General features: G+C 45.0%; 3 protein-coding genes across 14 annotated transcripts; all 3 read right to left on the bottom strand.

Moving 5' to 3' along the window:
- Positions 1 to 116,446: 116,446 nt before the first annotated feature.
- On the bottom strand, positions 116,447 to 203,059 carry CEP135 (centrosomal protein 135). 3 transcript variants are annotated; one of them, XM_044299420.1, is made up of 27 exons: positions 202,847 to 203,059; positions 192,326 to 192,478; positions 189,001 to 189,191; positions 187,159 to 187,326; positions 180,955 to 181,096; positions 180,725 to 180,809; positions 180,406 to 180,534; positions 178,855 to 179,070; positions 178,269 to 178,334; positions 175,860 to 176,010; positions 174,348 to 174,571; positions 173,860 to 174,015; positions 171,281 to 171,442; positions 156,709 to 156,786; positions 153,224 to 153,375; positions 134,173 to 134,288; positions 132,494 to 132,648; positions 132,357 to 132,412; positions 130,291 to 130,459; positions 129,401 to 129,511; positions 128,902 to 129,087; positions 127,573 to 127,782; positions 123,881 to 124,083; positions 122,107 to 122,211; positions 120,434 to 120,589; positions 117,605 to 117,673; positions 116,447 to 116,705 (listed from the first exon to the last, which is right to left on the bottom strand). In XM_044299420.1, the coding sequence occupies exons 2-26, from the start codon at positions 192,436 to 192,438 to the stop codon at positions 117,652 to 117,654; spliced, it is 3,522 nt and encodes a 1,173-aa protein (XP_044155355.1). In that variant the 5' UTR covers positions 192,439 to 192,478; positions 202,847 to 203,059; the 3' UTR covers positions 116,447 to 116,705; positions 117,605 to 117,651. The 3 variants fall into 3 exon arrangements, with proteins under 3 accessions (XP_044155355.1, XP_044155348.1, XP_044155360.1); XM_044299413.1 differs by having other exon boundaries at positions 116,447 to 117,673; XM_044299425.1 differs by lacking the exon at positions 178,269 to 178,334 and having other exon boundaries at positions 116,447 to 117,673.
- LOC122941935 lies at positions 137,951 to 141,918 on the bottom strand. The gene is made up of 2 exons (XM_044299435.1): positions 141,349 to 141,918; positions 137,951 to 141,269 (listed from the first exon to the last, which is right to left on the bottom strand). Exon 2 carries the CDS (start codon positions 140,183 to 140,185, stop codon positions 138,092 to 138,094), a length of 2,094 nt encoding a protein of 697 aa, XP_044155370.1. The 5' UTR covers positions 140,186 to 141,269; positions 141,349 to 141,918; the 3' UTR covers positions 137,951 to 138,091.
- Positions 203,060 to 208,880: 5,821 nt separating the features above from the next.
- On the bottom strand, positions 208,881 to 272,817 carry EXOC1 (exocyst complex component 1). 10 transcript variants are annotated; one of them, XM_044299342.1, is made up of 22 exons: positions 272,710 to 272,817; positions 269,542 to 269,699; positions 265,599 to 265,729; positions 264,548 to 264,707; positions 263,804 to 263,824; positions 262,146 to 262,330; positions 261,635 to 261,862; positions 260,581 to 260,713; positions 260,388 to 260,497; positions 256,266 to 256,319; positions 247,170 to 247,310; positions 246,164 to 246,269; positions 245,128 to 245,163; positions 244,480 to 244,524; positions 242,392 to 242,555; positions 234,442 to 234,552; positions 229,643 to 229,713; positions 226,794 to 227,022; positions 225,608 to 225,791; positions 213,350 to 213,549; positions 212,606 to 212,800; positions 208,881 to 211,397 (listed from the first exon to the last, which is right to left on the bottom strand). In XM_044299342.1, the coding sequence occupies exons 2-22, from the start codon at positions 269,663 to 269,665 to the stop codon at positions 211,245 to 211,247; spliced, it is 2,781 nt and encodes a 926-aa protein (XP_044155277.1). In that variant the 5' UTR covers positions 269,666 to 269,699; positions 272,710 to 272,817; the 3' UTR covers positions 208,881 to 211,244. The 10 variants fall into 10 exon arrangements, with proteins under 10 accessions (XP_044155277.1, XP_044155304.1, XP_044155296.1 ...); XM_044299369.1 differs by lacking the exon at positions 244,480 to 244,524; XM_044299361.1 differs by lacking the exon at positions 245,128 to 245,163.
- Positions 272,818 to 288,358: the final 15,541 nt, after the last annotated feature.

The following is a 288,358-nucleotide window of genomic DNA, read 5'->3' as shown; positions in this document are numbered from 1 at the left end:
GCTTTCCCTAGGCCATGTGACATCACGTTCATTGGTCACATGGCATAGGCGCATCTCAGCCCCATTGAATGAATGGGCTGAGATGTCATAACTAGCCCAGCCGCTGTACAATATCCACTGCTGTGCTTGGTGAAGGCAGTGGTGCTACTGGGAGCGTCGGTGCCTTTTCAAACAGCTGATAGGCGGGGTACTGGATGTCAGATCCCCACTGTTCAGATACTGAGGACCTATCCTCTTTTAACTCCTAATGTCTGTGTTTTTATGGTGGCCATTTAAGGGACTTCTGCTTTGCCAAAAAACATGGTGCTGCAGACTAGTATCCGTGCAAATCGTGCAGATACCGGATGGGTGCTCCGTTGACAGACACAGCGGGGCACCTAGAGGAGAAGAAAGAAACTTATTTTACGGTTTCAACCTCCTATATATAACCAGTGTTCAATGAGCACTGTGTATACAAGTGAAGAAGCAGTAGGGGCTGCTATCAAATGCCAAGGCCGCTGGGACCCTGCAAAGCCCTGTGACAACTGAGCGACATCAGGGCTATTTCCTCTGCCACTGGGACTGCCATGAAAGCAGTAAAAAAAAAAACAAATAAATAAATCATGTCCCCTAATGGTCTATTCAATAATTAATTATATTAAAATATTAATAAACTCCACCCCAATTATGCTGCACCAACGCCTCTATAGCCTTAGACCACTAAGTCAAGTTTCATATCAAAATAAACATTATTCTAAGGTTCTTCACTTTAAAAATAAACTTCAAAAATTCATTTGTTAAGACTAGCGTTTTCTAGCGGGAACATTTATTAAGACTGTCAGATGTGCCACAATTAATCATTTTGGCACATCTCGGTTTGTCCATGTGCCAGAACTGAAATCTATGCCGGCTAGATTTCCAACCCTGCCCCGCTCACTCACTGCCACCCCCTCTTTTTAGACGCAGCCATCTAAACACACTGGGAAGACAGGGAGGGGATCAGGGCTGCAGCGCTAAGCACTGGGAGCAAGTCAGATGTCAGGCAGGGATCAGTAGGGCACATGTAAGGAGGAAGGGGCTGGGGTAGTTAGAAAAGAGACAGGGCGGAGAAGCCTTCCTCTGTATGCTCCGTGGCTGTCTTCAGTACTCAGCAGAACGCTGAAGACGGCTTTGCTTAGCTATGCTCAGTTAGAGTGTTGCTAAAAAGAAGAGTCTTTTTCTAGTGCAAAAAATAAATAAATAAAAAATTCCCAGAGGTCTCATGCACACACCCGTAGCTGTTTTTGCGGCCCTCAAATTGCGGATCCACAAAACACGGATACTGGCTGTGTGGAACGGAACATCTGGCCCATAATATAACTGTCCTATCCTTGTCTGTAATACAGAAAAGAATAGGACATGTTCTATATTTTTGCAGGGCCACGGAATGGACACACGGATGTCCACATCTTTTGTGCCCCCAATGAAGTGAATGAAGTGAATGTGTTCGCATCCAACCTGCAAACAATGTGGATCGGATGCAGACAAAATACATGGCCGTGTGCATAAGCCCTGATAATTAGAGTTGAGCGAACACCTGGATGTTCGGGTTCGAGAAGTTCGGCCGAACATCCCGGAAATGTTCGGGTTCGGGATCCGAACCCGATCCGAACTTCGTCCCGAACCCGAACCCCATTGAAGTCAATGGGGACCCGAACTTTTCGGCACTAAAAAGGCTGTAAAACAGCCCAGGAAAGAGCTAGAGGGCTGCAAAAGGCAGCAACATGTAGGTAAATCCCCTGCAAACAAATGTGGATAGGGAAATGAATTCAAATAAAAATTAAATAAATAAAAATTAACCAAAATCAATTGGAGAGAGGTTCCATAGCAGAGAATCTGGCTTCCCGTCACCCACCACTGGAACAGTCCATTCTCAGATATTTAGGCCCCGGCACCCAGGCAGAGGAGAGAGGTCCCGTAACAGAGAATCTGTCTTCATGTCAGCAGAGAATTAGTCTGCATGTCATAGCAGAGAATGAGGCTTCACGTCAGCCACCACTGCAACAGTCCATTGGCATATATTTAGGCCCAGCACACACACAGGCAGAGGAGAGAGGTCCCGTAACAGAGAATCTGGCTTCATGTCAGCAGAGAATCAGTCTGCATGTCATAGCAGAGAATCAGGCTTCACGTCAGCCACCACTGCAACAGTCCATTGTCATAAATTTAGGCCCAGCACCCAGGCAGAGGAGAGAGGTCCCGTAACAGAGAATCTGGCTTCATGTCAGCAGAGAATCAGTCTTCATATCATAGCAGAGAATCAGGCTTCACGTCACCCACCACTGTAAGAGTCAATTTTCATAAATTTAGGCCCAGAACCCAGGCAGAGGAGAAAGGTCCCGTAACAGACAATCTGGCTTCATGTCAGCAGAGAATCAGTCTTCATATCATAGCAGAGAATCAGGCTTCACGTCACCCACCACTGTAAGAGTCAATTTTCATAAATTTAGGCCCAGAACCCAGGCAGAGGAGAAAGGTCCCGTAACAGACAATCTGGCTTCATGTCAGCAGAGAATCAGTCTTCATATCATAGCAGAGAATCAGGCTTCACGTCACCCACCACTGTAAGAGTCAATTTTCATAAATTTAGGCCCAGAACCCAGGCAGAGGAGAAAGGTCCCGTAACAGACAATCTGGCTTCATGTCAGCAGAGAATCAGTCTTCATATCATAGCAGAGAATCAGGCTTCACGTCACCCACCACTGTAAGAGTCAATTTTCATAAATTTAGGCCCAGAACCCAGGCAGAGGAGAAAGGTCCCGTAACAGACAATCTGGCTTCATGTCAGCAGAGAATCAGTCTTCATATCATAGCAGAGAATCAGGCTTCACGTCACCCACCACTGTAAGAGTCAATTTTCATAAATTTAGGCCCAGAACCCAGGTAGAGGAGAAAGGTCCCGTAACAGACAATCTGGCTTCATGACAGCAGAGAATCAGTCTGCATGTCATAGCAGAGAATCAGGCTTCACGTCAGCCACCACTGCAACAGTCCATTGTCATAAATTTAGGCCCAGCACCCAGGCAGAGGAGAGAGGTCCCGTAACAGAGGATCTGGCTTCATGTCAGCAGAGAATCAGTCTGCATGTCATAGCAGAGAATGAGGCTTCACGTCAGCCACCACTGCAACAGTCCATTGGCATATATTTAGGCCCAGCACACACACAGGCAGAGGAGAGAGGTCCCGTAACAGACAATCTGGCTTCATGTCAGCAGAGAATTAGTCTGCATGTCATAGCAGAGAATCAGGCTTCACGTCACCCACCACTGCAACAGTCCATTGGCATATATTCAGGCCCAGCACCCAGGCAGAGGAGAGAGGTCCCGTAACAGAGGATCTGGCTTCATGTCAGCAGAGAATCAGTCTGCATGTCATAGCAGAGAATCAGGCTTCACGTCAGCCACCACTGCAACAGTCCATTGTCATAAATTTAGGCCCAGCACCCAGGCAGAGGAGAGAGGTCCCGTAACAGAGGATCTGGCTTCATGTCAGCAGAGAATCAGTCTGCATGTCATAGCAGAGAATCAGGCTTCACGTCAGCCACCACTGCAACAGTCCATTGTCATAAATTTAGGCCCAGCACCCAGGCAGAGGAGAGAGGTCCCGTAACAGACAATCTGGCTTCATGTCAGCAGAGAATTAGTCTGCATGTCATAGCAGAGAATCAGGCTTCATGTCAGCCACCACTGCAACAGTCCATTGGCATATATTTAGGCCTAGCACACAGGCAGAGGAGAGGTTCATTCAACTTTGGGTAGCATCGCAATATAATGGTAAAATGAAAATAAAAATAGGATTGAATGAGGAAGTGCCCTGGAGTCCAATAATATATGGTTATGGGGAGGTAGTTAATGTCTAATCTGGACAAGGGACGGACAGGTCCTGTGGGATCCATGCCTGGTTCATTTTTATGAACGTCAGCTTGTCCACATTGGCTGTAGACAGGCGGCTGCGTTTGTCTGTAATGACGCCCCCTGCCGTGCTGAATACACGTTCAGACAAAACGCTGGCTGCCGGGCAGGCCAGCACCTCCAAGGCATAAAAGGCTAGCTCTGGCCACGTGGACAATTTAGAGACCCAGAAGTTGAATGGGGCCGAACCATCAGTCAGTACGTGGAGGGGTGTGCACACGTACTGTTCCACCATGTTAGTGAAATGTTGCCTCCTGCTAACACGTTGCGTATCAGGTGGTGGTGCAGTTAGCTGTGGCGTGTTGACAAAAGTTTTCCACATCTCTGCCATGCTAACCCTGCCCTCAGAGGAGCTGGCCGTGACACAGCTGCCTTGGCGACCTCTTGCTCCTCCTCTGCCTTGGCCTTGGGCTTCCACTTGTTCCCCTGTGACATTTGGGAATGCTCTCAGTAGCGCGTCTACCAACGTGCGCTTGTACTCGCGCATCTTCCTATCACGCTCCAGTGCAGGAAGTAAGGTGGGCACATTGTCTTTGTAGCGTGGATCCAGCAGGGTGGCAACCCAGTAGTCCGCACAGGTTAAAATGTGGGCAACTCTGCTGTCGTTGCGCAGGCACTGCAGCATGTAGTCGCTCATGTGTGCCAGGCTGCCCAGGGGTAAGGACAAGCTGTCCTCTGTGGGAGGCGTATCGTCATCGTCCTGCCTTTCCCCCCAGCCACGCACCAGTGATGGACCCGAGCTGCGTTGGGTGCCACCCCGCTGTGACCATGCTTCATCCTCATCCTCCTCCACCTCCTCCTCATCCTCGTCCTCCTCGTCCTCCAGTAGTGGGCCCTGGCTGGCCACATTTGTACCTGGCCTCTGCTGTTGCAAAAAACCTCCCTCTGAGTCACTTCGAAGAGACTGGCCTGAAAGTGCTAAAAATGACCCCTCTTCCTCATCCTCCTCCTCCTCCTCCTGGGCCACCTCCTGTTCCATCATCGCCCTAAGTGTTTTCTCAAGGAGACATAGAAGTGGTATTGTAACGCTGATAACGGTGTCATCGCCACTGGCCATGTTGGTGGAGTACTCGAAACAGCGCAACAGGGCACACAGGTCTCGCATGGAGGCCCAGTCATTGGTGGTGAAGTGGTGCTGTTCTGTAGTGCGACTGACCCGTGCGTGCTGCAGCTGAAACTCCACTATGGCCTGCTGCTGCTCGCACAGTCTGTCCAGCATGTGCAAGGTGGAGTTCCACCTGGTGGGCACGTCGCATATGAGGCGGTGAGCGGGAAGGCCGAAGTTACGCTGTAGCGCAGACAGGCGAGCAGCGGCAGGATGTGAACGCCGGAAGCGCGAACAGACGGCCCGCACTTTATGCAGCAGCTCTGACATGTCGGGGTAGTTGTGAATGAACTTCTGCACCACCAAATTCAGCACATGCGCCAAGCAAGGGATGTGCGTCAAATTGGCTAGTCCCAGAGCTGCAACGAGATTTCGCCCATTATCACACACCACCAGGCCGGGCTTGAGGCTCACCGGCAGCAACCACTCGTCGGTCTGTTGTTCAATACCCCGCCACAACTCCTGTGCGGTGTGGGGCCTGTCCCCCAAACATATGAGTTTCAGAATGGCCTGCTGACGTTTACCCCGGGCTGTGCTGAAGTTGGTGGTGAAGGTGTGTGGCTGACTGGATGAGCAGGTGGAAGAAGAGGAGGAGGAAGCCGAGAAGGAGGAGGTGGCAACAGGAGGCAAAGAATGTTGCCCTGCGATCCTTGGCGGCGGCAGGACGTGCGCCAAACAGCTCTCCGCCTGGGGCCCAGCTGCCACTACATTTACCCAGTGTGCAGTTAGGGAGATATAGCGTCCCTGGCCGTGCTTACTGGTCCACGTATCTGTGGTTAGGTGGACCTTGCTACAGATGGCGTTGCGCAGTGCACACTTGATTTTATCGGATACTTGGTTGTGCAGGGAAGGCACGGCTCTCTTGGAGAAGTAGTGCCGGCTGGGAACAACATACTGTGGGACAGCAAGCGACATGAGCTGTTTGAAGCTGTCTGTGTCCACCAGCCTAAATGACAGCATTTCATAGGCCAGTAGTTTAGAAATGCTGGCATTCAGGGCCAGGGATCGAGGGTGGCTAGGTGGGAATTTACGCTTTCTATCAAATGTTTGTGAGATGGAGAGCTGAACGCTGGCGTGTGACATGGTTGAGACGCTTGGTGACGGAGGTGGTGGTGGTGGTGTTGGTGGTACATCCCCTGTTTGCTGGGCGGCAGGTGCCAACGTTCCTCCAGAGGCGGAGGAAGAGGCCGAGGCGGCAGCAGCAGAATAGGCCGAGGCGGCAGCAGCAGAAGAGGTAGCAGGGGGAGCCTGAGTGACTTCCTTGGTTTTAAGGTGTTTACTCCACTGCAGTTCATGCTTTGCATGCAGGTGCCTGGTCATGCAGGTTGTGCTCAGGTTCAGAACGTTAATGCCTCGCTTCAGGCTCTGATGGCACAGCGTGCAAACCACTCGGGTCTTGTCGTCAGCACATTGTTTGAAGAAGTGCCATGCCAGGGAACTCCTTGAAGCTGCCTTTGGGGTGCTCGGTCCCAGATGGCGGCGGTCAGTAGCAGGCGGAGTCTCTTGGCGGCGGGTGTTCTGCTTTTGCCCACTGCTCCCTCTTTTGCTACGCTGTTGGCTCGGTCTCACCACTACCTCTTCCTCCGAACTGTGAAAGTCAGTGGCACGACCTTCATTCCATGTGGGGTCTAGGACCTCATCGTCCCCTGCATCGTCTTCCACCCAGTCTTGATCCCTGACCTCCTGTTCAGTCTGCACACTGCAGAAAGACGCAGCAGTTGGCACCTGTGTTTCGTCATCATCAGAGACATGCTGAGGTGGTATTCCCATGTCCTCATCATCAGGAAACATAAGTGGTTGTGTGTCAGTGCATTCTATGTCTTTCACCGCTGGGGAAGGGCTAGGTGGATGCCCTTGGGAAACCCTGCCAGCGGAGTCTTCAAACAGCATAAGAGACTGCTGCATAACTTGAGGCTGAGACAGTTTCCCTGGTATGCATGGGGGTGATGTGACAGACTGATGGGGTTGGTTTTCAGGCGCCATCTGTGCGCTTTCTGCAGAAGACTGGGTGGGAGATAATGTGAACGTGCTGGATCCACTGTCGGCCACCCAATTGACTAATGCCTGTACCTGCTCAGGCCTTACCATCCTTAGAACGGCATTGGGCCCCACCATATATCGCTGTAAATTCTGGCGGCTACTGGGACCTGAGGTAGTTGGTACACTAGGACGTGTGGATGTGGCAGAACGGCCACGTCCTCTCCCAGCACCAGAGGGTCCACTAACACCACCACGACCATGTCCACGTCCGCGTCCCTTACTAGATGTTTTTCTCATTGTTATGGTTCACCACAACAACAAATATATTATTTGGCCCAATGTATTGTATTCAAATTCAGCGGGATATAAATTTGAGGCCTAGTATTTAGGCGCTGGGTGACCGGTATGGATTTAGTGACAGAATTAGACTTGGAAATGCACAGAAGCGTGTGTGTGAAGTTATTCTGAATGACCCAATGTGCACCTTGAATATTATATACCCTTTTTGGGATAGATTTCAAATAGCTCTGATATAGCAGGAACCACTAAATTATGAAATTGCTAAATTGGGAATTGTACTTCAACCCAGAACAAAAAATGTGCTTTGACGGGCACTAAATAACTTTCCCAGCTACAACAGGACAGCGGTAACGAGAGATTTAGAGGGATTTAAATTTGAGGCCTAGTATTTAGGCGCTGGGTGACAGGTATGGGTTTAGTGACAGAATTAGACTTGGAAATACACAGTAGCGGGTGTGTGTGAAGTTATTCTGAATGACCCAATGTGCACCTTCAATATTATATACCCTTTTTGGGATAGATTTCAAATAGCTCTGATATAGCAGGAACCACTAAATTATGAAATTGCTAAATTGGGAATTGTACTTCAACCCAGAACAAAAAATGTGCTTTGACGGACACTAAATAACTTTCCCAGCTACAACAGGACAGCGGTAACGAGAGATTTAGAGGGATTTAAATTTGAGGCCTAGTATTTAGGCGCTGGGTGACAGGTATGGGTTTAGTGACAGAATTAGACTTGGAAATGCACAGAAGCGTGTGTGTGAAGTTATTCTGAATGACCCTATGTGCACCTTCAATATTATATACCCTTTTAGGGATAGATTTCAAATAGCTCTGATATAGCAGAAACCACTAAATTATGAAATTGCTAAATTGGGAATTGTACTTCAACCCAGAACAAAAAATGTGCTTTGACGGACACTAAATATCTTGCCCAGCAACAACAGTACAGCGGTGGGTAACGAGAGATTTAGAGGGATTTAAATTTGAGGCCTAGTATTTAGGCGCTGGGTCACCGGTATGGATTTAGTGACAGAATTAGACTTGGAAATGCACAGAAGCGTGTGTGTGAAGTTATTCTGAATGACCCTATGTGCACCTTCAATATTATATACCCTTTTAGGGATAGATTTCAAATAGCTCTGATATAGCAGAAACCACTAAATTATGAAATTGCTAAATTGGGAATTGTACTTCAACCCAGAACAAAAAATGTGCTTTGACGGACACTAAATATCTTGCCCAGCAACAACAGTACAGCGGTGGGTAACGAGAGATTTAGAGGGATTTAAATTTGAGGCCTAGTATTTAGGCGCTGGGTCACCGGTATGGATTTAGTGACAGAATTAGACTTGGAAATGCACAGAAGCGTGTGTGTGAAGTTATTCTGAATGACCCTATGTGCACCTTCAATATTATATACCCTTTTAGGGATAGATTTCAAATAGCTCTGATATAGCAGAAACCACTAAATTATGAAATTGCTAAATTGGGAATTGTACTTCAACCCAGAACAAAAAATGTGCTTTGACGGACACTAAATATCTTGCCCAGCAACAACAGTACAGCGGTAACGAGAGATTTAGAGGGATTTAAATTTGAGGCCTAGTATTTAGGCGCTGGGTGACAGGTATGGGTTTAGTGACAGAATTAGACTTGGAAATACACAGTAGCGGGTGTGTGTGAAGTTATTCTGAATGACCCAATGTGCACCTTCAATATTATATACCCTTTTAGGGATAGATTCCAAATAGCTCTGATATAGCAGGAACCACTAAATTATGAAATTGCTAAATTGGGAATTGTACTTCAACCCAGAACAAAAAATGTGCTTTGACGGACACTAAATATCTTGCCCAGCAACAACAGTACAGCGGTAACGAGAGATTTAGAGGGATTTAAATTTGAGGCCTAGTATTTAGGCGCTGGGTGACAGGTATGGGTTTAGTGACAGAATTAGACTTGGAAATACACAGTAGCGGGTGTGTGTGAAGTTATTCTGAATGACCCAATGTGCACCTTCAATATTATATACCCTTTTAGGGATAGATTCCAAATAGCTCTGATATAGCAGGAACCACTAAATTATGAAATTGCTAAATTGGGAATTGTACTTCAACCCAGAACAAAAAATGTGCTTTGACGGACACTAAATATCTTGCCCAGCAACAACAGTACAGCGGTAACGAGAGATTTAGAGGGATTTAAATTTGAGGCCTAGTATTTAGGCGCTGGGTGACAGGTATGGGTTTAGTGACAGAATTAGACTTGGAAATACACAGTAGCGGGTGTGTGTGAAGTTATTCTGAATGACCCAATGTGCACCTTCAATATTATATACCCTTTTTGGGATAGATTTCAAATAGCTCTGATATAGCAGGAACCACTAAATTATGAAATTGCTAAATTGGGAATTGTATTTCAACCCAGAACAAGAAATGTGCTTGAACGGACACTAAATAACTCGCCCAGCTACAGCACTAGGGACAGATTTAGCTGGATATAAATTTGAGGCCTAGTATTTAGGCGCTGGGTGACCGGTATGGATTTAGTGACAGAATTAGACTGGGATATGGCCAAAAAATAAACAGACTATTGCTGGTTAAATGCACTTGGTGTGACAGCTTCACCCTGATGTAGGCTTTAGCCAAAAAACAACCACACCATTGAGGGTTAAATGCACTTGGTGACAGGCGCAGCTTGCCCCTGATTTTGTATATGGCCAAAAAATGAACAGACTATTGCTGGTTAAATGCACTTGGTGTGACAGCTTCACCCTGATGTAGGCTTTAGCCAAAAAACAACCACACCATTGAGGGTTAAATGCACTTGGTGACAGGCGCAGCTTGCCCCTGATTTTGTATATGGCCAAAAAATGAACAGACTATTGCTGGTTAAATGCACTTGGTGTGACAGCTTCACCCTGATGTAGGCTTTAGCCAAAAAACAACCACACCATTGAGGGTTAAATGCACTTGGTGACAGGCGCAGCTTGCCCCTGATTTTGTATATGGCCAAAAAATGAACAGACTATTGCTGGTTAAATGCACTTGGTGTGACAGCTTCACCCTGATGTAGGCTTTAGCCAAAAAACAACCACACCATTGAGGGTTAAATGCACTTGGTCGCAGCTTGTGCTGGCGCACCACAAGACACAAAATGGCCGCCGATCACCCCAGAAAAATGAGACTGACAAACGGTCTGTGCAGCCTAAAAACAGTGAGCAATTGAGGATCAGCAGCTCAATGATCCACAGCTGCAGATCGATCAGTTAATCAAGTCCTTTGGAGGAGTTAATCTGCCTAATCTCGCCCTACTGTCGCAGCCGCAACCTCTCCCTACGCTAATCAGAGCAGAGTGACGGGCGGCGCTATGTGACTCCAGCTTAAATAGAGGCTGGGTCACATGGTGCTCTGGCCAATCACAGCCATGCCAATAGTAGGCATGGCTGTGATGGCCTCTTGGGGCAAGTAGTATGACGCTTGTTGATTGGCTGCTTTGCAGCCTTTCAAAAAGCGCCAAGAAAGCGTCACAAAAGCGCCAAGAAAGCGACGAACACCGAACCCGAACCCGGACTTTTACGAAAATGTCCGGGTTCGGGTCCGTGTCACGGACACCCCAAAATTCGGTACGAACCCGAACTATACAGTTCGAGTTCGCTCATCCCTACTGATAATGTATATTACAAAAATGCTTAACATCCCTCTCTCTCCAGTATATAAAAAATAAAGTGAAACGACTGTTACACTTTAAAGGAATTGTCCCATCTCATACATTGGAGACATATTGCTAGGATATGCCCCCAATGTCTGATAGGTGTGGATTCCTCCTCTGAGACTCACGCCTATCTTTAGAACGGAGGGTGCACAGCGCATTCGTGGACGCCCTCTATTCATTCCTATGGGAGTGCCGAAAATAGCCAAGCACTGGCTCAGCTATTTGCATCAGCCCCTTAGAAGTGAATGGAGCAGTCGCCATGCTTGCACCTCTCACACATTGGGGGCATATCTTAGTGATATGCCCCCAATGTATAAGATGGGACAACCCCTTTAATGTTTTGAACACAGTGGAAAGCTAATAGACTTGTATATGTATAATGTATGTATGAGTACCTGATGATATCACTGGTTATATATTCTTGGTTTAGGAGCGAGGACACTCCTGGAAGTGAAACACCCTACAGACTTGGACGCAAAAAGTTGTTAGACCTGTCTGTGAATATAAAAAGAATAAAAATCTATGGCATCTTCTGCTTTGTCTGTACTTTCTACAATTAATAATCCATATACATGATAAATGTTTCAGACTGCAATAGCTAGGACTAGACGTTTTAGGCAGTAAGCTGCAGTGTGTATATAGACAAATGATAAAATATACATGAGACCTGTTATTAATGTACTGTATATGTCTCGGACATTGTTGTGGAGCATCTATAAGTCTTTAAAGTCAGATCTAGTTATAAAAGAAGAATCATATGCTGCAGCAGTTATTATAGGCTTTAAAGGGGTTATCCCACACAATTATTATTATGCAATGAATAGGGCTTTCCAAATGAAGTATTATCGCCAAATTGTTAGTATTTTTATGTAGTATTAGGCCGTGGCGTACATAGAGACGTAAGGGCCCCATAGCAAGGATCAAACCAGGCAGGACAGAAGGGTTTCCGCCTAAACCCCTTTCGATGACCCTCGGGACACTTTTCCACTGCCTCATTTGCTAAAAGTTGTTCCTTTAGAGGGTAGAGTCCTGAACAAGTTTTCAGCCCCAGTAGAAGAGGAGAGAATCCCAACTAAGACTTGGCCCCCTCTTTCCCTGGGCCCCATAGCAATCGCATGGTCTGCCGCTATGGTAGTTACGCCCCTGGTATTAGGGCATATTCACGTGTGCATTAGAGGCTCTGTCCAGGGCTTCCATTGCAGATTCCGCGGGGAAAAAAAAAGCAGACAAAAAAGTCCTTCATACAGGACTTTTCTTACCACTAAAAAAGCAGAAACCCGAACAGATACTGAATGGAGCCCACAATAGTTAATTGGGTCCGTTCAGCTCCTTTGGTTATGTGCAAAATGAACAGCTCCAGCAGCACAGACTCCCATGCTGCACACACATCTGCTACAGACTGAACAGCTCCAGCAGCACAGACTCCCATGCTGCACACATCTGCTACAGACTTAACAGCTCCAGCAGCACAGGCTCCTATGCTGCACACATCTGCTACAGACTGAACAGCTCCAGCAGCACAGGCTCCTATGCTGCACACATCTGCTACAGACTGAACAGCTCCAGCAGCACAGACTCCCATGCTGCACACATCTGCTGCAGACTGAACAGCTCCAGCAGCACAGACTCCCATACTGCACACATCTGCTACAGACTAAACAGCTCCAGCAGCACAGGTTCCCATGCTGCACATACATGTACAGACTGAACAACTCCAGCAGCACAGACCCCATTCTGTACACACATCTACAGACTAAACAGCTCCAGCAGCACAGACTCCCATGCTGCACACATCTGCTACAGACTGAACAGCTCCAGCAGAACAGACTCCCATGCTGCACACACATCTGCTACAGACTGAACAGCTCCAGCAGCACAGACTCCCATGCTGCACACACATGTACAGACTGAACAGCTCCAGCAGCACAGACTCCCATTCTGCACACACATCTGCTACAGACTGAACAGCTCCAGCAGCACAGACTCCCATGCTGCACACATCTGTTACAGACTGAACAGGTCCAGCAGCACAGACTCCCATGCTGCACACACATCTGCTACAGACTGAACAGCTCCAGCAGCACAGACTCCCATGCTGCACATATCTACTACAGACTAAACAGCTCCAGCAGCACAGACTCCCATGCTGTACACACATCTGCTACAGACTGAACAGCTCCAGCAGCACAGACTCCCATGCTGCACACACATCTGCTACAGACTGAACAGCTCCAGCAGCACAGACTCCCATGCAGCACACACATCTGCTACAGACTGAACAGCTCCAGCAGCACAGATGCCCATGCTGCAAACATCTGCTACAGACTGAACAGCTCCAGCAGCACAGACTCCCATGCTGCACATATCTACTACAGACTGAACAGCTCCAGCAGCACAGACTCCCATGCTGCACACATCTGCTACAGACTGAACAGCTCCATCAGTACAGACTCCCATGCTGCACACATCTACTACAGACTGAACAGCTCCAGCAGCACAGACTCCCATGCTGCACACACATCTGCTACAGACTGAACAGCTCCAGCAGCACAGACTCCCATGCTGCACACACATCTGCTACAGACTGAACAGCTCCAGCAGCACAGACTCCCATGCTGCACACATCAACTACAGACTGAACAGCTCCAGCAGCACAGACTCCCATGCTGCACACATCTGCTACAGACTGAACAGCTCCATCAGTACAGACTCCCATGCTGCACACATCTACTACAGACTGAACAGCTCCAGCAGCACAGACTCCCATGCTGCACACATCTGCTACAGACTGAACAGCTCCAGCAGCACAGACTCCCATGCTGAACACACATCTGCTACAGACTGAACAGCTCCAGCAGCACAGACTCCCATGCTGCACACACATCTGCTACATACTGAACAGCTCCAGCAGCACAGGCTCCCATGCTTCACACATCATGTACAGACTGAACAGCTCCAGCACCACAGACTCCCATGCTGCACACACATCTGCTACAGACTGAACAGCTCCAGCAGCACAGACTCCCATGCTGCACACACATCTGCTACATACTGAACAGCTCCAGCAGCACAGGCTCCCATGCTTCACACATCATCTACAGACTGAACAGCTCCAGCAGCACAGACTCCCATGCTGCACACACATCTGCTACAGACTGAACAGCTCCAGCAGCACAGACTCCCATGCTGCACACATCAACTACAGACTGAACAGCTCCAGCAGCACAGACTCCCATGCTGCACACACATCTGCTACAGACTGAACAGCTCCATCAGTACAGACTCCCATGCTGCACACATCTACTACAGACTGAACAGCTCCAGCAGCACAGACTCCCATGCTGCACACATCTGCTACAGACTGAACAGCTCCAGCAGCACAGACTCCCATGCTGAACACACATCTGCTACAGACTGAACAGCTCCAGCAGCACAGACTCCCATGCTGCACACACATCTGCTACATACTGAACAGCTCCAGCAGCACAGGCTCCCATGCTTCACACATCATGTACAGACTGAACAGCTCCAGCACCACAGACTCCCATGCTGCACACACATCTGCTACATACTGAACAGCTCCAGCAGCACAGGCTCCCATGCTGCACACATCATCTACAGACTGAACAGCTCCAGCAGCACAGACTCCCATGCTGCACACACATCTGCTACAGACTGAACAGCTCCAGCAGCACAGACTCCCATGCTGCACACATCTACTACAGACTGAACAGCTCCAGCAGCACAGACTCCCATGCTGCACACATCTGCTACAGACTGAACAGCTCCAGCAGCACAGACTCCCATGCTGCACATATCTACTACAGACTAAACAGCTCCAGCAGCACAGGCTCCCATGCTGCACATATCTACTACAGACTAAACAGCTCCAGCAGCACAGACTCCCATGCTGCACACATCTGCTACAGACTGAACAGCTCCAGCAGCACAGACTCCCATGCTGCACACATCTGCTACAGACTGAACAGCTCCAGCAGCACAGACTCCCATGCTGCACATATCTACTACAGACTAAACAGCTCCAGCAGCACAGGCTCCCATGCTGCACATATCTACTACAGACTAAACAGCTCCAGCAGCACAGACTCCCATGCTGCACATATCTGCTACAGACTGAACAGCTCCAGCAGCACAGACTCCCATGCTGCACACATCTGCTACAGACTGAACAGCTCCAGCACCACAGACTCCCATGCTGCACACACATCTGCTACAGACTGAACAGCTCCAGCAGCACAGACTCCCATGCTGCACACACATCTGCTACATACTGAACAGCTCCAGCAGCACAGACTCCCATGCTGCACATATCTACTACAGACTAAACAGCTCCAGCAGCACAGACTCCCATGCTGCACACATCTACTACAGAGTAAACAGCTCCAGCAGCACAGACTCCCATGCTGCACACATCTGCTACAGACTGAACAGCTCCAGCAGCACAGACTCCCATGCTGCACACACTGTAATTTAGATTAAAGTTCGAGCAACAGAGACCTGTGCATTATCTTCTAGACATCCATAGCCAGCAGGAAGTCTCTGGCATAAAGGTCCTGTTGATCACAGTAAAAGCAGCCACTGAGGCTTGCTGGTGGCTATAGACGCCTCAGAGAACGCACAGGAATTTTGCTAGAGCTGTTCAGTCAGTACTAATGGCTCTGGTAATGGACTGCGTGGCATAAAAAGTACTGCAGCATATAATTCTTCATAACTGGAGGTACACTTCATGAGCACCATACCATTGCTGGTCATTTCAGATCTTGTGGTGATCCAATGGTGTACGCTGTAAAACCGGTGCATGGACTGGTGATCCACTGTAGTAATACACATCACCCGCAAGCTAGAGAAGAAGTTGGCTACCAGTCTCCAGATCTGGAGTGTGCCCTGCTAAATACGGGTTGTCTTTTTTAATTCAGCGGATGTGACAGAGGACTGCCGGGGCTATCAGCAGGGGCATTAGGTTTTTTACCAAACGTTTATACTTTAGATCAATACATTTCAGTCTCTGTATGGAGAAAGCTTCCCGCATGACCTTCACCAAAGGTACAAATCGTTCACAATAAAATGCACATGGGCTGATTAGCATGGATTCTGTCTTTGCAATCTAAAGGCCCTGGGGAGTTTTTACCTGAAATCTTATCACTCAGCAATGCCTCCTGAATCTCTTGTACTGCTTCTCGTTCATCTGCCATGTTTTTCCTAAGGATTACTGAAATAAAAATGTAAAATTGCATATACATATATTGTGTGAAATACAAGATTAAAACTGACTAAAACACAAAACATTGTACAGACACAGTTAAAGTGGTATTCTGGTTTCACAATATTGATGATGTCAGATCATGGTGGTCTGACTCCCGGCACCCTCACCGACCACCTGTCGTACGAGCGCCGCATCCTCTTCAATGTTATCTGCACTTTGTTTAGATCGCAGTGATGGTGCAGGGCAATACCAGCTTCTTCTCACATTCAAGTGAATGGGACAAACAGCTGTAATGATCCTTCACCTCCTCTATAATGTAGAAGGTGGGCAGGAAGACACTGAAGAGGGTGCAGCTCTTGCACAGCTGATTTCCCACCGGTTTGATAATAATGACATATCCTGAGTCTCATCTCTCCATAGCCTCAGCAGCGATGTGACCATTTACAATGACCATCATTGTGGCCCTTTGACATATGGGCCATGGCAGCCCCTCTCCTCCCTTAGTAGTTCAGTCTCTTGGCCTTGTTTCCACTTATGCATGAAAACATAGGAACTGGGGTGGAGAAAAATGGCAGCAGATGCTGACTGAAATATTTGACTGTAACAGAAGCATTTTGTTCGCCGGGGACTTGAGAGCAGTACAATAATGAGTGTCTGCAGGTAAAAATGCAGCATGGTGGGGGTTCCATGCAAATCTGGAGCTGCATTTCAGCAAATGGAGTTGGGAATTTCATCCTCATTGCTGAGAAATACAGGCAGATACTTATCCATTATATAATACCATCAGGGAGGCGAATACCAAATGTATTCTGCAGCAGGACAACAACCCCAAACATACAGCCAATGTCATTGAGAACCATCTTTACTGTAAAGAAGAACAAAGGCCATGGTTTATCAAGGCCATCATGTGCTAGACTGACCTTGATAAGGCCCCCGTTGACAGAGGAAGCAGGTAATTTCTGATGATGCGCAGGACTAATAAATCATAAATTACATGCACTGGAATAAAATCTATGGCAGCTAGAGTTTAGTCACTATTGAAGCCAGTTTCTGAAGTAAACAATGATAAAGTAACTGGGGCCAATGTCCTTGCCCTCTCAAAGCTCTCACTCCAACTAAAAAAGCCGCACAAAGTCATAAATACAGCGGATTAGTGACTTTTTTTACACCAAAAACATATGAACATAATGAATTCCCCCCAAAGGGTCCCTTAAGTGATGATACCGCCCCCACAGAGCCTTGATCTAATTATTAAGTCTGTCTGGGATTATATGAAGAGACAGAGGGATTTAAGCAAGTCTACATCCACAGAAGATCTCTGGTTAGTTCTCCAAGATGTTTGGAACAACCTCCCTGCCGAATTCCTTCAAAAACTGTCTGGAAGTGTACCTAGAAGAACTGATGCTGATTTGAAGGCAAAGGGTGGCCACACCAAATATTGATTTAACCACCTCCGGACCGCCTAACGCAGATGTGCGGTCCGGAGGTGGCAGCCCTGCGCTCAACGACGCATATACGCGTCATCTCGCGAGGGCCGGGATTTCCTGTGAACGCGCGCACACAGGCGCGCGCGCTCACAGGAACGGAAGGTAAGCGAGTGGATCTCCAGCCTGCCAGCGGCGATCGCTCGCTGGCAGGCTGGAGATCCGAATTTTTTAACCCCTAACAGGTATATTAGACGCTGTTTTCATAACAGCGTCTAATATACCTCCTACCTGGTCCTCTGGTGGTCCCTTTTGTTAGGATCGACCACCAGAGGACTCAGGTAGGTCAGTACAGTCGCACCAAACACCACACTACACTACACCCCCCCGTCACTTATTAACCCCTTATAAACCCCTGATCACCCATGATCACCCCCCTGTCATTGATCACCGCCCTGTCATTGATCACCCCCCTGTCAGGCTCCGTTCAGACGTCCGTATGATTTTTACGGATCCACGGATACATGGATCGGATCCGCAAAAAGCATACGGACGTCTGAATGGAGCCTTACAGGGGGGTGATCAATGACAGGCGGGTGATCACCCATATACACTCCCTGATCACCCCCTGTCATTGATCACCCCCCGTCATTGATCACCCCCCTGTAAGGCTCCATTCAGACGTCCGCATGATTTTTACGGATCCATGGATACATGGATCGGATCCGCAAAACACATGCGGACGTCTGAATGGAGCCTTACAGGGGGTGATCAATGACAGGCGGGTGATCACCCATATACACTCCCTGATCACCCCCCTGTCATTGATAACCCCCCTGTAAGGCTCCATTCAGACGTCCGCATGTGTTTTGTGGATCCGATCCATGGATCCGTAAAAATCATGCGGACGTCTGAATGGAGCCTTACAGGGGGGTGATCAATGACAGGCGGGTGATCACCCATATACACTCCCTGATCACCCCCTGTCATTGATCACCCCCCTGTAAGGCTCCATTCAGACGTCCGCATGATTTTTACGGATCCATGGATACATGGATCGGATTCGCAAAACACATGTGGACGTCTGAATGGAGCCTTACAGGGGGTGATCAATGACAGGCGGGTGATCACCCATATACACTCCCTGATCACCCCCTGTCATTGATCACCCCCCTGTCATTGATCACCCCCCCTGTAAGGCTCCATTCAGACGTCCGCATGATTTTTACGGATCCATGGATACATGGATCGGATCCGCAAAACACATGCGGATGTCTGAATGGAGCCTTACAGGGGGGGTGATCATTGACAGGGGGGTGATCACCCTGATCACCCCCTGTCATTGATAACCCCCCTGTAAGGCTCCATTCAGACGTCCGCATGTGTTTTGTGGATCCGATCCATGTATCCATGGATCCGTAAAAAATCATGCGGATGTCTGAATGGAGCCTTACAGGGGGGGTGATCAGTGACAGGGGGGTGATCACCCTGATCACCCCCTGTCATTGATAACCCCCCTGTAAGGCTCCATTCAGACGTCCGCATGTGTTTTGTGGATCCGATCCATGGATCCGTAAAAAATCATGCGGATGTCTGAATGGAGCCTTACAGGGGGGGTGATCAGTGACAGGGGGGTGATCACCCTGATCACCCTGATCACCCCCTGTCATTGATAACCCCCCTGTAAGGCTCCATTCAGACGTCCGCATGTGTTTTGTGGATCCGATCCATGGATCCGTAAAAAATCATGCGGATGTCTGAATGGAGCCTTACAGGGGGGGTGATCATTGACAGGGGGGTGATCACCCTGATCACCCTGATCACCCCCTGTCATTGATAACCCCCCTGTAAGGCTCCATTCAGACGTCCGCATGTGTTTTGTGGATCCGATCCATGTATCCATGTATCCGTAAAAAATCATGCGGATGTCTGAATGGAGCCTTACAGGGGGGGTGATCATTGACAGGGGGGTGATCACCCTGATCACCCTGATCACCCCCTGTCATTGATAACCCCCCCTGTAAGGCTCCATTCAGACGTCCGCATGTGTTTTGTGGATCCGATCCATGTATCCATGGATCCGTAAAAAATCATGCGGATGTCTGAATGGAGCCTTACAGGGGGGGTGATCAGTGACAGGGGGGTGATCACCCTGATCACCCTGATCACCCCCTGTCATTGATAACCCCCCTGTAAGGCTCCATTCAGACGTCCGCATGTGTTTTGCGGATCCGATCCATGGATCCGTAAAAATTATACGGACGTCTGAATGGAGCCTTACAGGGGGGTGATCAATGACAGGGGGGTGATCAGGGAGTCTATATGGGTGATCACCCCCCTGTCATTGATCACCCCCCTGTCATTGATCACCCCCCCCCCCTGGTAAGGCTCCATTCAGACATTTTATTTGGCACAAGTTAGCGGAAATTTTTTGTTTGTTTTTGTTTTTTCTTGCAAAGTCTCATATTCTACTAACTTGTGTCAAAAAATAAAATCTCACATGAACTCACCATACCCCTCACGGAATCCAAATGCGTAAACATTTTTAGACATTTATATTCCAGACTTCTTCTCACGCTTTAGGGCCCCTAAAAAGCCAGGGCAGTATAAATACCCCACATGTGACCCCATTTCGGAAATAAGACACCCCAAGGTATTCCGTGAGGGGCATATTGAGTCCATGAAAGATTGAAATTTTTGTCCTAAGTTAGCGGAAAGTGAGACTTTGTGAGAAAAAAACAAAAAAAAATCAATATCCGCTAACTTATGCAAAAAAAATAAAAATTCTAGGAACTCGCCATGCCCCTCATTGAATACCTTGGGGTGTCTTCTTTCCAAAGTGGGGTCACATGTGGGGTATTTATACTGCCCTGGCTTTTTAGGGGCCCGAAAGTGTGAGAAGAAGTCTGGGATCCAAATGTCTAAAAATGCCCTCCTAAAATGAATTTGGGCCCCTTTGCGCATCTAGGCTGCAAAAAAGTGTCACACATGTGGTATCGCCGTACTCAGGAGAAGTTGGGGAATGTGTTTTGGGGTGTCATTTTACATATACCCATGCTGGGTGAGAAAAATATCTTGGTCAAATGCCAACTTTGTATAAAAAAAATGGGAAAAGTTGTCTTTTGCCAAGATATTTCTCTCACCCAGCATGGGTATATGTAAAATGACCCCCCAAAACACATTGCCCAACTTCTCCTGAGTACGGCGATACCACATGTGTGACACTTTTTTGCAGCCAAGGTGGGCAAAGGGGCACATATTCCAAAGTGCACCTTTCGGATTTCGCAGGCCATTTTTTACACATTTTGATTGCAAGGTACTTCTTACACATTTGGGCCCCTAAATTGCCAGGGCAGTATAACTACGCCACAAGTGACCCCATTTTGGAAAGAAGACACCCCAAGGTATTCCGTGAGGGGCACGGCGAGTTCCTAGAATTTTTTATTTTTTGTCACAAGTTAGCGGAAAATGATGATTTTTCTTTTTTTTTCTTTTTTCCTTACAAAGTCTCATATTCCACTAACTTGCGACAAAAAATAAAAAATTCTAGGAACTCGCCATGCCCCTCACGGAATACCTTGGGGTGTCTTCTTTCCAAAATGGGGTCACTTGTGGCGTAGTTATACTGCCCTGGCAATTTAGGGGCCCAAATGTGTGAGAAGAACTTTGCAATCAAAATGTGTAAAAAATGCCCTGCAAAATCCGAAAGGTGCACTTTGGAATATGTGCCCCTTTGCCCACCTTGGCAGCAAAAAAGTGTGACACATCTGGTATCGCCGTACTCAGGAGAAGTTGGGCAATGTGTTTTGGGGTGTCATTTTACATATACCCATGCTGGGTGAGAAAAATATCTTGGTCAAATGCCAACTTTGTATAAAAAAATGGGAAAAGTTGTCTTTTGCCAAGATATTTCTCTCACCCAGCATGGGTATATGTAAAATGACACCCCAAAACACATTCCCCAACTTCTCCTGAGTACGGCGATACCAGATGTGTGACACTTTTTTTATGCCAAGGTGGGCAAAGGGGCACATATTCCAAAGTGCACCTTTCGGATTTCACCGGTCATTTTTTACAGATTTTGATTGCAAAGTACTTCTCACACATTTGGGCCCCTAAATTGCCAGGGCAGTATAACTACGCCACAAGTGACCCCATTTTGGAAAGAAGACACCCCAAGGTATTCCGTGAGGGGCACGGCGAGTTCCTAGAATTTTTTTTTTTTTGTCACAAGTTAGCGGAAAATTATGATTTTTCTTTTTTTTTCTTTTTTCCTTACAAAGTCTCATATTCCACTAACTTGCGACAAAAAATAAAAAATTCTAGGAACTCGCCATGCCCCTCACGGAATACCTTGGGGTGTCTTCTTTCCAAAATGGGGTCACTTGTGGCGTAGTTATACTGCCCTGGCAATTTAGGGGCCCAAATGTGTGAGAAGTACCTTGCAATCAAAATGTGTAAAAAATGGCCTGCAAAATCTGAAAGGTGCACTTTGGAATATGTGCCCCTTTGCCCACCTTGGCATCAAAAAAGTGTCACACATCTGGTATCGCCGTACTCAGGAGAAGTTGGGGAATGTGTTTTGGGGTGTCATTTTACATATACCCATGCTGGGTGAGAGAAATATCTTGGCAAAAGACAACTTTTCCCATTTTTTTATACAAAGTTGGCATTTGACCAAGATATTTTTCTCACCCAGCATGGGTATATGTAAAATGACACCCCAAAACACATTCCCCAACTTCTCCTGAGTACGGCGATACCAGATGTGTCACACTTTTTTGCTGCCAAGGTGGGCAAAGGGGCACATATTCCAAAGTGCACCTTTTGGATTTCACCCGTCATTTTTTACACATTTTGATTGCAAAGTTCTTCTCACACATTTGGGCCCCTAAATTGCCAGGGCAGTATAACTACCCCACAAGTGACCCCATTTTGGAAAGAAGACACCCCAAGGTATTCCGTGAGGGGCATGGCAAGTTCCTAGAATTTTTTATTTTTTGTCGCAAGTTAGTGGAATATGAGACTTTGTAAGAAAAAATAAAAAAAATAAAATCATCATCATTTTCCGCTAACTTGTGACAAAAAATAAAAAGTTCTATGAACTCACTATGCCCATCAGCGAATACCTTAGGGTGTCTACTTTCCGAAATGGGGTCATTTGTGGGGGTTTTCTACTGTCTGGGCATTGTAGAACCTCAGGAATCATGACAGGTGCTCAGAAAGTCAGAGCTGCTTCAAAAAGCGGAAATTCACATAGTTTGTAAATGCTATAACTTTTACCCAAACCATTTTTTTTTTTTGCCCAAACATTTTTTTTTTAATCAAAGACATGTAGAACAATAAATTTGGCGAAAAATTTATATATGGATGTCGTTTTTTTTGCAAAATTTTACAGCTGAAAGTAAAAAAAATCGTTACATTTTGATTAATAACAAAAAAAGTAAAAATGCCAGCAGCAATGAAATACCACCAAATGAAAGCTCTATTAGTGAGAAGAAAAGGAGGTAAAATTCATTTGGGTGGTAAGTTGCATGACCGAGCGATAAACGGTGAAAGGAGTGTAGTGCCGAAGTGTAAAAAGTGCTCTGGTCATGAAGGGGGTTTCACCTAGCGGGGCTGAAGTGGTTAAACAGGTTATTCCATGAATAATGTAAAAAATAAAAATAAGACATGACAGTACCTTTCTAACAAAGCCCTGTACTGCACATAGGGCCAGAGATCTCTCCATTTATTGCTCTGCTAGATTTATATTAAGCTGGCAGCTCAAGGGGAGTGTCTGTTCTGCTGCAGCTCAGGAGGCGTGTCTCAGCTCTTCCTATCACAGCTCAGGGGGCGTGTCTCAGCTCTTCCTATCACAGCTCAGGAGGCAGTTGAAGGATGAAACTAAGCATGTGCAGCCATTTCAGTGAGCAGGTCAAAGAAATAAGAACAAAACAAACAGCAGGTGGCACTATAAAATATGAAAATAAAGAAAAGGCTTTGAATGAGAAGGTGTGTCCAAACTTTTGGTCTGTACTGTATATGATATTATCATATATTCTGCCAAAACCACCTTTAAACCCTTGACGTTCATCCCAGTAGTTCTAGGTAATTCATTCTGGTAATTACTCTGGTAATGATATTTTATCATTTACTATACTAGAGATTATGCAACGTGTATCAGTAACTTGAAGGTTTAGTAGTTTGTTTCAAAGTTTGTTTTTCCGAGTGATTTGCATGAATGAGACTGTAATTTATATTGGGAACAATGATGCAAAATATATGATGAGAACATATTAGTCCAGGGTCATTTTAACACTTTGTAGTGCGTGGACAAGTATTTTTCAGGGGTTGTGATGTTAATATGAATATAGGATCAGTGGCATACATAGAAGAGGGGAGCTCCATGTCAAAAATCAAACTAGGTTTTTGTGCTGGACTTTGCTATTCTCGTGTTTCTTTCACCCTTCATTCCCAATTGTGCAAGTTTGCTAAAAATGCAGTTTGTCTGGATAGTGTAGTCCTGCACAGTATCTCAGGGGCATGTGACCATAACGCTCATATATAGTTGCAAGAAAAAGTATGTGAACCCTTTGGAATGGTATGGATTTCTGCACAAATTGGTCATAAAATGTAATCTGATCTTCATCTAAGTCACAACAATAGACAATCACAGTCTGCTTAAACTAATAACACACAAATAATTAAATGTTATCATGTTTTTATTGAACACACCATGTAAACATTCACAGTGCAGGTGGAAAAAGTATGTGAACCCCTAGACTAATGACATCTCCAAGAGCTAATTGGAGTGAGGTGTCAGCCAACTGGAATCCAATCAATGAGATGAGATTGGAGGTGTTGGTTACAGCTGCCCTGCCCTATAAAAAACACACACCAGTTCTGGGTTTGCTTTTCACAAGAAGCATTGCCTGATGTGAATGATGCCTCACACAAAAGAGCTCTCAGAAGACCTACGATTAAGAATTGTTGACTTGCATAAAGCTGGAAAGGGTTATAAAAGTATCTCCAAAAGCCTTGCTGTTTATCAGTCCACGGTAAGACAAATTGTCTATAAATGGAGAAAGTTCAGCACTGCTGCTACTCTCCCTAGGAGTGGCCATCCTGTAAAGATGACTGCAAGAGCACAGTGCAGACTGCTCAATGAGGTGAAGAAGAATCCTAGAGTGTCAGCTGAAGACTTACAAAAGTCTCTGGCATATGCTAACATCCCTGTTAGCGAATCTACGATACGTAAAACACTAAACAAGAATGGATTTCATGGGAGGATACCACAGAGGAAGCCAATGCTGTCCAAAAAAACCATTGCTGCACGTTTACAGTTTGCACAAGAGCACCTGGATGTACCACAGCAGTACTGGCAAAATATTCTGTGGACAGATGAAACCAAAGTTGAGTTGTTTGGAAGAAACACACAACACTATGTGTGAAGAAAGAGGCACAGCACACCAACATCAAAACCTCATCCCAACTGTGAAGTATGGTGGTGGGGGAATCAAGGTTTGGGGCTGCTTTGCTGCGTCAGGGCCTGGACGGATTGCTATCATCGAAGGAAAAATGAATTCCCAAGTTTATCGAGACATTTTTCAGGAGAACTTAAGACCATCTGTCCACCAGCTGAATCTCAACAGAAGATGGGTGTTGCAATAGGACAACGACCCAAAGCATAGAAGTAAATCAACAACAGAATGGCTTAAACAGAAGAAAATACGCCTTCTGGAGTGGCCCAGTCAGAGTCCTGACCTCAACCCGATTGGGATGCTGTGGCATGACTTCAAGAAAGCGATTCACACCAGACATCCCAAGAATATTGCTGAACTGAAACAGTTCTGTAAAGAGGAATGGTCAAGAATTACTCCTGACCGTTGTGCACATCTGATCTGCAACTACAGGAAATGTTTGGTTGAAGTTATTGCTGCCAAAGGAGGTTCAACCAGTTATTAAATCCAAGGGTTCACATACTTTTTCCACCTGCACTGTGAATGTTTACATGGTGTGTTCAATAAAAATATGGTAACATTTAATTCTTTGTGTGTTATTAGTTTAAGCAGACTGCGATTGTCTATTATTGTGACTTAGATGAAGATCAGATCACATTTTATGACCAATTTGTGCATAAATCCATATCATTCCAAAGGGTTCACATACTTTTTCTTGCAACTGTATACTTCTGACAGGTTAGGATTCCATAGGCGGAAAAAGGTTTCCCAGGAGCAAAATACTGATGACCTATCCTCAGGATAGGGCATTAATATACGATCAGTAGGGGTTCAACTCCCGGTAGACCTGCCAGCTGTTTGAAGAGGAGGACCATGGCCACTTCCTAGGCCAGAGACATCACATCCATAGGTCTGCAATACCAAGTACAGCCACTATACCCTGACGGCACTGTACTTGACATGCTGTGATCTTCAAACAGCTGATCTGTAGGGGTGCACCAATCAGATATTAACGACCTATCCTGAGGATAGGCTATCAGTATGGTACTCCTGGAAAACCCCTTATTTGCTTTGGCTACCTAAAGCTTTCATATTAGACTAGTTTCACACTAGTGCTTACATCAATCGGCAGGCTGTTCCAGCAGAGGAATGGTCTGCCAAAAATCATTGCATCTGGCATAGCCATAGACTATAATGGAACCCGCTGCACACAGCGTTTTTGTCAGGCCAAATCCTGGCACTAATGCCGGAAACAGGCCAGATCCCCGCCAGGTCCCATTATAGTTAATGGGCTCCGGCAGGGAAAGGTGGTATTTGGCTATGCTGTATATGATGAACTCTGGCAGATTGTTCCTCTGCAGGAACAGTCCACCAGATGATGTAAGCACTAGTGTGAAACTAGCCTTAAACATAAAAAGCATGAGAGTCTGCATCAAATTCTTATGCAATTTTAAAACTACTTTTTAATAGTTTTTTAACCCCTTAAACATCTGACTATAACAACATTTATTTCCATACTTTTTTTTTTTCAAAATCCTGCTGAAATCCTGTTCATACATACATCTATATTGACTACTGACAATTTTTGGGGGATATTTACTTGTGCAGCAAAACATCCTGCTTGCTCCTCGATCCAGACTACCACGGCACAGCAGAAGAACACTAAATCCTTCCAAGAGCTTAATACTTAGATTACACCTATTCAGCAGAAGCTTTTAAGGTATCTCACTGGACCAGCAAATGGAAAGTCAACAACAAAGGTCTTCTAAGGATAAGGTTTTCCAATTATACAACTTTGTTATTATATTCAGAAGCATGCTGTTCTCGTGTTACTGGGATCATCTACTTTCCTTACCAGATACTGGGAGAAAGATGATTCCACTAAATTCATATCTCTAATTTAAGTGTATAAGTCACCTGAACAGGCAACTCCTTGGTAAAATACTACTTCATTATGTATAATTAAAAAAAAGTTCCCCCGAGAAATGGACCAGTATGCCATTACCTGAGGACTTGTCACACAGTTTCCTACAGTCTTAAAGAGGACCTTTCACTGGTTCTGAGATTACAGTATTAATACCTGGCACTATAGGACATGTTTAGAAGATGTGATATCGCTATTTCTTCAGATATGCTGCTCCATTGCGCCACTGTGCGCCCTGTCATCGTTTACCGCCTATATGCTAATCAATAACATAGGTACAGGGAGGAGGAGACGACCGGACGTCTCCTTCTCCCTGGCTGTGAGCTGTCCAATCATAGCGGACCTTAAGAAAGAAACGTGTCCGTCTCCTCCTCCCCCCTGTGCCAATGCTATTGATAAGCATATAGGGCGGCAAAAAAGAACAGGGGGCACAGTGGCACAATGGAGCTGTATCACGTCTTCTAAACATGCCCTACAGTGCCAGGTATTAATAATGTAATGGGATGTTCTGCCGACAATAATGGAGCGATGTGTGCCTGAGTAGTCACAACAGCAATCCCTTAGGCACATACAGTGTCCATGGTTGCCCCATCTAAATAGAGCTAAACAAGCACCGATCGACTTGCTCTATCTTTTGATCAGTGCTTGCGTTGGTTAAGAGAACCCTGAATGGCAAATCTTCATAGTTAGGCAGTAACCCATCTTCTGCTTCTATATCATAGTGCATAATGGGCCGATTAGGCTGCTTAGGAGTCTGGGAAAACAGAGTCCTGGAAATGAACATGACTAAAAGTGGGATAATTTCTCAACAACTTGACAAAAGGGACAGCTCGGAGAGTTATATTTATTGGTGAGTTTTATTTTACGGGTGGGGGCGTGCTCTTGGCTACTAGCAGCAATAAAATATTTTTCCGGACACATAGTTATGAGTCTGGTGTTTTCATGAGAAGAGTGCTTCCCCTTTCAGTGGTGATTGACAGCTGGACACTGTGTTTCTGCATATACAGCAGCCGGTCAGTCACTGTGAGGAGGGTTAACAGGACATGGATGGGGGAGTGTGGTGGAGTGCACCCCTCATGAATACACCGGACTCATAACTATGTACTTTTTGATCAGCCAAACAGTCTTTTTGGCTAATAGGAGAACAGAGCAGTCCCCATACTATACCGTTCTTGGAGCCCTCACTCTCTGGAACGTACTACCTGGATCAATCAGGCAGATCATTAGATTTTTTTTTTAAATAGACCGAAACCGCATCTGTTCAGTTTTGTATCTGAGGACAAAAAATGCATTTGCTCTCTTCACAGGACATTATACCAAACCGATTATTTGCTCCTAGACTAGGCTTTGAGTCCCTTGAGAGAAAAGCTCATTACATATAGTTGTTATTGTTGTAGCATAGTCTGAAGATGAAATATGCTTTAATAATAAACCCAAAGAAGGGATAAAGAAGAGTGAAAAATTAGAAAAAAAAGAGTGTAACCCAACGGATGTGGAACCACATAATGCTAGCGAAGAGTAGCGAAGGCTACACCTAACAGTATTATCTAAGTGGTCCTCCTGCTTTTCACCCTTTCACCCCTCGGAACCTCTAAAGGGATATGGACTTTGCTGCGGCGGAGCCACCAGGTGGCAGTAGTTTCTGTTCGATGACAGCTGACTCAGGTGGGTCAAAGGACAATGGTGTGTGGCACCAAAGGCACAGATAAGAGTGTGGTCAGTGGAAAAATTGAGGTCAGGGCAGGCAAAGATTGTTGAATTTGGTAAACAGGCAATAGGTCTGGGCAGTTTGAACATGGTTAGTACAAAAAACAGGCAGAAATCAGGGTGGGTGGAACAAGATCAATGAAGTGAATAGGAAGAGGTCATGCAGAGGAGTTCAGAAGACACCTTCCCATAAATTAGGCTTAGGCACCTTCCCATAAATGCCACACACCACCAGTTGTGGCCATGAGTGCTCTCTTACAATATCACACATGGGTGTTACTCCACTTTTAAGAAGTTATTTCTAAATAAAGTTTATTATTTTGTTTATAGTGTCTCCTCAGGCAGTGATATATTATTCATAGGAAAGCACACCCACTTATCTGATTTTCTGTGAAAGCTATATCTTTATATAAACCTTAATTATCAGCAGTTGGTAATGCCACATTTATAGTTGCAATATACAGAACCATGAAGAATACGCACAATGGACAGGAGAATACACGTTCCACATAGTGTATGAACCTCAGCCTCATGGGTAATAGCAGGAAGTGAGCAAACTAAAGATATATTGCATCACCTTTAGGACTAGGGCCCAAATGGGCTTACAAGGGCTAATGCACACAAACATATTATGTCTTTGTGCTGAATCTGTATTTTTTTCTTTGCTATAAATACCGATCCTGCAGAAAACCATATACAGTGGGATGCGAAAGTTTGGGCAACCTTGTTAATCGTCATGATTTTGATTTATAAATTGTTGGTTGTTACGATAAAAAATGTCAGTTAAATATATCATATCGGAGACACACACAGTGATATTTGAGAAGTGAAATGAAGTTTATTGGAATTACAGAAAGTGTGCTATAATTGTTTAAACAAAATTAGGCAGGTGCATAAATTTGGGCACCACAAAAAAGAAATGAAATCAATATTTAGTAGATCCTCCTTTTGCAGAAATTACAGCCTCTAAACGCTTCCTGTAGGTTCCAATGAGAGTCTAGATTCTGGTTGAAGGTTTTTGGACCATTCCTCTTTACAAAACATCTTTAGTTCATTCAGGTTTGATGGCTTCTGAGCATGGACAGCTCTCTTTAAGTCACACCACAGATTTTCAATTATATTCAGGTCTGGAGACTGAGATGGCCATTCCAGAACGTTGTACTTGTTCCTCTGCATAAATGCCTTAGTGGATTTTGAGCAGTGTTTAGGGTCGTTGTCTTGTTGAAAGATCCAGCCCCGGGACAGCTTCAGCTTTGTCACTGATTCCTGGACATTGGTCTCCAGAATCTGCTGATACTGAGTGGAATCCATGCGTCTCTCAACTTTGACAAGATTCCCAGTCCCTGCACTGGCCACACAGCCCCACAGCATGATGGAACCACCACCATATTTTACTGTAGGTAGCAGGTGTTTTTCTTGGAATGCTGTGTTCTTTTTCCTCCATGCATAACGCCCCTTGTTATGGCCAAATAACTCAATTTTAGTTTCATCAGTCCACAGCACCTTATTCCAAAATGGAGCTCGCTTCTCCAAATGTGCTTTAGCCCACCTCAAGCGGGGGTGGGCGGAGAAAAGGCTTCCTCTGCATCACTCTCGCATACAGCATCTCCTTGTGTAAAGTGCGCCGAATGGTTGAACGATGCACAGTGACTCCATCTGCAGCAAGATGATGTTGTAGGTCTTTGGTGCTGGTCTGTGGGTTGACTCTGACTTTTCTCACCATTCGTCACTTCTGTCTATCCGAGATTTTTCTTGGTCTGCCACTTTGAGCCTTAACTTGAACTGAGCCTGTGGTCTTCCATTTCCTCAATATGTTCCTAACTGTGGAAACAGACAGCTGACATCTCTGAGACAGCTTTCTGTATCCTTCCCCTAAACCATGATGGTGAACAATCTTTGTCTTCAGGTCATTTCAGAGTTGTTTTGAGACCCCCATGTTGCTACTCTTCAGAGAAAATTAAAAGAGGAGGGAAACTTACAGCTGACCCCCTTAAATAATCTTTCTCATAATTGGATTCACCTGTGTATGTAGGCCAGGGGTCACTGAGCTTACCAAGCCAATTTGAGTTCCAATAATTAGTTTTAAAGGTTTTGGAATCAATAAAATGACAACAGTGCCCAAATGTATGCACCTGCCTAATTTTGTTTAAACAATTATAGCACACTTTCTGCAAATCCAATAAACTTAATTTCACTTCTCAAATATCACTGTGTGTGTCTCCTATATGATATATTTAACTGACATTTTTTATCGTAACAAACCAACGATTTATGCAGGAAAATCATGACGATTAACAAGGTTGCCCAAACTTTCGCATCCCACTGTATGTGCCGTAACCTTATTTTTATATAGCTATAATGCAACTAGTCATCAATGCTAAAACACTGTCAAAGTATGAACCATCAACAGCTCAGCCACAGCACCAGCACTGTGTTCTGATGTTCTGCCATCTTGTAATCTTATAATTATTTACTTACCGCAGGCTTGATAACCTGTCTGCAGCCACGTAACGCAGTACCACTGGCCGGAGAACGTTATACGGCAGGACTCATATCCTCTGATAGTTCCATGGACCAATCCACATCACATCCTTTTTTAAAGGATCTAGACAAATATACAAGGAATTAGTTAGCAGTCTCCCAGCCGTACGATTCTCACACTACAGAAAAGTATACAGCTGAGACGCATTAGTCATTTCTTATATTATGTAACTAGACTTCCATCACAAAATATAATTATGATTCCTGAAAAGACAATTTATCACATCCTGGAATTGATTTTAGATTATTTTCAAAAAATGCTCTCATTTGCTACCAATATCAGACTTGTAAATGAGATAACGTCCCCAGTGCACGTTATATGGATGATGAAGTTAAAGGGCTTGTATGAGATTAGAAAAATATGCCCTCCTTTCAGAAACAGTGCCACTCTTGTCTATGGGCTGTGTCAGCCACTGCGGCCCAGCATCTCACATTGAAAGAACATAAAACCTAGAAATGAATGATGAAATGAAACAGCTGATAATCTTGATCTCAGTGATTGTCAGTCCGCAGGATTTTCTACATGACTTTGAAACAGTCGGGTAAAAAAGAGAACATAAGGGTTTATTTCCTGCTGATCTGTTCCATTTTTTTGTCTGAAGGACGGCAGAAGGGGTAGGATTTAGCCAAGAGTGGATTTTAACAATCTATGTGTTCTACTTCAGGCAGGGCAGATGTGGACCCCCAGTGATCAGAATCTTTCTAAACCCCTTCCTGACATCTTCCATACATGTCTTTAAACTGTAACTATGCTTTTAGATAACTTTTCAGAATAAGCTGCCATCTATGCATACATGAGTGATATCACTACATCTGACTATGATATGACTTGTATCTGTCATTTTTTTTTTGCAGTTTTCTTTTTTGCTAGCAGCATCTCTAATTCTCAGTTGTCTCTGAGCTGGTGGGTGTAGATTAGCTACCTATCGTGTCTGCCCACAGAATGCACATGGGACAGAGACTATGCTCCGTAATTCACTCAGAATCAGTCAGCCAGTCACCGCCTAGATGCACCATACAATACAGTGCTGAGCAGTATAGATGTGAATAAAGCACTTAGGGTGAGATATAACACTATAGGCTGCTGAATTATTTCTGTCTCTCTTCTTGTCTGTTTCTCTTTGATCTTCCTATCTCCTCCCCTCCCCCACAGTTTTTTTTATTTATTATGTTATCTTATCCTTCGTGAGCAGGCATCCCATCTTGGTCTCACAAGGCAAATTTCTCATAAATTTCAGAAAGTTAGTTTAGAAAAGGGGGAGAGATAAAACAGACGATAACTGTAAAACAATGCATTTTTCTCTGATACAATATATTAGAAAGATTCTTATATTTTCTTGTACTATTGATTTATGCAAAGTTATCTTAAAGTACAATGACCATTTAAAGATGGCTCCCCACCCAGGAACTGAGACGGTGTCATAGCCAGCATGCACCCGTTACCAGTGTCCATGATCAGAGACAATTTCAATCAAAGAGTTTTAACAAATACGATCCTGTGGTCAATTGCCACTACAACACTTGAAGGGTCATTTACTAGAGCCGGCTGTTTCCATTGACCAAATGGACCCTCCTGCAATGAGAAAAAAATAGCATATTGGTCGCTGTGGCAGACAAGAGCCTTGGGAAGGCTCCCAGGCCTGCCATAATAAAGTTCCTATTGAGCTCTGTATCAGGAAGGGCTAAAAAGGAACACTGCAATTTTATAAATTATTATTTTAAAGGATAATGATGCAGACAGAAATAACATAGTCTAAGCACTCCAGGTTTTCCATAAGGATGTCTGCTTAATTGGATATACAGTATGTCATTTTAATTAGAACTATGCAGAGAGAATTTTACATGAACTTTGTATTAACTATAAATTGGACAAATGACTGAGGAATTCCCTTAGTTTCTTTAAATGTTCATTTTTTATTTAAAACTCTGGTTTCAATAATTAAAGAACATTGGTTAGCAGGATTGATTCTATTAAAGGGCATCTGTCAGCAGATTTGTACCTATGACACTGGCTGACCTGTCACATGTGCACTTGGCAGCTGAAGACATCCGTGTTGGTCCCATGTTCATATGTGCCCGCATTGCTGAGAAAAATGAAGTTTTAATATATGCCAATGAGCTTGTAGGAGCAATGGGGGCGTTACCAATACACCTAGAGCCTCTGCTCTCTCTGCAACTGCTGCGCCCTCTCCACTTTGATTAACGGGGCCAGGTGTGATGAAGTTTTCACTGCCTCGCCCTGTCAAAGTGGAGAGGGCGCGGCAGTTGCAGAGAGAGCTGAGCCTTTAGGTGTAATGACAACACCCCTGTTGCTCCTAGAGGCTCATTTGCATATATTAAAACATAATTTTTATCAGCAATGCGGACACCTTGAAAGATTATCAACATTAGGGTTATTCACTTTAGAAGAAAGACGACTGAGGGGAGATCTAATTACTATGTATAAATATATCAGGGGTCAGTACAGAGATCTCTCCCATCATCTATTTATCCCCAGGACGGTGACTGTGACGAGGGGACATCCTCTGCGTCTGGAGGAAAGAAGGTTTGTACACAAACATAGAAGAGGATTCTTTACGGTAAGAGCAGTGAGACTATGGACCTCTCTGCCTGAGGAGGTGGTGATGGTGAGTACAATAAAGGAATTCAAGAGGAGCCTGGATGTATTTCTGGAGCGTAATAATATTACAGGCTATAGCTACTAGAGAGTGGTCGTTGGTCCAGGGAGTTATTCTGATTGCCTGATTGGAGTCGGGAAGGAATTTTTTATTCCCCTTAAGTGGGGAAAATTGGCTTCTACCTCACAGTTTTCTTTTGCCTTCCTCTGGATCAACTTGCAGGATTACAGGCCGAACTGGATGGACAAATGTCTTTTTTCGACCATATATACCAGTGGTCAGCAACCTGCGGCTCTAGAGCCACATGCGGCTCTTTAGCCCCCTGATATTGGCTCTTCCAGGTGCGGGCTCACATGTACAGTGCGATAGCATTTTCGTTGCCCGTAGCAAAAATAGGTAGGAGGGTGAAGACCAGGAAGCGGTGAAGGCTCTGTACTCACCGCTTCCTGGTCCTCGGTTGTAGGCTGTGCAGGGCTGCGCACAGTGTGAGGCGCTCTGTGACATCACTCTGTGCGCGCCAGTTCACAGCACAGCCGACAGCAGGAGGAACACAGAGCGCGGGTGGTGAGGAGCAGCGGCATCCAGGAGCCGGAGAGGTAAGTGCTTTTTTATTTTATGAAACTTGGGGCTGATCTGAGGCAATGAGGTGATGAGAATCATAATGGGGGATATGAGAGGCATCATGGATGATAATGGTGATGATGAGAGGCATCATGGTTGATAATGGGGATGATGAGAGGCATGGGGCTCTTATCTGAGGTCTGATTGAGGGGGTCATTTACTTTGGGGTCTGAGCTGACATCTGATCTCAGGGAGGTCTTATTAACATTGAGGTTCTGCTTAAGTGCTTGAGGCATAAGGTCACTGACTTTTTGAATGTTCGTATTGCGCTTCAAACAATACCTTCATGGGAATAGGGGTTCTAAGTTAGTCTCCAACCTTATTAAGAACCAAAGAAATAAATCCTTTATTCAAGCCATTAAAACAGCCTCAGGCCCCCGACCTATTAATACTCCAGCGATAGCTCAGGAGTTTTGCTCCTTTTATTCAAATCTGTATAACCTCCCAATACCCCTCACCAGCCAGCAAATCGAGACACGCACGTCGGAGTTCCTTAGCTCTATTAACATCCCAAGAATTTCTGAGGTCGATATACATCAGCTGCTTCAACCGTTTACAACGGAAGAGGTAGAAAAGGTTCTAATGTCTATCCCTTCAGGCAGGAGTCCCGTACCTGACGGTTTTCCAAGCTCATATTACAAAAAGTATAAAGATATTTTAGTCCCACATTTTGTCACGGCATGCAATCTCCTCCTTACAGGTGGCTCTCTGACCCCACAAGCCTAGGAAGCGCACATAACGATTATCCATAAAGAAGGGAAGGATAAGGAAGCATGTGGAAGTTACAGGCCGATTTCACTGCTGAACACCGATTTGAAGTGGTGGGCTAAACTGCTTAACAGCAGGATGTCAGGGTTGCTCCCTGGGCTTGTGGGTGAAGAACAGGTAGGTTTCGTTGCAGGTAGAGAGGGTAGGCATAATATCAGTAGAGTCATACATGCGATCACCCACGCCATCAAATCTAAGTCCCCTCTTGTACTCCTGGGCACAGATGCGGAGAAGGCGTTCGATAGGGTTAGCTGGGCCTATATGGAGAAAGTACTACAAGCCTTTGGCTTCCCTGAAGGCCTCATCAGAGCTATCTATACTCTATACTCTGCACCATCTGCGAGAGTACTAGTCAATGGCACCCTATCGAACGCCTTCCAAATTAGAAACGGTACTCGTCAAGGATGCCCATTATCCCCCACCTTGTTTGTACTCACCCTAGAGACGCTTCTTCTTAAGTTCCGCCAATCCCCCACGATCAAAGGAGTGAAACTAGGCAGATTTACTGCTCCTGATGATTTACTGCTCCTGTTGTCAAATCCTGAAGAGGCTTTGCTGGAGGTTATGCAGATTTTCGAAACTTTTGGGGTTATCTCAAATTTTAAGATAAATTTCGATAAGTCGGAGGCCCTTGGCGTTTCCCTCCCAGCTGTCCTGCGTACTAAGGTCAAAGCCCTCACACCATTCAAGTGGCCTACACAAGCAATAAAATATTTGGGGGTGACGATCCCGATGGACCCCAAGTTGTTGTTTCCCCCCGCTACTCTCCAAAGTCACCTCTATTCTCTCTAAGAGCAGCTCTCCTTTCCTAACCTGGCTAGGCAGGAAAAATGTCCTCACCACTTACATCCTGCCGCTGATAATGTACACCTTGAGAGCCCTACCCATATCGGTACCTGTTAGTTTCATTAATAAACTACAATCCATCATGAGCAGTTATTTGTGGGATAAGAAGCACACTAGAATGTCCTTTCGCCTTCTTTCCCGAAGAAAGAAACATGGGGGTATCTCCCTCCCTGACCTATCAACCTATATACAGGCTATTAGTTTGGAAAGGTGGCTTAAACTGGCCAGACAAGAGACATTCTGTATGCATGTAGATTTAGAATTGGTCCTGTTGGGTAAGGAATTGTTCCATAGGTTATGGACACCTGAGAGGACAGGAGAAGGGACCAAAGTAGATAGCGTACTCACCAGAGGAATGCTGCATATTTGCCATAAGTCTTTGGTCTTAACATCTGCTCAGGGCAAGATTTCTCCCTTAGCTCCTATCTCAGTTATCCCCACACTACTGTTCCCACAAATTAAATCTCCATCAGACATTTGGCTATCAATGTCACATCACAGATTAGAAGATTTGAAAGGGTTACAGATCACTTCCGACTTCTATACTGCCCTCTCGGGTGTACCTGCCCTTGGTAAAGATTTCATTCAAAGAAATTACTTTGAGAATGCTTGTAGGCAGTTTATGATTTCCAAATTATTATTTTTTGTAAATTCTTTATTTAAGACTTTTTTCAATTTTTAACAACCCATAGCATGATGGGCACTAGGATTGATAATGAGTACAACATACTAATAAAGCATGAATACAAGAAATGACAAATATGATTTCCAAATTTACCCCTCTCCCTGATCCATCATGGTTGGAGAATTATGTTCTGCTGCCAAATTTACCTCATAAATGCACTACCCTCATTTATAGGCAGATTCTAAGTGAGAGCTATTCTAGCGTACCGCCCTGGCTTGCTGAGTGGGGAAAAGAACTCCACGTTGAATTTAGTGAAACTGACAGTAAATGGATTCAGAAATCTTCGCACGGCTTTTCCACGTGCATAAAAATTCAAGAAAACTCTGTTAAGACAGCGTTGCGTTGGTACAGAACCCCCGAGTTCCTTTTTAAAATCCGGTTGCGCTCTACGGATCTTTGTTGGAGGTGTGCTGCTGCCATCTGATCCTTATCCCACATCTGGTGGTTATGTCCTGCCATCAGATCCTTCTGGACAGATGTAGAAAGTGCCATTAACAGGATCTGTGCAATGACCCTGAAACTTTCAGCCCAGCTAGTACTACTCTGGATCCCTACCCCAGATTTTCGCCCCGGAAAAAAATAACTTGGCCACGCATCTGCTTATGGCCGCAAAGCTCTTAATCCCAGTAAAATGGAGATCAGTTGACCCACCAACACTGAAGATGTGGCGGAGTAGGGTCCAACAGGTATGCCAGATGGAGGAACTGATAGGCTGGACATACCATAGCAGAAATAGATTTTTACAGATCTGGCAACCGTGGTTAGATTATAGGACAAACCTTCTCAACGCTCAACAGTGGGACTCTGATTAAGGATATGGGAAGACGGTCACTTCTTTCAATCAATATGCAGAAGCCCCCTTTTTTTTTAAATTTTTTTTTTATTTCTTTTATTTCTTTTTATTTCATTACATTCCTTCTTTTCGGCACGCCTCCTATCCTCCCCTGTAGTTGTCTCCATTGATATAGTCAAAACTTGTTTGTGCCAGGTTATAGATAAATATACATAACCTTAGATAAATATAACTAGTCTTAGTTATATAGACGTTCCTGAGCGGGACCCTAACTGCACCTTGGGTTGACACACTGTTAGGGCTGTTATCCCCATCCCACCTCCCCTCCCCTTACTGTTATGTATCTAATGTTACCCGCATTTGTTTTGTAAGATCAATCACTTTAAGGATCCCTTGCCCTAGCTGAGTGGTTGTCACATCCTAACCTGTATTGTTAGGCTATGCCTTCGATGATCTATGACTAGATTTGATTGTGATGTGTCACCCGCTGTACTGCGCTACATGCGATTTGGTGATATTTCTTTGTTTGTCTAATAAAAAGAGATTTCAAACATTGAGGTTCTGATTAGTGGTCTGACCTGAGGTGTAATGAAAAATATTTTTTTCCATATTGTCCTCCTCTAAAACCTATGTGCGTCTTATAGGGTAAAACGTTGTAGAGTGAAAGAAGATGTAGTGTCGAGGATTGAGAAAGGTATGTTCAGATGGTTAGGAATACCCTTCCTATATATTTGAAGTTTAAAAAATTTGGCTCTCAAAAAAATAAAAATCGCTGTTTTGTCGATATTTGGCTCATTTTACTAATAAGGTTGCCCACCACTGATATATACTATGTTACTATATGAACATGGGTTTCAGTGCACTGAGAGGCATGACCAGCATTGGAAAGCTGAGTATCTGAAGCCCTCATTTCATAAAGAATAAAACTTTCTTTTCTTGCAAATGCGGCAACAGGTTTTCACAAGACAGGTATCAATTTGAGCAGCAGGATAAGCCCTACCAGGCAGTATGCCTCATTTACTGATCCTCCCGACAGGTGCTCTTTAGCAGTAGAATGTCACATAGAATGTGCGGATTCACTAGACGTCAAAGCATCAGGTGTGAGAGCATTATTAGAGACTTGGCATGGTCATTTCTAATATACCACGACTAATACCCCTTATTATACAGAAATTAACCATAAGAGATAAGCTGATATTTACAAATTCTCATTTTATGAATTGTATATGAAGAAATTTATCCTGAATTATGGCAAACCTTGAGCCCAGCAAATGACTCTTACCTGCCAACTATTTAAAAGATTGGCAAAATATTATTATGGTATTTTCACATGTATTATTTTTTGTGGTAATCTATTAAAATGCACATTTTCAAATTGTAGCAAAAGGGAAAGATCCTTGAACCACCATCATGTCCTAATTATAGTCTTCTGCCCATCTCAGAAGCCCAATTTTATGTGGGGCAGAAGGAACAACAATCACCTTTCTTATTTTAGATCTCATTCCTTAAAGGGTTTTCCGAAATTTTAATACTCAGTATATGATCGTGGGGGTCCGCCTATCAGCTGTTTGAGTAAGTACTGGTGCTCCTGTGAATGCCGTGGCCTTCTCGTAGCTTACCAAGCACAGCGCCGTACATTGTATAGCTGCTCCTAGGCCACGTTACTCATGAACATGTCATTATTGCCCTAGAAAAAGGTTGTCTTCTCAAACATCTGATCGGCGGGGATCCCAGGTTTCAGACCCCCACTGATGGGATACTGATGACCTATGAAGAGGACAGGTCATCATTATAAAAATCTCATAAAACCCATTTAACTGTATATTTCATAGAGGCTTAAAGGACCTGCTGGTAATGAGCTGATCGTTGCAGGACTGGCAGATGAAATCTGCAGCAATCAGCTATTATAGCCAGGAGAAGGTACCGGGTACTGCACATTAGCAGCCACTGCAGGAGAAATGAACTATTACATGTGTCAATTCAAAATAATGGGCACCTACTTAAAGGGGTTGTCCCATAAAAAATATTCTACAGTTTTCAAACCAGCACATGTATCTGAATACTTTTGTAACTGGAAGTTTACTATAGACGCTGAGTTATTCAATAAAATGTATCTGTACAGCGCCACCTGCTGTTTGTTTTTTTTCCTGCTCACTGAGATGGCCGCACATGCTCAGTTTCATCCTTCAACTGCCTCCTGAGCTGTGCTAGGGAGAGCATGGACACGCCCCCTGAGCTGTGATAGGGAGAGCATGGACACACCTCCTGAGCTGTGATAGGGAGAGCATGGACACGCCCCCTGAGCTGTCAGCTTGATATAAATCTAGCAGAGCAATGAATGTGGAGATTTCTGGATCCATCTGAGGCCCAGGGCTGGTTCTAACTTTGTTAGAAAAAGGATCTCATGTGCTACATGATGTCAGATTTTATTTTATTTTTTACATTAGTCATGGGATATCCCCTTTAAAACAAGGTCACAATAAGTCCTCAAGGATGGAAGTAAAATATATATATTTGTACCGTATTAGCCAGTAAATATAAGATGAAAAAAAGATTGAGATTTCTCAGTGGGTCCCCCCCCCCCACTCCCCTATTTATAAAGTAAAATTCAAAGAGTATTCGATCTGAAAGCTCTTAATTGTTGATGCACAGTGCGACACTCCAGCATCTATGGAAGTTAAAAGGAAATTTCAAAAGACATCCAGTTATTGTTGGTTTTGCAATAAGCAAACACAAAAGTATTAATTGTGGAGATGCTGGCTCAGAGTTGTTTGCTGGTGGTTGGTTAAAAGCAGAAACGATGACATGTTCTTATTATTGCTAGGATTATTGATTTCTACATCCTGAAGTAGTTGTGTCATTTAATACCTGAGAGCAAACTATGTATTGGGTTAATTCACTGCCGGCCTATGACTAGATTTGTCGTAAAAGAGAAATAATTGACTGGTGGCCACATGCTGCGTATTCAGAGCAATGTTCAATGTGCAATCTTTGAGCATGCTTGCACCCAGCTGCTCTGGATTGTAACATAAGGTGTTACCAGCACTGCTTTGTAAATGATGCAGTTACTTAAATTATAGTGATCTTCAAATAATCACCTTTATGAAGATCAATATAGATGCGATAGCCAACAAGTCCGCAACCTTCTTAATAGTTGGGGTCTTGGGGACGAGCAACGCAGTACCCACCTAACTTTTTGAAACTTTCAATGTGTTTTTGACAATTGATCCAAGACTTAAGAAAATCACTACAATTTTTAGTTATTTTATTCATTTATATAGCATTTACACATTCTGCAGCGCTGTACAGAGATTGTCTTCACTCACTCTGGTACCGATCCCCATGGGGTTAAGAATCTAAATTCCAGGTTAACCTATATGTATGTTTTTGGAGTGTGGGAGGAAACTAGAGTACCTGAAGGAATCTGATACAAACATGGAAAAACAACGCAGATGTTTCCTTTGGTCACATTCAATCCCAGGACCCCAGTTACGTAGGGCAGTAGTGATACCCACTGAGCCAATGTGCTGCTCATTTGATGTGGGAATATATTTTGGTGAATTTCCTAAAGGTCTTACTGTCTGTGGGGTCAGAGAATGAGGATATGTAGGGCTATGTTTAATATCCTTGTAGATATGATCAGAGAACCACAATAATGGAGCATAGCCACAACACCTGGATAAGTCATATCTGCCCTACCCTTAAATGGGTTGTTCAAGAGTGTGTGTGTGGGGGGGGGGGGCGTTTAGCAAACTTGACAGGACCTGTAAAGGGAAGCTAACTTATCTGCTTCCCTGCACTGGCTTCCTGCTCCTTCTCCTCCTGGCCTGCGATGCTCTGTTGGGCTCTCTCGCTATCAACATACTGATATTACCTCAGTCAATCACTGCCCATGGCAGAGACCAGATCCACTTGTGGCATGTGACCTTTTGTCATGATGTACGGGGAGCTGGTCTCTTCCGTGGCAATCTCAAACTGGATTTTTACAGCGAGTTTGCCCAGCGGAACATTGCAGGCCAGGCGGAGGATTGGGGAGCTGGTGCTGGGAAACAGGTACAGTGTCTTGAAAAAGTATTCATACTCCTTGAACTTTTCTAAATTGTTTCGCTTTACACCCACAAACTTAAAAGTATTTTACTGGGTTTTTATAGATAGACCAACACAAAGTGGCAAGTATGTGTGAAGTAAAAAGAGAATGAGACATGGTTTTCAAAATTTTTAATAAAAATCTGGAAAGTGTGGCATGCATTTGTATTCAGCCCCGAGTCAATACTTTGTAGGACCACCTTTCCCTGTAATTACAGCTGTAAGTCTTTTGGGGTATGTCTCTACCAGCTTTGCACATTTAGAGGATAAGATTTTTGCTCAATTCTTCTTTGCAAAATAGCTCAAGCTCAGACAGATTGAAAAAAGAGTCTTCGTGAACAGCACTTTTCAAGTCTCGCCACAGATTCTCAGTGGGATTTAGGTCTGGACTTTGTCTGGGCCAATCTAACACATGAATATGCTTTGATCTAAACCATTCCATTGTAGGATTGACCTGTATTGAGCTCCATACATCTTGCCATCAACTCTGACCAGCTTCCCTGTCCTTGCTGAAGAAAAGCATCCCCACAGCATCATGCCGCAACCACGTTTTGCACTTAGGCCAAAAAGTTCAACTTTGATCTCCTCTGACCAGAGCACCTTCTTCCACATGTTTGCTGTGTCCCCTACATGACTTGTTGAAAACAGCAAACATGGCTTTTCATGGCTGTCTTTCAAAAATGGCTTTCTTCTTGCTACTCTTCCATAAAGTCACAAAAACATTGCACCAAACGGATATATCCGTTTGGTGCAATGTTTTTGTGATATATGATTGTATTTTCATCCGCACAATGCCTTGTTGTGTATGGGATGCTTTAGTGGTGCATGTGGACCGCGCCGACATCCTCCATTGTATGCATTTTTTGCTGGGGATAGTCGTCTGCTGCGGTCCACATGCGGTGGGACTGCTCCCCCAATGTAAAACACGCTACAGTGTTTGGGGTTTGAACAGTTCCTCCATATTTGCCACGATATTTTTGTGTTTTTGTTTGATATGCAGTGTATGTGCCTTTACCTGGCATTTAAACATTCTTTTGCACCTGGTAGCCTCCATCACATGGTCTGATATGGGTGTGGCTTACAGTTTTGCTTTATTCACATTGCATTAGTTGTCCTGCTATGCGGTTGTGTGGAAGCTTGGCTGTGAGCTGGATTACATCACCTTCAGACCTTGTTCACACCATAGGTAGCGTAGTGGTAGGACCCCTTGCCATGCTGAGGACCGTGACGTGGTGCATGATGGGCTCCGATATCTTCCTGACAGGAATATATTGGCAAAAGTCTCAGCTTTTAATATCTACTTGTACAACTAGCCAGTATAGTCAGTGGTATATCCGTTTGGTGCAATGTTTTTGTGATATATGATTGTATTTTCATCCGCACAATGCCTTGTTGTGTATGGGATGCTTTAGTGGTGCATGTGGACCGCGCCGACATCCTCCATTGTATGCATTTTTTGCTGGGGATAGTCGTCTGCTGCGGTCCACATGCGGTGGGACTGCTCCCCCAATGTAAAGCACGCTACAGTGTTTGGGATTTGAACAGTTCCTCCATATTTGCCACAATATTTTTGTGTTTTTACTCTTCCATAAAGGCCAGATTTGTGGAGTACACGACTAATAGTTGTCCTGTGGCAGATCCTCCAGAGGGAAGATAGGATCTTGGCTGCTTCTCTAATTAGTGCTCTCCTTGCCTGGGCTGTCAGTTTAGGTGGATGGCCCTGTCTCTGTAGGTTTGCAGTTGTGCCTTACTCCTTCCATTTTCAGATGATGGATTGAACAGTGTTCATGAGATGTTGAGAGCTTGGGATATCACATAAAATTCCAATAAAATACATTTAAGGTTGTAGGTGTAGCATGAAAAAATGTGGACAAGTTCAAGGGGTATGAATACTTTTTCAATGCACTGTAAATTAACTTCCCTTTACAGGACCAGTCAAGTGGGGAGGTTTTCTTTATGATCCACACCTGATTTGGGCTTCAAAAACTGCATAAAAAAGCTTAAACTTATGGCGCACATTTATGTGGAAGGGATTTTGGAGGAGATCTGTTGCCGATATGTGTGTTATTAAGGAACATTCAGGTAGTCAATATAGATACAGTTACATCACCCTGAAATTTCTTGGGTGGACACAGGCTACCCCAATCCAATCTAATTCTAATTCTATTGGACTCTAGCTACAATTCTTTTTCCTGCAGTCTAGTCATGGACACCTTCTTTAAGTTTAGGTTTCCGTGTTCAGGTTTTTTATGTAGTTTTTGGAACCCAAGTATGGGTTGGATTCAAAAAGAGTAAAATATGCATTTTTTTTTTAATATATGTCCTCCATTTATAATTCACTCTTGGCTTTGGTTCCAAAAACTGCATCAAAGAACCTGAACTGCATCAAAAACCTGGAACCCTAACCCCAGAATTGTCCCTTTGTGGCAATTCAAAGTTTGATTCTATTATCATTCAGTGTTGATACAGTGCTATCAGTGAACTGTGAAAACCCATGATAATTTCAAAATTAAATTTCAGCCTCTGTACACATTATAAAGGAGGGTTGCCAGCTATAAATACTTTTTAGTAGTTGCACATGAATAAGAAATTTGCAACCAGATCCCTTGCTTTGTTAAGTGCCCTCTAAAGAAATCTGTTTCTAATTGTGGATGCTGAGGAATGGCATTGTCCAAAAGGTAACGTGATCACCTGCAAACAACCAAACATGGATACCAAAAACAGCAAGACATCAATAAGCTACACTCTAAAAGACACATAACAATGATGTACATCCAGGGCACAGGCAATACAGAAATTACAGCACCATGTGCCAACATAAAGCTGTTTGCTCAATACATTCATTTCTAAGGGTACTGCCTAATAGTATCTAATACTGCATGATAGGACAAAAATTGTGGGCAGGTAGCCTTCACATGCAGTATTTCCAGTTAAGAATAGGAAAAAATAAACTGAATATTCCTCTTATCAACTGACTGCTTCATCTCTGACCAAAGAGATAGCAACGCTCTAGATAGCAACGCTATAGACAGCATCAAAGAGAGGAATATTATCCCTGCGGGATATGATACAGTGGTCCGAGACAAGAGGAGCGGGTCATTTGTTTACCACCATTATAGCACTAGACCCAGCATAGAAGAGCACATATACAATATTGGTCTTCTTCATACAATGGGATTTATTCATGCCACCATACTCGTCAGGCAGTATGGAAGCCTTTATCTCAGTTCAGTAATGTGCCATATTCATCAGTAGGATGCATGACCTGTTGATTAATATGGAACAGGGTCTGCATTTGTTTTGCTACTTTTCTAATAAAAAAAGAGGCAGAAAAAAAATCATAAATGAGCAGCAAGCAGTGCAAATCTAAATTTAATTTAAATATGGCATAAATACATGGATAGATCTGTCCTAATACTGCTCAGTATAGCTTAGAAGAAAGACGAGACAGAGGGGATATGATAGAAACTTTTAAATACATAAAGGGAATCAACAAGGTAAAAGAGGAGAGAATATTTAAAAGAAGAAAAACTGCTACAAGAGGACATAGTTTTAAATTAGAGGGGCAAAGGTTTAAAAGTAATATCAGGAAGTATTACTTTACTGAGAGAGTAGTGGATGCATGGAATAGCCTTCCTGCAGAAGTGGTAGCTGCAAATACAGTGAAGGCGTTTAAGCATGCATGGGATAGGCATAAGGCCATCCTTCATATAAGATAGGGCCAGGGGCTATCCATAGTACTTAGTATATTGGGCAGACTAGATGGGCCAAATGCTTCTTATCTGCCGACACATTCTATGTTTCTAACTGGATATCCTTATTGTTCAAGGGGAAAGATAAAAAGTATGTAGGAACATTAAACAGGTTTTCTAGTCCAGAAAAATACACACAATGGGTCAGATTTACTAAGCCTGTAGATGGCAAAGGCTTAAACAGGAATTGTAGACCTGCACCTGACAACTATACCAACTACTGGTTGGCTTACGTTCAGACAGATTTTTTAAAGCAGAACTGCGCCAAACTTTTTAAGCAAAATGGTGCATCTTAGACCTGTTCCTTTCCAAGGAAGCTTCACTCACTTTCTACTAAGGCCCACCCCTTTTTCAGCATGTCGGGGGAAAAGTGTAGAAACTGTAGATGCGCCAGTTTACTCCCCTTTTTTTAGACAGTCTTTTGGCATAGATACATTATTAAATCTGGGCCATTGACAACAAACTAATGCACCAAGTAGGAGCTGAATAAAACTTTATATGAATGGAATGATGATATATGAAAGTGATAACAATATTAGTGCAAAAGGATACATTTATTGGGGAAAACTGTACGTTGGACATGGAAGCATACAGGTTCTGTCTGGTATCCTATGGCAAATTTGACCATAGATGCTACAGCTGGGCCTGTAACTCCTGCACACTTGTAGGTTGCCGAAGCTGACACCCCAGCTGGTTCCATTGATTGACTGGCGATAAACACCAGCTTCCGGCAGCGTTTCTGAGGAATCTTAGCCCATTCCTCATAGGCAATGGCATCTGGTTCACTGATATTTGTTATGGCAGTGGGTGTGGAACCACTGCGCCAACCAACAGACTTGATTTGGTCTATACCTAAGGGCATTATCCTGGCAATCCCCTGGTATCCACTCTTTAACCCCTATACAGGGATCTAGAGTTTTCTGCAGGGGAGCCACCATGCCAGTACCTCCTGGAGTAGTTTCTGTGTGGTTGGCAACTGACCCGCAGGGGTCTGAGCACCAAGGGATCAGGTTAAATATTAGTCAGAGATAGGCTGAGGTCAGGGCAAGAAGTGTACAGGCAATTTGAAGAACAGTTCTAGGTTAGGGCAGTCAGCCAAGGGTCAAAACGGTAATCAGGCACAAAGAATCAGAGTCAGGAATAGCACACCTTTGCAGGAACTAGGAAGCTAGAATAACCTCTTGATCAGGCATCTCCCCACAGGGAAAGGTGCCTTAAATAGCCAGAGGTGCCAGCATAAGGCTGGGGAAGAATTAGGATGCACATGCTGGCCCTTTAAGAGCCAGAGCATGTGTCCATGTGCCCCTTATAGAAAGGAAGAAAAGGCTTTTGTCGTCAAGAAGCAGGCCGAAGCCTGCCAGAGAGAGACACATGAGACCCTGGAGGCTAGGGCTGCTGCTAAATGGCAGAGGAAGGCCAGTGGGTCCAGACTACTGGAACAGAAGCAGCAGGTTAAGTGGAGTGCTCCCACCCAGGGGAGCAGAATGGCAGGGGGCACGGACTGGCGACATAACAATATTCTTGGATTTGTGTGATGCAATCACCTTCTACAAATCCCAACAAAGAGTTTTTAGGAGGTTCAAGTCAGGTGTCCATAACAGCCACAGCAGAATCTTCCAGGACTTCTTGTGAACCAAGCCCTTTTGGTCTATGAGGTATGCTTTGGATCATTGTCCTATTGGAAGGTCCAATGACGGCCACACTTCAGTTGCCTCACAGAAGTCATGCTGTTTTCTCCTAGGATTGATGACACTTGATTGAATCCACCATGCTTTCTCACATGCTGCAGGTTTGCAGTTCCAAAGGAAACTTTAGAGCATCACCACGCCACCACCATGATTTACTGTAGGCAGGGTCTTCTTTGTAGCACATGCTTTTTATTTTCTCGCCCGACATATCACAGATCCATAGGGACAAAAAGCCCCAGTTTTGTTTCATTCCTCCACAGAACAGAATCCCAAAGCTTCTGTGGCTTATTTATATGGTTTTGAGCATATTGGAGTTAATTTTTCTTCTGCTTTTGTGTCAGTAGTGGTGTACATCTCAGGCACAGAAACCTTCAGCATTTAGCATACATCTTACTGTGCAAACTGAAACCTCATTGCTTGCTGCCACCAAATCTTGCTGCAGGTCTTTTGCAGTCAATCAAGGATTTTTGACCACCTGCCTATTCGGGAATCTGGTGGTATCCGGGTCAGAGAGTCCTCTTTCTTCCATGTAGTGTAGTCAATGTTCCTTTAACTTTGAACTATTGAACTATGCTTCCAACTGTCTTGTTTGTGCAAGGCAATGATCCAATAACTTTTTGGACCATTCACACGTAACAGTCAACAAACGCCTAGCCAGTCCAGGTACTTGATGTGTTTTATCTCAAGCACACCAAATGCAACTAATGAAGCTCTTGATGTGCTTGAGCCAACACTTGATTTGCAAACGTTTACTCTTATAAAGGATTCTACTCAGAGGGTTGAATAATTCTGAGACTGCAGTCAATAAAAATGGCATATTGTGTTGAGAAACCACTTGAACCTCCTCATAAATTAGTCGCATCCTTCGGCAGCACAGGAGATTCAAAGACCGGTGATAAGTCACCCCCCGATGTCTGCACTATTGCTTAGGTAATTCAACCGTTTATAGTCCAAAATTGAGATGACAGATTCCTTTTAAAAGAATGGGAGCAGCACTGCAGCTACATAATGGATGGTGCTATGTACTGTAGCTCTGGCACCAGAGCTATGGCAGAACAACTGATAGTTGGGTGGTGCCAGAAGTTGGACATCCACTGAGCTGATATTGATGGCCATCAATATAAAAGTATTAGAAATCCATTTAAATGGTTAAAACATTCTCGAATGATGGGGGCTGGTAAAGCGTTAATAAAGGTCTTCCTTTACTACAGCAGATCTGTAGAAGCTAAGTGAAATTAATGTGTCTAGATATTGATTCATCCTTGCAGAATAAAATTGTTGATCCTCCAAAGCATGAATCTGTTTACACAGGCAGATACTGCAGCATTGCTGAGCAGCCCTTTTAGGTAAGTAGATGTGAACATGCCACTTATGGTTTCAGCTCAATTTCTCATAAAAGCTGCAAAGTCAAAGTGCTGGGCTCTGTGTATGTCAGCTCAGCACATCTTCTATTGACCTCAGTAGATTTAAAGATACTGCATGCTGTAAAAAGATGGAACTGTTAATGCCTCTCTTTATTCTATGTCTGTGGTATATGTAAAATTACATTTGTGGTCGTGGCAACCAGGGGAGCGTCCCTGCCCTGCCTAACTACACTATTCCCTAAGCGGTTAGAGTTGTGCCGCAACCGCGCCTGTAGTGGGGACGCCTGAAAGAGGGCATCCCTTCTGAGAGTAGTAAACAGTAAGGGTGGGTGGGTGGGGAACGCTAAACGACGTACAAGGTGGGAGGGGCGATAGCCGTTGAAGTAGGCAGCCCAGCCCCTCCCACAAATCCAGGCCAATGAATCGGCCTTACACTTGTGGTCGTGGCAACCAGGGGAGCGTCCCTGCCCTGCCTAACTACCCTATTCCCTAAGCGGTTAGAGTTGTGCCGCAACCGCGCCATAGTGGGGACGCCTGAAAGAGGGCAAAAGACACACTGGTTAGCAGGAATAATTTATTACAACATAACTCACAAAACCAAACTTTGGAAAGCCATAGACATCTTAGTTTTGGGATGAGGTACATAACGGCTAAAACACGCGGAGCGCCAACGCCCTAACTTCTGGATGACATGCGCTGGCACCTGATTCTTAGAGGCCGCGGACGCGGCACCTATGCGAAATGAGTGTCCTGAGATCGCAGCTGGATCACCGCCCAAACCGGCCACTAAGGAGCGGACATGGGACACGAACTGATGAGTAGTGAGTGGCATCACTCCGAATGGCAGTAAAGGACTATCCGGCCCGTGCCCAGTTAACGCTGACTGCAACTGACGGAATACTGCAACGGGGCACCACTGATGAGTCGTGGGGAAAAAGGACACCGGAACTGGGGGACCCGTCTGCGAGGTTTTGGACGTCCTGAGTAGTAGCACGTAACCCTCGGTGCACTGAACCAACTGGCTGACCGTGAGAAACCTGCCACTACCAGGAGAACAAGTGAACTCCCCAGGTCTTAAGAAGCCATAGAAGGCTAAATAAATGGTGGATTTAAGCACCAGGCTAGGCAAGGCCCCAAAAGGGCTCCTATCCAGGACGTCGGACAAGTTGCGGAAAAGGGGCCTGGTGACAGCTTGTCTGCGCACTTGGCCTCCAGATCCACATCTGCCCAGACCCCTCAATGCAGCTTTGACGGCATGTATGGAAAAAACCGATGCCCGTTTGGGATGACTGACCGAAAGGAAATGCTGCACCCCCGACAAGTATGTCTTCACTGTGTTATGGGATAGCCTAAGCTCTGCGTGGCAGTGGCCAATGAAAGCAAGGATATACTCCACGAAACTGGACTCCCCCTGAGGACACTCCTGCTGAAACCTACAAAATACCCTCCACCCGGTGTTATACGCCCTGGTCGTGTTTTGTGAAAGGGACTTGGCTATTAAGGCGTGGGCCGTCTCTAGGTGTCTGGTCACATTAGTATTAATGACTCGTGGGGAGGGACGGTAGCGCCCACGACATCTGCCTCTGGCATGACCTGCAAGAAAAGGGAGAAATTAGCCCTAGATAAGGCGTCAGCAGCCATGTTTTGTGAGCCTGGTACATGCGTGCTACAGACACGGAAATGATAATGAAGGGAGAGTTGAACTAAACGTCTCAAGAGACACATGACATGCAAGGATTTAGACAACCCACTATTCAAAACGTCAACCACCGCAGCGTTATCAGTAATAAACAAGACAGAGCGATTTACCCAGTTACTGCCCCACACATGGGCGGCTACCACGATGGGGTACAGTTCGAACAGTGCTGAGGAATGTAGGAAACCTGGGATCTGTCTCACCTCAGCCGGCCATTCGTCTGCGACCCAGTGGGTGCCAAAAATAGCAGCAAACCCTGAGCTAGCAGCCGCATCAGAAAACACTACCGGGGATTGGCTGGACAACTCAGGGATAAACAAAGACACCCCATTCCACTGGCAAAGAAAGTGGTCCCACATGTGAAGGTCTGCCAAGGCCTGACTGTCCAGACGCACTGGGCTGTCTTATTCCGGGGCCGTGGCAAGAAGCACCAGCAACCGGGAGATGAATGACCTGCCCTGCGGGATGATGCGCATGGCGAAATTCAACATGCCCAGTAGCGACTGTAAGTCCGCCTTGGTGACCACCGTTGTGACAGAAAACCTGTGGATGACTTCCCTAATCCTAACTAACTTGTCTGACGGCAACCTGGCTAACATGTCCTGCGAGTCAAGCTCAATGCCCAGGAAGGTGATGACTGTGGACGGGCCTTCGACTTTCTTGGGGGAGACTGGTACACCTAGCTGGAAGAAACACCTCAGTAACTTCCCCAAGCCTAGGGGAGCTGCCCCTGGCCTCTCAATCAGCAGGAAGTCATCTAGATAATGGATGACAAACTCGCAGCGGACTTTTTGTTCTAAAATCCAAAGAAGGGCCTGAGCCAGCTGATCAAAGAGCCAGGGGCTGCTCTTAGAACTGAAGGTAAGCTTGGTGGAGAAATAATATTGGTCCTTCCACTTAATGCCGTGCCACTGGCGTCCGAAATATCAGCCTTGGACAACATCGCTCCGGGCCCTAACTGTAAAATAATGGCGATGGCCTGATCGATGGAAGAATACCTCATGCCCACTTCCTCAGAAGGGATAAGGGAGTTAAGACTAGGGACATGGGAACCATGTGGGGCTGACAGGTCGATGATGAGTCTCTCCTTCTTACTAAATTTGCCCGTGACCACCCCCACAGGACTAACTCTCCACCGCTTAAAGGGGGGCACCTCGAAAGGACCGATCAAGAAACCCTTACCCAACTCGGACTCTATTAGTTTGTCAGCAGACTCGGGGTTCCTGTCGGCAGACTGGAGATTCTTGCACTCATACGTGTATTCGGGTGTCGTGATCAACCCCGTATGAAAGCCCTTGCAGAATCCAGCAACTAGAAACTGTACGAACCCTGGATTATGGTGTCCCTGCAAAAACTTTAGTAAACAATCGGTATTGATCACACTCATGTAGGCTTTAACTGATTTTAATGAGCATGCAGCTCTGGGGTGGGCCCTAAAGCAATTGGTACAGATATGTAGCAGACGGCATTGACCAAAATTACAAGACCCGAAATTAAAATTATTACAAATCTGGGACCTACCCAACTGCACGATGGGCCGGCCTAACTTGTCGACCGAGCTGGGAGGTCTGAACACATCGAGTGGCCCAGCCGACGAGCCAGAAGGGAATGACTGAGCACTGATGGCTGATTTGTGGCACCACTCGGTAGAGTAGAAGATGGACTGACAGGCCGAACAGGAGGGAGCTTTAAGACCTGCAAAATGCCGGCAAAATAATTCAGTATCCAAGTTGGACCAATCTGTAACATAACCAAACTGAGTAAAAGCCGCAGCTGCCTTGGCCGAGAAAGAACAATGGTAATCATAAAACGAAACCCCTCCGTACTTGTGACCCAACTCCGTCACACGAAAAAGGTACAGATCAAGTTCCTCCCTCCTATCCGGCCTAGCAGAACATATAACATCTCTGAAAAGGCTAAATGCCATGACAAATTCGGGAATGGTTAATTTGCGGTTAAGCCTGTGGTCGCGGCCTCTCAGTACCACCGAGACTTCCCCGAAAGCTATAACCTTATTATCGGACAAATCCCTGGAAGCTATCAGTAAAGATGCAAGGTTAACATCCCTACCCTCTAGGATGTCTTTCCTGACGTTGGTCGGGACAAAATGAGAGGGAGCCACATTGGGAACAGCCAGGGTAGTACGGGTTTCCCCTAGAGCAGAGGTAGTGGCTACCGGAACCTCAGGGGGGGGAGCAGGAACGACCGAGTCGCGAGACTCAACTGACTCCAACCTCGCTTGTAAGGAAGTTACAGCTGCCGTAAGGCCGTTCAGCATGACATGTAGCCGCGCGAGCGATGTTTGCACCGTGGACATGGGGAGTACATCTTGACTGGACGCCACAGAGTCTTTCCACAATCGATATAATTCCGCCTTCCTGGCGGCAGCCGGGAAGGGGATACCCTTCTTTGTCAGTTCCGACATGAGCCTAGGGATAGTCCAAGCTCTCAGAGACGGTAAACTGCCCCCTTCAGACACTCCTGCCACATTCTCATCCACAGACGCCTCGACAATGTCCGATGCGTGCGACATCACAGCTGTGGAAACAGTAACGTAAATGACCAGCTGCGCTGGACGACCGCCAGCACCAGTGACCTGCCCAGCCGTGTATAGAAAGGTGACCCGCCCCCGTGTGGCTCCACACATTAACACCAGAAGGATCGTGAGGAAGTGGACCGTAACCGACACCCAGAAGTACCATGCAGAGAGAACATGATATACTTACCGGCTTGGAAAACTACAGAAAGACCACCGCGGGGAGTTAGTAAACAATGCAACCTGAACGTGAGACAGTGCATGAGACACGACCCTGCTAGTACGGCCTCTTCACCCCCTACCCCCGCATGTACCCCTACTACCTTGCCGACAGGCCACAACCTCAGGATGTAAGTAAGACAGACTAGGACCTAGAAGCAAAACAATAAGCATCAACTCTGGATGTGCACGCGTAGCAAATAACCAAGCGAAAAAGTAAGACATGAAGACGTGTTAGTGAACCTAGAGAGCAGCCGGTAGGAGGAGGCCAGCCGACGGCTAACACCCGTTCCCCCTGACCGACCTTAGTGTAATCACGGATCCCTGCCTATCTATGCGGCACGGCGGCCCGTGCCAGACTTTAATGCAGGTGAGGGGCGGGGCCACCGCGCCGCCCACGCCCCCCAACGATAACCACGTGGGGAGCGCGAAACTCCCTGGCATCGTGGGACGGCGCGGGGGGATTCTCTCTGCTCGGTGGCCCCCGCCCCACACGAACACCATTCGTGAGCCACGTGGGGAGCACGCGCGACTCCCTGATAGAGCGCCCGGTGCGGGGGAGCCCTTCGACGTCCATGGGCCGACCCACCTGCCGGCCGGGCGCTTCTATCACGTGGGGAGCAGCGCAGCTCCCTGGCATGAACCGGTAAGGGGGGGAGCCCAGACTAACGTGGGCCTTGCCACCACCGGTCGGTGAAATGTTGCCACGTGGGGGGCCGCACCATTCCCTGGCAGAGCGCCCAGTGCGGGGGAGCCCCCCATAGCCTGAGGGGCTGACCCTCCGCCGGCTGGGCACTCCACCACGTGGGGACACGGCGCAACCCCCTGACATAGAGCCGGGCAGGGGGAGGCTCTAAACATCAAAGCCCCGCCCTCCGCCGGAAAATAAGCGTGCCACGAGGGGGGCAGCACTGCTCCCAGGCAGAGCGCCCAGAGTGGGGGACCCCCATTGCCTAAGGGGCTGACCCTCCGCCGGCTGGGCGCTCCACCACGTGGGGACCCAGCGCAACCCCCTGACACATAGCCAGGCAGGGGGAGGCCCGAAACATCCTGGCTCCGCCCCCCGCCGGACAAACGAGCATGCCACGTGGGAGGCCGCCCTGCTCCCAAGCAGAGTGCGGGGGAGCCCCCCTTCGCCTAAGGGGCTGGCCCGCCGCCGGCTGTGCGCTCCGCCGCGTGGGGAGTCAGCGCGGCCTCCTGACACATTACCGGAGCGGAGAGCTCCCCGGCGTGCACCGCCCCCGGCTGCAAGCGGTCTCACCGTCACTCCGAGGGGGGGAGGAGAAGAGTTCCCCTCCGGTCACAAGACTGACCGGAGCACGGGGTCCCCACTCACCAAGGGGCCGACCGTGCTGACCGGACCCGAATGCTCCTTACCCTCGCCTGCAGGATCGATACCAGGTACGTGCTCTATCAGGAACGCTGAACGACGTACAAGGTGGGAGGGGCGCTAGCCGTTGAAGTAGGCAGCCCAGCCCCTCCCACAAATCCAGGCCAATGAATCGGCCTTACACTTGCACATGGAAATAAAAACTTCTTTTAAGGCCAGTTTCACATGGGCGTTTACTTGGTCCGGCAGTCTGTTGGATCATAGTGTACACACGTGTGCTGCCAGAAGTCCGCCCGGTCCCATTCACTATAATGAGGAGCGCAGTAGATCCGGCCTCAGCGAGGCAAATATGCCGATAAGCGGCTGGACAAATACAATACAAAGTAGCCTAAATTGGGTCTCCTGATTATAAGCTGATGACACAGTCACAATAAGCTGGAACCAATAGGGGAATCGTGGCAGAAAGTGTTCACGTCCTTTGCAGTACTGCTACAGGAAAAATAAGGTATTACACAGTTCTCCTGGACACCAACCATCCATCCATTTAAAAGGTTTTTTTCCAGCATAGGAGAGTTGGCAGAGAAGACTATCTCTTTAATACATTGATGTAACAGGTCCTCAGGACTAAGAGACGCCTATTGTAGATGCACTCCAATCCTGTTAATAGATAGGGGATTCTGGACAATAGACCACTCTTTATAGATACTATACCTTAAAGTGGTTTTCCCATAATCCTCACTCCATCAACTATACACAGGGTAGTGTCTACTCCCAGGAAATCGGGCCACTGGGACCCCTAACGATCCCAAATATTCCCTATGTGAATGGAGCAGTGGACATTCATAGTCATTACTACTCAATTCAAAATCGACAGAACTGAAGAGAAAGCTGAGCACTGTACTTGGCTATCTCCATCCGTTCCTTAGTGATTGAATTAAGGGGTAGTGCACATGCTTGAACACCCCTTTATTAAAATGGAGACCAAGGGACTGGTGTGATTGTGATCATTGAGGTTCCCAGTGGTTGGACTTTCAGCAATCAGACACGTAACATGTGGCAGGTGAAAAGTGTTGATTAGGGTTTCCACCTTTACAACTATACTCACTTTTTCCAGAGCCCTTTCAGGACATGGTTATGTAATGGGAGCAGGCCTTTTTTGATGCCCCTATTACCCTGATTGAACGTTCTTACTGGCAGGACAATTCTAACCAACTATTTCTAATTAACAGAACCAGTACTGGTCATAGACGTACAATCATTCGACCAGTAATCAGTTCCAATTCTCAATTTTCTCGATTATTACAACAAAGGCATCTGTTCGGCTACATCTCCAGGACACATAAAAAAAAAATCTTTCAGATAGATCATTGTATGCCCCTGTTCCTGATGGCAACACTCTAGCAAGTTACATCAACTAAAATCTTTGGCCTTTGACCAAGTTACGTATTAACTATTTTTATGGATTTCTTTCTGGAATACATTATACACAATGCAGTCGATCAATCATTTGTGGAATCAGTTGTATGAACGATTCCACCAGCCTAATGTGGATGATCAGGGAATCAGTTTAAAAAAAAAAACCTTTTTGCCATTCAGACCGGTCTCCATGAACATCCAAATTCAGCCTATGATGCCTTATCGGCAATCTTGATACCAAGGCCGAAATCTTCCAGCCTGTCATGTCAAATGTTTCTGCAGACAGAAGTCTGTAGTTAGCCACCTCTAATAACTGTTTGCACTAAGGGGCACATTTATTAACACCGGCGTTTTAGACGCCAGTCTTAATAAAGCCCTAACCCGGCGGTGGTTCCACCGAAGTTATGAAGAAGCACAGCTTGGGGTGTGACAGAATCTGCACCAGATATACGTCACAAAAGTGGCGTATATCTGGTCATAAATTTTCAAATGATGGTGGGCTAAAATTGACCATTTTGTCTGAATTTGTATCTCATGTGTATGGGCAACTTTAAACATTATTTGAGGAGCTCAAACCCTTAATCAGGTCATGCAAAATGACACTAGGCTTGGATGGGCCCTCAGTGAGGCCCTCAGCCCTTTTTGAGGTGATGTTTTAAAGGTGTGTTACAGTGGGTTCCAGCCATGTTTGGGGAGAGGCGAGAATGTAACTCATAGTTAAGCGTGATCATAAAGAAAGAACAAAACATTATTAAATATAATTACATATAAAAAGTCAGTGTTCCTTACTAGTCATCAGTTCTTATGACACAACCAGTGTATGGTAAAGGAAATAGCAGCCACAAAGTGAATTACATTCACATTATATTTAACTGCTGTCATATTTCTTAGGAACTGAGGCAAAAGTAGACAGTACATAGATATTAGATAACATTATTGTCAAGGCAGAGCAGAAGGCCTTACATACAGATAGTGTTACTATACTGTCTCCTAATAGGCACATCTATTCCAAAAATCACCGATAGGAAATGAGCAGTAATAGGCCTTGTTTACATCTGTGTTGGAGCAGCTGTTGCAGATTTGACAGGAAGAGAGGACATCTCAGTTATAAAGTAAGATTTAATCCATGACACAGCCCCATTATATGTCAACGGGTTCTGTCATGTGTGTTGTGGTTGTCCCCGTTAGAAATGGGAACCACCGCACAGATATGATCAGCGTCTGATAGATATGAATCTGTCAACAGTTTTGTAACGGGGATGCAAGGTGGCTCAGTGGTCGGCACTGAACTTCTGGGTTTGAATCCAACCAGAAGCATGGGGAGCATGAGGATTGTATGTTCTCCCTTGTGTCATGGTCTTACCTTCTTGCTGTTCTCCTTCGTTTGACATGTGCTGGCGGCCATCTTGGTTTCTGGGTTTCTTGTAGCCTCCCACCCTGCGGCTTCTCCTTCCCACTGGGAGGAGCTGGATGCCTAGCTCATATATATAGGAGGTCTGTGGCTTCAGTTCCTTGCTTGGTCCTCCTGTGTTCACATGCTTCTAAGACTGCTGCTGCTTCTGGTTCCTGATCCTGGCTTCGTCTGACTACCCTGCTGGTTCCTGATCCAGGCTTCATCTGACTACCCTGCTGGTTCCCGATCCAGGCTTCGTCTGACTACCCTTCTGGTTCCTGACCTCTGGCTTCGCAAGACCCTGCTTTGGTTTAGCCATCAGTTTGGACTTTTGCCTTACAGCTTGATTTTCAATAAAGCCTTCTTATTTCCACTTATCTCTTGTTGTACGTCTGGTTCATGGTTCCATGACATTAGGACCAAGCCATGAATTCTGACGGTACAGGGCCATCCTCGCTACCTACGCTGGTTGCCAGACTTGATCAGCAGGATCACCTGTTGGGTCGGTTCACTGTGGCGTTGCAAACCCTGCTTGAACGCACGGCTCATTTAGCTTCCGTTGCCGATGGGTCGGTTGTCGCTCCTGGGCCCGCTCCTACTGCCGCTCCGGTTGTTGCGCCAGAGTCTACCCCGACACCTGTTGCTGCGCCTGCGGTGTTTCGGGGTATGACCGGTTCTGCCCCCCTTCCACAGCGCTTTGGGGGAGAGCCAACTCAGTGCCGAGGTTTCCTTAACCAGGTGGGCATTTATTTCGAGTTGCTGCCACATGCCTTTCCTACTGAGAGATCAAAGGTGGGCTTCTTGATCTCGCTGCTCTCGGACAAGGCCTTGGCCTGGGCCAGCCCTTTATGGGAGAACAACAATCCGGTGGTTGCCGAGTTTTCCGGTTTTGTTGCTTCTCTTCGGGAAGGTATTCGATGTGCCGGCTCGTGCTGCCTCTGCTGCGAAGCTCCTTATGTCCATCAGACAGGGTTCACGATCCGTAGCTGAATACGCCATTGAGTTTCGTACCCTGGCAGCAGAGGTGGGCTGGAATAATGAGGCTCTGGTCGCTGCTTTCTCTCATGGTCTCTCGGATGCCTTGAAGGATGAGGTTGCAGCTAAGGACCTACCAGTGGAGCTCGAGTCTCTTATTTCTTTCCTGATTTTGATTGACACCAGACTCAGGGAGAGACCTTCCTTTAAGGAGAGCCTGCGGAGGTCTTCTAACAGATTGGCGCCTACGTTTGCTGTCCCACCCGTGCCTCCCTCTCCTCCCACGCCTCCTGGGGATGACTTGTCTGGGGGTGAACCCATGCAGCTGGGGTTTGCTCGCCTGTCCGAGGGGGAGAGGGTACTCCGGAGACGCGAGGGCCGATGCATGTACTGTGGTCTCGGTGGGCATTTTCGGTTGGCATGCCCGAACCGTCCGGGAAACGCTCGCACCTGAGATCCTGTCGGGGGCAGATCTTGGGTGGAGTCTCCTCGTCCCCGGTTTCCCGTGTTGACAAACCACTGATTACTGTTGTCCTCTCCTGGGTCGGGGGCTCGGTGACGACCCAGGCGTTGGTGGACTCTGGTGCTGGTGGTTTGTTCATTGATAGTGTGTTCGCTGCCGCCAATTCCATTCCTCTGCAGCCTCGAGGTTCCCCACTGGCTCTTGAGGCGATAGACGGCAGACCCCTTCTGCCGCCACACGTGACTCAGGAGACCCTTCCAGTGGGGATGGCCATTGGTGCCGTTCACAGAGAGTCGGTCTGTCTCCAGGTTATTTCGTCTCCACACTACTCGGTGGTCTTGGGGTACCCCTGGCTCCAGAAGCATAATCCGACTTTCGATTGGAGATCGGCCGAGATCCTCTCGTGGTCACCGCAGTGTGGGGCTAGTTGCATCCATGGGCCTGTCAAGTTGCTGTGTACTTCCTCGGACTCTCTGTTGCCTCCTGAATACGAGGAGTACCGGGATGTATTCGATAATGTGCGTGCGGTTGCCCTACCTCCGCACCGCCCATACGATTGTGCCATAGAGTTACAACCTGGTGCCGTTCCTCCTCGTGGCAAAGTCTATCCACTGTCGGTAGCGGAGAATGAGGCCATGGAGGAGTACGTCAGGGAGGCGCTTTCACGCGGACACATTCGCAAATCCTCGTCCCCGGCAGGGGCTGGATTTTTCTTTGTGAAAAAGAAGGCCGGTGAGTTGAGGCCTTGCATCGATTACAGGGGTCTCAATCGCATCACGATCAAGAACGCTTACCCGATACCCTTGATTTCCGAACTGTTCGATCGCCTCAAAGGGGCCACGGTCTTTACCAAACTCGACCTGAGGGCGGCATATAACCTGGTAAGGATCAAGGCGGGCGATGAGTGGAAGACCGTGTTTAACACCAGGACCGGTCATTATGAATCCTTGGTTATGCCCTTTGGGTTGTGCAATGCGCCCGCAGTCTTCCAGGAATTCATCAACGATGTTTTCCGTGACCTGTTGCAGCAGTGTGTGGTGGTCTATTTGGATGACATCTTGGTATATTCTGAATCCATGGAGGCCCACATTCTGGATGTCAGACGAGTGTTGCAACGGTTACGAGAGAACAAGCTGTTCGGTAAGCTTGAGAAGTGCGAATTTCACCGATCCCAGGTAACCTTCTTAGGTTACATCATTTCCGCTGAGGGGTTCTCCATGGATCCTGAGAAGGTTTCGGCTGTCTTACAGTGGCCCCAGCCCAGTGGTCTTCGTGCCCTGCAGCGCTTTTTGGGCTTCGCCAATTATTATCGGAAGTTCATCAGGGACTTTTCCATGCTAGCCAAGCCTCTCACGGATCTGACCAGGAAGGGCAGTAATCCCCAGGTCTGGCCGCTCGAGGCCATCCGAGCTTTTGAGGCTCTAAAGTCCGCCTTTGTGTCGGCTCCGATTCTGTCCCATCCCAACCCTGGGTTGCCTTTTGTCCTCGAAGTGGACGCGTCTGAGACGGGAGTAGGCGCCCTTCTGTCTCAGCGTAGAACACCAGAGGGTCCTCTGCTTCCTTGTGGGTTTTACTCCCGGAAACTGTCTTCCGCGGAGTGCAACTATCAGATTGGTGACAGGGAGTTATTGGCCATCGTACAGGCCCTTACAGAATGGAGGCACTTGCTCGAGGGCTCGGTGGTTCCGGTTCTCATCCTGACGGACCACAAGAATCTGACCTACCTCTCTGAGGCCAAGAGATTGACACCACGTCAGGCCAGATGGGCTCTGTTCTTGTCACGTTTTAATTACGTGGTCTCCTACCTACCCGGTTCCAAGAACATCAGAGCGGATGCCTTATCACGGCAGTACTCCGAGCTGTCCGGGGAGGAGTCGATTCCGACTTCGGTCATACCTCCGAATCAGATCCTGGCCGCCATTCGCACCAGCCTGACCTCTCCCCTGGGTGAGCAGATTTTGGCGGCTCAATCTGGTGCTCCCTCTGGGAGACCCAACGGCAGATGTTTTGTGCCTGAGGAGTTGCGCACTCGGTTGTTGCGAACCTACCATAACTCCAAGGCCGCGGGGCATCCTGGAAAGAATCAGCTGTCCTGGGCTGTTTCACGTCTGTTCTGGTGGCCTTCTCTACGTTCCGACATCGCCGCATATGTAGCGGCATGCTCCGTTTGTGCCCAGAGTAAGTCCCCTCGGCACCTTCCGTTGGGCCTTTTGCAACCCATAGCCACCGGGGAGCGTCCATGGTCACACCTGGGGATGGATTTCATTGTGGACCTCCCTGCATCCCGAGGCCATACGGTCATTCTCATGATTGTGGATCGGTTTTCCAAAATGTGCCACTGTGTTCCTCTCAAGAAGTTACCCTCTGCACAAGAGTTGGCCACGATTTTTGCCAGGGAGGTCTTCCGGTTGCACGGTTTGCCCAAGGAGATTGTGTCGGATCGGGGGAGTCAGTTTGTGTCCAGGTTCTGGCGCGCCTTTTGCTCCCAGTTGGGGATTCATCTCTCTTTCTCCTCGGCCTACCACCCTCAGTCCAATGGGGCCGCAGAACGATCCAATCAGGCCTTGGAGCAATTCCTTCGTTGCTATGTCTCCGATCACCAAGACAATTGGGTTGACCTCCTGCCTTGGGCTGAGTTTGCCAGGAACACGGCGGTGAACTCTTCCTCTGGGACGTCTCCCTTCATGGCCAATTATGGGTTCCAACCTGCCGTGTTACCGGAGGTATTCTCTCCCCAGGATATTCCGGCTGTGGAGGATCACCTTTCCGTCCTACGTGCTTCTTGGGTACAGATCCAGAGGTCCCTTGAGGTCTCTGCGCAGCGCCAGAGACTCCAGGCTGATCGCAGACGAGCGCCCGCTCCTTCCTACCAGGTCGGAGACCGCGTATGGTTGTCCACCCGCAACCTCAACCTTCGAGTGCCCACTCTCAAGCTGGCGCCTCGCTTTGTTGGTCCCTTCCGAGTGCTTCGCAGGGTAAACCCGGTAGCCTATGCCCTTGCGCTTCCTCCTGGCATGCGGATCTCCAACGTGTTTCATGTCTCCCTGTTGAAGCCACTGGTGTGTAATCGTTTCACTTCCTCGGTTCCTCGGCCTCGTCCGGTCCAAGTGGGCAATCGTGAGGAGTATGAGGTGAGCAATATCCTGGACTCACGCCTGGTCCGCGGTCGGGTGCAGTTTTTGGTTAATTGGCGTGGTTATGGTCCAGAGGAGCGTTCCTGGGTTCCCTCCGCAGATGTCCATGCTCCTGCCTTGCTCCGAGCCTTCCACGCACACTTCCCTCAGAAACCGTTCTTTACTCCGCGGAGGAGGGGCCCTTGAGGGGGAGGTACTGTCATGGTCTTACCTTCTTGCTGTTCTCCTTCGTTTGACATGTGCTGGCGGCCATCTTGGTTTCTGGGTTTCTTGTAGCCTCCCACCCTGCGGCTTCTCCTTCCCACTGGGAGGAGCTGGATGCCTAGCTCATATATATAGGAGGTCTGTGGCTTCAGTTCCTTGCTTGGTCCTCCTGTGTTCACATGCTTCTAAGACTGCTGCTGCTTCTGGTTCCTGATCCTGGCTTCGTCTGACTACCCTGCTGGTTCCTGATCCAGGCTTCATCTGACTACCCTGCTGGTTCCCGATCCAGGCTTCGTCTGACTACCCTTCTGGTTCCTGACCTCTGGCTTCGCAAGACCCTGCTTCGGTTTAGCCATCCGTTTGGACTTTTGCCTTACAGCTTGATTTTCAATAAAGCCTTCTTATTTCCACTTATCTCTTGTTGTACGTCTGGTTCATGGTTCCATGACACCTTGTCCACATTACGTCTATGTATTATGACTCCCTCCCACACTCCATGATATTTTATATGTGCATAAAACAAATATAGTTTATTATTGACATAAAAGATTTGGATTAGCGCAGTCAATAATCTAAAGCCTATAAACAAGTCTTTCCCAATAAATGTAACACCATAATAACACTAATAAAATGTCTGGTACAAAGACCATGGAGAGATTCCAGATGGTGCTTCAAGTTAATTGGAATCTAACATTATTACTAGAAAAGAAAGGACAAGGCCGTTAATACAACAACTACCAAGGGAGCTGGTTCTCTAAACTCAATGACATGTTAGTGAGAATTTAATAAACTGTAATATGTAGAGTACATGTATATGAGGCATTTTACATTTCTATTGTAATGTTATTGTGAACACTGGAAAAACCTCTACACTTTGTCAATCATGAAAAATTAAACCAGGCACTTAAAGGGGTTATGTGACTATTTGTTACTGATAGGATAGGTCAGCATCTGACTGCTGGGGGTAGGACTGATGGGGCTGGTGCTGAGCTATGCCTAGGCCACATAACGATGGTCACGACGTCACTGGCCTAGGGTAAGCAGCGAGAAGGCGGTGGCACTCACAGGAGCACTGCAGCCTTCTCAAGCAGCTGATCACTGGGGTGGGAGTGGGGTTCCTGTGTAAGAAGGCCCGTAGCTCCTATGAGCAGCGTGGCCTTCTCGCTGCTTACCCTAGAATAGGTCAGAGGATATCCAGAGTATAGGTAATCAGTTACAAATAGTAGCCCCTTTAACTTTAAGAGGTAAAATGGAAAGTATTGGGCAGTAGAGACAAGTTATATTTAACAACTCTACCAACTTTCTAGGCCTTATCAATGTGGGGTCTTTGAGTTCATTTGAAAATTGTGAGACATTAAGCCCCTACTCTTCTCTGCCAAGTAGTAAGTAAAATATTGCTAGTGCAGCGTATGTTTTTAATACAATATTACACTATCGGAGGCTTTATGTCTTTCTCTGAATGAGGCGGTGTGTTTAAGGATTGTGACTGACTGTGGAGAAGGGAGATCAGCTTGCTGTTTCAGGTGTTACAACCCCTACTGATGATATGAGCAGAGGAAACGGACCTGCTCTCTTGTTGATCCAGCAACGCTTCTATATGGGACTTAAGATGAGGAAATCTCTATTGTTTATTTAGATATACTGTATTGTGTGTTAATAACATTGGAATGGTTTTATTTGTCCAAGGCATTCTGAGAATGTTTTCTAATTGCACATTTTACTTTATGTTAGAGGTAAATTTGAGCCATTATGTTTTATCTTTAATTTAAAAAAATTCTAAAAATGTATTTTTTTCGAAATTTTTATTTCTCTGCTTTGAAGACAAATAGTGATACTTCATGTAGACAAATAGTGATACTTCATCAGTTGTCAGTTAATATTCATCATATTTGTTTCAATACAGGACCGCTCTGCTCTTAATTCTCCGGTGGTATCCCGCTTTACTTGAAACCCCAATCCTCACATAGGTAATAGTACAGCTCCGTAACCCAAAGGATTTCTTGGTTCCAAGTCACTTTCTGTGAAAGCAAAATTAGCGCAAAATAGTAAAGGACCACAAACCCAAAATATCTGAAAAGGATTTATTATACTCACAAACGTAGCAAATAAATGCGCATATCACAAAACCATATCAGTCCTCCTCAGTTCACCCTTCCTAGGTTTCAAGTAAAGCGGGATACCACCGGAGCAGCGTGGTCCTGTATTGAAACAAATTGACTGATTGTGTGAACGGAACCCACTTCACTTTGGGACTTGCAGCGCCATTGATAGGCAACGTATCAGAGAACTTTTATTTTATTTTAATATTTATCATATGTTTACTTTATACTGGCATCATTTTGTTAATGTTATTTTATGTTTTAGGATGTTAGAAGGCTTAGAATTTTAGAAGCAATTTTGTAAATTTAGAAAATTTGAAAAACCAACTTTTTTAAGATTACGAAATGACTTTGAGAAAAAAACATAAATGGCCCAATTTTAGAAACTACACCCTCAAATTATTCAAAACTGATTTTATAAACTTTGTTAACCCTTTAGGTGTTCCACAAAAATTAAAGGAAAATGGATGTGAACATTTAAAATTTCCCTTTTTGTTTTGCAGATTTTCCATTTAAGCCCATTTATTCCTGTAACACAGCAAGGGCTAACAGTAAAACAAATATCAATATTTATTGATTCTACAGTTTACAGAAACATACTATATGTGCTTGTAAACTGCTGTATGGGCACACCGCAGGGCTCAGAAGGGAAGGAGGGCCGGGCTGGTCCTTATAGGGCATTGTGGCTGGCAGGCTGCAAGGCCTGTGATAGCCCCTGGGCTACCTTAGCAGCCATGGGCACCCTGCAATCGCATGGCGGAGAACCCCTGGGAATCAGAAAGGCTCCCGTCCTCTGTAAACCTCATAGATGTGGCAGTCAGCATTGACCGCGGAATCTGAAAGGTTAATCCACCAGCATCTGAGTTTTACTGAACCATCGTGGTTACAGCAGTAGCTGTAGTCGCCTGATCAGTACGCCTTACATGTATGCTGCTGGTCGCTAAATTACTGCAGCATCGGCACTGGTCGTCTGAGGGTTAGCCATATTTCTGTAGCCCACATTATTTCGGCTATTTAAAGGAAACCTGTCATTATATGCAAAATGTGCAAACTGCAGGCAGCATGTTATGGCAGGAGGAGCTGAGCAGATTGCTATATAGTTTTGTGTGAAATGATTCAGTAAAACCTGTATCTTATACATATAAATCTGAGCTAAGGCGGTGCCAGACAATGGATTTGGTGAACTCCGGCAGGCTGTTACTTTTCCAGAAAAGCCTGCCGGATTTCAAAACGCTACTGTGAACGTAACTTAAGATCATTAAAAAAATTGCATTAAACCTTTCATGCCCTCTGTGTATGGATTGCAGTCACTTCTGAGCCCACGCAATATACTTTCCTGCAACATGTGATGTGAAGTGGTCAAGGTGTCCGGTCTTGTGTCTGAATTTATTTAGGGGTGCTGGACATCCCTGTGTGACTGCTCTGTTCCATACTTTTTTTTTTTTTTTTTTTATCAGACGGTGCCGAAAATGTATCTTTTCTTTATTTTTCCTGGAATATTAGAGTCTTGTTTAAACCACACATTCATATTCAGATAAGGCCAGTATAGTGGTACCTGATACATGTGCTTGTCTATTGATCATAGGTCGTTTTTTTCATTCTCTCTATTGGACGGATACTTTTCGCCATAAATAATATACATTATAAAAACCTCTGTAATTCTGCAGTGTTGTGTAAAAAGGTGAGCTTTTACCTCCATGATTACAGACGTAAATCACCTACTTGCTACTCACGTTCGTAGCAAAGCGCCCTCATAAAAACCATAAAACAGGGTTTACATCGTTAAACCAATTTTCGAGCTATCATGGCAATTGTATGCACTTAAGATCAGCTAATGATTTCCCATATCTGTCAGACGGCATCAGGGTGAGCTGCAAGATGTGCTCACAACCCCAGTGATATTCTGCGTTGTCAGGGCAATTATCAGTTTCTGCGTCTTCACTACCTCAAAGGGCGCGTGAACGAAAAACTGAATGACCTTTGTGCACCTGACATAGGTACATTGTCCTCTGACATTACGGCTGTCATTACATCAATCATATGTCAGCTCACACAATAAACAGGCAATTTACACGTCTCGTTGTTAGAACAGATTGGCGATAAGCTGATGGACTGTGAAGATGTAGTAAAATCGATACATACTGTATACACTATGATGCCCGGAGGCAAACAGCCCGTATGTCATGGTTTAATGGTCATGTTGAATTTTATGTATAAATTCAAGTAATATACAGAATGATGGCGCTGCATACTTCTTCCTAGTACAGCAAAATCGTATGATCCGAGCTGCTCCCTTGATGATCAGTAGTGATCGCTTGCATGGCTACAGGCAACTGAAACTTCAATGGCTGCATTGCCAAGTAGTGAAAAACTGACGACACGCCAGTTCATTCCAATTAGGGATCATGATCGTATCCGTTTTGTGGTCCCCAAATTACAGATCCGCAAAACATGCGTGCCTCCATTTCAATGTCCTATCCTCGTTTCCAAAAAGTAAATGTTCTGACACACTGTGTGCTGTCTCCTTCTTTTGCGGCCCCATTGAATTTAATGGGTCCGCATCCGATCCACAAAAAATAAGTATCGGATCTGGATCAAAGACACAGTCATGTGCATGAGGCCTTATAACTTTCTGTGGTCCTCACCAGTTTTGATCTATCTGCTTCAAACAGATATTTTGACTATAGGGGGCAGAGGCAGTGGTCAAACATGGCCTTGGTGCCTGAGGTGACTCAAGGGTCTCCTGCCACATAGAAAGGCACCAGTGTTAGATATGGCACATGTTACTGTTACTAATTTTGCATTGACTACCAGGAGTTATGTCTGTGGTCATAACGTTTTCTATTTTTACTCCAACATGGAGCTTTGTTTTTTGCAGCTACTCTGTTACGGTGTCATTTTGTTGTCCACATATGCTATCACTCTATTTTTATAAATGTATAATAAGTGGAAAATTGAGAAGAAAATGATTTGCATAACAATTATATTTTAAGAGGTTAGCAATAATCTCAAAGGGGTTTTGTAGTTTGCATCAAGATCCTTTGAAATAATCATTTCTGAAGGTAGTTGTAATTCTGTAATGTATTTATTTTACCTTTATTGCTCCTATCTCCCGTTCTGGGCTGTGGTCACATGACCGTGTCCATGCAGCTCTTTCTCATTTCCTGTGATGTTATGTCCATACAGGGGCAGTGATAAGGGAGTGTCTATGTAACCGGCTGGTGGGAGGAGCTATAAACTAGCTGGGTGTTGTTAGGGGCAGTGATAGGGAAGTGTCTATGTAACTAGCTGGGGGAGGAGCTATAAACTAGCTGGGTGTTGTTAGAGGCAGTGATAGGGCAGTGTCTATGTAACTAGCTGGGGGAGGAGCTATAAACTAGCTGGGTGTTGTTAGGGGCAGTGATAGGGGAGTGTCTATGTAACTAGCTGGTGGGAGGAGCTATAAACTAGCTGGGGGTTGTTAGGGGCAGTGATAGGGGAGTGTCTATGTAACTAGCTGGTGGGAGGAGCTATAAACTAGCTGGGTGTTGTTAGAGGCAGTGATAGGGGAGTGTCTATGTAACTAGCTGGTGGGAGGAGCTATAAACTAGCTGGGTGTTGTTAGAGGCAGTGATAGGGCAGTGTCTATGTAACTAGCTGGGGGAGGAGCTATAAACTAGCTGGGTGTTGTTAGGGGCAGTGATAGGGGAGTGTCTATGTAACTAGCTGGTGGGAGGAGCTATAAACTAGCTGGGGGTTGTTAGGGGCAGTGTCTATGTAAGTAGCTGGTGGGAGAAGCTATAAACTAGCTGGGTGTTGTTAGAGGCAGTGATAGGGCAGTGTCTATGTAACTAGCTGGTAGGAGGAGCTATAAACTAGCTGGGGGTTGTTAGAAGCAGTGATAGGGGAGTGTCTATGTAACCGGCTGGTGGGAGGAGCTATAAACTAGCTTGGTGCTGTTAGGGGCAGTGATATGGGAGTGTCTATGTAACTAGCTGGTGGGAGGGGTTATAAATTAGCTGGACTTTGTTAGGGGCTTTGCTGGAGCTGTGGTAGAGAAAGGAGAAGTGCATCATTGGTGCTGGAAAACCTATTTAAAGGCATGAACACATTGAATTACTCACACATAATAGTATGGTCAGAGATTGCATCACAGGGGATCCTTATGATTCTTACAAAGAGGGACCTCAAGGTCAGCATTGACTGAGGCATAGGAGCGGCTGTACAGTGGAGATCTGTAGTTTCTCTGATATTTGCCATGAGAGTATGGGCAGCACGGTGGCTCAGTGGTTAGCACTGGGGTCCTAGGTTCGAATCCAACCAAGGACAACATCTGCGTGGAGTTTGTATGTTCTTCCCGTATTTGCGTGGGTTTCCTCCGGGTTCTCCGGTTTACTCCTACACTCCAAAGACAAACTGATAGGGAACTTAGATTGTGAGCCCTATTGGGGACAGTGTGATGATAATGCCTGTAAAGAGCTGCAGAATATAGCAGTCCTATATAAGTGTGTAAAATAAAATAATTGAGTGGCAGTACAGTAGTAAAAGTACAGCACTGTACTGTGGGAATCATTCATCAATACTTAAATTTTTATGCCAGCCTTGATATCACCCTGTGCCTCTGAAGTATACCTTAATTTATCATTTGTCATAAATCAGGGGGGTTGCTAATCCTCGGAGTGCTTTTTTTTTTTTTTCAGACCCTCAAGTGTGGGTGGACACATGGTAGTGCGCATACTTACTTGATCCTCACTACAGGGTTCTGTCTCTATTGCTTGCCCTTGGGTGCCGCAGGTCCCAGGCCTCACTGGGTATTGAGACCACCGCAATTAATGATTGACCACAGTGGTGACATGTCACTTGACCCAGTGACATGACACATGGGTGATGCGTCACCGCTGCGGCCAGTCATTAGCTGTGGTTGTCATGTGACCCGTGTTAAACAGAAAGTCGATGCGGGGAGACCCAGGGCCTGTGGTACCTGAGGGGAAGCAATGGTGCTGGGAACAAGTGGCAGCATGCTCACCACCACTGATCTGGCTACATTGAAGGGGGTCTGAAAAAAAAGCATTCCAAGGGTGAACAACTCCTTTAAGTGCATCGTCTGTCAATCCATGAGTTTAGAATTAAATCTATGTCAGCTCGAAGTTATGTCATTTCAGCTATTGGAGAAATGGACAATGTATTTAATTTGCTTTTGTCTGTTTGGGATAGTAATTTAGTTAGAATCATCTCATTTAACCATCTGCAATTTAAAATCTTGAGCACCTTTACCATTACTGGAAATTACACAGTTCCAATCCCGCATTACATGACTTCCTACTAGTGAACATTTGCCTATAAAAAGCTCAATTCTTCTCTCTCCCTTCCACATCTATATGTAGAATTCCAGCTTCCGTCATGGCACCAGTTCAAGCTAGATTTAGCAAAGCATTAGAGAATTCTTATGGGGATTGTATAGTGTCCTTTTTTTAAATCAGTTTAAGGGCTCCTGCACACGGCCGTAAGTGCATTAAAGGTGCAAACCCATTCATTTCTATGGAGCCATTGAAAATGCGGCTAGTGCACGGTTTGCCATCCGCGTCTGTGATCCGTGGTTCCAGTCCGTCCCAAAAATATAACCAAGTCAATGGGACCGCTAAAAAACACAGAGGCACACAAGATTGTCATCCGCGTATCCGTGTCCGTTTTTTTCCTATCATTTGCATGGCAAATCTAGACTTTTTTTTTGCCTTCCTTTATGTCTAGTGTTCTTCCCAAAATAAAGGAAGACACACGGAAACAAAAATGGAAACGGATCACGGAACCCCATTTTGCGGAACGGAACACAACAACGGTCGTGTGCATGAGGCCTTAAAGAAATTATCCCGTGTATTCCGTTTGTTAGAAGTTATCCTCTATCCACAGGATAGGGGATAGCTATCAGATCAGTAGTGGTCCCACCGCTAGCACACCCAATGATCATGAGAACGAGGACTCTGTACCCCCTGCAGCCCCTCTGAAACGGACGGAGCGGCCGGTCAGGCATGTGTACGCCGCTTCTTTAATTTCTATGGGAATTCTAGAGATAGGTGAGCGCTGTACTCGGCTGTCTCTGGAATTCCCATAGAAATGAATGGAGAGGTCACACGCATGTGTGACTGACCACTCAGTTTATTTCAGGGGTGCTGTAAGCAGTTACGGGGCCCCCATTCTCATGATCAGAGGAGAAACAAGTGGTAGAACCCCTACCGATCTGATAGTTATCATGTGGATAGGGGATAACTTCTAACAACTTCTAACTATATCAATGCAAAAATGTTGCTCCCCAGTGTAATTTTAGCGTAACTTACTCTTCTGCAGCTCTAGTCTTTTCACTTTCTGTGGACAGGCAGCAGCTCATCCCATGTGAACATCAAGTACCTATACAGTCGAGTCACATTATTATGACCACCAGCTAATATCCAGAGTAACGGACATGTGCACCATGGACAGCAGCTAGATGGGCTGGGAGTGACTCAGTGAGGTCCTGGTAGGTTGTCACAGGTATCTGGTATCCCAGAGCTGCTAGAGAAGGAGGATCCATAGAGAGAACACAATGATAGAGGTGATCCTGCAGATGCTCAATTGGGTTTAAGTCTAGGGAATCAGGGGCCTATGGTGTACTTGGAAGTCTTGGTCATGATCTTCCAACCAATGTCAGACATTTCCAGCCGTGTTATATGTCGCGCTGTCTTGCAGGAAGACCCCAGAAAATACAATCAGCCTGTATGAGTGTACCTGATTTGCAAGGATGGAGTCATACCCAAACTGGTAGAGAGTGCTTTCCATGTGGATGAGTGGACCTAGAGAATGACACAAAAACATTCCCCAGACCATAAGGCTGCCACCACCAGCTTGTGTTCTTCCAGCAAAGAATGCAGGGGGTTTGTTCTCTGATGTTTCTAATCTGATATGCCAATGTCCATCCATTTGGTGAAGCAGAAAACGTGACTCATCGGAGAAGGCAACATTTTGCCAATCAGCGGAGGTCCAACTTCATTAGCATAGGTGCTGTGACCATCTGTCTACTTCGGAGCCCATACACAGGGTTCGCTGACACTGTAGTGTGTCAGTCCGCCCTTGGGTATTTTCATAGCATATGTTTACCTATCAATGGTATCTGGTGCTCCACTGTTTCCACGTAGCTTATTAGCAATGGTGCCATTTGTCCACTCACTATACACTTTCACCACAGCAGCACAGGAACAGTTCACAAACTGAGTTCTAGTCTGGAGTCAAAAGTGAAAATTGAGAGTTGGAAAGGGATGAAAATCACCCTGACTCCTTACAGATTAACAGACAAGGCATTATGAGAATATCAACAGCCAAAGGCACACCTCTCCAAAGGTACCAGAACTGCTCCAAAGTCCAGCTATCAGACTGAAGCCTGAGTTTAGCACAGCAGAGAGATAAAGCAGAATATTCAAGTCTGCCTGCCAGTTTATCCTAAAACCTGCTGGGACCATGAAAAAGACTGAATACTGTCTTGATGCAAGTTTATTCAAGTAAAGCTGTTGTATCTTCACCAAAACTGGACTCAACTTATTATCCACCATTGCTCTCCCCTTTATTGCTTCAGAGCCCAGCCCTGGGGAGCAATGGTATCCAGGTAGGAGCACCATGACACACACAGAGACTATTAAGGCCAAGCCACACTATTCGGTATTCCTAAAAACCTGGGACACGAAGTCACGGATGTACCAAGACATACAGACGTCCCCGCGACAGTGAGTGGCAGGAGATCTTTGAGACTGCCAACACGTGGTTTGGTTTGAGATGTTTACCTTGTGGATCAATAGGCATCTGGGTTGTTTCTGGTACTGGCCACACCCTTAACCTCCAGGTGTTGCTGTTGTAGTCATTTAACTTTCCCTATTTATAGTTGTCTTTCCCACAATGCTGTGCGATTTATAGCTTCAGTTGGACCTGTGGATAGCTGGTGTTTGGATCTCGGCTGAGTTCCTGGTACTGCCATCGCTTCTTGAAAGCTAAGTGTTACCTTTCCCTTTGTATTTTGTTTTTTCTGTGTGTTGCATTTTGTTGTTGTTGTATTAGGCCTTAGGGAGACTCCTGTTCATCCTTCCTGTCATGAGTGCCAGGGTCCGTTAGGATTAGATAGGACTTTCGGTATTCCTGTGTATGAACTCACCTACCTCTGGGGTGTCATGGAACCATGAACCAGACGCACAACAAGAGATAAGTGGAAATAAGAAGGTTTTATTGAAAATCAAGCTGTAAGGCAAAAGTCCAAACGGATGGCTAAACCGAAGCAGGGTCTTGCGAAGCCAGAGGTCAGGAACCAGAAGGGTAGTCAGACGAAGCCTGGATCAGGAACCAGCAGGGTAGTCAGACGAAGCCTGGATCAGGAACCAGCAGGGTAGTCAGACGAAGCCAGGATCAGGAACCAGAAGCAGCAGCAGTCTTAGAAGCATGTGAACACAGGAGGACCAAGCAAGGAACTGAAGCCACAGACCTCCTATATATATGAGCTAGGCATCCAGCTCCTCCCAGTGGGAAGGAGAAGCCGCAGGGTGGGAGGCTACAAGAAACCCAGAAACCAAGATGGCCGCCAGCACATGTCAAACGAAGGAGAACAGCAAGAAGGTAAGACCATGACAGTACCTCCCCCTCAAGGGCCCCTCCTCCGCGGAGTAAAGAACGGTTTCTGAGGGAAGCGTGCGTGGAAGGCTCGGAGCAAGGCAGGAGCATGGACATCTGCGGAGGGAACCCAGGAACGCTCCTCTGGACCATAACCACGCCAATGGACCAAAAACTGCACCCGACCGCGGACCAGGCGTGAGTCCAGGATATTGCTCACCTCATACTCCTCACGATTGCCCACTTGGACCGGACGAGGCCGAGGAACCGAGGAAGTGAAACGATTACACACCAGTGGCTTCAACAGGGAGACATGAAACACGTTGGAGATCCGCATGCCAGGAGGAAGCGCAAGGGCATAGGCTACCGGGTTTACCCTGCGAAGCACTCGGAAGGGACCAACAAAGCGAGGCGCCAGCTTGGGAGTGGGCACTCGAAGGTTGAGGTTGCGGGTGGACAACCATACGCGGTCTCCGACCTGGTAGGAAGGAGCGGGCGCTCGTCTGCGATCAGCCTGGAGTCTCTGGCGCTGCACAGAGACCTCAAGGGCCCTCTGGATCTGTACCCAAGAAGCACGTAGGACGGAAAGGTGATCCTCCACAGCCGGAATATCCTGGGGAGAGAATACCTCCGGTAACACGGCAGGTTGGAACCCATAATTGGCCATGAAGGGAGACGTCCCAGAGGAAGAGTTCACCGCCGTGTTCCTGGCAAACTCAGCCCAAGGCAGGAGGTCAACCCAATTGTCTTGGTGATCGGAGACATAGCAACGAAGAAATTGCTCCAAGGCCTGATTGGATCGTTCTGCGGCCCCATTGGACTGAGGGTGGTAGGCCGAGGAGAAAGAGAGATGAATCCCCAACTGGGAGCAAAAGGCGCGCCAGAACCTGGACACAAACTGACTCCCCCGATCCGACACAATCTCCTTGGGCAAACCGTGCAACCGGAAGACCTCCCTGGCAAAAATCGTGGCCAAGTCTTGTGCAGAGGGTAACTTCTTGAGAGGAACACAGTGGCACATTTTGGAAAACCGATCCACAATCATGAGAATGACCGTATGGCCTCGGGATACAGGGAGGTCCACAATGAAATCCATCCCCAGGTGTGACCATGGACGCTCCCCGGTGGCTATGGGTTGCAAAAGGCCCAACGGAAGGTGCCGAGGGGACTTACTCTGGGCACAAACGGAGCATGCCGCTACATATGCGGCGATGTCGGAACGTAGAGAAGGCCACCAGAACAGACGTGAAACAGCCCAGGACAGCTGATTCTTTCCAGGATGCCCCGCGGCCTTGGAGTTATGGTAGGTTCGCAACAACCGAGTGTGCAACTCCTCAGGCACAAAACATCTGCCGTTGGGTCTCCCAGAGGGAGCACCAGATTGAGCCGCCAAAATCTGCTCACCCAGGGGAGAGGTCAGGCTGGTGCGAATGGCGGCCAGGATCTGATTCGGAGGTATGACCGAAGTCGGAATCGACTCCTCCCCGGACAGCTCGGAGTACTGCCGTGATAAGGCATCCGCTCTGATGTTCTTGGAACCGGGTAGGTAGGAGACCACGTAATTAAAACGTGACAAGAACAGAGCCCATCTGGCCTGACGTGGTGTCAATCTCTTGGCCTCAGAGAGGTAGGTCAGATTCTTGTGGTCCGTCAGGATGAGAACCGGAACCACCGAGCCCTCGAGCAAGTGCCTCCATTCTTTAAGGGCCTGCACAATGGCCAATAACTCCCTGTCACCAATCTGATAGTTGCACTCCGCGGAAGACAGTTTCCGGGAGTAAAACCCACAAGGAAGCAGAGGACCCTCTGGTGTTCTACGCTGAGACAGAAGGGCGCCTACTCCCGTCTCAGATGCGTCCACCCCGAGGACAAAAGGCAACCCAGGGTTGGGATGCGACAGAATCGGAGCCGACACAAAGGCGGACTTTAGAGCCTCAAAAGCTCGGATGGCCTCGAGCGGCCAGACCTGGGGATTACTGCCCTTCCTGGTCAGATCCGTGAGAGGCTTGGCTAGCATGGAAAAGTCCCTGATGAACTTCCGATAATAATTGGCGAAGCCCAAAAAGCGCTGCAGGGCACGAAGACCACTGGGCTGGGGCCACTGTAAGACAGCCGAAACCTTCTCAGGATCCATGGAGAACCCCTCAGCGGAAATGATGTAACCTAAGAAGGTTACCTGGGATCGGTGAAGTTCGCATTTCTCAAGCTTACCGAACAGCTTGTTCTCTCGTAACCGTTGCAACACTCGTCTGACATCCAGAATGTGGGCCTCCATGGATTCAGAATATACCAAGATGTCATCCAAATAGACCACCACACACTGCTGCAACAGGTCACGGAAAACTTCGTTGATGAATTCCTGGAAGACTGCGGGCGCATTGCACAACCCAAAGGGCATAACCAAGGATTCATAATGACCGGTCCTGGTGTTAAATGCGGTCTTCCACTCATCGCCCGCCTTGATCCTTACCAGGTTATATGCCGCCCTCAGGTCGAGTTTGGTAAAGACCGTGGCCCCTTTGAGGCGATCGAACAGCTCGGAAATCAAGGGTATTGGGTAAGCGTTCTTGATCGTGATGCGATTGAGACCCCTGTAATCGATGCAAGGCCTCAACTCACCGCCCTTCTTTTTCACAAAGAAAAATCCAGCCCCTGCCGGGGACGAGGATTTGCGAATGTGTCCGCGTGAAAGCGCCTCCCTCACGTACTCCTCCATGGCCTCATTCTCCGCTACTGACAGTGGATAGACTTTGCCACGAGGAGGAACGGCACCAGATTGTAACTCTATGGCACAATCGTATGGGCGGTGCGGAGGTAGGGCAACCGCACGCACCTTATCGAATACATCCCGGTACTCCTCGTATTCAGGAGGCAACAGAGAGTCCGAGGAAGTACACAACAACTTGACAGGCCCATGGATGCAACTAGCCCCACACTGCGGTGACCACGAGAGGATCTCGGCCGATCTCCAATCGAAAGTCGGATTATGCTTCTGGAGCCAGGGGTACCCCAAGACCACCGAGTAGTGTGGAGACTAAATAACCTGGAGACAGACCGACTCTCTGTGAACGGCACCAATGGCCATCCCCACTGGAAGGGTCTCCTGAGTCACGTGTGGCGGCAGAAGGGGTCTGCCGTCTATCGCCTCAAGAGCCAGTGGGGAACCTCGAGGCTGCAGAGGAATGGAATTGGCGGCAGCGAACACACTATCAATGAACAAACCACCAGCACCAGAGTCCACCAACGCCTGGGTCGTCACCGAGCCCCCGACCCAGGAGAGGACAACAGTAATCAGTGGTTTGTCAACACGGGAAACCGGGGACGAGGAGACTCCACCCAAGATCTGCCCCCGACAGGATCTCAGGTGCGAGCGTTTCCCGGACGGTTCGGGCATGCCAACCGAAAATGCCCACCGAGACCACAGTACATGCATCGGCCCTCGCGTCTCCAGAGTACCCTCTCCCCCTCGGACAGGCGAGCAAACCCCAGCTGCATGGGTTCACCCCCAGACAAGTCATCCCCAGGAGGCGTGGGAGGAGAGGGAGGCACGGGTGGGACAGCAAACGTAGGCACCAATCTGTTAGAAGACCTCCGCAGGCTCTCCTTAAAGGAAGGTCTCTCCCTGAGTCTGGTGTCAATCAAAATCAGGAAAGAAATAAGAGACTCGAGCTCCACTGGTAGGTCCTTAGCTGCAACCTCATCCTTCAAGGCATCCGAGAGACCATGAGAGAAAGCAGCGACCAGAGCCTCATTATTCCAGCCCACCTCTGCTGCCAGGGTACGAAACTCAATGGCGTATTCAGCTACGGATCGTGAACCCTGTCTGATGGACATAAGGAGCTTCGCAGCAGAGGCAGCACGAGCCGGCACATCGAATACCTTCCGAAGAGAAGCAACAAAACCGGAAAACTCGGCAACCACTGGATTGTTGTTCTCCCATAAAGGGCTGGCCCAGGCCAAGGCCTTGTCCGAGAGCAGCGAGATCAAGAAGCCCACCTTTGATCTCTCAGTAGGAAAGGCATGTGGCAGCAACTCGAAATAAATGGCCACCTGGTTAAGGAAACCTCGGCACTGAGTTGGCTCTCCCCCAAAGCGCTGTGGAAGGGGGGCAGAACCGGTCATACCCCGAAACACTGCAGGCGCAGCAACAGGTGTCGGGGTAGACTCTGGCGCAACAACCGGAGCGGCAGTAGGAGCGGGCCCAGGAGCGACAACCGACCCATCGGCAACGGAAGCTAAATGAGCCGTGCGTTCAAGCAGGGTTTGCAACGCCACAGCGAACCGACCCAACAGGTGATCCTGCTGATCAAGTCTGGCAACCAGCGTAGGTAGCGAGGATGGCCCTGTACCGTCAGAATTCATGGCTTGGTCCTAATGTCATGGAACCATGAACCAGACGCACAACAAGAGATAAGTGGAAATAAGAAGGTTTTATTGAAAATCAAGCTGTAAGGCAAAAGTCCAAACGGATGGCTAAACCGAAGCAGGGTCTTGCGAAGCCAGAGGTCAGGAACCAGAAGGGTAGTCAGACGAAGCCTGGATCAGGAACCAGCAGGGTAGTCAGACGAAGCCTGGATCAGGAACCAGCAGGGTAGTCAGACGAAGCCAGGATCAGGAACCAGAAGCAGCAGCAGTCTTAGAAGCATGTGAACACAGGAGGACCAAGCAAGGAACTGAAGCCACAGACCTCCTATATATATGAGCTAGGCATCCAGCTCCTCCCAGTGGGAAGGAGAAGCCGCAGGGTGGGAGGCTACAAGAAACCCAGAAACCAAGATGGCCGCCAGCACATGTCAAACGAAGGAGAACAGCAAGAAGGTAAGACCATGACATGGGGTTTGTTCATACTGGTAGTCAGTCAGGGCTTTGATTAGGGTTTTCACTAGGAGGTGTCCATCTTCCTTCCCTAGTTTTAGGCCTTATTTGCTTTTCCCTTTCCCTACTATGTTCAGTGTGTAGGTTTCCTCCCACACTAGAGCGTGACACACGGAGGAGCACGTTGCACATCATCAGCTGAACAGGTGCTCATTGTGCATGCACAGAAATTGTGGCGCATGACGCTTGCATTCTACTACATGGCCAAGCAGGAGGATGCTGATGCCTGGCCCTGTCAGTCAAGAGGAAGGGTTGTGGAAAATGGTGGAGCTAAGCGGAATCCAGGGGCTCAGGTCCACTGTTCCATGCACTGAAGCCCAAATTTACATATAGAAGAAAACTCTGCTTTCCCAAGATCAATGACATTTTCACCATCCAGGTATTATTTTAGTCAGTAGGATCAACCTTTTAATAGTGTTGATTCTGCTGATAGGTCCTCTTTAAAGATGTTTTCTCATCAGACACAACCTTTTCAGGTAGAAATTGTTGGGACATAGCTGTTTTTGCCAGGGAGGGCCATGACTAGCCAGACATTTCCAGAACTTCCCTAGCCACTGCAGGAGAAATGTAATATTACATGGCAACCAGACAGACCACCCTCTTGCCATATTACCTACCAGGGCAGATACACAGAGTTTGGTGTTAGGAAGCAACCACTTTTAAGTATTTTTACATAACCATTTTCAGAATTGTCTGAAAACGTTACCTACAACTTTTGTTTGGAGAAGTCAGAAGATCATATAGGCATAATCCACAAAATAATTATACAAACCCTGAAAAGCAAGAAATTGTGTGTGACCGGGGGTTATAAGTCACTGCATAGATTGTATGTGAATTGTGCTCTCTTCCTGTCTGACATCAAGCTGCCTCTCCTCTGGTCAAAGTCTCCACAGTACTGTAGAACTACATGACGTGCGGACATTCTGAGGTTATTCTGTGAATTGCTCCTGTATTGCACCTCTGTGTGATCTAAATACCTAGTGATACTATATATCTATTGCAATTTAAGAAGCCACACTTTGGATATATTTATATGGAAGCTTATTTTTCACGGGGTAACTAGGGAAGTAAGTAGTAGCAGAGAGATTTGCTGAACATCGTAAAGCCAAGCCAAGAACAATTTTATTGAAACTTAAAATTTTTTTCTTTTTCTTTAATTTACCGCATATTTGTTGAGGAAGATTTCAAATATTGATGGTGGCTACATATAAATTAGATAATTTAGGGCTAGGTAAGGTGAAAGGGACACTACCATCAAATTGTTTTACTCACATATTAAAAGCCTTTGTGAATATTACAAAAAAAATGAGTGGAGAGTTTTCTGGATATAATCTTTTGAAGTCACTCCATATATTCTACATCATGCCCTGGCTCTTTACTTCCGCCTTTGCTTGGACATTTAGCTCTCTCAATCAGACCATCACTGTGACCAGAGAGAGCCCCCCTTTAGTAACTCAATTAGAGCATCACATTTTACACCGATAAGTGCTCTTCTCTGGGCAGCTTTATCTAAACCTATCAAGAGAACAATAAATCTATTATACTGGTATCCAAATTCTACTAAGGCTAGATCCGGCAGGGTTCAGCAAAAACACTTCCGGTACTGTTAATACAACCATCTGCATCCGTTATGAACAGATCCGGTTGTATTAGCTTTAAAATAGCCAAGACGGATCCGTCATGAACTCTATTGAAAGTCAATGGGGGACGGATCCGTTTTCTATTGTGTCAGATAAAAAGGATCTGTCCCCATTGACTTGCATAGTGGGTCATGACGGATCTGTCTTGCTCCGCATCCCAGAACGGGAAGCAAACCGCAGCATGCTGCGGTTTGCTCTCCGGTATGAGAATGGAACAGAATGCATTGTGGAGCAATCTGTTCTGTTCAGTTACTATGACGGATCTCAATACCGGAAAATATTAACGCTAGTGTGAAAGTAGCCTAATCTGTTATTATCCTAGCAGATAACATCTTTCCTTCACAGCTGCAGTAAACCATAGAAGAGCTTTATCTGTCTGTGCTGACTGCTACAGAAAGAAAACATTTTGTATTTTACTTTCAATAAAAAATAAAAACAGCCAATACTGAAAAATACGGTAGTTTTCCATGAATATTGAGTTTAAAAAACCACCCCTTTCTGATGGAAGTGTTCCTTCCTGTAGATTCTTTAATATGCATACCAACATATTAGAAAGCATGCAATATGGTTACAGTAATTCACATTCACTCATGTCTCTCCGGCCCATACAAGCATAGCGCCTCCTGGGGGTGGTAGTGATCATGATACCTTTAAGATGCTGGCAGTTTGTTGTTAGGTTAGGGCTGCTGGTTCATTGGTTGACAGCACCCACATTTCGATTACATTGATTAGATATATGGGCACTGATATAGCGGTTCACTCTGACGTTCGTGTACCATGGATGTCACCTTCTAAAACAACATGACCCTGCATTACCATCAGGGGTTGAGAATCTCTGTGCTAGAACATTGAACTTCCCAAGTCTTTAAATATGTTTATAGCTAATCAGTAAAACAGACAAAAAGGGTTAAAAAGTTCCGCAAAGACTGGCAGATGGTGTTATTTTACGGAGAAAACCCATTGACAAGTGAAGCTCCAATTTCCTTCTTACAGGACACTGCACATACAGTATCATTGCACCAAACATGAAATATGAGCACCACAAAGTATACATTGATATAAAGTAATTTTTTTGTACGTTTTGACCCAAATCCATGTCTCGTTTCTGGCTTTAAATCCTACAAATTCATAATTTTTGGCTACAGAATATGAAGAAAATCTATACCAAACATTCTGTAAGGGGCACTGGAAGAGACATTGTCACAATTAAAGGGAGTCTGTCACCTAAACTAAACTGTTCCTGGTGTGACACACACGGTATCCCAAATTTACCTTAATGTCTGTTGATATTCTGACCTCTGAAAAATGTGGGGTGTTCCACATTGCTAACGGTGCCCAGGCAATTGCAACTGAATCGAGCCCTGCTCATCCCCTTGGTGCCTTAAAGGGAACCTGTCACCTGGAATTTGGCAATAGAGCTGAGGACATGGGCTGCTAGATCGCCGCTAGCACTTCCTCAATATCCAGTCCCCATAGCTCTCTGTGTTTTTATTGTGTCCAAAAAAGTCACAAAGCTAGAGCGCTGTAATCTCGCAATGCGCGAGCTAGTGCATGCGCAGTTCGTTCCCTGAGGCTGATGCCAGCAGAGGGAAGGAACACTATGCCGACACTGTGCATGCGCTAGCTCGCGCATTGCGAGATTACAGAGCTCTAGCTTTGTGACGGGGAGCAAGGAGGAGATTCTGAGGATGCGGGGCGGTGCTTGGCTCCTTCACACTGGACTCATCTCAGGGTAATTTGCATATGTATCAAATCGTTTTTTGGACACAATAAAAGCACTCAGAGCTATGGGGACTGGGTATTGCGGATGTGCTAGCGGCCATCTAGCAGCTCATGTCCTCAGCTCTATTGCCAAATTCCAAGTGACAGGTTTCCTATAACTCAACCTTCTTCTGGTCCTGACGTCATTGAGCCACTGGTTGAAATTTTGCTCCGGCACACAGCTCGACTCTATTTGCACCTGTACACTCAGTGCCCTTCTGTGGGAAGCAGCATGAGGTTAACTGCATTGACTGCACAAAATTTCAACTAGTGCCTTGATGTACCGCGCCAGGGAATTAATAGTGCTTTCAAATAAAAAATGATAAAACTACATGTTTGAGGTTTAAAATACCTTTTAAGAGAATATACTCCTTTTAAAGGGACTGTCCTGGACTAGAAACAATACCACGTCTGTTGGGTTGTCTCTGGTTTTGTGGTTTAGCTCCATTCACTTAAATTGGGATGAACTGCAACACCAGACACCTGTTTTTGGATTATCAGCAGACCCTTTTTTCTATTCCTGGACAGTCCTTTTAAATCTTTTGCATTGAGGCACCATTTGCATGAACTGTCCCTGAGAACTGATTATTTAGCATCTAGAATTTCATCAGTAGGATTACCTTATGAATTTGATGTAACGTTAAATAAAAGACATGAAGCTTCTACATCTTTAGCCATTCTGGTTTGCTTCAGTGTTAATCATAGTTATTGTGCATGACCCAGTTTTGACTCAGCTATAACATACGGATGGGTAGTCTGGCTTTCTACGTAAAGCCAAATTCATAGTTCTATTAACATATTCTCCTAGAAACAGCTGCCACAAACTGCATAAGATATCACGACAACGGTTAAATTAATAATACCTTCTAATTTAAAGGCGATCTACATGTGGAAGGGGACTCTTTGATGTAGCACATAAAAATTCCGAAAAACATTTTTTCAATATCTTACATCGGTGTTTGGATAAAATCTTTTAAGGCCCAAAGTCTGAAATTAGATTCTGTTGACGATATTTCCTTTTCCGTGCCGTGTTGTCTTGATGGCCACCTGGAGCCAATTCATCAAATACATCATTGTCCTCATATATAGGCACATAAAATAATGCTGTATTTTGCAGTTTGGATCCACGTACGTAGGGTCTCCATCACAACACAAATCAGAAACGGATATTGCATCATAAAATTCTCTCAGGAAAGAACCATTAGCTTTGGGCCAGTAACTTCCAGGGATCAGATCTTGGCACAGAAATAAGGCTAATTTCGCACCAGCTTTTCTATTTTCCGGTATTGAGATCCGTCATAGAGTCTTAATTCTGAAAAAAAAAACGCTTCAGTTTTGTCCCCATTCATTGTCAATGGGGATAAAATAGAACTGAACAGAACGCTCCATGATGCATTCCGTTCCATTCTCATACCGGAGAGCAAACCACAGCAAACTGCGGTCTCCTTTCCATCCTGGGATGTGGAGCAATTCGGATCAGTCATGACACACAATGCAAGTCAATGGGGACGGATCTGTTTAACTCTGACACAATTGAAAACTGATCCATCCCCCATTGACTTTCAATGGAGTTCATGGCGGATCCGTCTTGTATGTTAAAGATAATACAAACTGATCCGTTCAAAACAGATGCAGATGGTTGTATGATCAGTAACGTAACATCCATCCATGATGGATCCAGCAAAAATGCTGGTGTGAAAGTAGCCTTAGATATTGAAAATGTAGTCCTTGCTTTCCTTTTTATCCTGGTAGGTCTCCTATAAGACAAGATGCTGCAGAATATCTCTGACTTTGGTCTTTATTGCTGTGGATTTTCACCTTATACGATGACAGAGTGAAATTCATGGCGCTCATTTTCCTGCACATCCTATTTCCTCTACATGTGGATGGGATTTGAAAACCCTGTTCACATTTATCATACTGTAAACTGCTGCAGATGTGCAGAGCGGAGTTCACACCACAAATCCACAGCAATTTAGCACTTTTGGACATTTACCTTAGATTGTGGTTGAATGTTCATGAAGCTGGACTCCCCCTCCAAACACGTGTATGGTGGGCTTGTTTAATGGGGAGAGGGGAATAAGCCAGAGACCTCGGATGATTATTTCTCTTAAAGGAGTTATCAAACGAGTACATGGGTGGAGGAACAGTTAGCTGGGAAGAACTTTTATACGACCACTCTTTCTTAAAGGGCAAACGCTTATTTATTGGCTAATCGCATCTTTCATGTGGCACCTTAAATCATTGTTCGTGGGCAGCACTTCACTCTGTCTAAACAGGGATGTGTTGCTGGCAGACACTTATTCCGTATGGGGATGAATAAGTGCAGCAGCGATCATTCATCCCCATACAGAGGGGATGATTCTGCATGTACATGCAATTGAATGAGCCTGCAATGATCTTATTAGCCTGTGTAAAGGGCCCTAATATAGAGAATTTTTTGTTTAGTAATAGCATCCTGGACTTAGATAAAGCAGAAGGTTCCTTGCCTGATATGTACACATTAAAACATAAGGGAAAAAAGCACTTGACAGTAATCACTAGATAATTATAAGGTTCGCATTAGGGCAGCAAAAGTCTTGTATGTGAGAAGCAGCAGAAAAGTACCTCAAGGGAGCTTTCATCAGCTACATCGATGACACTTGTATCGCAGGGGACCATAAAAGTATAAAACAAGCCTCATAAACAAATTAAATTATGTTTAGAGTCAAGGAAGGTCCGTGACCTATGTGATGCTGAGAGTCTATCTTACTTGTAGGCCACTACATTGCTAGGATGCTCCATCCATGTCTGATATGTGTGGGTACAAATGCTTCGTCCCCCACATTCACAAGAATAGAAGAGACACAAGGTCCCCTTGATTTTTATCAGACACAATACCCAAATTAACAAATTTTCCATTTTGACCTGGAAGGGAGACAACATGTAACATGTCAAAAACAACGTAACATTTGAAGATTGTGGAGATAAATGCTGCCAGGCTTACTTTTGCATTTTATGGTTTTGTGTGATTTGTGCAGTTCTACGTAAATAGCAGCTAAACTCATACTAGAAGAGGACCTTGCAGGACATTTGTCATGAGACTATGATGTCTAAGGTCCTCTTATAGTTGCACCACAGAGGAGTACAGTTGTTAAAATAACTGTGGTCGAAGCCTGTGTAAGAGAGGTGGCTAAGAACCATAGGGGGCATGGAGACTAATCTGTGTAAGAGAGGTGGCTAAGAACCATAGGGGGCATGGAGACTAATCTGTGTAAGAGAGGTGGCTAAGAACCATAGGGGGCATGGAGACTAATCTGTGTAAAAGAGGTGGCTAAGAACCATAGGGGGCATGGAGACTAATCTGTGTAAGAGAGGTGGCTAAGAACCATAGGGGGCATGGAGACTAATCTGTGTAAGAGAGGTGGCTAAGAACCATAGGGGGCATGGAGACTAATCTGTGTAAGAGAGGTGGGTGGCATTGGGAGCAGATAATAAGAGGGGCAGGGGGAGAGTCTATAGACTATGTGAAGCAAATCTTTGTGAGAGAGGAGGCTATGGGGAGCAGTCCATAAGAGTGGGGGCATAGGGTCAGACTGTGAAAGAAGAGGACCATGGGAAGAAATCTGTTGTGAGAGAGATATGTGTGAGGGGTGTGGGGAGCAGTCTATGTGAGAAGTCAGATATGAAGAGCAGTCTGTGTGAGAAAGAGGAACATAGGTAGTAGACTGTGCGAGAAAGAGAATGCGTAATGGGGAACAGTCTATGATGTTCGTGATTTAGGGGTTGCACTGAAGGCACACCTGGAGCTGTGGGATACTTGAAAGCAGTAGGTGTATCTAGCACCTGTGTGGGAGGTGTGTGAATGGTAAATAACAAGGTCTGGGTCTGAATTTGGCAGGACACTCTTTAAGTGCTAAGAAGTCGTCATGGTGATCAGGTCCAAATGGAGAAAAAAAGGAAATAAAACTTTTACAGTCAGCAGACATCACCTGTGAGTCACTGGATTTATACAGGATCACACGTCTGTTATAGTAGATCTGTGTATTACCCATGAGATAACAATTCTGGAGCATCTACTTTTTGCTGTGAGAGTCTTCAGTTTTTCCTCCTCTAAATGTATGTATAAGGATTGACCTACAATTTTTCACAATGCAACTACTTAATTTTAACCATGTAGCCACAATTGCAGGCTGACCTGAAAACTGGGCGTTATCATTTACCTTTGTCAACAAGATGTGTCGCTACACGCTCCGAAATTGTCAGCAGTGATTGGCCACTGCTACAGCATAGGGACAAAAACTTGTGATACGGGGCATGGAAACAGAAAGTTGCCAATTTCTATACTTTTCAAGGAGGGTTAACAGAAGAACAGCACAAAGAAGAGTTCTAAGATAAAATGCTGCAGAATTCATTCACAGAAAATAGGAGTATTTAGTCAAATAGACATGTCAGGAGAACTGACAGATCTAATAGTTATGTAGTAATAAGTGCTGTATTCTCTTGTGTAGTTTGCAGTGTGATGATACTCTAATGGCCTGGTATCTGACCACTGTATGGTGTAATTATTGGTTCTTGTATAGTGGTAGCAAACACTTATCCCTTACTGAAAAATGTGAGTATACTTCTGGGTATTTCTATTCACATTTTTTCTTTCTTGAAGTTCACATATTTAAAGTGGTTGTCCACCCTTGGAGCCATCAACCCTTTGTGTCCTTCCCTGCTCCTCTGAAAGTAAAAACGTCACTCACCTATCCTGGGTCCCGACGCTGCTCCATTCCTGGCAGCTTGCGGCTGGGTCCCGTGACCTCATGGACAAATCACAGCCCTTGACTGTCACAGCGGTTTGAACCTTACACCAATGCTTTATTTTTTGAAAAGTTTTAGAACAAGGATCAGCATCCTCCAGCACTTCAGCTGCTGTGAAACTACAACTCCCAGCATGCACACTTAGTCTGTTGTTCTTGTAACTTTAATAGAAGTGAAAGGAATTGTAGTTTCAGAACAGCTGGAGTGCTGGAGATTGTGGATCCCTGTATTAGAATATAAGAAAAAACAAAAATACGGTCAGCATACACATACGCACATCCGTTCCGCAGCCCCAGAAAAAAGATAGAACATGTCCTATTCTTGTCAGATTTGCAGACAAGAAGAGATATTGTTACATTTTGCGGACTGCATAGTACATAAGGTTGTGTGAATGCATCCTAATCGTACTAACCCGCAGAATGAAGTCAACATGTCATTTTTACCGGATAGTGAAAATGGCAGAATTGCATTCGTTTTCCAATTCCCCGTTTCGAATTTTTGTCTTCCCACTATGTAGTATGCAATAGTAAGTGGTGACATTAGAAAATACAACTTGTCCCACAAAGTACAAACCCTGATATGGCTGTCGAAAATAATAACAGTTTAGTGCTGAGAAATCAGGTATTAGACTCACCAGTAATCCAGATTCCTGGAAGTCTCAATGACAGAATGTGTGAGACTGTCTTCCCCTGATAGGACAGGAAAAAACGGAGTTTTAAAAACCCACCCCTTCTATCCATTTCCAGTATATTTTTAATGGAACCACCAAAGGCAGAAGAAATAGAGAAACGAGTGGGAACAAAAAAAAAATATGCTGAAAATCCCTGTCTTGTCATGGAGACTTCCAGGAAAGCCGATAGAGTCCAATATCTGATTTAGTTTACAAAAAAAAAAGGGGGGGGGGGGACCTAACCTGGGTAAAGGTATTTGTATACACATATATATTAATGCCAAGAATGCCCTAGATCTGTCTTGACCCAGGTATAGTGTGTATTAAAACTTCACTTTTAATTCTCCTATTCACCACAACTATATCTGCAGAGCTTGAACATAGGGGGGCAATGTGTGGATACACTAATGTAAGCAAACTACCTGTAGCTTCCTGCAAAAACTGATTAAATGGAATAGGTGACGGTGTTCCTACACACAAACGTTCACAGCACAGCACACTTGTCTGACACTACTTTAGTAGCTGTCAAGACGCATTCACACACTGCACACACGCTGCTATACGCTCCACCTAGCTCAAAAAACCTTCCTGAATTGAATGAAATGTCCTACACAAGGACTTCTAAGCTAATAAGCAACACTGGAGTGGACAACAATTGTTTAAAGCAATCAACTGCCCCCCAACATGTTTCACCAGATCACTTGCTTCTTCAGGGTTTTTGCCCAAACCCCTGAAGAAGCCAGTGATCTGGTGCTTACATTAGTGTATCCACACATTGCCCCCCTATGTTCAAGCTCTGCATATATAGTTGTGGTGAATAGGAGATAGTGCACATCCCCCATCACCCTGGCAGCAATTAAGTCGTCAACTCTTTGCTTCCACCCCAAAGTGTTTTGTTTGTTATGGCTCACAGACGTTTTATCATTATATCGAATTAAAAGTGAAGTTTTAGTACACACTTTATACCTGGGTCAAGATAGCATCTAGGCCATTCTGATATACCCAGTCAACTCCATGGGACAATAGAGAGAGGACCTTGCATGCAAGGATCTTCATTCACAAAGATGTCAAATTTGTAATGTTTGGTAAAAGTATGTATTCTTTTCCATGTTGCAGCTCTGCTAACTTGTTATATTGAGACAGAAGATCTTTCAGTTCAAGAAGCTGATACTGCTTTAGTAGAGTGGGCTTTAAATAAAGGAAGGAACATCTTGCCTTTAGCCTCCGATATAGCTAAATGGATCCATCTGAAAAGAGATTTTAGTCTGTTCACCAGTCTTTATTTGAACTGTAGAACTGCTTGTCTAACATCAAGGTTATAAAAAGTAGATTCCTGCGTATTTGCAGGATTAGTACAAAAAAATGGAATCACAATATCTTGAGATCTATGAAAAGAGGTGGCCATCTTAGGAAGAAAGCTTGGGTCTTATTTAAACATTAGCTTCTTATCAGAAATTCTGAAAAATGGTTCATGAGTTGAGAGGGCCTGCAATTCGCTACCTCTTCTGGCTGACAAGATTGCTACCAAGAAAACTGTCTTAAAGTTAAGCCATTTAATAGAGATAGGGTCTAAAGCACTTAGTGCAGAAACCTGTACTCTTAGAGTACTGGGAGAGAGCCCTAAATCTAAACCATACTGAAAGAAGTTTAGTATAAGGGGAATATCTGGAGAAAGTTCACTAAATTTATCCCCAAACCAAGAATCAAACTTCTTCCATACTTTAAAGGGAACCTGTCATCAACTTTATGCTAACCTCACAGAGGTTAAATTAGTGAAAGAAACACTGATTTCAGCAGTGTATCACTTATGTGTTAAAGGTAAGTGGTTGCTGAGACCCAGCATCACATTCATCACAGCCTGGGCCTGGAAAAAGTCATGGATGCCACAGAAGAGACATGGCTATTCATGAGTGACTGCTCTACCCATTATCTGATGATTTTTGTCAGTCCTCTCCTGGGGAGAAAACTAAAGAGAACATTGTAAATCATCAGCAGGTGGTGGACAGAACAGGAGATCTTGAATAACCATGACTCCTCGGAGGCTGCCATGACTCTTTTCCAGTATCGGTCTGCGATAATTATATCGTCAGTTCTCAGCAACTACTTATTTATAGCTCATGAATGACCTTTGAAATCAGTATGTCTGTCACTACTTTGTGCTGCCCTCAGTGAGGACATCATGAGGTTGATGTCAGGTTTCTTTTAGGCTGGGTTCACGCCTGAGCGTTTTACAGCGCGTTCCTACGCGCTGTAAAACGCTCAACAAGGAGAAACCAATGATTCCCTATGGGAATGGTTCACACCTGGGCGTTTTACAGCGCGTACGATCGCGCTGTAAAACGCCCGACGCTCAAAAAAGTACATGAGCGACTTTGGGGCGTTTTGACGCGCGTTTGTGGCCATAGGACACTGCAGTCAATCACACATACTATTACAAAAAACGCGCATAAAAATGCGCGACAAAAACGCGCGTTTGCGCAATGCTCAGGTGTGAACCCAGCCTTAAGGTAAATGTAGGTTGTGTGAGACTACCTACTGCACAACCTTTTCTGATAGCTGTCTCTTTAATAGGAGAATTTTCTCAGAATCCAGACTGATAACTTCATTTGTATGTTTGTGCGATTGACCAAACCCTGTAGAATAGTTATGGAATTTGAGATAGAAGAACTAGATCTTCCCAACTGACGACTTTCAGTAGGCCGAACCAGCTTCTGGGCCTGCATTGGACAATCAGGATTAGCATGCATTTTTCCCTTGAAAATTTATTAAAGGGGTTCTCCGGGAATTAAGAGAATGAAAATACTTAAATATTACTTCATTATAAATATATTGCCAAATACCTTTCATTAGTTATACCGGCTCGTTTTGTCCGGGTCGCAATCATTAGGAAAAACAAAACGGCTGCCATCCTACTAGTTCACACAAAACCTGTGCTAATTACACAGGAGGACAAGTTAAAGAGCTGCGCCATCTTCCTCTCTTAGGCTACTTTCACACTCGCGTTTTGGCTTTCCGTTTGTGAGATCCGGTCAGGGCTCTTACAAGAGGTCCAAAACTGATCAGTTTTGCCCTAATGCATTCTGAATGGAAAAGGGTCTGCTCGGAAAGCATCAGTTTGTCTCCGATCAGTCTCCATTCCACATCCGAGTGACGAAACTGAGACAAACGGTCTAGCACACAATGTAAGTCAATGGGGACGGATTTCTCTGACACAATAGAAGATGGATTAGGAATGGAGTTCATGAGGAGACATGAAGTACAGGGAGGAGGTGAGGTTGTGGCTGATGAGCAGCAGAACTTGTATGCAGTCAGCTGAAGGTCTTATCAGCTGTATTCAGGATCATAATCCCTGACAAGCAGAGTGGAGGCTGAGGTAGCTCTTTACCTAAGTGTTGTGAAATAACTTGTCCTCCTGTGTGATTAGGGCAGGTTTTGGGTGTGCTAATAGGACTATGGCCATTTTATTTCTCCTAATGATGGCTTCCTAGACAAAAATGAACCATTATACCTAAAGAAATATATTTGGGAATATATTTATAATAAAGTAATATTTAATTATTTTCATTTTCTTAATTCCCAGAGAATCCCTTTAAGAACCCTGGAATATAGGGGGTATTGGTGGAAAATCATAGGCCAGGCTATATGTCCAATCCTGACTTAAAACCATCCACCATAGAAGAATATCCAAAAAGTTGCATTTCCAGCTCACCTTTATCAGATCTGCCCCGCGTGCTCGGAATCCACAAGCAAGTCCTTGACTGTTTACTTATTCACCACAGTAGAATGATCTCAGTGACTGAGAGAAAAGAATTAGTTTATCTTGTGATTTACCCTGATGCAAAAAAATCTTTTTATTTTGTACCTCATTTCTTTTTCATGCACACGAACGAATTTTGTTTCCGTGTCCTTTCCATCTTTTTTGCGGATAGAATGCGGACCCATTAATTTCAATGGGTCTGCAGAAAATGCAGACAGCACACTGTGTCTGCATCAGTGTGTCCGTTCCATAGAACCGCAAAAAAAACAAAAAATAGAACATGTCCTATTCTTGTCCATTTTGCGGACAAGGATAGGCATTGTTACAATAGATCTGCCCAAAAAAATGGATGGCATATGGATGTCATCCGTTTTTTTCGGATCTGCAATTTGCGGACCGCAAAACACATACGGTCGTGTGCATGTAGCCTAAGAAAGACCTATGGGCAAATAGACCATTAGTCTGTGACAGTTCAGAGAGTCTGCCTTTGCATTCAGCATGTATAAAAGTGACTGCCCTGCTATTGTCTGAGTGGACCAGGGAATGTCAGGTTTTGGAGTACATCTCTGTAGTTTTTAGCTCTTTCCAGATTGCAAACAGTAATTTGATGATTGGCTCCTGATATCCTGGGGCCACTTCATCTGAAATGACACTGGGTCTGCATGAGTCTCTGGCATCTGTTGTGATGGAGTAAATCTGGTCTTGACTCCAGTGAACTCCTTTCTCAAAATTTTCTCTTGACAGCTACCAATTCAAGGATTTCTTTACCTCCAAGGTTTGGAATATTCTTTTCTCCAGTGTTGTAGGGTTTTTTGTCCCATCTGGACAGTCTTCAGGAAACCATGTATCCACAAGTCCTAAAACTCATGGTTGTACCCTGGGTTACATCAAGGTTTCCCTCCAAACACAGAATAGAATTATGGATAAGCCCTAAGACCAGCCCTCACCCCTCCTGACCATACAAAGCACCACACTGTATTTAACACCATTTCAGATAACAATCAATAAGTCCTATGGGTTGCAGTAGACTGATCTGGGTCACCAAAGCATAGAGATGTACATGTGACATTACATAAGCTGGTACTTTATGTGCTGAAATGTCACACGGCTTTTATCAAGTGATCAGGTGCTGGCCAGTAAGTATTGATCATATACGGATGGAAAGGTTATACCCAGTTACAGTCAGCAGGACTTCGCTTAACACCACAGTGTATATGCAGAATTCGGAAATACTATAGGGAACATTTTAACCCGCTGTGGGTCAGTTTGGTTTATCAGGTGCACTGTATGCCTAGTGCAATACTTCCAAAAGAGAATACGGAGCTACATGGAGGCCCTATCCTACAGCCCACTGAATGCCTACATGTCAGGAACGCCTTGTGCCACCATACAGAGTCAGTGGCATGGCTGAAGATCATGAGCGCTTAGCTTAGAGTGAAGACATTTATACTGTAAGTGTAAATACTTTAATGATTAGTAATGTAACAAAATTATAATCCCATTATATATAAGGTTTCAATTAGTAGTAAAGCAATAATAACCGTACGGCTAAGAATTCATATTTTAGTCTGCCTTGAAACAGCAAAAGACAAAATACAGACAGCCATAGGGGCAGTCTAAAATAATTTCCAAAATGACAGCCTTTGTCAGTGCCCATTGGCAGTGTCTGGTGCCTATTTGGGGTTCAGCTGAGAAATTTTGTTCTCTACAGTCCTGTCAGTTTATTACTAGAGTTTCCGTGTTTGTAAAGGGATAATGCTGATTATTATTTATTACAGAATTTCTAGATGTGCTGTTTTCACTGGCACCTATTATACTCAGATGAGTTGACTAACTGGACATGGTACATGCTTTATGAGAAAATCATATACAGCAAGGGCAGATGCACTTAGGTTATTAGCAAAATGCGAAAGGACGGCTCTGGATTCGTATAAAGATCCTCTAAAACTTCTCCTAAAACGACTAAGGACGTAGTTCCGAAACGCATCAACTGAACCTGTGTACTGGTAGATATGTCTGCTGTTATTATTACTTACAAATAAAGGAGAAGTTTTAGAGGATCTTTATACGAATCCAGAGCCGTCCTTTTGCATTTTGCTAATTGCAGCGGGGTCACACCCCTAGGCTCTTGGAACTGGGTTTACATGTATCGACCAAAGAGGTGAGCTGGAACAAGTTTGTGTGCTTACTGGCACTTAGGTTATGTTCGCATTTGCAGCAGAGCTTCTGTTAAGGGCAGATTCTAGTAAGAATACAAGATAAAATACAGCAGTACACTGAACTATTGTCTGGAAGAACAGCCAACCCCATTATAGTCAAAAAGGGGCACCATCAGTGTCAGTCATATGATGGACCCGCTGCGCCTGTTTTTTTGTTTTTGCTTCTCTTTTTTTTAGACTGGAGCAAAAAAAAATTAAACTATGCTGCAGATCTGAAGCTAGACATATTGGGGGAGATTTATCATCTCCCCTTGCGCCAGAAAAGTTTTAAAGGGGTTCTATCATCAGCTTCTAATCGGCGGGGGTCCGACACCCGGGAACCCCGCCGATCAGCTGTTTGAGAAGGCAGCAACGTGGGCTTCTCACTGTTTACCGCTGGCCCAGTGCCGTCACGACTAGTATCAACTGGCCTGGCCGGGGCTAAGCTCCATTCAAGTGACCTCTATTATGGTGATACAGAAGGCCACACAGAAAAATGCAGCCCACAATAAGGTATGCAATACAGTACTCTACTGCGCATATCATGGGACAAAGTACACAACGTTGCGTGGAGAGCCCCTAATTGAAGATAATTATGGTACTGTTCAAGATAAAATTATTAGCGGGCGTGGTATGTAGTCTATAGTACCGGAAAGAAACGTAAGAATTTCGCACTATAAAATTATGTATGGCTTATGCAACAAGCATATACATTATCCACCTCCTCACATATCCAGTTACCATCAAGGAGTCCCATAGAGTGCACAGGAGTAGGGGGAGAAGAATACTTCTACAGCAGCCAGGCTGGCGGTTATGAGGACCGATAACTTCGTGATTCTGCAGCCTGCAAACGACAGAGATGCAAAGTGGTATCTCCCAAGGAAAGAGGAACACCTCAATAGTGCCACCTTGTGGAAGTGGCTCTCTATGAGTCAAAATCCAACTTTTTAAAAAGCCTTGGGATATGACAAGGGAAAATAGCCAAGCCAAATATCCATCTGTAGACCCTCATCAGTATGGAGTAGGAACATGGCTGGTTGAGTGCAATGCCTTGGGCGCAGCTTACGCAGGGCACTCATAGAGGGCACTTTTACAAGGTGGCGTAAACAAAATGGTTCTCTTTCCTTGGGAGATACCTCACTACATTGTTTTCCCAATGAGTCTTAATACCATGGAGCATGCTGCGGTATTTTCTCAGTCCAAAATTACGGAACACTTGCCGGAATGCCGGATCCGCCATTATTTTCCATTGAAATGCATTAATGCAACAGCCCCAAGTGTTCCAGAAAAACGGATCCGGTTTTGCGGTCGGCGCATGCTCAGACTTTTAAAATGTGAAAAAGATAAATACCGGATCCATTTTTCCAGATGACAACCGTAGAGACGGATCCGGTATTGCAATGCATTTGTGAGATGGATCCGGATCAGTCTACAAATGGTAACCGTTTGCATACAGATTGCTTGATCCGGCAGCCAGTTCTGCCGGAATCCAACAACGCAAGTGTGAAAGTACCCTAAGGAAAGCCAGTACTCTCCCTAAGAGACAGAGAGAGATAGACCTGACCTGGGACTGACTGTTGATCTAAATACTCTCTTCTCCGTTAACAGCTTTTGGTACTTAACTGGTCTGCCTGTGTTGAATTCTCTAGTAGTACCAGGCAAATATGTGATGGATCACTAGTGACAACAAGTAAGCCTGGCAGGGACATAACTATAGAGAGTACACAGAGATAGCAGTCACACACAGCCTCGTGGTGGATGTGGTGGCCTTGATCCACTGATCATATACTGATACTGATCCAAAGGATAGGTCATTGGTATGTAAATCTCAGAAACCCTTTTAATTACAGATCAGCACAATGACATCTAATGCTTTGAAATAAAAAAAAAGATTATATTCGCATCTCTTTCTCCCCCTTAATTTTCAGCACCGTTGGTCCATTCGCCGTAGCGTGGACGTGGCGGTATAGGGAACATGACTTTTGCAGCCACTTTCCTTAGTAGGTCTCATTCTGTATACCAGTGAGAACAGCGACTGGCTGCAGTGGTCACATGCTGCATCACCACTGCAGCATTGTATAGAAACAGTGGAAGGAGGAACAGAGCTGCTGAAAAGAGGTAAGTGTATATATTATTTTTTTTTATTTTAAATGCATGGGCCAAATGTTTTTTTTTTTTTTACGCACTTATATAGCGCTGTCATATTCCGCAGCGCTTTACAGATATTACCATTACGCTGTCCCCAATGGAGCTCACAATCTAAATTCCCTATCAGTATGTCTTTGGAGTGTGGGAGTAAACAGGGAGAACATACAAACTCCATTTGTCCTTGTTCGGGTTCAAACCTAGGACCCCAGCGCTGCTAACCACTGAGCCACCTGCTGCCCGTACTTAGTCAACCCCTTTAACTGCTTAATATCTCATGCAGCCAACCTGCTTCGTCCTGATGAGGGGCAAGACCCCTGAAAGGGTGCTGTCCAAAGAAAATCTTACTTATTAAATAACACTATCTGCAAAACACACATCACCGATGATGCCATCCATGGATTTGTATAATGTAGCAGTTGAATCGCAAAAAAGCCAGCAAAACAAGCTACACATAGCATACACAGCGAGCCCCATTTATCCCGATTTATGGGGAACACACAGATCAGGCGGACAAGTTAATGAATTGAAAATTAGCAGAGGAATATTTAGTAGCCGCCTTGCAGCCATAAACAGCACTTACCCTTTCCATCTGCCCTTCCCCCGTCAGCACTGCCATTCGCAGATCAGTTTCCCAACCATTATTGAGGAGGCATTAAATTTTCACAAAGCAAGGAGGCCGATACCAGGTTTCCTTTAACTCTTTCTATGCACTTCTATATTACTCATCTTCAAAATACAAGACAGCTCAGGTGGGAACCCTATATCGCGTTTCCTTTTCTAGGATGCAGGCCTATTTTACCAGAAATGGACTTTAAACTATGTAAGCATCCTGTTCTGTAATAGATGTATTTAATACATAGGTTCGAATACCTCTGGCGCTCCAATTTCCTAAAATGTGGTCTTCAGCATTGTGCTATAGGAGGGGCATTGGTTGTTTACCAGCAGCTAGTCCCTGGATACTTGTCTATGGTGAAATAGGATATGTCGATTGAGAGCTATAGAGAAGCTTTAGGGCTCATGCACGCGGCCGTCGCTCGGCCATTCCGCGCATTGGGGACCGCAATTTGCAGTCTCCAATGCATGGGCACTATCTGTGTGGCTGCCGCAGACGGATCCAGACCCATTCAACTTGAATGGGTCTGTGATTCGTCCGTACCGCAAAAAATATAGAACATGTTCTATTTTTTTGCAGAGTGGAGGCACGGAACCCCACGGAAGCACTATGGAGTGCTTCCATGGGGTTTCTCTGCGCATCCGTTATGTGATGCAAAAAAGGCTGGGGCCTGTATATTGCGGCCCACATACCGGGCCGGGCCGACACATGTGCATGAGCCCTTACAAACATGTTACCAACCCCTCCTTTCCCCCCACATCTCAATTATTTTACTCACTTATATGGCGCTGACATATCCCTAGGGGAGCTCACAATCTAAATTCCCTATCAAAATGTCTTTTGGAATATGGGAGGAAAGCAGAGTAACCCAGAGGAAACCTCATGCAAACCGGCCTCCTGCACATGACCCTGTCAGTTTTGTCACGTGACTATCTGCAAATCACGGATCCACAAAATACAGATGCGGTCCGTGTCCATCCCACACTTTTCACAGGCCCCATTGTAGAAATGCCCATTCTGGTCTGAATAACAGACAAAAGTAGGATATGTTCTACTTGTGTCATGGCCGCATGAATGTGGAAAGCACGTGGATGGCATGGTCCGTATTTGATCCCCAAAAAATTGCGGATCGAATGTGGACTGAAAATCCGGTTGTGTGCATGAGGCCACATGGAGAGAACAGACAAACTCCATGCAGGTGTTCTCCTTGGTCGCATTCAGACCTAGAACCCCAGCACTGCAAGGCACCAGTGCTAACCACTGAGCCACCGTGCTGCCCCTTTGGTTGGGGTACCCAAGATCAAGACTCGGGAAGCAAAACATAGTAGTATGCTTTAGGCCTCTTGCACACGAACGTGTGTTGCGGACCGCAATACATGGGTGCCGTTCCGTGGGCATTCTGTATCGCGGATGCGGACCCATTCAATTGAATGGGTCCACAAATCCGGAGATGCAATGATGTGGAACGGAAGCACGGAACCCCATGGAAGCACTACGGAGTGCTTCCGTGGGGTTTCGCCCCGTAATTCCTTTCCGGAAAAAGATAGAACATGTCCTATCTTTTTGCGGAACGGCCGGATCGCGGACCCATTAAAGTGAACGGGTCGCAATCCGGTGCCCCGCGGACAGTGGGCGCACACGTTTGTGTGTAAGAGGCCTAACACTGGAAAGTTTGTAGACCTCTGGTGCTCCTTCCATGTACCTTCATTTCATCAGAGTGGAGTACTACAACATTTATAACCATATGCAGATGAAGACTACCTAGATATTATGTTGCCCATGGATTATGGCCCTTGTCCCCTTTGCAAAACAGCAGTCATAAGGAGGATACCCTGTGTGATGGAATTCATCTTCATTTCTAGTATCAATGACCCTTGACATCTGACCACCAGGTACTAGAACTTACTTCTACTGGCAGAGGCACAGCTAACATAAGTGCGGGATCCCTGACACCACAGGCTCCACGGGCCCCTGATGCACTCCACTGACTATAACAGGGTCTGTCAAGTTTACGTCATGGCGTCCATACATTGTTGACAGAATCGGCAACAAAGGCTCCTAATGGAACCAACAACCCGGAGATGAACACAACAAATAGACAATGGAAACACATATAAAAGAAAAGGCCACATTTACAGCCAAAGTCTAACAAATTTGAGATTTTTCAGATTCAGGTATGGAAATACCCAACCAAGTAGAAATAATCAGAAATGGCTGCTGCAACCGGTAAAAGGTACATTTAGAGGACAAGTGCTGTAGAAAAGGTTTCCCAGGTCCGCGGACAAAGGCATAAGGATCCGGTGTAGACGCTGGGAGAATACAGTAGATGCAGCTTGTGGATAATAGAACCGGCGACGAACAACAATGCCACAGACACAATGGAGCACTTCCAAGGTTAGACTACTATTATGTAGAAGGGATTCCTGGAGCTCGCTGCTGTCATCTGCCCCGGGAAATGACTTCCAGAGACACCATCACAGCTGGGGGTACTACAATGCACACCCCAGGGAAGGCGGGCCCTAGCCATGAATACACTGAAAAAGAATCCTTCACTCTTGTATGTTAGCCTTTAACCCATTCAGTCCCAGGCTGGGGATTAACCCTCAGGACAATGAACATGCTGTGTCCATAGTTCTGTCTAGAGCACAATGCAAACGATTGACTATTGATGGGGAAGCAATGTATCAATGACTGCTAAATGAATTGCTTAATGCCTACCAGACTACAGCAGAGCATCCCTCATACAGAGCCATGGGCAGACGATGCATTTCTCTGCATTCTGGGCTATAGAGATCTCCCCGTCAGAAGACAGCATGCCTACCTTCCAGAGAGGTGTCCCCACAGCAGCCGCCTGTCTGTAGTCTCAGCCTGTGTATGTCAGGCTGCCTCCATGGCTGCTCTCCTCACAGCTGATGCTTGCTGCCACACCATGGCAATGTAAGAAGAGCAGTCACATGCTGCTAGCACAGCTCCAGCCGGCACACACAGCCAGCCTACCCAGGGGATAGCTCAGGGCACTTACCTCAGTGTTCTCCTGGGGATGAGTGAGGTAATGTGTGCAGCCCTCCGCTCATACATAGAAGTCACAATATTCATGTGCCTGTCATCTAGGACAAAGGGCGGGAATCCAGACAAGTGGTCTACAGCTATATGATGAAAGGGGGCTGGTATGTAGTCTATATAGCACCACAATGTGCTACAAAACAGTGGTGAGACCATATAAATAAAGTAATAACACACTACCAATAATAACAGTATACAGCATTAGAGCAAGCCCTGTCCTTATCTAGACATGGATAAAACAGGAAGACCATGTAGCGCTATAACATTGTAAGGCTGTATTCACATCTGTGCTAGTGATTCACATGGTTCTGGTCCGTCATAGGAATAGAACAAGGTAAAAAAAAAAGTGTTGGAGCTGGCATATCATGGACACCAACAGCGCCCAACAGTTCTCATGGCCATGGACTTTATTGGATAAAATAGTGCAGCGTCCTGATTTATTCTGTCTGCAACTTCGGACCAGTTCTACGATAGCGGCTCCGACACAGGTGGGAACATAGCCTTATATAGTCTGTTTAGAAAACGGTTCAAAGATAGACCAAAAGTAGGAGCGAGTAAGAAAGAGAACCAAAAGTCACAACCCTTGACCCGATACATTAATATTGTGGAGGCCTTATTCCAGTTTTTAGATATTGATGACTTATCCTCAGGATAGGTGACTAGTAACAGATTGGTGGGGGTTCAACACCCCAAACCCCCACAATCAGCAGTCGCCATCACCGGAAACTAAACGGTAGACGGAGATGGAAGCAGAAGGCTCCATACATTCTTTTTTTTATAAAGTGTACATGAACATTATAAGTTGATGTGGATGTATGAAAGGTGGGAAAGATACTATGCTCTTTGTGCTACCCTCACAGGTACATTTTTACACTGATCTTTGCTGTCTTTTTCTCTAGCAACCTATTCCCATGTTTGGCTCCAGCCACTCTAGACATTATCCAGGCAATCACCAGACTAGCTTTGGCCACTGTAGACCAGGGGCCAGGTATGACCCTCGACCCAAACAGCAGTTGTGGAACTTACCGGGAGGTCTATAGGTGAATTGTGGCATTAGGATAGTGTTTGTTGCTGGGTTTTGCAGGAATGAGATCATTTTAACAGTTTATCAAGTATGACTTCTCTATTAGGTGTGTGGTCACATAGTGTGGTTTTGCTTCCCTAGAAAATACATCCATCCATTAATATGTTAAAACAGATTTTTATAAGGCAGCTATAAGAGGTCATTAGCAATGCATTTGTTGGAACCGTTTTAGCAAGATACATTATTTCATGGACAGTAACTAGATAAACCACTGTGTGCATCAATAAAAACTAAAAAATTATCATCATCAGTTAATGAGCATTGTTAAAGAAGATTTTCACCGGAACGTCGAGTGGGCAGTAAAATAGTAGAACCAAAAGTTACAGCAGCAATTTTGTTTGTATTAGATCGGGTAGGTTCACAAAGAGTACTTAAAGGCCACTGGCATATGCGGCAAAATTAGTAAGAGGCACATCCTCTTTGCAAGTTTATAAGAAATGTATGAGTTTCAACACATCTTTACATGCACACCCCCCTCCCCCCACAAAACTATGTGTGAAGGAAGACTTACAGAGAGATATTGTTGGTTTTCGGTTTCAGTGAGACAGCCATATTTGCAAAGAAGACAACAGGAAGTGCAGCCATATTGGTTGCTACCTGTGAATTCTCACAATTGACAATCAACTTTATTGGCATGTTCAATCAATTCAATCGTTTATTACAAAGAAGCTTAGGTTACATTCACATTTATATTTAGGCTTTCCATTAGGGGTTTCATTACCTTTGATGGCAAGAATATTGCAGCACAGCACACATCAGCAAAACAGAGGAAACCTCAGAGGAACACCGTGTACCTTCTAATACTGCAAAGGAGTCTATTGGGCAGCATTTTGATCTTAGGTACGGAAGCCATGGTGCCAGTGTGAAGAGAGATTAAAGAGGTTCTACAAGATGAGGATGCCATGGTTAAGGGGCTAGATAGGGTTCAAAAGCCGTTCCTGCACAGCTCAGCATTGAGTCCACTAATTGGTTGGCAGCAGCATGTAGACAACACGTCACACTTCCAGACCAGCAGAGACAAGAAAGGAGCTCAGTCTGAACCCCAACAGCATTTTTTTTTCACTTCTGTCCCCTGCCCTGTTATCTGACATGGGTTCTCAGTCTTGGAGAACCCCTAGAACCTATCACCACAAACTACAGTACAATCTGCAGGCAGCATGTTATAGAGCAGGAGAAGCTGAGTAGATTGATAGATAGTTTTTTGGGATAAATGATTTAGTAAATCTTTTAATTGAAACATTTAAGTTTCTGCTTTTCTGATCTCAGCTGTAAGGTCCAGTCAGACATCTGTATGAATGGTCCGGATCTGTTCCGCAATTATGCGGAACGAGTGCGGACCCATTCATTTTCAATGGGGCCGGAGAAGATGCGGACAGCACACAGTGTGCTGTCTGCATCTGCATTTCCAGTCCGGGGCTCCGCCCAAAAAATAGAGCATGTCCTATTCTTGCCTGCAGCTGCGGACAATAGGAATCCTCTATATAGTGCCGGCGATGTGCGGTGTGAGTGTTTTGCGGTCCACAATTTGCAGACCACAAAACACTACGGACGTCTGAATGGACCCTTACACAGGGAGGTGTTATCGGTGATTTATAGGATTCTCTGTGTGTGTATACAGAGAGAGCCGTCAGTCACTGATATCTGTACATGGGGGAGATGTTATCAGTGATTCATAGCATTCTCTGTGTAAGTGTGTATACATACAGTACCCCCAAAAAGTTAGGGATATTCGGCTTTCAGGTGAAATTTATGGAAAACGTAAAAAATTTACGCTATAGTGATATTATATCATGAAATTAGGACATTTAAGTAGAAGCAGCAACGGTAATTTCCTAATCTTGAACAGTTTATTAAAACTACAGTGGTGGGTATAACCCCAGAAAAATGTCAATGTCTCAATAACTTATCATGTGGTCTTAAGCATCAATTACAGCTTGACAACGACGTCTCATGCTGTTCACAAGTCAACTTATTGTCTGCTCAGGCATGGCATCCCACTATTCTTGAAGGGCGGCCCTCAGGTCTTTGAGGTTCTGGAGTTATGAGCCTCTACACGGCGACTCAGCTGATCCCATAGGTTTTCAATTGGATTTAGGTCTGGAAAAAGTGCAGACCACTCCATTTGAGGTACCCCAGTCTCCAGCAGCTGTTCACTAATGATGCGACCTCAATGAGCTGATGCATTGTCATCCATGAAGATGAAATCAGGCCTGTTTTTCATGCAGAGGCACAATGACTGGAATAACCCTTTCAGGACCCTGCCATTTTTTACCTTTCTGCCCAGGCCATTTTTAGCAAATCTGACATGTGTCACTTTAGGTGGTAATAACTTTAAAACGCCTACACTTAACCAAGCCATTCTGAGATTGTTTTCTCGTCACATATTGTACTTCATGACAGTGGTAAAATTGAGTCCAAAAAATGTTTTTTTTTTTTTTTTTATAAATAAAAACACCAAATTTACCAAAACTTTGGAAAAATGAGCAAATTTCAATTTCTCTACTTTTATAATAGATAGTAATAACTCCAAAAATAGTTCATTTTTTTTAGATTCCCCATATGTCTACTTCATGTTAGGATAATTTTGTGAATGCCATTTTATTTTTTGGGGACGTTACAAGGCTTAGAAGTTTAGAAGCAAATCTTAAAATATTTCAGAAAATTTCCAAAACCCACTTTTTAAGGACCAGTTCAGGTCTGAAGTCACTTTGTGAGGCTTGCATAATAGAAACCACCCAAAAATGACACCATTTTAGAAACTACACCCCTCAAGGTATTCCAAACTGATTTTACAAACTTTGTTAACCCTTTAGGTGTTCCACAAGAATTAATGGGAAATGGAGATAAAATTTCTGAATTTCACTTTTTTCGCAGATTTTCCATTTTAATAAAAAAATTTCCACTAACAAAGCAATATTTAAAGGGATGCTGTCATGACATTTTAGGCCTATAACCTAAACATATGGCCAGGTCCGTCCAAATAGCATGAATCCGAAACTGTCCTTATTAAATGTGCCTGTGGCTCTATTAGCATATAAAACAGGTTTTTATAACCTGTCATTCACCTACCTAAGGTGCCCAAGGGGAGGTCGCTTCATACAGTGTGCCCGGCTGCAGCCATCTCCGTCTGGTGCCCAGCGCCGCCCTCCTGTTTATAGTGCCGCCTTCCTCCTCATCTCAGCGCCGCCTCCCCAATCGTCCGGTCCCTCAGGTTATGCCTAGTGCGCACGCGCGGGATCTGGCAGAGGGACCGGACGATTGCGGAGGCGGCGCTGAGGTGAGGAGGAAGGCGGCACTATAGACAGGGAGGGCGGCGATTTCTAGAGGGAAGGCGGCGCTGGGCACCAGACGGAGACACACTGTATGAAGCGACCTCCCCTTGGGCACCTTAGGCAGGTGAATGACAGGTTATAAAAAACTGTTTTATGTGCTAATAGAGCCACAGGCACATTTAATAAGTACAGTTTCGGATTTAAGCTATTTGGACGGACAGAATCCCTTTAACAGTCAAACAAAACTCTATTTATTGCCCTGATTCTATAGTTTACAGAAACACCCCATATGTGGTCGTAAACTGCTGTACGGGCAAACTGCATTGCGCAGATGGAAAGGAACGCCATATGGTTTTTGGAAATCAGATTTCACTGGGATAAATTTTATGCTGCCATGTCACATTTGAAGACCCACTGATGCACCCCTAGTGTAGAAACTCCCAAAAAAACACCCCATTTTGGAAACTACCGGATAAAGTGGCAGTTTTGTTGGTACTATTATAGGGTACATATAATTTTTGATTGCTCTATATTACACTTTTTGTGAGGCAAGATAAAAAATAGCTGTTTGGCACAGTTTTTATTTTTTGTTATATACAATCTGACAGGTTAGATCATGCGGTATTTTTATAGAGCAGATTATGGACGCAACAATAACGAATATTTTGGGAAAAATGACGCTTTTTTTTTTACTTAAAGTTTTACAGAAAAAAATTAAAATTTTCATTTTTTTACCTTTGATTTTTTTGTCCCACTCTCGGACTTCAACTTTTGCGGGTCTGATCCCCTCTACACTGCATCACAATACTTCTGTTTTTTGATGCATTGGCTGTAAGTGTATTACCAGTGTAATACACTTACAGCCTGCTTGCCTGTGAGATCCAGGGGGCTGGATCTCACAGGCTCTCCCGGAAGGCAGCCACGATGCCTAAGGAAGGCATCAGGCTGCCTTCCCTGCCATTGGGTCCCCGTCACAGCAGCACAGGGACCCGATGGCCACTCCGCACACGTCTGGTCTGCATGTGCCGCTGTCAGCGCAGACTGTGGCCGTGCAGGGGTTAATGCGCCGGCATCGGTGATTTCACTGATGCCAGCGCATACAGCAGGGGTCCGGCTATCGATGACTGCCACACCCCTGCCGCAGATCGGGTGGGTGCAGCTCCTGCCCGAATCAGCACGCCGTACATGTACGGCGCTGGGCGTTAATGATGTTAGTAGTATGGGCTTGGCGCTGTATAATTCACAAAGTGTAGGGCAGTTCTGTATTGACTAGACACAGCTGCCGCACTACCCAGTGAGAGGGACTGACAGGAGGGAAGCGCCTCTAATGTAGCGTGGCCGAGCTCTGTTTTTGTTTCCTGTACCTGGCCGGACTGACAGGAAGTGCTCACTTAGTGTGACAAGGGAGGGGGGAAGGGAGTAAATGAGAGTGACAAGGGAGGGGGGAAGGGAGTAAATGAGAGTGACAAGGGGGGGGAAGCGCGACAAGGGAGGGGGGAAGGGAGTAAATGAGAGTGACAGGGGGGGGAAGCGCGACAAGGGAGGGAGGGGGGAGAAAGAGAGTGACAAGGGAGGGGGGGGAAGCGCGACAAGGGAGGGAGGGGGGAGAAGAGAGTGACAAGGGAGGGAGGGGGAAGAAGAGAGTGACAAGGGAGGGAGGGGGAAGAAGAGAGTGACAAGGGAGGGAGGGGGAAGAAGAGAGTGACAAGGGAGGGGGAGAAGAGAGTGACAAGGGAGGGGGGAGAAGAGAGTGACAAGGGAGGGAGGGGGGAGAGAGAGTGACAAGGGAGGGAGGGGGGGGAAGAGAGTGACAAGGGAGGGAGGGGGGGGAAGAGAGTGACAAGGGAGGGAGGGGGGAGAAGAGAGTGACAAGGGAGGGAGGGGGGAGAAGAGAGTGACAAGGGAGGGAGGGGGAGAAGAGTGACAAGGAGGGAGGGGGAGAAGAGAGTGACAAGGGAGGGAGGGGGAGAAGAGAGTGACAAGGGAGGGAGGGGAGAAGAGCGTGACAAGGGAGGGAGGGGGAGAAGAGCGTGACAAGGGAGGGAGGGGGAGAAGAGCGACAAGGGAGGGAGGGGGGATAAAAGAGTGACAGGGGAGGGAGGTGGGGAGAAGAGAGTGACAAGGGGGGAGAAGAGAGTGACAAGGGGGGGAGAAGAGAGTGACAAGGGGGGGAGAAGAGAGTGACAAGGGGGGGAGAAGAGAGTGACAAGGGAGGGAGAAGAGAGTGACAAGGGAGGGAGAAGAGAGTGACAAGGGAGGGAGAAGAGAGTGACAAGGGAGGGAGAAGAGAGTGACAAGGGAGGGAGAAGAGAGTGACAAGGGAGGGAGAAGAGAGTGACAAGGGAGGGAGAAGAGAGTGACAAGGGAGGGAGAAGAGAGTGACAAGGGAGGGAGAAGAGAGTGACAAGGGAGGGAGAAGAGAGTGACAAGGGAGGGAGAAGAGAGTGACAAGGGAGGGAGAAGAGAGTGACAAGGGAGGGAGAAGAGAGTGACAAGGGAGGGAGAAGAGAGTGACAAGGGAGGGAGAAGAGAGTGACAAGGGAGGGAGAAGAGAGTGACAAGGGAGGGAGAAGAGAGTGACAAGGGAGTCCCCAGAGCCAGACTGCAGCCAGAGACCAGATCATCTGATTGTCCTGGTGGTCAGCAACTCCCAGCATGCCCGGACAGCCTTTGGCTGTGTAGGCATGCTGGGAGTTGTAGTTTTGCAACAGCTGGAGGCACACTGGTTGGGAAACACTGCAGTAGACAATGCAATATGTTTATTATTTAATTAAGTTATTAATACTACATTAGAAACTAATTTATCTCACATTAAGGCTCCATTCACATGTCCGCAACGTGTTTTGCGGATACATGGAGCAAAATCTTGTAAATGAGAACTGGCTTAGTTGCCCATAACAACCAATCAAATTCCATCTTTAATGTTTGATAAATCTCCCCAATATCACACGGGCCGCAATGCACAAACACCGACCACAGGGCAGCCGCAGTGGATCGCGGACCCATACACTATAATGAGTCCGCCGTTCCCTCCGTTTCACAAAAAGATAGGACATGTTCTATCTTTTTGTGGAACGTAAGTACAGGACGAAACCCCACGGAAGCACTCCATGGAATCCCTCGCCCCTGCTGTGCCCATCGCAGAACCTTACCCCCCCCCCCCCTTCCCCGTGTTCCCCACCGCCTCTTGTCAACCACTAGTACCATGCCTGTACCTGTGCCTAACCCAATTCCGGGCACGATCGATTGTGTCGTTTTTGGTGAATAAAGCTGATTCTGATAACCTGACCTGGACAACGTAGAGAAGAAAAGTAAACCTTCTAGTGTATATAGACTATAAATGCATTTTACTACATGCTACATAAGGACTGTGTAAGGCCTCTTTCACACTTGCGTTGTCCGGATCCGGCGTGTACTCCACTTGTCGGAATTACACGCCGGATCCGGAAAAATGCAAGTGTACTGAAAGCATTTGAAGACGGATCCGTCTTCAAAATGCTTTCAGTGTTACTATGGCACCCAGGACGCTATTAAAGTCATGGTTGCCATAGTAGGAGCGGGGAGCGGTATACTTACAGTCCGCGCGGCTCCCGGGGCGCTCCAGAAGGGCGTCAGAGCGCCCCATACGCATGGATGACGTGCCATGCGATCACATGATCCATGCGCTTGGGGCGCCCTGACGTCACTCTGGAGCCGCACGGATGGTAAGTATGCTGCTCCCCGCTACACTTTACCATGGCTGCCAGGACTTTAGCGTCCCGGCAGCCATGGTAACCATTGAGAAAAAGCTAAACGTCGGATCCGGCAAGTCTTTCTCTAACCCAACTAGTCTTTCTCTAACCCATGTCATTTATATGCAATTTAATAAATGTGAGTGGACTAAACCAAAATAATCTAAAATACTTGAGCACTGGATTGTAATAAAATCTGTGCAATAAAACAAAAGAAAATTGTTTTCATTTTCTGCATGGTATTACATGTTAATGAGCATCCTACATTGATTTAGCATGATGACAAGGGCCGGTATTCATTTATATTACGTGGGTGTAACTTACAGAGAAATTCACTTAAGGCCTATTGTGCCACTTGCAAGAATAACATGAGTTTTAAAGAATTCTATACATTCCAAATGAATGGAGCAACCTCCATTGATACACACTGTGAGATATGAATGACTAGTATGACCTGAATACAAGAAGCCGACTATACAGTAATTAAAATATAACCAGTATGTCTATATAAAGACCAAGAAGAAATAAGTGGCATAGAGCTGAGCACTTCAGTTTAACAAGGGAGTCACTTCCCATGGCATTGTTAAAGTGTGTCCACAAGTGGCAGGCTAGGGTACTTTCACACTAGCATTATTATTTTCCGGCATTGAGTTCTGTCCTGGGGGCTCAATATCGGAAAAAACTGATCAGTTTATCCTAATGCATTCTGAATGGAGAGTAATCCGTTCAGGATGCATCAGGATGTCTTCAGTTCAGTCTTTTTGCCATTTCAGGACATATCTCTGTCCAAAAAGACTGAACACTTGCCGAAATACCGCATCCAGCATTAATTTACATTGAAGTGTATTAGTGCCGGATGCGATTAAGTGTTTCGGCAAAATGGATACATTTTATTATACCAGATCCGTTTTTCTGGATAGCACTGGAGAGATGGATCAAGCATTTCAATGTATTTGTCAGACGAATCCTCATCCGTCTGCAGCGTTTTGGTGTCCGCCTGGTGATGCGGATCTGTTTACATTGACACAAATATGGTGCAATTGTAAACTGGTCCGTTCCCCATTGACTTTCAATGTAAGTCAGGACGGATCGGTTTGACTTAGATTTTTATTTTTTTTAGAGAATAATGCAGACGGATCCATTTTAGAAACTACACCACTCAAGGTATTCAAAACTGATTTTACAAACATTGTTAACCCTTTAGGTGTTCCACAAGAATTAATGGAAAATGGAGATGAAATTTCAGAATTTCACTTTTTTGGCAGATAATCATTTTTTCCGCTAACAAAGCAAAGGTTAACAGCCAAACAAAACTCAATATTTATTGTCCTGATTCTGAGGTTTACAGAAACACCCCATATGTGGTCGTATAGCCAGACGGCAGGGCGCAGAAGGAAAGGAACACCATACGGTTTCTGGAAGGCAGATTTTGATTAACTGTTTTTTTTTACACCATGTCCCATTTGAAGACCCCCTGATGCACCCCTAGAGTAGAAACTACACCCCTCAATGTATTCAAAACTGATTTTACAAACTTTGTTAACCCTTTAGGTGCTCCAGAAGAATTAATTGGAAATGGATATGAAATTTCAGAATTTCACTTTATTTGGCAGATTTTCCATTTTAATCATTTTTTTTACGCTAACAAAACAGGATTAACAGCCAAACTAAACTCAATATTTACTGCCCCGATTCTGTAGTTTACAGAAAAACCCCATATGTTGTCGTAAACTTCTGTACGGGCACACGGCAGGATGCAGAAGGAAAGGAACGCCATACGGTTTTTGGAAGGCAGCTTTAGGCTACTTTCACACTAGCGTTCGGGGCTCCGCTTGTGAGTTCCGTTTGAAGGCTCTCACAAGCGGCCCCGAACGCATCCGTACTGCCCTAATGCATTCTGAGTAGATGCGGATCCGCTCAGAATGCATCAGTCTGGCAGCAGTTTGGGCCTCCGCTCCGCTCAGCAGGCGGACACCTGAACGCTGCTTGCAGCGTTCGGGTGTCCGCCTGGCCGTGCGGAGGCAAACGGATCCGTCCAGACTTACAATGTAAGTCAATGGGGACGGATCCGTTTGAAGTTGACACAGTATGGCTCAATTTTCAAACGGATCCGTCCCCCATTGACTTTCAATGTAAAGTCAAAACGGATCCGTTTGCACTACCATGAACAAAAAATGTTCATGGTAATGCAAACGGATCCGTTCTGAACGGATCCAAGCGTTTGCATTATAGGTGCGGATCCGTCTGTGCAGACACCAGACGGATCCGCTCCGAACGCAAGTGTGAAAGTAGCCTTAGCTGGACTGTTTTTTTGACACCATGTCCCATTTAAAGCCCCCCTGATGCACCCCTAGAGTAGAAACTCCAAAAGAGTTACCCCATTTTGGAAACTACGGTATAAGGTGGCAGTTTTGCTGGTACTATTTTAGGGTACAGATGATTTTTGGTTGCTCTATATTACACTTTTTGTGAGGCAAGGTAACAAAAAAAAAATATAGCTGTTTTGGCACTGTTTTTATTTTTTTGTTATTTACAATGTTTATCTGACAGGTTAGATCATGAGCTATTTTTATAAAGCAGATTGTTACGGATGCGACAATACCAAATATAACTTTTTTGATTGTTTGTTTCAGTTTTACTGAAAGCATTTTTTTTTAAATATTTTTTAGTGTTTCTATATTGTGAAAGCCATAGTTTATTTTTTGGATGACTGTCTTTTGTAGGGGCTCATTTTTGTGGTACGAGATGACGGTTTGATTGGTACTATTTTAGGGGGCATATGACTTTTTGATCGCTTGGTATTACACTTTTTGTGATGTAAGGTGACAGAAAAATTGCTTTTTGATACAGTTTAACTTTTAGGGTGTTCACCTGAGGGTTATAGAGCAGGTCGTTACGGACGTGGCAATACCTAATATGCATACTTTTTATTTATTTAAGTTTTACACAATAACAGCATTTTTGAAACAAAATAAAAATCATGTTTTAGTACCTTCATATTCTGAGAGCCATAGTTTCTTTATTTTTTGGGCAATTGTCTTAGGTAGGGGCTCATTTATTTGCGGGATGAGGTGACTGATTAGATTTTGGGGTGCTTATGACTTTTGGATCGCTTGGTATTACAGTTTTTGTGATGTCTGACAAAAAAAAAAAAAGAGGCTTTTTGACACCGTTTTTTTTTTTTTTTTACGGTGTTCACCCAAGGGTCTAGGTCATGAAATATTTTTATAGAGCAGGTCGTTACGGATGTGGCAATACCGAATATGTATACTTTTTTAATTTAAGTTTTACACAATGATATTTTTTTTGAAACAAACAAAAAATAATAATCATGTTTTAGTGTCTCCATAGTCTCATAGAGCCATAGTTTAAATTTTTTGAGCGATTGTCTTAGGTAGGGTATCATTTTTGCAGGATGAGATGACTGGTACAATTTTGGGGTGCATATGACTTTTTGATTGCTTGCTATTATACTTTTTGTGATGTAAGGTGACAAAATGGCTTTTTGACACATTTTTTTTTATTTTTTACGGTGTTCACCTGAGGGGTTTAAACATGTGATATATTTATATAGAAGGTTGTTACGAACATGGCGAACACATAACTAATATTTAATTTAAGTTTTTACACCAATATCATTTTTGAAACAAAAACAAATAAAAATCATGTTATAGTGTCTCCATAGAGCCATAGTATATTTTTATTTTTTGGGCAATTGTCTTAGGTAGGGTATCATTTTTGCGGGGTGAGATGACTGTTTGATGGGTACAATTTTGGGGTGCGTATGACGTTTTGATTGCTTGCTATTACACTTTTTGTGATGCAAGGTGACAAAACAAATTGCATTTTTTTTCTTCTACGGCGTACACCTGAGGGGTTAGGTCATGTGGTATTTTTATAGAGCAGGTTGTTACAGAGGCGGCAATACCTAATATGTATACTTTTTTTATTTTATTTTTTACATTTAACACAAAAGCATAAAAAAAAATAATAATAATAATCATGTTTTAGTGTCTCCATAGTCTGAGAGCAAGTTTGTTTTGTATTTTTTGGGCGATTGTCCTATGTAGGGGATCATTTTTTTGCGGGATGAGGTGGCGGTTAGATTGGTACTATTTTAGGGAGCATACGGCTTTTTGATCGCTTCGTGTTGCACTTTTAGTGATGTAAGGGACAAAAATGGCTTTTTTGACACAGTTTTTATGGTGTCTATTGGATGGGGTGGATCATGTGATATATTTATAGAGCCGGTTGTTTTTTTTTTTCTTTCTATTTTTATTTAAAAAATTCAGGGGAAAGGGTTTTTTTTTTCTTTTTTTTTACTTGAAACTTTATTTTTTATTGAAAACTTAACTTTATTTCTGTCCCACTCTGGGACTTCAACTTTTGGGGGTCTGACCTCCTCTGCAATGCATTACAGTACATCTGTATTGTAATGAATTGCCTCTTAGTGGATTACACTGAGTAATACACTAACAGGTTGCCTAGGAGACCGGGCTTGAGGCTGGATCTTCTGGGCACCCGTAGAAGGCAGGTCCCCAGGCCATGCACGGCATTGGGCTGCCTTGTCACGCATGAGCTCCTTCACCCGCCGCAAACCACTTCTATGTTGCGCTCAGCGCTGAAGGGGTTGTAAACAGCGATGTCAGCGGATACAGCAGGGGCTCGGCTATCGGGGACTGCCAGACCCCTGCAGTGATCGGGCGCAGCTTCTGCACCCGCTTGATCAGCCCGCCGTGCATGTATGGTGGAATGTGGTCTGGCACAGCATCCCCCGCTGTACATGCACAGCATTTTTCGTTGATCTATCTTCTGGATAGGTCATCAGTATCTGACCAGTGGGGTTCGACTTCCAGGACCCCTGCCCATTAGCTGTTTGAGAAGGAACCAGCATTCCTGTAAGCACCTTAGCCTTCTCACAGCTTTTCCTAGGCCATATGACTTCACATTCATCGGTCATATGACATTACTGCAGCTCAGTGCCATTTAAGTGAATGGGGCTGAGCTCCGATACCAAGCACAGCCGCTATACAATGTGTATATATTGTGGCAATGTGAACATTTGAGGTGTTGTTTCCACAGGTTCCAGTCCGGGACTTAGGGCATGCTCATGTCAAGGGATCCTATTTAATCCTGCTACTGGATCCTGGGTGTGTCTCACTCTGGAGAGCCTGTGTGCAGACAGAGGCCTGGTGAGGCTCTGTCAGTGTGGTCTCAGCTAGGCAAGGCTGAGGAGCCACGAGGCTATGCAATAGCCTGGACTTTGGGGGACTCAACGACACCCGGGATCAAGCATTGAAAGGTCAGAGTCAGGAGGACTGCTAGACCACAACCCCCTCCAAAAGGTACTGCATTTGTTACAGCCTGAGGGCTGGTGGACTGTATGTCTGGGGTAAGCCGAACCTGGTTCCATGTGGGAACACTATCGTATAGCCGAGTTAGGGATACGATGTTTATTATGTTTATGTAGAGCCCAGACGGGCAGGATTTTGTTTTATGCCATGTTGTGTATGAAGAGTGTAAAATAAATTGCACTGTTTGGACCTGAAACCCAGTGGTTATGAAGATCATTGTGAGAATCACCCCTGAATAAGAGGCGATCAGGCACTGCTGTTGAGTGATAACTGTGAAGGCATTAGATATTTTCTTCACATTGTCGTATCATATCCAAATAGTTACAAAGTAAAATTCATTTATCATGACTGTATTACATAACATGGAACATATGAGTGAAACATGTCTGCGGACTGCACCACTTCAGCCGGGCTGAAACCGAGTCATGCACCAGGACGTTGATTCCAAGCGCCCTGGAAATTGGTATCCGATTGAGATGCTGCAGTAGGATTTTAAGAACATTGTGCATAAACACATTCATAAACTGAAGCAAAGAAAGGGTAAAGGAGATCAGGCTTAAATGCCATCAAAATGATATAAGAGACTAATAAACACCCAGATTTACTTCATGTTAATGAATTATATGGTGCACTTAATTTTCCCACCTGGTTTTTAAATGTTGGTTTATATCTGTAAAGAATAAATCAAGGCAACTGGACTTACTGTAGATTTCTTGAAAATGTTTCACTTGTTCTTATGTTTTGGAAAAATTGTAATTTTTTTTGTTTCTAGAAGTTGGTGAGGGCCAAATTATTATTTAGCTGCTGACAAGTAAGCTGCCCCTTAAAGGGGTTTTCCGCTTTGATTCAACATCCTTTAAAATAACCATTTCTGAAGGTAGCTGTAATTTTGTAACGTATTTACCTTAATCGCTCCTACTGTGTATCTTCTGCTTTGGTCTGTGGTCACCCTGTCCATGCAGCTCTATCCTGTGATGTTATGTCCATGGTCATGTGAAAGCAGCAAACAGTGGAGGAGAGAGGAGTGTGGCGCCACCATGAAGAAGCAGGTAAGTATGATTCCCTTCATGGGTGTGCCCAAGATGAGAGATAGAGATAGAGAGATAGATAGAGAGAGAAGAAAGGAAAACCCAGGGAGGGAATAAGGAAGGGTGCTAGGGTGCTGTCGTGGGGTCTGGAAAATCTGATTACCGGTAAGTGTAATCATAATTTTTCCCTGCCCCACGACAGTACCACAGACAGAATTACAGAGAAGAGAACCTTTCCTTAGGGAGGGACCACCGCTTGCAGGACCTTTCTACCCATAGAAAGATCAGAAGAGGAGTCGAGATCCAAACCATAGTGGCGAAAAAAGGTAGAGGGAGAAGACCACGGGCAGCTCAACAAATTTGTTCAGTAGTTGCACAAGATCTCTCAGCCCAAGATGTAGAGACAGAACGAGTGGAATGTGCCTTTACTAGCATTGGAGGAGACAGGTCAGCCTCTAAGTAAGCCAGGGAGATCCCAAGTCTAATCCATCTAAACAAGGAACTCTTTGTAGCCTTCTTACCCTTGTTAGGCCCAGAGAAAAGGACAAATGAGGCTGAAGTCTTTCACCAACCCTCAGTAGACTGAAGACAAGCAGCAGTGCAATAAACAGCGTCTCACATCTAAAGTGTGAAACTCTCTTTCCATGGGGGACTTAGGATTATTACAAAAAGAGGGAAGCACTATTTCTTGAGATCTATGAAACTGCGAGGGAACTTTAGGTAAAAAAAAAAAAAGCTAGGTCTGGTTGGATAATGACTATCCTCCAGAATGGTTGTAAAAGGAGGATTCTTGGAGATTGCATGCAATTCACTAATTCTACAGGCCGAAGTTAGTGCCACTAGTAAGATTAACTTCAAGTCAGATGCTTAATACTAGAAGACTTGATAGGTTTAAATGGAGACTGAGTTAAGGTTTTCAAAACTAAATTCTAATCCCAAGGGGGAACTTTTGGAATACGAATTGGAGCACTTCTATACACTGCCTTAAGAAAAAATCTAACCAGGGATTTCTAGCAAAATTCTGATAAAAAAAAAAAAAAAAGAAAGGGCAGAAACCTGTACCTTTAGGGTGTTTTTGGCTAAACCTAAAGCTAGGCCCTTTGAAGGAATTCTAGAATCTGAGATGTGGACAGAACTAGGCAAACTGTTGGGATTTAGATAACAATCAATTAACTTCCTCCATATCCTAGCATAAATAGATACAGTCACCAGCTTTTTACTTTTAAGAAGGGTGGCAATAAGCACTTGAGAAAAACCCTTCTTAGCTAATAAGCCCCTTTCAAATTCCATGTCGTCAAATGAAGAACCCGGACCGCTGGATGACCAACCAAGCCCTGACACAGCAAGTCTGGGATCTCCGGAAGGACCCAAGGATCGGACACAGACCTTGTTCTGAGAAGAGTAAACCAAGCCCTTCTGGGCCAGAAGGGAGCTATGAGAATCACTCTTGCCCTGTCTCTCCTGATTTTCTTTAACACCAGGGACAATAACTTGAATGGAGAAAGGCGTATGCTAGAGAGAAGTCCCATCTTAGAAGGGCATCCACCCCATAAGGGGATTCCCTGGGATTTCGTGAACAAACTGATCTACCCTCTTATTCTGGCGGGAGGCAAAAAGATCTATTACAGGCGTACCCCAAAGCTCTGTGATCCTTGAGAATATTGATTGGTTCAAAGACCATTCTCCCTGTCTCAGTTGATATCTGCTCAAAAAAATCTGCCTGAATATTCTCCTTCCCCTTTATATGAAGCACCGAGATATGGCAGACCTGCCCTTCCAAGTTCTGTAACAATCTATTCGCTTCTAACCAGAGGGTGGCTGACTTTGTACCTCCCTGATGATTGATATATGCCACCATCGTTTGATTGTCCGATAGGGCTCTTATATGGCCTGACCCTACCAAGGTCATCCAGCGGTAGGTGACCTGTTGGAAAAAACACTGTAGGTCTCCTACTCCAGGGACAGGAAACCACTGAGGTGGGAGAGAGGCTCCGCCTAATTCTGTACATTTCCTGTCCCTGGGGGCAGATCCTCTCTCTCTGTGGTGCTGTCGTGGGGGAAGGGAAAATATTTATCAGAGAGGAGTGGTGGGCAGCATGGTAGTAGAGATAGGTAATGGTGCACTGCATGTCCATCTTGTGCAGTGTGTGGCATTCCAGAAAGGTGTATATAAAACAGAAAGGAGGACATACCTGACCCTACCTTCTTTGTAGTTAGTTTTTTTTGGGAGTAGTTTGGCTTTTTGGCAACTCGTACTACAATGAAGAGAGCCCAATGCATGATCTTTTGAGTGCAAACGGGGAGAAGGGGACACTCTTTCTCTCTATACATAGGAGTTCAGGAAGTAGAATTGGCACCTATCAGACATTTAGGTCATATACTTCTGATATGTCAAATGTATCAAGTGGTAGTGCCCCTTTAAGGTTTTATTGTAGCCCTTGGGGTTAGTTCAATCTGTCAATGTGATGCATGGACCAGAAAATGTTGTGCACCCCTGCCCTAAATAAAACAAACTACTTATTACTCCACATGCATGTTGGTTCGAAATGTGTAAACTTCTTTCTACCAGGTTTGTTATAAAGATATAATAAATAATTGGTTTTATTTAGCATTTTGGATGTGCGCTGGTCAGGGGCCTTCCTTAATACAGTAGACCTGATGCAGATTCCTCCCTGGGTCAGCCTTGTCTGGGGTGTGTTAACATAAACATATGGTAAGCTGCCTCATTCTTCTCTGTATTGGCATTTAATCCTCTTGCGTCTCAATGAACACCATTTTCTGCCACCATGTTCCAATACACTGTATATTGTATAAGCCACGCCAGATAAGACTACAGCAAAGGTGTCAAGAAGTAGGCGCTCATCACCAGGCTTTTAAAAATGAGTAACAGAACACAGCCAGCTGTTACACATATTCACACTGCGCAGTCTATTTTTACCCCTATAACTGCTGAAACTATTTTCACATTTTGACATGCATAAATAAAACCTGAATTTTACAATAATAAAATGACATCATACCCCCCAAATCCTTTTTTTACATGCCGACACCAGGTGTATTGTGAATATGCCACCCGGCACTATAAAATCATGGGCGCATTCATTCTATTTTACATCATAGAGTAACACAGAGTAAAAAAATTCAAGTTTGTGGTTAAAAGGATTGCCCATTCCTTTAAAAGTAATGACCTATCCTCAGTGTGTGACATCACTAGCTGATCGGTGGAGGTTGACGAAGCTGGTTACTGCAGCACCGCTCCCACTGACGCAAATGCAGCAACACTGTAGTAACCAAGCTATGTCCAGTGCACAAAGGACAGACCTACTGCAGCAGAACAGCTGATCAGCAGGGGTGCATGGTGTCGGACCCCCACCAATGAGATGGTGATCACTTATCCTGAGGAAAGACCATTGCTTGTAACGGAGTGGACCCAAGGACAACATCTCCTAAAATAACATTTTCAAAGTCCATGCAAGTCACTTTTGCCTAGGTTTGCATGTAGGTATCACCACATAATAGCCAGATGTGAAAACATCAAAAATCTCAGTTATCCAGATGCCATAAACTTTGATTAGGGTGATGTTATGTGCAACTGATTATGTTCACAACTTTAATAAAAAGTGATCTATTCTTTCTTTTCCATGAGGATGGTGATAACATGAAGAAAGGTCCTGCACCTCCCCACTGAAGACGCATCCTGTATTCCTGCCATCACCCCCTCTGACTTCACACAGTGCTGCGTCCAAGTATTGCACCTAGAATATTAGTTTGGAAACCAGAGATTCTGGGCTTTAATATGATATCAAGATGAAAGCTAGATATTATATTTATACATCCTAGGTAGTGAAGGGTTTAAACTAATTCAAGATGCGTGGATGAAAAAAATACCAATTTATTTTTGTTATAAATAGTAATTAATATAAAAATAAATACAAAGTCAGACGTATATTACAATGCAGTACAAATTCCCAACTGACTGGGATTACATTAAAACAGTTTACATTATTCACATTTACAAACGGTGAAAGATAAAAGTTACATCCCAGTCAGACGGAAAGGAGAAATACATAATCCATGTTTTACACGTAACTCGTTTCAGGCATCGGCTCACATTATTCAAGTCGTCGTGAACGTGGGACTGGCCTGTATCAAGCAATACTGTGGTCAGAATATGATGTACATTTGGGAATGTATTGCACACTTGTAATTCATATCAATATATAAAATGCAATTTAAGACATAAAAAATAACCCACATACATACACCGTAGAAGTATAGAAGCCTGCCAGCCGTCGGGTCCCATCCTGTAGACATGCAGGTGCAATTATGTGAATTTATGCAGAAAAGGCTCCATTTCTGCAGTGAATACTGGTTACATGAAGTGATAAAACCGGAAACCATAGACTTATAAATGTTATAGTGCAAAGTAATCACCTGAGATCTCTTAAAACCGCTAAAAGAGCAACTGTTCACTATTAAAGGGGTGTTCCCATCTCAGCCAGTTATGGCTGGGATTACATAAGCAGTGTAGCTAGCTGTGCGGTTTCTATAACTCCTATTCATTTCTATGGAATACAGAAACAGCGACGCACAGCCCGCTCGGGTGTTTCCACAAACCCCGCCACCTCATTTTACAGGAATTCTGATCCCGTGCCAGTATGACCGAGAAGGGAACACCCCTTTAATGTGTATGACAGGCGTTTCCCTAGCCTTTCCAAATAGCACTAGATCAGGAGGTTCCAAGCTTAAAATATCAATGTATTGGGTCAGTGGTCATCTCCTACCGACTAAGCCAGCAGGACCAGCACCATGTTCAGCTAACCAATAACTATACAGCCCCCATAATGTCTTTACTTAATGGGGCATGCTGTGGCTCCATGGATTAAACATATTGTTGTAATAAGATGAAATTATGTTCAGGTATGTATAGTAATACAAGAACAGTGGTGAAGTATTACTAACCTGCTTTATAGGAGGTTTACACTGAGCAAATGCAGCATGAAATTACAAGACAAAAATGAATGCGCGCCAAGACTACCTACAAACATGGAAACATTCAGTGTTTGCCTCTCGTCATCGCTCCAGATCATCAGTCTTTGAAACTTACACTCCTGCGTGGAGAGAAAAAAGCAGTAAGCTTTCCAATGGCAGGGATTCATCAAGTATCAGCAAATTGCCAGCATTTCTACCGGTATATGGTGTGAACACTGCACTACAGAAATCTTAGGAATGTTGCCAGAGAAACAGTCACTTCTACAGTATGTACTTGTGTTCTTCACTAACAGCTACAGATAAAGGCATTGCCCCTGGAGGCTATGGACACCTCTGGGGTACATTTTTTATTATTGCATTCTACTCATTTTGGCAAAAATAATTTTATTTTCAGTTGGTCTTTATTAAAAATTTTCAACAGTTTTCATTTTCAGTGCATTGGCAGACTAGCAGGCTCTCTGCTTCACCCTGAATCCATGAGAGAGCTGCTGAACTCCTGACAGCTCATAAACACTCATTCTAGCTAAACTCTTATCGGTTTGATAAGAATTTTGGTTAAAGAGGCAGTGATCCAGACTAAAAAAAATATCAAGGAGCCATTGGCTCCTAAGGCTACTTTCACACCTGCAGTTAGGTGCGGATCCGTCTGGTATCTGCACAGACGGATCCGCAACTATAATGCAAACGCTGGTATCCGTTCAGAAAGGATCCGTTTGCATTATTCTTTTAAAAAAAGTCAAAACGGATCCGTCCAGACGTACATTGAAAGTCAATGGGGGCCGGATCAGTTTTCAATTGCACCATATTGTGTCAGTGAAAACGGATCCGTCCCCATTGACTTACATTGTAAGTCAGGACGGATCCGTTTGCCTCCACATCGCCAGGCGGACACCAAAACGCTGCAAGCAGCGTTTTGGTGTCCGCCTCCAGAGCGGAATGGAGACTGAACGGAGGCAAACTGATGCATTCTGAATGGATCTCACAAACTGAATTCAAAACGCCAGTGTGAAAGTAGTCTAACCTGAAAAATTTAGGACCCAAATTTAAAATTTTTAGTCACCAAATTTAAAATACATATAATTACGGTAGAATAAAAATAAAAATAAAATGACATGTCTTACCTAGGGTTGTCACGATAACAAAATTTTTACTCTTTTAATACCATAAAAAAGTATTGCGATACTCATTATCACGTGAAAAAAATAAAACACCAAAAAAGCCACGTACATTCCGCATTTTATGGACCATAATAGAAAAGTCTGATCCTAATTTTTGTCGGGACAAGGTGACAAAAAAATGCCAAATTACAAGTTTTACGGCGTTCACTGCATAGGAGATATTTTTAAATAGTTCGCACTTTTTCGGGCGTGGAGATATGCAATATGGTTATTTTTTATTGTTTATATATTTTATATGTAAATTTGGGAAAGGGAGCTATTTAAACTTTTAGCATTTTTTTTTTTTTTACTTTTTATTTACTATTAACCCCCTTAAGGGCTAGAACCTGGTATCTTTTCATCCCTTGTCCTATTCACCCTAACAGAGCTCTATTAGGGTGAATAGGACCTCACTCTCTCCCTGCTGCCCTGTGCTTTGTGCACACAGCATCAGGGATGTTACAATGGCAGCCAGGGCTTCAGTAGCGTCCTGGCTGCCATGGTAACCGATCGGAGTCCCAGGCTTACACTGCTGGGGCTCCGATCAGAAGCTGCCACTGCCACCAATGAGGAGGCGGGGACCCTGTGACCACTGCCACCAATGATTCTAATAGTTATAATATTGTGGGGGTGGGCGAACTGTGCCACCAATGAATATAGTTTATGCCTGAATATAAACCCAGGCTGCTGGTGCCGGCCATATCCCATACCCGGCGTCTATGACTGCTCGCTGTGATCTGCCGCAATTAACCCCTCAGGTGTGGCACTCTGGGCTTCTTACCAGCATCCTCTGTGGCCAATGAGGATGCCGGTCATTGATTTCAATACCCTGGGTCTGGACAATTCTTATTTGGGCCAGCAGGTGACAGGTCAAAATAAGAAATAAGCAATTCTGCTCAAATGATGGCTCTAAAAGACCCATGACTTTTCAGAATAAAAAAAATAAAAATAAAGGATTTTGTAGGCTCAAATAAGAGCTTCAAAAGCATTAAAAAAAAAAATCACTCCCCTTTCCATAGAATAAAAAAAATTACATAAATAAAAAATATAAACATCATGGGCATCACCATCACCGAAAATGCCCGTACTATTAAAAAATATAAAAATATATTTTTCAATATGGCGAATGGAGTAACAGAAAGGGTCAAAATGGCCAGTTTGCCATTTTTTCATCGCTTCTCTTACCCCAAAAAATTTAATAAAAAGTGCTAAAAAAAAAGTCACACGCTCAGTAGATATAACAATAAAATTTTTACATTTAGACATAAAAACCTATACATATGTGGTATCGTTGTAATGGTACTGACCCAGAGAGTAAAGGGCACAGATCAGTTTTGCCACAAACGGAACAACGTGGGAACAAAACCAGTAAAACTGTGGAGGAATTGCGTTTTTGTCCAATTCCACCCTATTTACATTTTTTTTCCCGCTTTCCACTACACTGTATGCCATATTAAATAGTGGCATTCGAAAGTACAACTTGTCCTAAAAAAAAAAAATAAGCCCTCGTACAGCTATGTGAGCAGAACAATAAAAAAAGTTATGGCACAAGGACGATGGGGAAGAAAAAATAAAAAAACGCAAAAACCTAAGGGTTAATAAAGACCAACTGAGAAAAAAAAAAAAAAAAAAAATGATTTTTAACTCCAAATTAGGATGTGATAGTAAACAAATGCAACCTATGGTGTCCATAGACTTTAAAGTGACTGAAATCAAACCTACTTTTCTGCTGGCTTATCAGATCCTCGATCCATTGATCTTAATATGGAGCGCTCTGGAGACAATGCAGGCGACTTCATTGTTGAAGTAAGTGGTGAAGAAGAACGAATGGATGATGTAGACAGACCATGACGACGTAACTCCTGAACTGCACGCTCCCTGTTATAATGAATATAAACATATAATGACTGCATGCTCCTGGCTGCATTACGCCACAAATACACCTGCATGTGCATATTAGCTAGTTTTAGCCAATGAGGGTCTATTTGACAGATTGACCTTTTCTCTATAAGTATTGAAATCAGTGCTTCTAGGGGAGTCCTTGGACTAATATATGGCATCCTATGGAACATCTTGTGCACGAGGCCTTAGCATTTGAGGCGGCAGGTTGGGGGTGCTTACTAAACTGGTATTCTCAGTTAGCACAGGTAACACCCTTATTAAAAACAATCATAGCCAACACAGAAAAGCGATGCATAAAAATACCCAGAAACCATAATGAAATTTAATGACTCCTTTAAAGGAAATCTGTCACCAGGATAATCTCTATAGTATAGCCATAGCCTAATAGCACTCAGGACCTTATTTCCAGATGTGCCTTTGTTTCAGCAATAGATGTTTTCTATCTTCTGAAAACCCAATTTATTTGGTATGCAAATGAGCCAGTAAGGTGCCAAGAGGGGCGTCACTCTTGCAGGTAAGAGCCCAGACACGCCCCCTGCCACAATGTGTCCACCCACCCCTCCTACATCACATTTAAGCCATGACTCTGCCCCCCTTTTCCCTGCTCCCACCATGAGGGCGGGCTTGGGCACTAGCAGTGCCTGGACTCCTTCCAGCAAGAGTGACGCCCTCTGGGCACCTTACTGGCTCATTTGCATACCAAATAAATTGGGATTTTCAGAAGATAGAAAACATCTATTGCTGAAACAAAGGCACATCTGGAAATAAGGTCCTGAGTGCTATTAGGCTATGGCTTTACTTCAATAGCGATTATCCTGGTGACAGTGAGTAGATCAGCAGTGTGAATCTGACAGACATACGGCAGGTAGGGTCAGGGGATAGGATGTAATACATACCTCTGTCACTGCTTTTATTCTAAGAAGTGATGTGAAAGTTAACTCTGACTTCTGCAGATGCATCAGGGCTCAGTGCCACAAACTTCACAGCCCCCCCTGCTGTAAGGACGGCTGTAGCAGACTGAAGGACCACAGCCTGAAAAGCAACAGTGTATGAGCTGCTACACATCCCCTGCCTTCTGCTGTGAGGGCTGTAGCGTCCATCCAGAAGACCGCTACAGAAGTCAATAACAGAAGAGCTGTGGAGATCCTGGCACTGAATCGTGGTGCCTGCAGAAGCGGCACCCATGGTGATCAGGTAACTTTTACATCAATCCTTGAATTAAAATCAGTGTCCGTCAGCAGTTTTATATTAACAACACTGCTGACAGACCTCAGGATATCGATGGCATGCAAGTGAACGGGACAAAGCTGCACCACCGCTACTGAGTAGATGGTGTGCAGGAAGATGGGCCCATGAAAAACAATAAAGGCTGCAGCGCACGCACTAGGTGCTCCTAGGCAGAGGTCATAAATGTCCTGAACCCAGGAAACTCCTAAAATGAACCCTTTCACATTTTGTGAAGAGCATTTATCAATGGAAACGTGTACACTTACCTTTCAAACCGCTCAGTTGTAAGCTGTCTTTTTGCAATATCATAGTCGGACTGCATCTGTGTAAGCTTGTTACGGAGCATTGTCGCTTCCCGGGTGTGACTGTTGCTACAAATTTGCCAGAATAGAGATTTACCATTACAATAATGCAGGTAGTAGAGTCTATAGAAGAACAGCTAATATCCACACGTTTTAATGCCATTTTATATTTACTGTACATGGTTGTAAATTAAGAGAAATTATAGCAAACACAAGATCTACAGAATTTAGTCAAATATCAGCTTAAAATCCATTTTAGAAGATTCTGTTTTTTAATAAAGATTTTATCTGAGCAATAGTAGACTGGGCTCTCCTCCGAGTCCACTCCGGCACCAAATCCCCGTGCATCAGAAAACCAAGTAAAGTCCAAGTAACATCCCAATAACTAGAATGGATTCTTCTGAATCTAAAGGGGGATTGTCCGAGAGTGGAAAGTGAATTCCATGGGGCCAGACACCGTGTAAATTAAAAAGAAAAAACACACAAAAAGAAATTCACCTTTTCAAACTGTTTTAGGCCCAGTGCCGAGCTCCTGTCTCTGCTGCTCTGACATCCCATCAACACGCAAATTACCACTGTGGCCCAAACTATTAACATAGTGTGCTCTCCGCATCCATTTCTGCCCCATTGAGAATGAAAGGGTCTGCACCCGTTCCAGATATTGTGGAACGGATGAGGACCCTTTTGCGGATGTGTGAAGGGAACCTAAAGGGGTTATCCGAGGCTGGAAATGCTCCCCCCCCATACGCCCGGGCCCCTCACACTGATTCTACTTACCTGGTCACGGCACCACTCCTGGTCCCCGAACTGCCGCAGCTGCTTCTCCCCGTGCGCGGATGAAAACATCCGGGGTGCGGTGAGGATTTGACTCCCTAGCGACTCCTGATAAGTAGAATCTGTGTTAGGGGCCTGGGCATATGGCGTGGGGGGGCATTTCCAGCGTCGAATAACCCCTTTAATATTTTAATAGTTACAAGTGTTTTCAGACGTGGTGGTGCAAATGAGGTTTATTTTTTATTGTTTATTTTTATTATAGGGAAAAGGGGAGATTTTAATTTTTATATTTTCAAAAACTGTTTTTTTTACACTTCTATCAAGTCCCTTAGGAGACTTGAACATGCCCTCGTTAGATTGTTTGTCCCATAGACTGCAATGCGTTAGCCTTCAATACGTTCTGCAGACAGGCCTCCACAGGAACGTATTGCTGTGGTAGCCCCGAGCCTTCCAAAGGCTTGAGGCCATCACAACTAATGAACAACTTCCCCGATCTCCGCGCAGGGGAGCGGCTCAGGCCCCAGGAGCGCAGCGCTCCCTGAGAAAAGCCCCTCAGATGCTGTGGTCACAACCAACCATGGCACCTGAGGGTGTAAACATGTAATCAGCGTTATTGCCAATCACAGACATCAGCTTCAGTTGTCTGCCATGGTGTCCGCTCAGCTTCTGAGTGGGTGCCATGTTTAAAGACCCAACTTCGGCTGTACATGTATGGTGGAGACCAGGGAAGATCTAAAGACCTGAAATCTACCGTACATGTAGGACGGATGTCAGGAAGAGGTCAAATATAGTATATACAGGTTAGTTTTGTAAAGCACAAGGTATTTTAGGTTAACTGCACTCACAAAACATTCAAATACTTTTTTCTATAAATTTACTTTTTTCAAAGGTAAATAATACATCAAGGAAGAAAGTGAGATTGCTAAAAAATAAATAAAATATCCCATGAAGAAAGGATACTCACAGTTTACTCTCTGATAGGGTGAGTTTATCTCTCAGCAGCTGAATCTCTGATTCTTTCTCATGGGTACTTAAATGACTCTGGAACTCCTTCTCTCGGTTAGTGGCCAGCAAAGTCTCCAAGTTCTTAATGGTCAGCCTCTCACTTGCTAGCTGTTTCTTTAAAAGTTCGGTTTCAGACTTCGTATCTTCCAGTTCATCTAACAGCTGGAAAAATATACACAATAATATAAATTTATGAGAAAGAGGAGCAAATCTGCGTTTTTACTAGAGGTATGCACAAGACTAAAGTCGGCCATAGATATTAAATAACTGTCGCCCAAAAGTTATTTCTCCCGACCCCTCTAAACAAGCAGCAAGCTGCTCAGCTGTTCCCATAACTCCCATCGTAGTGAATGGAGACAGCCAGCAGGGACCCCTGTCCTAGAGATATCTGGGGGATATACCAAATGTCTAAGATGGGAATAGCATTTCCGGTATAGCGAAAGGCAGATACTTGAGTACAATTTTGCCATTAATTCAATGAAGAAACATTGAGGCCGACATTCATGTATCTTTGACACTATTTTTCATAGATCACCCAATTTTGCAGATGTATAAACAGCTGAATTTGTGGCACATCAATTATCTGTTCATTGTGGAACTATTCTCCTTAAATGTATGGGCAGTGGAAAACTGAACGTCTGTAATATTGCAATTGACACAGAAAGGCTACATTCACATGACCGTATTTTGCTTCAGTGTCCATTCAGTTTTTATAGAGGATAGGATGTGGACCCATTCATTTCAATGGGTCCGCAAAAATAGGGGTGTGCTGTCCGCATCCGTGTGTCCATTCTGTAGCCCCGCAAAAAATATAGAACTTGTCCTATTCCTGTCCGCTTTGCGGACAAGGATAGGCATTATTACAACGGATCCGCAAAAAAATGGATGCAACACGGATGTCACACAGACGTCATCCGTATTTTTTGCAGATCCGCATTTTGTGGACCGCAAAATGCATATGGTCGTGTGAAAGTGGCCTAAGGCTACATTCACACAAATGGGAAAAACGCGGTGTGATGGCTGTTTTTGCGACGGCCATCACACGATTATTTTTAGAACCAATAAAAGTCTATGGGGATTTTCAAAGTGAAACCACTTCACATCCCGTCATTTGCCCCCTTCCTGACCAGGCCTAATTTTGCTAAACTGACATATCTCACTTTATGTGGTAATAACTTTGGAACACTTTTACTTATCCAAGCCATAAGCCATTCAGAGATTGTTTTCTCGGGACACATTGTACTTCATGATAGTCATAAATTTGAGTCAATATATTTCACCTTTAATTTTTTTTTAATAAATCACAAATTTGCCAAATGTTTTGAAAAATTTGCAATTTTCAAAATTTCTATTTCTCGGCTTTTAAAACAGAAAGTGATACCTCTAAATATTTATTACTTAACATTTCCCATATGTCTACTTTATGTTGGCATCATTTTGGAAATGTCATTTTACTTTTTTAGGTCGTTAGAAGGCTTAGAATTTTAGAAGCAATTCTTAAAATTTTTAAGAAAATTGCCAAAACCCACTTTTTAATGACCAGTTCAGGTCTGAAGTCACACTGTGGGGCTTACATAGTGGATACGCCCTTAAATGACCCCATTGTACAAACTACACCCCTCAAGTTACTTAAAACTGATTTTACAAACTTTGTTAACCCTTTATGCGGTCCACAAGAATTAAAGGAAAATGGAGATCAAATATTTTAATTTCACTTTTTTGGCAGATTTTCCATTTTATTCCATTTTTATCTTTAACACATCGAGGGTTAACAGCCAAACAAAACTCAATATTTATTACCCAGATACTGCGGTTTACAGAAACACCCCAAATGTGGTCATAAACTGCTGTACGGGCACACAGCAGGGCGCAGAAGAAAAGGAGCGCCACATGGTTTTTGGAAGGCAGATTTTGCTGAACTGTTTTTTAAATGTCATGTCCTATTTGAAGACCCCTGATGCACCCTTACAGTAAAAACTTCCAAAAAGTGATCCCATTTTGGAAACTAGGGGATAAGATGCCAGTTTTGTTAGTACTATTTTTGGGTACATATGATTTTTTGACCATTCATTATAACACTTTATGGGGCAAGGTGACCAAAAAATTGTTTTAGCACAGTTTTTATTTATTTATTTTTGACAGCGTTCACCTGCGGGGTTAGGTCATGTGACATTTTCATAGAGCAGATCGTTACGGACGTGGCGATACCTATTATGTATACTTTTTCTTATTTATTTAAGTTTTACACAATAATAGCATTTTTAAAACAAAAAAATATATATGTTTTAATGTGTCCATGTTCTGAGAGCTATATTTTATTTTTTAAATGATTTTCTTATGTAGGGGCTCATTTTTTGCAGGGTGAGGTGACAGTTTTTTTGGTACCATTTTGTGGGACATACGCCTTTTTGATCACTTGGTGTTGCACTTTTTTGTGATATAAGGTGACAAAAATGGCATTTTTTTTTTTTTTATGGTGTTTATCGGACTGGGTGGATCATGTGATATATTTATAGAGCCGACAGTCACAAACGCGGCAATACCAAATATGTCTATTTTTTATTTTATTTCTTTTCTATTTTAAAATTATTATTTTTTTATTCCTTACTTGGGGATTTTTTTTTTTTTTACATGTGAAACCTTTTTTATTTTTTATTTTAACACTGTATTTAAAAAAAAATATATCAAAATTTACACTTTGCGTCCCCCATGAGGTCATACAAGACATCTGGGGGACTTTTAACTTTTGATTTCTCCTGTAACTGGGGCTGACATAGTAGCCCCAGTTACAGGGGAAATACACCCCCCAAAGAGGCTGTACAGCGGTATACTGCGCTGTACAGCCTCAGTGCAGGGCTGATCGAGGTCTGTGAAAGACCCGACAGCTCCTGCATTCACATAGCGCTTCCTGCACTGTATACACAGCGCTTGGTGAGTGCTGTGTATACAGCGATCTAGAAGGCAGGGACACCTGGGCACTGTCGCTGCCTTCTCTAAGGGTTGCCCTGCTGTCACTGACAGCGGGCAACCCGATCTGCAGCTGCACAATTATTTTAGGACCCAGCAGAATCAAGGGCACTACTGGGCGCTATATTTATACTGGAGGGAACTATTGGGTGGCATTTTATATACAGGAAGCATTATAGCTACTGAGGGCCATATAATGACTATTATTTATACTCTGGGCACCCTGGTGTGTATAATATATACTGAGGACAGTTCAGGAGTTGGAATGTTCCAAAAAAAACACAAAACATCTTTGCAAAACGGTCATGAAAAATAGTAATTAAAAACTAACAAATGGGCAGAAAATGGATGCACACATGGCCAGTGTGTTCGTTTTTAATGGCTGTTCTTTTTCACTGTCGTGTTAATGTATCCTAAGTGTATTGCTTTACATAAAATGGGAATGAGCGCAACCTATTGGCAGCAGAGAAACTAATTAGAAAAGAAAATAGTCCGCTTTTTTCAGAAATTGATCTGCTCTTGTCCATATAGCAGCCAATAATTTCAGTGGTTTTGTTTTGCATAGCAAACAAAACCAGTGGATAAGAGGAGCTATTTCTGAAAAACAAATCTATTTTTAAAGAAAGCTTCCCCAACATGCCTAGACAAAAATGCTGTGTTTAGCACTAGTAGGCCGGGACTTACTCTTTCATACTCCATATTTCGTGCAGTCAGTTGTCTGGAGAACTGCTCTTTACTAGAGTCCAGCTTAACACACAGTTCCCTCACTGATGCCAAGTCAGACAGAATCAGAGCCTTCTCATCTTGCTCACGTCTGAGCTGCTCCTCAAGTTTGGACAAGGCCTTGGCCATAGAAGATATTTGAGTTTCATAAGCCTGATGAGCATTCATGTGCTGCAAAAAGAAGAATTCATATGTTAGCGTATAATTGGCAACAGTCTAAAAACCTTTGTCAGGTGTCTTGAACTTACTGGCTTGGGGTTCTCAGGGCGGTTAGGGGACACAATGTCAAATTAGTGGGGGATTTTTTGCGCTTGAACCCATGGAGTTTCTATGTATCCTACGGTATATTTTCCATTTATATTGAATTTAAAAAGCTTGTCTGGCAGTTTCTCAGAGGAGCACCCATAAAAGAAAAAAGAAAAAGCTCAACTCAAGCTAAGGGTCCATTCACACGTCCGCAAATGGGTCCGCATCTGTTCCGCAATATCGGGAACGGACCCATTCATTTTCAATGGGGCAGGAATGGATGCGGAGAGCACACTGTGCTCTCTGCATCCGCATTTCCGGAGAGCGGCCCCGAACTTCCGGGCATTGGCTCCGAACTTCCGGGCCTCGGCTCTGCAAAAAAAATAAAAAATTGAAGATGCCCTATTCTTGTCCGCAATAGTGGACAAGAATAGGCAGTTCTATGGGGGTGCCGGCCGGGGGTATTGCAGATCCGCAAAAAAACATGGACTTGTGAATGGACCCTAAAGGTCCCTCCGTTCCAGCACTGTGGGCTCCTGGAAAACATCAGGAGGTAATGAATATTCAAGACTCATCATTAAGCACTGGAGCTGTTTAATACAAGATTTTGGTGGAAGAATCAAAAGAAAGTGACCCAGCATTTGGCTAAGGGGATCTGTCACTAGTTTATGCTGCCCTTAGTTAGGACACCATAAAACTGGTGACAGATTCCCTTAGCTCATGATTGTACAAAGACACAGATGAGCTGTTTTAGGCTCCGTCCACTGTGGTGTTTCGGGGACCAGCGTAAGGCAGCTCAACACCCTTTCACTCGACTGAGGGCTGAGCTGCAGTATCCTGGAAAGGTCACCACAAGTGGATGGAACCTTATGCTCCGGCGCCTGTTTGGTGGGGGTGTGGTGTGTTGGACCTCTTCGGATCTGATGTTGATGACCTATCCTGAGTACAGGCCATCACTCTCTAAGTCCTGGAAAACCCCTTTAACAGAACAAATAATACATATGTGGAACATAAGAAAACAGGAATTGTATTACTGAGCCCTACCTCTTGGACTTCGTTTTCCAGGTCTTCTAGTCGTTCTCGAAGATGTCTTCTATCAGTGTCCACAGAGAGCAGCTCCATCTTTATAGAACTGCTTTCACCAAGAGCACTTTGTGCCTTCATTTCCCATTCCTCAGCCTGGCTATGAACCATTCTGAACTGATCCAGAAGATCTCGATTCTCTTGTTCCTAAAAAAGCAAGGTATGTGAACGTTTCCACTACTGACCCCAACCTCGTATGCAAGAAGAGCAAAAACTATAGAGAATGGTTTCATTTTTACTATAAAGCTGATCGAATATACGATCTGAATACAAAACATAATGTAACATTTGGGCCAGCTTCTATTAGTACAGCATGCCCGTGTCTTACGCCATCTGTTGCAGCGACGTCTGCTGCACCATCATGTACGGTTATAAATATCAATCCATTACAGAACAGCATCAGCTAAGATTACAGTGAACAAAAGCTCGAGTGTCTAACAGAATACTGAACAGCGCTCACCTTGGCAGCCATTAAAGTTTCAATTCTAGAAACCTCAGAGATGTAACCATGCACTCTCAGTTTTAATTCTTCTTTTTCGTGTATTGCAGTTTCTAATTCCATTGTAACAGTCTAATAAAATAATAAGATATAGCACATTACATAAGAAAAGTCACACTGTAAATCCGCATACAGACTGCAGCAGTGGCAGCAGCTGAACAACGTGGATGCCACCGATTTTTCTGAATCACAGTGATTTGGGGCACAACACGTGTTGCACACCTGTGTCACGCCCAAGTATTGCACACCTGTGTCACGCCCAAGTATTTCAGTATAGTCATAGGAATGAATGGGGTATTCTGTGCAACTCTAACACAGCTGGATTTTTTGCTATTCGCATGTCACGGTTGCAGCAAATGTGTGAGTCGCCCTGTGATTCATTCCAATGGCTTCTTTGCTACACTTGGGCGTCGTGCGACACGTGTTGCCACCAAAATCACCTTGTAGCTGTATCCTAAATAAATGGATTGTCACAAAAAGCAAACGGCTTCACAGATCATATCAACAAGGGATGTGACCACATATGCATGCATAAGATGAAGCAGTCTGTCAGGCTCATAGTGCTATCTGTGAAGCGACTAAGGAGGGCAGTGCAGTAAAATGGGGGCAGTTCATAAAAAAAAAAAAAAAAAAAAAAGGAAATCATAGTGTAAAAGATTTTTTTTTTTTTACGTATCTCCTGTACAGAAACACCTTCAACAAGGGGGAAGGGGGAGTTAATAAATCTCGAGCACTATATACCATGTACAGTTAAGCCCATATCACGCTCCATAACACCATACCACAGGATCTGGCCCTGTGACTTGTTTATAATTATCATTACATCTACCAGGACATTTTTTGACCTATACCTGATTCTCTCTAGCAATGGTGGCCAAATCATCCTGCAATCTTCTATTCTCCTTCAGAGAGATTTCTCTCAATTTCACATTTTCTGTGAGATCCGCATGGGCAGAGTCAAGTTGGCGTCGAAGACTGGATAGCTCGCGATCTTTGTTACTGAGCGCATCTTTTAACTGGCTGCAAAATAAAATAATAACAATCATCATTATTTGAAATCAAGGGAAAAAAATAAAAAACTTGCTAACTTTTAGGCTAGGTTCACCTTGGCAGCTTGTGAAAGAGGCCCTTACGAAAAAGGGTAGTAGGGTTGCATAATGACAGTCAGTATTTCAATACTAGTTTAAAATTTTCAGATCCGCGCTGCCAATGTCCGGAACATAAAAATCAGAAGAAGCAAGGTTTCTCCTCCTTTCTTCTCCGCATGATCACACAGATAATCATTCTAGTTGGACTTCAATGCTTTCCACACTCCCAATCTCAGGGCAGACTGGAAAAACTTAAAGTGGCCCTGGAAAAAATACTAAAAGTGGCCCGTTTTTTGTAGTCAGGTCCAAATTGTTGGAAGGCAATACCATATTGTGGCACATTATGCCAACCTAACAGAGCCAAATACCACAGTCCATCACAAAATACTGCCAGCATCACAAAATACATCCCCAAAAACTTCCACTGGCCGGCCGTGAGGAGAGCCCAGGCGGCCCACCGGGACATTTCCCTGTAATGTCTATGGCCAATCTGCCCATGATCTCCTCCTATGTTCCTTCCCAGAAACACAACAGAGGGGATCCAAATAGTGAAGCACTGCAGCAGACGAAATCAGCCAAGGTAATTGATTTTACTTGCAAAAGATGTATAAAAATCACACATCATAAAAGCCAGTTGTACAGGCAAGCCTAACCCAGGTTTTGCCTCGTTTGTTTCAAGGGCATTAAAAATAGCACCTAGTAATGACGCAATGACTCTGCACATAGAGGGGATAATGTGGATGCCTGGTGCACCTGAGAACAGGGGTGGGCTGGCCATAGACCCCACAGGGTAATTTCCCAGTGGTCTGATGCTCCGGGGGCTGCCCGAGTCCTCTTCATGGCCACCAGCCAGGTAGAAAACGATCTGATGTTCTCAGCATTAATTAATGCGAGACACATCAGGTACTTATACATTTGGCCGGCGGGCGCAGATGTCCTCTTAAATTAAACTGTATTGCCATTCTCCGGCGGGAGCGGCAGTATTTTGTGCTGCACTGTGGTAGTTGGTTCTGCTGCACTAAGGTATTGCAGGCTCAGCCCACTTCTGTGTGTTGCCCCACCTTCTGTCAATTTGGACCTACCTATAACATGGGGCCGCTTTTCGTTTTTTGTCCCCCAGGGCCACATTAAGTTCCAAGTCCGCCCCTGCCTGAGAACTACGTAGGCCTGTCACATATAATGTGTAACAGCACAATTACTCCGCTGTTGCCATGCTTTGTGCCCTGTGCAGAGGTCAGGAGGGAGTAGATAAGCTGTGGCAAATCAGCTATTGCGAATGGTGTATCCTGTGTTATGTCATTCTAATCTTACCAGTAAGGATAAGCAGATGACTGCAGTAAACAGATCTGTACAGTGCAAGGAGTGGTGCCTAGTATTAGTCTTAGTGGCCAGTGTGAAAACTGCAGGATTTCATGTTTTTAATTAAATATAGATATTGACATGGAAAATAAAAAATTCATTCAATTCAATGGGGCCGCAAAAGATGCGGACAGGACTCCGTGTGCTGTCCGCATCCATTGCTCCGTTCTGTGGTCCGCAATTTTGCGGACAAGAATAGGCTGTCCGTGCCGTTCCGAAAATGGCGGAATGCACATGGACGCCATCCGTGTTTGCGGATCCAAAACACACAACGGTCGTGTGCTTGTAGCCGAAATCTGTGGGCCTATGTCCACTCCAATTTTTCTGTGGCAAGAAAAGCGATGTTGCAAATTATGACGCAAATATGGTGTGCTGCATAATTTGAAACTTTTTTATGGTGGAGTAACCATATGAAAAATGTGCCTTGCTAACTCTCCATATGAATAATAAAGGCCACTACACGGACTTACTCGACAGTTGCCTCGAGCTCAGTCAGGGTCAGCCGTAAGTTGGTTATCGTCTTTTGCTGGAAGAGAGAAAAGCTTTTACAACTCAGTTTTATAGATTTCCCAGAGAAAATCGACACAAGGAAAGTCGTGTAACATACTTTATTATCCATGTTCTCATCTAAACTTGCAACACGCTCCGTCTTCTCATCAACTTCATCCTGAAGGTGATCTTTTTCCTTGTCCAAGATAGAAACTGTGTTCCTGAGAACGGTCATTTCAGTTGCCTGAGCAGACACCTTGTGGTTTAATTCCCCTTAAAGGCAAACAAAAGCAAAGAAAAGTTAAAGGGGTTGTGTGCTTTTTTCCTCAGGCTAGGTCATTAACCACCTCCCGTCCGCCCAAAGACTAAAATCGTCCGGGAGGTGGTTCTATATATTTCTGAATGGACGTTCCTGAACGTCCATTCAGAAACTGCAGCTGCATGCTAATCGTGCAGCTGCAGATCGGGTTGCCCACTGTCAGTGACAGCAGGGCAACCCTTGGAGAAGGCAGGGACAGTGCCCAGGTGTCCCAGCCTTCTGGATCGCGGTATACAAAGCGCTCACCGAGGAAGAGTGCAGGAGCTGTCGTGTCGTTCACAGACCTCGATCAGCCCTGCACTGAGGCTGTACAGCCTCTCTGGGGGGTTATTATCCCTGTAACTGGGGCTACTATGTCAGCCCCAGTTACAGGAGAAATCAATAGTAAAAAGAAAAAAGTTAAATGTCCCCAGAGGTCTAGTGTATATATATATATATATACACCCCCCGCATGCACCACAAGAACATCTTACACAAAATGATACATCGTGCAGATTAAAAAATATACATTACAAAAATCACTGCAAAAAATGCACCAAAATGATACGCAACTGACAATACTAGCTAATTTCTCAGGCAGATGTTAAAAGCTTAGAACTTTGTCAATATCTTCCAGTCAGGAACATATCGGAGCCCCTCATGTATGTATATTTTTTCATCTGCACAACGTATAACTTTGTGTAAGATGTCCTTGTGGTGCATGCGGGCCGCCTCGGCATCCTCCATTGTACGCATTTTTTGCTGGGGATTGCCGTTGTCTGCGGACCGCATGCAGAGTAATTGCTCCCCCGGTTATAGACACGCTACAGTGTCTGGGTTTGGAGCATTTTCACCCGTTTAGGCCACTTTTTTCAGTGAGTTTTTTTTTAAATATTTGACTAGCATGAGGTACAATGTGTCACGAGAAAACAATCTCTGAATGGCTTGGATAAGTAAAAGTGTTCCAAAGCTATTACCACATAAAGTGAAATATGTCAGATTTGCAAAATTAGGACCAGTCAGGAAGGGGGCAAATGGCCTGGATGTGAAGTGGTTAATAATAAATAAATATAGTAAATGACACCCCTTTAAACATACCAAATAAAAGCATCAGTTCCATACATATATTACAGTCCTATCTCCAGTGAGTGTGTTAAAGAGCAGAAGAATCTGAGTAGATTTATATACAGTTTTGGGGGTTCATTATAACTTATATGTTGCACATTTAAATTCCTGATAGGCATAGTAATCAAGTGGATGGTTCGCCCGTATATATATATAGGAAGCATAGCGATTTAACAGAAACTTTTCTCGCACACCAATATATCAATCTGCATTGTTCCTCCTGGTCATGTTGCCTGCAGATTGGACTGCGTTTTCAAAATGACAAGTTCCCTTCAAATGTTACAGTCAGTCCCTGTATGAGACTCAATGTGATCAGATCATGCAATAGGGGATATCTGATAGCAGAAAGTACTTTTAATCTGTATTTGATTTACCTATTCTATCTTCTAAAGTGCCTATCTCTTCTTGTGATAACTGCAACTCGTTAGCTTTCACAGTAAGGCGATGCTGGAGGTCTTCCATAGACTTCTGAAGTTGCTCAGTCAGTAACCTGTATCAGAAATAACACTACATTGTGATAATAGTTACAATGCTCAGAAGGGAATGAGCAAACAATCGTATTTTTCGACAGGGTGATTAACAACAATATATATTAAGTACAGTACAACATACATTATTACTGACAATGTCGAGTAGGACTACCTATGGCCGATGCTGGTATGCATGGGGTTTGGCCAGGTGTTTTTTCCCTTCTCTGGATCAACTTGCAGGATAACAGATGGACAGATGTATTTTTCAGCATTATAAACTATGTTACTATATGATGGGTTGTTGATCATTCTGATTGGAGGCGGGAAGGAATTTTCTTCCTCTAAAGTGAGGAAAATTGGCTTCTACCTCATAGGGTTTATTTTTTTTTACTTCTTCTGGATTAACTTGCAGGATAACAGGCTGAACTGGATGGACAGATGTCTTTTTTTCAGCCTTATATACTAAACCATGTTTACCTCATGGGTGAAATTGCTACATACTGCCCTTAGGTCAAGGGTTAAAGGGGTTCTGCAGTTTGTTTAAACTGATGATCTATCCTCTGGATAGATCATCAGCATCTGATCGGGGGGCTGTTTGAGAAGGCAGCGGCGCTCCAGCAGCCTTCTCACTGTTTACCGCTGGCCCAGTGACGTCACGACTAGTATCAACTGGCCTGGGCACGGCTAAGCGCTGTTTACTTGAATGGAGCTTAGCCGCGCCCAGGCCATTTAATACTAGTCGTGACATCACTGGGCCAGCGGTAAACAGTGAGAAGGCCGCAGCGCTGCTGGAGCGCCACTGCCTTCTCGAACAGCTGATCGTTGGGGGTCCCGGACCCCTGCCGGTCTGATGCTGAGAGATCATCAGTTTAAACAAACTGCGAAACCCCTTTGAAGTAAATGGAAGAGTATTGGAATACTTCAATTTGGGTAGAGAAACTAGACACAGGTGCCCTCTCTCTCCTCTTCTTTTCGCTCTTGCAATTGAACCCTAGGCATGTAGCGTACCTATGTCGCGGGATATTATGGGTCTTAAGAGAGGGAGTAGGAAAGAGGGGATTTCGCTTTAAGCAGATGATATACTTCTGTACACAGTGTTATGCCTTTTCAGAAGTGTTATAAAAACGAGATTTTTGTGAACTCACCTGTAAAATCTCTTTCTCGCGTAGTTCATTGGGGGACACAGACCGTGGGTATAGCTGCTTGCTGCCACTAGGAGGCGACACTAGGCTAAGAAGTGATAACTCCTCCCCCGCAGGCTATACCCCCTCCAGCCTGGAGAGAGCATACCAGTTTGTGCCCAAGCAATAGGAGTAGGAGAAAAAAATCAATAATGAAAATACAGTACACAACCCACAACTGACAAACATCAGTCGGAATGCACCAGAACTGAGGACCATACTGGCCCACCAACCGCCAATATGTGCGGCAAACAGAACACTGGGTGGGAGCTGTGTCCCCCAATGAACTACGCGAGAAAGAGATTTTACAGGTGAGTTCACAAAAATCTCGTTTTCTCGCTAGTATCATTGGGGGACACAGACCGTGGGACGTCCTAAAGCAGTCCACGGGGAGGGAAAAAAATCACACGCCCCTGGAGAAAAAACGCCCTCGAGGATGCGGCATCCGCTGCCGCCTGCAAGATCTTGCTGCCTGGAGCAGCAACAGATGATGGCTAGAAAAGACCCCCGAAAAACTCGGTGAACTTGCCGGAAGACCAAGACGCTGCCCTCTAGAAGCGATGTCTGGAGTAGATGAACCCGAGAAATGACGACCGCTGGACAGCCAGGCCATCACTCCGCTAGGAAGCAACCGACAGGCAGACATCCCAGGAAAAAAAGCATCCCGTTGGAAGACGCCAGCTACGACAAGGACCTCCAAGAAAATCAGGCAGAAAACCCATACAGCGGAACGCGCCAACGCGCCAGATATGGACCAGCAAATCTCCGAGGCCAAAATAGATGGCTGATGGAGAGCCCGCCCTTAAAATACGAGGGAGAAAGAAGAGAAAAACCATGTCCGAGAAGACCCGAAAAGCGGTGACCTTCCGCCAGAAAGAAAATTCTGGCGGAGCACTGCCTGATGCAAATGACAAAGGACAAATGGACGTACAAAAAGAAGAAGAAGAAGTCCCAGAGGGGGGGGCTTGTTTGTTCCTGAAACGCCCCCAGCGATCTACCGATCGTCGGGGCGAAGCCGGTCGTAGACCACAACTGTGGGAGCGGAACCAAAATCCAGGTTCGCAGGATCCTCCTCTGGTTAAAAGAAACCGGTAATGGAAAAAAACCCATAATTGACATATATTGACTTCCGGGCAGAGACCAAGATAAGAGAATACTCTCCGTGGAAAAAAATAGATCCCGGATTCCATAGCTATACAACCCATTGCCACCGGTCGAGGAGACCGAAGGGAAAAGGTGGTCAGCAGTCCAGCTAGAGGAAGGACAGGAAAGAAAATACTGGTTTAGTTTACCGGTAAATCCTTTTCCAGGAGTCCGACATGACAGCACCCATGGAGGTTGTCCTATTGGTCTCTGTAGGGACAGGAAGCGAGAGAGATTAAAAGGCCCCCACCCCTCCCACTCTCCAGTGTTTTACCAAATTACTACACCGGATAGGATCCAACACCTTTATTAATACAATGTTATATTCACACTGCTTACAAGGCTGGAACCAGCATAACGGGGAGGGTAGTACAGGGTGCTGTCATGTCGGACTCCTGGAAAAGGATTTACCGGTAAACTAAACCAGTATTTCCAGGACGTCCCTCCATGACAGCACCCATGGAGAACTAACAACTGAATCTCCTAGGGGGGGACTACTGCCTGAAGGACTTTCCGCCCAAAGGCCAAGTCCTGTCCGGCCAAAACGTCTAGCCTGTAATGTTTGGCAAAAGTCAGGAAGCTAGACCAGGTTGCCGCTTTGCAAATCTGGTCAATTGTAGCGTCGGCCCTTTCGGCCCAGGAAGTTGCCATTGCTCTCGTGGAATGTGCCTTCAGATTTAAGGGGCAGGCTATTTCTTGCAGCCTGTATGTTTCTCTGATGGTGTCCTTAATCCACCGAGCCAGCGTCTGTTTTGAGGCCTTCAAGCCTCTATTCTTCCCACCGAACTGGATGAACAGATTACTTGATCTCCTCCAGGAACTGGTTCTGTCCAGATAGGCCAGGATTGCTCTTCTAACGTCCAGCCTCTGGAATCTTTCCTCCTGTATATTTTTGGGGAGGGAACAAAATGAAGGGAGTGTTAGCTCTTGTTCTCTATGGAAAGCAGAGACCACCTTAGGTAGAAAGGCTGGGTCTGGCTTCAAGATTATGCGGTCATCCAAAATCCTTAAGTAAGGTTGTTTAATTGACAAGGCTTGGATTTCCCCTATCCTGCGGGCTGTGGTTATAGCCAGAAGAAACACTGCTTTGAGAGACAGAAATTTTTCGGATATCTGCCCAATCGGCTCAAACGGAGGATCGCATAATCCTTCTAGAACTACGTTCAGACTCCAGGGGGGAACCGACTGTCTCAAAGTGGGCCTCAATCTGGAAGCTGCTTTTAGAAAGCTTCTAATCCACCTATGATCTGCAAGGGGAGTATCGAGACAACAGCTGAGTGCCGAGACCTGTACTTTGAGTGTGCTGGGTTTCAGACCTGCATCAAACCCCTCCTGAAGGAACTCTAAAATACAACCCACCGTGGGGGATCTGGCATCTGCCTGGTTCTGTGACAACCAGGATGAGAACTTTTTCCAAATCTTGTTGTATATTGCTCTTGTAATAGGTTTGCGGCAGCTCTGTAAAGTTGAAATTACCTTGTCCGAGAGTCCCTTGTTCCTTAAGGTTTGCCTCTCAGGATCCACGCTGTAAGGTTCAGTTTGTCCAGGTTGGGGTGAAACAGAGGACCTTGTGATAGTAGGTCTTGTCTTCTTGGAAGGGTTATTGGTTCCCTGATGGACATGGTCTTTAGAACCGAAAACCAGGCTCTCTTGGGCCAAGCTGGAGCTACCAAGATCAGCGTGGATGAGCACCCTCTCAATTTCTTCAGGATTAGCGGTATGAGGAGAAGTGGGGGAAAAGCGTAGGCTAGGCTCATATCCCAAGGTTGGGAAAGAGCATCCACCGCCAGTGGTCCTCCTCTTGGGTCTAGCGAGAAGAAATAGTCCAGCTGAGTATTTCTGCTGGACGCAAATAAATCCACTTGAGGTCTCCCCCACTGTTGGCAAATCATTTGGAATACCTCCTGGTTCAACTTCCATTCCCCTGGCCTGACTAATTGTCGGCTGAGAAAGTCCGCTGTGTAATTGAGAGATCCCTTCAGGTGTGTGGCTGAAATGGACAAGATCTTCTCCTCTGACCAGCTGAAGATGAGATTCGCTAGGTCCTGGAGATGAGGATTCTTCGTCCCTCCTTGTCTTTTTATGTAGCAAACTGTTGTTATGTTGTCCGATAGCACTCGGACATGATGACCTATGAGGAGATGTTCTGCCGCTCTTAGGGACTCCCAGACCGCTTTCAATTCCCTGTAGTTTGAGGATCTTAGGGCGTCTGCGTCGGACCAACTGCCCTGAAAGAACTGGTCCCCTAGGTGGGCTCCCCAACCATGGCTGCTTGCGTCCGTGGTTAATGTTTTGAGCGGTATCGTGTTCCAGGCAACTCCTCGGGACAGGTTTTCTGTTACCAACCACCAGGAGAGGGAGTTTACCGCCCCGTCTGAAAGAGATACCTTGGTGTTTAGTGATCTGTGGTCCTTGTCCCAAGAAGCGAGGACCTCCGCCTGGAGGGTTCTTGTATGGAACTGGGCCCAAGGAACAGTTGTGATGCATGAGGTCATCAGTCCTAGGACCTGCATGGCTTCCCGCAGAGTCCGTTTTTTCTTTAGTTTGAAGGCTCTTATTCTTTCCCTTATGCTGACCTGCTTGTCTTGGGGAAGAAGAGAGTATTGGGTCACGGAATTTAGGAGGGTTCCTAGGAACTTCTTTTGCGTTGCTGGTTGTAGGTCCGATTTCTCCAGGTTTATTTTCCATCCTAGACGAGTGAGTAAAGATAGAGTCCTTCCTTTGTGAAGCTCTAACTCCTCCTCTGAGTCTGCCACAAGCAGAAAGTCGTCTAGGTAGGGGACTATAGTTACCTGTCTCTGTCTTAGATAGGCAACTATCTCCGCCACTACCTTTGTGAAGATGCGTGGGGCTGATGAAATTCCAAACGGGAGACATTGGAACTGAAAATGCATAATCCTTCCGTCCTTCTTGATTGCGAACCTCAAATATTGCTGACAATGAGGGTGAATGGGGACGTGATAATATGCGTCCTTTAGATCCAGGGTGCATAGGAACGCCCCTGGGCTTATCAACGGAATTGCAGATTTTATTGATTCCATCTTGAAATGATGATGTGTTATCCATTTGTTCAGAAATTTCAGATTGATGATGGTTCTCTTGGAGCCATCTGGTTTTGTGATGAGGAAGAGTTTTGAGTAGTGACCTTTGAACTCCTCTGAAGGAGGGACTTGTACAATTGCGCCTAAAGTCAGAAGTTTTTGGATGTCCGTCAGGAGCTGGTCCTGCAGAGAGGTCGATTGAAAGACTGTGGTCTGGAATAGATGAGGAGGAGGAAGGCGAAACTCTATCTTGAACCCCGTTCGGATGGATTCCAGGATGTATTGGTTTTTGGTTATCCTGGTCCATTCTTCCCAAAAGAACTGGAGTCTGCCCCCTACTGGCCTGGCGTCATTGTTTCTCAGGCTTGGAATTGGGGTTAAAAAGGAAACCTCGACCTTTTCCCCCTTTGGGGTAGCTCCACCTTCCAGTCTTCCCTTTACCTCTGGGAGTGCCCTGGAAGCTGCTGGTTGTCTTACGAAAGGGCAAAGGTTTCTTTCCTTTTTCCTCCGGAAACCCCTTCTTTCTGTCCGCTGTCTTCTCCAGGATCTCATCCAGTACCGGACCAAAGAGGTGAGAACCTTTAAGGGGTAAGGCGCATAGTTTATTCTTGGAGGCTATATCCCCCGACCAGGGTTTTAGCCACAGGGCTCTCCTTGCCGTATTGGTTAGGGAGTCTGTTTTTGCTGCAAATCTTATGGACTCCGCTGAGGCGTCTGCTACAAAGGATGCAGCCATCTTAAATAGGGGTAATGACGCCAGGATCTCTTCCTTAGGGGTGTCTTGCCTAAGATGTTCTTCCAGCTGGTTCACCCAAAGACACAGAGATCTGGCCACGGACGTAGCAGCAATATTGGTGTTAATGCTATTGGCCGAAACTTCCCATGCTCTTTTGAGCAAACCGTCGATCTTCCGATCCATTGGCTCCTTTAACTGGGCTGAGTCCTCAAAGGGGAGGGTGGTTCTTTTTACCACCTTCGCCACCTGGATATCGACTTTAGGGACTACATCCCACAGTTTTGTGTCCTCCGGGTTGAACAAAAGCCTGTTCTTAAATTCCCGCGGTATATACAATCTCTTATCGGCGTCAGCCCATTCGTCTATGACTAGGTCCTTCAAATTCTCGTTCACCGGGAACAATTTTTTCTTCCTAGCTTTTAAGCCGCCGAACATCTCGTCCTGTATCGAGCGAGTCTGTTCCTCTTCCTCTATATCCATAGTCTGTCTTACAGCCGACAGGAGGGGATCTAGATCTTCTTGTGAGAAGAAATATCTTCTCTGATCATCGGCCATATGGGAAGAACCCTGATCGTCGTCCCCCTTTAAGGTTTCCCCTTCTGAAAGGTATAAGCCTTCTTCTTCAGAATCCGACTCCCTGAGCACACGGGGTCTTTTGGGGGGAGGGGAGACGGCACAGGGTTTCTGCGCTACACTAGAGCTGGCCGCCTGGATCTCCTCTTTCACAATCACTCTCAGGTCTGCCAGAAGGGAGGATTGTTCGTCTCTGAGGATTTTTGCTAGGCAGTCACTACACAGGGCTTTTATATATGCCTCCCCCAGTCTCTTTGAGCATAGCGCACATCTTCTGGGTTTCTTTTTAGGCTCTCCCAGCGACTTAACCGTGGTGTCTTTCTCCCCCTGGTAGGAAGAGAGAGAGACCATTAGCCCAGCGTAAGGAATAAAGGAGAGGGACCTGGATACATCTCACTTTACTTACATGACTCGGGGTAGGGATGTCTGCGCTAGTGTCCTGCATAGCTGACATCTGGACCTCCATACCACACCTGGACAGCAAACTGACATTCAATTTAAGTCCTACCTGGTCCACCCGTTGCCGCGCGGCTCCGCCTCCTTATTTCCAGGTGGGGGGGGGACTCAATGCCATGCAGAGTCGACCCCCCCTGCGTGCATTCCGCCGGGCTCGGCGTTCCCTGGGCGCCGCCATCTTTCTTTCGCCCATGTGACCCGCACTTCCGGTCACATGGGCTGCACGCCGAACGGGAGGAGCGCCGAGCGCAGGAGCCGCAGCCGATCCCAGAGCTCCCGAACCCGGAAGAAGCGGCCTCGGCTCCCTGATACCGCGGCCACCACACAGCGCTCCCGACCGCTCTCAGCTCCTCGCCGATGCGGCCAGAAAAGAAGGTATCTGGGGAAGCCAGGGGACCTCTACCCAGAGAGGTGCTAGCTTTTAGGGCCCCCGGAGCCTGAAGAGGAGAGGGAGACCCCCCCGACCAGGCTCGGCCCCATATAGATTCCCAGGGCAGGGAAAAGATTCTCTCGGCTCCCATCCCTGTAGGGACAGGAAGAACACTGGAGAGTGGGAGGGGTGGGGGCCTTTTAATCTCTCTCGCTTCCTGTCCCTACAGAGACCAATAGGACAACCTCCATGGGTGCTGTCATGGAGGGACGTCCTGGAAAATAGGGGTGTTCCGTTCAAGGAACGAAATCCCTACCAGTGGTGACAAGGTGTGACAGTCACCCGCTCAGCCTGGCTTGGGGGGACCGTAGTCCACCCCCGGAAGGAGCAGTGAAAGGAATGACCACCATCGCTTGATGTGACACAGAAGTAACCATAACTGAAGGAAGGAATCACTGTAGTGGTAGACGAGTGCCACAGGGACTAAGTAAACATATCTGACGGACAGTATCACCGTAGTGGTAGACGAGTGCCACAGGGACTAAGCTACCCAGTCGAGCGCGCCCAAGTAAGGTGCTGATAGCTATGGCACTGACGCCAATGCAAAACCCGAGTTGACGACACAAGAACAATAGTAGTCAGAGCAACGGACAGTTAACAGTAATGAAGACCATTGAGAGGTCAGGGCAAGCCCATTGCCATCAGGGACTGGCACTGTACAGATCTCTTGGTAATGAAATACACCCTTGAGGAGGAGCCCATACAAAGGAAGCTGCCAGAGTAACGCAAAGGCCACACTCCAGCTGAGGAGGATGCCACACCGTACAGGATACCAATCCCAGAGTCGGAAGAAACCGCCGTCTGACGAAGGAACTGTGCAATAGGAATGTTCAGTAGGAACCCTAGCATGTAGTGGAGATGCAAATACCCTTTGTACAGTAATAGCTACCGCCTGCTCCTCCCAGCGTAAAACTGAGGGAGAGGCCTAAGGACACCCAGAAGTAGCATGGAACCAAGCTAACTCAGTCAACCAGAGCCATTCTGAGGCATTCCATCTAAAAAGGGGGCAAAACCAGAGCAACCGCCGAAGCAGTGTCAGGGTAGAACCCCTATCTGAGGGGGCTGACCCACTGCCATGAGTTCGATCTCCGGCCCTTGTGAGAACTACCCTTGCTTTTTTTTTTTTTTTTTTTTTTTTTTTTTTTGTCAGAAGTGGGATCTGAACCCACGCCATTTGGAGACCCGAACACCCATACACGGAAGAGATTAACTCTTGAGTCTGGCACATTAGACCACTCGGCCATCCTGACTTAGAGAACACGCTGTAGTAGTCAATGCAGAATGCCAGCAAAACACCCTCACCTAATGAGGAAGAGTGGTGGCCCAGAATACAGAGTCAGTGCAACCTTGGGCTCGCTGGGTCGTAATCCCAACATTTGTATAATGGCGTGCACCCACACGCTGTAGAGGACCAAGTTCTGACCTACCTGAACGGTGGAGGCCCATAGGGATGGGAATCTAGGGCACCTGAAGAGCTGCTGAGCGACTCCCTTAAGAGAACAAGGAACGACCTATCTGCGCCAACCACCTGTACCAGAAGAGACGGGAGGATACAGTATGGGAGCAGTCCCAGTATCCATATACCTCTAGATGAAGAGTACCAGGCACCAATGGCAACGACTGTTGCCGCGGCCCACCCGTGAAGGAAGCCACGGCATCTAGTGCGGAGGCTTAGTTGAATTAAAGCATGCATAGATGCTCAGTGATTTCCCGTTAGATGTAGAAGGGGGTAATGCCACGACTGTTGAATAGTATTCAGTGGTAGCGCAACCCTCCGCAAGGAAGGAAGGTAGGGAGAAAAACAGAACCGCATCCAACGGTAGTGTAATAACCCCCTCCCTGGAGGGGGTAACGCGTACTGTAAGCACTACCCTCAATGGAAGTGCAACCACTCCACCCATGAAGGGGAGAAAAATATATAGGGAGTACTGTATCCTGAGGTTAGCGCCAGTACCTAACCTATGGCAGGGGGTAATGCACCCAGTAGGAATTGACCCCTATGGCAGAGAATTACACCCCTATCGAAGAGGATAATGCATACGAATAGTCCCGTTCCCGGTGGGTAGAGAATTCCTCCACCTAAGCAAGGTGGTAATACTTACAGCAAACATTGCCACCCGCGATAAAGCCATAAGGCCTCCTATAAGAGAGGCTAATGCATAACGCCAGTACTGTACCCAGTGGAACAGCAATCCAACAACCGAAAGGGGAGACGCAAATGGCTGGCACTGACCAGTGCAAGTGCCGTCAGTCCACCTGTGGAAGGAGGGAATACAAAGGGTAAGTACTGTATCCAGTAGCAAAGCAAATGCCGCCTAAGGAAGGGGCAATGCAGACAATCAGTACTGCCGGTAGCATGGATGCAGTCTAGAAGGTTCATATCAGAGTCCGCAGAACTGTTCCCTCAGAACCAACCCCTGTCAGAAGGGAGGGTTCTGAATATCACCCTAATGAGGAAGGATGGAGGTGCGGAGGAGACCGAGGAGGAATGTCCTGCTCGTGCGCAGCTCTACCTCTTAGCATCCAGCCATGGCAGTTGCAGGCTGTGACAGCGGTGATATAACCATCAAAACACCCAGGAGGTGGAATCGGCATCCCTACCTGACCGCTCACAGGATTGTGTGGGCGGTACTCAATCGACCCACAATCCAGGAGGGTGGATTGGGAACTGCCAGAGGTCCTCCATTGGATTGCGCATGTGGATTAACAACCAAATGACCCAAGAGGGTGGATTGGGAATCCAGCAGCTGTGTTCCCCTGGCTTGTGCAGGTGGAGCATTATCAACCAAACGGCCCCGTAGGGCGGATTGGGAATCCTGCATCTGTGTTCCCCCCGGATCCGTGCAGGTGGAGCATTATCAACCAAACGGCCCCGTAGGGCGGATTGGGAATCCTTCAGATGTGCTCCCCCGGATCCGTGCAGGTGGAGTATTATCAACCAACGGCCTCAGCGGGCGGATTGGGAATCCTCAGATGTGCTCCCCTGGATTTGTGCAGGTGGAGCATTAATCAACCAAACGACCCCGTAGGGCGGATTGGGAATCCTTCAGATGCGCTCCCCTGTATTTTTGTAGGTGGAGTATTATCAACCAAACGGCCCCAGCGGGCGGATTGGGAATCCTCCAGATGTGCTCCCCTGTATGTGTGCAGGTGGAGTAATATCAACCAAACAGCCCAACGGGCGGATTGGGAATCCTGCAGATGTGCTCCCCTGCATTTGTGCAGGTGGAGCATTATCAACCAAACGGCCTCAGCGGGCGGATTGGGAATCCTTCAGATGTGCTCCCCTGTATTTGTGCAGGTGGAGCATTATCAACCAAACGGCCCGTATGGCGGATTGGGAATCCCTCAGATGTGCTCCCCTGGATTTCACCTGTGGTGGCCTATACACCAGACGACCCAGAAGGTGGTCTGGGAATTCTTCATGTGTGCATTCTCAACTAAACAGCCCCGGAGGGCGGATTGGGAAACTGTGAGCAATCCTGCCCTGTCCAGATAGGACATGGGCCCAGCCCCATACCCCACCACCAGGGTGGACATGCCGGCAGGAAGGGGTTAGGGTTAACTTCCTAATCTAAGGTAATTGGCATGCAGAAAGGGGACACTCAGATAATGCAGTGCCGGCTGCAAACAAACGACTTGCCACAAAGGGTTAACCCAGCTCAGAGGACCAGATGCGGAGCTCAGCGGAGCACCTGGGGGAGGAGCGACAGCTAGTCGGGGAGAATCCGCGCCAAAAAGGACGAACCCGCCCCCTCCATAACTGGAATGAAAGTTGCGGCCTAGTAGGCCGCAAAAGCCGGGACATAAAGTTCGGCGCACAGCCGACCGGGCGGTACTGCCGGCCGGTTACCACAGCGGGGCCTGAAGAGCAACCGCCGATGTCTGCCCACTGATTTGGAGGGGGAGTGTCCACTCTCGCTGCGGGAACCCATCCCGTGCCGCTAAAACAACTGCACGGGCTGAATCCCGGTAGGCCCGAAGAGGAGCCGGGGGCTAAATTTTTGGCGCCGGCCAAACGAATAGCCGGCCGGGAGTGGAGTGACCGGAGCGGCGCTCTGCAAGTGCCCTGGCTGAACATCGGCCGCGGGAGCTCACCCCGCAGGCCGTACAACTGGACCAGAATCTGAGGAGAACCCAGGCCCCCCGTATGGACAGAAGCCCAAACCTACATTGGGCCTGAGGTAATGTGGGGCCCTCACCATGAATGGCCCACCTGAGGAAAAAGGTCCTCCATCTTATGATGAGGTGACCGGGGGGGAAGGGAGAAGGGGGAGGGGAAGGGCCGAGGTACTTACCCAATACGGACTACTCACCCCATCTTCATCCTCTTCTCTTCACCCTTTCTCAGAGTACCAGCAGGGTCACCTCTTCAGCCGCTGGCACACGAAGTGGCAGGAGACTGGAATGGCGGAGGGTCTCGCCGGATTCAGGTGACCCCCTTGGCTGGCGGGAAGCAGGGGAGCTGGGCTGCCCTGGTCCACTTTCGTTTCTTGGGGAGGGCGAGCGGTGAGGGATTCCGACACCGGCCTTGCTCCCGGGGTAGACAGAGTGGCTAGGCGACTCTGTTTCCCCAACCTAAAAGAGGAAAAAGATAAAATAATAAAAGTAAGCCGCCCTGCAAAAGCAGGGAGGTCTGCCTCCTACGACACTAAGCTAAAAACTGGTATGCTCTCTCCAGGCTGGAGGGGGTATAGCCTGCGGGGGAGGAGTTATCACTTCTTAGCCTAGTGTCGCCTCCTAGTGGCAGCAAGCAGCTATACCCACGGTCTGTGTCCCCCAATGATACTAGCGAGAAAGTTACTTTTACTAATTCTAGTTATAATGGATATTCATTGCCTTTAAGAGCAATGTTGGTTTATATTCACTATTTTGTATGAATTTTTAACGTAGGCCGAAGTAAGTCTATGGGAAGATTACTGCGTTGTTCAAAGGAACTAGTGTTATTGTAACAATCTATTATACATTTAGACAGTTAGAAGATACACAACACCTGCAGAAGTAGAGGTTTCATTGCATTTCTTATCTGAACATGAATTCTACAGTGTGAGAATTGTCTATATGTTCCTCAAAGTATATATTCATGTATCAAAGTTTGTCCCTCAGCTTGTTCGTCCCTCCAGATGTCAGAGGTGTGTAGTATTGAAGATGACAGGCATGTATAAGTTTACCCTTAATGGTATGATGCTTATACAACAGTTGCCACCTAGGTATGAGCAAGTAATACAACACCAGTAGCAAAAGTGCATTCTGGGTAGTGTTATGACGTCACATTCCTTATCAAAGTGCATGCCTATCCAACAATGATTGGAAAGTTCCAAACTAGGAAGGTGTGCTCATCTGATAAGTGGTTAAGAAACCACATACCAAAAAGAGGGGGGAGCACAAAAAGAGGAAAAAACTAAATAAAGAAAGGGAGATCTCTGGAGAAAGATTTGGATTATCAGAAAAACTCTTGAAAGCCGACTTCCCCTAGACTCTGCCTATAACCTACATCCTTGGGTAATGTATACTGTTATATGTAGTATTGATATGAATTAATTGGCTTGATACTTAGCCAGATACACGCTTATTTGCGGACTCGTAACGTTAGTTGCTACATCAATATTTTCGCTGATTTCAGTTACGATGCATATAACTGAATAAATGAGATAATATTGGAGAAACTCTCTCATGGAAATATTTATTCCCTAGTCTGATATCAAGCTGATAATTTATAAGTTTTATTGCAATACTACCATTATCCAAGATTGGTCATCGTTTTGGGCAGAGAAAGGGCTCGAATCTGTCATTTTCTTGATTAAGTTTCTGTGCATAATCAATTGATTTGATATCTCTCCTAATTGAAAGCAGTATTGCATAATATTCTTGTGTTGGTTGAGTAGTGTTCTTTTTGCACAATCTAGTGGAGAATTCTGGGTACTGCATATCATTGTATATTATTGAAATTTACATTGATACATTTTTAATTGTATTCTAAATTATTGTATAATAAATCATTTATATTTTTCCATAGACGCTTGTACCCGGTTCTTGCTGATTGCACAAAATAATTAGGATCTCGATCGAACTCTTGGAGGTGTTTATATATGTAAACCTTACGGATCAATTTAATTTGCATAAATTTTCTTTTGATCCAATAGATATATATATATATATATATATATTTTTTTATATAGCATTTGCTTTAAATCCCTGACAATAGGGGATTTGAAAGTCCCTAGACCCTATTATGTCTATTATTTTATGTCTAGTGAATTTGGCATCTGGTCTGGTTAGGGAGAAATCGGTACTACTCCTGATGGATGAATTCCCCACTGATTACAGGTTGTCAAATGCACAGCTGCAAGTGGTGCAAAAGTTCGAATATTTAGGAATTTCCTCAAGACTATCTAGCAGATAACTTAGCACCTTTACTAGTTAGACATAGCCAAAAGAGGTCAGCACCGTGTAAATTACCACCATCTCAAATAGAAAGAGGCAACTTGATCAAAATGATCATGATGCCCCAGCTCCTATATATTCTGCATAATACCCCAGCCAGTCTGAGTGGCTCTTCTTTTTTTTTTTCTACAAGATTAATAGCATTTTTAGCACCTTGCGAGGGGAGACACTCCTAGGATAAAACTAGAAACACTTTGAAAAGCAAAAGAAGCGGGAGAATGGCCTTATGGGAAGTTCCCTTTTAGGTTTCCAGGCCCCTACAATGGCTGTTGAAGTGGGTTCAGTGAGGTCAGGGATTACCCACACTGGCTTTGCTTAAAGGGTTTCTGTCACTTTAAAAATGGGTATTAAGCTGGCTGACATTAGCACATCTCTAATGTCAGCTGAACATAACTATATTAGTGCCAACTAACTGCCTAAAACCTTTATTGAGAAAAACAAACTTTTGCATTGGGGGGGGGGGGGGGGGGGTGTTGAACCTGCTCCTAGAGGCTCTGTTTACCCATCTCTTTTCACACCTTACTTCTCTTGATTGACATGGCCAGGGCAGCGCTGCTCTCCTCCCGCTGGACGTGTCTGCAGTGTAAATCTCGCGCCGTTCAGTATTCGGCGCAGGTGCAGTGAGGGAAGGACGCTCGGTGGCTGCTGGCTTTCTCACTGTGCCTGCGCCGAATACTGAACAGCGTGAGATTTACACTGCAGACACGTCCAGCGGGAGGAGAGAAGCGCTGCCCTGGCCATGTCAATCAAGAGAAGTAAGGCGTGAAAAGAGATAGGCACAGGGCGTCATATTCTTGGCACGTATGGTTTACATGGCGGCAGTGATGATATTCCGTATTTATAGGCATCACTGCTGCCATGTAAAGAGATACTGGTGATTGAGTGGCGGAGGATTTAAAGGGGTTGTCTAGGTTTTCAAGTTCTACTCTACACACCATAGGGCATAACTATATGAATAGTGGGGTCCGATTCTGCAACTCCCACTGATCCCCGAAACGGGTATTGTTCCCCCTTTTTATGGTGTGACAGGCTACACATGCGCCCTGCTGCTCCATTCATTCTCTTTGGGGCCACTGGAATTAGCCAGCGCTGTACTTTGCCATCTCCAGCGACCCCATAGAGAATGGATGGAGAATCAGGGCATATGATCGATCTGCCACTCAATCAAGGCGGCGGATCTGTGGGGGCTCCAGCGTTCAGACCCCCACGGATCACTTAGTTATCCCTGATCCTGTGGATAGAGGATAATTAGAAGAGTGGACAAAGGTCCTTTAACAGGCGAGCATTTCTATTTTATTTTGACACATCTTTTGGGCCAGATTTTTAATTTTTATTTATTTATTTTTTTTACACCCAAAGAAAATCTATAAGGATAGGGAATGTGAAAAGGTGAAACGGCTATGACACGACAGGTGATAAGTGTATTATTGGTGGGGGTCATGATCAACATGGTCTTTAAGGGGTTGTCTCACTTCAGCAAGTCGGATTTATCATGTATAGAAAGTTAATACAAGCCACTTACTAATGTATTGTTATTATCCATATTGCCTCCTTTGCTGGCTGGATTTTCCATCACATTATACACTGCTCGTTTCCATGTTTACGACCACTCTGCAATCCATCAGTGGTGGTCGTGTTTGCACACTATAGGAAAAAACACTAGCCTATGTGTGCGCTCCCATCGTCCCAGCCACCAGAGAGGCTGACGCTTTTGCCTATAGTGTTTAAGCATGACCACCACTGCTGGATTGCAGGGTGGTCTGTAACCATAGAAACGAGCAGTGTATAATGTGATGGAAAAATGAATCCAGCCAAAGGAAGCAAAATGGATAATAACAATACACTAGTAAGTTGCTCGTATTAACTTTCTCTACATGATAAATGCCATTTGCTGAAGTGAGACAACCCCTTTAAGACCCTTGTGTACATAGATTGGCGGTAATGTAATTGAATGTTTCAGGACCCCTTTTTTCATGATCAGTGGGTGTTCCAGCAATCTGATATTTATCACCTATCCTGTAAATAGGTGATAGGTCATTATGGTAGGACAACCCTTTTAATTATAATGTAGATTATGTGCAATAAGAGGGGGTTAAGATTTGGTAACTTTCATGCCAGACATTTATGCTTAAAGGGGTTAAAGGGTTTGTCTCACTTCAGTAAATGGCATTTATCATGCAGTTAATACAAGGCACTTACTAATGTATTGCGATTGTCCATATTACCTCCTTTCCATCACATTATACACAATACGTATTTGTGGTTAGAACCACCCTGCAATCCCGCTGCAGTGGCCGTGCTTACACACTATAGGGAAAAGCTGGAAGTGCGCATAGGCCAACATCTTTACCTATAGCATGGATACCTGCTGTGTATAAGGTGATGGAAAGCCAATATGGAGAATCAGAATACATTAGTAAGTGCCTTGTATTAACTTTCTCTGCATAATAAATGCCATTTGCTGAAGTAAGACAACCCCTTTAAGTGTGCTACACTTAATAGGGTTAGGCATGCATATCTTGGTGCGTGCATTGCATGTTTCCTATGTGTGATGGGAACTGCATGTGTCTTGTTTCTGGCTGACTGAAAAGCAGGATATCCATATATGTGTAAGGCTACTTTCACACTTGCGGTAGCAGGGTCCGGCAGGCTTTTCCAGTGGGGGAACAGCCTGACAGATGCGTGCTTACTCTAGGCCACAGTGCCGCTGGAGGTCCGCTCCGACGCCATTCACTATAATACAAAAATGCCGAGAGGCGGGCGGACAAAAACTACAGCGGACTGCCGGCGGTACGGTGGGCTAGCGTTAGCACGGATGCGGCAGGCTGCACCCCTGCCAGAACACCCTGGCGGACCCTGTTACTGCAAGTGTGAAAGTAGCCTAAATTCTGCCACATGTATGTTTGTGCATTTTGCTGTGAGAGTCTACCATCATACATCATCTTTAATATTTCTGGTATCACTGTAAGTAATAGAGAAGAACACGATTGTTGGATGTTTTGCAATCCGCAAATTTCGGATCCACAAAACAGATACTGGGTGTGTGCGATATGGACACAGAAAAAAATAATACATTTTGTGTTCAGGAGCCCTAAGGTGGGCCCCCAGAATCAGTTACACTGGTGGGCCCTAGGTACCCCAGTCTGACACTGGGTTGTATAATGATAAACATTTTGCAATAAAAATTAATTGATTTAAAAAAAAAGATATATCATAACATTTTTAGTGTATTACCTAAAATTTTCCAAAAGGACCTGACTTTTTTGTTGTTAGGAAAAAATAAAAAAACATTACAGCAGAATTTTTTTTTAATAAACCACAAAATATATTGACAATAATCATATGGACAACTACTCCACTTTTCCTTTGTGCCAGTCTTGATACATCTCTCCCAATGTACCAACCAAACTTAAGAAAAAAAATAAACATTAAAACTGGCCGACCTGTTACATGTGCGCTTGGCAGATGAAGGCATCTGTGTTGGTCCCATGTTCATATGTGCCCGCATTGCTGAGAAATATTATGTTTTAATATATGCAAATGAGCATCTAGGAGCAAGTTGCATAGAGAGTCCATAGGTGTAATTAACCCCTTAAGGACCTCCGCCGTATACATGTACGGCGGAGGTCTGGTCCGCAAACATGGCACCCGCTCGCACGTGCAGCAGGCGCCATTGCCGCTGGGTTTCTGCTATTTTAAATAGCAGAGACCCACCGGCTGATCGCATACATTTTACCCTTCAGATGCATCTGATCAGCCCGGAAGCGGAAGTCGCGCGCTTTCGGTCCGGTAACAGCATTCCTCGACTGAGATTGGGGAACCTGTTGCATCTCTGAAATACACCGAAGCCTCAAGCATGCGTCGGTGCCTATTTCAGGAATATACCAATACAGGCCACTAGGTGGCAGCATTCTATTGTTATATTCTAAATGAAGTGTTCAATGATGGCTATATAGCCATCAATGAACACTATGGAAAAACGAATGACTTCGAGTGACTTAAAAAGCAAATAAAATAGCAAAAAAAAAGTTTTTACAAATATATAAAAAAATTATAAAATTTAAGTTCAAATCACCCCCCTTTTCTTAAAATAAAAATAATTAACCAATAAAAAAAATAAACATGGGCATTGCCGCGTGCCAAAATGCCCATACAATTGAAGTATAATAATATTAATGGCATATGGTGAAAAAAAATTAAAACAGCCAATTTGCAATTTTTGGTCACTTCAACTACCCAATAATTATAAAAAGTGAACAAAAAGTTGCACACACACTTCAAATTGGTATTACTTCAAAGAAAACATCGTCCCGCAAAAAAAAATGAGCCCTCATACAGCCCCATACACATAACTACGAAAAAGTTATAGGGGTCAGAATATGGTTATAAATTATATATTTTTTTCTTAATAAGGTTTCAAATTTGTTTTCAGTATTAAAACAAAAACAATTATACTAGTGTGGTATAGTTGTAACTGTACTGACCTGGAGAATGAAGCGAACAGGACAATTTTACCGCATAGTGAACAGTGTAAAAAAAAAAAAAAAAAAAAAATCCTTAAGAATTGCATTTTTCCCTAATTCTACCCAATTTGGATTTTTTTTTGCCGCTTCCTACTACATGGTATGCAACTGTAAATGGTGCCATTAGAAAGTACAACTTGTCCCGCAAAAAATAAGCCATCATAAGGCTATGTGACTGGGGGAAAAAAAAAAGTTAGGACTATGGGAAGGTGGAGAGGGAAAAACGAAAACGCAAAAAAAAGGAAAATCCCAGGGTCCTCCGGGGTTAAAACAAAATTTTTTCGCACCAATGCATGCACATATGAGCATGGGACCAACACAGATGTCTTCAGCGGCCAAGTGCACATGTAACAGGTCAGCCAGAGTCATAGGCACAAATCTGCTGACAGATGTCCTTTAAATTCAATGTAGTTGTTAAACAGACTCACCTTAAGGAACTTAATTCAGCTTTATACTGTGAACAGTCATCCTGAGTCTGGGCCAACGTGATGGACTGGGATCGGTTTACATTATCTAAAGATGATATCTTTTCCTTCAGCTCAGATATAGTGGAATTTAATTCAAACTGTTCTGTTTCCAGCTACAAATTGGAATAAAAAAAGGAGATGCTTAGTTACCGACCATAAAGGCATAACAGTGTCAGTAAGTAGTTCTCTTCCATACAAGTCACAGACTTTCCTTACCCTTACTGTGAAAGGCTTTATCTATAGTTAGGGGGAGACGCCATGAATTCTGCTTGGACCAATGAAGCAACCACGTAGCGCAGAGACTTCATCCTGAACCGCTGAATCCGGAGGAAGCGGTTGACCACTGAGGTCCAGCACCGGCCGGACCTCGCCTTCTTTTTTGAGGACTACAAACAGGTTTGAATAGAAACCCGTAAATCTTTCCTCTAGTGGTACCGGAATAATCACTCCCCGCGCCAGAAGGGATTGAACTGCCTGAAAGAATGCCGCAGCCCGAACTGGATCCCTGGGGGGTTGCGAGAGGGAAAAACGGTTGGGAGGGATGGACTTGAATTTGATTTTTTAACCCGAGGTGATGACCTCGAGTGTCCATGCGTCCGGGATGTGAACTCGCACCTTCATGCAGAAGACTGTTTTCCTGAAGAGGGGCATGGCGGATGAGCCCGCGAACGCCAGGCCAGCTGGGGCTTAAAGGATGGCTTTTTTCACTGGTCCTGTGTGGGCGGGTCTGGCTGCCGACGTAGCTGCCGGACGGGTGCCAGAGAACCTCTGAAAGGACTGATAACGGGCGGTCAAAGCTCTGGGACGAAAAGGAACGTTTCGCCTTGGGTTGTGGAAGATGAGTGCTCTTCTCCCCCCCCCTTCCGATATACTCTTGTTGAACCGGGAACCAAAGAGTCAAGACCCGGTAAAAGGGAGGCTCGAAGGCGAGCACTTCGAGGAGGAATCTGCTGCCCAAACTTTAAGCCAGAGCTCCCGGCGAATAGAGACTGCGAGAGCCGAAGAGTGCGCGACCATAGTATCAGCGTCCTAAGCCGACCTCGCAGGGGTACTTTCCTGTTTGAGAAATTTGGCCTGCCAAGGATTGGAGCTCCGCAATAGGGAGATCCGCTGCCAGGTCTGGGTGTAAACGGAGGGCCCACTCCGAGACCGCCTTGGACACCCAAGCAGAGGCGAAAATGGGTCGCAGGGCAATTAACCCCCGCATGACTGGGAGACATGGCCAGGAGCGCTACCCACTCTAGTGTCTATGGGACTTGGGAAGAAGAAAGGGGGAAGATGTAAGGACCCTGTGGGACTTGTGGGAGGAAGGAAGGGGAAGCTGCTGGTGGGACATACTCCAGTCTTCATTTTTTTACAGCACAGAAACATGACATTTTGACAGGGGTGTATACACACACATATACATACATACATACATACATACACACACACACACACACACACACACACACAGTACAGACCAAAAGTTTGGACACACCTTCTCATTCAAAGAGTTTTCTTTATTTTCATGACTATGAAAATTGTAGATTCACACTGAAGGCATCAAATCAAAACTATGAATTAACACATGTGGAATTATATACATAAAAAAGTGTGAAACAACGGAAAATCTGTCAGTCTAGGTTCTTCAAAGTAGCCACCTTTTGCTTTGATTACTGCTTTGCACACTCTTGGCATTCTCTTGATGAGCTTCAAGAGGTAGTCACCTGGTGTGCCCTGTCAGGTTTAATAAGTGGGATTTCTTGCCTTATAAATGGGTTTGGGAAAATCAGTTGCGTGGTGGAGAAGTCAGGTGGATACACAGCTGATAGTCCTACTGAATAGACTGTTAGAATTTGTATTATGGCAAGAAAAAAGCAGCTAAGTAAAGAAAAACAAGTGGCCATCATTACTTTAAGAAATGAAGGTCAGTCAGCCCGAAAAATTGGGAAAACTTTGAAAGTGTCCCCAAGTGCAGTCACAAAAACCATCAAGTGCTACAAAGAAACTGGCTCACATGCGGATCGCCCCAGGAAAGGAAGACCAAGAGTCCCTTCTGCTGCAGAGGATAAGTTCATCTGAGTCACCAGCCTCAGAAATTGCAGGTTAACAGCAGCTCAGATTAGAGACCAGGTCAATGCCACACAGAGTTCTAGCAGCAGACACATCTCTAGAACAACTGTTAAGAGGAGACTGTGTGAATCAGGCCTTCATGGTAGAATATCTGCTAGTAAACCACTGCTAAGGACAGGCAACAAGCAGAAGAGACTTGTTTGGGCTAAAGAACACAAGGAATGGACATTAGACCAGTGGAAATCTGTCCTTTGGTCTGATGAGTCCAAATTTGAGAGCTTTGGTTCCAACCACCGTGTCTTTGTGCGACGCAGAAAAGGTGAACGGATGGACTCTACATGCCTGGTTCCCACCCTGAAGCATGGATGAGGAGGTGTGATGGTGCTTTGCTGGTGACACTGTTGAGGATTTATTCAAAATTGAAGGCATACTGATCCAGCATGGCTACCACAGCATCTTGCAGGGGCATGCGATTCCATCCGGTTTGCGTTTAGTTGGACCATCATTTATTTTTCAACAGGACAATGACCCCAAACACACCTCCAGGCTGTGTAAGGGCTATTTGACCATGAAGGAGAGTGATGGGGTGCTGTGCCAGATGACCTGGCCTCCACAGTCACCGGACCTGAACCTAATCGAGATGGTTTGGGGTGAGCTGGACCGCAGAGTGAAGGCAAAAGGGCCAACAAGTGCTAAGCATCTCTGGGAACTCCTTCAAGACTGTTGGAAGACCATTTCAGGTGACTACCTCTTGAAGCTCATCAAGAGAATGCCAAGAGTGTGCAAAGCAGTAATCAAAGCAAAATGTGGCTACTTTAAAGAACCTAGAATAGGACATATTTTCAGTTGTTTCACACTTTTTTGTTACGTATATAATTCCACATGTGTTAATTCATAGTGTTGATGCCTTCAGTGTGAATCTACAATTTTCAAAAGATGGTTTCTGCGGCGGAGTGATGTTTCGGCAACTCTGTGTCTTCATCAGACTAGTGCAGCTGGTGGAAGAGGGAGTCACGTAGGTGTGGACAGAGTCAGAAGTATAACATGCGGTAATACTGCTGGGAGATACAGGCGCCTGCATCTCCCAGCAGTATTACCGCATGTTATACTCCTGACTGCGTCCACACCTACGTGACTCCCACTTTCACCAGCGACACTAGTCTGATGAAGACACAGAGTTGCCGAAACATCACTCCGCCGCAGAAACCATCTTTTGTACGCAAAATAAACAAGTTGCATCAAATACGACTTAGCTGGAGTCTTTGTATCTATCCATCTATCTATATTTGAAAATAAATTTTACATATATGCACATATACACATGCATAGATTTGTCAATTAGTATTATCGTTATATTAGAAAGTATTTATAATTAAATTCCCATGACTTACCATTTGTATTGTGCTTTCTAGGTCAGCAATTTTTTGGGCGAGTTTAAATCTTTCCGAGGCAGAAACTTCCTGCTGAACCTTTGAACGAGACCAGTGAAAACAAAGATATACCTTATTTCTGAGATCAAGCATTATAATCAGACAATATAAATGGTATACTTCAGATGGAGCATAAGCTCCTAAATAATCAGCAGCCTGCTAACAATCCTAAAAATGAAGCAATTATTATGAGCAACATAAATGAAGATCTCCAACAACAGCTCGTAATGGGCTGCATGATGTTAAATAGTAGATGCATAGGTTTCTAGTGCTGCCAAGCTGAATTCACATATATGATAGTGAAGGTAATAAACGTAAAGATTATCAGCGGTTTTACTAATAGCGAAGTGTATAACGTAATCTCGTAAACAGGTAATTCATACACTATTATGTACCAACACATACTGTGGTAATAAGATGTGACACTGAGGGGGCAGATATAATCGAACTGGCATTACAAACATCAGTCTTAGCATTAAAGGCCAACAGTAAAGAATGTGGTAAATATATGTAGGCAAGCCATTTGGTAAATGTCTCTAATAAGTTAAAGGGGTTATCCTGGCAAATATAATATTATCAGGACAGCCATCACATTGGCAGGAGTCCTGACACCCGCCCGATCAGATGTTACAGGGAGTCGCCACGTTCACCGGAGCTCTGGTGGGCACAGCCAGCTTCTGGCAGCTTTCCAAGCACAGCGATGTACATCGTATAGTGGCAGTACTTGGCAGTGCAGCTCAGCCCTATTGACTTTAATGGGGCTGAGCATGTGACCAATGTACGGTGACATCATATGGGCTAGGAAAAGACCATGGCGCTCACGGAGCACCGACCTCTTCTAATAGCTGATCGGCGGGATCCCAGTGTGTCCAGAGGATAGGTCACCACTATAATTTACCGGATAACCCCTTTAAAATTCAGCCGCTGCAAACAGCTACAAAATGTATTCTTGTATGTAGCCGCTCACAGCAGACAAATATGCATATGTGTATTAACAATATGTGCAACCTCCAAGTATACACACTGGCAATATACATAAAAAAACTCCTGCATAATACTTCTAAGGTTTAAAGGCTATGGACACCTTTGACATGGAAAACATTTTTTTACATGTCAGTGGCTACTGTGAGCTTCAAGCTGCAGACTACATTCCTTTATTCAATTTCACACCTTCTGAATTTAACTAAACTGAAAAACAGTTTACAGCTTGCTCCCTTTTTCAGTCTTTTTTTATGAGGACTCACAGTAATACATGCTGGGTATGAGGCCTGTGTGTCCAGGATGCTCCTGCCCTCACCTTCTCTCATGTAACAGCACAGTTTCATTCCTGTACTGATTTCTCCTCCTACGGCCAACAAGTTATTTCTTCCTCCTTGTGCTGACAATTATACTGAGTAGTTTGTGATCTCCACTGCCCAGTTAGAGTCTGTTGAATACTCTCCTGTAGCGCTACACTAATACACAGCCTGTGTGATGCCCCTCACCCTGTAGACTGCCATGTGTGTGCGCTCATTATATTTGCTTTCTGAAGACTTGGATGTTTTCCTCCATCTCCAAACTTTGATCTACCAGCTACTTTCCATCACTGCTGTCATCTCTAAGGGCTCATTCAGACGGCCTTATGCTTTCCGCAAAAAAGGAGATTTTTTTTGTGAAACTCACCTGTAAAATCTTTTTCTCGTCTTTTCCATTGGGGGACACAGACCATGGGTATAGCTTAGAAAAAACAGCTCCTCCTCCACTGGCTATACCCCCATGCTCCAATAGGAGGACCTCAGTGCGTGCAAAAGCAGTAGGAGAAGGAGACCAAAACCAAATATTAACAAAGAAAACAGAACCGAGGAACACCGCCATCAGGCCGTTAAACATAAGTTCTCGATAGATAGAACCAACCCCTCCTGTAACAGACAAGAATGGGTGGGAGCTGTGTCCCCCAATGAAAAAGACGAGAACATTTTTTTACAGGTGAGTTTCACAAAAAAAAAAAAAATCTCCTTTACTCGCCCTATTCCATTGGGGGACACAGACCATGGGACGTCCTAGAGCAGTCCATGGGGTGGGAGACCAACACCTCCAGAGGGAAACGTCCAATGGTTAAACAGGGACCACAGCCTGCAGTACCTTGCGCCCTAGCGCAGCATCGCCCAACGCCAGAGAGTGCAGCTGGTAGAACTTGGTAAAAGGTATGCAAGGACGACCAGGTGGCTGCCTTACAAATTTGTGATGTAGAGGCTCGATTGCGCTTAGCCCAGGAGGCCGCCACCGCCCTGGTGGAGTGCACGGTAACCCCCGCTGGGGGAACCCTACCCCGGGAAGGATAGGCCATGACAATAGTCGACCGAATCCACCGAGCCACAGTGACCTTGGAGCCAGACCCTTACGAGGCCCCTCGGGAATCACAAAAAGGGAGTCCGAGCGGCGAAATGGGGCAGTAACCGACAGGTACACCCGCAAAGCACGGACAACATCTAGAGGATGGAGAGCGCGCTCCTTGGGGTTCGCCGGAGTGGGGCAAAAAGAGGGCAGAATTATGTCCTCATTAACCACTTCAGCCCCGCTAGGTGAAACCCCCTTCATGACCAGAGCACTTTTTACACTTCGGCACTACACTACTTTCACCGTTTATCGCTCGGTCATGCAACTTACCATACAAATGAATTTTACCTCCTTTTCTTCTCACTAATAGAGCTTTCATTTGGTGGTATTTCATTGCTGCTGGCATTTTTACTTTTTTTGTTATTAATCAAAATGTAACGATTTTTTTGCAAAAAAATGACATTTTTCACTTTCAGCTGTAAAATTTTGCAAAAAAAACGGCATCCATATATAAATTTTTTGCCAAATTTATTGTTCTACATGTCTTTGATAAAAAAAAAATGTTTGGGCAAAAGTTATAGCATTTACAAACTATGGTACAAAAATGTGAATTTCCGCTTTTTGAAACAGCTCTGACTTTCTGAGCACCTGTCATGATTCCTGAGGTTCTACAATGCCCAAACAGTAGAAAACCCCCACAAATGACCCCATTTCGGAAAGTAGACACCCTAAGGCAGGGGTGCACAACGTTTCCCGATTGGGGGCCACATTGCCAGACTAAACTAATGACGAGGGCCGAAATTAAAATTTAAAGGTGTATTAACAACTGAAATATTGTACTTATGGCATATTGAACACACATTATATACCATTCATGTCTAGTTACACTTCCAGGACTCCCCTCTAATGGGAGAAATACATGAAAAATACATGTGAGCAGCCACAAGACATAGGCATACATGTCTGTTACCAGATGGTTGGGGGCCGCACAGAATGGTATCAAGGGCCGCATGTGGCCCCCGGGCCGCAGGTTGTGCACCCCTGCCCTAAGGTATTCGCTGATGGGCATAGTGAGTTCATAGAACTTTTTATTTTTTGTCACAAGTTAGCGGAAAATGATGATGATTTTATTTTTTCTTACAAAGTCTCATATTCACTAACTTGCGACAAAAATAAAAATTCTAGGAACTCGCCATGCCCTCACGGAATACCTTGGGGTGTCTTCTTTCCAAAATGGGGTCACTTGTGGCGTAGTTATACTGCCCTGGCAATTTAGGGGCCCAAATGTGTGAGAAGTACCTTGCAATCAAAATGTGTAAAAAAATGGCCGTGCAAATCCAAAAGGTGCACTTTGGAATATGTGCCCCTTTGCCCACCTTGGCAGCAAAAAAGTGTCACACATCTGGTATCGCCGTACTCAGGAGAAGTTGGGGAATGTGTTTTGGGGTGTCATTTTACATATACCCATGCTGGGTGAGAAAAATATCTTGGTCAAATGCCAACTTTGTATAAAAAAATGGGAAAAGTTGTCTTTTGCCAAGATATTTCTCTCATCCAGCATGGGTATATGTAAAATGACACCCCAAAACACATTCCCCAACTTCTCCTGAGTACGGCGATACCAGATGTGTCACACTTTTTTGCTGCCAAGGTGGGCAAAGGGGCACATATTCCAAAGTGCACCTTTCAGATTTTGCAGGCCATTTTTTACACATTTTGATTGCAAGGTACTTCTCACACATTTGGGCCCCTAAATTGCCAGGGCAGTATAACTACGCCACAAGTGACCCCATTTTGGAAAGAAGACACCCCAAGGTATTCCGTGAGGGGCATGGCGAGTTCCTAGAATTTTTTATTTTTTGTCACAAGTTAGCGGAAAATGATGATTTTTTTTTTCTTCTCTTTTTTCCTTACAAAGTCTCATATTCCACTAACTTGCGACAAAAAATAAAAAATTCTAGGAACTCGCCATGCCCCTCACGGAATACCTTGGGGTGTCTTCTTTCCAAAATGGGGTCACTTGTGGCGTAGTTATACTGCCCTGGCAATTTAGGGGCCCATATGTGTGAGAAGTACTTTGCAATCAAAATCTGTAAAAAATGACCGGTGAAATCCGAAAGGTGCACTTTGGAATATGTGCCCCTTTGCCCACCTTGGCATCAAAAAAGTGTCACACATCTGGTATCAGCCGTACTCAGGAGAAGTTGGGGAATGTGTTTTGGGGTGTCATTTTACATATACCCATGCTGGGTGAGAGAAATATCTTGGCAAAAGACAACTTTTCCCATTTGTTTATACAAAGTTGGCATTTGACCAAGATATTTTCTCACCCAGCATGGGTATATGTAAAATGACACCCCAAAACACATTCCCCAACTTCTCCTGAGTACGGTGATACCAGATGTGTCACACTTTTTTGCAGCCTAGATGCGCAAAGGGGCCCAAATTCCTTTTAGGAGGGCATTTTTAGACATTTGGATCCCAGACTTCTTCTCACGCTTTAGGGCCCCTAAAAAGCCAGGGCAGTATAAATACCCCACTTTGGAAAGAAGACACCCCAAGGTATCCAATGAGGGGCCTGGCAAGTTCATAGAATTTTTTATTTTTTTTGCATAAGTTAGCGGAAATTGATTATTTATTTTTTTTTCTCACAAAGTCTCACTTTCCGCTAACTTAGGACAAAAATTTAAATCTTTCATGGACTCAACATGCCCCTCAGCAAATACCTTGGGTGTCTTCTTTCCAAAATGGGGTCAGTTGTGGGGTGTTTGTACTGCCCTGGCATTTGAGGGTCTCCGCAATCATTACATGTATGGCCAGCATTAGGAGTTTCTGCTCTTCTCCTTATATTGAGCATACAGGTAATGAGATTTTTTTTTTCCGTTCAGCCTCTGGGCTGAAAGAAAAAAATGAACGGCACAGATTTCTTCATTCGCATCGATCAATGTGGATGAAAAAATCTCTGCCAAAAAAAATAAAAAATGGAGGGGAAAGGCGTCTGCCAAGACATAGGAGCTCCGCCCTACATCCATACCCACTTAGCTCTTATGCCCTGGCAAACCAGATTTCTCCATTCACATCAATCGATGTGGATGAATAAATCATTGCCGGGATTTTTTTATATATATATATATATATATATATATATATATATACACACAAAGTGCTTGCCAAAGCATAGGAACGCCGCCTCCTCCTCAGCTCGTATGCCTCGGCAAACGTATCTGTCACTGCAGAGGAGAAAATCCCGTCTTGCAGCGCCGCATACACCGACTTGCGTGTAATCTGACAGCAGCGCAATGCTTCTGTCAGAATGCACATCGGTGCTGCAGCTAGTCGATCGGTTGGTCCACCTGGAAGGTAAAAAAAGAAAAAAAAAAAAAAAGAAAAAACCAGGCCGCAACGCAATAATTTTATTAACTTTGCAACAGAACATATAAACTTTAACTTTTTTAACTGAACATTAACGTGTTTGCTTACTGGTGTTTTTTTTTTTTTTTTTTTGTTTTTTTACCTTTATAGAACAAACCTCTCCTTCCCCATGGGTCAATGTGCAAAGCGCAAATCGCCCAAAGATGTGGCGAAGTGCGTTATGCACTTTGTCCCATGTGAAAGGAGACGTTTGCAGCAGCAGTGAGTGAATGGGCCCTAATAGCCCTGTGTGCCTGTCCTGGTGAGATGATCCCTATGCTAATAGTGTACCTGTGAGTGGTACTTCCGGAAACACTCTCCAAAGCATAGGGCAGGGTGGTCCGGACAGTCAGGACAGAAATAGCGGGTGTCACGCCTTATTCCACTCCTGCTACAGACACGACATCTTTTTCGGGGTGACTGTTGGGTTGAGGTACCAGGAACGACATTGGGGAAATGTCGCTCGTGTAGACGGCTAACTACACTGGTGGTTGGGGCCACGGAACCTCCTGGATACAGGAGGTTCTCGATGATCTCTTCCTGAAATTTGAGGAAGGATCCAGTTCTCCCAGCCTTACTGTAGAGAACAAAACTATTGTACAGAGCCAACTGAATTAAATATACAGACACCTTCTTATACCAGCGTCTGGTGCGTCGGGAAACTAAATACGGAGACAACATCTGGTCATTGAAGTCGACCCCTCCCATGTGGAGGTTATAGTCGTGGACTGAGAGGGGCTTTTCAATGACACGGGTTGCTCGCTCAATTTGTATTGTCGTGTCTGCGTGAATGGAGGAGAGCATGTAAACGTCACGCTTGTCTCTCCATTTCACCGCGAGCAGTTCTTCGTTACACAGTGCGGCCCTCTGCCCCCTTGCAAGACGGGTGGTAACGAGCCGTTGGGGGAAGCCCGCGCGACTAGTTCGCGCAGGTACCACAGGCGCCAATCCGTTCTAGAAACAAATGCCTAAAGAGGGCCACACTTGTGTAAAAATTGTCCACATAAAGATGGTACCCCTTGCCGAATAAGGGTGACACCAAGTCCCAAACTGTCTTCCCACTGCTCCCCAGGTAGTCAGGGCAACCGACCGGCTCCAGGGTCTGATCTTTTCCCTCATAGACCCGAAATTTGTGGGTATAGCCTGTGGCCCTTTCACAGAGCTTATACAATTTGACCCCATACCGGGCGCGCTTGCTTGGGATGTATTGTTTGAAGCCAAGGCGCCCGGTAAAATGTATCAGGGACTCGTCTATGCAGATGTTTTGCTCTGGGGTATAAATATCTGCAAATTTCTGGTTGAAATGGTCTATGAGGGGCCGAATTTTGTGGAGCCGGTCAAAAGCAGGGTGGCCCCTGGGACGGGAGGCGGTGTTGTCACTAAAGTGCAGGAACCGCAGGATGGCCTCAAAACGTGCCCTGGACATGGCAGCAGAGAACATGGGCATGTGATGAATCGGGTTCGTGGACCAATATGACCGCAATTCATGCTTTTTTGTCAGGCCCATGTTGAGGAGGAGGCCCAGAAAAGTTTTAAGTTCGGAAACTTGGACTGGTTTCCACCGGAAAGGCTGGGCATAAAAGCTTCCCGGGTTAGCGGTGATAAATTGTGTGGCATACCGGTTTGTCTCTGCCACAACTAAGTCTAAGAGCTCCGCAGTCAAGAACAGCTCAAAAAATCCCAGGGCCGAACCGATCTGAGCCGTCTCAACCCGAACTCCAGACTGGGCAGTGAAAGGGAAAACTACAGGTGCGGCTGAAGTTGGGGACTGCCAATCAGGGTTTGCCAGCACCTCTGGAATTCTAGGGGCTCTACGGGCACGTCTTTGCGGTGGCTGCGACGGGGTCACTACTGCACGTGCCACCGTACCAGCTTCAACTGCCCTTCTGGTGCTCGCTACTTCACCAGGTTGTACGGCAGTGCTGGTACTAGGTCCAGGGAGGGCTGGGCTGCTGGTGTATGCCTCACCACGTAATCCGACAGCACCAGCCCCACTCTGCTGCTCTTGAAGCGGATCCTGCGCAACCTGCGGTCTAGCGACACAGGGCCGGGTACGCCTGGTGGTATCAGGGACCTCAGCCTCCTCGTCCGAACTTTGGGTCAGAGAGCCACTGCTTTCTACAGGTTCGTATTCTGACCCGCTGGATTCATCAGATGAGGGTTCCCACTCCTCATCCGACTGGGTCAGAAGCCTGTAGGCCTCTTCAGAGGAATACCCCCTGTTAGACATGTGGGCAACTAAATTTAGGGGTATTCCCTGAGACTACCCAAGAAAAAAAAAGCAAGCCTGTCTTACAAAGGGGAGGCTAGCGAAGTACCGGAGGCCGCTGCGGTTGATAAAAAATATCAAAACTGATTTTTTTTATCGCCGCAGTGCGTGTAAAGTGAATGTGCAGTGATCAAAAAAAAATATTTTTTTTGTCACTGCGGTGGGGCGGGTGTGGGCGAACGCACGTGTGGGCGACCGATCAGGCCTGATCGGGCAAACACTGCGTTTTGGGTGGAGGGCGAACTAAAGTGACACTAGTACTATTATAGATCTGACCGTGATCAGTTTTGATCACTTCCAGATACTATAAAAGTACAAATGCTGATTAGCGATACGCTAATCAGCGAATAACGGACTGCGGTGCGGTGGGCTGGGCGCTAACTGATCGCTAACTACCTAACCAAGGGACCTAAACTATACCTAAAACCTAACGGTCAATAACAGTGAAAAAAAAAAGTGACAGTTTGCACTGATCACTTTTTTCTTTTCACTTGTGATTGACAGGGGTGATCAAAGGGGTGATCAAAGGGTTAATTGGGGTTCAGGGGGGTGATCAGGGGCTATAGTGTAGTGTTTGGTGTACTCACTGTGAAGCCTGCTCCTCTGCTGGATCCAACCGACAAAAAGAACCAGCAGAGGAGCAGGCAGCCATATAACAGATCATATTTACAAATATGATCTGCTATCTGGCACTTTGATTGGATTTTTTAAAAATCAGCAACCTGCCAGCCACGATCATTGGCTGGCAGGTTGCTGACGAAATACTGCTGTGCGAAATGCCGGCGCGAACTGCGCATGCGCATATTCGCGTCTCGCGAGATGATGCGTATATGCGTGACTGTGCGCAGCGCTGCCACCTCCGGAACGCACATGTGCGTTAGGCGGTCCGGAGGTGGTTAAGGTGGAAGGCGGAGACCACCTTGGGCAAAAAAGAAGGGGCTGGCCGCAGTACCACCTTATCCTTGTGGAAGACCAAAAAGGGTTCCTTGGAGGAAAGGGCGGCCAGCTCCGAAACCCTCCTGATAGAGGTGATGGCCACCAAAAAGACCACCTTCCAGGTGAGAAGACTCAGGGAAATATCCCTCAGGGGCTCAAAAGGAGCTGTCTGGAGAGAAGACAGAACCAGGTTCAGATCTCAGGGGGGCAGGGGAGGGACATATGGATGGACCGAATGCACCACCCCCTGCAGGAAGGTCCTCACCGGACCGAGCAGAGCTAGAGACCGCTGAAAATGGCCAGAGCCGAGACCTGACCCTTCAGAGAACTCAGGGACCTTGCCATCTCAAGACCCGACTGGAGAAAGGAGAGGACCACCGGAACGGAGAAGCGAAGGGGAAAAACACCTAACTTCTCGCAAAAGGCAAGAAAGGCCTTCCAGGTACGATAGCATATCCGGGAGGAAGCTGGTTTCCTGGTTCTTATCATGGTCCTCACGACAGAGTCTGAGAAGCCCCTCTTCTTCAAGATGGAGGTCTCAACAGCCACGCCGTTAAACGAAGCGGCTGTAAATTCTGGTGGAAGAGCGGTCCTTGAGACAGCAGGTCCTCTCTGAGAGGAAGAGGCCACGGAACGTCTGCCAGCATCCGAGTGACCTCCGAGAACCAGGCACTGCGAGGCCAATCGGAGGCGATGAGTATGGTCGGGATCCCTTCCGCCGCGACCCTGCGAAGAACTTTGGGAGTAGAGGCAGAGGTGGGAAGACATAGAGGAGCGCGAAGTCTTGCCACGGAGACACCAGAGCGTCCACCCTGTACGCCTCCGGATCCCAAGCTCGGGCCAGGAATGTGGGAACCTTGTTGTTGAGCCTGGACGCCATCAGGTCCACGTCCGGGCGGCCCCCAAAGGCGACAGACGTCTTCAAATTCGTCCGGATGCAGAGACCACTCTCCCAGATCCACCCTGTTGCGGCTGAGAAAGTCTGCCGTCCAGTTTTCGACCCCTGGGATGTACACTGCAGACAATATTGGAACATGAGTTATGAGTTTCTGCCCACTGGAGGATCCTTTTCACCTCTTGCATCACCGTCCGGCTGCAGGTTCCGCCCTGATGATTGATGTAGGCCACAGCTGTGGCATTGTCCGACTGGACCCTCACCGGGAGACCAGCTGGGGGGGGGGGGGGGGGGGTCCAATGAGACAGAGAGGAAAATTGCTCTGAGCTCCAGTATGTTGATCGGAAGGCGGGCTTCCACCTCTGACCACACCCCCTGTACAGTCCGAGCCCAGAGAACGCCACCCCAAACCAGCAGACTGGCATCGGTGGTGACGACTGTCCAGGAGATTGGGAGGAAGGATCGCCCCTGAAGTCAGATTCTGAGGGGACAGCCACCACGGGAGTTCCATGCGAACCCGAGGAGGTAGGCGGATCTGAGAGTCCAGACGCCTCGATGTCCTGTCCCAGAAGGACAGGATCGCCTGTAGCAGAGGCCAAGTGTGAAACTGGGCAAAGGGGACAGCCTTGAAGGAGGCCACCATAAGCCCCAGAACCTGCATGCACTCCCTGATGGAGATACACGGGGAATGCAGAAGGCGAGACACCGACTCCCGTATCCGTGAGAACTTGCAATCCGGAAGGAATACCCGGGCTGCAGTGGTGTCCAGAATCATCCCCAGGAAGGTCACCCTCTGGGAAGGTTGGAGAGAGGACTTCGGGAAGTTGATCAGCCAGCCGAACTGTTGCAGAGTCTGAACAGTGATCCTGACGCAGTCTTCTGCCTGGGGACGAGAGGGAGCCTTTATCAGTACGTCGTCCAGGTAGGGCAACAGAGATATGCCCCTGGTGCGAAGAAGCGCCATGAGCGGCGCCAAGATCTTTGTGAATACTCGTGGGGCTGACGCCAGCCCAAAGGGAAGGGCGACGAACTGATGACGGCCGCCAAGGACGAAGCGCAGGAATCTGTGGTGAGATTCTGCAATAGGGACATGCAGATAGGCGTCCCGGATGTCCACTGACGCAAGGAACTCCCCTGGAAGAAGAGAAGCAATAACTGAGCGGAGGGATTCCATCCGGAACCTCTGCACCCACAGGGACTTGTTTAAGAGCTTCAGGTCTAGGACCGGACGCAATTATCCCTCCTTCTTTGGCACTACAAAGAGATTTGAGTAGAACCCTGTACTCTGTTCCTCCAGAGGAACTGGGGCAACTACTCCCCGGACCAGAAGGGAAGAGACCACTTGTAAAAGGGCTGAGGCTCGGGCCAGATCCCCTGGAACCCGAGAAGGGAAGAAACGTTCCGGAGGTCTGGAAGCGAATTCTATCTTGTAACCGGAAGTTATAATTTCCAGGGTCCAGGCGTCTTGACCGTGAGCTCTCCAGACCTGCTGAAAGGAGAGCAGACGGCCCCCCCACCGCAGGCGGTGGGGGCGCCCCTTCAGGCAGAGGACTGCTTGAGAGCCGCGGGGCGGGCAGAACTCCCCTGGAATTGTGCCAGCGGGCGCCAGGAAGGTTGAGGCTTAAAGGAAGGCTTCTTGCGGGAGTCCTGAGAGCCGCCGGAGGAGGGGGCTGTCGCCGACCTGGAGGAGGAGCACCGAAAGGACTGGTTTCTAGAGCCAAAGGGGCGAGCTCTGAAGGCGCGCTTGGATCTAGATTGGGGCAGCTGTGTGCTCTTGCCCCCTGTAGCATCAGACATAATCTCGTCCAGCTTAGCACCGAAGAGCCTGGAGCCCGCAAAGGGGAGGTTAGTGAGGGAGCGATTGGAGGAAGAGTCTGCGTCCCAGACCTTCAACCAGACCTCCCTGCGCTGTGTGACCGAGAGGGCCGAAACCCGCGCAAAGAGTGCTGACGTGAAATGAGGCTTCACAGAGGAATGTTGTCGCTTGGGACATCTGGAGGACGAAGTTCAGGGTGTCCGCAGAGGCATCCTGCTCCGCGAGGTCCTGATGATGGTGCTGCAACCACACCGAAAGCACCCTGGCTACCCAGGCTGAGGCGAACGCGGGCCGCAGACCTGTGCCCGCCAGAGTAAAGATGGCTTTGAAAAGAGAGTCCAAACGCCTGTCAACGGAGTACTGAAGGGAGGACCCGTCCAGGACTGGTATTGACGTATTCTTAGCCAATCTGGCCACCGCCGGGTCGACATTAGGAGAAGACCACTGCTGCACAATATCTGCTGGGAAAGGATACAGAGTATCCATGCGCCTTGTGGCAGAAAATTGGTGATTAAGGGCGCTCCCATGCCTTTGAAAGGACCTTGGCGAACTCGCTATGAATGGGGAATGTGACTGCCTCTGGTGCGTCACCCCTTCTGGAGCGGAAAAGGGGGAATTCCTGGCTACCGCAGAAGGCAGGTTCCCCCTGGATGTCAAAGGTATCACGGACCGCCGTGACAAAGTCTGCCACCATGGTGGAGAGCTTAGGCGAGGGTTCCGGTTCCGTGTCCTCGTCCGAGCCAGACCTTTCCCCTTCAGACCTGCAGTCCCTGCGAGGGGGAGAAGCAGAGTCCTCCGAGGAGGGATGCTGCTGCGTACGCTGCCTCTTAACAGTCGAGCGTTCTCTGTGGGGGGCACCGAAAGGTGGAGCGGTGCTAACCACAGGCACCGCAGGCGGTGGATCCAAGGCCGCCATGCATTCCCTAAAGGCCATGGCCGCACGCGAGACTTGGACCAAGTCCGCAGCCGCCCTAGCTATGGCAGAGGCCGAGGAGGGCTCCGCGGGCTCCAAAGGGGTGGAGGAGGGACTGGGCTGGTTTGGTGGAGGGGGAGGAGGATGATCCTGTCCCGAGGCAAGGCAAGAGTCACAGGAGCCTGTAACCGATAGTGGTAAGCTGCAAACCAAACAGGATCCCAGTGGAACCTGAGGAGTTGCTTTAGATTTTTGGGAGGCCCCAGGTCTTGGCATGACGGCGGCAATCCCGGAGTCAGGGTCTCCTACAGCTTGCAGAACACTATCTGTCCTACCGTGACCGGTGAGGAGCTGGAGTAGCAGCCAAGCGTGGATGAAGCGCTGAGGCAAAGCGAAAAAACGCACGCGCGGGAAAACAAGAAAAAAGGCAGACCCCGACTCCTAAAATGGCGCCCGCCGTGCAGGGGGCGCTGCGAAAAGCCACTGCCCCGAGAAGGAACCTCCTCCCTCTCACCCAGCAGGCCCACCCAGATCCACAGGTAAGCCCTAAGGAGCCGTGTCACAGCGTGAGCACAGGGGGAGAAGGAGTTTTGCAGGAGAGCCGCTGTACTTATCCGAGTCCTGCAGTCTTCACCCTCTGCTCCGGACCAGCAGGGGTTCACCTCTTCAGTCATCTGGCACAAGGAGTGGCAGTGCACTGGAAAGAGAGCAGGACTAGGTGACCCCGGATCTGGTAGGCCACCGGAGCTGCAGGTCGAGCCCGGTTCCACTTATCTTCTGGGGAGAAAGGGAGGTAGCCTGGGACGGTCATGCGATCCCGGCGCTCGCTCCGCTGAGAGACCAGGGATGCACCATGCGACCCTGCGTCCTCTGAGTAGAAAAACAACAAACAGGAGAAGAAAAAACTACAGGGACAACCCTGCAGGAGCAGGAGTGTCACCTCCTTATCCAACACTAAGCTAAAACTGAGGTCCTCCTGTTGGAGCACAGGGGTATAGCCAGTGGAGGAGGAGCTGTTTTTTCTTATTTGCATAGTGTCTCCTCCTAGTGGTAGCCTAAGCTATACTCATGGTCTGTGTCCCCCAATGGAATGGGCGAGAAATACTGAATGCTATCCGTTTTTTTTGCGGATCCGCAAAAAAAACGGATAGCATTCTGTATTTTTGTGGACCCATAGACTTCAATGGGTTTTATGTATTTTATGTACATGCTACCTCTTGGTTCATTTCTTGGATGGACTGGATTCCACTTTTACTTTTTGGACATGTACATTCATACTGTCATATGTTTAATTGCTATATTTTTTTATTTTATTTTTTGAATATGAAAAATAAATAATGATCAGATTTAAAAAAAGACTTCAATGGGGCCATGTCCTGATTTTCACGGACAAGTATAGGACATGTTTCATTTGTTTTGCGGAACCGTGGAATAGTAAAGGGCCCCATAGAAGAGAATGGGTCAGCATCTAATCCGCAAAAAAGGGATCCGCATTTTTGCGGATAGGATACGGCCGTCTGAATGAACCCTAACACTGATAACCAAAGAGGAAGGGCGAAGAAAGAGCCAACAAATCCAGGAGCAGTGTGCTGTCAAATTTAGCCAGGTCAGCTATGTGACAGCACAGTGGTGGGAAATTTTTAATGAAGGTACTTAATTTTGCATTTAGGAAGCATATGTCCAGTACAATTAAAAGAAAAACATCAGTGCAAATTTATTTAAAGAGGCTCTCCAGGAATGATTTAAAATGGCCACAAGCAACTAGTCAAAGAAATGGGTATGTGGTTGCTTCAACTTGTACAACTGCCTGTGGGGAGGGAGGCTCACTATACTTCTCTACAATAGATGGTGATTATGCAGTCCTGCCTACGATATCTCATCATGGCTGACCAGCCTGCATACCATGTACGGAGGCCCTGCCCTTTAGCAGGTTACTAAATATTCTGTCTTATGTAAAGACAAAGAAAACATCCTAACCTTAATTTTGTCTCTGAGTCCATCATTCTCATCCTGAACTCTTCCTAAGTCTGACTGGACTAGATCTCTTTCCTCCTCTAGATGGCGCAGTTCATTGACTGATGAGGCACTCTTGCGGAGAAGAGACGAGTCTCGCTTAGTCAATGTCAGCTCGTTCTGGGCCTGCAAATAAGCAGATTTAAAATATTTTATACAAAAGACTCTATTAAAAAAAATTATAATCATGATGTACAACAATGTGACGGCTCTACAACAAAGTAGCAGATGATGAACACAGTCAAACTCTGATTAGACTGATAACACAGTGGCTTCACAACAATATGGTTGCTATTCCTGACATGTTAGAGAGACAAGTAACAAGTTTTGATTGTGGGGGTCCAGCTGCTGACCCCCGAGTAGAGTGGTATACATATCTTAGGGCTCTTTCACACCTGCGTTCTTTTCTTCCGGCATAGAGTTCCGTCGTCGGGGCTCTATGCCGGAAGAATCCTGATCAGTTTTATCCTAATGCATTCTGAATGGAGTGAAATCCGTTCAGGATGCATCAGGATGTCTTCAGTTCAGGACCGGAAAGTTTTTTGGCCGGAGAAAATACTGCAGCATGCTGCGCTTTTTGCTCCGGCCAAAAATCCTGAAGACTTGCCGCAAGGCCGGATCCGGAATTAATGCCCATTGAAAGGCATTGATCCGGATCCGGCCTTAAGCTAAACGTCGTTTCGGCGCATTGCCGGATCCGACGTTTAGCTTTTTCTGAATGGTTACCAAGGCTGCCGGGACGCTCAAGTCCTGGCAGCCATTGTAAAGTGTAGTGGGGAGCGGGGGAGCAGCATACTTACCGTCCGTGCGGCTCCCGGGGCGCTCAGAATGACGTCAGGGCGCCCCACACGCATGGATGACGTAATCGCATGGATGACGTGATCGCATGGCACGTCATCCATGCGCATGGGGCGCTCTGACGTCATTCTGGAGCGCCCCGGGAGCCGCACGGATGGTAAGTATACCGCTCCCCACTACTACTATGGCAACCAGGACTTTTAATAGCGTCCTGGGTGCCATAGTAACACTGAACGCATTTTGAAGACGGATCCGTCTTCAAATGCTTTCAGTTCACTTGCGTTTTTCCGGATCCGGCGTGTAATTCCGGCAAGTGGAGTACACGCTGGATCCGGACAACGCAAGTGTGAAAGAGGCCTTAGTAGCAGTACATTAACATTGCCATAAGTATTTTGTTGCAAAATTTGGATTCACAAAATACGGATAAAGTCCGTATTGCATCATCAGGTTTTTTGTTTTGTTTTTGCGGCCCCAATGCCTTTAATAGGTGCGTGTCTCACATTTGCAGGTAAGATTAGGACATGTTCTAACTTTTGCGGAATGGACATACGGATGTGGAAAGCATAATGATGTCTTGCATAATGTGTCCCTATGAATAGCTATTTTTCCTACAGCATAAAACTGACTGTAGAAAGGTTTATCAGGCATCTTTTATCATTCAGGAGAGAAGACATTGGGGTGAAAACTCTCAAATACGTCAAACTGCAATGTTATCATCCAAACTATACATTTTTGGTTGTAGCTGAGTAAGTGCAATGAAAACCACCTGCAACCCAGAAAGCTGGATATTTACTTATACAGAAAAAGAAAGAAAGCAGCTGCACTCTATAGGTATGCCAGGTGCAAATCCCACAATGGTTCCTGGACAAGGAACGGTGAAGTAAAGCAGCAAAATGAAGGCAGCACTCCGGTCTTCAAGTGAAAAAGGTGGATTTTAGAAGAAGGAGAATGTAATAAAATCCACCTTTTTCACTTGAAGACCGGAGTGCTGCCTTCATTTTGCTGCTTTATTCACTTATACATTTATGGCAATGTCCATGACTTGGCCACATTCACATATGGAATTTAAGTTTTTTTTGGGGATTGCTAACATTTACACATGCACTTCCATAGAAAATACTTAAAGGGGTTGTCTTACTTTGGCAAATGACATTTATCATATAGAGAAAGTTAATACAAAGCACTTACTAATGTATTGTGATTCTCCATATTGCCTCCTTTGCTGGTTGGATTCATTTTTCCATCACCTTATACACTGCTTATTTTCATGGTTTACGACCACCCTGCAATCCATCAGTGGTGGTCGTGCTTGCACACTATAGGAAAAAGCACCAGCCTATGTGCAGTGTCACGGTCCCGCCAGAGAGGGCGTTGCTTTTTCCTATAGTGTGCAAGCATGGCCACCGCTGCTGGATTGCAGGTTGTCCGTAACCATGACAACAAGCAGTGTAAAATGTGATGGAAAAATGAATCCAGCCACCTAAACGAAGCAACATCGATAAAAACAATACATTAGCAAGTGCCTTGTAGTAACTTCCTCTACATAATAAATGCCATTTACTGAAGTAAGACAAACCCTTTAAGTGGAATTGATCTTAAAGTCTAAATTACGATGCAGTTACATTTTTTATTTAACAACTTTTTCCTTTAAGGATTTCTCATTCTCAATTATTTAACTCTAAAAGTATTTTTATTTTTTTGTCACCAGCAAAAAAAGGAACTTTAAAGCTTCATTCAAACCTTACCTGCTCATAAAGTACCCGGAACTTGTCTCTTTCCATTGTTAGCACTTTGACATTGGACTGGATCTCAACCATATGTTTTTCAAACCGATCTAACATGTTCTGGAGATCATCTCGTTCCCTAGTGAGACGCCGAAGGTGTGCACTCAATCCTGAGTCCTAGACAGCAGAAAACGACAAATAAATGATTAGAAATGCATATTATCATAATCTGCTATAGTCTTGTAGTACAGCAAATATCTTTGCTTCATAAAAGGTAGACACTGGTCACTTCTGCAATGGAGGTAATTCCATCAGATTTGCCACCAAGAACAGTGATCCTGGTGAATGAAGAAGGAACATAAAAGAACAAACCTGGGCATGATATAACTACAGTAAGTGGTGAAATAAGGCGGTAACGAACACTGGTTCTATTGATTGGGAAAGATCTAACAAAGGATCTTTTTATGGGAAAGGGTCTTCGGATGTTTACTTTAGTGCATGGGGCAGACCTTTTCTGGTGAACTCTGCGATCTGCTAGTATCCTGTATGGAACTATTCCTGGTGCTGGATTTTAGATTAAGTGCTCGCTCCAATTTTTCCATCTCCGTTCTATAATGGTCTCTTTCTTCTTCCAAGGATTTAACAAACGAATCCAGCCGAGAAGGTGAACGATCAGTTCGCAAAATGCCATGTTGTGTCCGCATCCTTTCAATCTCCAGCACCAACTCCCGTTCTGAAAGCAGAAAGTGGCAGAACAAATGGGTTACCTTCTTCACCGACACAAAGGGGTTCTCCCGTACTAAATATCCTGCTCACTTGGAGATCAGGCGAAGTACTTAGAAAAACCAAAAGATGATTTCTATCATCAGTAGGTGGGCAGAAATGATAGGATTCAAAAAGAGAGAAGCCATTAGTCATCTAATGACAAGCGAGGAATCATTCGTTTTCTGACGATTGAAGGTTTCAATCTGACTGAAAGATTATCATTAGTCGCTGCCACATCCCTGTCTAACAAGAAAAATGCAATTTTTTTGTGATAAAATTGCTCTAGGGGGCAAACGAGCAATGATCACCATAGCAAATACTGTCTCGTCTAGTTGCATGCCTTTTAAATGCAAATGACTTGCCAATTAGTGGTTACCGCTCATTAATGAAAAATATCTGTCCATCAAACAAAACCCTAATGAGAAAGATATGTAGGCACCAGAACATACACCATATAAACCTCAGGTTATAGGAGAAAACATACACTTAGGGCTCTTTCACACTTGCGTTGTTCGGATCCGGCGTGTACTTCATTTGCCGGAATTACACGCCGGATCCGGAAAAACGCAAGTGAACTGAAAGCATTTGAAGACGGATCAGTCTTCAAAATGCGTTCAGTGTTACTATGGCAGCCAGGACGCTATTAAAAGTCCTGGTTGCCATAGTAGTAGTGGGGAGCGGGGGAGCAGTATACTTACCGTCCGCGCGGCTCCCGGGGCGCTCCAGAGTGACGTCAGAGCGCCCCATGCGCATGGATGACGTGTCCATGCGATCACGTCATCCATGCGCGTGGGGCGCCCTGACGTCACTCTGAAGCGCCCCGGGAGCCGCGCGGACGATAAGTATACTGCTCCCTCGCTCCCCACTACACTTTACCATGGCTGCCAGGACTTTAGCGTCCCGGCAGCCATGGTAACCATTCAGAAAAAGCTAAACGTTGGGTCCGGCAATGCGCTGAAACGACGTTTAGCTTAAGGCCGGATCCGGATTAATGCCTTTCAATGGGCATTCATTCCGGATCCGGCCTTGCGGCAAGTGTTCAGGATTTTTGGCCGGAGCAAAAAGCGGTCCTGAACTGAAGACATCCTGATGCATCCTGAACGGATTTCTCTCCATTCAGAATGCATTAGGATAAAACTGATCAGGATTCTTCCGGCATAGAGCCCCGACGACAGAACTCTATGCCGGAAAAGAACAACTCAAGTGTGAAAGAGCCCTTAGAGCTACTAAGACAGGTAGTTACACAAAAGGTTCACCTGTTACCATCTGTTTTTCAAGTTTACTTGAAAGTCGCTGTTTTTCATTTTCTGCATGGTTCAGGAGAGACTCTAATTTGCGATTCTCATCCTTTCTGGCTTCTAACTCATCAGCTAGTTTATTCTTCTCAAATTCACAGGTATTTAGATCCTAACAAGAAAAAAAAAAATGTTGTTATTCTACACACAAATCAAGTGCAATCAATCAAGGTGAGAGTGTGAGGTTTGTAGTGAGGGAGGGATATATGTAAGAAATGTTCTACAGGTTAAAGAAACATGACTTAAACCAACTGATTCTGATTAAAGGGGTTCTCTGGGAATGAAGAAAATGAAAATACTTAAATATTACTTCATTATAAATATAATCCCAAATACCTTTCATTAGTTATAATGGCTCGTTTTGTCTGGGGAGCAATGATTAGAAGAAACAAAATGGCTGCCATCCTACTAGTTCACACAAAACCTGTCCTAATTACACAGGAGGACAAGTTAAATTGCTGCGCCATCTTCCTCTCTTACTTGTCAGGGATTATGATCCTAAATACAGTTTAATATGATCTTCAGATGAAGTGTTGTGAAGTAACTTGTCCTCCCGTGTGATTAGGACAGGTTTTGTGTGGACTCATAGGACGGCAGCCATATTATTTTTCCTAATGATTGCTCCCCAGAAGAAATGAACCATTATAAATAATGAAATGTATTTGGGAATATACTAAAGTAAGTTATAAGTATTTTCATTGTCTTAATTCTCGAAGAACCCCTTTAAGAAAGCAGATATCAGAGTCAGATGTAACTCTAAAGCCTGACATACACATGGGAGAAATGTGGACAGTGAGATCATTCGTATGAAAGCTTCCACCAGCAAAATACCAGACTAAACAGACCACCAGGGAGGGGCAGTTTACATTTTTTTTTTTTAAATGACTGTCTGCTCCTATAGCAGACTAGCAATTGTGGTAAGGTGAACAGAAAAGTGTATGGTAAAGTCCTGGAAGGGGTGTATATCCCACCCGGCTTCCTCAACTGGGTGAGGTAAATTCTCTGTGTGACCTGTGTTCAATAGGTGAGCTAGGATCTTCCCTGTATTAGCCAGAGCCCGGGCGGGCAGGTATTTATTTTGGTTTGGTTTCTGTTTTGTGGTGCTGGACCTTGACCTTACCAACTGAGTAATAACTGGGGTTGCCTGTATGGCCGGAGTGTCATAAAAGAATAAAGCAACGTTTGGACTTTAACCCTGTGGTCTGCACGAGAATCTGTCATCGCCGCCCTGCCTGAGAGTGTAACCCCTTACAATTAATCAACCAAATATGGCAAATCATAGCATACACATTAAGAATGATCACCCACAAGTATCATTTTCATATTTATGGCCCGCTTAAAGGTGTTTTACGGGAATTTAATATTGATGATCTATCCTCATTCAAGTGTCTTGTAGTTACACCTGTTCACTGCTGCGACGGCAAGCAGGTAAACAATGAACAGAAGGCAGCGGTCGCACGAGAACAGCCTTCTCTTCAACCAGCTGAAGTGCTGACACCTGGCACCCCCACTAATCTGATATTGATGACCTATCCTGAGGATAGATCATCAATATTAAAATCCAAGAAAACCCCTTTAAGACGTGGATTCAGGAAAGATGGTAATCATAGATGGAAAGATAATAGATGAGGAAAACTATGGTGGAAAGAGAACAAGATCATTCGCTGTCACTGTACTTTCACACAATCTCATTTAATAGCGAATGGTGTAACTAGCAAATGTCTAAATCACTTCAATTAAAAATATGGCTGCATCAACCTGAAAAGAGCTGTAAAGCCATGGCCACTAAGGGTCTTCACTCCACTTAATTTGCCAAGAAGTGTCAGAAAAATCACACAACCAAAAGCATTTGTGTAACTTGCTGTCACGACTATTTTAGAGCTGTGATGGTTGCAAACAAAGAGCAAAATCACATGAGACTTGTATTGTGGTCTATGATGGCAAAGTCTTCTCTTTAGGCTAGTGCTATACGGCAACTTTTAGCACTGCAACATATGGACTGCAAATGATCCAGCTGATAGTTGCAACTAATGATAATGAATGTAGTCGTGCAGAAATTCAGCAGCGTTAGATCGCAGCACCTTGCGGGTCGCAACACAACCAAATCCACTATAATAGGCTGCAATGTAGTAACAGGACATTGCTTCTAGAGGCTCAGTTGCATATATTAAAAAATATTTTTCTCAGCAGTGCGGGCACATATGAACATGGGACCAACACAGATGCCTTCAGCTGCCAAGTTTCATAGGTACAGATCTGCTGACAGATGTCCTTTAACCACACAGGACCTTTGTGACAAAAGGCATTTTAGGGAGATCAATATGAAAGCTGAAAAACAAAACAATTATGGGTTATTCAGTGTCTACATACCGACTTATACTGAGATAAGGTGCTTTCCAGTTTGTCGATTTCAATGTGAAGCCTTTTTATTTCACTCTAGAAGGCAGAAATACAACAATCCAGTTAAGAAGTCCCTTTCCTAAGTATTCACAAACATCACAGTTCTCTTTAATCCAAACCTTACAAAATGCAGTAGATAAGCTGAAATCTCATGATTATCTAACATGTATTCTCATACACTGCAGGCTGCTGAGTGTGAACCCGCCAGACGAGCTCTCTGATGGCTAAAGTCAGACATCAGGAGTGGAAGGATACCACCTTGCCGAGGCCACCAGCCCAATGCTTAGCGAGTATTGTGCACCCATTAGACTATGACCTGTGCACATTACTAGCTGGGTGACGTATGACTGCCTCGCAGCTGTACCACCCAGTGTGCAGGTATGTCTAACCATATCAGATCAGGTGGGAGAATTCGCCAGGACAACCCCAATAAATTATTTGATCGATAAATAATATAAAGTCACAGTTTTATCAATAACGCAAATTCCATTTCAGACACAAGATTCCTGCTTAAATAATGATTAAAAATAAACTAACTCTGTGCACCGTCACTTACTTTTGCCTCTTCAATTTCGGCATCTGCAGTCACCAGTACCCGCTCCTTGTCCCTCTCCAGCCGCTGTGCCATTTGGTCTATCTCCAACAGCTCTTGACAAAGCTCTTCATTTTTGGTACTTAGATTCACCACTTCACTGGTGACATTTTGCCTCGTTTCTAGGAGCTCTTGCACACGTTTTTCAAGGTCTTGGTTTGCTTGCTGAAGGTATTCGATCTGGTAAAACACAAACAGCACTAAATCCATGAAAATTAAATTGACCCCACATGAAAGACTGAAGCTTCTGTCTCATCTGAACACATCATTTTGCAGCTTGTCATGAGTCCCCATTGCTGAGCAAACTGAATGTAAAATGTATAGTTGCCACTCCATAGAACCGTTCAGACACAAGCACTTCAGTTTGCGTATTTTTTATTTTTTTTTATCTTCCCGTAAAACGTAATGCCTATTGTAGGAAGGCGCAAGGGTCCGTTGTTGACGGAAGGCATGTGTCGCCGAGGTTCCTGGCCTCAGTGAAGTAAGAGCCAGTATTTTCAAGTGTCAGCGGCAGCTAGTGCTGGTTGACACGTTGCTATGTTAGTATGGCTGTAAGCTGATACGGGCCGGCTCTTACTGGGAGTAGCCAAAGTGCTGGGTGGGTGGCTTCTCCCCACACTGCAGGCCGGGTCTTTACTGGCCTATATCAAACCTAGCCAGCAGTCTCAGCTGTGGGTGGATTACTCCTCTCTGACAGTGGTGCGCTGTCAGTCCCTGGGTGTTTTGGAATCTGAAAACTTGTGCCGTGCAAAAGTTGTGGGAGCCGCATGCGGAGAAACAGGCCCCTAAAGCCTGCTGTGGACCACAGGTGGAGAAACTGCAAACCAGGTGAAAGTTTTTGTTCTGTGGACTTTTCATGGTGTGAACAAACACCTAGACTGCAAAATGTCACTTTTTTTTTTCCCTTATGTGTGAATAAAACACTGAACTGTTTAAGTTAAAGACTTTGTGGTTGCCTCTGTACTGCGTCCGCTAGCCTGTCTACCGGAGCAAATCCCCACACTATGTACCTTGCAGTGCTGGAGTCCTAGGTTCGAAATTTGACCAAGGACAACATCTGCATGGAGCTTTTATGTTCTCCCCGTGATTGCGTGGGTTTACTCTGGTTTTCTCCCACACTCCAAAGACATACTGATAGGGAGCTTAGATTGTGAGCCCATTGGGGACAGTGTGATGCTAATGTCTGTAAAGTGCTGCGGAATATATCAGCACTAAGTATAATAAATAAATGTAAAAGTGTGCCTTCCAGTGGAAATATATCCACGAGCATATAGTCATTGCAACACAAAACCTCTGTAAAATGTTATCGAACTATAAGGCACTGTACACATTAGTGTCTGCTTAAACAGGCCCTATGAAGAATATGATGAATCCATTATGATCTACCAGGATCTGTTTTATTTCACGCCCATTATATTTATGGGTCCATCAGGAATCCAGCCAAAGGACAGACTGACAAGTCTTATCAAAGTCTATGTTAAATACAACCATGTAACCTTAAAACGGACAACTTACTTGCAGATTGAGATGAGCAACAAGCTTCTCATTACTTCTATATCTGGCTTCTAGAGAAATAACATCATGAGAGCGCCCACCATCCAAAGCTAGTGCCAGTCGTTCTAATTCTTTGTCTCTTAATTCCATCTGAATTAAAGAAATATCAGATTGAGAATACAATATAAAACTAGTCATCTGCTACAGTCATTGTACAATAAAGCAGAGATCACAGAAGGGTCACAGTGACAACTAGAAACATAGGAGTAGTGATGGATCTCAATAAATCACAGCAGCTAACTCTTAGCAACATCAAATACAGCATATACTAAAGACAAACCTGATGGGTCAGATGCTTCACTGCTCTGTCTGAGGACTCCAACCTTTCTTGCAGAGAGGTGACATCTTGCTGTAGTTCTCGAATTCTGAAGAGCACAATATATTGAATACTATATGACTTTATGACAATATGGGGAAAAAACACAGCATGCTGAAATTACTGCTCAAGACACACAACAATGGACAATACCTTCACTCGAGAACATTAGAGGTAGAAATATGAAGATATACCTGTCATCCGCCACCTGAAGTAGATCAGCAACATATGGATCCTCTGGCTGTGGGACAGGGTGTCCACTTATTGCCGAGGGTGGGACTGGCTGATCAATTTGCATGCGCTGACGGCGAAAAGGAATGTTTCTTTTCTTTCCACCTGCATAAAATAAGAAAATGAGCATTTACCCTGAATATGCAAAAAATGCATGTGGCCTAAGCCTAAAAATGAGATTTTTGTGAACTCACCTGTAAAATCTCTTTCTCGCTTTATTCATTGGGGGGACACAGGACCGTGGGTATAGCTTGCTGCAGCCACTATGAGGCGACACTAGGCTGAAAACTATTAGCTCCTCCCCTGCCAGCTATACCCCCTCCAGCCTAGAGAGAGCATATCAGTTTGTGCTCCAGCAGTAGGAGAAGCAGAAATTAACTGAAAACCAAACAAGAACTGCACACTGCCATAAGACCAAACCAAAAACAAAGGTCCCAACTGGCATCTTATGGACCCCACATGCCCCACTAAGAACATTGGGTGGGTGCTGTGTCCCCAAACGAATAAAGCGAGAAAGAGATTTTACAGGTGAGTTCACAAAAATCTCATTTTCTCGCCCATATCATTGGGGGACACAGGACCGTGGGACGTCCTAAAGCAGTCCCTGGGAGGGAAGACAAAACCCCCAAGAAAAAAACTCCCTCATGGAAGTCACTACACTGCGGCCTGCAAGACCCTGCGGCCGAGAGCAGCACCCGCCGAGGCCAAAGAATGCACCTGGTAAAATTTTGTGAAGGTGTGTAAGCAGGACCAGGTCGCCGCCTTACACAATTGGGATGCAGAAACATGGTGTAGGCGAGCCCAAGAAGCCCCAACCGCTCTGGTACAGTGAGCCATGATCCCAGGAGGAGGCGCCTTGTCCCTGAAATGATAAGCCTCGGCAATCGCCGATCTAATCCACTGGGCAATCGTAACCTTGGAGGCCGCCAAGCCCTTACGAGGACCCTCTGGGACGACAAAAAGCATCCGTGCGCCGAAAGGGGGCCACGACTGACAGGTAAGTCTTCAAAGCCCGCACCACATCCAGACGATGGAGAAAGATCTACCTCGGATGAGAAGGCTGCGGGGCAAAAACGAGGGTAGAACAATGTCCTCGTAACGTGAAAAGCTGATACTACCTTAGGTAGAAAAGATGGCACTGGGCAAAGGACCACTTTATCCTGATGGAACACCAAGAAGGGCTCCTTGCAAGAAAGAGCCGCCAGTTCTGAAACCCCCCGGATAGATGTGATGGCCACTAAAAAGGCCACTTTCCAGGAGAGCAAGCGAAGGGAGACCTCGAGGCACTGGTTGGGAAGAGCACGATAACGAGGCACTGTGTGAGCCACCCCCTGCATAAAAGGTCTTGAACGTACCTAACCAGTCCAGGAGCCTCTGGAAAAAGAAAATGGACAGGGCAGAGACCTATCCTTTCAACAAACTAAGAGCCAGACCCAGCTCCAATCCGGACTGCAGAAATGCCAGTATATTAGGTAGAAAAGAAAACATCTGGGAGGAAGATCGCGCTCCTCACAGAAGCGCAGGAAGGACTTCAAAGTCCTGTAATAAATCTTGGATGAGGAGGGTTTCCTGGCTCTAATTATAGTCCGAATGACCATATCAGAGAAACCCTTCTGTCTCAAAATGAAGGTTTCAATAGCCACGCCGTTAAACGTAGTGTATCCAAATTCTGGTGGAAGACTGGACCTTGTGAAAGAAGGTCGGCCCTGTGTGGAAGGGGCCACGGCGCATCCCCTAGAAGAAGAATGAGCTCTGAATACCAGGCTCGGCGAGGCCAGTCTGGAGCAATCAGGATTGCCTGGATGTTCTCCATCCTGATTCTGCGCAGAACCGGGGCAGGAGAGGCAAGGGTGGGAAGACGTACAGGAACGAGAAGTCGTCCCATGGCGCCACGAGAGCATCCACGCTGTGTGCCTCGGGATTCCTTGCGCAAGAGAAGAAGCAGAGGAGCTAGCGATTGACCCTGGACGCCATCAAGTCCACGTCCGGTTGTCCCCACCGGAGACAGACAGAGCCTCGAACACCTCCTGATGGAGAGACCACTCCCCCGGGTCCACCGTCATCCGGCTGAGAAAATCCGCCGTCCAATTGTCCACTCCCGGAATGTAGACCGCAGATATCACCAGAAGGTGGTATTCCGCCCACTGCAGAATCTTCGCGGATTCCTTCATCACCGCCAGGCTGTGGGTCCCCCCTGTGGCATTGTTCGATTGCACTCTGATCCCCTGCAGGAGGGAAGTCCAATGGCGAAGGGATAGATAAATGGCCTAGAGCTCCAAGATGTTGATGGGCTGTTTGGACTCTGATTGAGACCAAACGCCCTGGACCGTCCGGGTGGCGAAGACCCCGCCCCAAGCGTGAAGACTGGTGTTTGTTGTAATAACAGTCCATGTGACTGGGAGAAAAGATTTCCCCATATCCAGATGTGCAGGTGCAATCCACCAACTGAGTGCCGACCATATCTGCCGAGACAGGTGAATCTCCCGCTCAAGCGAATCCGGAAATTTGTCCCAAGATGACAAATGGCACGCTGAAAGGACCTGGTGTGGAACTGAGCGAATGGGACTGCCTCGAAGGAGGCCACCATCACCCCCAGTACCCGCATACAATTGCGGATTGACGTACTGCGGCACCGGAGTAGCAGACGCACCGACCACTGGATGTCCAGTCTCTTGTCCTGTGGTAGGTGTACCAATGCCGGGCCCGAATCCAGCATCATGCCAAGGAATCTGATCTGGGTGGAAGGATTATGCGAGGCTTTCCGCAGATTCACTATCCAGCCGAAGCAAGAGAGAGTGTCCAGGGTGATCTGAAGACTTTCCTCGCACGGAGTGATTGTCAGAGCCTTGATCAGAATGTCATCCAGATAAGGGAGAAGAGTAATGCCTCTGGACCGCAGAACGCCCAGGAGGGGAGCGAGTACAGAGCTGTCGCCAGGCCGAATGGCAGGGTGACGAATTGATAATGGCACAACTGAACAGCGAAACAAAGAAAACGTTGGTGAACGGCTGCGATGGGGACGTGCAGGTAGGAGTACTGAATGTCTATAGACGCCATGAATTCCCCTTGGACCAATGAAGGAACCACGGAGCGAAGGGACTCCATCCCGAACTGTTGAATCCGGAGGAAGTGGTTTCCACCTTGAGGTTCAGCACCAAATAGACCTCGCCCTCTTTTTTGGGAACTACAAACAGGCTTGAATAAAAACCCGTAAACCTTTCCTCTAGGGGAACCGGAGTTATTCCTGCCTGCCCCCCCCCCCCCCCCCTCGTGTGACAAGGGATTGGACTGCCTGAAAGAATTCCGCAGCCTGAACTGGGTACCTGGGGGGTTGTGAGAGGAAAAAACGGTTGGGAGAGATGGACTTAAATTCTATTTTGCAACCCAAGGTGATGACCTTGAGTGTCCATGCGTCCGAGATGTGAGCTCGCCAGATCTTCTGAAAGAGGAGACGACCCCTACCCACAGGGGGCACACCTTCATGCAGAATACCGTTTTGCAGAAGAGGAACGCCAGGCTGCTTGGGGCTTAAAGGATGGCTTTTTACACTGGTCCTGTGTGGGCGGCCTGGCTGCCGGATGGGTGTCAGAGAACTGCCAAAAGGATGGATAATGGAACGACGAAAAGAACGTTTCGCCTTGGGTTGTGGAAGATGTGTGCTCTTCCCAACCTGTCGCTTCCGATATAATATCGTCGAGCTGGGAACCAAAGAGTTGAGACCCGGTAAAAGGGAGGCTTGAAAGCGAGCGCTTAGAGGAGGAATCAGGCGCCCAAACTTTAAGCCATAGCTCCCGGCGAATAGAGCCGAAGAGCGAGCGACCATAGTACCAGCGTCCAAAGCCGCCTCGCAGAGGTACCTACCTGCCTGAGAAATTTGGACCCCCAAGGATTGGAGCTCTGCAGTTGGGAGATCCACCGCCAGGTCTCTGTGTAAACGGAGGGCCCACTCTGAGACTGCCTTGGCCACCGATGCAGAAGAGAAAATTGGTCGGAGAGCCGATCCACTTGCTGCAAACACAGACTTGGAGAGCGATTCAATGTAAAGGTCCACCATGTCTTGGAGAGAGGAGCCATCCGCCACCGGAATAGCCAAGCTCTTCACTAGGCGAGCGACCGGTGGGTCCACTTTCGGAGGAGAGGTCCATTTTTGCCACGCATTCAGCTGGAAAAAGGATAGAGCCGCTTCGGAACCAGGAAGCGCAGACCTGGCTGGTCCCAAGCTTTTGCTACAACCACAGAAAAGTTGTCGTATAAGGGGAAAGATTTAGGGGTCTGCTTTGCACGCAAAAATTACACCCCCTGGTGGCTGATGGAGGGAAGGTCCTCTTGTACCTGGAAAGTGTCACGGATAGCAGATATTATAATATCCACCATGGATGCAATCCGAGAAGATTGCTCCGGATCCATCTCTGCATCTACAAAAACTGATATGCTCTCTCCAGGCTGGAGGGGGTATAGCTGGCAGGGGAGAAGCTAACAGTTTTCAGCCTAGTGTTGCCTCCTAGTGGCAGCAGCTAGCTATACCCACAGTCCTGAGTCCGCCAAAGATATGAGCAATAAAAGCTGTTAAAGGGGTTGTGCAGCCAGTTAATATTGATGACCTATCCTCATCATGTCCCAAGCTTTGTTAAAAAGATGGCTTCTGGGACGTAGGGAGCCACTTCCACAAGGTTGCACTAGCAAGATGGTTCTCTTCCTTGAGAGATACCTCTTTGCATATTTGTTTCCCATGGAGCATTGCCAATAAGTCTGCATAGCATGGAGTTCTTCCAGTACTTACATTAGAAAACTGTTCCTAGAGTAGATTTTGCATTTAATTAAGAGCTTTTTTTAGGCTACGTTCACACCCGCGTTTTGGCTTTCCGTTTCTGGCTTTTCCAGTTTTGCCCTAATGCATTCTGAATGGAAAAGGATCCGCTCAGAATGCATCAGTTCAGTATCCATTCCGCTTTGGAGACGGACACCAAAATTCTGCTTGCAGCGTTTTGGTGTCCGTCTGAAGAAACTGAGCAAAACAGATCCGTTCTGACACACAATGTAAGTCAATGGGAGCGGATCCGTTTTCACTGACACAATAGAAAACTGATCCGTCACCTATTGACTTTCAATGGTGTTCAAGACGGATCCTTCTTGGCTACGTTAAAGATAATACAAACGGATCCGTTCTGAACGGATGCAGACGGGTGCATTATCTGAACGGATCAGTCCATGACGGATCCGCACAAAATACGAGAAAGTAGCCTTAGCTGTGACACAACCACTTTAAGAATGCTTTACATGGTAGCTGCCCCGGAATGATAGGGCATGTGCAGATCTATTCCACTCCAAACAATCAGAAAAATATTGTTTATATTCTATTCACTGAACTTTAAACTTAGCACTAAAGGGGTTGATTCTGTATTTATAGGTTTGAAGAAGTTAGGATTAAGATCTTTTTCTCAACTCTTTTCATGTTATAAATTCAGTTTTGAGAACTCCAAAATTAAACCAAGCATCTGTGATAATATCTTGTAGGCAGAGAAACTACCCAGTAATCTTACAAAAACCTCTGGTCAAGAGCATGACATTGTAAATGGATTAATGGAATTTAACAAAAAATTCAACATATACAGCCTTATTCTACATAATTAAAAAAGTAATCTTTATTTCATAATGAAATAACCTTAGGATGGTAATATATTTTCCTCAAAAAGCATTTTATATAAAAAAAAATCCGATTTAAATTAAAAGAAATCTGATTTTTTTTTTTTTTAAATCATTGATTTTTTTTATCCACCCTGCTTCCTGCCTACCTGCTGCTGATTGACAGTTTTTTTCCATATGAATCAGCAGCAGCTGGGCAGGGGAATGACGTCACGCTGGACTCATGCGGCATGTGGTATCTTTGTGTGTACATTATGAGGTAACCATCTGTCACACCAGTAGGTGAATACATCTAAGGTACTTTTTAATCAAATATCCACATGACAGGTTCCCTTTAAATCAACGAAACACAAGTTTTGCCAAATCTTTTCCTATAAAACTATATATTAATCTGCTCAGCTCCTGAAGCCTTCAACTCAGACACCATGTTCCATGTGACAGGGTTCCTTCAAGGGGCTGTCCGAGCAGCACAAAGATCGGAGCAGTGCTGTGATAACTGATATCTAGCGTGTTACACAACTAACCTGGTGTCTGCACCACAGCTTGCAGGTTCTTCTCTTGAAGTTGCTGAATCCTTTCAGCCTTTGCTTTGCTTTCTTTCTCCATTGATCGAATTTTATGGACATATTGGTTATTTAAAAATTTCAGGTCAGCGGTTTGGTGTTCTAGTTTTCTCAGAGAGGCTTTCAAATCTTAAAAAAGGAAGAATAGTAAATTCAAATATGAATGAAGAATCCACAGAATCTCACAATAGACTATTGTTGGATGAAGTTGCCATTTTCAGCAGGAGCCACCAATAATCTAAAGTGTATGGGGAGCTCCTCTCTCCCCAGTAAAGACACACACAACAGCGTATGTATATTGGGGAGTCAGGAGAACGCTGTCAGTCAAAGGAACATTCGCAGACACGCTTAGCGCTGAGTTCACATCACCAATTAGCTTTCCGTTCTTCTGATCCATCAGAAGAACAGAAAAAAAAAAAAAAAAAAAAAAAAAAAAAAAAAAAAGATCCTTCACATTCGGCAGACTTTTGTGGCAGAAAATTCAGAAACTGAAAATCAGTTCCATTCACCTTAAAGAGGACCTTTCACCGATTATGACACTGTGAACTAACTATACAGACATGGAGAGCGGCGCCCGGGGATCTCACTGCACTTACTATTATCCCTGGGCGCCGCTCCGTTCTCCCGCTATGCCCTCCGGTATCTCCGGCCACTAAGTTATAGTAGGCGGAGATTTTAGTCACTAAGTTATAGTAGGCGGAGTCTGCCCTTGTTCTGCTGTAGCGATTGGCCAGCTCTACAGCAGGACAAGGGCAGACTCCGCCTACTATAACTTAGTGGCCAGAGATACCGGAGGGCATAGCGGGAGAACGGAGCGGCGCCCAGGGATAATAGTAAGTGCAGTGAGATCCCCGGGCGCTGCTCTCCATGTCTGTATACTTAGTTCACAAAGTCAGGATCGGTGAAAGGTCCTCTTTAATGGGGCCTGCAGAAATCCATGTGCTTTCTGCCCCATTCAAAAGAATGAAACCGATTTTCAGTCGCAGAACTTCCTGCCACAAAATCTGCCGTGTGTGAAGACCCCAAGGGTCCAATCACACGGCTGTATAATTTTATCCGCGTCCGATCCGCATCCGTTACACATTTTGCGAATAGATGCGGATAGATTTTTTCCTATGTGTGAATAAAATGTGCGGACAACATTCAGTATGTTGTCCGCATCAGTGTTTCCACATTTCTCGTCCGCAAAAATATGAAGCTTGTACTACTATTGTCCGCACAGATCCGTCCGCAGCCCCATTCGAGTCAAAGGATCCGCAAATTGCGGAAGACATACGGAAACCATTCCGTATTTCATCCGTTTTTTGGTGGATCTGTTTCTGTGTAATTGAAGTCCCTGCTCCCTGACCTTGGCGCAAAATATTCTATTACTATTGTAAAATGCGGACACGCGGAACGGATGCGGAAACACATTACGGATGCACGGTTCCGTTATTTGCGGACCGCAAAAAGGAAAAGGATTACACACAGTTGAGTGAATGGACCCTTAGTTGCAGAACGGAACAGCTGGCCCTTCATAGAACAGTACTATCCTTCTCCGTAATGTGGACAATAATAACACATGTTCTATTTTTTGGCGGAACGGAAACAGAATGCACACAAACTTCCGTTTTTTTGGGAGTACCCATTGAAGTGAATGGTTCCACATATGGTCTGCAAAAAAAAAAAAAAAAGTGTGCATGAGCCCTTATAGTGAGCATCAGTTTGCACTAAAAATAACTGATCCGTTATTTCATAGTTCTTTTTGTGAAAGCTTTGAGCTGATGGGTAGTTACTATCAGACAACCTGGGGCGGTGGCCGACCTTTAATGTGGCGATCAGATTCTTCTTTGATCTTCAGGAGCTCTAAGTGGAGTTCATTGTTTTCTCTGACCAGCCTGGCATTTTCTGCCTTGTAAGGTTCTATCACTGCATCAAAATTCTTGGTCTCCTTCTCATTTTTGCCAGCGTTTAACTTTGCGTTGCGAAGACTTTCTGTAGTATGAACCAGGTCACTGTAAAGTGCAGGAAAAGCAGAATGATACAACGTACCTGAAATAGTCTACACAGAACTCCATATCCTGGAGCAGAAGTGTGTGCTAAGGCGCCGTCTACTGTAACTTGTAATGGGAGGCTGCACTACTGAAGTATTTTCATGGATAAAGTGTATATTGTGACTGTGCCAGCTATAAATGTCCAGAATCCACCCAGTATACCCCCTACTGGGTGTAGTGACCACAGGTAGATGTACAGTTCTTCCTAATAGACATAGGATATTTCCCACATAAAGAAGCCCATCAGGCATCTTCCAGGACTGGTGGCACCGGAGAGGAAGCCCTATGTATGCTGCGTCCTCTTGTATAGGCAAAAATCCACGGCACTGGTCAGTGCAATTCTGGACGATGCTTGAAGCGTGTCCTGGCCAGAAGGACGCTTATCCTCCTCATAGCTCACGCTCCATACAGAGCACACAGTGACGTCACTTAAGCTGCGGAATCTTCAAGGGATCAAACTTAATCCAATGCGTTTCGGAAAATGGTCAAGTTTTTCTTTCCTCGGGGATAAAGATCCTTGTTCTTCTCCTAATTATATAGGCATTTCCAGAATTAAATAACGCCTATCCAAGAGGGCGCCACATACAGAGGACTTCTTCCTCTTGGCCACCAGTAGTATAGGGAGCAGCGGTCGGGTATACTAGTTGGATTCTGGACATTGACAGCGCAGTGACAGTACACACTTTGTTAGTTTTCATTTAACCGGCGGGTGGTACTGACTTGTGAGCGGCTTTCGTGATTGCGCCGGTGATCTTACTAGTGAATTGAAGTAGTTTCATACTGATATGTGTTGCTCTGTGAGGGTTCAAGCACCAAGACTCCCACCAACTGCTGAAACAAAGGGGAATAAGCACCCTCATCAGAGCGCAGTGCTCCCGGCATGTTTGGTTCTGCACATAGGATCCCAGCAGGTGTGGGGTTAGCAGTGTACTGATCCATAAATTGGCACACTGCCCTGCTCACATCTCCGTGCAGAGCCTGACACAGACGAAGGGGCAAAGCACTATGCTGTGCACTTCTGCTATGGGTGGGGGTCTCAGCATCCAGTCGTTTGGGTGTCTGCACAGGGTCTGGATTAAGTGCGGAAAAACAGCATAATCCAGTATCAGGAAATTGTATATTATACAAATTGCATGTACATTTTGCTTTTTCTTTCTTATGTGCGAAAAACGACCTGCCGTGCGGATTTCGAAATCTACAGCATGTCAATTGTCTTTGCGTTTATCTTTTGCGGATTTCGCCCTTTTCAATGGAAGGGTGAGATCTGTGCAAAATCTATCAAATACAGCATTAAAAAAAAGCACAAAAATGCAATTAATAATGGGATTTATATCTATTTTTGTGCAGATTTCACCGTGTGCAGCCACCCTTACTGTTCAAAACTTCTGACGTGTTGTACGACAGATGTTGAGCCCTGTGATGTCAGATATATTGAGCAGAAAAGGAATCAATATTACAAAAGCCTTTATACAGATTACATTTAAAGATGGGTATATGGACATTCTGGTAGCAATCTTGTCTGTTTTCTGAAAGGGCAGTGCGAGTTCAAGCTTTCTCAAGACAGAGAATCTCTATCTAAAAAGTTAGGCTACTTACACACTAGCGGCACGTTTTTTTTCCCCTTTCCCAATAAATAGAAGGGGATAACTTTTATATTTATTATAAGGATTATAATTGTTACCAATTGATTGTATTGTATTGATATGTGTTATCTTAGATGATTATGGTTAAGTATAATCTTGTAATCAAAATATATTCTAAAGTGATTTCCAATATCGGCACTAAGTGTGTGTGAAAACATTGGGAGTTAATTACCTTAGGTCCAAAGAATGTGGAGATAAGGGAGTTAAGTGTTTGGATAGCGTTTGTCTCAGGTCGTATATTTTTTAAGTAGACAATGTCTGATGGTTAGTATATCTAAGTGTCTTCCTTATCTTATTTATAACATTGTCTTAGATTTAGGGCAGAGGTTAATTTTTACAACATTAAAAAAAAATAGAAGGGTTGATTTGTAATTACATCAACTCTTACATAGAACCCTAGTGCCCCTTCGTGGTAGAGTGGAGGTAAGAAATAGGGGATGATATAATACAAAATGATGTCATAGTCACGTGGAAGACCAAGTCAAGCCCCCTTTTCAGGAGAGAGATAAAAGATAGTATGAGTAGACACAGGGGGGAATCCACTACAACCAGACGGAAAGAAAGAAAGCCATTACAACACCCAAGAAAAAGACACACAAGATAGAGGGGAGATCAGAGGAAAAAGAAGACTTGACCTGACTTCATTGCTGAACCTTAATGCCGATTTCTTCCAGACAGATTAATCCTGAATAGCTGGTATAGTATACATTTTCATCTGTATATTAGGCAACTGATTGCCATATACACATACAGTATATATATTTATTTAAATAGACCATATTGTTCCGTGTAGGATCTAGATTGATTTGGGTGATTGTACCTGCAGCATCAATTGTGCCTTTTTCAATCTAGGGAGATAAATCTATACAAGTGATATAGCTACAATTGTATGATCTCCAAAGAACTCTAGTCTAGTCAGATGGTCTAATTGAATTAATATATATTACATAACATGGTGGAGGCCTCATTTTATTTTTGGATTATAATCTACAGTTTTAACAAAACTCATGCATGAGGAAATGACGTTATGCATGGTTAAATTTTGAATTAGGAAAATCTGCCTGCTGGGAAAAATCAAGTGCAAATTCAGTTTTCTGTTATTACTAAGAGACCAGTTTAATTGTATCTATATCCTATAGGTTATCTTGTCTTTTTGATTGCATATAATTGATTATTCTTGAATTGTCACCAATTTTATATTGTCTAATATTTTTTTATGCACTAAAATATTATTAATAAATTTATATATATTTTGTACACAACTGTCTTCCTTTTGTCTTCAACTTAGCGCAGATCATGAGTTCTCGTTAGCTCTTGTTTTATTTGTGGAAATAAGTTGGAATCTCCTCTATTATAGATTCTAGCTTGTTTTTCCATAAATAAATTAAACAGTTTTTTCAGAGCAATATAAATATTCTGACAGTGACAATTACATCCCCAGCTCCGATATACCTGAAAAGTTTCTCAACAAGTGGCAAGGACTCAATGCCCAGCGGCTGCTTGTAGCCCAGTTGGTCCAGACGCTTGCGGAGGTTGATGAACTTCCTTTCTGCGGCAGTACTCATTGTAGCGATCCTCAGGCTTCTATGATCCTAAGTTCAGTGTCTAAGCAGAAATGTTAGAATTCAATTACTGTGGTTTCAGATTCATGCCTGTTACCAGAACACACAATGGCTGATCCTGTGTTTGCAGCATTCTATGAAAAGGATTGGGATAAGAAACGCTCTGTTTGCTAGATGACGAGCCTGGAAGTGCCCCTTCACATGACTGCGACTATCCCTCCCACTAATACGCACAATAATGTATTTTTCATCTGACATTGACCAATTCATTTCTATGGGGCCTTGCACACATCCGTGTTTTTGTGGATCTGTGTGGCCGTTATATATTATAGAACATGTCCTTCTAAGGGTACAGAATGCACACAGAAGATATCCGTATTTTGCAGATCCGTTGCTTTCTATGCCGACTAAAAATATAGACATGGCTGTGTGCATGAATCCTAAAGCAATAAAGACACTGAGGGGCAGATTTACTAATACTGTTGAAATCCAACATGCCTGATCCTTCCCCCAACATAAGCCATTGGGGAAAGTCAAGAGGATGTCATACAAATTAGATTAAATGCAAGTCTAAGGCCTCTTTCACACGATCGTTTTTTTTTTCGTTTACGGGCCGTTTTTTTGCGTTCCGTATACGGAACCATTCATTTTAATGGTTCCGCATAAAAAACGGAATGTACTCCATATGCATTCCGTATTTCCGTTGAAAGATAGAACATGCCCCGTTATTGCCCGCAAATCACGTTCCGTGGCTCCATTCAAGTCAATGGGTCCGCAAAAAAACAGAACACATACGGAAACGCATCCGATCCGTATGTCCTCCGTATCGGTTCCGTTTTTGATTAACCATGTATTGAAAATTTTATGCCCAGCCCAATTTTTTCTATGTACTTACTGTATACTGTATATGCCATACGGAAAAACGGAACAGAAACACAACGGAAACAAAAAAACGGAACAACGGATCTGTGAAAAACAGACCGCAAAACACTGAAAAAGCCATACGGTCGTGTGAAAGGGGCCTAATGTGTATGGATGGCTTAAAAGGCATCTGTGTTGGGCCCGTGTTCATATGTGCCTGCATTGCTGAGAAAAATTATGTTTTAACATGTGCAAATGAGCCTCTAGGAGCAACGGGGGTGTTGCTGTTACACCTAGAGACTCAGATCTCTCTGCAACTGCTGCACCCTCTGTACTTTGATTAGCAGTGAAAAGATCATCATGTCTGGCACTGGCAATCAAAGTTCAGAAGGTGCCACAGTTGCAGAGAAAGCTAAAGTTCTAAGAGTAATGACAACTCCCCCGTTGCTCCTAGAGGCTCATTTGCATATATTAAAAAATCATTTTTCTCAGCAGTGCGGGCACATATGAACATGGGATCAACACAGATGCCTTCAGCTGCCAAGTGCACATGTAACAGGTCAGCCAGTGTCATAGGTATAAATCTGCTGCCAGATGTCCTTTAAATGTGCCAGACTTATCAAAGTGGCCGATTCTGGATGATGATCTGGCGCACCACCTATTGGTTGGCTTACTTTACACCAGAATCATGCGCCAGAATGTTGGCACTTTTCGGAGCATCGCAAAATTGTAGGCCACGCCCCTTTCTGCTATACCACGCCCTCCTGGTCGGACAGATCTAACAAAAGGCATCTAGAACACTTAATAAATGTGGGCAACCTAAATCTGCCCACGAGGGTGTAAAGCCGTATGAGGGCAAACATCAGTTGGCGACAATTTCTTCTATAGTCAACAAATACTAACTAAGGCCTTATTCACATCTCCATCAAGCTGTTCCGGCCCAGAATACCTGCCAGATTTTCTATAGTGTACTGCCGGATCCCCATTACTGTAATAAGGTGCGGTGGTGATCCAGCCGCTTTCTGGCATAAATTAACTAAAACTATTTGTCTGACTGACAGCATTTGTGCCGGATATTCTTGATGGAGACGTGAAAGTGGCCCTAAGGCACACAACTATATATTTTGTCCACCTATAAATCATCAGTACTTAGATCCTAACAAGAAAAAAACTATTTTTATTCTACACACAAATCAAGTGTAATTAACCACTTCCAGACCCGGCCATTTACCCCCTTCCTGACCAGTCCTAGTTTTGCAAATCTGACCAGTGTCACTTTATATGGTAATAACTTTGGAACGCTTTTACTTATCCAAGCCATTCAGAGATTGTTTTCTCGTGACACATTGTACTTCACGTAAATGGTAAATTTAAGTCAATCCAAAAGTTTACATAATTGTGAATATTTTTTTTACTGTTTTCTAAATTTGAATCTCTCTGCCTTTAAGACAGATAGTGATGCCTCAAAATATTCATTAATTAACATTAACCATATATCTACTTTATGTGGGCATCATTTTGGTAATGTAATTTTACTTTTTTTAGGACGTTAGAAGGTTTAGAATTTTTAAAGCAATTTTTGAAATTTAAGAAAATTTCCAAAGTCAACTTTTTAAGGACCAGTTCAGTTCTGAAGTCACTTTGTGAGGCTTACATAGTGGAAACTCCCCATAAATGACTCTATTGTAGAAACTACACCCCTCAAGTTACAGTAACTGATTTCACAAGCTTTGTTAACTCTTTAGGTGTTCCACAAGAATTAATGGAAATGAAATTTATAAATTTAACTTTTTGGGCAGATTTTCCGTTTTAATCCATTTTTTTTTCCTTTAACACATCGAGGGTTAACAGCCAAACATTTATTTATTACACCGATTCTGCGGTTTACATAAACAGTACACCCCACATATAGTCATAAACTGATGTAAGGGCACACGGCAGGGCACAGAAGAAAAGGAGCGCAATATGGTTTTTGGAAGGCAGATTTTGCTGAACTGGTTTTTAAATGCCATGACCCATTTGAAGTCCCCCGATGCAATTTGGAAACTAGGGAAAAGGTGCCAGTTTTATTGGTACTATTTTGGGGTACATATGATTTTTAATTGCTCTATATTACGTTTTTTGTGAGGCAAGGTAACCCAAAAATTGCTGTTTTGGCACAGTTATTTTTTTTACAACATTTATCTGACAGGGTAGATCATGTGCTATTTTTATAACTAGATTGTTACGGATGCAATGATATCAAATACCGTATTTTTCACCCCATAATACGCACACCACCCCAAAAGTGGGGGGGGGAATGATCCTGCATCTTATGGGACGAATGCTGCTATTTTACATCGCAGTCTGCGATGCATCAGCTCGAGGGGCTGGAGTCCGGGAACTTGCGGCGGGGCCCGATGCAGTCACTGTACTCTTACACCAGGCTCTGCCACTCACAGTAGTATTTCTAAACAGTAATCCTTAACCTCTTAATAACTTTAACTAAAGTTCTGCTCTCCCCTCTATCAGCACCTACTTACGAGCATCCTGAGCAGGCAGAACAGCAGCGTTACGTCACTCACTGACGTTATGCTGCCAGCCGCTCTGGATGCTCGTTAGTAAGTGCTGATACAGGGGAGAGCGGCACGCAACTTTAAAGTTATTAAGAGGTTAAGGAATACTGTTTAGAAATACTTTTGTGAGTGGTGGGGCCCGATGTATTAGGGGACAATGTTATGGGGGAAGGGGGGAATCTGTGGATAACACATATATAGCAGCGCCATCCACAGATGCCCCTCCCCCATGGCAGCGCCATCCACAGATGCCCCTCCCCCATGGCAGCGCCATCCACAGATGCCCCTCCCCCATGGCAGCGCCATGCACAGACCACCATTAGTTCAAAAGCACACCTTTTGGTTAAAAATATTTTTTCTTATTTTTCTCAAAAACTTCGGTGCGTTTTATGGGCGAAAAATATAGTATGTCTACTTTCTTTGTTTCAGTTTTACATAATAAAACTTTTTTTTTTTTATTATGTTTTTGTGTCTCCATTTTCTGAACACCATATTTTTTTATTTTCCTACCGATCGTCTTGTGAAGAGGCTCGTTTTTTGCAGGAAGAGTTGACGTTTTTATTGGTACCATTTTTGGGTACATATGATTTTTTGATCATTCATTATTACACCTTATGGGGCAAGGTGACAAAAAAATTGGTTGTTTTAGGACAGTTTTTATTTATTTTTACAGCATTCACCTGAGGGGTTAGGTCATGCGACATTTTTATAGAGCAGGTTGTTAAAGGGAACCTGTCACCTGGATTTTGTGTATAGAGCTGAGGGCATGGGCTGCTAGATTGCCGCTAGCACATCCGCAATATCCAGTCCCCATAGCTCTGTGTGCTTTTATTGTGTATAAAAACCGATTTGATACATATGCAAATTAACCTCTGATGAGTCAGAGCTTGAAAATATGACTCTTCTCTGGTCACACAAGTAAGATATGACTCTTTTATGTTAATTTGCATATGTATCAAATCGTTTTTTTTTTACACAATAAAAGCACACAGAGCTATGGGGAATGGGTATTGCGGATGTGCTAGTGGCCATCTAGCAACCCATGTCCTCAGCTCTATACCCAAAATCTAGGTGACAGGTTCCCTTTAAGGACGTGGCAATACCTAATATGTATACTTTTTCTTATTTAAGTTTTACACAATAGCAGCATTTATGAAACAAAAAAATGATGTTTTACCCTGGGTTCACACCTGAGCGTTGCGCAAACGCGCGTTTTACGCGCGTTTGTCGCGCGTTTTTGTCGCGCGTTTTTATGCGCGTTTTTTGTAATAGTAAACGCGCGTTTGTGTCATTGACTGCAGTGTCCTATGGCCACAAACGCGCGTCAAAACGCCCCAAAGAAGCTCAAGTACTTGTTTGAGCGTCAGGCGTTTTACAGCGCGTTCGTACGCGCTGTAAAACGCCCAGGTGTGAACCATTCCCATAGGGAAGCATTGGATTTCATGTCTTGAGCGTTTTACAGCGCGTTTGAACGCGCTGTAAAACGCTCAGGTGTGAACCCAGGGTTAGTGTCTCCATCGTATGACAGCCATAGCTTTTTAATTTTTTGACCAATTGTGTTAGGGTCTCATGCTTTGCGGGATTTGGTGGAAGTTTGATTGGTACTATTTTGGGGAGCATATGCCTTTTTGATCGCTTGGTGTTGCACTTTATGTGATGTTAGGTGACAAAAAAAAATGCCTTTTTTGGCACTGTTTTTATTTTTTTACGATGTTCACCTGAGGGGTAAGGTTGTGATATTTTTATAGAGCAGGTTGTTACGGACGCGGTGATACCTAATATGTATACTTTTTTTTATTTCACTTTAACACAATAACAGCATTTTTTAAACAAAAAAAATATGTTTTAATGTCTCCATGTTCTGAGAGCTATAGTTTTCTTTTATTTTTTTAGCAATTTTCTTATGTAGGGGATCATTTTTTGCGGGATGAGGTGACGGTTTTATTGGTACCATTTTGTGGGACATATGCCTTTTTGATCACTTGGTGTTGCACTTTTTGTGATGTAAGGTGACAAAAATGGCTTTTTTGACATGGTTTATTTTTTGTTATGGTGTTTATTGGACGGGTGGATCATGTGATATATTTATAGTCCGTCACGGATGCGGCTATACCAAATATGTCTATTTTATTTTTATTTTTTCTAATTTTACCTTTTTTTTTTATTACTTAATTGGGGAATTTTTTTGTAATTTTTTTATTTATTTTTTTCACTTTGCGACCTCTGGGGAACACTTTCTTTTTTTACTATTGATTTCTCCTGTAACTGGGGCTGACATAGTAGCCCCAGTTACAGTGGAAATACAACCCCCAGAGAGGCTGTACAGCACTACACAGCGCTGTACAGCCTCAGTGCAGGGCTGATCGAGGTCTGTGTCACATGACCACCAGGGCGTGACAGGTAGCGCATAGTGCTTCCTGATCTGTATACATAGCGCTTGTTGAGAGCTGTGTGTATATAGCGATCTAGAAGGCAGGGACACTGAGGAACGATTAGCGTGCAGGTGCGATCTCTGAATGGACGTTCCAGAACATCCATTCAGAGCTAAACAACCGCCCATAGGATGTGTATAGTCAATGAGCGGTCGTGAAGTGGTTAATCAGGGTGTGAAATTTTCCGGATCAAACGCACACCCACTTCTGTAGGGCCAACAAAAAAATGCAGACAGCTATGGATGTCATCAGTGTGCTGTTCGCATCCGTGCTCCAAATTATAGAACAAGTCCTACTCCTGTCCATTTTGCAGATAAGAATAGGCATTTCTGCAATAGGGCCCGCTACAAGTGCAGGATGCTGACGGACGGCATGAATATTTTGTGGACCGCAAAACGGACACAGTCGAGTGCAGAAGGCCTAAATCAAATAAAACCTGGCTAAACACACGATGGCAAATGTTGGATTTCGACAAGCCCAATGCTTTATTTTCATGGGAGTATCCTGGCAGCGGCTTACTCCGCTCTCACCATTAAGAACACATTACAGTTTGGTTGAGCATGCATGTGTATGGGGGTAGGGGTTACGAGAAATCTAAAATGACTACCTTTAAAGGAAGTTGAGGGGGTAGTCAGCTCCCCAGGACACAATGTAGATCCACACACTGAGACCCAGGAAATGAGGCTGAAACACCACAGCAGAGAAAGGCCTCATGCACACGACCGTTGTTTTGGACCGCATCCGAGCCGCATTTTTTGCGGCTTGGATGCGGACCCATTCACTCATCCATTGCTCCATTCTGTAGACCCGCAAATAAAAATAACATCCTATTCTTGTCCGTTTTGTGGACAAGAATAGGCATTTCTACAATGGGCCGCCCGTTCCGTAAATTGCGGTAGGCACACGGGCGGCTTCCGTTTCTTGCGGATCCGCGGTTTGTGGACGGCAAAAAACTGAAAGGTTGTGTGCATGAGGACAAAAGCAGAAGATCCAGCACTGGAGCAGATTTGTATCGGATTTTGCCTGTCTAGTTTTCACCTCTGTCTCACTACTTTTCCCATTTTGTTTAGACCCCTGCACTTAGCTAAGTAGGGACTGTCGTCCAGTTGCGGGCTGTCACTTAAGACGGATCGTGCAATTACATTAGGTAGGGACAGTGGTGTGTGTGGAGAACAAGACTGCACCGTTTCCTACCCTTTCATGACACTCGATGTATTCAGCATTATGAGTGCCGCACACATAAACGCACTTACATTAGCATGCTATCAACGAGGTAATTAATGGTTGTCCTAGGAATGTTCTGCTATGCTGAATGCACTTGGGCATGCCAATCATAAGATCTGCTGCTGGCAGCTCCCTTTGCAATTGCCAACTAATGACGGCTCAGATGTACTCGATAGGAGTCTGGAGAACCTGCAGACCATGGTAGCATGTTAAGGTCATGCAGGCTGCTTACAGTAGCACAATCACAAATGTGGCCTGGCGTTCTACTGTTGAAAAATGGCCGTACTATTGGTTCTTTGACCAAATAAATGTAACGCCAAGATGTTGGTGCACCTGAAATGAAGACTAGAGGGGTCTGGCTAACATACATCATGCTGCCCCACACCATACTCCCGGGATCACTATCACGTGAAGGCCTCTTCATGGCATTGCCCACATGGTCTCCAGGACAATCCCTGGCTATCATTGGCTCTAAGACAAAAGTGGGACTCATCACTGAAGAGGACAGACCCCCATTCCAGTCTTGCTGTGCACCATGATAGCCTTTGAGAGTTGTGGCATGAGGTCTATAGAACACCTGTAGCTGGAGAGCTAGCTCATAGCCCAATGTTGTGCAGACACCTTCTGCTGGTTTGTGTAGACATTGTTTGCCCTAATAGACTTGGGATGCAACGTCCAATCATACTTCCAGGACAGAGTGGATCACTACGCGCCATTCTTCTAACCAGACGATCCGTCTATGCAGAGGTTCGCCTCTGCTCCTCTTGCTGATATTCCAGTTCACCATTGTTCACGTTGGATTAATCGCGTAGTGATCTGCCGGAGTGATGAACCAAGGTCTCTCTGATCAAAGATTTTGTACTTCTTAGTTTGGGACAAGTGGAGATAACTGGCACGTCAACGAACAGGAGGCATCGGACAATCATCCCACACAACTTGATATGATTTTTGAGGTTTCATGTGGCTAAAAAAACTTTGCTATCAATCTGGCTTTTAGACATCTCCCACCACAGTTTGGAGCTAGGTGCACGAAAATGCGATCTTCTGCAGATCTTAGCAACACCTGCTACTTCCATGATTTGCATATTCTTATGGATTGTTCCTCTTGGTGTTGCAACTTCAATGTTGAAGAGTATATAATAATTTCAAGAGGATCCACCCTATTAAATCCGACACAGTGGCCTGTGGAGTTCATCCTGCTGAGTAAATCAATACCTCATCTATGTTCCTCCATTGTGAATGTAAATTAGGTCTTTGGTGCAGTGTGGGCTCTAGCCCCTTCGCTCTGCATTTAGACCATGTCCCCAACCCACTTGACAGGGCCTTGCATCTCAACTAGCCCTCTAATCTCACACCCGCTCCACAGTCTGCGCATTACATCTGCCTTCCCCAGCAGTGCAGATGATGTCATCCTTCACCTGAAAGAAGCCGAGCATCTCCCTTCTGGGTGGAGGATGATGTCATCAGCGCTACTGTGGAAGCAGAGGCCGATGCACAGCACAAATGCTGATATTGTAGACTACAAGGAGGGCATGAGAGTCTGACACCCACAGATCAGCTATTGGTGACCCGAGTCAGACACCCACAGATCAGCTATTGGTGACCCGAGTCAGACACCCACAGATCAGCTATTGGTGACCCGAGTCAGACACCCACAGATCAGCTATTGGTGACCTGAGTCAGACACCCACAGATCAGCTATTGGTGACCCGAGTCAGACACCCACAGATCAGCTATTGGTGACCCGAGTCAGACACCCACAGATCAGCTATTGGTGACCCGAGTCAGACACCCACAGATCAGCTATTGGTGACCCGAGTCAGACACCCACAGATCAGCTATTGGTGACCCGAGTCTGACACCCACCGATCAGCTATTGGTGACCAGAGTCTGACACCTAACTGCTCAGCTTTACAAGTGTAACAACCCCCCCATTGTCTAGTGGATGGAGCTGGTTACTGCAGCACTGCTCCTCATCACTTTAACTGGACGGATCTGTACTGTCTGATGCCAGAGCTACTGCAGAACAGCTGACCGGAGGGGGGCGCTGGAAGCCGGACCCCAGTGATCTGACAATCATGACTTCTTCTACGGATAGTTCATCAATTATTAAAACATGGAGAAAATGTTTAAAGGGAACCTGTGATCTGCACTATGCCGCTCTCACTGAGGGCCGCACTGAATGAATTACTAGCAGTGTCCAGCAGGGTGTTACCAGATGGGGGGTGTCTCTGCAGTCTCACACTGGCACATTGTGTAAGGACACGCCCAACTATAAACTGTTCATTCATACCACGTAGCAGGAATATAGAGGAACAGCACAACATAGAGCGATGAGAAAAAACGCTCCAAAATTATAACAAGGGGAGTAAAAATAGTCACTACAGCAGACATGTCGGGAGCGGTGACAGGTTCTGTTTAATGTATAGGCAGCTCCGGCAAGTTATGGTGGTATATTCAGTCCTCTGCAGACCCCCCTATAATTAACCCTGCAGACCAGGCATGGGATTCAGCCAGTTCCCTCCAGTTCCAGTTGTTAAAATTACAACTGGATCAGAGAACCGTGTTACCGGCTGAGTCCCGATCCGGTCCTCTGGCGGCGGCAGAGCAGCTGGAGATGTTCACTTCCATTGCTTTGTACACCACTGATAGTTTAGCTCCTTTGTTGGGTGGTACAGGAATGTGTGTGTAGTGTATATATGGTGTATTTATGTGTGTTGCATATATATGGTGTATTTATGTATGTGTGCCATGCACATGGTGTATTTATGTATGTGTGCCATGCACATGGTGTATTTATGTATGTGTGCCATGCATATGGTGTATTTATGTATGTGTGCCATGCACATGGTGTACTTATGTATGTGTGCCATGCATATGGTGTATTTATGTATGTGTGCCATGCACATGGTGTATTTATGTATGTGTGCCATGCACATGGTGTACTTATGTATGTGTGCCATGCATATGGTGTATTTATGTATGTGTGCCATGCATATCCAGTACACAGGGATGAGGCCCCTCTGGCAGCATAGGGCTGATATATATCCCTGCAGTCTGGGAGGAAAGCTGCCACATACAGAACACTACCATCAGACTGCCTACACTGGCAGAGCAATCACATAATGTACTTCTGCAGGGGGCCCAGCGATCGGCCATCGTAAACGATCCTGTGCACACAAAACAAGAAGACAGAAATCGTTCAACTCGGCCATTACGACCAATGTTTCTATACGGGCAGCTTCAGAGGAAAGATCCGCTCCCGCACGCCTCTAGGACGTAATGAAACCGCTGCGGAATATAACAGGGCGATGATGTAATAATGAATATGTGACCTACCGGCTCAGGACAGGGACGTCTATGGCCACAGCGGACTCTAAGGCCTCATGCCGGCTGCTGCTGCACTGGACGGACATAGACGCCGGAGGCCATAGGGACGGACTATGGGGTTTGTTTGGGATGTGGACGGCGGGTAGTAACGCGGTTTGAAAATGGCGCGCAGGAAGCCCGGCCAGAGCCTGCGGAGAGTACTACCCGTTACTCATAGCAACGCTTCCCTGTCCGCCCTCCAAGCCGTGTGACGTCACCTAACGTCTCTCACATGCTCCTTACTGGCTGCACTAGAGCCAGCAGCCAGTGACAGGGTGTAACCCCGCCCACGTGGATGAGGGCTGATGTGACAGCGCTTAACCCCGCCCACGTCCTGGCCATGTATATGAGAAAAGGGGAACGACAAAGCCCCGCCCAAATGTCGCTCTTGCCTGAAAAGTAGACTAAACTTGAGAAGTAGTTGGAGGCGGGGCTTGAGTCTCCTAGCAGCGCATACAATCTAGCCACAACCACCATAGACCTAGAGTGTATGAGCTCTGGAGAGGTTTAGGTCATGTGACTGAGATAGGATGTGGTGAAAACTACACCCCTCAGTGACTGCACTGTGGAGAGCAGGACTGTCAGCTAATAGCAAACTTCCCTCTTTTTGACCCAAGTCCCTCTTTGCTCCTTAAAGGGGTTATCCGAAACTAAAAAGTGTCCCCCAAATGCTTGGGCCCCTCACACTGAATATACTTACCTGGTCCCCGTACGCAGATGAAAACATCTGGTGATGGTGCCACTAGGGAGGTTCGTCCCCGCCTGCCATTGGCTGCTTCCACCACACCGGATGTTTTCAACCGTGCATGTGGAGAATCAGTGGCGGCGGTGCGGGGACAGGGAGCCATATAAGTAGAATGAGTGTGAGGGGCACGGATAACCCCTTAAGGCTCCATTCACACCTCTGCAACCGTTCTGCAATTGTGTGGAACGGGTGCGGACCCATTCATTCTCTTATGTGCTCTCCACATCCACATTTCCAGAGAGCGGCCCCGATCTTCCGGTCCGCGGCTCCCCCCAAAAATACAACATGTCCAATTCTCGTCCGCAATTGCGTATACGGAACCATTCATTTCAATGGGTCCGCAAAAAAAACCTCAATGTACTCCGTATGCATTTCGTTTCAGTATTTCTGTTCTGTTCAAAGATAGAACATGTCCTATTATTGTCCACATAACAGATCAGGGGTCAGCCGTTCTGTTCCGCTCCGCAAAAAAAACTGAATGCACACGGACGTCATCCATATTTTTTGCGAACCGCAAAATACTGAAAAAGCCATACGATCGTGTGCAAAAGGCCTTAAAGGGGTTTTCAATAAAAATAAAATAAAAAAAATAGCTGAATTTATACTCCCCTTACCAGTCCCCTGCTGCTGCAGTTCTGCCGATGCCCGGTCCCCACTTCTGGCTACTGTCTCGACATGACAGGAAATGCACACCTCCCAACAATTCCGAATCTTGCTGGTCAGTCCCAGATTTTCGCTGCTGTCCTGTGGTTCAGGGAGGGCTGAGGCCATCAGCTCCTTGCTCCACCATTCCCCTGCTGTTGCAGTGATGTAATCACTCCAGCTGAGCAGGAACGTGCGCAGAGCGGCGATCATCCCCCAGCTTGTGCGCTCTCCTGCTCAGCAGGCGCGATGATGTCACTGCATCACACCTGCTGCTGGGAGGGGCTGGATGTGCTCCATTCACTGGGGGAATGGGGGTAGGTAAGGAGGAGGGGGCACTAAGGGGGTGTTCTACTGTGTGGCGGCACACAGGGGACTGGACAGGATGGGGCAGGTACAGATAAGTATTGGGTTAGGGGAGAGCTAAATGGCAACGTGCTGCATGTTAGAAAGATGCAGAAATGTAGCACAACAGAAAACTAGGTGCAACTTGCCTTTGGCCTCTTTCACACGGGGGCGTTGCGGGAACATGCACGATTTTTCCGCGCGAGTGCAAAACATTGTAATGCGTTTTGGACGCGCGTGAGAAAAATCTGCATGTTTGGTACCCAAACCCGAACTTCTTTACAGAAGTTCAGGTTTGGGATCGGGGTTCTGTAGATTGTATTATTTTCCCTTATAACATGGTTATAAGGGAAAATAATAGCATTCTGAATACAGAATGCATAGTAAAATAGCGCTGGAGGGGTTAAAAATAATAATTTAACGCACCTTAATCCACTTGATCGCGCAGCCTGACTTCTCTTCTGTCTCTTTCTTTGCTGATTGCAGTGAAAGGACCTGTGGTGACGTCACTCCGGTCATCACATGGTCCGTCACATGATCTTTTACCATGGTGATGGATCATGTGATGACCGGAGTGACGTCACCACAGGTCCTTTTCCTGCACACAGCAAAGAACAAGACAGAAGAGATGCCGGGCTGCTTGATCAAGTGGATTAAGGGGAGTTAAATTATTTTTCATTTTTTTTAACCCCTCCAGCGCTATTGTACTATGCATTCTGTATTCAGAACGCTATTATTTTCCCTTATAACAATGTTATAAGGGAAAATAATAAAATTATCGGGTCTCCATCCCGATCGTTTCCTAGCAACCGTGCGTGAAAATCGCACATGATCCGCACTTGCATGCGATTTTCACGCAGACCCATTCACTTCTATGGGGCCTGTGTTGCGTGGAAAACGCACAATATAGAACATGCTGCGATTTTCACGTAACGCACAAGTGATGCGTGAAAATCACTGCTCGTGTGCACAGCCCCATAGAAATGAATGGGTCCAGATTCAGTGCGGGTGCAATGCGTTCACATCATGCATTGCACCGGCGCAGAATACTCGCCCGTGTGAAAGGGGCCTTTGGCTTGCTGTCGTGTGACCCATTTTAGAGTTGTGATTTGGATGTGAAAAGCCAATTCCAAGTTTCAGGCGAGCAGCGTGTTACGCACAAAGTACGTTAAAGGGGTTCTTCAGGTTTTTTTTTTATGGAATCCATAACACAATTCTGCTTTTACCAGTAAACGAATTGCAAACAAATTTCAAAATATGAAATTCGCTTATCTCTAGTAATAATGGCAACAGTCCCAAAAAAACCAGACCAGTCACAGGTTGCAAATCACTCGGAACTTACTTTAAAGGGGTTCTGCAGTTTTTTAAACTGATGATCTATCCTCTGAATAGATCATCAGCATCTGATCGGCGGGGGGGGGGGGGGGGGGGTCCGCTGGCAGTAGCACCGTGGCCTTCTCGCTGTTTACCGCCGGCCCAGTGACATCACAACTAGTATCAACTGGCCTGAATGAAGCTTAGCACCGCGCAGGCCAGTGATAGTAGTCGTGACATCACTGGGCCGGCGGTAAACAGTGAGAGCACTGCTGCCTTCTCAAACAGCTGATCGGCATGGGTCCCGGGTGTCGGACCCCCGCCGATCAGATGCTGATGATCTATCCAGAGGATAGATCATCAGTTTAAACAAACTGCAGAACCCCTTTAAAGTCAATGCCAAAAAAGTTGCGAGTGATTTGCAACCTGTTACTGGTCTGGATTTTTGGGGACTGTTGCCATTATTACTAGAGATGAGTGAAGTTCATATTTTGAAACTCGTTTGCAATTAGTTTACTGGTAAAAGCAGAATTGCGTTATAGATTCCGTTACCACGGACAATAACGCAATTCTATGACGGAATGCCTTTAGAGGCATTCCGTTATTCATTCCGTCAAAATAGAAGTCTATGGGCTGCAAAACGGATCTCCCCTGCATAACGGAACGGATCCGTTTTGCAGCCCATAGACTTCTATTATGACGGTATGAATAACGCAATGCCTCTAAAGGCATTCCGTCATAGAATTGCGTTATGGTCCGTGGTAACTGAATCCATAACGCAATTCTGCTTTTACCAGTAAACAAATTGAAAACGAGTTTCAAAATATTAACTTCACTCATCTCTAATTATTACCATTATTTATGCTGCCATTTTAATTATCTTACACTAGGTGGAGTGGGCCCCATCCTGTTTTGCTATGATTTGAATAATATTTTTTTTACTTTTCATTGTACTTTTTAGTCCCCTTAGGAGACTTGTAAATGTGATCTCCTGATTTTGCTGTAGGGGCTCCAATCAGGACAAAGAGGCACCTCCCTGTTTAACCCCTCAGATTCCATGGTGGTTATTGACTCTGGAAGCTGAGGGGTTAAATGACCAGGAGCGGTGTTACCTCCGATCCCAGTCCCACACTGCACCGACGACGCCCAGTTATGTTGTAGTGCGTGTGAGATTTAAACCCTCTAACGTTCTGTATACAGCCCCATAATGTGATGCATGCAGAAAGCCTGGTGGCGCAGGTCGCTCACCGCTGGTCCAGCTGCCTGCACTTCTGGCACCTCAGGGGGTATTAATCGAAAAACCATGGGAACCATGGAAAACCATCATAAGTTCACTGTGCTCCACGTGCGGTCAAAAACTGCGGCAACCTGCGGTAAAGCTGAATTCTATTTGTGCATTCACACACAGGACGCACTAGTTTGGTCAGTTTGGAGGACAGAACGTGGCTATCCTAATAGGTCAGGAAAACCATGGACAGCATACAGATACCACTTTTTACTGATCCATTGCAAAGAAAACTGATACGAAAAACCCCCCAAAAAACTTGAAAGTGAACTCAGCTTCAGTTCCGAGGTACCAGTCGGAACCGAAGCCGAGTTCGGTTCCAAGTTTTAAAGTGGTTTTCCACTTTAAAAATCAACTACCCAAGTTATTCAACGAAGTCACGTGCGACTTTGCGAATAACTAACATTGGCTCATTAGAGACCATACATTATAATACTGTACAGAGACGGATCTCTGTACTGTATTATTCCAAAGTTTTGAATAAAGCAATTTCGGACGTAGCATCCGAAGCTCGCTTCGCTCATCACTACCCTACATATTCCATGATCAACTGTAAGTGGTATTATTGTAAAATGGAAGCGATTAGGGGCTACAGCAACTCAACCACAAAGTGGAGACCAGGTTAAGTTACGGAGCGGGGTCATCGAGTGCTGAGGAGCATAGTCCAAAACAAAAACTGTGCTGTTCTGGGAACTTCATGGCATGGGTGTCCATGGCTGAGCAGCTATAAGTGAGCTCTACATCTCCAAGCATGATGCCTAGGACTGGATGGAGTGGTGTAAAGCATGCCACCACTGGATTCTGGAGAAAGGATGAATGCTGCTGTTATGGTTCTTTGTGTAACTGGAAAACCCTTTAATACTTCAGCATACCAAGACAATTTGGACAATTGTATCTTTTCAACTTCGTGGGACCAGTTTGGGGAAGGCCCTTTTCTGTTCCACCATGGCTGTGCCCCAAGGCACACAAGCAAGGTCCATAAAGGCTTGGTTGGGCGAGTTTGGTGTGGAAGAACTTCAAAGTCCTAACCTCAACCACATCAGAACTCTTTGGGAAGAATGAGAATGATGACTAAGAGTTTGCAGTCAGACTGAAAAAACGCCACAAAAAAACTGTGTGAATCCAGCCTTAGTGTGGGTCCACTTCAAACAGGTTTTTAGTGGGGATTTTATGCACTTTTGTGGTTTTAGTGCTGTAAAAACAGCAGCTTGAGATGTTAGCTGAAAGTCTATGGGAAATATGACACACGGGACACACAAACGTTTTTTTCTGTAGGCATTATTGTTAATTATGTGTTTTTTGGATCGCTGGTATTTTTTTTTTAACTTGTTGAATCATTTCCTTTTTTATTTTTGGGCATTTTGACATCTCTTTCTCCATAAAAAAGCACCCAAAAAAGTGTTTCACGCAAGCACGCTCCTCTGAAACTGGCCTAAAGCCTCATTCACACGTCCGTGCTCCATGGACATGTGCTGTACATGTTCTTCACGGACAGCACACATACTCATTCATTTCAATGTATGTATTCACACATCAGGGTTTTAGCACGGTCCGTGGGTCCATGTTTACGGATCCATCACGCCCATTACAGTGTATGGGTCCATGAAAAACATGGATGCGAACTAGAGGTAGGCAATAACTTAATAAATGAAAGTAACCTGAAATGCAAAACAGACACTTAAACCAAATAATTTAATTTTGGCCAAAAGAAAATAAAGAAAACAGCGACGACATTAACCAGTGTTTGAGAACATTTACATCAATAAAAAGAATAATATCCAAAGCTCCTTCCTTATACACTCAGTGAAAGGTCCTTGGCAGTGTAGTTCAATTTACAAGAGGAAACTTTAAATTCTGTTTCAGAAAGATCTACAGATGTAAATCAGGAGTGTATTGCTGAAAACCAGTAAAAGTTATGCCTCAGTCACACATCAGTGTTTGGTCAGTGATTTCCATCAGTGATTGGGAGCCAAAACCAGGTGCGGCTCTAATCACAGAACAGGAGCAGATCTTTCCCTTATACCATGTGTCTGTGGAGGCTCCAATCCTGGTTTGGGCTCACAATCGCTGATGGCAATCACTGAGGTGTGAACGAGGCTGGGTTCATATCACGTGTCTGTCGGATGCCTCAGACAGATGCCATACAGTGGGATCCATCACCATATACGTATTTTTTTTTTCTGGACTCTATGTAGTTTCCCATCACCGTTTCGTCTTCATTCTTATGAGTTGTCAGAAGAGAAAAAAATAAAAATACGGATCTGAGCATACGTCATGTTCATTTTGCATCCATTTTAGCCAATTCCGTCCGAGATCTGGTATTTTAGACAGGAAAAAGAGTCCCTTGTGGAGGACTTTTCCTTCTGTCAAATATAACGGATCTTCACACAGAAATGGCTAAAACTGATGCAAAATGAGCATAACGGATGCTCAAAATAACGGATCCTTTTTTTTTTTTTTTTTTTTCCTTTCTTCTGATGGATCAGCAATGGACTTTACAGTGGATCTCAATGGTGACGGATGCCACTCAATAGATGCCTCAGACAGATGCCATAAACGTATCCTTTTTTTGTATAAGTTAAACATATGACAGAAATGTGATGTGAACCCAGCCTAAGCGGAGTCATCATATATACGGTCAAGGTGTTACACATAATGTTCACCTGGGACTGTTACAGCCACTCACTTGCCTCATTGGCCATGGGACTAGAGGCCATAGGTAAGTTCACATGGGGGATTTTTACCAATGGAAGAATCAATGGCAGTTTTGCAATCTGAATGCAGTAGATGCACTTGTGGCTTTAGACCCATTCGATGAGGCAAATATGCAGGCGGACACCATGCCAAGAATGGACATATCCATTCTTGGTGCGGTCTGGAAATCCACGTGGGAGCACTGACGGCACCATACGTAGGTCCCCATTCACAACACATTAATCAGCCGTGAGAACTTATCCTAAAGATGTGTCAAGTTTATCACAGTGGCTAATGCTAGATGATAAATTTGATGATAGATTTTTGTCTAACTTCACACCACTTATTGGCTTACTTTACCCCAAAAATCTGCATCAACATTTTGTACCATTTTGCCCCTTTCAAATGAACCCCCTTCCCTTTCCAGATAGGCCATATCCCCTAAATGGAAAAGCCGCAGAAAGTGTCTGAAACAGATAATAGATATGGTAAAAACATGTACTCCAGTTTTTCTAAGAATTCTGCCACATTTAGCTTAGTAAGTGTCCCCCCCCCGATGTGTCCACAAGTCCTAGTGGGCAACATTTTTTTCTGCCATTTTGGCTATTAGTACTACTGACCTATAGATGTAATATGCTGCCCTTCATAGGACAGCACGGTAAGGTGACAGAAGATGACACCATGAGTTAATATTTACTGTAAGATCATATCGGAGACGTGCTCTGAATGTTCTTTGTTGACACGGTCACACATTACCATAAAGTTAGATACAGAGTCCTGTTTCTGGACGTGCAGTGTTTGGGCTAAGAGTAGACGTTTCCAGCTAAGTTCATTCATCCTCTTCCCTTTCATGTATATGACACTTAAAGTGCTTTTTATTCCTTAAAGGGTTTTTCCAGAACTTATATACTGATAGGTCATTAATATCGCATTGGTGGGGATCTGACACCCAACACATCCCTACCAATCAGCTGTCAGTGGCACCCGCCAATACCGGAGACTACTCAGTGGACGAGAGAAGTAGAAGGCTCTGTCCACAGTGTAGTGGCTGTGCCGGGTACTACAGCTCACCTCTGCTTACAGCTCCATCCACTGTATAGTTTCCAGCTGATTAACTGGGGTACTGGGTGTCGGATCCCCACCGGTTGTATACTGATGACCTATCCTGAGTATAGATCATCAATATCTACATCCCAGAAAGCCCCTTTAAAGGAATGCTCCAGAAAAAAACCTGATCCACTGTGTTACGCCTAGTGCAGGGCCGGAGTGCATGGTACATGTTCTACCCCTACACTAGGCACAACACAGTGAATTTGTTTTTACTTGGATTTCATTTAGCTTTACTAGTGAGATTGTGCAATGCTAGAGAAATACTCCAGGATGTCTTGAATGGTGAATTCCATGGTGATACCAGCTCCGGTGTAACATTTCTCAATCAATCCTTCAAAGTGCTTGTACTGGCGGATAAATTCATCTTGCATGGTGTGCCATACCACCTGGGGAACAGAGCAGACACCACGTCACAAAGGCAAAGGCAAACTGATTTCATTTGGAGTACACCACAGAAGTGAATGGGATTAGGCTAGTTTCACACTAGTGCTTACATTGTCCGGCAGAGGAACAGTCTGCCAGAGATGATCGTGTTTGGTAAAGTCAGATGCTACCTTTCTCCACAGGAGCCTAATCACTATAATGGGACCAGACGCGGGATCCAGCAATAGTGGCGGGATTCGGCCAGACAAAAATTGCTGCTTGCAGCGTTATTTGTCCAGCCGAACAACGCCACTAGTGCCAGAAAACCGGCCGGATCCACGCCGGGTTCCATTGCAGTCTCCGGCAGTTTCCAGCTATGCTGGATGTGATGCTCTCTGGCTGGCTGTTCAGGCAGAGGAAGTAAGCACAATGTGAAATTATCCCTAGCAACAGTTCCATAACCTTAGGCTACTTTCACACTAGCATTTTTCTTTTCCGGCATTGAGTTCCGTCCTAGGGGCTCTATACTGGAAAATAACTGATCAGGTATATCCTAATGCATTCTGAAAGGAGAGTAATCCGTTCAGGATGCATCAGGATGTCTTCAGTTCAGTCTTTTTGAGTGATCAGGCAAAAAAGAAAACTGCAGCATGCTACGGTTTTCTCTCCGTCGAAAAAAAACTGAAGACTTGCCTGAATGCCAGATCCGGCATTTTTCCCCATAGGGAATGTATTAGTGCCGGATTCGACATTCAAAATACTGGAATGCCGGACCCGTCCTTCAGGTCTGCGCATGTGCAGACCGGTAAAAATGTGAAAAAAGATACAAGACGGATCCGTCTGTCCGCATGACAAGCGGAGAGACGGATCCGTTCTTGCAATGCATTTGTGAGATGGATCCGCATCCGGATGCGTCTCACAAATGCTTTCAGTCACATCCAGATCGGCGGATCCGGCAGGCAGTTCCGACGACGGAAGCGCCCGCCGGATCACACTGCCGCAAGTGTAAAAGTAGCCTTCGCCCCTTCAGGATCAGACCACACATTTTTGGGAATTTCTTATTTCTCTTTCTCTTTGCAGGTCATGTTTCTACACCTACCATTTTGCATACATATGTTAGGACATTGAGGGAGCCAAAAAAAAAACACCACTGTCACATGATCCAATCTAAATATCCTTGAGTATGGCTTCACAAACATCACATAGAGATCTCCTAAAGCAATTTACTCACCTGCAGTAGGTTCTCCTCCTCACACAGATGTTTGTCCACCTTTTTGTAGAGGTTGTCTAGTCCCTTCTTCACTTCTTTACCAGGATAGTCCTTTATGACTTTTCGCAGCTCTTGCTTGCTGAATGCCAATTGGTAGCTTACTTCATCGTAGCCAATTCCTTGGGCGACACGTGCTTTGACACCTTCAAAGAAAATCTTGGCAGAAGCAAAGTAATATAATAATTAGTTCAACCCGACAAGAATCATCATTCATATACAACACAGGCAGCATTTTTTTCAGCTTCAAAAAATTGTATTTGTCTAGGTAAAGATAAAAAAAACCTGGAAATCTTAGACACATTGCTTGGGATACAGCACTGGTGGCTTCAAAGGTGCCCTGCCTCAAACATTACATTGAAGGCATTAGAGCTGTCCACCAATGAATATGTTAGGGCCATCTGCAGTGTGCTATGGGCCCTGTTCTTTTAGTAATTCGGGGGGTCTAAGGCATCAGCACAGTGAAATATTACATAGAGAGGAGCATGGGGCCTTACTGTACCATTGTATGATTCCTGTAGGCCTTTTCCGTCAGACATGTGCAAAGCAGCATTGCTTCTAGGGGAGTATATCGTTGACACCATGTTCACAGGCCCTTACCAGTGTCCGTATAACAAGCCTACTACTTGTGACATGCCAGTATCCCAACAAGTATAATAAGAGCTCCACTTCCCACCTCCAACAAACGACCCTCAGAGAAGACATTACATTTAGTTTCTCCAGAGGATGTCCCAGTGAGTAGATGACGTATGACTGCAGATGGTCGTTGTACTTCTGCTTGGCCTCTCTCTTTTCTGCTTCCAGACAGGAGATCTTTAATCGAGAAAGAGTAGCAAAAATGTGGTGGAAGTTTTCCATCATGACGACATCTCGAGGAGTCTTCTGGCTTTCATTTGCAACTTTTTCAACTGAAATAAAAACAGTGAGATGACATTTCATTTCACCGCATTGCTTCATATGGTTTTTGCCAGCAGAGAATGAGATCCACTATTTGCTTGAAATAGCCTGTCAAAAGCTGGAGAGATATGCACTGGGTACAGAATGAAGGCGATAACGCACGTCATTAGTGAGGGCATGGTCCCATTTACATGTTGGCTGCAGAACTACGCACACATATGGATTCATTAATAGTTAATGGGGTGTTTCCATCCCGGCCATTCATGGCTGACATTGGAATACCCCTAATATGCAGCGGCTAGTGGACCGTGCTACGCTGCAACTCCCATAGAAGTCAATGGAAGTTTTACTACTAATACTGCTCACTCAAGTTAATGGCAGTACTGTGGTATTGCCATCAAAATTATGTGACCACTCACAATGGTGTTTCAGTTGGTGCTATCTAACACAGTACTCCAAGCATAACATAAAAGGCTGGTTCACATTTGTGGTTCGGGGAGGGGAGTTGGCAAACCCCCCCTTTTGGGCAGACCTGTGAAGGGAAGCCTGCTCATCTGTGCTCCAAAGATGTCAGCTTCCATTTTGACACCACTGCATCCAATCACATGCCGCAGCGGTGACCTGCTCCCCTTGTGTCACGAGAACATTTAATATGACGCAAGGGGAGCAGATCACCACTGCAGCCAGCGATTTGCTGCAATGACGTTAAAATGAAATTTGGTATGCAGAAAACACAGCGAAGCAGCCAAGGCCGGGGAAAGAAGGAGCGGGGAGCCAGTGGCAGGAGGCACTGAAGCATGGTCTGCCCAAGAGGGGGCACAACCCCTTTAATATTTCTATTTACTAAACAACAACAGATCTGCTTCAAGCACAGTTGTATAGGGGCAGTGATATTGTGGACAGAATGAACATTCAAGAGAATGTAGCTTATCAGTTCACTAAAAACTATGCAAAAAATTAAGACCAGCACCTACTAGTGAAATAGCATACAGGTGCACACTACCACAGCTGTAATGCAAAAGCAAGCAAACGGACTTCCGGTTCCGGCGCGCACATGGAGAGACGCGTGTAAGGAGCTCTCCGTTTGACCGGCCCGAACACCTTGAGAACCGCCGTACTTCGGGGCCGGAAGGTACCCATAGATTCCCCTAGAGTTGTAGGGGTCACTTATGGAGAAGTTCGTGGTCAGAGGCGGTTCTCAGAAGGAGCCGCGGACACCGCTCCCGCCAGGGGACGACTTGAAAGTCAGGGGCAAGATGGCGCCGGCGACTGAGAAACGGCATAGGTTCACCCGATCATCCTCTCAGTCGACCCAGAAGAGTGCAGAGGCATCAGGATCAGAGGAGGAAGATGGGGAGTGCTGTCTCACTTCGGCTGAGGAGTTAACAGCCTCATGCAAGTCTATGGCCATAGAAGTGGCTAAACTTCTCGCCCCAGACATTAAAGCTTCGCTGGAAGCCACAGTCTCGTCGGCCCTGCAGCAATTGCAGTCTGATGTTGCGCAACATACCTCACAGATTGCAGAGGTGGAACAGAGAGTGGCAGTAGTGGAAGATGATCTGGCAAAGACCCAGAGTAGCGTCCGAGACCTCCTGCGTGACAACCAATACCTGAAGGAGAAGTTGGACGACCTAGAGAACAGGTCCAGGAGGAGCAATTTGCGTATTATAGGCCTCCCAGAATCGATCCCTCCGACGCAACTGGCGGATATATGTGAGGTAGAGATCCCACAAGCGCTGGGTCTGCGGGGCACTTGCACGGTGGAGAGAGCTCATCGCTTAGGGCCGCCATTATCCTCGGGACAGAGGAACAGTAACACCAGACCTAGAGCCGCGATTGTAAAATACTTGAACTATGCCGCAAAGGAAGCTATTCTGGCGAAATTCCGACGCAATGCGCGGCCCTTAATGATTCGGGGTAACAGGAATTTTCCTATTCAGCGATTACTCTGCAGAGGTAGCCAAGCGCAGGAGGGAATTCTCGCAAGTTTGCTCGGCTCTGGCTCGAAATAAGGTCAAGTTCGCCTTGCATTACCCTGCAACCCTGAGGGTTTTTCGTCAAGATGGGACGGTGGACACTTTCCTGTCGCCGGGAGAAGCAATGGGAGTGCTGGAGTCGGACCCCTTGTTCGCCGACTTTATGCCGTCATCCTCCCAGCGTTCCACTTCCTCGGGCAGAGGTAGAGGAGCTAACCAGAGGTCGGGGAGACCGGAGCCCAGATCAGCTGAATTGGATCCTAGGGAAGGAGATCCGAGTTGAACATAGACAGTCCCGAGTTTTATCCTTGATTACCTAGTTCGCCCTGGAGGGTCACGTGAGATACCTTTGGACTTATAGTTCGTTTATGTTAATGTGTCGATTCCTATGATTATGCCGAAGTTTAAGGGTCGGTGAATGGGGTACTGTAGGAGAGAGTTAATGTTGCGGTCCGCAATGGGTAGTGACAACTACTACACCGCTAGATGTGCGAAAAAAGTGAAGTCGATAATTGAGTTATTAAAGTTGTGGGGTTGGGTAGGGGGGTTAGGGGGGAGGGGGGGGGAGTTTGATCACCAATCTTGAAGGGGTTAGGTTACGGATGCCTTGGTGCCAATATGCTACGCAAGTTTTTGACCTGCTCCTGGTGGCTTTTCCTGCAGAGAACGCGAACAAAGTGACACTAGTATGCGAGTAGCCTCGTGGAATGTTAAGGGGTTGCGATCCCCTACGAAGCGAATGGCGGTACTGCGCCACCTAAAAAAACTCAATATAGATGTGGCGTTCCTGCAGGAGACCCATTTGGAGGAGGCTGATTTTTCTAGGATGAGTAGACTATGGGTGGGTCAGGTAGTGGGTTCTCCTTCAGTGGGTAGGAAGGCGGGCGTTATGGTCCTGTTTCACAAGCGTTTACGTTATGATATTTCTTCCATTTCCACTGACAATCTAGGGAGATGGATGCGTATATGTATGGATTCCCCAGTGGGACAGATAGTCGTATATAATGTCTATGCCCCTAATGCCTCCCAGACTGCCTTTTACAAGTCCTTGGAGAAGGACATCCTGGGAGAGGATTCCTCAATGCTATTAGTGGCGGGAGACTTCAATAGGGTGCACAATGAGCAGGAGGATAGGAAGCGTGGAGCCCTTGAGGAGTCTACTCAGCCCAGACGGACCCAGACGTTGCTCCCTTTGTTACAGAATACTGGTCTTTGCGATACTTGGCGATACCATCACCCAATGGATCGTGAGTACACCCACTTTTCCCATGCTCAGGGGTCATGGTCCCGGATTGATTATCTCCTGGCATCACCGGGGCTGTTGTCCAGAGTTAAACTAGTTGAGATCCTTGATCTGTTAATCTCGGACCATGCCCCAGTAGTAATGGAACTAGTGGATACAGTCCCTAGGGGACAGGATTTTACATGGAGGATGCCTCAGCACTTATCTGGGGACAAGGAATTTTTAGATAAGCTGAAGGGGTGGTGGTGGGAATACTCTCAGGATAATGCAGAGCACGCGACCAATCAAAACCTGTTCTGGGATGCGGCAAAGGCGGTACTTAGGGGCCGTATAATGTCCTATTCGATAGGGAAGAAGAGGGAGGCGAGACAGAAGTTTGAGGATGCCACTCGGAGAGTACGGGAGTCTTACACTCAGTTCTTACAAAATCCCACTACCCCCAACAAGGTTTTATGGGTTACGGCCAAGCATAATTTTGACTATTGTCAGGAAAGTAAGGAGAAGTGGTTTGGAGACTACCAAAAAGCTAAGTTTTTCCGGGTAGGCAATAAAGCTGGTCGGCTATTGGCTAATTTGACACGCCCATTCGTTAAACAATCGGCCCTACACCCCCTAAAAGACAAATCCGGAAAGTTGTGCTCTCAGCCGAAGGATATTGTGGAGATACTAGGAGACTATTTCCGAGCTTTATATGCAGGGGATCCTCCCCGGTCCCAAGAAGCAAGGGATCTCTTAGGGAGGGTAGATTTGCCACGATTGTCAAACGAGGCGGTGGACATGCTCTGTCGAGACGTCACTGAGGAGGAGCTAGGGACGACAATCAAATCCCTGTCAAATTGTAAGGCCCCGGGTCCGGATGGATTCCCGGCGGAATTCTATAAAGCCATGACCCCGGAACTTTCCTCAACGCTGATTGGTCTGTATAATAACATCATGGCCGGGGGTAGCTTACCCGAGTCGGGCAAAATGGCCTATATTAAGGTCCTCCCGAAGCCGGGTAGAGACTTGACGCAGCCAAGCGCATATAGACCGATTTCCCTGATAAATCAGGATGTCAAGATCCTGTCAAAAATTCTAGCCAATAGATTGGCCAATTGTATACCTGACCTAATTGGCCCACATCAGGTAGGGTTCATGAAGGGTAGATCTGCGGTGACTAATATACGTAAGGTCCTAGCAGTCCTAAGTAGATATGGGGGTCCTAAAAGTGGGCCTTCTCCAGCGTTATTGGCAGTAGATGCTGAGAAGGCATTCGATAATGTCGATTGGCAATGGTTGGATATGGTTCTGGATAGAGTCAACATCACGGGGAGCTTCCGGAATTTCCTGAGGGCACTCTATGGTAACCCTCAGGCACGTGTGAGTGTTCCGGGCTTTCTGTCCAAACCAATAACGCTGGAGAAGGGTACGCGGCAGGGATGTCCCTTGTCCCCGTTGCTTTTCAACTTAGCGATGGAACCCTTAGCGAGATTGCTGATTAATTCGGACATCTTTGAGGGCATCAAGATAGGGACAAGAAAGCTGAAAGTTAGTTGCTTTGCGGACGACATCTTGCTATATCTGGGTTCTCCGGAACTTCAGCTGGACGGGACTCTGGAGGCTTTGAATATGTATGGCAGAGCTACAGGGTATAGGATTAACGTGGGGAAAAGCCAGCTCCTTTTCCTGGACCAACGGTCGCCTGCAGCGCAACGGCTACAAAATAGGGTGGAAGTCCGGAGAGACTATCTGACCTATTTGGGCATTAGGATAGGTCGCACCCCTGCGTCAATATACAAGTTGAATTACCCCCCTCTATTCCTCAAAATAGAAAATGAATTGGAGAAATGGCAGGACTTACCCTTATCGGTGTGTGGGAGGGCGCATTTAATCAAAATGGTAAGTTTCCCGAAGCTACTCTACCCACTTCAGACTATTCCTTTGTTGCTGAAGCACACTGATGTAGTCAGGGTGCAGAGAGCGTTTAACCGTTTCCTCTGGAAGACTAAGAGGCCTCGTATTGCCTACGCTAAATTGACTTTATTGAAGGATGAAGGGGGGTTGCAATTGCCGAACATTCGTCACTATAATCTGGCATCGCTGTTCAGACATGTGCGTGATTGGGTGTGGGGCACAGGGCACTATTCGGCGATTACTATTGAAAGGGAATTAGCGGAGGGGGAAAATCTAGAGGCCCTATTACACTCCAGGATGAAAGACATACCGGTGTCAATTAGGCAGTCTATTCTATTAAAGGATACCGTATTGGCGTGGAAGGCGATTAGGAAGATTTACGGGCTTCCCTACTATTTGTCACCCAGATTACCATTATGGACACTGCCGGCGTTCTCTCAGGGCAGGGAGAGTAGCATGTTCCAGGTATGGAGGGAAAAGAATATCAGGATTCTTCAAGACCTACTACACACCCCTAGTCTCCAATGGTTGACTTGGGACCAGGTAAAGGCGCAGTTTGAATTACAGGATGCCCATTATCTTCCCTTTCAGCAGATTAAAAGTTACTGTAATGCACAGGCGACTTCCGTGGGCGACTCGGATAGGTTAGCATGGTTTGCGGCTTTGTTGGGCAAAGATGGCTCTTACATGCCCCTCTCTGAGCTGCACCGTAGACTTCATAACATTCAGACAATAGGTTTGGTAAAAGGGGCATACAAACCCTGGGAAAGGGAATTATCCGACCCAAATATAGCAAAGAAGTTGAGGGAAGGGATGGAATTGGTCAGGCGTGCGACGTATAATGAACAGTGGAGAGAGACGCAACTAAGACTTCTGCATAGAGCGACGTACGCCTTTAATCTTTCCTATGCAGATGCCCCGGCTCATTACCTACGGGAATGTCCTAAGTGTGGCCTCTCGAAGGCAGGATTATTACATGCCATATGGGAATGCCCAACAGTGCAACCGGTATGGAAGCAGGCCGTGGAATTTATAGAAGCCGTTTGGGGTGATGTGGTGGGTTTCTCGCCGCAGCAATGTATATTCCACTATGTTACTAAGAACCAGGGTGAGGAGATGGGGTCATTAGTCGCTAAGCCGGGTATTCATCTCCTGCTAATGTCGGTGAAGAAATCTCTCTTGCGACATTGGCTAGGGAAGGAAGCACCAGTGTGGGAAGAGGTCATAGGGACGATGAAAAATGTTCTCTATATGGAAAGGCTGGAGGTAGAACAGGATAAGGAGCGTTTGGTCGAGAAGTTCATAAAAAAATGGAGGAGATTTGTAGAGAAGCAATTGTCTGATGTTGAAATTCAGGAACTCATAGCCCCATTCAAGCTCACGAGTTGGTATTTACAGGCTCAACTGGCAGGCAAGTTAGGGCGATTGGATCTATGAGCTGGCGCTGGGCCGAGTGCACCATTGGAGGAGATGATAGGCGTTGTGGGCCGTGCCCTTTTTCATGTCCGGTGGTGTTAGATTGGTGTTCAGGGATGGGGGGGGGGGGGGGCGGGAATGGGTTGATGGGGGGGGGTATAAAATTGTAAAAAGGTGAATTAAGAAATCACACTTTCATCAGTATTGAATGTACATTATGCTTTGCTGCTTTCTTGTACAATGCACTGTCTCGTCATTGATTGTTGTACGAGTGATTTCTTATTCCAATAAAGAGATATTGAAAAAAAAAAAAAAAAAGCAAGCAAACACCATTTGCAGCAGCATACAGTATGTTTGCTTTTGCATTGCAAGCCTGATGGCGTGCACCCATTTGCTGTTCTTTGTTTTTTGTTTATACATTTGGGGGAACGGCTGCCTCCATTTGGACCTTGGAATTCCACCCATCTGCCCAGGGCTTTTAATCAGAATATAATATAGCTGGATTCTCCATTTTGTAGGTTTAGGCCCAGGAGAGGCAAATCTGATAGTGTAGATCCTGTCTTTTTAGCCACTTTGTCGCTGGTAGATGGGCCCAACACAATTTTGATCAAAACTGTGCACAAAGAGCTTCTAATTTTCATATAGTAAGTATAGCATTAATGCAATTCGGATTCATCCATGTTTCCAGTGTTTTCACGTGTCTTTGAAAGAAAAAGGAAAAAGTCTGGTACTGTGTTAGCCAACAGAAATATAGTTTAGTGCTCTCATTAAGAGAAACAAAATAAGAGTATTGCAGGTTTGATACCTTTTAATGGCTAACAAAAATAGAAGTAATGATGTTACATAGCGAGCTTTCGAGACATCACCAGTCCCTTCATCAGATATATGAAGAAACAGCAATATATATACATTAAGAACAGAGGCATGGGGGGAATGAATGGACATTTGAAAAAAAACAAAAAAAACCAGAGCAACATATTAAAGCTCTTGAGAATGAGTCCTTAATTATCTTACAGATAAGGGGTGTGAAAGTTTTATGGTCTCTAAATTGATGTTATCTCAGAGACCTGGTGCCCCGACTATGTCTATAGAAGACTCTTTAGAGCTTGTAGTGTGTCATAAATCCTGGGGACAAATTCAGTCCAGTATTCAAAGTGTCAAGCAGTGTTATAAATTTGTATTCCCAAATTCTTCTAGCTTTTTGGGATTTGAAGTTACCTTTTAATATGAGAACTTTCATGTGTTCTACATTGTGTCCTGGGCTACAGAAATGCTTAGCCACAGGAAAGTGTAGCTTCTTCTCTTTAACCACCTCAGGACCGCCGTACGCAGGATTGCGTCCTGCCGGCGGTCCTGCTCTTCTGGGTGGACGCATATACGCGTCCTCCCGCGAGAGCCGAGATTTCCTGTGAACGCGCGCGCACAGGCGGGTTAAATAAAATCTCACATGGACGCACCATACCCACATGGAATCCAAATGCGTAAACATTTTTAGACATTTATATTCCAGACTTCTTCTCACGCTTTAGGGCCCCTAAAAAGCCAGGGCAGTATAAATACCCCACATGTGACCCCATTTCGGAAAGAAGACACCCCAAGGTATTCCGTGAGGGGCATATTGAGTCCATGAAAGATTGAAATTTTTGTCCTAAGTTAGCGGAAAGTGAGACTTTGTGAGAAAAAAACAAAAAAAAAAATCAATATCCGCTAACTTATGCAAAAAAATAAAAAATTCTAGGAACTCGCCATGCCCCTCATTGAATACCTTGGGGTGTCTTCTTTCCAAAGTGGGGTCACATGTGGGGTATTTATACTGCCCTGGCTTTTTAGGGGCCCGAAAGTGTGAGAAGAAGTCTGGGATCCAAATGTCTAAAAATGCCCTCCTAAAAGGAATTTGGGCCCCTTTGCGCATCTAGGCTGCAAAAAAGTGTCACACATGTGGTATCGCCGTACTCAGGAGAAGTTGGGCAATGTGTTTTGGGGTGTCATTTTACATATACCCATGCTGGGTGAGAAAAATATCTTGGTCAAATGCCAACTTTGTATAAAAAAATGGGAAAAGTTGTCTTTTGCCAAGATATTTCTCTCACCCAGCATGGGTATATGTAAAATGACCCCCCAAAACACATTGCCCAACTTCTCCTGAGTACGGCGATACCACATGTGTGACACTTTTTTGCAGCCAAGGTGGGCAAAGGGGCACCTTTCGGATTTTGCAGGCCATTTTTTACACATTTTGATTGCAAGGTACTTCTTACACATTTGGGCCCCTAAATTGCCAGGGCAGTATAACTACGCCACAAGTGACCCCATTTTGAAAAGAAGACACCCCAAGGTATTCCGTGAGGGGCACGGCGAGTTCCTAGAATTTTTTATTTTTTGTCACAAGCTAGCGGAAAATGATGATTTTTCTTTTTTTTTCTTTTTTCCTTACAAAGTCTCATATTCCACTAACTTGCGACAAAAAATAAAAAATTCTAGGAACTCGCCATGCCCCTCACGGAATACCTTGGGGTGTCTTCTTTCCAAAATGGGGTCACTTGTGGCGTAGTTATACTGCCCTGGCAATTTAGGGGCCCAAATGTGTGAGAAGAACTTTGCAATCAAAATCTGTAAAAAATGCCCTGCAAAATCCGAAAGGTGCACTTTGGAATATGTGCCCCTTTGCCCACCTTGGCAGCAAAAAAGTGTGACACATCTGGTATCGCCGTACTCAGGAGAAGTTGGGCAATGTGTTTTGGGGTGTCATTTTACATATACCCATGCTGGGTGAGAAAAATATCTTGGTCAAATGCCAACTTTGTATAAAAAAATGGGAAAAGTTGTCTTTTGCCAAGATATTTCTCTCACCCAGCATGGGTATATGTAAAATGACACCCCAAAACACATTCCCCAACTTCTCCTGAGTACGGCGATACCACATGTGTGACACTTTTTTGATGCCAAGGTGGGCAAAGGGGCACATATTCCAAAGTGCACCTTTCGGATTTCACCGGTCATTTTTTACAGATTTTGATTGCAAAGTACTTCTCACACATTTGGGCCCCTAAATTGCCAGGGCAGTATAACTACGCCACAAGTGACCCCATTTTGGAAAGAAGACACCCCAAGGTATTCCGTGAGGGGCATGGCGAGTTCCTAGAATTTTTTATTTTTTGTCGCAAGTTAGTGGAATATGAGACTTTGTAAGGAAAAAAGAGAAAAAAAAAAAAAATCATCATTTTCCGCTAACTTGTGACAAAAAATAAAAAATTCTAGGAACTCGCCATGCCCCTCACGGAATACCTTGGGGTGTCTTCTTTCCAAAATGGGGTCACTTGTGGCGTAGTTATACTGCCCTGGCAATTTAGGGGCCCAAATGTGTGAGAAGTACTTTGCAATCAAAATCTGTAAAAAATGACCGGTGAAATCCGAAAGGTGCACTTTGGAATATGTGCCCCTTTGCCCACCTTGGCATCAAAAAAGTGTCACACATGTGGTATCGCCGTACTCAGGAGAAGTTGGGGAATGTGTTTTGGGGTGTCATTTTACATATACCCATGCTGGATGAGAGAAATATCTTGGCAAATGACAACTTTTCCCATTTTTTTATACAAAGTTGGCATTTGACCAAGATATTTTTCTCACCCAGCATGGGTATATGTAAAATGACACCCCAAAACACATTCCCCAACTTCTCCTGAGTACGGCGATACCAGATGTGTGACACTTTTTTGCTGCCAAGGTGGGCAAAGGGGCACATATTCCAAAGTGCACCTTTTGGATTTCACCGGTCATTTTTTACACATTTTGATTGCAAAGTTCTTCTCACACATTTGGGCCCCTAAATTGCCAGGGCAGTATAACTACTCCACAAGTGACCCCATTTTGGAAAGAAGACACCCCAAGGTATTCCGTGAGGGGCATGGCGAGTTCCTAGAATTTTTTATTTTTTGTCGCAAGTTAGTGGAATATGAGACTTTGTAAGAAAAAAATAAATAAATAAAATCATCATCATTTTCCGCTAACTTGTGACAAAAAATAAAAAGTTCTATGAACTCACTATGCCCATCAGCGAATACCTTAGGGTGTCTACTTTCCGAAATGGGGTCATTTGTGGGGGTTTTCTACTGTCTGGGCATTGTAGAACCTCAGGAATCATGACAGGTGCTCAGAAAGTCAGAGCTGTTTCAAAAAGCGGAAATTCACATTTTTGTACCATAGTTTGTAAATGCTATAACTTTTACCCAAACCATTTTTTTTTTTTGCCCAAACATTTTTTTTTTATCAAAGACATGTAGAACAATAAATTTGGCGAAAAATTTATATATGGATGTCGTTTTTTTTGCAAAATTTTACAGCTGAAAGTGAAAAATTTCATTTTTTTCCAAAAAAATCGTTACATTTTGATTAATAACAAAAAAAGTAAAAATGTCAGCAGCAATAAAATACCACCAAATGAAAGCTCCATTAGTGAGAAGAAAAGGAGGTAAAATTCATTTGGGTGGTAAGTTGCATGACCGAGCGATAAACGGTGAAAGGAGTGTAGTGCCGAAGTGTAAAAAGTGCTCTGGTCATGAAGGGGGTTTCACCTAGCGGGGCTGAAGTGGTTAATTGTGTGGCGGTGGGAACTCATCCTTGCATTGAGTCTCTGTCCTGTTTCTCCATATAATGACAACAGATAAGATCCGGATCCCCAACACACAGCAGGAATATAGGATCCCTGGGACATTCACATGTTCTACATCTAATGTTGTTTATCTGATTCTCTGCACTAAATGTCCTGTTAGAGGCCTCTACGTTGGAGAAACAGGATAGAGACTCAATGCAAGGATGAGGTCCCACCGCCACACAATTAAAGAGAAGAAGCTACACTTTTCTGTGGCTAAGCATTTCTGTAGCCCAGGACACAATGTAGAACATATGAAAGTTCTCATATTAAAAGGTAACTTCAAATCCCAAAAAGCTAGAATAATTTAGGAATACAAATTTATATAACACTGCTGGACACTTTGAATACTGGACTGAATTTGTCCCCGGGATTTATGACACACTACAAGCTCTAAAGAGTCTTCTATAGACATAGTTGGGGCACCAGGTCTCTGAGATAACATCAATTTAGAGACTATAAAACTTTCACACCCCTTATCTGTAAGATAATTAAGGACTCATTCTCAAGATCTTTAATATGTAGTTCTGTTTTTTTTTTTCAAATCTCCATTCATTCCCCCCATGCCTCTGTTCTTATTGTATATATATTGCTGTTTCTTCATATATTCTTGTAGTACGCCTGATGAAGAGACTGGTGATGTCTCGAAAGCTCGCTATGTAACATCATTACTTCTATTTTTGTTAGCCATTAAAAGGTATCAAACCTGCAATACTCTTATTTTGTTTGTTTCTCTTAATGAGAGCACCAAACCATGTGTCTTTGCACATGGAAGTGTGCTGGTGAATATAGTGCGTTTACTTTCATTAAAAACAATTCATATATCTGGTGTCTACGGCAATAACTGCAGACATAAAGACACTACACACATCTTCCTTTACGCCAACATTTACCATTTAGGAAAACCGCTCTGATCAGTTTGGTATAAGCTTTATCCAAGTCTCCACGTCTTTCAGCCGATCGAAAGATGGACTCTGCCAGCTCAGCAAACTCTTCAAACCCTGATACAAAGGGAAGAATGCCGACTTTGCTCTTCTTTGAGATTTTGACATCCTCCATCTGCTTGATCTGGTTAGTCTATACCAGGAGAGAGGTGGTATTAAATCATCACACAGCAAAATGAAATGACACAAGGGTGAGGTCAAAGTTTTGGGATCAAGACAGATGAAAAAAAGATAATCAAAAGGGGTTATCTATGACGGAAAGCATAACGGAATGCCTTTAGAGGCATTCCATTATTCATTCAGTCATAATAGAAGTCTATGGGCTGCAAAACGGATCGGTCCCATTTCCGTTATGCAGGGGATTATGTAATACACGCAGAAGGATAACAAAGTACCGTAGACTTAAGAGCCAGAATTCCAAAGAAAAGAATGACAAAAATTAGGCACACTCACAGTAGCGATCACTCGTCACCCATACAGAAGAGATGAATGCTGCATGTAAATGTAGCTCTCACCGCTGATGAGCAGGCAATTGTCAGGAACGATCTGTTTGTTCCTCATAACTTCCTGCTGTGTTGGCCCCTGTAAAGGAGCCTTAAAGGGGTTGGCCCATCATAGACAATGGGGGCATATCGCTAGGATATGCCCCCATTGTCTACTAGGTACGCATCCCACCTCTGAGACCAGCACCTACGTCGAGAACGGAGCAGGGAGGACGATGGCTAGAGGACCCCGGGTTTCCAAGGTTCCGGCCACCGCCAAGCACTCTCCCCATACAAGAGAATGGGAGCGCATCGCCCTTGGGCGGCCACCGCTCCCATTCATTTCTATGGGGCCGACGAAAATAGCCGAGCCGGTGCTCGGTTATTTTCAGCGGCCCCATAGAAATGAATAGAGGGTGGCTGCACATGCGCAGTGCGCCCTCCACCACTATGTTCTCAGTGTAGGTACGGGTCCCACAGATGGGACCCACACCTATCAGACAATGGGGGCATATCCTAGCGATATGCCCCCCATTGTCTATGATGGGCCAACCCCTTTAAGGAACCATAATCCTAGAGACATATATTGCTGTATGATCAATTTATGTTAGGTTTATGTAAGACCATGCAAGGCACTGCAAATTCCCACTTACTATGCACTTATCAAAATTCCTCTTCACTGTAACCAGGACATTGCCAAGAGTAGTACTGAGGAAGGAAGCAGAGTCCACGTTCTCTGCAGTCCACACATGGTGGCTCATCTTCACCAGCATATACAGAGAGTTAAAGCTGTCAATCTTGTCTCCCAAGGCAATAAGGTTGTTGAGTTCTGGTTCTATGCAGCGAAAGATGTGAGTCATCATCTGTCGGATCATTTCCTTCCTGTAAAGTATGAAGTATGAAAAGTATGAGCATGAACAAAGCTCAACTAAACACCGTCTACAAACATTCAATTCAAGTCCTAATTACGGTTACTAAAGAAGGCCATACACATGAGATAATTACCAGCAAATTTCAATAGGGTCTAATCTAATGTGTACCGTATGAATAGCACTGGTGTCAAAGAGAGTTGCACCGGGTGAATTCAATAATTTTTCAATACTTTGATACCCGGTTCGATACGATATCGTGATTGGCGTTTTCTCGAAACTATGCTGCGCATACTATTGCACAGCTTAGTATCAGTCGCTATCAGAGAACATGGTGCACGCAGACTGTGCTCTCATAAGTGGCCGCACAGTGGAGAAAGAGGGAGAGCGTCCCTCCCTCCTCACTGTGACGTGGCCAACAACTAATGAAAACACTTAGTGGCCCGATGGGGGAGTGTCACGGAGGGAAGGAGGGGGAAGAATAGGAGGGTAGGGGAGAGAGAAACTCACAGCATCCTCGTGGTGCTGGAAGCTGATAAATTAAAGGACCTTTGATGAAGTCATCGCCATGTGACCAGTAACATCCACAGGTTACTGGTCACATGATGATGACATCATCAAAGCTCCTTTAACTTATCAGCATCTTGGAAGATCTTGCTGCAGGAGGTATGTGCTTTGTTCTGTGTGCATGTATTAATGTGGGGCGCATAGTCTTATTACATTAGTACCTCCATGTGCCTCATATTAATAGTAAGTGACCCCCATCATGTTCTAACTCATATAATGGGTAACATGGGGTTAATGATGGTGTAACTTACTATTAATATGATGCACATGGAGATTTAAAATTAATAACACCATGAGCCTCCCATTAACGCATAATGTTGTACATGTACAGCATTATGCACAGGGAATTATATAGAGTGGGCTGCTGCAGTGAACATGCTCCATACACAGCGAGTGCCAGCTGTATAATACAGCAGACACCTGGTCGCAATGATGGGGAACGGTGATCATGTCAGAACTGCTCAATTAACCCCTCAGATGCTGTGATCAACAGCGATTTCGGCATCTGTGAGGTAAGGCAGAGGCAACCAATGCAACCTGGATGCTTCTGAAGCTTACCAGGGCTGCCACGGTAAGCTCCCTGCTAATCTGTGCACAAGGCACAGCTCAGTAGGGAGTGCGTCAGAATGGCATTCACTATAATAGATCTCTATAATGGTGAACAGGATAAGGGATCAAAAGATCCCAGGTTCCAGCCCCCTAAGGGAGCTAAAAGTAATTAAGTAAAATAAAAGTTAAAAAAAATATATATATATTAAAAAACCCACAAGAATATTAAAAGTTTAAATCACCTTTCCCAATTTTATATATTCAAAATATAAACAATAAAGCAATAAACATATCAGGTATTGCCACATCTGAAAAGGTCTGAACTATTAAAATGATGTTTCTGTGTGGTGAAGGCCATAATGGCAAAAACAATAAGAACTTACAATCTGCAATTTTTTATTCACTTTGTCCCTAAAAAAGTTGAGCAACAGTGATCAAAAAGTTGTATGCACCCTCAAAATGGTACCAATAAAAACTGTCCCACATAAAATATACCCTCATACAGCTCTGTAGACTGAAAATAAAAGCTATGGCGGTCAGAAAATGGCAATGGAAAAATAAAATAAAAGATTTTTATTTTTATTTTTTAAGTGATAAAACAAAATAAAAACTACACAAGTTTGGTATTGCCACAATCATGTTTAGACAGCAACATGAGGTTACTGTGTGGGTATTTTTTTGTTTTGCATGTTTTGTGTGGTATTCAGTATCGCAAAACTTTTTCTTGGTCTCAAAACCGAATCAAACTTTTTGGTATCGTCACATCTCTACTGTCAAGGATTGGGCATGTTAGACTCCCCACAGCTGCTTATGAACTTTCCATATGGTAGTAATCTGGATAAGCACACATCTAATATGTATAGGTGCAAATAGACCACCATAGAGGGAAAAATATCCTGTTTTGTTAAGGACCGACCAGTACAAGGGGTGTCATTCACTCATACCTCCACGGAAATAACATTTATCGGAGACAAATGAGGCGAAATATACTGATCAACTAACTTAGCACTAACTATAGCAATCTATTTATATAGCGTCATCTGTAGGTCTTTGGTATTTTTTCTATCTTTCCCCCATTCCTAAACAAATGGTGCCCTTGAGGCCTCTTGATACTGCCCAACAGAGCAGACGACTGTCAGGAAGGAAGCGTTCTCTCCCTACAATCGCCTGCTCGTCAGTGGAGAAGAGGAGGGATCACTAATGTCGCTTATGCACATGCAGAATCACTGTTTGCCGGACGTAGAGTGCTGTATAGATGGCGCGATCTGCTGCCAGAAAACGATAATTTAGGTGTAGGCACGAACGAGCCAATTACCCGATGAAGGAAAAAAGATGGAGATTCCCCTTTAACAATTATAATTTGCCATGTGATCATTCAGTACGTGAGTTATGTTTACTAGCTTCCGTACATACATCGGATTTGCTGTGTTTTATACAGCCCTAATATTACCAAACACTTTAGTATGTTTAGCAAGTTATTGCATGTTCATTAGTGATAATATAATGAAGAGATGTACTCTGAGGATGTTGTTATCACTGTGTTCTGTGACCGAGAAAATCCTCCACCATCTGCATCATCTCCTTCAACCTAAAAAACAAAAACAAAAAAGAATATGGGAAAAAGGCAGCAAACTATGTGTAGGTCTTCCGTAAAGAGCTTGTACATTTCACCAATCCACAATCTAGCTCATAATAAGTGTCTGATAGTTGAGGTCCACAAGAACAGCAGCTGGTTGTCCCCCATTTGAATGGTGTGGCGTCTAAGTATACACACTTCTGCTCCATGCAATCTCTATGGGACCGATGGAGACAGCTGAACAGTGTAATCTGCTCTACGTAGTGCCAAAGGAATTGAACGGAGCGGCAGTGTGCACGCTAGACCAGCGCTCTCGCTATATTCATATAGGGGACACAAAAACCCACTCTCGTGGTCAGTGGGGATCCCAGTGGTCAGACCTCCCAACGGTCAGGCATTTATCACCAATCCTGTGGACAGGTAACAAGTTGTCTTTCTGGGACACCAGCCTATGGTTTAATACCTCTTGTAGATTATTAAAAATGGCATGTTCATAACTAACAGACGAGTCATTTCTATCATAGGGTTGGCCATGTGCGGTCTGCAAAATGTGGAACGCATATGGCTGGTATCCGTGTTTTGCGGATCTGCAATTTGCGGACCGGAAAACACTATGGCCATCTGAATGAGCCCTAACAGCACTACTGCACACAGCAAGCAGGAGCTCAGCTAAGTGCACTAGAAAAATGGAAGCTGAGCTGTGATTGGTAGCTATGGGCAACAAAGACATACCAACATAGCAGTTGGTAAATTCAGGGCATGTAAGTTCCGCCCCCGAGAATGCCGCCAACCCACCAGGGACTGCCCATTTATGGGTGGGGCTTATACAAACACTGCCTATATAAAGCCTAAGGACAGTTGTGATCTATCAGGCCTATGGATATGCCATGCTGTGGTCTGGATGTGGTCATTCTCTTCATTGGTAAAGCATCTCGGTGCTAACATCATACAGATTCTTGGTGGTCTGAGTGCCCTGTCATACTCCCCTCCATCTGTCCCCTATTTCTTACTGACCTTCCACAATTTTACTTCCATCTTGCAGCCACTGCAAGCATAAGGCAACGACAGTTCTACAACTAAGCTTTAAAAAACAACATCATGGGTACCAATGGGACTGAGCTGCACCTAGGCCATGCAACCAATGCATCCAGCACCACGTACTACAGGGAGCCAGCTACAGATTAAGACTGCTGAAGAAGGCCATGATAGGCCATAACGTCTGGTCGCCATACTGATTTATACATGCCTGCTTTATATACCCTGTAACTGCACTGGATCATGATGATCATATGATGATACAAGATTAAAATCTAACAGCAAAGTAAAATACTGTGTGCCACAATTTTCTACTACTATGTGACCAATGAACGTGACCTCCCATGGCCTAGGAAGAGACCCAAGCACTGACCAACTCCCAGGAGCCCCACCGTTCAGCTGTTAGAGGAGACCACGGCACTCATCAGAGCACCACTTGATAGCGGCTGTGCTTGGCATTGCAGCTCAGCCCATGACCTATGAACATGTCATCACTGACCTAGGAAGAGGCCTAAGCGCTGCGGCCTCTTCATACAGCTGATCGGCGGGGGTCTGACTGAAGGATAGGTCATCAATATGATAATCCCAGAAACCCCCTTTAATATCTTGATAAGGCTTTATTTAATAAATTTATAATAATCATTTATAATAATTTATTTAATAATAAATTGCTTCCTTCCCCACCGAAATAATAAGACGGGAGTTCCTCATCCTCCTCTAATCCATTAACCTTATGAAGCACCGCATCCACATCACCTAGACATTTACCAAGCCACAACGGATGAGTGCATTTAATTATTCATGCTGTCATCATTTATTTTTACTTATCAGTCCTCCTCGTTCCCCTAAAAAACAATCACTTGTGATTTTGTGGCTAATTCATCTGTTCAGCTTAACATAAAAGCCTGGCTTACTTTCCGAGATGCCGGTTAACAGAGACACAATAGCTTATTTTTTTTCTTAAGGACAATAAATATAATGATTTGATTGTTATTTGGATGTAATTCCACCAGAAGCCAATTATAGCCATTCCCACAGAACATTACTGACTTTTTAGAGCGTAATTTCCCAGCATTGGTTATCGAGAGCGAACTGTCTGATATTTTATATTTTACTACATTTTTTATATACACTTAAAGGGGTATTCCCACCTGGGAATGTCAGATAGGAGTGGGTCCTGGTCAGGGTGGATAAAAATCTATGATTTAAAAAAATAAAAATCAGATTTTTTTTATTTAAATCAAAAAGCATTTTATATAATAAAAAAAATCTGAGGAAAATATATTACCATCCAAAGGTTATTCCATCATAAAATAAAGATTCATTTTTTAATTATGTAGAATAAGGCTGTATATGTTTAATTTTTTGGGGTAAATAAATTCCATTAATCCATTCACAATGTCATGCTCTTCCAGAGGTTTTTGTAAGATTATTGGGCAGTTTCTCTGCCTACAAGATATTATCACAGATGCTTGGTTTAGTTTGCAGTTCTCAAAACTGAATTTGACTCAGCAGAGATCACATGCCTCTTTTTCACAGCAAAAATGTTATAACATGAACAGAGTTGCGAAAAAGACCTTAATCCTAACTTCTACAAACCTATGAATACAGAATCAACCTAATCAAACTAATATGAAAAGTTGTTATTCTAAAAATCTTCATCTACTTGCATATTATAAGTTATACCAGCAAGAATTAGTCTTTATGTAGAAAACTATTATTTAAATCAAGCCTTACTGACTATGATTTAAATCATGATTTAAATCAGTTTGATTTAAATCAAATCCACCCTGGTCCTGTGGTTGGACCCTCACCTATCTCCAGAACGGGGCTGTCTAAGTGAAGAGCCGCGCATGCGTGGCCACCCTGAACGTAGAGGTGGTCATACTTGCGTAGCTTGCTCTCCATTCACCGCTAGGGGACTTCTAAAGTCCATAGCCATAGAGAGTGAGCGGTGCATGTCCTTCTTTTTGGTGGCCCCATTCCGGATATAGGAGCGGGTCCCACAGTTGGAACCCGCACCTATCTGATATTAATGGCATATCCTTGTGATATTCCATCAATGTCCAAGATGGGAATACTCCTTTAAAATTCAGGTACATACGCATTCATTTAATTTCAATCCACCTTTACAACTATTTTCTTTTATGGCTCTATTTTCATCTAAAATAAAAAATAAAGCATTTATTTTTAAACAATTGTGAATAAAAACCTTGTTAATTTTTGCATGTACAGCTTCTATGCAGAGCTTTGTGTCTCCATGGTTACATAATACAAACTGCAGCCTTTGCTCAAACCCAAATGTAACCAGGGGACGGCAGGGCAGGAAGTCTGCGAGGCGCACCTTCACCCAATAGCTGCAGAGCAGGAAGTGATGTCAGAGGCCGTCTCTCCTTTCGGCCACTTCTGTACAGACCAGTAACATGAAGCATTGCATTTAGAGGGGCAGAAAGAAAGAGGCTCGTTTTACATGTCCTTTTCTGGTGCCTTTTTTCTCTACCTTTGCATTTCTTTTGCACCAGCCTTTTCTATGTTAAAGGGAACCTGTCATCACTTTTATCCTGCCCTCACTCAGAACAGCATAAAGTAATGACAGACACACTGATTTCAACAGTGTGTCACTCCAGAACTTATGAATAAGGCCTCATGCACACGACCATTTTTGGGGTCTGCATCCGAGCCGTAGTTCTTGTGGCTCGGATGCGGACCTATTCACTTCAATGGGGCCGCAAAAGAGGCGGACAGCACTCCGTGTGCTGTCTGCATCTGTTGCTCCGTTCCGAGGCCCCGCAAAAAAAAAAATAGCATGTCCTATTCTTGACCGTTTTGCGGACAAGATTAGGCATTTCTACAATGGGCCGCCCGATCCGTTCTGCAAATTGCGTAAGGCACACAGGCGGCTTCTGTTTCTTGCGGACCGCAAAAAACTGCACAGTCGTGTGCATGTAGCCTAACTGACTCTTCTCAGGTAGACTGGGTGTTGGATCTTAGCAACCATGTACTTTCAGCTCATGAGTAAAACTCCATTGAAATCAACGTTGTCACTGCTTTATGTTGTCCTCGGTGAGATCAGCTTAACAATGATGACAGGTTCCCTTTACAAATGCTAGATCTAGATGTTAGCTGAAGGTCTATCAGAGATATGAATACACTCTTTTGTGTCTCTTTCAGAAATGCAGCATGCTGAAACTTTTGGCATGTTTTTTAGGTGTCCTGTAATCTCCTTCTCTATACAAGGAAATGCTAGTGGTAAAACACACAGGGGTCATTTACTAAAGTCCAACGTTTCACACACTGGTCCTAGTAAACACCCAGCTGGCCGAAGATCCAACCAATTTTTTTACGAGACGCAGGTCGTTCTGCTGTCTGTGTGCCCAAAACAGAAATCTACTCCAACCAGAGCTGGAGTAGACTTCTAGTGTAATGTGCGGCAGTTTTCTTTTTTTGCACATATGTTAAGAGATCTCCTCCCGTGGCTCATCTTCTCCTCAATTTTAAGAAAAGTGGCGGTGGTGTTGAAAAATGCTAAAAAGTGGCAAAGCCTGTCCCAAAACGGAAAGTAACAAAATTTGAGACTTTTTACAGGCATAAAAAGCCAGCACTAAATTCATGCGTGTGAAGACCCCTAACAGGTCCTGCTACATTACATTTTCCCAGAATTAGTCTTTCATACAGTAACATTATTAAATAACTAGCGTTCTGTACCATGGGTGTCCGAGGCATGCTCTGATGTTGGGATAGATTAAAGAATTTACTGATGAAGTCTTGTTCTGCGAGACACAGCGGCTCCAGTTCACTTAAGACCTGTTCAAAGATCTGAACAAAAAAAAAAAAGAAATCAGATTATATTGAGCATCCACATCTTATTAACCACATATAAAACCCTGTTAAGCAATTATACAAGTCACAAAGTGCATTAAGTGAGTAGAACAGCAGTGCTGAAAAAAGTAAATGTATCTAACACAGAGTATTATGGAGTATCCACCTAGTGGGCTTGAATACTACAAGTATTTTAGATAGCGCTTCCCTTTAAAGGTTTTCCATAATAGACAGTTCATGGGGCTCCTGCCCAAGGGACCTACAATAGGCAGCAGAGTCAAGGTGCCGCTAGTTTGGACAGAGCTCAGCCACCTTTACAGAAACGGCATAGAACTGCTGTACTATCCTTAACCCTCTCAGGATCAGGTCATTTTTTTGTTTTTGCATTTCTGTTTTTTACTCTTTGCCTTCCCAGATTCCCCCAATTTTCTTTTTACTTTTCTGTTAACATAGCCGCAAGTTGTGCTATAATTATGGCATCATTTAATATTGTATACGATGTACTGGGAAGCTAGAAAAAAAAGTCCAAGTAGAATGGAATTGTGAAAAAATGCAATTCCGCCATATTTTTGTTTAGTTTTTACGACTTTAACTAAGCTGTAAAACTGACCTGTGCACTTCATTCTCTGGGTCAGTACGATTACAGCGATACCACATTTGTATAGTTTTTTAGGTGTGTTAATACTGTAAAAAGGTAAAAACTTTTGAAGTATACTGAAAAAGTGATCTGCAATTAATTAGTCCTAAAATTTAACTTTTAATAATTATTTCTTAAATAGATATAATAATAAAATAAATGGCCCTCAAAATAATTGATAATGGTGCGTACAAAAAAAACCTCCACAAAATACAGTAAATGGAGCCTCATTCGAAGTCGGTCCTCACTATGTAGTGAAGTCCATGGGGACAGAATAACTTCATAAAGTAGGAATGAAAGTGCACGGCGGCTCCTTAGATAAAGACCATTTGTCCTACCGCTCCGTTGATTGGTTCCTGTGTACGGCAGTTCCTCTCGATAACTTGATGTGAATAATCCTTGGAGGAGTGGAATTGCTGCAAGAAGAGATAGGGGTCGGGACTAGATATCCCTAATAATGCCCTACGGTGGGGGTACTGCACTGGCCCTGATGACCTAACCACAGAGCACCCGCCCTGACAAGGGCGACCCCGTCCGGAACCTTTCCCTGAATAGACTGACCCTGGTTAACCCTCTCCTGCTAAATCCCTACACGCATGTTTCGCTTTCAGGTGAGTACAAAGCTCATCAGGGGAAACACGAGGGAGCGCAGCAAATTACCCAAAAAAGTTAATGCACAGATGTGCAGGTGATAAGGTACTCACTCTGCACCTTTACATTCAAAATAGTAAGAACCAAGTTCAGATGTGGCTTGGGTTCGCAAATGTAAGAGGGGGAAGGGACAGTAGATGGATGCCCTCTTCCTCCTGACAGGGAACTAAGGTCGTCTGCGGGCTTGATGTAGCCTGAGTACGGCTCAAAAGCCGCCACTATTTAAATAAGATACAGCCCCAAAGCGAGGCTTGGCTGCTGGCAAACTTCCTGTGTGATGCGCCGCGCAACAAGCCGGCGCATGCGCAATGAAATACACCAGGGTTGCCAGAAAGCTGAAACAGCAAAGAGGCGTGGGTGAGGTATGAAGACGTCACCACGTCGGATCTCGGTGGAGCATGCGCGATCCATACTGACATAGTTGCTGGCTCCTGTCCGATGCGGCCCCCAGTGCAGAGCCGAGCTTTTTTATTATGGCATTTACGGCGTACATATTATAGAGGTGACCTGGATATCGTAATACAAATATACAGTCCGTGGCAAACTTGGCTGATGAAACATGATATAGAGAAGCAATACAGGGGAAATAACCCATAAATTAAGGATAAATATTAATAGGAGGGGGGGGAGGGGGAACAAGTTCCTGAAACTTGAAAGACCCCAATGTCAAAGAGAAAGTACTTGGTATGTAGGCATGATCCATAGATCTAAATAAAACAGCTAAAGTTGAGCTGCTCATTCAGACCCATGGGTGAGACTGTACGTAATGTAAAGGGCCAACTGGCTTCGCGTTGAGCAAGACCGATGGTCTATTTATAGCAATTGTATCATAACTTTCATTTTTTGAATTGACAACCCCTGGCATGGCGGGTTTCCTGGTTAGTGGCCTCAATACAGATTCGTGGCTGGATGAGGCAAGTGAAGTGTTTTCTGACAAATCATACGTACAGAGGAAATTCACTCCTTCTTTCAAAACTGCATTTAAAGAACTGAATAGGCTATACAAAGAACACCTATCCAGCTGGTGGGAGGTTCAGAGCCTAGATAATTACATCAAAGACGGCATTGTCCCTAGAGGTTTAAGAATCTCACTAACCCCCGTGAATAAGCAAAGGAGTCCCGGCTTTAATAACCACTGGGAACAACTGGCTACCTCCAGCTCATTGAAGTTTATGACATTATTGCTAGAAGAGGAGAAAATTAACTTGGAGAACCTCAGTGACAAGTGAAAAGCACAAATCGAGGTCACTAAAACCTTTTCCCAAGACCCTGACTTTAGCCATAAAGAAAAACAACTGCAAATTTTATTGAAAAATATAAATATTTCCTTAGAAAAGGTAAACATAGACAGTTCACTAAAGATTTAGCAGAGTTTAAAGAAAATAAGGTCTATTCTGTTCTGAAAGAAAAATCCACCACCAGAGAGACCACCTCTGATCCATCTACAACAGAGACATTTCTAGAGTATGGTTTTGCTCCTCCGCTCCAGAGTGTAATAATTGGCTGGGTTTGGTTGAGAAGGTGAAAAGCTACGAGAAGATCTTGTATAAACAACGAGGAGCATACTTAAAGTGGGATAAATTGTGGAAAGACTGGGATACGACCAACTAATTTAATTTTTTTTTTTTTTTTTTTTTTTTTTTTTTTTTTTTTTTTTTGTCTGCAAGGTGGGGGGTGGGGGGGGGTAAGGTGGGGGATTTTTTGGGGAAGATCCAATTGTCCGGCTTCTTTGTGTATGCAATGTATTAATGCAGAATGTGAAGCCATAATAGAGCATTGGAGCATCTTTGGAAATGCCGGGGGCTGGCAGGACTCACCGGTATTAGATATTGGTTAACTCTTGATCAATTTAAAATATTGACTAACATTCTGGTGAGGGTTCGGGGCTCGGGATCTTGGGGGGTCCGGGCATCGGGTGCGACCCGGGATGCGGCTTTTTCTCTTGGACGTGAGTTTTTACTACGGGCAGCGATTTGACACGGGTGTGGTTTGGGTCCCTCATTTGTTCCTTCTTAATGAACTGGAGTTGATGCCGGGCTCTGCCCTCCTAATGAGACAGTGCTGGCTGGCTATTTTTCTTTTCTCTCCCCAAGTGCTGGGGATTGTTGAGTGACACTTTGATTTGTGTCCCCTCTCCATGAGACACCGTGGAGAACCCATGCGAGTTATGCTTAAACAAGCCATTAACATTTAATCCAACTATATGGGGATGAGGCAGGAAATCCTGGGAGTGGGTTTTATACCACTGGGATAGAAGACTGCTGGACCCCCCTCCCCTTCTCTTCGGTTTTACGGAAGGGTGCGATCAAAGATCGCTGTGAGCTTGCCCCACACGGGATAGGTGAGCACCAGAGATTCGCCCCACGGGTGTTGGTCCTGTCAGTGGTGCTTACTTGCGTCTGAGGGAGGCCGTGGGGGGTGCGTGTTCGCTGCTCGGTGGGCCGCCCGGGTCTCGGGCCTATGCTCCCTCTCAGTATGGAGATAATAACATTAAATAAGATCTCGTTTTTTATCTGTAATGCTAAACCCTTTGATGCCGGGCTGGTCCTGCTTTTCCCCCAGGCAGTGAGACCTTTAGTTGATTTTAGTTAATATCTATATAATTATGGGTATTTGCATGAAATCATATTTAATTATGCTTTAAGGACTAGAACTGACGGACTTTTGGATCTTATAGCATTGTAAATGGTATATTGTTATGTATTTTTTTGTATGAGAATTTAAAAAAATAAAAGTTTATATAATAAAAAAAAAGAGTGCTTAAAGAGCTCAGTTCAAAAAAAAAAAAAAAAAAAAAAAAGAAATAAAAGCACAAAGATGCCCCCCTCTAGTGATAGGTCATGTTTGGATAAATATAGTATATGTAGAGCAGCACAACAATACCTTTAGATATGGAATATCAGGAATGCATCAGCCAGTCCAATTCCCCTGATGCATGGCAGTTATAACGATATCAACCACAAAAGATATGACGCAGCATCTCCAATCCAATAAGGCTTTATTCCCACACGGTGCATAAGACAGTACACACGGTCCAGTTACAGCAATGTTTCGGCTACATACAGTCCCTCCTGTATGTGTTTTATATACCCCTCTCTTACACTTCTCAGTCAGCTTGATAAAGGCTACTATGTAGCCGAAACGTTGCTGTAACTAGACCGTGTCTACTGTCTCATGCACCGTGTGTGAATAAAGCCTTATTGGATTGGAGATGCCGTCGTCATATCTTTTGTGGTTGATGATGTCATGTTTGGATGTCTTTCTTCACCTTGTATCGGCAGACTTATCTAAACAATCTCCATCCGTCCCATCTCAAAATTGTACTAGGGAAGAATGGGAAGCAATTACTGCCATGAGATATGATTCCGCGATTATCATCAAACCCTCCGACAAAGGGGGCGGCGATACTGTAATCATGAACTCTGGCGATTATAGAGCTATGTGCGAACAGATATTATGAGATAGAACTGGTTATGATATACTCACTTCTAATCCCACCAAACCGTATCTGCTCAAACTCAGAGATATCCTTCTAGACTCCAGAGCTAAGAGACTCATTTCTCAGGAAGAATATGATTTCCTGTACCCGAAATCTTCAGTAATTGCGACTTTTTTCAGTCTGTCAAAAATTCACAAGGGAACCAGTCCACTGAAAGGGAGGCCAATTGTTTCTGGAATGTGCAGTATCAGTCAAAATATTGGAGTCTATATTGATCACATCCTCGTGCCCTTCGTGGTGTCCCTACCGTCATACACTAGGGACACCATGGATCTCCTTAAGAGATTGGATGGTATCACTATAGAGAGATAGTCCAGCCTGGGAAGTATAGATGTTGAGGCGCTTTACTTGTCCATTCATCATTCCGCTGGACTGAGGGCAGTACGGTACTGAGTATGAGAGGATGCCAGTTCACAGAACATAATTTTATCTTGAGACTCCTTGAGTATTTACTCGCTCACAATTTTTTCCTTTTCAATGGAAAGATTTACCACCAGCTCAGGGGCACAGCAATGGGCTGTTCTTGCGCACCAACTTATGCAAATTTGCTCCTGGGCTGGTGGGAATCCAACATAGTCTTTGGAGAAACCATGTCGCCCAGTACCGGGTCCATTTTGTTATGGGCCCGGGACATCGATGACATTTTTATCTGGAACGACACCAAACCCGCTTTCTCAGACTTTGTAAACAATCTCAATAACAATGACATCGGGATAAGATTCACATATGAATCCAGTACAGATACCCTCCCCTTCCTGGATACCACTATCTCCAGGAAGGAATCTGATGAATTATCCACCACTATCTACAGAAAACCGACCCCAACCAACTCTGTCCTTCACTGGAGTAGTAGTCATCGTACCCCAAGTTTGTTAAGCAGGCTTACGATTTAAGGGACAGGTTTCTAAACAGGGGGTACCCGGATAATGTATTGAAGACCGCATATCATAGGGCCATCTCCACAGCTCGTACAGAACAGTTGATACCAAAAAAGAAAAAGAAAAACAGAAGGCGATAAAAAAATTTGCCTGATTGCTAGTAGTGATAGCACCACAGATCGGACAAGGAAGATCCTTCATAAACACTGGCTCATTCTTCTCATGGATCCCGATATCAGCGAGTTATTACATGAATACCCGCAGATTACATTCAGTGCGCCAGTAGTTTGAGGGACCTCCTTGTTCAGAGCCATTACACCCCTGGAACGTGGTTGAACCGTAAACCCGTGGGTTGTTTTAGACGTGGTTGCTGTATAGCTTGCAGCACCATACAAACTGACATGTCATTTTACAGCACAAAGCTACAACCGACATTCCCGATTAAAGACTTTACTAACTGTTGTACTCGGGGTGTAATTTATAAGATCACATAAGACTGTAAAAAAAGAATACATAGGCAAGACCAGACGTGAACTACGTAGACGTATAGGCGAACACTTGGGGGACATCGAGAACAGGAGGGAAACGGCTGTGTCCAGACATATCCATGACTGTCACCAAGGCAACCCAAGATGTATCAAAGCTATGGGCATAGAAACAGTGGGCATCTACTGTCCCTTCCCCCTCTTACATTTGCGAACCCAAGCCACATCTGAACTTGGTTCTTACTATTTTGAATGTAAAGGTGCAGAGTGAGTACCTTATCACCTGCACATCTGTGCATTAATTTTTCTTTGGTGATTTTCCGCACTCCCTCGTGTTTCCCCTGATGAGCTTTGTACTCACCTGAAAGCGAAACATGCATGTAGGGATTTAGCAGGAGAGGGTTAACCAGGGTCAGTCTATTCAGGGAAAGGTTCCGGACGGGGTCGCCCTCGTTAGGGCGGGTGCTCTGTGGTTAGGTCATCAGGGCCAGTGCAGTACCCCCACCGTAGGGCATTATTAGGGATATCTAGTCCCGACCCCTATCTCTTCTTGCAGCAATTCCACTCCTCCAAGGATTATTCACATCAAGTTGTCGAGAGGAACTGCCGTACACAGGAACCAATCAACGGAGCGGTAGGACAAATGGTCTTTATCTAAGGAGCCGCCGTGCACTTTCATTCCTACTTTATGAAGTTATTCTGTCCCCATGGACTTCACTACATAGTGAGGACCAACTTCGTTAGAGGCTCCATTTACTGTATTTTGTGGGGGGGGGGGGGGGGGGGGGTTTGTACGATGGTTTTGAGGACCATCTATTTTATAAGAAATAATTATTAAAAGTTACATTTTAGGACTACCGTAATTAATTGCAGATCATTTTTTCAGTATACTTTGAGCAAGACTGGTGGCCTATTGATAACAATTGTATCATAACTTTCATTTTTTTTTACTTTTGAAAAAATTATTTTTTTCTCTGGATCACCATAACTTTAGATTTACTTCTACGGAGCCGAGTGAGGGCTCATTATTTGCGGATCGATCTGTAGTATGTATTACTTTTTGGCCACTTTTTATTCAATTTTATTTGGGTTGTAGCGAGTTGAATCAGCCATTAGATTATTTTTTTTCCATTCACTACATAGGATAAATAGGTTTATATTTTAATACTTCGGGAGTTTTAGGACATAGTGATGCCTATGTTACTTTTTATTGTTTACTTTTATTATGGGGAAAGGAGGGGGGTGATTTGAATTTGAATTCTATTACAGAGAACAAAACTACTTTCTCTCTAGGAGCAATGGGGGCGTGGCCGTTACACCTAAAGGCTCTTCTCTCTCTGTGACTGCCGCACCCTCTGCACTTTGACTGACAGGGCCGGGCAGTGAAAATGTCATCACGTCTGTCCCCGTCAATTAGAGTGCAAAGGGCATGGCAGTGGAGAAAGCTCCGCCTCTTGGTGCAACAGCAAAGCCCCCGTTGCTCCTAGAGGCTAATTTGCATATATTCAAATATCATATTTCTCAGCAATGTGGGCACATATGAACATGGGACCAACACCGATGCTTTCAGCTGCCAAGAGCACATGTAGCAGGTCAGACCGTGTTTTAAAGTATGAATCTGCTTACAGATGTCCTATAAAAATAAAAGCCTGCTGAATATCTAAGATCACAGCAGAAGAAAAGTACCTTGTCAAATTTGGTGCGGTCAGCTACATCCAAGTCAGAGGCAGACATGTTGCCCATATCTAACAATGAAGAAGACTGAGACCTGCGGCTTCCTGAACTCTGCACCGACAGTTTATTCAGACTGGATGTGGATCCTGTCAGCTTCCCCGAGCTGCCATGAAGACCTGAAAGCCAGAAGTAGGGAAGAGATCTTATAGGAGGAGAACAGAGGAATACTACATTGTGAATGTACCTTTACCTCCTCCTTTCAACTTCATATTTTAGTTTTCATTTGCTTGTACCTCCTCATGTATTACAAAACCAGTCAACAATGCTAAGAACTGTAAATTGGGATTTTCTAGGTTTATTCCCCATTCTGACTCTAAAAAAGCAAGTGTTAAATTTATAGGGGTTGTCCGAGTTGTAATATAAAAATGGTCCTCCTAGTCAGGAACAGTCATAAAATAACATATACTCACCTATTTCAGCCCCCGCTACTACCAGCGCCATGGCTCCGATCCTCCCCATTGCTGCAGCCATGATGTATATGGCTGCAGAGGTGTGCAGGAGTCACTGGCCTCAGTGGTATACGGTACATAACCACTAAAGCCAGTAATTGGGTACAGCGGTCACATGGAGTATATAGGGACGTCATCACTGCAGGGAGAATAGGAGTAGCGGCACTTGAAGCCCTTCTTTTTGCCCTTGTAAGCAGGCATTAAGTTTACCTTATGGATCAATATGGTTATAAATGTGCCACTTTGTCCCCGTCTAAATGAGGCATTAGGGCTGTGATCGCACCAGGAAACATCTGACTGTATCACAGTAATTTATGATCTAGTTAGTCAATTTCTGATCACAGGCTTATTGAAGTGTATGGACATGATGATGAGAGTACACTGCAATAGCCCCGTGATCAGACAGACACTGAATCTGAGGTTTCCATGCCTTTTGTGATTCAACCCCATTTGGAATTAATTACAAATGATGGGGGTTTCACATCACTTCACAGAACAAGACTTAACTAGAATTCATTAAGTTGTCATTTTTGATGTATTTCTTCTGGCGTCCAGAAAAATAACAAATATTATACTCACCTGACCGATCACCCAACACTGCTGTCTGACAGCACCGGGAACCCAACTCCACTCCACTTCCTGCTCCTGTCTTGACACGGCAGGAAATGGCTGTTACCGCTGCTCAGCCTATCACTGGCTCCAGCAATACCCATCCAAAGCCACTGATTGGCCGAGTGGGAATCTTAGTCATTTCCTGCCGTGTCAAGACAGGAGCAGGAAGTGGAGTGCAGTGGGGAACCCCAACACCATCAAAACCCTAGCAGTGGTGATTAGAGAGGTGAGTATAAGCTCTGTTATTTATTATTTACCTGTGGAAACACTTTTTTACAATGGAATACACCTTGAATATTTTGGTTTGATGTCAAAGGCAGCGGATCGTCTAAAATTCTGTGCTCTATACTAATTAAAGAGGAATGGTTACCACTCCTGACATATCTGTTTTAGTAAATAATTTTATTTCACGTGAAAAGACAATTCTGGATATTTCCGTTTTATGACCGTTTTGCCATTCTTCTTCTATTTTTGCTAGATGTCTATGCATAAAGATATAGATGGGCGTTACCAGTTTGGGGGGGGGGGGGGGTGTCCCAGCACAGTCTAGCATTGTCAAATCAGTGCTGCTAGTGGCAAACTGTGCAGGGACACCCCCCAACTGGTAACACCCATCTGTACCTTCATCCATAAACTTCTAGCAGGAATAAGAGAAGAATGGCACAACATAGAGTCATTAGAATCGATTCTCAAGAATTGTTATTGCAAATGGCTACTAAAACAGATGAGTCAAGAGCGGTCACAGGTCCTCCTAAAGAAGACACTTAGGAGTATCAACCCCCACCCCTGACGAAGTGATCCTTCTCTAAACATTGATCACGATGGATATGTACTGGTGTCCATTATGAATGTATGAGCACACAGGTCTTCAATGAATAGCATGCAAGAAACAATCAAGAAATAGGTTTAATGATGCAGTAATTTGGTAATATCGGTTCATGAAACAGTTGCCAATAGGAGGCAGGCATATTATACTCACTTTCTGTCTCCTGTTTCACGGCACTCTCTTTTCGAGGGAGCGTAGCTGGTTTGGATAAGGTTGCAAGCACCAAAGACAAAGATGCATTAGAAAACAGGCATTTAGCGAAGACCATGCACAAGAGGCAAGTTAGGCACTAGTTGGAAAGAGACATGCAGAAGACTATGTTAAGCAGTTACGGTTAAACAGTTACATGGACACTTCAACGTAGAACTGTTGTAAGGAGACACACGGAGGCACACGTTCTAGTAGAGGGACCCAGTCATTCATGTAGGATGTGATGGGGGTTAGATCTACTTCAGGCATGGCCAAGATATCAGAAGAGATAAGGATGTGACTGGATATATCTTTAAATGCCTGTTTAAAGAACCAATGCAAATTTATTTGGGAGATAACCTTTAAAGTAGGAAGTCCTCCTACGGAGCCTCCGCCTCTGTGGCAGTCGCTGTTTTATTTTTAGATTCAAGACACATATGAAGATATAAATGAGGACTTTGCTTTGTGTTCTAGATACAATGCGGTCAGTGGGTAGTTAGGTAAGAAACAGGACAACATTATGAATGTAAGACAGAAGGTTCTGACTCCAGGTGAACATAGGGTGTTTCCATTACGCTTAGTGCACAATAATGTATTAACTTTCGCCTTTACCGTGCTTATTGATTATTCTTGTGGAACCAACATTATCTGTATTGAAAGGAGAAAAATGTGTTGTGTGAAGAAAACTCGGACCATGTAACACGCAGCCACAAAGACCACCTTAAAAACCAAACCTGGTCGTGTTAAGCCACACTCTAGCAACGCAACTCCAAGCTCCACGCATCAGCAAGCAAGTCACCAAAGAGCAGGCGTAAAAAAGACTATCGCGTCCTAACGTGATAGCGGTAACTGCACACAAGCGCAATGGCAACCAGGTAAGTACATTCACAGTAAACCTGCAGCCCCAATGCCAGAAGAATAATAGTTTTAAAGGGATTATTCCACAACATCCCTTTTTTGTTACTTTTATGACCTGTCAATCAAAAAGGTCATAAAATAGGTGGGAGTAGAACCTCTGAGACCCCAATCTTTACAGAGAACAAAAAGGCTTCAAGTTCCCATTCTAGGCCTGGGATTTGGCAGTGGGTGCACAGCCAATGTCCATGAAAAAATTAAACCCCCAGAAACTTTTAGACGTTTCTAGTACTCTCATTAAAGGGGTTTATGACTTTTTTATACTGGTGGCCTATCTTTAGGTTGGATCATAAGTATCTGATCGGTGGGAGTCTGACACCTGGGACCCCCGTTGATCAGCTATTTAAGGAGACCAAGATGATGTTGTGCCTCCTCACAGCTTAGCAAGGACAGTGCCATACACTGTATAGCGGCTGTGCTCAGCCCCATTCACACCTAGGACATGTGATAGATGAACGTGATGTCACTGTCCTAGGGTAATCTGGGAGAAATCCACGGCGCTCACAGGATTTCCATGGCCTTCTAAAACAGCCGATTGGCAGGGGTCCCGGGTGTTAGACCCCATCTGATCAGATATTGATGACCTATCCAGAGGATAGGTCAGCTGTACAAAAAAAAGTTGGAAAACCTGTTGAATTTTTAGGAAAATTAACACATAAGTGATTACAGACTTTCTAAGTAAACGTGGTCAATCATATAAACTCATGAGATTGACCTGGCCTGAAAAGCTTACCGAACTTCTTTCCTTCCTTAGTAATACTGGTCATCTTGTTTTTAGCCACCTCAAAAAAGTCTCTGATCTCCCGGTCATATAAGCGGACAATATAATCAATGTAGTTCTGAAAACCAGAATACAAGGTCAGTTAGTTAACCCATTTCACTTATATACAGTCAATTATAAGGACCATAAGATTTAGTTTTTTCTTTATTTTTTGCCCAGACCTTGCTGTTTGCTTACACATATATCAGTGTTTAATTTACATTGCAGAGAATTTTCTTTTACACATTAATAATGTGGATAATGTATTAATAAATTAATCTCAAGATCCCACAAATAAATGCTTATTTTTACTCTTTAATTTTAATGTACTGGTAATATTGATTGCAGTATGTAATGGGTTAAAGCAGGCATGCTCAACCTGAGGCCCTCCAGCTGTTCCAAAACTACAACTCCCAGCATGCCCAAACAGCCTACAGCAGGGCATTGTGGGAGCTGTAGTTTTACAACAGCTGGAGGGCCGCAGGTTGAGCATGCCTGGGTTAAAGGACACTGACTGACAGGGCCAGGCAGTGAAAACTTCATCACGCCTGGAACGGTCAAAGTGGAGAGGATGCACAGTTGCAGAGAGAGCAGAGCCTTTAAGTGCAATGGCAACACCACTGTTGCTCCTAGAGGCTCATTTGCACATATAAAAAACTAATTTTTCTCAGAAATGCGTGCACATATGAACATGGGACCAACACAGATGCTTTCAGCTGACAAGTGCACATGTAACAGGTCAGCCAGTGTCATCGGTAGAAGTCCCCGTGGATCTACAGTCACAACAACAGAGGAAATAGCGCCCCAGTTCTGGCAGGTGGAGGTCACACTGATTTCACATTTATCACCTACCCATTGAAAAGATGATAAACGCTTCTGACTCGAATATCCCTTTAAGCTTTTTTATTTTCTATGCTTTTATAGGAGATTGATAAATCTGCACCACATTTCAGAGATGAAGACACTAACCCCAACATACCTTAGTAAGTCCCTCGTATCTGGTATACTCAGTGGTCTTCAGCCACTCCATTAACTTGGCATATCGCAGAAGGTCACGGTGAAAAGGATGGTGGTTGGGTAGTGTCAGCTCTACGGATAATGTGGAGGTCTGATCGTGGCCCTTTTTAAAAACATCAAAAAGAGAATATGATTTTTCATAATCAATGTTATCAATTCCCCTTTTAGACATAGGACATGTGGAATATATGAAAAACTAGCGCACCACAAAAGCTTCATTCCAGCACAAACATTTGCCCATAAACAAGCATTATCCCCAAGGACATTGCTTTATAGGAAGCTATAAAGTAAAGCAAAGAGTAAACACTAATATTAAAGACTGCATCGCCTGATACAAGGCATACTTAACCTCCAGAAAGCTCATGCCTCGTGCCTTATAAATTAGTCAGTGCTTGGTACAATAAGTGGACTTACATTTACATCCATAAGGTGGGATTAAATATGAAATACTCGTCATAGGAATTATGCTTTCTCCATTAATTATGCATCACTGTAGAACAGCTAGATATAGCCTATAACCATCAGATGTAAAGGTTCTTGTCATGCTCTGAACAAGCTTTTTTAACCCCTTAAAGAGGTCCTGTCAATACAAAAAATGCAGTGCAGTCTGCAGGCAGCATGTTATAGAGCAGGAGGAGCTGAGATTGATATATAGTTTTATGGGAAAAGATTTAGGGCAACTTGCAATTTATACATTTAAATCTCCGTTTTTTCAGACATCAGTTGTACACGGGGGAGGTGTTATAAGTTATTGATAGCATTCTCTGTGTAAAGCTGCATTTACACGAGCCATTAATCGACCAGATGATCGGGAACAGTCGTTCCTGACAATCTGCCCATGTGAATCTGCCGCCAATCATCCGATGAAATGCTTTAGTGTGTATACAAAGATAGATGTCAGTCACTGATAACTGTACACAAAGAGGTGTTACCGGTGATTAATAGCATTCTCTGTGTAAGTGTATATACATAGATAACTGTCAGTCACTGATAGTTGTACACAGGGGAGGTGTTATCAGTGATTGATAGCATTCTCTGTGTAATTGTGTATACATAGATGGCTGTCAGTGACTTATAGTTGTACACAGGGGAGGTGTTATCAGTGATTAATAGCATTCTCTGTGTAAGTGTTTGTACAGAGATAGCTCTCAGTCACTGATAGTCGTACATGGGAGGAGTGTTATCAGTGATTGATAACATTCTCTGTGTAAGTGTGTATACAGAGATAGCTGACAGTCACTGATAGCTGCACACAGGGGAGGAGTTATCAGCGATTGATATAATTCTCGGTGAAAGTATGTATACAGAGATAACTGTCAGTCACTGATAGTTGTACACAGGGGAGGTATTATCAGTGATAACATTCTCTGTGTAAGTGTGTATACAGAGATAGCTGACAGTCACTGATAGCTGCACACAGGGGAGGAGTTATCAGCGATTGATATAATTCTCGGTGAAAGTATGTATACAGAGACAACTGTCAGTCACTGATAGTTGTACACAGGGGAGGTATTATCAGTGATAACATTCTCTGTGTAAGTGTGTATACAGAGATAGCTGACAGTCACTGATAGATGCACACAGGGGAGGAGTTATCAGCGATTGATATAATTCTCGGTGAAAGTATGTATACACAGATAACGGCCAGTCACTGATAGCTGTACATGGGAGATGTGTTATCAGTGATTGATAGCTTTCTCTGTGTAAATGTGTATACACAGATAGCTGTCAGTCACTGACAGCTGTACACAGGGAGGTGTTATCAGTGATTGATATCATTCTCTGTGTAAGTGATTTGATTGGTGCAGGTCCACGATCAATAAGGCAGCAGCAACTGTTAATGACCATCACTCCATTCACTAGGGACACTCATGGACCCCTGTTCTTGTGATTAATGGAGGTCCCAGTAGTTGGACTTTAGCTCTGTCCTGGGCCAGGGCCATAGTCCAAAATGTTTTTTCAGCATCTCAGAACTTTGGCTATATTGCTTCTTGATACAACATGGGTATCTAGCGCATACGCAGTGTTCCATTTATACTGCTATATTAGGGCTGGAGGGTTGTGTAAATGGGGAGGCCAACATTCTATATAATACACAAGCAGGTGGCGTGGCTCAGTGGGGGACAATGGCACTGATGAGTAATCTGATTAAGATGATAAAAGTGCTGTTTCCAGCACATTTGCAAAAAGTAGGATAAAGTGACCAGCCTTTGTAAGAAGGGACACATTAGATTACAAAAAACTGTTCATGGGTTGTGCCTGGTATTACAGCTCAGCCCTTATATTCATATCCATATGTTGTATCAGGTCATGGGGCTATCAAAACAGGGGAACTTCAGCCAGGGCAGAGAGAAAATACAAAAATGTTGCTCCCTTTGAAAGCTTTGGTGCCACAATGTAGTATGCGGTTATGTGGAGCTGTGTAACCCTAGACGTGCTGTGCAGCTTCCCCCCGCTGATTACATCAATCCAAGCATTTGTTGTCTTGTGCACTGCAAATTAAAGAGCTGGAGATGACTTTGGTATATAGATTTTTAGAAAATGTGACAGTATAGTTTATCTTGATCAGTGTCCTGTGTAAAAAGCCTCCCAATCAGCACTAGTTTGTCCGCTGATCGAAACTTTAATGGCAGCATAAAAATAATCTTTTGTTGGCAGCACATCTCCATCAGTAATGAGGGAACGTGCTGCCGACAATATGTGAACTGTACGGGGGGGGGGGGGGATCATTTGTCCCCCATTCTGGCCGTGTAAAACCAAGCACTGATCGCCTTGTCTATCGTAAATTGGTTTCTCGTCTGGGGATGAAATTGCCCCCTATAAAAGGACTCTTAGGCATCTTTCACACGGGCGTCATGTTTTTGGCCCGGATAAGATGCAGGTGCATCGCGGGAAAATGCACGATTTTTCCGCGCAAGTGCAAAACATTGTAATGCGTTTTGGTACCCAAACCTGAACTTCGGGTTTGGGTTAGGTGTTGTGTAGATTGTATTATTTCCCCTTAGAACATGGTTATAAGGGAAAATAATAGCATTCTTAATACAGAATGCATAGTACAATAGGGCTGGAGGGGTAAAAAAAATATATATATATAATTTAACTCACCTTAATCTACTTGTTCGCGCAGCCGGCTTCTCTTCTGTCTTCTTCTTTGAGGAATAGGATCTTTGGTGACGTCACTGCGCTCATCACATGGTCCATCACATGATCTTTTACCATGGTGATGGATCATGTGACGGACCATGTGATAAGCGTAGTGATTTTTCCACAGGTCCTTTTCCTACTGCACAGCAAGGATGAAGACAGAAGGGAAGCCGCGCGAACAAGTGGATTAAGGTGAGTTAATTTTTTTATTATTATTTTTTAACCCCTCCAGCACTATTGCACTATGCATTCTGTATTAAGAATGCTATTATTTTCCCTTATAACCATGTTATAAGGGAAAATAATAATGATCGGGTCCCCATCCCGATCGTCTCCCAGCAACAGTGCATGAAAATCGCACCACATCCGCACTTGCTTGCGGATGCTTGCGATTTTCACGCAGCACCATTCACTTCTATGGGGCCTGCGTTGCGTGGAAAACGCACAAAGAGGAGCCATGTGCACAGCCCCATAGAAATGAATGGGTTCGGATTCAGTGCGGGTGCAATGCGTCCACCTCACGCATCGCACCAGCGCGGAAATCTCGCCCGTCTGAAAGAGGCCTTACTTTATTACAGAAGATATCAGCAGCTCCTGAAATTGCACAAAACCATTAAAAACGATATATTCTGCCATTAGTTCATTAAACACAAAGTAATTCCCAGAAGACAAGTCAGGAGGTCACAGACTCGTTTCTATTATTCATCACAATCATAAAAACAATAATGCAGAATGAACAGAGAAAAAAAGGTTACTTTCCTCCTTACGCTCTCATCTAATGCTTCTGGTTAGGAAACTGTGCAGACAAGTGGTTAATATCCTAATAATAGGAACATTATTCAAACCAATATAAAAAAACAGGCATAATGTCGGATTATAGCCGATACAGGACTGGCCTTCATATGGGATCTCTCACTTGGAATCCTCCCCACTACTGATGTGACTATGGCTCCTAAGGCAGAACTGATGCTGAACTGTGGCGTTGGGCATGGATTTAAAATGTCCTTAAAGCCAGGTCCCCTGCCGGTCTTGCTGCTCCAGCGATGTGGACACAACATAAAGTCCATCTCAACATCAATGCTGCAGCAATTTGCAATCTAAGGCTCCTTTCACACGAGCAAGTTTTCCACACGGGTGCGACTCGTGACGTGAACGCACAGCACCCGCACTGAATCCTGACCCATTCACTTCAATAGGTCTGTGCACAGTTTTTTTTTTTCACGCATCAGTTCTGCGTTGTTCTATATTCTGCGTTTTTCATGCAGCCCTGGCCTCTTAGAAATAAATGGGGCTTCAGTAAAAAAGCATTGTATCCGCAAGCAAGTGCGGATGCAATGCGTTTTTCACTGATGGTTGCTAAGAGATGTTGTTTGTAAACCTTCCGTTTTTTATCACGCGTGTGAAAAACGCATCAAAACGCATTGCACTCGCGCGGAAAAAACTGAACAACTGAATGCAATCACAGACAAAACTGACTGAACTTGCTTGCAAACAAGTGCAAGTTTAACTGAATGTATCCGGAGCCAATCTGTCACGTTTGTGTGAAAGAGGCCGAAGTGTTTTATTTGTTTTAATTAAGGTGGCGGAAAAACCCCTTTACGCACCTGCAAACAAGTGCGGGTGAATGCACTTAAGATCCGCTAGTTTGTTCATCATATCTGCACCAAAATGCGAAATTTCGAATTGTGGATTTTGGTGCGGAGTAGATGAGGTTTTGCTGAAGATCTCACCCTTCCATTGAAAAGGGTGAAATCTGCAGCTAAAACCACAAACATAATTCACATGCTGCAGATTTGGAAATCCACGCGGCAAAATCTGCAAAGTGCACATGAGGTTTGAGTACTCTCATACACTTTGCTGGTACTGTAATATGCTGCTGTTTTTCCATGGGAAAAAATTTGCGTATTCCATGTGTGAAGGTGGCCTTAAATTATAACGGTCTGACTGTCCGAAGCCACTACTAGGTAGTAGCTTACTAAACCCATTTACCCAATTTCCCTGGAAAACTCCTTTAAAATCCCTGGGATTTTGATACTGATAGCTGGCACCCTAGCCAATCAGCTGTTCTTTATACACATGGCCTATTTTTAGGATAGGTCATTAATATCGGATTAGTGGAGGCCTAACACCGGGCACCTCTACCATTCAGCTGTTTTGCAGTAGTTCCGGTGCTGCTCCCATTCAGTGCTGCAGTACGCAGTTACATCTACTACAAAATGGATGGAGCACTGGAGCTACTTCAAAACAGCTGATTGGCAGGGGTGTAAGGTGTCGCCAATCTAAGGGTAGGCCATCAATGTAAAAATCCAAGCGAACGCCATTAAGTGTTTGACTATGCAAGAGATATGGAACTCTGCATCTTCTAGACAAGACTTCTATAAAGGTGTATTATAAAATTCTAGTGCTGGACCTAAATATTGGGGCAGATTTACTAATCCGGTTTAAAACCGAAAAAGTGTAAATTTAGACACGACAGGCCTTGTTAAGATCCACCAAATTTATTAGGGTCGCTCAGTTAAGATATACTTAGGGCATGGCTAGACACCTAACTTCACATCAACAATTGGCTGGCTTATTCTGCTCTAAAGTTTTGGGACACGCTGTTGCATTTTAAGTCACACCGCCTTATTTAAGCTGGAAAACCGAAATAAGTGAACTAGGCGCAGTCAATTATTCTCTTTGGTGCATTTGCTTCATAAATAAGTGTAAAACTTGTGTTTCAGACTTTTTAAACACCACTGGAACTAAATTTCTACACTTCCACGTCACTTTCGGAGAAATGAATACGAGCTACCATAGATTTCAGTTTAGGCGCATGGGCTGCCAGATGATGCGCCTAATTTATGACGAAGCCTACGTCTCACGATTAAAGGCTATGGACACCTTTGGGGCAGCTAAAAAATGTATTTTTTCAATTGGTCTTTATTAAAATGTTTCAGCTCTTTTTGAGATACAGGGGTTAAATTTCAGTTTATTTGCACATAGTCTCTTTCTGTTTACTCCAAATCCTGTCATCTAACAGCACATGTGTGGCTCTTATTTCTAATCTCCTGACCTCATAAACACTCATAGTTAAAGGGGTTGTCCAGGTTCAGAGCTGAACCCGGACATACCCTTTTTTCACTCAGACAGCCCCCCTGAGGCTAGCATCGGAGCATCTCATGCTCCGATGCGCTCCCGTGCCCTGCGCTAAATCGCGCAGGGAACAGGCTTTTTTGTTTTCGATAACACTGCCGGGCAGTAACCTCCGCCCGGTAGTGTGTTCGGTGACGTCACCGGCTCTGAGGGGCAGGCTTTAGCTCTGCCCTAGCCGTTTTACTGGCTAGGGCAGAGCTAAATCCCGCCCATCAGTGCCGGTGACGTCACCAGGGTTCCTGTCATCCCCATGGAGAGCCCCAGTATGTCACCGGATCTCCTAAAAATGCCTTTGCCCTGCGCGATTTAGCGCAGGGCAAAGGAGGGCATCGGAGCATGAACTGCTCCGATGCTCATGTCAGGGGGCTGCTGGGGTGAAAATGGAGGTATGTCCTGGTTCAGCTCTGAACCCGGACAACCCCTTTAAACTCTTATCAAACTAATAAGAATATGGTTTAAATGTGCGTTTATGAGCTCCAAGGCCCCTTTCACAGGTGTGAGTTTTCCGCACGGGTGCGATGCGTGACGTGAATGCATTGCACCCGTACTGAATCCTGACCCATTCATTTCAATGGGGCTGTGTACATGAGCAATGTTTTTCACGCATCACTTGTTGCATGAAAATCACAGCATGTTCTATATTCAGCGTTTTTCTTGCATTGCAGTCCCCATAGAAGCGAATGGGGCTGCATTAAAAAAATCGCATTGCATCCACAAGCAAGTGCGGATGCAATGCGATTTTCACGGATGGTTGCTAACGAGATCATAATAAAAAGGGATAAGGCCCATTCACTTTATTATTTTCCATTATAACATGGTTATAATGGAAAATAATAGCATTCTTTAATACAGAATGCTAAGTAAAATGTCCCTTGAGGGTTAAAAAATAATTTAAAAAAACTCACCCCATCCACTTGATCGTGCAGCCATTATTGTCTTCTTTCTTCTTCTTGCAGGACCTGCAAAAGGACCTGTGCTGACGTCACCACGCTAACTACTGAGCGCGGTGACGTCAGCGCAGGTCCTGCTGAATGAAGATATTAGATCCTCCTATCTTCATTCAGCAGGACCTGCGCTGACGTCACCACGCTCACCACGTGGTGAGCGCGTGGACGCGAGCACAGGTCCTTTTGCAGGTCCTGCAAGAAGAAGAAAGAAGACGATAATGGCTGCGCGATCAAGTGGATGAGGGGAGTAATTTTTTTATTATTTTTTTTAACCCTCAAGGGACAATCTGTATTAAAGAATGCTATTATTTTCCATTATAACCATGTTATAATGGAAAATAATAAAATCTACAGAACGCCGAACCCAAACCCGAACTTCAGTGAAGTCCGGGTTCGAGTCTGGGTACCACATTCAGTTTTTTTTATCACGCACGTGCAAAACACACGCTTTGCACTCGAGCGTAAAAAAACTGAACAACGCAATCTCAGACAAAACTGACTCAAAATCCGTGAAGCCCATGTGCAAGGGGCCTTAGGAGATTAGAAATAAGGACTATACATAGCCCTCACATGAAAGTGAAAGTAAGATGCTCACAGCTAGGTAAAGACATTTATTACAAAACCTGCTAAAAAAAATTATAAAGTCCTGTTGAGAAAAATTATTTTTAGGCAAAAATGAGTGAAATGCAATCATAAAAAAGACCCCAAAGGTGTAATTTTTTTCAATTAGTCTATTAAAATATGGAGTCTTTTTCCCTGTATATAGTTGAGATGCTCTAGTAGCAGCCTCTGGATTTTTTGTCTTTTCCATCATCCGAGGAGCTGACAGGCTCCTTAAACAGTCATTATAGCTCTTATCTTACTGATAAGAATGTGGATTAAATAAGTGTTTATGACCTCTCAGTAGTTTAGATATAAGGCGTATTAGATGACCACACAAAGTGAAAGTACCATTCGCACAGCTAGAAAAACAGTTAAACCTTTGTGAGAGAACGGCTCAATATTTTTAATAAAGACCAATTGAAAAAATGATTTTTAGCCCAAAATGAGTAAAATGCAATTATAAAAAATTGCAGCTGAAGGTGTACATAGCCTTTAAGCTCAACCTCCAACAGCACGGGGATATGAAGACAGGCATACCACATGTCAGGCTTGATAAAGCTCACTCTATGTGCCAAATTTTGACATTTTTATTGGAAAATTGTTGAAAGTCGTCTTAACTGCAGTTTTCCACAGATTCCCCCTTGGAAATAAGGTTCTGTTCACATTTGAGCCCAACATTTGGCATAGATGCTGGGAAAAAGCTCCTGGTGTGGATGGCAAACGTATAGTGTTCCATTCAACAGAATAGACCGAACGTTTCTTTACTGTAAAGAAGGCCCAGTCAGCTATGCTTTTCTATGAAGAGGCATCCTGCATTGGAGTCAGCTAGCAATGTACACCCCTGTGTGCCTCTTCAGTGGCATATATCTGAGACTTGTTGGAGGTACACACCAGGCAATACCACTGATGAAAGGCTCATGTGAACAGAGCCCTATCGTTGCCTGATCCTAGCTCTCTCTCAGAGTAGTAGTGTCCAACAGGTCCGGCTTCTGTAGCTGTTACACAATTCCAGATCCTAGAAAACCTGAGCGGCCACATGTGGGTAGTTTTCATGTAGGGAGCAGCTGCACAAAAAGTCCAAATTAATCAATAATCACACTTCAGAAAACTGCAATCCAACAAAAACTTTGTGTTAGTAGAAAGAGGACAAACATTTCCCAATCTCTGTTCCTGAAGCAATCGGCAAAACACAAGAGCATAGCTTTTGGAACCGCACTCCGCGTACTCACTGCCATAGAGAGATAGTAGGACCTGCTATACAAGTGAGGAAACATCTGAGTGAACTAGTGGAAGATAAAACAGAGAAAACCAGCTGAGGCACAGAAAGAGGGAAAAGGAGGGAACAGTTCACTAGAATCTAGAGGGAGAAAGTTACTGACATATGTCACACTGACTTCATGATAAAAAAAAATGATCTGCAAACCATGGATCACTAATGCAGCTGGGATCAGACTATTGTCTGGCTTGCATGCAAGTGATGATGATCTTATAATGTTGTACCCGGTATAAAACCGGATCCATTTATGGCAGCATTGAACTGGCAGCTTGACCAGAAAGACAGCAGTGCAGGGGGTGTAGCTGGGCCTTATATAGGATGAGTTTCTTTAAGAACTAGTTAGCTTGAAATGCGTGAGCTAATCTCTTTTAGTCTGGTCATACATGCGAGATAGCCGTCAGACCAACGCTTGACATCTCTCCCAATCTCCCCATACATATAGATGCTCGGCTTGGCGTGTCAATGGGAGAGAAGGCCAGCCCTGCTAACAAAAGGAATGAGCAGCTGAACCCTATCCTTTTCTCCCCCAACTGTTGGGAAGTCAGGAGGTCCTCATGCACATTAAATATCGGAGGATTCAGGTACAATGTGTAGCTTGCTGCAGACATCACCCCAAATCTGCAGTGATTCCACTGCAAAACCTGCATGCATTAAAGGGAACCCGTCACCTGGATTTTGTGTATACAGCTGAGGACATGGGCTGCTAGATGGCCGCCAGCACATCCGCAATACCCAGTCCGCATAGCTCTGTGTGCTTTTATTGTGTAAAAAAAAAAACGATTTTATATATGTAAATGAGGCTACTAACGTTTCCGGAACCCAGCCACACCCACTGTTAAGGAGCCCAGCACCGCCCTGCATCCTCCGAATCTCCTCCTTACTCCCTGATGTCACAAAGCTAGAGCGCCGTAATCTCGTGATGCGCGAGCTGGAGCATGCGCAGTGTCGGCATAATGTTCCTTCCCTGTGCTGACATCCGCCTCAGGGAAAGAACTAAGCATGCGCTAGCTTGCGCATCATGAGATTACGGCGCTCTAACTTTGTGACGTCGGGGAGCAACGAGGAGATTTGGAGGATGCGGGGCGGTGCTGGGCTCAAAGTCAGAGAACGCTGGAATCATCTCTGAAGCATGGAGGAGACAGGACTCATCTCAGGTTCATTTACATATCTATAAAATCGTTTTTTTGAGACAATAAAAGCACAGAGAGCTTTGGGGACTGGATATTGCGGATGTCCTAGCAGTGATCTAGCAGCCCATGTCCTCAGCTTTATACCCAAAATCAAGGAGACAGGTTCCCTTTAAAAGGGGTTATCCCATGATTAATGTAAAATATGAAAATCAGACGTCATATAGCACATCACGCTCAAACCAGCCCTGTACCTCACATGGATCCAGAGATCTCCCCTTCATTGCTCTGCTAGGTTTATATCAAGCTGGCATATCAAGGCGAGTGTCTTTTCTGCTGCAGCTCAGGTGGGAGTGTCTCAGCTCACCCTATCACAGCTCAGGAGACAGTTGTAGGATGAAACTGAGCATGTGCGGCCATCTCAGTGAGCAGGTCAAATAAATAAAAATTAATTTAAAAAACACAGCAGGTGGCGCTATACAGGTACATTTTATTGAATAACTCAGTGGCTATGCTAAAGTTTTAATTACGTGCAATAACAGAAGTATTCATATCCAGATGCTGGTTTGAAAACTGTTGAATATTTTTTGTTGGACAACCCCTTTAAGTGCAGGATTTGCAGGAGATTGTACTGAGAATTTCACCCCTATAAACTGAAGGGGTGAAATCCGCAGTATTTCCAGCACAGAATAAGTATGCCATATTTCTGCGTGTTGAATTTTTCTGCTACATATGGATGGGGTTTTGAAAACGCCATCCACATAGACCAGGGATGCCCAACCTGCGACCCTCCAGCTGTTGCAAAACTACAACTACCAGCATGTCCGGACAGCCTACAGCCATCAGTCTACAGCAGGGCATGATGGGAGTTGTAGTTTTACAACAGCTGGAGGGCCGCAGGTTGAGCATCCCTGACATAGATAATACTGTTAATCGATGCAGATTTGGGGTGCAGATATCTGCTATGTCTTACCATTGCGATTTTTAAACTTTGAAGCAATTACTGCATTGGAGTGCTTGCTACTTAAAAACAGGCTGCACAACTCAATTTATTTATTTGCTTCTGGATAAAAAAAAAGTTCTTTAGAGCCAGATAAAATATATATTTGAAATAAAATGAAGGGTTAAAAATTCACCATACTTGACCGCTGGATCCCTTGCTGCTCTTATTCTGATCTTGATCTGGTCCCTGCTGCTCTTCACTTTCTGGTGCCATTTTGTCACACTGGCAGCACCAGGATAGGCCCACTCAGCCAATCACAACGTGAGGTGGGTCACCATTATGGCTAGTGATTGGCTAAGAGTGCCTTCCTGGGCGTTTCTGGCTTGTTGAGTTCCCAACTAGTAAGTAAACGCCAGTAGGGACTGGACAAGTCGGCAGTCGGCGGGTAAGAAGGAGTGTATTTTCTGTTGTGGCCCACTATTTTAAATACATTGATTCCCCAAGAAAACCCATATAAAGAGAATCTGTCGCCTCTCCTGACATGTCAGTTTTAGTAACTACTTGCATTCCCCATGTAATAACAATTCTGGAGAATCTATTCTTATGTCTCTATGTTGTGCCATTCCTCTGTTATCTCTACTAGAAGTTATGAATGAATTGCCAGCAGCTTGCAGTAAAGGTCCAGATGGGTGTTACCAGTTGGGGGTGTCCCTGTACAGTCTAACACCAGCAGCACTAATTGGACAAAGTCAGACACACCCACTACTGGTAACACCCAGCAGTACCTTTACTGCAGACTGCTGGCAATTTAATTGAAAACTTATAGCAGGAATAATACAGGAATAGCATAACATGGGGACATGAGAATGGATGCTCCAGAATTATTATTACATGGGGAATGCAAGTAGTTACTAAAACAGACATGTTAGGAGAGGGGGTAAAGTGATAAAGCATGAAAACTTACAGGTCCCAGTGGCTGTGAGCGCAGGGAAAGGTGGGTTACATGATCACCAGCCTGCACTGACCAGAAAGTGAAGGCAGGTCTTTCAGTGATGAGAACCCCTCTAAAAATCTACCCCTGAGAACAAATCTGTCGACCACTAGATGCACAGAGGCTTTCCTCATTTACTTATTCTTACATACAAGGACCTGGCATAATAGTCCAGGCCCGTAACATTATTTAGTGATTTGCAGAAACAAGTGACCAAAACATTAAAGGGATTCTGTCACCTCCCCTAACCCAAAAAACGATTTTAAAGCAGCCATGAAGCACAGCTTACCTTGATTAGGCTGTGCTCTTTTATCTTGTAATCCGTCCAGCAGTTTCTGCAAAAAACGACTTTTATTGATATGCAAATGAGTCCTGAAGGTGCCCAGAGGGGCGTTTTGTTCCTCTTAGAGAGCCCAGTACCGCCCCTCTTACAGTGCCCAGCCCGCCTTCCTTGCACTGTCTATCCGCCCCCAGCCTGCCACAGCCTCTCCTCCCCCTCCCTCACGCCGAACGAACTGTCGCACAGGCGCAGTACCCACTGAGGGCTACGCCTGTGCGATCAGCAGGGGACTGAGGGCAGGAGCTTCATCCTCGTCACTGGGCATGTGCCGAGCCCAGTGACGTCCGATGCTCGCTCTTCCCTGCTGACTGAGGGAAGAGCGAGCATAGGCGGGCTGGGCACTGTAAGAGGGGCGGTACTGGGCTCTCTAAGAGGAACAAAACGCCCCTCTGGGCACATTCAGGACTCATTTGCATATCAATAAAAGTCGTTTTTTGCAGAAACTGCTGGACGGATTACAAGATAAAAGAGCACAGCCTAATCAAGGTAAGCTGTGCTTCATGGCTGCTTTAAAATCGTTTTTTGGGTTAGGGGAGGTGACAGAATCCCTTTAACACTACTAATGGTGAGCAACTTCTGAACCCATCCTGACTATATAGTTTCAAGGAATATAACTTTCCATTCCACCCTTCTACACACGGATATCAGTCAGGAGAGGACTTATAGAGAAGTACCTGCTGGACGAACACATTGTTCAAGTGACTGGCTAGTCTACGAGCGAACTGCTCCCGGAGGTCTCTGAACATCTGCTGCTGTTGCTTCACAGCCTGGAGCATGGAGTGTCCTATGTAAAGTCAAGATGTCAGCTAGTCTCTGCTTAGTCAATACCGATGAAATAATCGTACCGTACATAACATCAAAGTGTACCTGGTTGGAGAGTGACGTTCATACACTGTAGGAGGGCCTCTGCTGCATTTGTGCAGGCCTCAATCCCACGAGATGAAGAAAGATCGGCCTCCTGAAGTGCTTTGATGTGACCCTTAGATAAGTCCATATGGTTCTGAAACACAACACAGACATTTATTAAGAAAATTGCATGTGAGGCACTATAGAAGACCCTCACACAGCAGTTATAATTTCTGAACAGGAAACTGCAGAAGGCAGAGTATGCTACAGTTTCAGCTTGGTCTGTGGGTGAAGGATTCCATAAATTCCCAAACATTGTCCATCTGGTCACTGCTGTACAATACTGAAGAACAAATCCTATGCAAAATACATGGCTTCATGAGACTATCAGAAGCAAAAATAAATATTTGAAAGCTATGGTCACGTTTGACATGGGAAAAATTATTTTTACGTACTGTATGTAAGTAGTTACATATAGTAAAAAAACATCAATCTTCGTTAGTTTGCAGAATGATTTTCAGTTTGTAACGTGCTCCAAGTTTTCTAATGAGGGTCTCTTCCTCTCAGCAATACATGCTGGATCTGTGTGTCCAGGATGCTGATGTCTTCCCCTGTAAAGTGACCTGCGTGTGCTTTCCTCCTTATCTACAGCCTGCATGAGCTGACCTTCTTAGATCCTCTCCACAAAAACCTGCCACATAGCAGTAGAGGTTGTTGTCCTGTATCTCTAACAATGAAAGAAGCAAGAGAAGAGAGACCCTCAGAAACCAAAGCACCAACCGCTAGGTGAAGGACTTACACACACTCTTCTGAAGCAAAAAGGTAGAAAAAAAAGAATGTGGGCCAGATCTCACCAATCTGATGCTTATCCTATGGCTAGGGGATAAGTGTCTGCTATGCGGACAACCCCTTTATTGAAGGTTACATTTAGATAGTTGCTTAATTTTGCATTTTGGAAGTAAAAACAATAAAAAAGTATCATATGAAAGGTGTCTGTCCATAACCATTAATTAGGCAAACAAAAGCTTGCATGTAACATACCCAACAAACAGAAGCACTGTCCATCATTACTTACAACAAGAAACTCAATTTCCCCCAGCAGGGTCTCACTATTGGCTTTGCTGAGTTCAATGAGGTGGTTGCTTTCAGAAATATGATCCATCTGCTCCTTCACACTCTGAAGCATCTCCTCATAGCTGCTCAACTTCCCTTCAATCTGGTCCACCTCCTTCAGAGCCTCATCCAGCAGCTTCATCAGGATGTTCACTTGTTTCTCCGAGGCCATAATTGACTGGATATTTGCCTGGAAAGAGAGAATTGCATGAACCTTTACAGCCGTTAGCCTTCGATAGGAAAACCAAGTCATATGATAGTGCAGTATGGCATCCAATAAAGCATAAATGGAGATCCCATCCATAAACACTGCTCCAGCTCCAATGGCACCAGGTATGTATATGATAAAGTCTTGTTTTTTTTGCCCCAGTCCACAGGAACAGATATACACCTCATAGGATGGACCAAAGGAGCCAGTCATTTCCATATACAGCACACTTCCATCTTTGGTATTTCTTAATCATGTGTCCTACCCCATCCAGAACCTGAAGCTCCCTGGATAACTTTTCTGCAAAGGCTTCTGCATTGGAAATGGCATATTCACAGCCCTCCATCATGAATTCAATGTCCTGCTTCTCGCGTGTATTCAGCTCCTGGTACTCGGCTGCCTCCTCTTCTCCCCCAGCCACGCTCTGATTCTCTCCACTGGGAACAGATTCTTCAAATATCCAAAGAAAAAATAATAAATGAGGAAAACACTAAAGAAAGTATACACAGCACACTGGCAATGGCTTTTTGATGGTCACTACAATGTGCTCAGAGGGGTTGTCCAGGACTTCAGATATTGATGGCCTATCCTCAGGACCTCAGGATCAGCACCTCCACCATTCAGCTTTGGGCAGCTACAGTGCAGGAAACTATACATTGTGCAGAAGACTGCCGTACCCCAGAGCTTCTGCTTCTAGCTCCGTACACTGTATAGTCCAGAACATCTGATCAGTGAGGGTGCTGAGGGATATGGATAATCTATCCAAAATAATTTTTGAATTTTTTTTCTTTTCTGTCAATCTCCAAAAAAAGAGAAATACAGAAATAGAATAATATTTCCTATAAACTGTGTGCCCTTTTTGCCTGAATTGACAGAGTAAAATAAGCCACTGAAATCCCTCTTAAAGGGATTGTCCAGTTTAGAAAACCCATTTCCATATACCCTATTTGGGAATTCTGAGGTAACAGAGGGGGCTCCGTTTAGAATCCTCACCTCTTGGCCAGAATGAAGAGCATCTCTTGCTCTGGAGGATCTGTCCTGTCCTGCTACACACATACAACCCATTGATTTGAATAGGAAGTGTGTGTAATGCTTACATTACCCTGTTGGGGCACTGCAGGGATATTGAACACTTTCTTCTAGATTGCCACACCGATAACACCTGATCAGTTGAGGTCCAGCAGGAGGATAGTGTGGGTTATGCTTATTTCAAAGACCCTTCTAACAAGCAGTAAATGTCAGAAGTGGAGAACCCCTCTTAAACCGTGCATCATATCCTCAGGATAGGCCCTCCTGACAGCCTGCACCCCTGCCAATCGGCTGTTCTGCTTTAGCGCAGCTCTGTCCATTGCGTAGCGGACACAGCTGGTTACTACAGCACAGCTCCCATTGAACAGTAGGTTTGAGGACATGTAGGCATCTCTGCAACATTCATCCATCTGTATTTTTTCAATGTAATAAAAAAAAAAAAAAAGATGACAATGCACAAAAAATATTTTCCATGTTTCTAAGAATAACACTCCAGGTTTTGCAATCACCTTCGCCATAGTAGATGCTTCTATCTACAAGTAGCCCTATGTGTTCCTACTAGAAGAAGCTATAAGGAGAGCGCAGACTTTATGAAAAGCGGCTTTCCCCTGAACTGCTACTATAATATGTCAAACGTATAGAAAGCCAACAAAACAGACCCTCTATTCTTCCTACTGTCAAAAATACCACCTGTATACTCTTTACGACACTGGGGAGGGCAACTACTGGGCGTGCGATTTCCTTCCGCCTGCTCTCCTATACAAGATGCATCTCCCACATACTGTATGCTAGATATACATTTATTATATTAGTTTTAGAGGATTGCTGTATAGGTTCAGGAAATACCAGAAACAGAAAAAAAAAAAAAAGGTAGAGAAAAGTCAGATCACCCACCTTCAGCAACTTTAGGCAGTTCTGCAGGGTAATAAGGAAGGGAAAAGAAGAGCAGAGGATAGTAAGCAAAGGAGTATTATAGCGAGACAGCCGCAGACTGAATTACATCCATTGGAAAACAGCGGTATTTATGAAACAACTAAAAACATAGAAAAACTGAATTATTTACAGGCAAACTCATTCTTCTCACTACACAATATCATCAGCTTACGCCATATGCCGGTAGCTCTGTGCATGCCTGATAATACTGGGATACTACACTTCTCTTATCCATGACCTGGGGCTACAGCAGCTGGGCGCTCAGTGCGGGAGTCCCAAATTGGAGGCCGATGCCTACATACATCCAGCTCTCAGAAGATAAGTTCCATTTTTGAGCAGCGATTCTAAGGGGGACATTCACACAGCGGCTTTTTAAGCAGAATTTTGGTGCGCCAAAGTTTCACAGAAAACCCGCCGGTGGCCGCTTCCTCTCTACCTCCCATACATCTCAATGGGAGGCAGCACTGATGATCGCGGAGTGGCGGCATTAAAGCCACGGCCGCAGCTTTAGCCACCGCTGCCTCCCATTGAGATGTATGGGAGGCAGAGAGGACGCAGCAGTCGGCGGGTTTTAAACAAAATTTTGGCGTGGCTGTCTGCACCAAAATTCCGCTTAAAAAGCTGCCACGTAAACGTCCCCTTACATGACAGAAGGCTCACCAATAGAGTTCTGCATACACAGCTGAACTAGCCCTTAGTACATACCTTCCAAAAGCTGGGAGCTGACATTTGCAAAGTCGATTTTTTTCCTCAAATATCGCTGGTTCAGCTTCCAGAGGCAGGAAATAAAGGCGTTCTTTTCAGCAGGGCTGCTGGCAACCCACTTGTAGATTTTGTCAAAATGGAGATCAAAATCTGGACTTTCCTGTAACACAATTGATTCAAGTCAGTCTGACGTCAATGCAGTGGGCCTCTACTAGTACCTGCTTGCACTAATAGCTGCTTAAAGTTCAGGATTAGAAAAAAGGTTCTTTTTTTACCCAGAAACAGTGCCTTTCCTGCCCATGGGTTGTGTCCAGTATGACCGTTCAGCACCATTCATTTTAAATGGAGATGATGTGCCAGTGCATTATGCCAGTGTTATGCAATACATTCCAGAACTGTAAGGGTTACATAGCATCATAAATCAATATAATGCTATGTGAATCCCATCAGTGCTGGGAGGTCAGGACGGGTGCTATGATGCGGACTCGCTGCGGGAGGAACGCTCGTCTGCAAGGGGCGTTGACCCTCCAGAAAATGCGACCTACTAGGCCACAGAGCAAGGGCCTCGTGTACAGGAGGGCCGACCAGAAGAGCTTCCGGTTGGACGCCGATGCAGGGAGCGGAGTGCCAAACAGAGGCGGCCGGAACGGTGAAAGGCCGCTGGCGCCCAAGAAGGTCAGCGCCTGCCCGGAACACACTGTTTACAGGGCCTGGGGGAAGACGATGGGCTGGGGAGAGTGATTACAAAAAGGCAGCACATCAGTAAAAAATGAAGAATATGCTTTTATTCACCCACGTGGATACACAACATTTCGGCTCAACACTAGACAGCTATGTCACAGAGAGCTTGGCTTAGTTAGAAATGGAAGCCATGATGCTACTGAGATGTACTTCCATTACATAAAATGAGAAATAAAAGTGTGCCCACACAACCCTATGGGGCTGCTGCCGTACAGATTTATTCTATGTCAAATATTAGCTCAGTAACAGGAAAAGTGGCTGGGAATAGTTTTAGGGGAGAATCGAATCAATATCATTACACACAACTTACTTTAAGGGCATCTTTGGCGTCCACTGTAGACAGGTCCTTGAGTAACCATGAGGTCTGTGTTTTGTAGAAGTCCCCCTTATCAGATTTCTTCACCTTCACCACTCTGACGTGGGCAGGCCTTTCTGTCGTCACTGTAAGAGGAGAGCGGCTTCATTAGTTGCCTTCATAGAAGACATTACAACACAACGTCAGGGCAAGAAAGGGACACCGCCACCACAGTTTGTCAATCATGTATTAACAACTAATATGTGAATATTCTAAGTATTTTATTTTATTAAAAACAAAACACAGATTGATGGTTTTCTCATATATATTTTTTTGAAGTCACTCCATGTATTCTACTTCCTGTCCTGGATCTTTAACTTCCTCCTTTGTTTGGACTTTTAACACGAATACTGTCTTGCTTAAAAGGGTTTTCCAAGACTTTATTACTGACTACCTATTCTCTAGACAGGTCATCAGTATATGATTGGTGGGGGTCCGACCCCCCAGACCCCCGCCGATCAGCTGTTTGAGAAGGCACCAGCACAGTGGCTTTCTCCAAGCTTACCAAGCACAGTGCCGTACTTTATATAGCGGCAGCCCTTGGTATCGCAGCTCAGGCCATTCACTTTTTTGGGGCTGAGCTGCTCCTAGGCCACGTGACCGATGAACGTGTCATCACTGGCCTCGGAAAATCTGAGAGAAGGCTGCTGCCTTCTGGAACAGCTGATCGGCGGGGGTCCCAGGTGTCGGACCCCCGCTCCCCAGCATCCCCGCTAGCATCACGGTCACTAGGGAGGCCCATTCCCATTGCAGCCTGCCATGAGCTGTCCCCCCCCACCCCAGTTTTGATCCAGGCATCAGAAGCGACACAGGTGCCAGGGAAAGTATATCCTGTATAAGGTGTCCAGGCATTTTGGGGGGCATTACAGGGGTTGGATAACCCCTTTAAAGTCTTGGAAAACCCCTTTAACTCTCTCATTCAGACCATTCACAGTGATCAACAGAGCCGCCCTAGATTAGTGCAAAACACATTACACTAATCAAGGCAGTTGAGCTGTCATATTGTCATCCCTATTCTACACCTACTATGACCATAAGGATTAGCTTTCAGATATTATCATCCTCCTCTTACAGTGTAATGGGCAGTGGGTGTGAATCCACTGCAGCAACTAATCGATTTGAGTCCCTGATTAGTTGGCAGCTGATCCACTGGGGTCCAAAACACCAGTGCAGGGCAGTGAGGGGTCATGAAATAGGCAGTGGTCAGTGCCGACAGCATATGTGCAAATCCGTGAAACACTGTGTGCTGTCCACATCCGCATGTCTGTTCCACGGCACCTGCAAAAATATAGAACATATCCTATTCTTGTCCGCATTACAGACAAGGATCGGACTGTTCTATTATAGGTTGGACATTCCACAAAAGCCCTAAGAGCTGGGGAGCATCCATGCCCTAGAAGTGCAGGCCGCAGACTCTGGAAGCCGCGTGGAGGGCAAGTGGAGGGCAAGTGGCTCCAGGCCACCAGCACAGCATGGACAATGGGGTATTATGATTATATATTTTTTTTTAAGTGACATGGTGCGCTTGCATGCCTGAAGAAGCGGTGGACGCGGGTCACTACTGCAACACACAGCAGCAATAAACTGACAATACCAATCTATATAGGAGGTCTAATCGTTTGTGCTCACTGATACAGAAGGACATTAGCTTATATTTTATTTTCAATGGTAAAACAAAAAGGAAAGAAAAACTGCCAAAAAAAATAAAAAAAATGTTTTCTATAAATATTGAGTTTTAAAAATGACCCCTTTCTGATGGAAGCATCCATTCAAGGAGAGAAATACCATGAGGACAGAGCCTAGCAAAATGTGAGCAAGTGGCACACTGATATAAGTTGGATGGTCTATAAACCATAGGGTCCCTAGGCAAGCGTCAGAAGCTGTGGGCAACCTGTCAGACAGCATGACCGGCTGAAGGCTGATGTTTAGACAAGGTCTTCTCAAATTATCTCTACTGAGGACTCACTGACCAGAACATGGTGATGACGGACATGGACTCATCTCCATGCCAAAATAAAACTCAGCAGTGCTTATCCTTAGACTGACTTGCCATGTATCAGCAAAAATGACTACAACCTGTTCAAGAGAAAGAGCTGACAATCTTCCGTATGAAACCGCAGTCTTACAGAGGTACAGTACGGCTCTATAGTCCTCTGTTAGTGTGGGGCCACTGCTCTGTACAATTCGGAGATTGCATGTACCCATAAGGGTCCATTCACACGTCCGCAAAATGGGTCTGCATCTATTCCGCAATTTTGCGGAACAGGTGCGGACCCATTAATTTTCAATGGGGCCGGAATGTGCTGTCCGCATTTGCGGATCCGGACTTCCGTTCTGCAAAAAAATAGAACATGTCCTATTCTTGTCCACAACTGCAGACAAGAAAAGGCATTTTCTATGAGAGTGACGGCGATGTGCAGTTCGTTCACAAAACACACACGGACGTGTGAATGGACCCTAATACTGTAGAGTAGTGTGCATGAGTCCTAAGCTGCCATTGTAAGCACTGTACAAATGCAGGGAACCCGACATCCCTTCAGCTGTCCTGCGGTTTTGTCGGATCAATCACTCAGCTGACACGTGAATTCACACATAGCAGTTCATGTGCAGTTAAAACCAAATCTGAGAAACACAGAACTGCTATGCGGTAACTGGCCACAACGTTTTTAAATGTAAATGACATTTATTTTACATGTTTCACCAGTAAAACCCAAGAAGCCATATAACGCATCGTGGTGCCAAGATGGTTTCTAACCGTACTTCAAAGGCTTCATGTGAGCACTCCCTTAGGGCTAATGCACGCGGCCGTAGCCATTTTACGGTCCGCAAATTGCAGATCTGCAAAAACACAGATACTGGCCGTGCGCGTTCCACATTTTGCGGGACGGAACATCCAGCCCATAACAGAACAGTCCTATCCTTGTCCGTAATGCAGACAAGAATAGGACATGTTCTTTATTTTTGCGGATGTAACGGAACAGACAAACGGGTGCGCTGTCTGTATCTTTTGCGGCCCTATTATTAACAAAAATTAAATAAAGTGTGTGTGAAGAAGGCCTGATAAATGTGTGCAGAGGCGAAACTATAATTCATGGGGCCCCCACCACCTAGTGTAAGAAAATTACACAAAACAGCATATGTAGCAATAATTAAAGGTATGTATAATAGCGCCACATAACAGAAAACCCACAATATAGCAAAAAGAAGCCGTAATGTTCTTGCAACCGACTGGGCCCCCTCAACCCCCGGGCCCCATGGCAAGTGCTGTGGCTGAACTACTCCACATGGAGACAAGTGAAACAATATCACTATGTGCCCAAAATGTAAACGAAACTATGATAATTACTAAAGGCATAGTAAGCTGTGAAAGGACCACAGCACGCACCAGAGCTCCTGTGAGTGACGTGGCTTCATCAAACAGCGGATCGGGGGGGGGGGGGGGCAGGAGTCAGAGCACCCCTGATCCGATATAGATGACTTTTCCCAAGGATAGGCCATTAAAGGGGTTGTCTCATCTCAGGCAATGAGTGCATATTGCTAGTATATGCCCCCACTGTCTGATAGGTGTGGGTCCCAGCGAGAACGGAGCCCCAAAAGTAATGAAGAGCGTACTGCACATGCACAGCCGCCCCCCATTCATTTCTATGGGGCCGTCGAAAATAGCTGAGCGCTGGTTTGGCTATTTCCATCAGTCCCATAGAAGTGAATGGGAGCGGTGGCCGGTCATACGCGGTGCGCTCCCATTCAGCCACCAATTTGCGCGGGTCCATTTAAGACAATGGGGGTATATCCTAGCAATATGCCCCCATTGTCTGAGATGAGACAACCCCTTTAATATTGAAATCCCAGGTAACCCCTTTAACTCCTTTAGCTTGAGGTTCTTAAGCAGATAACTTACCAGTGGCACAGAGGAAGCAGTTTTTCTTCTTCTTCCCAGCCTTGCAGACATTAACAATACTCAGAAGACGCTCATCATTGGGAGTAAATATGTCCCTCTGCAGGGCGTGCTTTATGGCGGTCATCTTCCTGGAGTGGAATTCACATCTACGTCACACCCTAGAATGAGAGCAGGGTCTGAATACACTGCAGGTAATTTACTTAATGGCCAAAATTAGAACCCAAAATGAATGAGTCTATAAAAATGTTAGTCCATTAATATGCCTCTGGGGATGAAGGGGAATGGAGAGGAAGAACGGAGAAATGGGGCCGTGGTGAACCAGACAAGCTGTGGCAGCAGCTGTGGAATTGTCCCATTTGTTAAAGGGGTTTCCCGACACTTCACTACTGAAGGCCTATGGGATGGGGTCTGACTCCCAGCACCTCCACCGAACACTTGTTTCTATCCTGAGGATAGGCCATCACTATGAAAGTCCCAGAAAACCAGGGCACTCTTTTGGCATACATCTGGCCATTAAAGGCGCTGTCCAGGACCAGTCTTCGCTTGACGTCCGTGAAAAATCTGTTTGTGTTTCATCCGTGAATATGTCCATGAAGAATCTGTGTTTGGTCCTGGTCTATGTTTTTTGCCCTCCGTGTGTCATCCATTTTCCATGGACACTGCTCAGCTGAAAATTTATTTCCAGAGTATCTTCTATCAGTGGTCAGTAAAAAACGGATCAAATACGGATGCCATCTGTGTTGTGTCAGTGATTTTACACTGACCCATAGACTTTAATGTCACGAACCAAAGTAGTGCAGATCTCCGTGACTTTTTCACTGACCTGTGGTCAGTAAAAAATATACTGATGTGTGGACAGACATTAAAAAATAAATAAATCACTGGGTAAGGGTCTATTAACACGTCCGCAATTCTGTTCCACATTTTGCGGAACGGAATTGCGGACCCATTCATTTTTATGGGGCCGCACGATGTGCTGCCCGGATCCGCACTTCCGGGTCCGCAATTCTGTTCCCGAAAAAAAATGGAACATGTCCTATTCTTGTCCGCAATTGCAGACAAGAATAGGCATTTTCTATTAAGTACCGGCGATGTGCGGTCCGCAAAATGCAGAACGCACATTGCCACTGTCCGTGATGTAGACTTAAACACGTCTATTGAAGTCTGTGAATCTGTTGGACGGCATCCGTACCTGGTACGTTTTTCACTGATAGGAGATGCTCTGGAAATGGATTTTCAGCCTAGCAGCGTTCGTGGAATACAGATGACACACAGAGGGCAAAAAATGGACACACGGTGCAAACACTGATTCTCCACGGATGAAACACAGATTTTTTTCAGGGATGTCAAATAACACAGAAATCTGAACGAGGCCTAAGTGCGTAGAGTGAGCCTGAGGATTAAGGCTACTTTCACACTAGCGTTTCTTTTTTTCTGGTATTGAGATCCGTCATAAGATCTCAATACCGGAGAAAAACGCTTCCGTTTTGTCCCCATTCATTGTCATTGCTCCAAAAAGCATTCCGTTCCATTCGGGTGCGTTCCCATTCCGTCAAGGGATGCAGAATAAAATGGATCCGGCATGACCTACAAATGCAAGTCAATGGGGATGGATACGTTTTCTCTGACACAATATAAAATGGATCCGTCCCCCATTGACTTTCATGATCCATCCTTGCTATCTTAAAGATAATACAACCGGATCCATTCATAACGGATGCAGACGGTTGTATTATCAGTAACGGAAGCGTTTTTGCTGAACCCTGCCGGATCCAGTAAAAACACTAGTGTGAAAGTAGCCTTCTATTACCAGCTCGATGTCATGCGGCTTCATGTTAGTGGCCATATTATGAAGTCCGGCCGTCCAGTGACCAGCTCGCTCACTATCACAGGCATCTAGGACGCAGCTATTTAGGCTTCATGCACAGTTCATCTGTCTGCAAACAGATAGCACACTGACCCCCACTCATCTCTGGAAGGCCATGCGCATCTGGGGATCTGTGTGGCCGTTCTACAAATGATAAAACTATAGAACATAATCCTGTGACCAAGAATAGTCATTTCTATTTATGTAAGTGAGAAAAATGGGGGCTGTACAAGGAAGGCGGACATGTTCTCCGGATTTGCGGACTGAAATACTTATGCATGTCTTAGGCCTCTTGCACACGAACGTGTGCACCCCGTGGTTGTGCTGTGGGCCGCAATGCGCGAACACCGTCCGTGGGGCAGCTGCAGCGGACCCATTAAATTTAATGGGTCTGCGATCCGGCCGTTCCGCAAAAAGAAAGGACATGTTCTATCTTTTTGTGGAATGGAAGTACGGGACGAAACCCCACGGAAGCACTCCGTAGTAGTTCCATTCCGTGCTTTCGTTCCGCACCCATTCAAGTGAATGCCCACGGAACAGCACCCGTGTATTGCGGATCCGCAAATGCGGTCCGCAATCCGGCAACGGGGTGCACTTGTTCGTGTGCAGGAGGCCTTAGGCTCATTAGACCAGGACTTGTCACGCTAAGGGTACTTTCACACTATAGTTGTTAGAACACTTGGTACCGGATCCGGCATTAATACATTTCAAGGTAAGTGCGGTAGTGTTCTGGAATTTTAGCTGTAAAAAATACCGTACAAGGGACGGAACGGAAGACGTCCTGATGCACACTGAACGGATTGCTTTCCATTCAGAATGGATTGGGACAAAACAGAAGCGTTTTTTTCCGATATTGAGACCCTTTATCGGATTTCAATACCGGAAAAGAATAACGCTAGTGTGAAAGTACCCTAATACAAACTGGTAAATGTGGCCGTGGGAACAAGGGTTTAGCCTGTGTGTGGTTTCGGCTTGTCCCCCATCACACTGCACAGGGGGGGGGGACTTATGGAGCGACTACAGTATATCTATATACACACACTAAGTCTTTTGGAGCCTGCAGTCCAGCGGCCAGGTCCTGTCAGTGGGGGGCAGGGTGCTGTCACTACAGGCGGACATCCTGCTCCAGTAAGGCTACATATACTGAGCAGTAGGGGGGCTACATCTGAATGTTGGCGATGAGCCCCCGGGATCTGCACACAAGGCCCAACGAGTATAACCAGGACAAGCCCGGCCACACAGCACAGCCTCCCGCCATGTTCCCACAAACAAGCAGAAAGCAGAGCCGCCCGGACACTCACCGGAGAGCACCAGCGTCCACCGCGCTCTCTTCACTGCTTTCCTGCCGCTCCCAGTCACCAGGGCCGGGGAAGGGAGGACACCGTCACTGGACTACACCTCCCAGAAAGCCATTGCGAGAGGAAGAAAACAGTCAAACCCATAAAACTTTATTCATACAGGCAGCGGGCAGACAGCGCCTCGGAGGAGTGATGTACAGTATATTCCTCATAGTTGTTACCACATCAAAAACGTATGGAGGTACTTTCAACCATAGTGGATGTTTTACAGTGACACCTGAGGAGGGATACTGAGCACAAGGCTGATTATAACCGGATCCATCAGGTTACTGTCCGGGGCGGATTTATCAAAAGTGGTGTAAAGGAAAAATGGCTTAGTTGCCCATAGCAACCAATCAGATTCCACCTTTCATTTTCCTATGGAGCTGTGAAGAAATGAAAGGAGGAATCTGATTGGCTTTGCTGGGCAACTAAGCCAGTTCTACTTTACACCAGTTTTGATAGAGCTCCCCCTATGAACAGCCATATAGTTTAGGTTAATCTTGGCAGCAAAAATAATAGGGCTTCCCTCATTTATGAAAACTGTAAAAAAAAAAAAAAAACTGCTGCTTACAGCAACCAATCAGTGCTCAGTTTTTATTCTCAAACTGCTCTGGTAAAATGAAAGCTGTGCTGTGATTGGTTGCTATAGGCAGCAGAGTTCTGGTATGGTACCAGGGGGAGTGTAATGGCGCACTATCCTGGTGCCACATACTGTTAGCGCTCATGCACTGAGCAGAAGATGCTCCAGCTTTTCAGAAACCTGGGAAGTCTCCAATTTTTCGAAGAGGCTCCAGGGGGCATAGAACTAAAATACTGGAACCCGATGACTCAAATTGTGCCGGATAGCTTACACTCACTTACTTATGTCTCGTGAGTGCATATATTATTTTATTTATTTATTTTTTTAGTCCATAAGACACTAGTGTTTTTAATTGTTAAATGCATTTTTGTGCTTTTTAGGTGGAATTTTGTGTTTTGTTTTGCAGAAAATTAGCTTCATTCATCAACACTAACAGTAAACGGGTTTTTGTTGCCCATAGTAACCAATCAGAGCAAAGCTTTCATTTTTGCAGAGCAGTAAGGAATGAAAGCTGATCTCCGATTGGTTGCTATGGCCATATGCACTGATTTTGGTGTGGCATCATTGGACAGAAACAAGCAGTATGATCCTTTCAATGAATTGGCCACCATCTAGGCCGTTCTGACTTAGTTATTAGGAGATGTTGGGGGCAGTGGTTACATGAGGGCATATTAATGGTCTATTTTTTTCTTTACTGGTATCAGCACTCCTCCCATTCGGCACAGGTGGTTTTAATCAAACAAGTCTGCATATAGTGGTCATTGACCTGTAGCTCCTGATAGCAATGGACATGTTGTGTTAGACAACTGTTCACATGGTGCAGTACTGCGTGGTGGCCTTTGTTTTTGTGGTGCTGTTCTGGTGGGTTGGTGGGACCCAGTGCCATGGGTGGCACTGTCGGACAGCAGGGTTGCTGTTTTGACTCCTGGGTCCCGCCGCCTACCAGGGCAGTGCCGCTTTGTCACCGCACTGCGCTGCGCCTTCTTGTCAGAGTAGGTCCCACTCAAAGAGGCGACCTTGGCGTGGTGAGTGGGCTTATGCCTTTTGATCAAAATGTACACTAATGCCTCTTGTACAGCATGCAGTATTGGGGGCTGTACACTTTAATATAGTGCTGATAAGCGAGTTAGATCAAAGCATAGCATTGTGGATGTGCGATCCAGTTCAGCTTCTCTCCCCCTGGTATGGTTACATGAGGGCACACACACTCAGCAAACAGGCTCTGGACAGTCCAGACAGACCACCAGTAAGGAGAACCTTTAGATCCACCAACAAACACAAGCATGTCCACCATCCAGACAAGTGGCACCTTCATTACACACCCAGTCTCTGCCCAGACCATTTCCAGGCACTTAGCAGAAGGAAATGTGGAGTCACAGCACCATTAGATGTCCTGCCATTATGGGCAGCCAGCCACTGTCTCCTTTGTTTGCTGTGGTGTCGAGAAACCTGGACGGTTGCCGACTGGAACTCGTTTTTGTTAATGAGTCTAGTGTTGTGGGACAAGATTTTGTTTAACTAGTACATTTTTATTCGGAAAGTTAGTAATTTGTGGTTTACAAGTCCAGCGGGTGGTCCTGTGCAGTAGTTGACAACATTCCTTGTATGAGTTTATATAGAGAGATGAGTAGACCCACTGGACTCCTGAGACTAAAACGAGAAGCGTCTGAACCCTAGACAGGCCAGATGGTCACAGTTTTTTACCAGGTTCAATTTTGTGGTTACCTTTCGCCCAGGGGTTAAGAACGTCAAGGCAGATGCCTTGTCTCGCAGCTTTCCTGGGGGAGGTGATTCGGAGGATCCTGCTCCGATTTTGGCTGATGGGGTGGTGGTCTTCGCCCTGTACCCCGAATTGGAGATGGAGGTGTTGGGAGCCCAGGAGGGGGCTCCGGGTTCTTGTCCCCCAGGGAGGTTGTTTGTTCCTGAGGGCCTGCGATACAAGGTATTTAAGGAACATCATGATGCTGTCCTTGCTGGGCATCCTGGTGGTAAGTCCACCTGTAATCTGATATCCCGGAGGTTCTGGTGGCCAGGGTTACGTAAGAGCATTGAGGATTACGTGGCAGCTTGTGAAACCTGTGCTCGGTCAAAGGTTGCTCATACTCGACCGGCTGGTTCACTTCCTCCATTGTCTATTCCGTCTCGTCCCTGGACACACTTGTCTATGGACTTTATTACGGATCTACCGAGTTCCTCCGGGAGAACAGTAATTTTGGTGGTAGTTGACCGTTTCAGTAAAATGGCTCACTTTATACCACTAACGAGTCTGCCTAACGCCAAGACCCTTGCGCAGATTTTTGTGGATAATATTGTGAAATTGCATGGTATTCCTTCGGATGTGGTCTCCGATAGGGGCACGCAGTTTGTCTCCAGGTTTTGGAGGGCGTTCTGCTCTCGGCTTGGCATTCAACTTTCGTTCTCTTCGGCTTTTCATCCGCAGTCGAATGGACAGACAGAGCGTACTAATCAAAACCTGGAGACTTACTTGAGGTGCTTTGTGGCTGAGAATCAGGAGGACTGGTCCTCATTCTTGTCTCTAGCAGAATTTGCTTTGAATAACCGTAGGCAGGAGTCCACAGGTAAGTCGGCGTTTTTCGGCGCATACAGCTTTCATCCTCAGTTTGGTACCTTTTCTGGGACTGGTTCCTCTGGGATGCCAGAGGAGGAGAGATTTTCTTCTGCCTTGTCTTCCATCTGGCGGAAGATCCAAGGGAATTTGGAGAAGATGGGTGAGAGGTATAAGCGAATGGCTGACAAGAGACGTGTGACTGGTCCGGACCTGTGTGTGGGTGATCTGGTGTGGTTGTCCACTAAAAATATTAAGTTGAGAGTGCCATCTTGGAAACTGGGTCCAAGATTTATCGACCGTACAAAATATCTGCAGTGATCAACCCAGTAGCGTTTCAGCTGGATCTTCCGCAAACTTGGAGGATTTGTGATGTGTTCCACAGGTCTTTACTGAAAAAATACGTGAAACCGGTGGAACCATCGCCATTGCCTCCTCCTGTTCTGGTCGATGGAAATTTGGAGTTCGAGATCTCCAGGGTTCTCGACTCTAGAGTTCTTCGGGGTTCCCTTCAGTATCTGGTACACTGGAGGAGATACGGCCCTGAGGAGAGGATGTGGGTTCCTGCACTGGATGTCAGTGCCAGCCGACTGGTGAGGGCTTTTCACAGATCCCATCCGGATAATGTTGGTCCGGGGTGTCCGGCGGTCACCCGTAGAAGGGGGGGTACTGTCATGCCCGGCTCTGACTATGTGCGGAGGTTGGCCAGAATAGCAGCACGTGTTTAGTGTTTGTTTTGGAGTCGTGCTGGATCCGCCTCCCATCAGGTGCACTGGGTGGGGGTCATTCGTTTAAATGGCTCTCAATTCCAGTGCTCTAGGCGGGTTATAGAAATCAGTCTGGCCTAGGAAGCAAGCAAGCTAGGAAGGAAGGTTGTCTGTCCCAGCTCTGATAAGATAAGTGTGGTTTCTGTTTTTGTTGTTTGCTGTTTTAGTTGTGTTTGTGTCATCTCTTCCATCCAGGTTCTGTGCGAGCAGGCTGCTCCTATTTCCCTTTTCCACCATCTCAGGGAATTTAGGGTGAATTAGCCCAGGCACGAGGACACAGCATTCCTACCACCAAGGTCTGCCTGTGGGCTGAGCAGTGCAGGGAGAGAGGTTAGGGATTAGCTAGGAGGTGACCCTTCCCCTGCTTCTCGCCCAGAGCCTGGTTGTTGGTTTTTCTGTGTGTCTGATTGCTTGTCCGCCGTGACAGTTGTTCATTGAGACCATTGGGATACACTGTGTTTTAAAATCCATTTGGCTTCACGCTGCAGGAGGCACTATTACAAATCAGTCTGATTATTTGTTACTACAGATGGGTCACCGAGCCTTGGATCCATTCTGCTATTTTTGGAGCTTAGAAGTTTGTTGGCCTCATAGGAGTTTGCTTTTGCCTTTCTGTGGATTAACAATATATATTATATTAAGGCAGATGGACTTTTTTTCAATTTCACATACTATATTATCTACACATCTGGTGATACCTACTTTGTAAAGATTACATTTGAGAACCACCATACACGGGATCAGCTTATCTATAAAGTTCCCTCCCCCAACATACCATATTCATGCCTGTAGTTGAGGTTTAATGTGACTGAAATGGTGGACTGAGTAATGATGCCACTATGCCCCTGTGTTGGCACACATGCAGCTATGAAAACGGAAATGTCATACAGGATCCTGAGAAAGTATGGGTACATGCAACCAGTGACCAGGAACGGGAGGGAGCAACTAAAAGAGCGGCACAGCAATGAGGGGACACGTCACCTTGGAGGACCTAAACAGGAAAAAGGACACGGGGCTACCTACTCAGGACACAGAAGCGAGCGGTAGTGCACGTGTCATGGATGGTGTTGCAGAAAACAAGAAGTAACAAATAAAGACCCGACTGGCTTGATCCCAAACTAAGGAACAAATGGGTGAGCCCTATAAAAGCCCTAGAGCTCTCCCTGACTGCTCAGCCCATGCAAAGATCTTTATGATAGAAAGTTGCATGTCCACGTACCTAGACTGAGTGACACCTGCAAACCCTATAATAGTGAGGGGACACGACCACCGGCTCCCTACACAAGTGCCGCTGCCGCATTCATGGATCCATACTTTATTAACTAAGTAGCAGGACATGTAGGGCATACATGGGGGATGTCCCTATTATTTCTGGGTGACGCTCCGTTGCGCCGATGTGCCCCCGTTACATTCTCCCGCACTGTATGCTAAGTAACAGCATCAGAACACCAGGGAGGAGACATCGGCTTTTCTCTGTGGGCATTCCTTCTCCCTGGCTGTAGCGCTGTCCAATCGCAGCGCAGAATGTCATAGCCAGGGAGAAGGTGAGCTTTTTAGCATACAGCACAGGAGAATGTAACGGGGGCCAACAGAGTGGTGCCCTGAAATAATAGAAAGTGCAGGGACATCCCCCATGTATGCCCTACATGTTCTGCTACTTAGTTAATAAAGTATGAGCCCATGAAAGGTCCTCCAGTGGCCAGCGGGGCTCAAGAGGCAGTTGCCTTGGGCCCCCCAGGAGCAACTTGGCCCGGGGCAGCTGCCCCTTTTGCCCCGCGTTAAAGACGTCTTGCAAACATTTAACACTTATCCATCCACAGGATAGGCAATACATGTTAGATTGGAACATAATGACAAGAGGTCCTAGTTCTATGAGACAGAAGGAAAAGAAAATGCTCACACTGCATACACAGATAACATACACACTGCATACACAGATAACATACACACTGCATACACAGATAACATACACACTACATACACAGATTACATACACACTACATATGCAATATACACAGATTACATACACAGTATACACAGATAATAAACACAGTATAGACACACTACATACACAGATAACATACACAGTACACACAGATTACATACACAGTATACACAGATAATATACACAGATTACATACACAGTATACATAGATTACATACACAGTATATACACAGATTAGGGCAGGTTCACATCAGCATTACGGATTCCATTTTTGTTTTCCGTTATAACATGGTCGACAGGACTTTTATTTCCGTTCTGCATAACGGGAACCAGACGGATCCGTTATGATTCCCATAGACTTCTAATATGACGGAAAGCAAAACAGAATGCCTGTTAAAGGTATACACAGATAACATACAGACTACATACACAGTACATGCAGATTGCATACACAGATCACATACACAGTACATGCAGATCACATACACAGTGCACGCAGATTACATACACAGTACACGCAGATTACATACACAGTACACGCAGATTACATACACAGATCACATACACAGTACACACAGATTACATACACAGTACACACAGATTACATACACAGTACACGCAGATTACATACACAGTACACGCAAATTACATACACAGTACACGCAGATTGCATACACAGATCACATACACAGTACATGCAGATCACATACACAGTGCACGCAGATTACATACACAGTACACGCAGATTACATACACAGTACACGCAGATTACATACACAGATCACATACACAGTACACACAGATTACATACACAGTACACACAGATTACATACACAGTACACGCAGATTACATACACAGTACACGCAAATTACATACACAGTACACGCAGATGACATACACAGTACACGCAGATGACATACACAGTACACGCAGATTACATACACAGTACATGCAGATTACATACACAGTACACGCAGATTACATACACAGATCACATACACAGTTCTCACAGACTACATAGTACATGCAGATTATGTACACACTACACATATGCAGTACACACAATACATAGGCAGTAAGTACTGCATACACACATACTACATACACTAACACACATGTATATTTAACAAAACATCATTGATATAAAAGTACCCCACTAGCATGTACCCGGTGTGCACATATAACTGCCATGCACTATCCATATAACTCCGCTGTTGAGATTATTTCCACCTGCCCGGCTTTTTCTACATTTTTTCTGCATTTGTACAGTCTGATCAGGGCCCTGGAGGACATGGAATATTGCTACTTTGTCTCCACCACTGTCTATTCTATTTTTATAATGTTATGACTTGTGTATATGTAAAGTAACACACCCTCTACTATTAATACTGTGGTCAGTCCACCTTGTACTGCAGAAATGTCTCATCCCCCCCCCCCCCCCCCACAACTGACAGCAGCATTGTCCCCCTTCCATTTCTCCCAGTCCCACCGCTCCTGCACTCGGCTGCACTCTCCCCCTTCACAACCCTCCCACCCTGGCAGTATTACTCTCCACATCCTCCCTATGTACAGGTGACAACATGATTGTCTTTCTCCTTGACATTACTTTCAGGACATGTTGCATCCTGTGTATGGAAACGTTCCCACATGGACTGTATTTAGGAACTGCTGACAGTCTCCCATTGCTGGCGAGCCAGGAGATGTATGGCATAGTTGATTGTTAGCACTTTTAGAATGCATTATAATTTAAAATTTATGAAATAATAGACATAGTAAAGTACTAGGAACCTGAAGAGATAAATCAACATTTATAATATACTGACACATTGTTGTATAGCTCTGTAGAATTAACTCTTACAGTTTTCTACTCTAAGGAGGCTATGCTGTGACTGATGTAAGAAATGAAAATCAGGGATCACATAGCGCGTAACTATCTCTTTCCAACCAAACTAACAGCTAGCCCTGTACCTCACATGGATCCAGAGCTCCATATTCATTGCTCTTATTTATCTCCAGCTCCGGGAACGTGTTCCTTCTCAGGGCACATGTGTCACAACCAGACAGCTGAGAAGCTCTGACAGAAGCCTTTCAGAACCTCCTCCTTGAGTTTTCTTTGTTTTGAATTTCAGTTCCTCATCTCGTTAGCCTCTCTTAGCTGTCATGTAGTTGGACTGATTGCATCCCTTTAAATTCCTCCCCATAATGCATTAGTGTGTGGCTTATACAACTTCCTGGAGTGTGTGTGCATGCTGATCCTTTTTTCCAGCCTTCTACAAGATAAGTGCTGTACATTTATTTGTGATTTTCTGTTTGCTGGATCCCAGGTGACCCTGACTCCCTCCGTGTCTAGTGTAGGGAGCCGGTGGTCGTGTACCCTCACTATTGTAGGGTGTTCAGGTGGTATATAGTCGAGGTACGTGGATATGCGATCATCCACCATTGGGATTTTCGCATAGGCTGAGCAGTCAGGGAGAGTGCCAGGTCTTATGCAGGGGTCTCCCTTTTGTTCCTTAGTTTTGGATCCAGTGAGTCATATATTCATTTTACATTGTCTTGTTTCCTGTACACCTTCCGTTACAACATGTCATGTGTGCTATGGCTCCCTCCTGTAACTGTCACAGCTTCTAAGGCCCCTTTCACACGGGCGAGATTTCTGCGCGGGTGCAATGCATGAGGTGAACATATTGCACCCGCACTGAATCCGGACCCATTTATTTCTATGGGGCTGTGCACATGAGCGGTGATTTTCACGCATCACTTGTGCGTTGCGTGAAAATTGTAGCATGCTCATCTTTGTGCGTTTTTCATGTAACGCAGGCCCCATAGAAATGAATGGGGTTGCGTGAAAATCGCAAGCATCCGCAAGCAAGTGCGGATGCAGTGCGATTTTCACGCACGGTTGCTAGGTGACGATCAGGATGGGGACCCGATCATTATTATTTTCCCTTATAACATGGTTATAAGGGAAAATAATAGCATTCTTAATACAGAATGCATAGTACAATAGGGCTGGAGGGGGTTAAAAAAATATTTAACTCACCTTAATCCACTTGTTCGCGCAGCCGGCATCTCTTCTGTCTTCTTTTGTGAAGAATAGGACCTTTGATGACGTCACTACGTTCATCACATGGTCCGTCACATGATCCATCACCATAGTGATGTTATCACAGGTCCTATTCCTCACAGAATAAGACAGAAGAGATGCCGGCTGCGCAAACAAGTGGATTAAGGTGAGTTAAATTATTATAATTTATTTATTTTTTTTACCCCTCCAGCCCTATTTTACTATGCATTCTGTATTCCATATAACCATGTTATAAGGGGAAATAATACAATCTACACTACAACTAACCCAAACCTGAACTTCAGTGAAGATGAAGATGATGGCAGCTCAGGGCTGTCACTACATATCTGCCTGATTCACAATTTGGGGATGGGGTGAATACTATGCCTTGCATCCAACTGAAAAGGACATTTGAAAGGAACATTGTCCGCTGCTTGCAGTGACTGGCTGTCTGTATATCTGATTAGCAGGTTTCTCCTCACAGTGATCCTCTTAGTTGATCATTAGTTGCAGGGTGGCAGCCCATATTAGCAGCTCAGAAACTATATCAGGATCTCAGATTCCTTTCTTGTGGCTCTGGCCAGCACCAGGTTTTATTATGAATGTCAAAAAAGTGAAAAGGAGACTCATGTTTAAAGAGGACCTGTCGCCACTCCTGACATACCTGTTTTAATAGCTTAATACATTCCTCATGTTATAACAGTTCTGGAACATCTATTCTTATGTCTCTATGTTGTGCCTTTCCTGTATTATTTGCACTAGAAGGTATGAATGAATTGCTAGCAGTCTGCAGTAAGGGTACAGAGGGGAGGTAACCAGTTGGAGGTGTGTACCTGCATTGACTCACTCTATCCAATCAGTGCTACCATTTTGAGATTATGCAGGTACACGACCCCCCCCCCCCCCCCAATTGGTTACCTCCCCTCTGTACCCTTACTGCAGACTGCTAGCAATTCATTCAAAACTTCTAGTAGAAATAATAAAGGAATGGCACAACATAGAGCCATAAGAATAGATGTTCCAGAGTTGTTATTACATGGAGAATGCATGAAGCTATTCATCTTACCAGACCATGGGCATTACATGTATATTGGCCGAACCTGCTGATTTCAGCTAAGGCTACTTTCACATCAGCATTTTTGCTGGATCCGGCAGGGGATCAGCAAAAATGCATCTGCTCAATAATACAACTGTCTGCTTTTATTCAGAATGGATCCGGTTGTATTATCTCCAATATGAACAAGACGGATCGGCACTAAAACTACTGTGAGTCAATGGGGGCCGGATATGTTTTTTTTTCGTATGCTCCAGCCCGAAGTGCCTTTCTTTTAACTTTTGTAAGACTAAAGAACCGTCTATCAACGCTGGTGAGTGCCGCCTGTTCTATAATCTTCCACATTTGTATACTTACACTATTGAGGTTGTGCACCACCGACAGTGTCTAAGTGACAGGTGCTGGGGACCGGGTAACTGTTACATATGTGACGTCTTGCAGTGCCACCCATCTCTCTCCTTCTCAAAACCCTGCATGTCTTATGTACTTTTTACGGGCAGAGCGCGCTAACCAGTCTTTGACTCACACACAATTGTTACCCATGGCGTCCGACGAGCCTGCACCTAGTCTGAACATGCGCAGAGAAGGAGCTGGTGCGTTTTTCACAGATTGCAACCGCCAGGATACGCTCCAGTCCATGAGCGTTAAATCACTGGAATACAGAATAACACAATTGGCAGACAAAGAAGTACGCCTTTTTTGGACAGTAAACTCACTTACATCTTATCAGGAAAGTCAGAGTCCCTAGAGGACTGAGGATCTACAAGGAACTCATGCAATATGAGGACGATGAAATATTTGATGCCAAATGGAAAGAAATGCACATGAATCTTTCCATGCAAATTCTACAGATGGTCCTTCAACGAGATGAAACAGTATGTGGCTGTTAATGAAGACCTGACTAAAATGAAAGAAGAAATCAAAGGGAGACTTTCTGATGCACAATATCTCAACTTTGAGAAAAAATTGAATAAAAAGCTAATCCTAACACAAGTAGAGATAAAAGAGAGAAAGAAGGATAAGTTTCCGAGAGACAAATGGGACTATGAAAATGGAAAGGTATTTGAATGGAACAAACGGAAGCAGCGCAAGAGACGCCCTATACACAGAACTAAGAGCGACTTCTGGGCTACTGACTCTGACTCCCGTGCCTCAGAAGGGGGTCCAGCAAATAACAACTCTGGAGCAAACCCTTTAGGAAGAAAATCCGAAGAGGGGGAAGAAGGAGAAATAAAAGAACAAAGGAAATCGACCAGAAGCAGGAGACAAGTCTCTTGGAAACGCTATCCCAGCCATCTACTAATAATAAGGACATACGACCAAAACAGAACCTTGTTGTCAACCTCACGGATTACGAGTTGTCCCCGGACTGTATCTCAGCTCTCAATCTGGGGCTGGGATACAGTCTGGTAGAACAACTCGATCCGGTGGGCTTTGAGGTGGACCTGCACAAGGCAGTGCGTAAACTCCATCTAAAGAAAATGTTTAAAGATCCACCACTCCATCAGCGGCCCCCTAAACAGGGAGAGGTCCCAGCCCGCACTAACCATTTAGGGTTTAATATCACCGATCCCTTTAACGTAGAGGAAGTTAGCGATCTAGAACTACTTACCAGCATCAACCTACAGGAGACAGAAGACAGGGCTGTTGATAAAGATATATTCACAGGAGGCGTTGGGTCCACTTTTATCCCCCCCATGCCGGCTGGATGTGGCATCGACATCTTCCAGAAGCGTGTGATGAGGGATGTAAAGGCTCTCATCTATCCCGCCACACATTAAAATATCACTCCTCAGGAAAAAGTTTGGAGGATGTCGTAGTCAAGCCAGCCGACAAGGGGGGCAATGTGGTTTTACTAACTAAGCAGTATTACATGAGTGAGGCGCATAGACAGCTTGATGACACCTATGAGAAATTAGGGAAGGACCCCTAAATAGGCCTGCTGTCTCTGCTAGAGGAATTAGTCTCCAAATATATAGCTGCTGATTTTTTGCCATCTAGCATGTTTGAGAAATTGATACCACAATATCCCAACAAGCCGGCCTGGTATTTTGTTCCTAAAATACACAAGTCTATCACAGCCCCACCGGGTCGCCCCATTGTGGCAGGTATAGGGTCGCTTACTGAACCCCTTTCCCAATACGTGGACTGGTTGCTCAGACCCCTTTTGTTGAGGGCCCCCACGTATATTAGTGAAACGGGCAATTTCCTTCAGGCGATCAACTCGTTTGATTGGCGCGATGGGCTCGCTTTGGTGTCACTGGATGTGGAGAGCCTTTACACTAGGATACCGCATGACGTGGGGATCCATGCTATCAACCAGGTCTTGGGAAAAACGTAAAAAACGTTGATATACTGCCAGTTCTTAGCGGAGGCGCTCAGTTTCATCCTCTCTAATAATGTATTTACGTTTGATGACCAATGGTACAGACAGAGGAACTGCCATGGGTACGCCTGTATCATGCACTTATGCTAATTTATTTTTAGCCGTGTTTGAGGATAGATATGTCTTCACCACGGCAAATCCATATTTGCAATACATACAGTCATTTTTAAGATACGTCGATGACGTATTTATGATATGGTCAGGCACTGAGATGCAAGGTTTCCTTTTAGTATCCTACAGTTTTGTATCATCAGCAAAAACACCTTACTCTCGATCCCGTCCACAAGGTCTTTGATAAAGAGATTAAAGAGAATTGGGCCTAATGGTGTATTAACACTTGCAGATATTATCGCGGACAAACGTTCCTGCGAACGCTTATTCACGACAATCTAAAGGTGCAGCCAATCACCCGATGAACGAAATGCTGGCAAGTAAATTATCTTAATAAGCCCCTGAGCTGGCGATGGATACGCAAGGTTATGTAGAGGCAACGGCCTCTACATAACTTTGGCGCATCCACTGCCCATTCTAAATGGAGGACAACTTCCATGCTGTCTTACATTTTAGACCATTTTCTCAATAAATGATGAATGAGACGGGCTTCCCATCCCGTCCCCTTCCACACCCATGCTTTTTTAGACCTGGCGTGAGCAGGGAAGAAGTTGCACATTCTGCCACAACATGACATGCCACAGAATCTGCGCCGGATATACGCCACAAAAGTGGCTTAAATCTGTTTGCTAATGACCCCCTCTATATGTATTTAGTCGGGTCTCAATTTTAACAGCACAAAACAAAATGTGAAATATTAATGGCGGCATATAATCCGAGTGGAGCGCCAGGGCAGGCAGGACGCAGACTTAAAGGGGTTGTCTCACTTCAGTAAGTAGCATTTATCATGTACAGAAAGTTAATACAAGGCACTTACTAATGTACTGTTATTATCCATATTACTTCCTTTGCTGGCTGGATTTATTTTTCCATCACATTATACACTGCTCATTTCCATGGTTACAGACCACCCTGCAATCCAGCAGTGGTGGTCATGATTGCACAATATCGGAAAAAGCATCAGCCTCTCCGGTGGCCAGGACCATGGGAGCACACATGAGCTTTTTCCTATATTGTGCAAGCACGACCACCACTGATGGATTGCAGGGTGGTCTGTCCCCATGGAAACGCAAAGTGTATAAAGTGATGGAAAAATGAACTCAGCCAGCAAAGGAAGCAATATGGATAATAATAATACATTAGTAAGTGGCTTGTATTACCTTTCTCTACATGATAAATGCTACTTTCTGAAGTGAGACATCCCTTTAAGACTGCCCTGATGTTGGTTTCTGCCTCCCTTCTAATGTGCATCTTGGCGTACGTCCACTGGTAAATCTGCACCATTATTTTTACCCCACTGTAGCGGAGTGAGTACTGAATTTATAGCTGTGCTTATTTGATATCTTTTCTCTAATACATCCTCTCTGTTTTCAGGCTTGATCCCATGGGTAAATTATTTGCATGTCTCGACGCATAACTCTTAGACTATGGACTAAATCCTCTATCTTGGGGTTTGTGGGAAAACGTTGGTTGGTATAAATTAGCTGCAGGAATATGAATACCATTTACGTTAAAAAGGCTTTTAAAATACGGTAACAGTCTCAGTCAGTAGGAGACCCCAATTACCCTCTGAAACCACTTCCCTCCTCTTTCCCCACAATGTACATTACATGCATTACACTGGGTATGATAAATGCTCTGTCATAACTGATTTCTCTTATGGCTTTGTGAGGATTTCTAATGTCCATCCCTAACACAAGCATTGCTGAGATATGGCCACTTTTCAGTATCGGTACAATGTGAAGACTAGATGGTATCATATTCTGTATGTTTCTATATAGCATATACGACAGCATTGTGATGGCGAAGGCTCAAACATTGACCCTGCGCCATCAGCTGTTGGTATAACACACGGCTTCCACTGTCAGGACTGGAGCTAGTTCCAATTTTATAACAAGACACGGAGGCTCCTATTGCATCAACTCTCTTTACTGTCCACCATAGCAGCAAAGAATGAACAGTACAATCATGAAGAAGAAACCATAGCAACCAGCTCCACCCCCCATTCCAGTATATAAGGGCACAACCCCCTGGAACCCTCCTCTTTCTTTGCTGCTACCATAGCAGATAAGTACCTTGCTTCCTCAGCTGTTGATTGTTTTATATATACAGTTGGGGTTTGTTCTACTATTTTGTGTTTGCTGTTACTCTGGGGTTCATTCCCCTCCTGGTGTCTGACCTCCGTTTGTCCCTGTTATCGCTTGGCGACCGCTTGGGGTTTATATTCCCTTCTGGGGTTAAATTTTTCTCCTTAGGTTCGTTTCCCTAACCACCCGTCTGAGTTACTCTCCGGCGCTCTTGCACTCGCTACGTATGCCCTATGTGCCTCCCTCCCTCCTCTCTCACCTCTGGCTGCCCCGTTTTTCTGGCGCTTAACGTTGCCCGTTTTCGCGCTCCTTTCTTCCTGCGCCCGAAGTCTCGCGATAGCGGGATTTCGGGCGCCATCTTTGTTCCGCCCATTGACCGCGTTACTGCGGCTGCGCCTTCCCCCTGACTCGGCGCATTCTCGCGAGATTCGCGGCGCGCATTTTTTGTACCTCACCGGTCACCTCGTGGTTTGGGCGCCATCTCCTTTGCGCATCTCGTCTGCCGCTCGGCTGCGTTTTAGCTGGTGAGTCTTCTCTTCCTTCTTGGCTACATTTACCCCCCTTGGTATCTGTTCTTAGACCAGTTTCTTTCTCTTTTCTTTGCAGGTTGTTTATCTACCTTCTGCTGCTCTCACTGAGGTCTGGGGTGACTTACTCCGGCCACAGTCCTTTGTTCTGTCATGTCTAATTCGGCCCGGGATAATCCCCTCCCCCCCACCCCCCAGGTGCCCCCTATTTTAGACAGGAGTATGGAGGTTTCCCCTCCCGTATTGCAGAATGCGTCCCTGCATCAATCCATATCCGATGCGATTGCCGCAGCGATGGGATCCATGTCCTCAGCCATATCACAATCCATTTCTCAGGCCATCAGTGCACAGACTAGCATGTCTGCCCCTACTATGGAAACACCCTCAGCCTCCAGAACACCTCAGACTGATGGTTTAACTCCATCCCAGGGTAACGCGGTTGTCCCGCGGAAAAGAGCCTGTCCGCGCCAGGCAGAACATTCTCGCGCGTGGAAGTCGGCCAGGACCTTGCCTGAGCCAGAG

Source organism: Bufo gargarizans, chromosome 1, assembly GCF_014858855.1.
Source record: "Bufo gargarizans isolate SCDJY-AF-19 chromosome 1, ASM1485885v1, whole genome shotgun sequence".
In the NCBI taxonomy this organism is placed as follows: domain Eukaryota; kingdom Metazoa; phylum Chordata; class Amphibia; order Anura; family Bufonidae; genus Bufo; species Bufo gargarizans.
This window is presented reverse-complemented; position numbering and strand designations above follow the sequence as displayed.

Coding starts and splice junctions, on each gene's coding strand:
- EXOC1 (XM_044299342.1), bottom strand. CDS start 269,665: ATGACCGCCATAAAGCACGCCCTGCAGAGGGACATATTTACTCCCAAT. Junction 246,270..247,169: donor GATACGAGGGACTTACTAAG/GTATGTTGGGGT, acceptor TCTGGTTTTCAG/AACTACATTGATTATATTGT. Junction 234,553..242,391: donor ACCGCACCAAATTTGACAAG/GTACTTTTCTTC, acceptor TTTTTTGTTCAG/ATCTTTGAACAGGTCTTAAG.
- CEP135 (XM_044299413.1), bottom strand. CDS start 192,438: ATGAGTACTGCCGCAGAAAGGAAGTTCATCAACCTCCGCAAGCGTCTG. Junction 171,443..173,859: donor TCCGGGTACTTTATGAGCAG/GTAAGGTTTGAA, acceptor GCTTATTTGCAG/GCCCAGAACGAGCTGACATT. Junction 132,649..134,172: donor CACTTTAGAAGATAGAATAG/GTAAATCAAATA, acceptor TTTGCCTTTAAG/GGGAATTAAACCACAAGGTG.
- LOC122941935 (XM_044299435.1), bottom strand. CDS start 140,185: ATGAGATCCTGGAGAAGACAGCGGACAGAAAGAAGGGGTTTCCGGAGG.